A 258,323-nucleotide genomic window follows, 5' to 3' on the forward strand; every position below is an offset into this window, starting at 1 on the left:
CACCTCGTAGAAGTTTCTTACTTTGCCCTGTATTGGATGCTCAGAACCAAAGGAAATGGGGTTTGTGTCATTCATCACTTTCTCCTTAAGATGCAACTGACGATGTCACACACAGAAAATAAATCCAGGTGTACAAAACCACTCCTAACATGCACACCTAGTCTCCACTCCCACTGGTGTTTAATGGACACTTCACCCACGTTGCCTCTCTCGCTCCCAGTTCCATCTTGACCTACATGTAGCAGGAAGCCAGAATTATTCAGTGATCTTAATATATTTGAATTCTTTGTCGCTGCATCCAGTGTGGCAAAGTGGGCTCATTTGAACAGCATGTTTTAACCCAGCCAAATGCAAGGTCACACATGTAGGAACAAAGAACGCAGGTCGCATTTAAGTCTATCCTGAAAAGTAATTACTCTGAGAAGAACTTCGAGGACATGGAAGATAACCAATTGAACAGGCGCTCCCAGGTGATACTGTAGCTAAAAGGGCAAAAGTAGGCCTTGGAAGTATAAGCAGGAGAATATAAAGTAGCAGTAGTATTACCTCTGTATATAGAATCACAGGGATAGAAGCCACCATGGTCACCTAATCCAGGTTCCCAACCTTTTTGAGTAAAATCCCCACTAGTTAACACTAGATAAAACAACCCTGCCCTGCCCTCACTGGCCATAAACACGTATAACCCCTCTAAACACATAACGCTGAAGTAATAACATTACATTACATAATAATAAATGACTCTTACCTGAGTAAGAAGTTAAGCCTTCCTTGGCACAGCTGCCACTGCATGCCCCCTGGGGCCCCCCCTCTTCCCGTCCCTCATGGACTGAGGGTAATGGAAGCGGGCCCTGGCGGGTTGGCTGGGACTGCTCCAGGCCCCCACCAGCGGGGGGCTGCTCCTCTCCGGCCAGGCACCTGGCCACTGCAGGGCTGGTTGGGGGGGGCTGCTCCTCCACTCTGGCCAATGCGGAGCTTAAGGGGCCTGTGCCCAGCGTGGAGCTGTGGAGGGCTAAATGACCTCAGTATTACTGATGCCTCATGGACCCCTCTGTAATCTTTGGTGCCCACCCACTGGGGTCCCGCCCCCCAAGTTGGGAACCGTTGATCTAGTCTAACACCCTGCCAAGATGCAGGATTTGTAGTGGCTAAAATATGGCCGTCCCTGGAATACTGTGTCCGGTCTGGGTGCCCACACATCCCAAAGAAAGTTCAACCATTGGGGAGGGCTCAGGAAAGAGCTACAGGAATGATCTGAGGTCTAGCCACCATGCCCTGGAGTAAGAGACTAAAAAGAAGCGCAATCTGTTTGGTTAACCCACGAGAGGGTTCAGAGTTGATGTGATCCCAGTCTACAAGGAGCGAGGGGTGGGGGAAGTTTCTGAGCAGACAGCTCTCTAGGGTGGCGCAGAAAGCCCTAGATCAAGATCCAGTGGCTGGCCACTGAAACTAGGCAAGCTAGAAATAAGGCTGTTTTTTCTAAAATGAGAGCACTTACCCACGGACCAGCTTACCGAGGGATGTGGTCACAGGCTGTTCTAGGCATAAGCAAGCTACATGGCTGCCTAGGTCAGTAGATTTCGGAGGGCAGCAAATTTCGGGACCTCCCCCACTTCCTTCCATGGGCAGTGGGGCTGGAGGCTGGTGGGGCTGCCCAGGGAGGGGCAGGGAAGGGTTTTTGCCTTCTCCCCACCCCAGGGGCTCCAAGGAGCAGGAAGCAGGCTCCAGACAGCTGTCAGGGATGTGCTCCTGCCCCCTTCCCAGGTGCTCCCCACCCCGGCACGGGTAAGATTGTGTCTGTGGGACTCAGGACTGTTCCTGGTGACGTCACCAGCCCTTTTGCCACAAGAGGAGCGACCTGTCCAACTCCATGTTGATGCCCATCACACACCATCTGCTCCGTGCCCAGCTCCCACAGGCCTTTCTGGGGGCGGGGGAAGGGCAGCTTGTCGGGGGAGGTGGAGGTTGCTGGGTGCAGGCAGCGGGTGCAGGTGGCTGGGCCGGGGTGCCCAGGTCTTGGTGCATTTGAGCTGAGCAGCTCCAGGGGAAGGTTTGTGGGGTGCCCACCAGTCCTAGAGGGTGGAATGGGAGCAGGTCCCTGGCTATGAGGGCAGGATGGAAGAGGTACGGGTGCAGGTTCCTGGTGGTGGATAAACCAAGGCTGAGCACCTTCCTAACAGATGTGCCATGGCTCAAAGATGGGCTTTAGGCAGACATGAGCTTGCCCTGCGCCATGCAGAGATCAGGCTGGATGATCATAATGGCCCCTTCTGGGCTTCAAATCAATAAACTTCTGTGTGCCTCAGTTTTCTTACCTGTAGTTCCTAACTACCTCCCAGGAGGGCTGTGGGACTGTGTCGTTAATGTTAATTAGGGGATGGGAGCGCCTTGGATGGGAAGTGCCAGCTTGGCACAGAGCAGATTAACTATTATTATTCACCCCAGAAAATGGATTCCTTGTCTTTTCTTTGTAGTGCATATCACATACCCAGACTGCCTCCTGAGATCGCAGACTGCGCACAGGATGCAGGAAACCACAGGTCTCTGGGGCAGGAGTGCTCGGTGACTCACTTACTATAAAAGGAGAGAGACAGAAAGGCCTAACTCTGCCAGGGTATGTTTGTCAAGTGTTTAAAAGGCACCAGCCCTCCCCTGTCACGCTGAAAGAACACAAGAGAGTGTCTAGAGGAAGCACTGGTGCCAGATTTACAGTCGCAAACGTAGGTCTGCTCTGAGCCTCCCACTAGATCTCCCATGAGTGAGAAAGGTGAGCAATTCTCCCTGTGCAGGAAGAGATGGCCAGAGATTCAATTCTTGGGGGGAATGAGGAACCCGTTTTGCTCATATCCTCACTGTGCCACGCAGCACATTGCTTTTCAAACACTAGAGTATGGGTGCCTGCCGGCTCCCACAACACCCCCATCACCCTCATCGGTCCTTGTAATTAAATGCTATTGTCATACTTGTCCCAATACACACTACAGACTAGAACATGTGGACTTAAGGGCCTGTGTCCATTATGCTGAACACACAAGAATAATAAGAGACGGTACTAAAGAACTTCAGCTCTAGAAACCCAGGGCAATCTCCTCTGGGAGCTACAGAACTGTTAGTTCAGGCAGCAAAGGGGACTGATACACACTTCATCAGTCCAAAACCTGAAGGGTTAATTGTCTCTGAGTCTATTGCATATGGTTTAGCTAGACTAGCAGGTGGCAAAGAGATAATTTTAGGAAGATCACTCTTCCCCAACAGATGGTTAGCTTTACTCAGACTGCATCTCTGGAGAGAGTGAGTTATGGGACGCACAACGAAGGGGAGATTAATTTGAAAACATATGGAAACAATTTACAGACATCCATGATGGCTCCATGATGGTATAAAAGCACGTAATGCAACTAAAGGTCTTGGCTAAATCGCTCAGTAGCCAAGGCTCCAGCCCAAATTCTGTACTGCACCTCTCCAGAGACGGCACAGAAGGCACAGCCAAGGAGATGAGAAACAGAGATGGTGGCTTTCACGTTGCCCTAATATTGGGCTGCTCAAAAGCCTGGTGCGGGACCCTAGTACAAGTTAAAGCAACCTCCGGATCTGCTCAGATTTAGATCAGCCTCACGTGGCTGCCTGTTGCCTTCTCTGCAAGCCAGAATAAACAGAGAACTTTGTGCTCCACTCACTCAGCCCGTCCCCAACGCCTCCACTCCCGCTTCTGGCTCCACCACCAGCATGGCCCATTCCCGGGGCTGCAGGGGTTGGCAATAGATAGTTCCTAGCTCAGAAGGGCCCCGAGGTGGTACAGCAATAATACGTCATAAGAATTCTCCAGGGGGCTTTTATACTGCTGCAGTGGACAGAAGCTGTCCCATCCTCTTGCAATAGGATGCCCATCTTCAGCTTGTGCATTTCTCTTTCGTGAAGCACGTGTGTGTTCTGGGGTTGATTTGGGACGGCTTTGCACACTTCGTTATTTAGCAATAAAAGTAACAAATATTTATTATTTCAGATCACGAGGTGCTTGCTGGGCTCCTCTAGACGCGTCTCGGCCTGCACGAGGTAACGCTTCCAGTAATTAGCGTCGTGCCGAAGAGTCTTTTGGGAGCCTTTTGCCCGTGAGAAAAGCAGCAATGCTGAAAGCTAGTTACGGCGCTGGTTAATCTCTGTCACTTCTTGGAAACATGGTTTCCACCCATCTAATCACAGGTTTGTTAAGGAAACCAAGGTGGTTGGCTGTGAGAGTCTTCCAATGACCCACTCTTACCTGTCTAGATCCCCAAGGTCCTGGCCGGCTGATTCCGTCCGCATCCTGTTCTGCATGAGGTGACGACAGCTCCTTGCTGGAGAAGGGCGTCTGCCCACAGCAGCACAGAAAAGGGGATTGCAAAGTGTTTGTTAGTACTGGTATTTTACAGTCCAGAACACACAGGTGTAGCCCCCATCCCTTAGCACAGGGGCAGTGCCCCACGGGAAGAAACGCCTTCTGAGCCCTGTGGGCTCCATGGCAGCGCTGGTGACTTCTCCGGCAGCAGGAGGGAAGGGGCGATGAATGCAAGAGCCCAGTCGCCCTGGTGACCCTCCTCCCTCAACCCATCAGAGGGCAGGGGACAGCCAGGCAGATGGGAAGCTGTCTCTGACCCATGCAGAGCCCTGGATGGCCAGGAAAGGAGAAGGGCAGTGTGCATAGCCCAGAATTTGCTGCACATGGAGATTCCAGCAGGGGTCCTAGCAGCCGGCCAGCACAGCACTGCCCGGTCCACAACTGGCCTGTCTGCAACCCCAGCCTACAGGAAACGCTCAGCAGAGGACAATCTACCCCTCCTGCCACCAGCCTGCCAGCACCAGGAGGAGACAGCCCATCCCTCCCACCATTGCCTGCAGCAGCCCACCACGTAGCCAGGATTTTGGCTCTCTGGTTTGCAACTGAACATGTGGGTTCCCAGCTTTACAGACCGTCAGCAGCATTCCAGAAGGGGGCAGGTGGTTAGTCCCTCTCCTGTGATCCCCAAGGAAGACCTACAGGCCTGCACCAGTCTCCCGGCCACTCAGCCAGAAACAGAGCCTGCAGGGGTACCCTGCATTACAGTCAGACAGCTGGCTAGGATTTAGTCTTGCACTGGGAAAGCACTTTACATCTGCCCCAGAGCATCCATCTACCTGGATCATCAGGACCTGCCCGTTGCCAGTACGATAGTGTTTCTAAGAGCATGTCCAGGCCTGCCCCGGGTCTCCGCTGCTGGGTACCTGATCCATGGGGGACAGACAAAGCTGAGGGGCAGCGAGGAAGAGACACTTTTGTTCAGAAACATTGGGGGGAGTGTGTGATCACCTGACCCTGAGTGCTTGCCAGCCTAGCCTTTACCAAGCTTTAATAGCACACGTCATTTTAGCCAGGTAATGTTTGTACTGACGGCATGCTTCTCTGTAACCAAAGGCTGACCTACAGTTTATAGCTATTTTTTGCAGTTAGTTTGCCTGAACGCATTTGGGAGTCACAAGTAGCCACAGCCTTTGTCTGGTTAGCCCCTTGTCTCACATGAGGCACCGCCAAGCACCTTCCTTCCGTAGCGCACAGGAGGCAAGCATCTAACCAGCAGCATGGCAAAACGAGCCCAGGCGCCCCAATCCTTGGAATTGCCCAGGGACTGAGGTACCCCTCTCCTGGGAGACAGGGAGCGCCACTCCCCACCCTCTGGCACCTCCTCCTGGCTGGGCCAGGGATTAATTGTGGCAGGCTGATGCCCCTTTCAGCAGGCACACTCTACCACTCTCAGCCTGCAGCCCCTCCCTCACTCCAGGAGCTGCAGCTGTTCTTCATGGCTCTCAGGCCCCCAGCCAGATTGCTGGGTGGTTTCCCCTTCTGGAGTTTGTGTATCAAAGTCCCTGTTCACCAGCAGTCTCAGGCAGCCCTCCCATTCACCACCCTAGGTGCCACTCCCTCAGTGGCTGGCAGGGGAACCCAGCCCCCCCAATCTGGGGTCCAGCTCAGGGATCCTCTAAATAGCAGCCAAGGTGTGGGCTCCTCCGCCACCTTGCTAAAGCCTCTTCCTTACCTCCCCACAGCCTGCCAGCCTCCTAGCTCCCTTCTCCCAGGGAGTGACTGCAGCCTGCCTCCCTGCAACCCCCTCCCCTGTGTGTCCAATTTCCTGCTTATATACAAACTCCCCGCCTGTTCCCACACAAGTGCCTTCCCCTAATTATTGCCAACTCCACGTGTTCAAAAATCATGAGTCAGGCACACCAAAAACCATGAGATGGGCTTTAAAATCATGAGATTATGTGAAAAGCATAGATTGGGTGTTCTTTTTATTTGCCTTCTGCTTTTAAAGCCTCTAGGGTCACATTTTGAAGCTTTCGCCATGAGGCTAGAAACTTTTTTTTTCTTTAAGAAGGAAGGCTGAAATCACCACATATCCAGTGGACTGCAGGAGCTGGGGCTTTAAGGAAAACAATAATTAACAAGAGACTCATGAAAAAATCATGAGAGATGGCAACATTGTAATTCAGACTTTCCAGCCAGTTTTAAATTCTCCCAGATTACAGCCTAATTGGCTGATTGGGTCCACTTGGCCCAGTTCAGCTCTTGCACCGCCAGTGTGGAGAGCACAGCCTGTGTCAGGTGCTAAGCCAGGGCTGAAAGGGGGTTACACAGTCATGTCACATTTGTGTCCTTCTGGCTCTAACGCAGTCCTTTTAACACTCATGAAAAAAACCACTGTTATCCCTCATCACTACAATCTGAAGTATCAAAGTGCCAGGATAGGAATGAAATGCCATTACCTACTTTTTTAGGCACTAAAGTCTTTGATGCTTGCAGTTTTCTGACTCTCCTTCTTCATTTTCCTGAAGGGTTTCATAGAGCATCTTTAATCTTTTTTCTTCCACGCAGGTAAAAATGTCCAGAATTGACGATGTGGACTGAGATCAGGACTGAGCAGAAAGCAAAGTAAATTTCTACGGTAACATTAAAATGGCTCAAAGGCAAATTAAGGCTGAGGTGCACCAAGAGCACTTCATCTTTTAATGTTTTCAGATTAATTACTCATGAAGGCCACCTCACGAATGCCGAGGGGGCATACGAGAAGAAGGCTGGACAATTGAGCTTCACAGGAGCTCACAGGCTGAGTAGGTTGTAATGAGTTTGTCAGGTCTTGGGCGAGGGGTGTTTGTAGGGCCCTTTTCCAAAGGGTCCCTGTGTCACAGCCGTGCCTGTGCTGGTGGGGAGCAGCAGATGCAGCTGCCCACCAACCGGAGGGGGGGTTGGGAGAGAGGGGGGGACAGGAGTCACAGGGGACCTGGACCTTCCCCTACTGGTCATTCACCATCTTTTCAGGACAAGCTTATGAGCTGGGATGGGGTGGGGAGAAGGGGGAGCAGGAGGGCACTGGCAATACCCCACAGCATCTACTTACCCCCAGACCTCCCCAAACTCTAGAGAAATCCCACTGAATCTTGCTGCACCCCCCCCCCATACTCTGAGACACCCCCCCCCACTTAGAACCCCTGCCCCACTGAATCTCACTGAACCCCCTCCTTCATATTCACCAGCTATATTTTATTTGATTAATTTGGGAGACCTTCTGCCTTCCTTAAAAACAGTAACAGTGCATTGGTATAGTGTCATGAGCTAAAAAGTGAATGTCGGGCTGATATATCTATGTACAGAAACTACAACGTGTCCGTATAGGGCCTGAATGTTTCTTTTGGCTGGGTTTGTGAGACACCCCTGCTTTTTTCAGACCCTTTAAGCTCTGGTAAGAGGCTCCCCATTAGGCTGAGCTGGGCTTTCCTCACAGGGGGAGTAATGGGCTCTCCTCTCACCTTGGAAGGAAGGTGGGAAGCGCCCCAGCCAGCTATGCGGCAGACTGGAGCAGAGACTGAAGTGGGGGTTAATCTGGGGAATGCTGGGAGACTGCGGTTACGCTCCAGGCTGAGATCACCACACACAGCCCAGGCTGACAACAGGGTCGCATTAACCCTCACTGTAAACATGGCTCCAGTCAGTGCGCACTGGGCTCACTGCCTTGCCTCTAATTCCCTTGTGTCTTTCTCTCCACAGTAGTCCTGGCTGTGTATAAAAAGGCACACCCGTTTCCTGGGCTCTCAACGTTCCAGCGGCGGCCCCACAGAGCGCTGGGGTAGCTCAAACAGGATAGTGCGGCAGGGGTCTCTGAACAGATCCAGATTCCTCCACCATCTCTCTCCTGTGCAGCTTTACCAATGGGAGAGGCTCCCATGGATGGGAGGGCTGCGGCTTGCCTGAGGCCTGTTGTGGTTCTCCGCACCAGCAAGCTCACCGTAGGAGAGGAAGCTGCACCTTGTCCAAGCACACTGGGAAGGTCGGGAAAGCTGCTGAGGTGGGAAACTCCCTTCATTACTTTGGCCTTCTTCCTGTAAAGGGAACTGGGGTTTGGGATGCTTGAGACCGCTTCAAAGGGCCACGTGCTCAGGATGTCCTGAGAATCAGCTCCTTTTAGGATCTTGGTTCAGGCACCCAGAGTGACTAATTCCTCTCACAGATCTTGGCGCCCGTGTATTCCTTGCTGTCAGGACTGATCCTGGATGTGTGGAGGGTCTGTCCGTCCGTCCATCCACATGGCACATGCCGGGAAAGAGCAGATCATGCCTCTCAAAGTTCTTGTCGGAAAGTGGTCTGAGCAGCACAGTGAGGAGGCTTGCCTGTCTTGCAGGGCTGTGAAGGGTTAATTGCTGAATGCCAGTGAAGCACGAGGTACGCCTGATGCTGTACAAAACCTAGGGATCAAGGCAGCACCTGCCCTGGTGAGTTTGCAGCTTGGAAGTCAGTCACAGAAAGAGGAAATGCCCCAAAAGAGCTGGGAGGGCAAGGGATTACCTTAAACATTTCACATATAGACAAAGCATTTACTCAGCATAGGTGGTACAGGTACGCAACCGCCCTGCTTCGCCGATGGGAGAAACTGAGGCACAGAGCTATGGCTAACGTTTTCAGACAGGGCCTCTGATTTTGGGCGCCCAGCTCCCACACAGACTGCAGCTGGAGCTGCTTGGCACGTCTGAAGAGCAGGTCCCAGGCGTCTCACCCTGCCCCTCTTAGAACAGCTGCACGTGACTTGTGCAATGTTGCGCTGGCAGAGTTGGGACTAGAACCCAAGTATCCTAACGCCCCATTCTCTGCCTCTCCCACTGGAGGAGACTCCCTCTCCCTTTCCTAACATATAACATCACACTTGGATTTCACTCTGCCTGACATCTTGTCCTGGGCGCCTGTGCCCGGGAAATGGTAACTAGCACTTTTTGGGGCTGTGGTGCCACCTACTGGGAATGGGTAAAAAGCTGTGTCCTGTTCAGGGATTATTCCCTTATAATGGGTGTTACATGTGACTTCACCAGGCTTTTATGGGATGTGTTGCAAGGATCTGCAGCACCAGTTACTCCAGCATCACAGGCTTGTGTTTCTAAAGGGCTGCAGTAATGAGCTCAGGGGAGACCGAACACAAAGTCCTGACCACTTCTAGCCATGCAAGAACCCCAAGCACATCCTATGTCTGCACTATCCTCTCCCTGACTTTTTAAGGTAGTTACAGGGTTGGTGGAGAAGAATTTGAACCAGTATTGTTATGATGTTAGAGCACTGGATAATAAGCTTTTTCTATCTCCCCTTGCAGAGAGGCATGGAATAATACAACCAGGCCGTTCCACCTACCTGCCGCAGTCCTTGTGCTGGTGCCCTGGCGGAGGAGGTAGATCTGACAGTCTCTTTCCCCAGTTCTATAATAAGGCGCTCTCCGAAGCGACATCCCCCAGGGGCCCAGGAGAATGCACTTGGCATGGCTCTGCAGGACTTTGATTTTCCACTAATGCAATTAAACCTTTCATTTGTATTTCAGCGGTGGCTGAGGTGAGTGGCAGCCAGTTCAGTGTGCATGGTGCAAGGGACTTCCTACACACAGGCCACTCGTTTCCAAAGGTCTGACAGTTATAACTACCCCCTTTCGATTCCTGGAGCTGCTGTGTCCCTATCCCCAAGTTCCGGGAGCACGCGGGGTCCTGAGCTGTCGAATGGAGCCTGGCTAGAGAATTAGCACGGTCATAAGGGCGATTTTAGGTGCTCAAGCTAGTCAGGGCAGCAGCAGGTTAAGGGGCAGGTTCTCATAGTTACCTCCGTGCTGTCTATGTCCCATGCACATGAGACTGGGTTTACAGGACTGTGAAGAGAGCATACACATGGGGGGGAGTGACAGAAAACAGCAGAAGAGCAAGGTTACAGTACAGTAACTGACCACCTCCTGAGAAAATGGAGGCAGAAGCGCTCCACCTCGTATTAGGCTCTGAGCCTCACATGACCTTCTTTGACCTAAGAGGCACAAGTTTACCTTTGAAGCCAGCGAGAACCTCTAGCGAGCTGAAGGAGGAAGAGTGGTCAATCCAGGAGTTACGCCAAAGCCATGACTGATCATCACTGCACTGGCTGTTCTCACAACTGGCTCCCTTTCAAATGACCCCGGAATGTCCCTGGAGCAGCCTGGCCCCTGCCTCCATCTGCCTAGAGAACTTCTGAAATGCTATGATCCACTAGCTTAGGAAACACATTAGCTTTGCTGTGGCTGGGCAGAGCCACCACCAAAACAGGCAGACATTGTATTATGGAGGACTGCCCCGCCATAGGGGCTATCACAGATGGTACACATTGTCTCTTGGAAGTGATCACGGACAGACAATGCAGCCTACAGAGATAAGCAACGCGCTCCATTAATACAATGGTGCTGGGCAAGGCAAAGGTGGCATTCGTAACTGTGGTGGCCAGGTTCCCAGGAGCGGCTACAGACCCGACACCCTCTTGCTGCTCCTGGCCCTAGTTATCTGATTCACAACACTGGCACAGCCTCCACTTTCTGCTGGCAGAGCAGATGCTGGGTCACTGCCCATCAGCTCATTGGCACAGTGGGTCATTCTGGAATTTCAGTAAAACTGGGCTTCCTGTGGAACCAGGTCTGCTCAGCCATCTCCTTTAGCAACAGCACCTGCCACAAATCCTACAGGCTTGGGCACTCTCCGTGTCTGAAAATAACCTGCTCTCACACCAGCTCTACAGGCCTTCTTGGTCTCAGCATTATAGTTACATGTGTTAATACAGGAAGAGGACTGGGACGCCTTTCTGGAACACTTTTCCAATCCCCTTCTCTGAGCAATGAGTATCTTTCCCCTTCCCCTGCAATCTGAACTAAAAATAACCTGCAACAGTCCAAAGTCCGCTTTCAGGTAGGTCTGTAAGGAGAGGAAGCAGTACAACAGGTTTTAAATATCTTTATGAGTAGATCATCTTATTTACATCAATACAGAATCACTTTACAGACAGTATAATCAGGAGGCAACAGGTGCTTTATTTTAGCAACTTAAGAAGGGAGGTACTAAGACAAATCCTGTTTAACTGGTCAATTCCTAGCACATGGGCTTGTTGGTAGTTGTAAAGTATTCAACTAAAAGCCTGGCTGTGGTAACCATGAAAGCACTCCTCACTAGCGCTAAACTCCAGCTGTATAGTGTAAACTAATTAATTTGTATTCTTACACCTATAGAAAATGAAAATGATTCTTAGAGGCTGATCATTTACATTCGCTTGTAACATCACCAATGTAAGAAAGCCCTTTCTCTGGAGACTAACAGGGCTCAGTCGTAACCTAACAACTGCCTGACGCAGTACCCTTTGTAAGAGCTGCTGTGAGATCTGTACTGGTTTAGAAACAGCAATGTTCTGCCTTGTTTTGCTACCTGTAGTTAACCTCAGAGAGGAAGGGAACAACAGTTGATGCACAGTGCAGATTCTAATCAGTATTGACTGTAGGAGAGGCTAATGAGACAAGGAAATCTATGCCCATCCTCACACCTTGTGGGGGACCACGTGTAATTACATGCCTTCACTATTATGCAATCTCAGCAGAAGTGAAATATCCCTCCTTTAAGAGGATGTATTACACAAGTCTAGAGCCAAGGCCTCTTCCTATCAGAATTTATTGTCCTGAAGACAGGATTATGGTCTCTGACAGCCTTCTAGGAAAGGATGCACCAAGCAGATCTAGCACTGAAGAATGGTGACCAAGGGGATGGACATGTGAAGACATTTGCATGTTGACTGAGTGGGAAGCCAGCTTGCTGAAAGCTCAGTACAGCACACAGCTTCGTTTTCCACTGGAAGCACAATTTTTATTTTACCCTTAAAATTTCCACCATGTTTGGCTCTACATTATAATGCAAGTTTTAATTCTTTAAATAGGGCCAGAAAAGTCCGAATAAGCTCCCAGCACCAGGACACCTAGAAATCTTACAGATTCCCTTTGTTACCATTTTCTAAAGCGACCGATTCCTCATGATCTGGTGATGGTTGGTGCCTCTGTGGTTCATGGTGTTGCTGGCTGACAGTGAGTTTGCTGCTAAGTGACATCCTTTCATTTCTAAAGCCCACAGTCAGAAGACAGAACGACTCCTCCTCCCCGGATGGAGGGATGATCTGTTGCTGCTTCCCGCTGTCTAGTTTCCAGTAGAACGTTTCCCTGGAGTTAAAGATGGGGAGAAGATTTATTTAGCATTTAGTGAACGACTCATGTCCAAGCCTAAGGACGTCATACAGCACTCAAAAGTTGTTGGCACATGCCTCAGTAATAGGAGGAAGTTCCCCGTTAGCTGTGATGACATTTCATTAGTCCCTGGGAACTGACATGGAAAGAATCTTACTCAGTGAGAAATGGGAGACAAACTCTGGGCCTCAGAGTCTGGGAATCCTCAGCTTGCACTGCAAGTTATCTGGAATCCAAGTATTCTTACCATGTGCACTGCTCCATCACGTTCACAAACAAGGTGTTTAAAATGTGTTTCTACTCAAAGCTGACTACAATGGCTTGGGGGGGCCCCAGGATTATTGTGCATCATGAATTTCTAGATCTAATCTGCTTAGTTTACAAGCAAAGAAATTCCCCTCGCACCAACTGCCAGCCCTGCAAACTCAGTCTGGAACGGAGAGTCAAACTAGGTTCCAACCTTGCACTCCTCACCAGTATTAAAGGTTCTACAGGCCCAACTGTGCCCCTCCTCCCCCCCGTGACACCTGCGCAATCCCCTTGCCTTCAACAGGCTTGCCAAGGTGTCACCAACAAACTTGGCAAGCCGCATTCTGTTCTACCTTGTGCATCAGCAGCAGAATGGTTTGCATCTCCTAGCTGTGCTAGCTGGCAGGATTAAAAGCACTAAGCTTGTTTTAGTTACGGTGAGCAGATCTTTCTCCGAATATACCCAGGGAGCAGATCTGTGGACTGAGGCGGGTCCTTTTCACTTTTCAGAGTAGAGCCATACTTTAAACAGATCTGTGCTGCACATCTGTTTAGTTAGCACCTACAATGCAATTTAGCCCTACACTGCTGGGTTCTGCTATTGCTTGGAGATAAATTAAGAGGACAAGGGTTTAATACTAATGGCTGGAAGGCCTGAGGCTAAGTGGAAATCAATGCAATTTCTTTGCTTCCTCTCCAATCTGCCTCCCAAGAAGAGATGCATGTTCTGCCTAATGTGAGGAAAGAACAATCAGGAAAGTACAAGAGGTTTCCTACCTCAGATGGAATATCAGGAGCTAAACATTTTCTTAAGTTTGGTAAGGAATCCCTCCTGGTTCTCCCCCGCCTCAGCCTCAGGCCTATCCTTGCCTGCGGACCTGCCACCTAGACACAAACAGCAGAGCTGCTATCAGGGTACATTTCTACCTGCGCCAAGCCCCATATATCTTTGAACAGCAGTCAGCAGCCTTGTTAAGGTTATGGAACTATTTTAGACAGTAAATTTGGGGCTTGTGAAGTGAAACACAATATGCCTGGCTTTCACCAGTGTTCAGGTGTGCAGATGCTATGTAAAAATCTCTGCAGAGATCTGCTACTAAGCATGAGCCACCTGCTTTTTCCTTCTTGGCATCTCTTGGTGGTGGCTTGTGAGAATACAATGAGACTAAGCACTATAATTTGCACTTGCAATCAAAGTGAAAGAAGTCTGGGCTCCAGAGGTGAAAGACAAGTGTATTAATCTAGAATATCACTGATCCCCTCCCCGCTTCCGAGCCCGCTGACATTCAAACACTCCAGATTTAAGAAGAGTTTATTATATGTCAATCAAGTTTCAAATGTGAACAGATATTAGCAGATAAGAGGCACAAAATCATTACCTAGTTCAACTTTTAGTACACCACCAGGCAACATGCCATGTGTGTCAGCACCAGGATGTAGTGTGAACGATCCTCTCTGACAGCATGCAAGCCACATGCAACACAGACTATCAGAACTCTGATCAACTCAAGGTTAGCTTCTCCAGCCACTAGTACAGCCTTCGGGGTCCAGCAATCTAAGTACATATTCTCTTTACATTGCTCTTCCTAGACTTGTGCACATCAACTCCCTGCATATAAGTTACAGATTGAGACAATTACTCTAGGATACAAAGTCTTCGCTGCATTTAAAACTGAACTGAATATACTTATTTGCTACTGCTTTCAAGTGTCCCTAATATTGATAATCTGAGTTGTTTCTGAAACACACTTGTGAAGGATACTCTTTAAAAGCACTCGAGTGGTCTCTCCTCTATCCACCTCTGATGTCAATCTAATGCATCCCTTGCCTCTGTTGGATACCCAGTTTCTTCCTAAATTTTTTGATAGTTGGGCCCCTTCTTCAGGAAAATGAGGCAAAGGCCTATCAATTTTATGTTTACATCTTCTGCACCCGTCATTTTGGAAAATATTGGTGTAGATCTTCGTAATAAGATCCTTCCTCCTCTTTCTCAAATGATTTGATGAGCAGCAAAACAAATAATTAGCAATGTTACTTTTAAAGTATTGACTGACATCTGAGTAAGCAGCCACTGAAATGGATGGGAGAGTTGACCCATCATTCAACCCATGTAGGGCTATCCTTTCAGGCTCTCTGCAACTCAGGCAGATGTTGCTGCCTCGTTGGTGTCCCACTAAGAGAGAAAGAGACTTAAATGAAAGAGAGACTGGAGAATTGTGTGTTTGTATTGCCATAGCACTCTGGAGCCCTAGCCAGGGACATAAATCCCACTAGACTTGGTGCCGTACAAACAGAACAAAAAGGACCGTTGCTGCCTCAAAGACTGTGTCTGGCTCACCAACTGGTCCCACCTGGTGCCTTCCCAAGGAGGCACCTCACACTTGGGGAAATCCTGGGGTACCCCATGTCATGCCTATAAAAGCACACTCCCCATTAGTAACTAATCGCAGACAGTATGCTATCATGTAACAGCCCAGATTTGGTGACGGACAAAACCATTACATGCCTGCCTTCCTCCCTCCCCAGGGCTGCACGCTCACTTGGCAGAGATGCTTTTCACTTTGTTATGTATTATATGGATTGCAGCAGCATCCAGAGGCCAAGGCACCACTGTACTAACTCTATACAGACACAGTACAAACCTAGTCCCTACGCAAGAGAGTTGTTATGTCTCAACGTACCTGACTCGTGTTCTAATGGACCCAAAAAAAACAGGCCCTGGCGTGTCTTCCTGCTCTAATATCTGCTGCCTGTGTTTTTATTCCTACTCTTCAGTTGACATGCAAAAGGAGCTAATTTTACATGCAGCCTCACTGAAAAAAATGCAAGATTTCAAGTGCTTAGTTTTTAAATGCAAGATCCTGTGACAGACAGCAATTAACTGCCAAATCCCCAGCAGACATTATTGAATTAAGTAACTTTGGGGTCCACTGTATGAAATGAATGGTTTACGTATTATCTTGGGTTATGATTGTACGTAACCTCTTGAGAGGGAGACGAATTCAAGTTCCCCACCACCCAAGCCTTTTGAAACTCTGTCCTGCTGATTACCTGTTCCCAGAGTCAAAAGATCAAAGGCCCAAGCTGTATAAAGGAAAGACTGAACTATTCCTAGGGGTACTAGTTCTGAGCTGAAGCCTTATGAACTTGTAACCACACAAAAACCCCTGGGGGTTTGAAGGACTGACTCCCACCCGACCCCTAGGCTGGAGCTGGTCTTTGATAAGCTTTTTAGCACATCTATAGGTTCTTGTACTGTTGTAATCTGTTTTCTCTTTGATGTTTTCATTTTAATGTGCTTGCTTAGAAAGCACTGTGTGGTAACTTGTGACTGCAGGCAATTACACTGTTCACAGCCTTCGGAGAGAATGCAAAGCACAGACGCTGGCCTGGTTATCCAGTCTGGTTACTGGGAGTATCAGTGTAGGCAGGAAACTGTGCAGCCTGGACAAACCCCGGTCAGTAAGGAGTGAGGTGTGTGGTGACCCAGAAGCCTGAGTGCATGTGCCCTTGGTGGACGACCATATAGAGGGAATACAGATGCAGTTGCCCTGAAGTGTGACGGACACTACCAAAAATAAAGAACAATTACCCAAGTATCAGAGACAAGGCTCACTATTCAAATGGATTACTGTACTATACAATAAATAAGGGGAGGGAAAGTTCAGCTAGAGGAAGGGGAGGAAAAATCAGCTACTGGATATATCCTTAGGGAACCAACCATGTGCATTTGGAGGGACCCAACTCACTGAACCTGCATTCTCTCCTCCATCAGTGTGCAGATCAATAGGAGATATCAGTATCTTAAGCAGGGAGGATAAAAACCACACAGTGTAGGGAACTTCCTAAATTTTGCATGCGTTAAGTCACTGGGATTGTTTTTATTTAAGATATGCTTTGTTTGCTACACTGTGAGGCATCCAAAATTTTGAACAAGAGGTGACATATAAATGGAAAGATTGCCACTAAAAGCAAACACACTGCAGTGCTGCTGACAAAAGAACATGATCTATGGGAAGGAAAGAAATGTGTATTGGTGGTCTTCTCTGTTATCTGCCATTTCATCAGAGGGTCTATAACACATCCCTTCAGGCGAAAGCTGTATTAAATCATACCTGGAATGTTCATTTGTCTGGTGCAACACACTGAAAGGAGAACTGCAGCAGGAAAAAATAGGTTTGTGCTCCCTTACAAAGTATAAGGAATACCTGAAAAGTGTTTTTTATGTTACTGACATGTAGACCCTCTTTTTATGGCAGACCATAAAGAACATTACAAGTACCAAGGGACAGAAATCTGAACAATGGAGGTTGGAAGGAATTTTATGTGAGACTGTTTAAAAATGGAGGGTTTCGTTTGTTAATATCCATTAACTCAAATGTCTGCCTAACAGCTAGAAAAAAGGTCTTGGTAAAAGATTTCCCACCACCACTCTTGCAATTGAGGGCTGAAGGTTTCTCTGCATGGGAAAGTTTTATCAGGAAGAGGGAACGTGTGAATTGAAATAGATAGCTATACCAGTATATATGTCTGTGTGGACACACTTGTTCCGGCATAAGTGGCTTTATTTCAGTTAATCTTAAACCCCTTCCAAAAAGGGACAAAAAAACACCAAAAAAAGCACTCATACCTGAATAAGAGTGTCCGAACCAGGAGTTACACCAATATATATGGTTTAACTGTGCTGTTAGAATTATATTAGTATAACTGATACAACTTTCCCCACATAGGCAAGCCTGAGAAAGTTTCCACCCCAGTTCTCTGGCCCTTTGAGAACTGCCTTCAGCAAAAACAAAGGAGACCAGTCTGGCTATATCTGCTATTTCTATAGTAAAAAATGAGCAGAAAAATTTGTGAAATCCTTTTCAGGCCTTCTTTACACATCATAAATTGGCCAACAAAGAAAGAGCACCTTTGTTTGCAGTCCACCTTTAAAGTTTACTCCAGAATTCAGAGTCTTGACTGATGCAGTGGTAGCAAAACACACCCCTGCAGTGAAATTCCCCTCAGATGTACTATACTCAACTGTATCTGCTTCCTGTGAGTGAGAACACCCTTTTGGTATAGTGTGTTTAGAAACACTGCTAGGAAGATTAGACCACAGAGTGGATAAAAATCACGATAAAAAAACAGATTTTTCCAATTTAAATTCAGGTTTATATTGCTAGTTCTTTATTTCCTTCCCATTTTTCAGTCTTAACTTGCTAAAGTGGATGTTTTATACTTGTTTCCCTAGTTTCTTAATTGTAACATTTCAGATTTTTTTTTTCCCACTAAGAAGTCTCACGTCAAATGCTCATCCATGCTGGAAAAGGCAAGTCAAGGGCGTCATTAACATGCTTATTGGGAGAACACCACAAACTCAAACAAAATGAATAAGCCAATAACCTATGCCCCCTTCCAATATCCGGAGCTTCCACAAATCAAGCTGAAATGCCTCACCAGCCTCTCCTCCCTCAGAGTTTGCTGGGAGAAATCATAGGACTCTGTTGCTAAGTCACTTAGGAGCTTTTGAAAATCTCACCCTCACGTACCTAACTTTAGGCTCCTATTTTTGAAAAAATATGGCCTGTGAATAAAAAATTGTGAACGTCTTCAATGTACTAAAAATCTGAACAACTTTTAGTTTGCTGTTAACACTGAAACAATTTTGATTTGAAATGAGATTTTATACCACTAACAAAGTTCTAAATAAAAATACAACTTCAGCTGCTGATGCTGCAAACAGTTACGCATGGATTTTCTTTCAGCACATGGGGAGTTCCAGTGAAGTATATCCGATTATCCATGTGAGTAAATTTATGTAGCTGCTTAAGTGTTTGCAGGAACAGGCCTTAATTTTCAATGTTTTGCACCTACAGCAGTTTTGTAAAATTCAAAGAAGATACCCTATCCATAGTGGCATTTTTTTAAAATTTAGTTCCTTATACATTTTAATCTACAGCTGAAACACCACAAATGTACAGGTTAGTTTAACAAAGGCTCAATCTGATTTAAATCAATGTGCTGCTTTTTTTTTATTTTAAATTATCAAATTAGGATTTATATCCATGATTTAAATTGCTCCACCCTGATAGACAGGGCAGACTGGCAAGTCCCGCACACACCAAAGAGTCTTCTGTTGAGAATTGCCTGTGTGTACAAAAGGCAGCTTAAAAGGTTGAGTTTCACAGAGTAAACTTTCCACTCATTTAGTTTTAAAAAGTGACTCAAATCAGAACTATTGGGATAATGCAAAGTAACGAAAGCACCAAGAACATTTTCAAGACACTTATCCTATGCAGACATTCTGGGCCCAATCCTACACCTCTTAAAGGCACTGACAAAATTCCCTTCAATGGAAGCAAGATTGGGCCCTGCATCACCACTCAAAAAGGAATGAAAAGGAATTTCAAATCCACCAGGAGAATGCACCATGGCTGTGGTGGAATGAAATGTTATAACGGAAATGAAAAGCTCACTGCAAAATTCGGTTGTATTATAGGAGCATCTTAAGATAATGGTGCTCTCCACTCATGTCACCAGTTCATATCTATATGCACAGTAAATACTAAGGAGAGAGGGAAAGACTAATGATTTCTGGCAAGAGGCTACTGCTTCCCACTTACCGTACTAAACCCTACTAGTGCCACGCTAGTAACAGCTACCTTTATAATAGACAAAACACATGGCAGCCTCACACAAGGTGAAAAAAGGCTTACGCATACACAACCAGCTCCAAAAGCTACCGTAGGCCTAGTCCCTCCTCTGTAACCACAGGAAGCATTCCCCACAGCCAGTCACCAGAAAAGCAGTAATGTACATCACACTCAGCTTACCAGTAGATGTATTTGTGACTCCGTTCACTGTCCCTTCCACATCCACCTCATCCTCAGCATAGCTCATCATTAAGGCTCGCTGGCGATCTGTCAGCCTCCTGCAGGTCAGGTCAGAGTACACGTTAAGTATAGATACATTTGCAGCCTAAACTCAACTTCCCACCAAGTAGCAAACAAAAGGGATGCCACCTGACAATGCACAGCTAATACAACTGTATATAACTATAACCCTAACCCTTCAGAATCCCAATGACCAACTTAAAATGAGCATCTGAGAAAGGAATACGCCCTGCTAAAGGAATGCTCTAGGGAACAGGAAAGATCCTAGTCACTACATTTCATCAGACTGCAAAAGAGTTAGCCAAACATTTTAAAGGGTTAAAACTAAGACGACAAACTGAAAGCTATATCAGAATGTCATGTTGGCAGAGGAGCACTCAAGAAATAGCATTCACAATTGAGTGCATGATACAAACATAGGAGACTTTCCAAGCTTTAAAGTTTACCTTGCAACAAGCTTATGAGGGTGGCTTAGAGGTCTAGGCAGCCAGCCCTAAAGCTCCTTAGAAAAGCCTACAAGGTTGACTCATCTGTCTTAGATATACATAAACTGTTCCATACAGTCAGGGCCAGTGTATACTGAGAGTATGCAGCCTCAAGGAGAGTCACATAATTGCAGTTTTTTAAAAAAATTTTAATTGCCACAATTATGTTTCAGGTTTTGGGTAGTTTTTTTTTAAATCATGTCTCTCTAATCCTTATGGTTAAGATAAGCTTCAAAATGTGAGGAAAGTGTAAACCAGGGTATTGGTGTGTTAATCTGCAAGTAGCCTGAAACAACTCCAAGAGATGTCATCTTACTAGGAGTCTCAATATATTTGTAATAAGTCTAATGACAGTTTATATTACCAACATTAGCTTTTGCTACTGATCATTCTAGCTAGCAGAATCAAGCAAGTGCAGCCATCCTTCATTGTTGGAAGCACAGCAATGGCAGATACTGGGGAGGGGTACAGTGAAGTACAGAGCTAGTTGCTAACGAAGGCTACTGGAAATAAGAAATTCCAACTTCCTTCTCCTCTAATGTAAAGTCATCTCAAATCCTGCCCCAAATGGGGAAAGAAACAGGAGATGCATCTGCTACTGAGCATCAAAAACATCAACTGCCTTGTGGGCATCAAAACCTAAAGCCACATATGCCACAGAGCCCTGACTACCAAAAGCCCTCCCTACACATCATTAACTGGTTGTGAAAAACCTCCAGCTTCCACAGAGCACCTGTACAGCGCTACTTAAAAAAAAAAAAAAATAATCAGTGGCAAATTGAGAATCTGGGGGCAACGAACAAAATAAAAATGAATAGAACGAGGGTTTCTGTATTGATTTGTAAGATTGGGGTCTGTGCCACATAAATCCAGGGATGCTGCTGCATTGTTCAGGTCTAAAGCCCTGTCTACATTAGGAGCACTTTGTGTGTGTAGGAATATCATCGACAAAGCACTCCTAGCATGGACACAGATATAATGGTAAAGCTGTGCTTTGTACTGAGACAGTAAAACCATCCCCATGAGTGAAATCAGCTACACTTGTAAAAGCGCAGTTTTGCTGGCATACTGTGTCCGCACTACAGACCTCCAACAGCATAATTATATCAGTCCAGAACTGCAACCATGATGGACATAGCTATGCTGGCAGAAGTCTGCTCTCTAGACGTAGCCTAATATGCCACACAGGACAGTGCCTTGCATACAGATTTGTATATTTGGAGTGGCAGAGTGTTTTTGGTTGAGACATCCATATCACCCAAAGCAATCAGGATGTTAGAGTAAAGATCTCATAGCATGGTAATTTAAGCTATACACTAATCAGTACAGTTCTTTGTATAAAAGGAAAAACATTCAGTGCAACAAGAGATACAGTAAAATAGAAGTTGGTTTATTCATTACATTATCTAGAGCTCAAAGCATAAGTTGATAAAGTAGTGAAGATCTTTCACATGAATCCCTCCTGACAACACATTTTGCACAAGTTTACAGATTTCTACATGACACCTCCAAATCGTAGTAGACCTTCTACTTACTTAGGAACTCTGATCTTTATATGAATGTAGTGGTCTCCATAACCATAACTGTTAACTCTGGAAATGCCTTTCCCACTCATTCGAATCCTCTGGTCTGCTTGAATACCAGGCGGTATCTGCGAATAAAAAGACTCCATATGTTTATTGTTGCTCTGCAGTACCAAGGTGACAGCATGGAAACCTATAAATAGAGGCCTACTTAAATCACAGAGAACTCACACATTTTTTGCAGGTTTGTCACAGCATAAATGGCAAATTTCATGGATGTGTTCATATCATGACACCCTTCCTTCTGTGTTGCTGCTCGCAGCAGTGCTATCTTCAGATCTGGGCACCTGACCAGCAGCCACCACCGCTCTCCAGCCACCCATATCTGAAGGCAGTGCAGAAGTAAGAGTGGCAATACTACCCCACTTCTCCCCTTCCCACAAGAGGCTTGAGACACCCCCACTTTTGGGTTAGGGCCCCCAGTTTGAGAAACACTGTGTACTTTTGTATAGTTCTACCCTATAGTATAGTATCCAGTATAGTATAGGGGAAAAGTACACAAAAGACCAGTTTTCACGATCCATGATGCATTTTTCACAGCCGGGAATGTGGTAGAGCCCTACCTATAAATTATTCATTATTTCTCCTGCAGACTGAAGTAAGGGCGGAGGGATTCATTTCTATGTTTAAATAATGAGGTAGTGCTCAGATATTACTTAGTAGTAATGAAAAAGCATTCAATAATGGGAATTAAAGTGAACAACCTACTAAGGACAGGTGTAATTAAGGACTGACCTGAACAAGTGCTTTGCTGGTACAGCTATATCACTATACCATACCGGCAAAGCACTCTTAGATGCAGCTTATACTGGCAAAAGCTCAGTTTTGCTACTGTAACTGGGTCTACATTAGGGGCTTCTGCTGCAGACATCACACCCCTGACTGACACAGCTATGTCAGCAAAAGTTTGAAGTGTAGACCCTGCCTAAACCTAGTCTAGTTTATTACTTATCACGGAGCCCTGCTGCAGTGTGGTCTAGTCCTTATAGCAGAGGACAGTCAAGACTCTTGAGTTTTATCCCCAACATGGCTGTTAACTTATTGCGACATCATGTGCTAGTCAACCTCTGAACCTCACTTCTCCAATGAATAGAGCAGTTAATTCTTAAATCGCACAGCCCCAATGAGTGAAACACCACCTCCTTGAATAAAGTGCTATGTAAATGCAAAATCTAACAGCAAGTGTGCCTGTCGGCTGGTAGGATGATAGAGCAGAAACAAGACACAGGAACAGGCAGGAGAGAATCATATATACACAAAACCTGGTTAGCAGCATTAGCCAAAAGGAGTGTCAAGGATTTTTCCAGCCTGGGGATCAATCCAGCCCTCAGAGAGCCTGACCTTCCCAAAGATCTGTCTTTTCAGCAGATCCCATAGCCCTTTGAACACTTATGCAGAGGCAGAGGAAAGGGAAGTGGGAGTTATCCCTTGCAAATGGGGAGCCAAGCAGAAAGCCTGCAACATGACAGTCAGTACTCAAGAGGTCTAGGACTAGAACTGCAAGTTCTTGATATCTGTAGCCATAGGAAAATTGCCGTGTTTTCTCACTCTTCTTGAAAACAAAGAATGGCCTCTTATTTTTCCAAGTTAAATTATCTCCTAGCTCTTTCACCCATTACCACATACCGTGATATTGATGGTCTCATATAGACCCTGAGTTCTGGCTGTACCTCCAAGAACTGCCTGTGCTATCGAGATAAAGAGGTCTGAGTGTATATCTGCTCCATCTCTTCTGAACATGGGGCTTTTCTGAACCTAAAAGCAAATAGTTCAAGAGTAATGAGCACAGGTCATGTCTGTACAGTACATGTATCATTCCCAGAGAAAATACTAGGTTAAATTGTTATAAGCTGATATCAATAATTTTAGGAAAAGTCTTACTAAAAATTACACAGCAGGAAATCCCAAATTAAAGTTATTCTGTGAAACTCACCACAAATACCTCAGGCACTAAATATTAATAGTTAGCGCACACCGCTCCTCTGAAGAGCAACACTAAAAATGGCATTAAGAAATCCACATTTCCTGTTTCAATGAATTTGCCCCAATTTTTCAGTTTACAAGAAAAAAATTAACTGCTAGGGCTGCACATGCAGCCTAAGGTCTGAGAGTGCCACTGTGCGCTCTTTACTGTATGTCAATCACAGCACGCAACAATTCTTTGGAGGGTAGAAAAGAGATTGTATTCAGTTCATAAGACAATGGAATGGCAGACGGGAAGGAAGCAACCTCAGTATTTCATAGTACCTCTCTGGCAGTTTTGATGGCTGCATTTCAAAGGGTCTGGAAAGGTTATTAAATCCTTCATGAGGGGAATATAAGCAAAAATGGAGGAAGAGATCGGTGTTATTGAAGAGGCCCTCAATTTAATTGTCAGAAGAGAATTAAATCCTTTCAAACACTAGGGTCTATAATTTTACCCTTGACAGAGACATGCTACAGAAGATGTACATGGGTACAGGACTATCTGCAAAGAACATGTAAGTCAGAAGTGAACTCACATTTTTAAAGAGAGGACATTTTAACTTCTAGATTCAGCACCTCAAAAATACATTCCTGCAGTCTCTTTATTCAGAACATCTGCGTCAGCATCAGCTGGTACTGTACTAGTACATTACTTTCAGAAATTCCAATTACCAGAGAGTTCGTAAGTTCCTCATGGAGCCTGTATGTTACAGACTGTACCCTAGGACCAACCTCCCTCTATGTAGCAGTGCATTGCTGTTCTATGAACAGACTAAATAATATTTCATCACTTGCTACAGAGCAGGTCTGTCGCAATCCCAGAAAACTGGAATGGCTAAAGTCACTTCAGCTAGGCGAGATGACCCTCTAGCCCAGTTCCCATGTTTACACTGAAAGGAGACAAGCTACTGGCATACTCCCCTTCCTTGACTGAAGACGACCCAATGTAAGCAGCGTACAGTCAGTTGACATACATACCCTGAATGTAATGAAAATTTCTTTCTTTCCTACGGGCATCCGAACAGTCTGTCCATCCTCCACACCTGCAATCAGAACAAGAACACAAATATTACACTATCTGTCTGATATTATGTTCTACACCTTCTCTCTCAAAGCACCTACAGCCTTCCTATTCTAAGCCAATGCCTCAACACCTACAACTCCTCAAGTGGGTGTCACCACAGCAAGACTTCCAGCATCCACCAAGAACCATCCATGGATTTACCGGCAGAAACTATAAAGGCAGCAGCAGTGTAACTCATGTTCTCCAGAGGCATGTCAGACAAACTCTGGGAGCTGTGGTCAAGGAGTGGGATGTCAACAGGTGTTTGTATCCTGGGATGCACTCATTCTAGTGCCAAGCACAACTGCACCACTAGGCAGCTCATTAATTCAATTCAAATTGAATTAATCTGTATTTTTCCCTTCAATGAGAGTGAATTCAGTGCTGGTGAAAAGTAAACGATTGAGAAGCAATGGAGACTGACATACTATGTTTATCCGCAAAGTCTTGCAAAGGTAGAGACAGGGGAGTTCTTTCAACACTCATTCAATATTCTTTATTGAGATTGACAATTGGGATGGTGCTTATTGTCAACTAGAACAACATTTTCAAAAACACCTATGTATATGTCAGTGAAACTCTCACACACAAGGAGGGAGAGGTAGTACCAATTTCTGTTGGTAAGAGAGAGAAGCTTTCAAGCTTACACAGCTGAAGAAGAGCTCTGTGTAAGCTTCTCTCTCACTAACAAAAGATAAAACAACGAGAGTCCTGTGGCACCTTAAAGACTAACAAATTTATCTGGGCATAAGCTTTCGTGGGCAGAAACCCACTTTGTCGGATGCATGAAGTGGAAACTTCAGCTTGGTAGATGTATATACACATGCAAGGATGGATGAGTTACACCACACTGAGGAGGGCAATTGTTAAGGAGGTAAATTCAATCAGGATGGATAAGGCCATTCACAACAGTTGATGAGAAGGTGTGAATGCCAAAGGAGAATGTTATTTTTTGTAGTGGATCAGCCACTCCCAGGCTTGGTCTACACTTACCTCGGCGATTCAGCAGCAGTCGACAGGAGTTATGTAAAGTATGCAAAGAACTTGAGTAACTCCCATCGACTTCTGTGCTTCTCTTCTGCGCGCAGTCTTCACTGCACTGTGCTGATGCAGTGCTGCGCCAATTGAGGAGGTGGTTTTAGTACGTCAACTTCTGGATCAACTGAGGGGGTCTTCACTGACCGCTCAGTCGATCCAGATAAGTCGATCTGATGGCGGCGACTTTGCCACCATCAGTGTAGACATAGCCCCAGTCTCTATTCAGACCTAGTCAAGTTTGCATATGAGTTCCAGCTCAGCAGTTTCACGCAAGAATTTGTTTTGGAAGTTTTTTGGTTTTTTTTTGTTTAAGTATGGCAACTTTCAAGTCTGTTACTGAGTGTCCAGGGAGATTGAAGTGCTCTCCTACTGGTTTTTGAATGTTGCCATTCCTGATGTCTGATTTGTGTCCATTTATTCTTTTATGTAGAGACAGTCCGGTTTGGTCAATGTACATGGCAGAGGGGCATTGTTGGCACATGATGGCATATAACAGATTAGTAGACATGCAGGTGAACGAGCTCCTGATGGTGTGGCTGATGTGGTTAGGACTTATGATGGGGTTGGTCCCGGGGCCAGTTTTGTTAATATCTTCATTAATGATCTGGAGGATGGGGTGGATTGCACCCTCAGCAAGTTTGCGGATGACACTAAGCTGGGGAGAGTGGGGGAGTGGTAGATATGCTGGAGGGAAGGGATAGGCTACAGAGTGACCTCCTAGACAAATTGGAGGATTGGGCCAAAAGAAATCTGATGAGGTTCAACAAGGACAAGAGCAGAGTCCTGCATTTAGGATAGAAGAATCCCATGCATTGCTACCGACTGGGGACTGACTAGCTAAGCAACAGTTCTGCAGAAAAGGACCTGGGAGTTACAGTGGACAAGAAACTGGAAGAGAGTCAGTGTGCCCATGTTGCCAAGACTAATGGCATATGAATGATTTGATAGCAGCCCTCAACTATCTGAAGGGGGGTTCCAGGGAGGATGGAGCTAGGCTGTTCTCAGTTGTGGCAGATGACAGAACAAGGAGCAATGGTCTCAAGTTGCAGTGGGGGAGGTCTCGGTTAGATATTAGGAAAACTTTTTCACTAGGAGGGTGTTGAAGCACTGAAATGGGTTACCTAGGGAGGTGGTGGAAACTCCATCCTTAGAGGTTTTTAAGGCCCAGTTTGACAAAGCCCTGGCTGGGATGATTTAGTTGGGGTTGGTCCTAATTTGAGCAGGGGGGCAGACTAGATGACCTTCTGAGATACCTTCCATCCCTAATCTTCTATGATTGTATGATTCTAAGTGTTTTTGAAAATTTTACCTTTAGACATTTGTCTTCTGGGAAATAGAGTGAAACCCAGAAATTCATTTTACTAAGCCAAATAGCCATGAGATGGTAATTGTTTTCAGCTATCACTATCCTGAAGCTGTCACCCATAGAAGAAAAGATCTGTATCTTATTACTAATCCTTTGAGCCACCTAGCCATCAGTGCTCTTTATTCTTAAAACAGATTTGATACAGACAAATTTCTCCATGTTGCTCTGAGCTTTGACTCCCCAGGGACCAAACATTCTCTAGAACCAGATACATGCTCAGCTGAGTTTCACATAGGAAGAGATACAAGGCCAACGTCCAAATACAGGCACTGACCTGCTGGTACAGGGACCATCACATTCTTCTTCTGTTTGGTTTGCCCTGAGCCTCGACACAACACACACGGTGATGTCATTACAGAACCACGACCTCCACATCGCCGGCATGTAGAACGCATCACAAAAGGGCCTGTATTTATTGTTTCCTAGGAAAAGAAGAAAGAGGAAGGATTAGAGGAATCCTTTGCTAGTGCACAAGTATTATTCATTTCTGTAAGACATCCCTAACTGGTAAATCCAATCCCTGTTAAGTCAATGGTCCAACATACATACAGCATGACCTGTTCCAAGGAAACTTATTTCTATCTTACTGTGGGATATGGGTAACAGCAGTGGGTCAAAATATGGCTTGAGGAGCTAAATTAGATGCCTCAACCACATCTAACCCACCAAGAAATGTCAGTCTTCTTTTGCTTCCAGACTGCCAGCTAAAGGAGCTCATGCTGTCAGTAACAGCATCCAGGTGTCAGAGAAAGTGGGTGAGAGAACGAAGCATTGAGAAAAGATCGGGGAAAGAGAGGCCCTCAGATTGGAGGGGCTGATTCTCCACTGCTTTGCACCATCTGGAGTAATGAGTACCTGTGAAGAGTGGGTACAAATACTCCATTCTGGTGTAGGCCCACAATGCACAAGCATAAATTACTACTTAATATGCAAGGCAAAGGAGAAGCAGGCCGAAAAATCTCTTCTTTAGTGAAAGATACCACCACTCTAACAGCTTAAAGTGGATAGAGTCCCTGGTCAATCAGAAGTTGTGTGCTAACAGAAGTCCTAACTTAACTGTGACCTCTTTCCAATATCATTCATATACAACCCCAATAGCCTATTCAGTCAATTTCCTGTTCTGTAAAAGGTGCAGTTTAGGATACAAAGCACAGTCTTATGTGGAAAGGCTGCACCTTATTTCATTAGTATACTTTGACTGCAAGAGCCTGGAGAGTTTTCACTTCAAGAATTCAGTTGCAATTCAGTCACTGGAGCTAGGAAAACCATCTGATTCCAATCCAAGAAGCCAATGTGTATCTCCACACAGCCTTAAAAATCCATTTCATAAATAAGCCAAAATCTCTAATTCTCCTACCAAGCCTTATCCTTGTAATGAGCAGGCAGATGCCAATCTGCAACAAAGCCCTAAATATGATATAATTACTGAAAGCGCAACACTGAATACATGAATGCAGCAAACTATACAGATTAACAGTGCCTCAAAATGCAAAGGAAAGATTGTGTGAACCCTGCTGTTCGTAAATTACAAGTATGATTCAGCAGAAAAAAAACTAATCAGCAAGGTCTCTCAAAAGATAAAGTTTATAGTAAAGTAAGGTAACATTCAAAAACCAAGAACAAAAAACTGCCCCCAGATTGGAGATCAATTCCGTTTTAGGACCTCTGGATGTGAAACAGCTTTTCCAAATGGGTGGTTACCCCACCCTACCTCTCCTCCCCTCAGTGTCCCAAGCAATTAATAATATTCCTTCCTCTGAACACCTGTGCAAGAATTATCTGGACTTAACACCTTGTTCACAGGTGACTAGAAAGCCATGTGATGGTGCTGGATGCTATTTTAAGTTTTGGGGACAAAAGCAAGAATTGGTTAGGAATAAAATTCAATTTACCGAATATATTTAATCCTCATCACAGTTTTTCCAATTTTTTTTTTTGGAGATCACTATTAATAAATAAAGCAACGAATGAGTTCCTCAGAATACAGGGAATGGAGGTACAAGCCTCTTTTACCTCTGGAGCACTGGCTTGGCTTTGGCACACAGAGACCGAAAGTTATTTACATTTGCTGGTGGTCGATGTGAAAAAGTAATACTCAGGTTTCAGTCATAAGGACAAATATCCACATCAGACATTCTACTTCAGGGGTGGTGAACCTCCGGCTCGCGAAAGAATTTAATCCGGCCCGCGGGCGGGCGAGCGGGAAGTGCGCGCCGCCGAAACCCTGCCGCCGTCTGCCCATTTTCGGCGGCGGCGGGCGCTCGGAGGTGGTTACTGGTCCACTGCACCCCGCGGACACTGTAAAACCGCGCCGCTGAAAAGACGGAAACGGCGGCGGCATTTCGGCGGCGGGGGGGTGGAGTCGGCGGCGGCGCGGTTCCGTGGGGGGTCGGGCAGTTCCCGCCGCCGAAACCCTGCCGCCGTTTGCGCCTTTTCGGCGGCGGCGGGGGGAATTCGGCGGCGGAATCGGCGAATTGGCCCGCGAATGCAGGTAGCAATATCAAAATGGCCCTTGGCAGGGAAAAGGTTCCCCACCCCTGTTCTACTTGGTCCAGTTGTTGTGAATTTTGGGAGGGGTGGGGGGGTGTGTCATGGAGACTGAACTATCCTGTCAACCTTAGAGGTAATTCCTCAAGAACTATAGCACACAGGGAAACACAGCATGGAAAAAGCTTGCACTGACATTGCCCAAGTGGCCCCTGTTCTGTGGATCAGGGTTTCTCGTTCTCCAAGGCTGCTGAATTGGCCCTTTTTAGCAGTACACGTTTATATACACAGAAACTGAGATAAAGCCTACATGTAATCACTTCCTTATTTGCTGAGGATTTGAGGAAGGCATTTTAGAATAAGGAAAAAATAATTTGTCTTGAAAAGAATGTCAAAGAACATTTGAAAACCAGGGTTACACTCTAAAAGAGCACTTACCATGCCAGTGCCATTGCAGTAGTGACAGTGCTGCACTTTGGTACCAGGCTCATTCCCCTTGCCATCACACCGCTGACAAGAGTCATTGATATTCACCACAATCTCCTTGTTAACACCTTTTGCAGCTTGACTGAATGTCAACTCCATGATGTACTAGATAAGAGAAAGAAATGGAATTGCAGCTATCATCGATATCTTGATAGGCCAAAAGTAAACTGAAATCACTGTACTTAAAAGCCCCAGTGGTCTCCACTCAGACTGTGATTGGAACACCATTTAAAACGCTAAAAGACAGACATAGTACTGGAGAAGGAGGGAGCCCACCTAACTCATTAGCCATTTATATTCAGAAATTCTCAGATTTCAGTTTAGGAAGCAGTAACTTCATTATATGCACCTAGAGGCTAAGGTGTTTGTAACATGACGAATACGTGTATTATCCTTACCTCTTGTGGCTGGTCGAAGACAGTCTGAAAATCTCCAAAAGAGGACCCTGAAAACTCCCCAAAGATTTTCCTGAAAAGATCCTCTGGGTCAATGGTGGGACCACCACCCCAATACTGACGTCCAGCACCCGCTGAGCCAGTGTCAAAGCCAGCTGTACCATAAGTATCATATTGTTTTCGCTTCACCTCATCACTTAACACCTAGGGAGGAGGAAAGCACAGTATTATCAGGACTCGCGGAACTGGAGACGCCTGGCTAACACTAGATTGAGTGCTTAGACATCTGCTCATTCTGAGGTCAATCAGAGGTTAAATCCATCACCAGCAAAATAATGGAAATGACTGCAGAAGCCCCACTTCAACTCCTTTGTGTTAGCACAGCTACATTCCTTCAGTAATGACAGAAGGTGAGATGAATACCATGGAAGGAAAGCACGCTCAGTTTCTCTCATGCATATGGATGGCACAGCTAAGCTCATCACAAGTTTGTGATGCTTCCAAATAAGCACAATAGTTATAGGCAAAGTGATCAGATGCTCTGGGAGTTTCTTTAATACTATTTGAAGGTAAGCAAACATGACTTTCAATGGTATATTTTAGTTTGTGAAAGACTAGTGGGATGGGAGCTAGCAACTGAAATAAGCCTGACAGTCAAGATGAGTAAAGTTGGGGGGAGGGAGGGAGACAGAGCAGGGTTCTACTAATCCCCCATCCTCAAAAGGCCAATTATTGATGTCACTTATGATCTCTGTCCTTTTATTGACAAACAGGTCCCCTCCAGTACTCAGCTTTCCAATCACTAACACCTGCAATCAGTCAATTTTGTATTGAGGATCAGTGCAATGGCCCATAAAAATACCTAGAATAAATCAGTCAGGTATTCTGGCTAGTTCTATTACTGAAGAATATTCAAAACATTTTTGACTCAGACATATTCAAGCCTAGAAAACAATACTCAGTTACCAGTGAAGTAATGTCAGTTATTTTACAGAAATGTTGAGATGAGGGGAGGTATAATTTTTCTAGGCTGTAGTTGTTTTTCCCTCCCTACCACAATATGTAACCAAGTACACATCAGTCACATTACCTCATAGGCTTCTGCTAGCTGAGAGAACTTCTCCTTAGCTTTAGGATCATCCTTATTTGTGTCAGGATGGTATTTCTTGGCAAGCTAAGCAAAAAAATGAACATTAGAAATGGGAGGGAATTAAGTCCATTGTTAGCACTGTTATTTAGTATATCTTACATGCCAGGGGAAAAAAAACATTAGCCAGACTCTAGCATTCAACGTTTGCATTTTAGAGGAGATCAAAAGCATTTCCTAAGTAATTCTCTCTCCATATCATTCCCATATGAGGGACATAAAAAAAGCAGTTGCCTGGTATATCGTTATACAAGTCTCTCACTAATGGTACTGCAAAAGCTTTTCCACATAAGCATAGGTGTGGACTGATTACCTATCTTGTACATACAGGTGAGAACACCTCTTTTCTTCAAGAAGATCCTAGACATATGCAATAATGACAGAGATTAATGGCAGTTATAATCTTAATGCTGATAAGACGGAAAATTTGCTTCCAGAAGGTTTCTAACAGGTGAGGGGGAACCATGTGGGATTTTTTTTAACAGTCCATCAAGAAAAGACTCTTCCCTCCAGCCAGCATACCAACCAAAAATAATCATACGATATTTCACAAATGCTTAAGAGTTTTATATCATTTTACCCTCCTCTGAAGCAACGGGCATTGGCCACTGCCCAACATAATATAATGGACTAGATGGACCATTCCTCTGAATCTGCTTGGCTACACTTACGTTCCTTTGAACATACCCCTGCCCCCTTTCTGCCATGAAGAAAAGTGTCTTTAGCATAAGAGTTCTTTTTGGAGTTTTGATTCAAGTGCATTACAGATCAGAATAAGATAAATGGGTCATAATGCCATCTCCTCAACACCACCATCACCATCAAAGGTGAGTTTCAAACCACAGAGACACCATTTTTTTGTTTTTCTTTGGCATACATGCCTGGTAATAGGCTTTCTTAATCTCCTTTTGGCTGGCATTTCGAGGCACTCCCAAAATCTGATAATAATCTTCTTTGGTGTAGTATGGGGAACTGGTATGAAATGAGGCAGCACATATTAAAGGAGAGCATTTAGTTCCTAAGAAAAATCAGAAAAAAAGAGTCAGGAAGAATTGTAACAGAACACATGCTTCTCCACTGTCTTCCCAAGACTGTTTCCCATCAATCACAGCCTACTATTCTATACTGAGGATCAAGCCAGCTGTATTGTAGAACTGCACAGGAGACATCTGGCCACCTCAGCTGTAAGAGGTAAATAAGATGCTGATTTATTAAAATATCATTTAATTAAAAACAGACCTTCCATGTTACTGAACTGCATTAACAAATGTGCAGTAAAAGATGTTACTGAACCGATGACGATTCCAAGACATACTGAAATTTAGACTAAGGGCTTGTTTTCACGTCTTCATGTCCAGCATTGCAGTGGTGCAGCTGCACTAGTGTTGTTGCATCGCTGCAGCACTTTAGTGAAGAGACTACTATGCTGATAGGAAAGCTTCTCTCATCAGCATAGTGAATCCTCCTCTGCAAGAGGCAGTAGCTATGTCGACGGAAGAAACTCTCCTGTTGATACAAAGCTGTCTACACGGAGGGTTAGGTTGATATAAGTATGTCGCTCAGACCTCTGAGCAACACAGTTATACCGATACAGGTCTGTAGCATAGACCTGTACTAAGTCTTTAGAATAGTAATGGCTGGTAGCAACAGCTACTCAGTCAATAGCAACAGCTTCGTCACATGGATGTTTCTGCAATTCCAAAACAGGAGGAAAGGTAGTTTGTGTGACTGTGTATGGGAGACGTATCCCAATAGCTACTTAACAGATGGTTCACCTGATAAAAAAAAAATTGAGAACCCACAACCTACATACTTCTACTAAGCCCAACAGCAGGGTATCTAGACACCAATGATGAGAAGTGTCTTAGTGTTGTTCAAGTAAGGATCAACTTCTCTGATGCTCCCTCCTTGAAGGAGTCTTAATTCCATTAATCTTCATAGGAGATCTAGGGAAAGGAAGAAAACTTTCCGGACATTTGTGTCTGCTTCTATTAAGAGAACCTGCACTGCGTTTTAAGATAAGCAAGATATAAACTCATCCTGCTCTCCTATAAAAGATAATTCCATTGGCCGGGCTCCTCTACCTGACTCCTGAGAGCTCTAACCTGAACTACGCCGTCACATCATCTGCTTCATAGGCTGATGAGAAAGGTAGTCCACAAGACAGTCAGACTGAAGGCAACACAGGTATTTGAGGATAACCAAGGCCTGCAAAACGATCTGGAACTGAATGAGAGCTGGTGCAAAGCATAAGTGCAATTGGCTCTCATGTATTCCACTCAGATATGGACAACTGCACGCAGGACCTATGGAAGCTTCTGCATGACTCCTACAATAAAGCAGGTTACAGTAGTGCACTCCAGAGGCATGAGAAGATTGTGCTTCTCCCATTCAGACAATCTTCTTGCCAGTTGGAAATAGAGAAACACGGGACCTACGGAAGCTTCCACATGACTCCCACAGTACAACAGGTTACAGTAGTGCACCCCAGAGGCACGGATCACCGCTATAAGATTGTCTGAATGGGACAAGCACAATCTTCTTGCCAGCTGGAAACCAAGTAACATTTCTGGTCACTATTGCAATTTGGGTATCTATATACATCATGCAGCACAGGACACACTGTGTGCCTCTTCAACAGGCTGTGGGCCTGCAGCGAGATTGTTTTAGCTTCTCCTAAGGGAGAACTATTTTATCCTCAAGCTAAAACAGTTGCCTTCCACCTGATTTCCAAATGAGAAGATGAGTGTTAAGACAAGCTGGAAGCAGAGTCCTCCCTTACTGCGGCTGGACCAGCTCTATGGAATTTGTAGCACTGTAAGATGCAGCGAGTTGCCAGACTCGGCATGAACGTGAAAGCTGGCGAGCGCGGCACAATGGCCAGCTTTGCCCTCACCGGAGAGAGAAACAAGTCTGCTTCCCTTATTATAAAGCTAATAACTCCACCCTTACACCCCACAGAATACAGCCCGGGGGCCAAGGTGACGGGCATCCCACAATCCATGTGTAAGGCATAGATGTGTCCCAGCGTTCCCCAGGAGAGCATCACGACAGGGCCCTGAGATCGCCCCCCACCCCGGCACCCAGACATGGGACCCTTCTTCCCCCAACACCTCCCACCTGCACCCAACATTGCCGGGCACCTAAAAACCCCGTTCTGTGCGACACCCCCGGGGCAGGGGCCCCCCACCTACCCCCGGCCCGGGCCCCCCAGGCACGGAGCCACCTCGTCCCCCGTCCTCGCCCCCTTTACGATTCCCTCCACTCACCCCTGGCCCCGCCCCCCGACACAGCCCCGTCGTCGACTCCCCTCCCCCCATTAACCCGAGATCCCGCCACGGCCCGCCCCCTCTCACCCGCGGGGCTGACCCCGGCGCCCCATGTCAGGAGGCGGCTCCCCGGCCCGGCGCGGGGCGGGAAGGCGGCGGGGGCCGCGCTCAGCCGCCGGCCCAGCCATACCACCAGCAGCCGCACATCCCCGCCCAGGCCCCGGCTCTTGCCGGCCGCCGCACTCAGCCAGCGTGAGGAGCACCTGGCCGCCATCTTGGGCCGTCGCAGCACACAGCGGCTGCGCAGCCCGGCCGGCCAAAGGGCGCGAATTGCGCAGGCGTATGCCCGAGCCGCACGGGGGCATTGCGCGTGCGCAATAGCCCCCTGCCCCCGAGAGAGCCTCGCGTTTTATTGCGCATGCGTTGACGCTACCGCACGCGAGTGTCCTTTACCCTCATCAGCTCAGCTGCACGTGCGTTGATTGTGAGTCTCTGCTCATTCTCTCTGCTGGCTGGTGGGTCCCAGGCTGGGTTCTGGCTGTGCAAACGGGCTGAGAAGCAAGTTCGGATTAGTCAGCCCTGTTCACTCTGAAAAAGAAAGTAAAGGTGCATATGAACATTTCATGTCAAAACACAGGAGGGAGCCATATGCTAGTGCACTAAGTGTGTAAAACAGCGAGAGTCCTGTGGCACCTAAGGACTAACAAATGTATTTGGGCATAAGCTTTCCTGGGCAGAAACCCACTTTGTGGGACTGTGTGTAGCAGTCTTTGTCTCCTTCGCGTCTAATCGTCTTTAAACGGGTGCCTGGGTCTTCAGTTTGCTTAGCACAGTGCTAAACACTCTCAGCGTGCTTTAAACAGCGCTGAGCCGGAGACTGAAATGTAACGTCCTTGCAGGTTGGGAAGGATTAGCCTCTCTTGGGAGCAGGCCTCTGACGTTTATGAACCTGACCTCAGAGCCTTGCCCAATTTAAGACCTCAGCATCATTTGCCAAGAGCCTGAGGACTAGACCTAATGTCCATGCAATAGAGCTGCTTGCTGCTACCTACAGCATTCATTGAGACAGCTGGCCGCTGGAGGCTACTGGTCCCCTTGCAAAATACAGTGTTCCCAGTCTGTGATCTGTGAGGCCTGATCACCTCCCCTGCATGACATTGGCTGGATTGGGGGACTATTTATAATTTTAACATCAATATTTCAAAATTAAAATAATTTGTACGGGACAGGCCATGTCAGGTACCATTAGAGAGGTTATAATTTGCTAAGTATGATTATATTGTTTATTATGTGTATGTGTCATATTTGTATGGTAAGTTACAGATATGTCTGATATAGCTGTATTTCAGCTTGTGCTGGGTGACACCCCAGACAGGATGGCAGCAGCAATAAACCTGCTTAATGGCCCATTAAGGGAACTCAAAGGTACAAAGAACCTAGGGGCTACACCTTATGAGTCACCAGGACTTGCCCAGGTGACCCTGGACGCCATCTTGTTTCTGTGAATTTCCATAAGCTGTATGGCAAAGGGACATACAGGGCAGCTGCTCCATCCTATGTTGTCTTCTTCAGTCCTGCTTCCTACTACTGGATCCACTCATCTGCAACTGAAGCTGTGAAACAAAGGACTGATACCCATCCAGGTACTGGATGTACACCAGAGGGACTGTACAAGCCTGAAGACTCCACAATTCTTCTGAGAATATGATATATATGGACTTTAAAGTAATTTGTATGTACCTGATTGCTTTGACCAATATAACATCTCTCCTATCATTTGTTTCTTTCCTTTTATAATAACCTTTAGTTTTAGTTACTAAAGGATTGGCTGGCAGCGTGGTATTTTGGGTAAAATCCAAACATATTGATCTGGCAATGTGGCTGACACTTTGGGGTCAGGAGAACATTTTGGTAAAGGGAATAGAGTTTTAAACAACTTAGCCCTTAACTGGACCTAGTGGCCAATTCGGAGCCTGAAACTGAAACGCAATAATGGGGCTGTGGAGCTTCTTGTTTTTAGCTTCTTGATAACCAGTGTGGGGGATCAGAAGCTCTGTTTGTGACTGGCTAGTGAATTTACTGAAGTGTTAGCCACCAGTGCTGGGAGAAACTGCTCTCCTTTTGCAGCCTGCCCTGACCTTGGCATTTTCAGGTGGCTAACCTAGGCACAGACAGGTTAGAATAATAGAATATTAGAGTTGGAAGGGACCTCAGGAGGTCATCTAGTCCAACCCCCTGCTCAAAGCAGGACTAGCTTCAGCTAAATCATCCCAGCCAGTGGTTTGTCAACCTGCAGCTTAAAAACCTCTAAAGATGGAGATTCCACCACCAGGTTACACCATGCTAGAAACTTCTTGGGTAGTGTGTGTAAAGATGGGGCCAGCTGTGTCACAACTCTAACACCACAACACTCAAATTTGAAGAGCCAAGAGAGAAAGATTCAAAACTCTATGGGTGTGCAAAGACCTGCAGGCAACTGGGAGCTCCGTGAGCAGATGCCCCCTCCTGGAGGATTTGGGGGCTGATTCCTCTGCTCCTGTCAGGAGTGCCCCCAGAAATCTCTCTTACTTTGGTACACACCATCAATCCCTGTGGAGCCATCCCTGCTGCAGCCGCTGGCCCCCATGCCTCACCCACAGTGTCTGCACCACAGAGCCCCAGCTTCCAGACCAGCCTGCTCAGGTGCAGTGTCAGTCCCCATCCCTGAGACGGGACCTGGTCCTTGCAGGAGGAGCCTGCCCCTGTGGCAGCAACGTGAAGGATCAGTGCTGGCCATCCCATGGCCCACTCAGGCTTGGCTCCACTACCCCTCTGCGATGGTGGGAGGGGACAGTGGGGCCAATACTGAGTGAGTGGTGTTGTGACATGGTGTACAAGAGTCACGGCTTGGGCAGTATATGAAGGCCAAAAGGAGCCACAAGTGATAGTAGGAAAATTCTCCTGGCAGCACATGGCTACCAAGTAGCCCTAAGGTCTCACACGTACAGCACCCAGTAAAAGGAGCGGGAAATGGTTTGAGTGGTCAGCAGCACTGAGTGCCATAAGGGCTTCTAGGCGGCTGATCCTCCTTTGACCCTTTTTCCCTCTAGGATGCATTGTCTGCTGCCCCTCCTGGGAGCCACAGCACAGAATCTACCCCTCTGCTTTTTATTTGAAGTCAGATTTGAGACTGGAGCCAAGTTCTGAAAGACGCTCAACAAGGGGAACTTTGTATTAGTTTAAATCATAAATTCCATGGCCAGAAGGAACTGCCGTGACTATCTAGCCTAGTCTCCTATATGACACAGACCACAGAACTTCTCCAAAATAATTCCTGTTTGAACCAGAGCAGATCTTTTAGAAAAACATCCAGTCTTGCTTTAAAAATTGCCGGTGATTGAGAGTCCACTACGATCTTTTGAAATCTGTTCCATTGGTTAATTACCCTCACTGTTAAAAATGGAGGCTTTATTTCCAGCCTGAATTGGTCTGGCTTCAACTTCCAACCATTAAATCTTGTTATACCTTTGTGTGCTGAACTGAAGAGCCTGTTATAAATGATTTGTTTATGAGGTAGGTACGTATAGACTGTGATCAGATCATCCCTGATCCGTCTCTTCGTTAAGCTAGGTAGGTTGAGCTCCTTGAGTCTGTCGCTATGAGGCATGTTTTCCAACCCTTTTCTCATCTCACTCCTCTTCTCTCCAATTTACCAACGTCCTCCTTGAATTGTGGACTCTGGTCCTGGAGGCAGTCTGCCAGAAGTGGTTGTACCAGTGCCAAATGCAGAGGTAAAATAACCTCCCTGCTCCTCGAGCTTCCCACTTATGCATCCAAGGCTTGCCTTAGCCCTTTTGCCAACAGCATCTCACTGGGAGCTTCTGTTCTGTTGATTTTCATCCCACTCCTCCTCAGTCAGCCAGGATTATTTTATCTCCTATCTGCACTTCTAGCCACAATAATCAGGAGGTTCCCACAGTCCCCAAACTCATTCCTGATGTTCTGTACTAATTGCCAGGCAGGATGAAGTAAATGAAAACAAGCTGATCTGCAATTACATATTTATTGAAGTGTATTTTTAACATCATGCATCTTATTTATCACAGCAGAGCCTGCTGCCCTAAGCCCTAGACAGATGAGCAGCACAAGGCTTATGCCCAATTTAAGTCAAATATGAGACCTATTTTGTGGATGTACTGGCCATCTGGGCAGGGGTGAATTTCATCCTTAGCACTGCAAGTTCTGCTGTTGGCAAATAAGACACATGATGCATCTAATGGACACAGGACTTTCCCATCCTTAATCTAGGGTTGCTTCCAAAGACCCTTTTTAATATCGTGGGGAAGCTCTTGCTATCTGTCAATTCCCTTTTTAAAACACTGAAAACACTCTTCACTAGTATGTCTTATGAAACTCCTTTATTTTATATTCTTTAATCTAAAACCTACATTTACAATCTGTTGCACAAGGGAGTATGCTGCATACAGACAAAAAGCACATGAAATAGGAGCATGAAAAAAGTAGAAGGAAAGAAGTTCTAGCCTTAAGCCTCTATTTCAGTGGCTCTCAACCTTTCCAGACTATGGTACCCCTTTTTGGAGTCTGATTTGTCTCGTTTACCCCCAAGTTTCACCTCATTTAAAAACAACTTTCTTACAAAATCAGACATAAAAATACAAAAGTCTCACAGCACACTATTACTGAAAAATTGCTGACTTTCTCATTTTGACCATATAATTATAAAATAAATCAACTGGAATATAAATACTGTACTTACATTTCAGTGTCTAGTATATAGAACAGTATAAACAAGTCATTGTCTGTACTGACTTTGCTAATGCTTTTTATGTAGCCTGTTGTAAAACTAGGCAAATATCTTGATGAGTTGCTGTACCCCCTGGAAGACCTCTGCATACCCCTGGTTGAGAACCACTGCTCTATATCTTACAATTAAGGAGGAGTGTATTTATTACAGAATGTACCTGTACGTGTTTGTATAATAGGAGACACATGGGTGATTCTTCTCTCTTTTCTTCAAACGGTGAGCAGATTGTTTTGGGTGATGGTCCCTTAACAAGAGAAGAGATGGCATATTGGTACTCAAACTATCTGAGAGGTGGGGTGAGAGCTGGCCCTTGGAAGTGCCTGACCTGTTTGGATAGTTTTCAGTAAGGATTGGCAGTAAGAGTGGGGGAGTTGGGAGCGGAAGGTGGAATTGGACACTTGGAACTAGGAAGCTGTGAGTGACAGCTGGGTTTAGGGGTCAGAGAGACAGCTGGGACTGGACAGTTGGAACCCGGCACTTGGGAGGGACAGTTGGTGCTGGGCAGCGTTCATTGACCACTGAGAGTGAGAGTTGGGGGCCTGGGAGTGGCAGCTGGGACTGAGTGTTTGGAAGCGACAGTTGGGAGTGCCCGAGGGAGCAGGCATTACCTTTCATCTTTAGAGACAAGTTTTAACCCCAGGGTCCTGGAGTGGCAAATGGAAATGGGGAAGGGGCTGAAGAATGCACGGCAGCAGCCAAAACACCCTATGGAGAAAAGGAGCAGAGAGCAGAAAGGGAACAGAGTAAAGTATGTCAGAAGGACTGTGTCAGGGAGGGGAAGCTGAAGAATGGAAGAGAGAGAGATTCTTCCAATGTGAAGAAATTAAGAGCCAGACAGGAACTCACCTACTAGCATTCTTAAATCTGGCATTTCCTAACATTGGAGTGCTCAACTTTGCAACCTTCACATTCTTGTATTGCCAGTTTTGTGTGGGTAAGTTTTTTACGTATTGGGGAGAAAAAAGCAAACTGAAAAAACAGAAGTTTCATCACATGACATTGTATTGACCCCCCCACGTGGGCCATCAGCAGGATTAGAGCCTTTAGATCCAGGCACAGACCTCTGCCACGTGAGCCATAGGAGTAGCTGATAGCAATAGTAGGTTGTCTTCCTCTATGTGGACCAGCCCTAGATGGGGAGAGGAGAGAGGGTTTGCCAGTGGGTTTCACACGTACTTGCTGACAGCAGAGGAAGGGTGAGACTCAGGAATCTTGGGCTCCAGTCCACGCTCTGGAGGGGAGTGTGCTCTAGTAGGCAGAAACTCTTCTGTCCATTCCCTCCCCCGCCACCGCAAGGTTGACCCCTTCTGCCTTGCCCCCTCCAACCTTCCCAGCACTATCTCTTGCCCACCAACAACTCCTTGTCCTAGTCTCAGTCTCCACCCCTCAGGCTTCTCGTCCCATTCTCCTTGCCCAGCCAACTGCTGTTCCCGCTCCTGTCTCCTTGTCCAATATCTCTCTCCCCCACCCATGAGCTCCAAGTCCCCCTCCCCAGGACCCTCATCCAGTCTTGGTTTCCCCCCAACCTGCTTCCCAGTTCCTTGCCCCGGTCTCTCTGCCCATCCAGTCACAGTTCTCCCCTACACCTAAGCCCCTTGTCAGATCTGTCTCCCTCTGCTCCCATTTCCTCCCCCTGGCTTCTAGTCCCAGTTTATCCAGTCAGTCCCAGTCTCCTCCCAGGTCTTTATCTATTTTCAGTGTTCTCCTTCACAGCCAACTGGTTCCCAGTCCCCCAGTTTCCCTCACAAGCTCCTTGTGCCAATCTCCCAGTCCCAGTCTTCTTGTGCAACCAGTTCCAACATCCCCTATCCCTTGGCTCCCAGTCCCAAAGTCCATGCCCTGCCAGTCACAGTTTCTCTGTTGAAACATCTTTTTCCTTCTCATTGTTCTCAGAAATGGCTGGACCATTTTGGCTGAAATTTCCAAAAATATCCAGCCTGAGGCAGATACCCAGCATGTAAAATTTCAGCACAGACAGTTAAAACTTGGCAAAGTTATAAGCAACTGAAAGCAGGGTCTTATAATGGAAAATAGCCATTCCCCCCTGCCATTAAATGGTGCACCACAAGACTGCATTGCTGCACTCAGGTCCTTGGAGTTCAGGGAAGAAGAAGCCCCGTTTAGAACAATTTAATCATCAGGCTCAGAATCAATCCTTGTTGTACAGAGCAGGGACTGTCATTTTGTTCTGAGTTTTCACAGCACTTAGCACAGCAGGGCCACAATACAAATAATACTAACGTGCCATAACCAGATCCGGCACCGCACGCACTCAAACAACTGGGATAGACTCATCTCTGGAGAAGTGCCAGGACTAATTTTTCCCCTATGAAGCAGCTGCCCCTTCAGGGGAAGGGCAAGGTCATTGCCAGACCATTGCAGGAACTTGCAGGGCAGCTGTTTGTTCTGCCTGGTTCCATTCTGCAGGCTAGATGAGAGATTTCTAAGGTAAATGCCTATTCTCTAGCCTCCAGGAGTGAAAATTGCCAAACACAGACCACAATTTAGGATTTTCCATTTTCCTTTCAGATTTATTGAGAACTCAGAATGAAACTATTACTAGCTGTGGGAGCAGAGAACATACACTTAGCAATGAATGTCATTCATACAAAACACACTGCAGAGAAAAGCTTGTCGTGAACTCGTCCTTAATTGGTGGGACTCTACCTTAAAAGCACCAACAGCAAGCAAAGTTCTGCTTCTCCCACCCCCATATGAGGAAATAAGAAGGGAGGCCAACCAGTGGGTGGAGAGGGAGCATGAGTGAGATCCTGTCGCCTATTATAGGGGGGCTGGCTTTTGGGAAACATGACAGCCACAGATGAGTGTGTCTCTGCTTCATGGGAATAAGTGGGGTGGGACTCCTGAGTCAAATATAATACTTTGCATTCCAATAGCACCTTCCCCCCAAGGATCTCAAAGCACTGTAAATTTATCCTAACATGCCCACGAAGTAGGCTGATCCCCACTTTACAGATGGGGAAACCGAGGCACAAAGCGACTCAGGGCCTCACTTTTAAAAACAGCCTGCAATTTTTTAACTGCAACTTTGTGCCTCCAGAGCAATGTAGATGCAAAAGATAGCTGGCTTCTAATTATCCGACAGTTAATTGTTAGACGTTTAAATGCTAATGCTGGGCTCATATCAATGGAGGCTGGGTTGAGGTCCCTTTAATAGTTTAGCACTAAGTAGTTTATCCAAATCCAGTCAGAGGCAGGGCTGGGAATAGAATTCAGGTACCCACAGCCATGTCTACACTATGTGCAGCTACAGCTACGCTTTTGTCGTGCTGCAGTGTAGATGTTTCCTACAAAGACCGAAGGGGTTTTTCCACTAACACAGTTAATCCAACTCTCCGCGCAGCAGTAGCTAGGTCAACAAAAGAATTTTCCTGTTGATCTAGCTGCGTCTATGCTGGGAGTGAGGTCGGCAAACTACAGCATTCAGGGGAGTGGATATTTTCACACCCCTGAGCACCACAGCTATGTCGACTTCAGAGTTAAGTGTGCGGCAGGCCTCAGTCGTCAGTGTTTTAACCACCAGACGGCCCTCCCTCTCTCGCAGCACCATGGGACCTGCCACTGACTGAGTGCACTAGCATTGTCACGTCTGAGGCCTGCTCTTAGCTTAAAAGTTAGATCGACATAGCTACGTCAGTTGCAGCATGAAAAATCCAGCCCTCCAAGTGCTGTAGCTTTGCCGACCTAACCCCCAATGTAGACACAGCTAAGCCAACACTTCCTGTCCATTCCTCAGCCTTCTTCTGCCTCTGCCCATTGCTGCATAGGTGCCCTTTAAAGGCCACTCTTTGGTCTCAAATTTGCCTGGACACCAGCTCTGCACAGTGCGCGTACGTGTTTCAGACTCTGAACCAGCTGAGCCCTGTGGAGGCACATTAAGCATCTATGAGGATGTCTACACTATGGCAGCGACAGTGTTGTAGTGTAGACACTTCCTACAGTGACAGAAGGAGTACTTCCATGGATGTAGCTACTCCACCTCTCCATGAGATGGAGGCAAGGTCAATGGAAGAATTCTTCTGTCATTGTAGCTGTGTCTGCAGTGGGAGTTAGGTCGACCTAACTATGTCACACAGGGCACAATATTTTCCACAGGCCTGACTGATGGAGCTAGGTCGACCTAGGTTCTAGGTGCAGACCAGGCCTATGACATTTTGTCTCCACCTTTCTTTAATTCGACTTGGAACTGAGTCTTTTCCTTTAGTTCAGTAGAATCCGAGGCAATAGAAGCCCAGCTCAAACTCAGGCACGCACAGTCACATGTGACACTTTCAGCTCCCAGATCTCCCATCTGAAAGAGCGGTCAGCTGCCAATGTATTCTTGGTATCGACACACAGTAGCAACTACAGAGACTGGGTATATGCTCCTTTCCGAGCAGGGTAAGAAATCCAAGTCCTTTTTGTAAGAGTAGAGCTGTAAACCCCCCTCGCCAGGCCAAATACCAACTCAGGTCATTACATTTTGCCTACTTAATTCGTCTTGCAATTCCAATTGCATGTAATATTCTTCTTATCTTCCAACCCTAAACGGTTACTTTCTGTGGTTAAACAGTTGCTGCATTTTGCCTCAGAGGCAGCTGCAACTAAATAACAGATAAAATGATCCTCGATGACTCTGAAAGGGCCTTTGGGTGTCTCAGGTGCAAGACACTGTAGAAATGTAAGCCACTAATACTGAAACAATCATTAACACATATGAGAGCCAGGCTCTACTTACCATGCTGGAAATGGCATGGACGTTGCTTGGGGATGTGAAGATGCACCATGAAGTGTGATGCCACCACACGTGCCCTGGTGTAGCAATGCTGCCATTTACCATTGCCTACCATAACGGTGGCTCTTGAAACGATGAGAGAACTTTTCCAGTTGAAAACATGGAAAAGCTGCATCTGCTGGAAGGTCAGCAAAGCACACCCCTTAGGGATAGTCGGACTCTGGTCTCTAGACACAAGACACAACCGGGATCAAGACAGACCTTTTAACATTGGGAACTGTCGTCCTTATGGGCAAGCCTTCTTCACTAAACAACTGCACGGATCATAGTGCAACATGATGTCAGGTCTTCTGTTCTCTATGGGCTGCCCTCCCACTCAGATCAAGATGGAACATTGCAAGCTGAACCCTGTTTTCCCAAGATGTCTCAACCCAGTACTCAAGAGCCTCTCAGGACCTGCCTGCATTAGGGATTTTTGTGCTGGTGTAGCTGCCATGGTACAAACCCACTTGTGCAAGCCCCACTTCAGACCTAGCAGTGCATCTACACTGGGATGGGTGGGTGTTCCATCAGGAGAGCTACACCACTGCAAAATTCCCCAGCGCAGATGGGCCATTTCAGATCAAGGCAGACATTGGAAACTGGGGCCTATAATGTTCCACTGGCCCATCTAGTTGAGAACATTCAGTTCCAATCTAGACTCAGGACATGTTGGAAACTGTGGTCTCTGAAGGTCACACTCTGTATAAAACAGTGCTGTGATTGAGGTGGAACACTTCTTGTTGGGACCTATTGTTTCTGACACCACAAATGACTGCTTTTGGGAGCAGGTAGTCCTGGAATCCACAAGGGGAGAGGCAATTCTTGATTTAGTGTTAAGTGGTGCACAGGGTCTGGTCCACAAAGTGAATATAGCTGAACCTCTCGATAATAGCAAACATGATGTAACTAAATTTAACATCCTTGGAGGTGGGAAAAATATCAACGAAGCTCAACACAGCAGCATTTAACTTCAAAAAGGGGAACTACACAAAAATAAGAAAGCTAAATAGAAATGAAAAGGAACAGTCACAAGAGTGAAATGCCTGCAAGCTACATGGAAACTTTTGAAAAAACACAATAATAGTGGCTCAAACTAAATGTATAACCCAAATAAAAAAAAACAGTAAGAGGACAAAAAACCAAACCCCACCATGGCTAAACAGCAAGCAGAAGAAGCATTAGAGGCAAAAAGACATCCTTTAAAACCTGGAAATCAAATCCTACTGAGGACAACAGTAAGGACATAAACTCTGGCATGTAAAGTATAAAAGTATAATTAGGCAGGCAAAAAAAAAAGAATTTGAAGAGCAACTGGCAAGAGACACAAAAACTAAAAGCAATCTTTTTTTTTTAAGTACATCTGAAGCAGAAAGCCTGCCAAATAATCAGTGTGGCCACTGGACGATCAAGGTTCTCAAGGAAGACAAGGCCATTGGCGGAGAAGTTAAAAGAATTATTTGCATCCATCTTCACTGCAGAAGATGTAAGAGAGTTTCCTCAGATCTGTCACCTAACAAAAATGGCTCGGGTGAGGGAACTGTCCCAGATTGAGGTGTCAGTAGAGGAGGTTTTGAAAGAAATTGATACATTAAAGAGTAGTAAATCACCAGGACCAGATGGTATCACCCAAGAGTTCTGAAGGAACTCAAATATGAAATTCCAGAACTATTAACTGTGGTATGTAACTTATCACTAAAATCAGCCTTTGTACCAAATGACTGGTAGATAGTTAATGTGATGCTGATTTTTTAAAAAGGTTCCAGAGGCAATCCTGGCAATTACAGGCAGGTAAGCCTAACTTCAGTATCAGGCAAATTGGTAGAAGCTACAGTAAAGAACAGAACTCAGACACATAGATGAACACGGTATATTGAGGAAGAGCCAATACAGCTTTTGTAAAGGGAAATCATGCCTCACCAATCTATTAGAATTATTTGAGGGAGTCAACAAGCATGTGGACAGGGTGAGCCAGTGAATACAGTGTACCTGAACTTTCAGAAAGCCTTTGACAAGGTCCCCCACCAAAGGCTCTTAAGCAAAGTAAGCGGTCATGCGATAAGAGGGAAGGTCCTCTCATGGATCAGTAACTGGTTAAAATATAGGAAAGAAAGATTAAGAATAAATGGTCAGTTTTCAGAGTGGAAAGAGGTAAATAACAAAATGGCAGGTGAAATTCAATGTTGATAAATGCAAAGAAATGCACATTGCAAAACATAATCCCAACTATACATACAAAATGATAGGATCTAAATGAGATTACATCACTTAAGAAAGATCTTGGAGTCACCTGGAGAGTTCTCTGAAAACACCCACTCAATGTGCAGCGCCAATCAAAAAAAGCTAACAGAATGTTAAGAACCATTAGGAAACAGATAGATAATATGACAGTGAATATCATAATGCTACTATATAAATCCACGGTACGCCCATACCATGAACACCCCATCTCAAAAAAAGACATATTAGAATTGGGAAAAGTACAGAGAAGGGCAACAAAAATGGTTAGGGGGATGGACAGCTTCCATAAGAGACAACTGAGGGGGGATATGATAGAGGTCTATAAAATCCATGTCTGGTGTGGAGAAAGTGAATATAACACACAAACCAGGGGGTCACCCAATGAAATTAATAGACCCCAGGTTTAAAATAAACATAAGAAAGTGGAACTCATTGCCAGGGGATGTTGTGAAGGCCAAAAATATAAGTGGGCATGGAGGATAGGTCCATCAGTGGCTATTAGCCATGATTGTAAGGGATGCAACCCCACGCTCTGGGTGTCCCTAAACCTCTGACTGCTAGAAGCTGGGATGGACGACAGGATGGATCACTCAATAAGTTTCACTGTTTTGTTCACTCCCTCTGAAGCATCTTGCATGACACTGTCGGAAGACAGAATATTGGGCTATTTGATGGACCATTGATCTGATGCAGTGTGGCTAGTCTTATGTTCTCATAGGTTTACCCCTGTGTATTAAAGAGGCACTGGTGTCAAGAGGGAGAATTGGCCCAGATTGGGAGTCAGGCTCCTAAAGTCATAGACTTTAAGGCCAGAAGGGACCAGATTATCTAGTCTGACTGCCCAGCACCTGTATGTCAAACCCAACAACCTTTAGGGGTCTGGGCCTGTGTCTCTCCTGGAACCACAGCTGTGTACTGAACAGCCTCTTAGATTTAAATGAGTCACTATGTGTGGGCAACCTTTTATCTCCAAAAGCCACATTAAAGAGATGCTTAAATGGAGCACTACATGCCGGGACCTATCATTTCCCCAGCCCTTGTCAAAGTATTATTAGAATTATGATGCAGTTTATATTTATAGGGTACCCACCGCAATGGTATCTGGCAACCTTAAATGGGTTAACTTCAGAATAAACATGGGGCCAGACTTCCTTTTTTTTTTAAAACAGATACTCAAAGGTATTTAGGTGCCTAACTCCCAGTGATTTTAATGAGAGTTAGGTGCCTAAATACCTTTGAGGATCTGGGACTATGTGCTCCATGCAACTCCATTCCACCCCCACATTGCAGCATCATACTAGTTAACTATCAAGGACAGATAAAGCTGTGGACTCCCAGCTAACTGCCAGGGGACTTCAGCACAGGACACCCATATCGTATCATTTTGCCAGTTTACCCTACTTAGATTGTGCCTAGCCACAACTTGCACTAGCTGAAGTTTTGATTAGTTTTCCTGGATAGTTCCAGGTACAGTTACATTGCAATTATCTAATCTATTACTTGGTTATCTCAGGGGATCTCTGCAAGGACTGAAGGAAAGGACATAGTCTCTTTGCCAGTAAAAGGTGAGTGTAAAAGGGGGTTTTAATGCCCCCCTTTGCTTCTATATGCTGTATGAAAAGGCCTGTTTATTTTCTGCTTGGTTTTTTTCTTCTCACAAATATAAGGGATGTCACGTTTGATCTTCTGAATTTTGTTGGAAGATATCTTGTATGACTCATATATGTGTATTTGGAGCTCTCCTATCCCATAGCCTAAGGCAGAGGAGTGTTGAATTCTTAATAATAAAAAAACATCTTCTCTCTCTCTCTCTCTCTCTCTCTCTCTCATAAATAAATAAATAAATAAATAAATAGTGTTAAACTACCTGAACAAAGATATGCTGTCTCTCAGTTAATCGGGCTTCACCTCCATGATGTCTGTGATGTCACATCCTACTAGTTCTCCAGTCACCTATAAAGACTAGCAAAGTAGATAAGACCTGAATTTAAAATGTAGAAAAAAATCCAAGCAGTATAAATAATTAAATGAAAACCTTTCAGGCCTTTCTTACACATCTTTAACAAGCAAAAAAGGACACCAACTCAGCTTCCCCTACCCCCTTGCAAGACACCTTTAAATACACTAATACAGTATTTCCAGCCATTCTTGCTAGTTGGAAATCTATGGAAAGGGACGAGTGAAATAACATGAGATTGCAACCCAATCATCAAGTAAATGTTTTCAGTTGAGGGGGAAGGTACAGATCTCACCACTTCTTCAAAATATTTCCTCCGGCCAATCAACTTCACCTCCATCTTCTCCAGATTGAACGCTAGACAGTTAGCTTTTATCCATCTCTATCTCTGCCAGACATTTGGACAAGAGAACATGGTTCCATCCCTCAGCTGCCAGGGTAGATTAAATACCTAGACAGATATTGATCTAGCGAAAAGGAGATGGAGAACAGAATATCATTAATACACTGAAGACATTGGAGCCTTGAGACCCTCCTAATCTCTCGGTGGCTTCATGTACAAATTGAACAAGAAGGGAGCTGAGACAGGACCCTGTCAAGAGACCTCCACAACTGAGTGCCATTGGGGGAGGAGCCGTTAGCTACCTTTGCCCTTTGGAACTTCTCCATTAACTTCTCCCACCCCAAAGCCCTCGAATAGACAGAAGTCTCAGCAAGCGGATCTGGCCTCATCCATTCTCTCTGAGACAATCAGCCCCCAACACTAACAGCATTTCCTTTTCATACCCAGGTCTGCAGCCCGAATGACTGGTGTCCAAAAACTGGAGATATGAAATGTCATTTGAGCTATCCCACCACCACCTTTTCAGGGAGCTCCCTTAGAAAGGGAGGATTAGAGAGTGGCAAGTAATTAGCAAGAACTAGTGTCAAGAAATGGCTGCAGGTTATTGGTAAGACATGGATTGGTGAAGATGATGCAGAGGGAGGGTGCATCTAGGTGTCAAAATATCTCTGGGTTATGGATAACAGATTGTTACACTGCCTCGTCCCCCAGGGCATCCACATTTCGGTCCACAGGCAGATCCCTTTCTGTCTATCAGTCTCTAGGTGAGATCATCTCTGCAGATCCTCCACCCCATCAGGAGCGTGGTTGGGTCCTGACTTCAGCTTGCGATCAGAACACGAATGAAGCATCTCCCGTCATGCCAAAAATCCAGAACAAGCCCCGTGGCATGAATACAGCCTGAGATTACCTGCTGTAAACCCCTGGCAGGCAGGGCTAGGTGCCTCCCCTCATGAGGTCTCCCTCCATGAAACAAAGTTATCATTTGTGTGCACATGGAAGACGTTTCAAAGGGGCACTCCAGTCCCAGTCCCACTATCGGACGTCTGTGGTGTTGTGGGGTAGACTGTATACACTACAAGGATATGTACAGCTTCTCTCTTTTATTTGCTCTATACCACACCCTCTTCACTGCGCCCCAAGACTCATATCAAGACTTTGTCTGTGAAAAAGTAGATCTCTACAACAGTGCACGTCTTACCTCTGACATGCAGAACCCATCCCCAGGCTCCTGCTTCACTGAGTGGCCAAACGGATAAGGCTGTGCTAAATCTCAACCAAGGGAAATAGCCAGCCATGTGTTGATAAAAGCAGGATAGGAGGCCTGTTGCAGGGTGACCATCTGCCTGGCATCCCCTAGTGGCCAAAGATATTTCCACAGGGCCCTCCATCTGTTCCCTCTCTTCAGAAGCAGCATATCGTCTCCCCAGGCTATCACCAGCCCTCCCCTGAAACTGGGTCAGTAGCCAAAAGTAATTCAAAATAGACCTTAATGTCACAAACACAACATTCATAATACTAGCTCATAGGTCAGACCCACTGCCGTGCACAAGCCTGTATTTCACTCAATAGACACCTACCCATCCTGTCTGCACACACAGCCCTGCGGCTCCCTGCTTCCTTTTATATTGGCATCACCAGACTCCTCTCAGGTGAATCTCCTATTGCAGTAGGGCTGGCTTTGGCCCGGGCTCTCCAGGCCCTGGGCAAGCCGCCCTGGTACACGGCCTCATCCACAATCAGAGAATGGTGAGAACTGGTTTTATCACCAAGCAATCTGGTGGCGATCGGCTGATGACTGGAGCCTTGTCTGCTGTTGCCTGGCTGTGTAGGGAGTGGAACTCAGGAGCGCCCAGGGGGCAGCGAACCGCAGCTGACCAGGCCATGCCTGGGGCTGGCGGCACCCTGCCCTATTGCCCCACGTTGGCTGGGCCATGGAAGGGAAGCCACGGAGCCCCTGGCACTGCAGTGACTGACTGGCACCCGCAGCCTCAGGCCTTGCTCTGTGGGGATGGAGTGGGAGCCGCCCCATCGCAGTCATGGGCCCAAGCCCTGTCCCCTCCTGCAGCTCGGGTCAGGGTGGAGCTTTGCTAGCTCCTCAGGCAGGCTCCTGGCCCTGGGGGCAGCACAACACTGGTCAGGGCTAGGGCGGCACCTGGGACACACCCAGCCGCCTGTACCACAGCCAGGGAGGGGGCGGGCCCTGGGGGAAGCAGGGGCGTGGCCAGGCGCGGCTGTCAGGTGGAAACTGTGGGGAGCAAGGGCATGGCCGGGCGTGAGGCGGGGACTGTGGTGAGCAGGGGCGTGACCGGGCGTGGGGCGGGGACTGTTGGAGGCAGGGGCGTGGCCAGGAGTGGGGCGGGGACTGTGGTGAGCAGGGGCGTGGCCAGTCGTGGGGCGGGGACTGTTGGAAGCAGGGGCGCGGCCAGGCGTAGGGCGGGGACTGTGGGGAGCAGGGGCGTGGCCAGGCGTAGGGCGGGGACTGTGGGGAGCAGGGGCGTGGCCGGGCGAGAGAGGCGGGGGTGGGACTGCAGGCGGTAGGCTGCCCCTGCCCCTCCCCTGCGAGAGGAAGCGGTGCCCAGAGACTGAGCGTCCCGAGCCGGCACCATGAACCGCTTCAAGGTGTCCCGGTTCCGCCACGCGGCGGCTAAGCCGGCCCGCAAGGAGGTGAGTGGGGGCGGGGGCCGCCCCCGCAGCCGCGCGCCCCGCTCCGCCTTCTGCCGGGGACCCCGCTTCTCCCGCCCGGCTCCCGGGGGCCCCCTGCCCTGGGTTCCCCGCCCTGCCCCCAGGCTCGGAGCCGCGCTCCCCGGTGCAGGCGCAGCTGGGTGATGCAGTTCGAGAGGCTCCGACGCCCCTGATCCCGGGCTGGACAGGGCGGCCGCCCAGGGCCCTCCCCGCCGGTGCAGTGGGTGTCAGGGCCGGGCCCTTTTCCTGAGGTGCCCCAGATACAGCTGGCCCCAGATCGCCTGTGGCTGGGCCGGGCTCTGGGCCAGAGGCTGCCTACTCCATCACTCCCAGTCACTGCACTGGGGTCCAGTGGGAGTAGAGCCCTCTGCTTGCCCCCCGCTTGCCCTGGCGTGAATGGCTGCAGGGGGGCAGGAGGGTGGAGGTCTGGTCCCTTGGTTCTGCAGTGGGTGGCTCTTGCCTGGTGGCCGGTGATCTTCAGGTGCTTGTCCTGGCTGCAGGTGGACATGGTCCCTCCATTGGGACAGTTATCGACACTTCAGAGCTCTGAACGGCATTGCGTTTCCCAGGCTTTGTTTGATCTCAGGCCATCTCCAGGCTGCTTTGCTCTGCATCATTTTTGAACTGTCCGAAATCCGAGAACAGCTCTTATCCCACCAGTCAGTCCCTGCACACACGTACTGGATTCATTGTTGCTAGGATAAAAATCTAACTGGAAAACAAGGTCCAGCTGACTAGAAATGAGATTTTTAGTGATATAAACTGCCATCCAGGTTGCCTGGTTGGCACACCCCGTCAGTAAAACACAAATACTGTTGTCTTACTGTGTTAGCTCTTAGCGTTTTTCACTTAGGGTTATCTGCCTTATCTTAAATGTTCTCCCTGGTAACTTATTTCCTCATGACACTGCTTTGTGGTGCTAGGTGGCTCTGAAATGCTAAGTTTACCACTGTGAGCAATTCCAATGGACTTCTCTAAGTGTCATCTGAAGCTGTTTTCAGTTTAGGTTTTTGTATCACAAGATGTTCTCAGCATTTCCGCCCTCTCTTCCTCTTGGGTGTTTGTGTAACCTCTTCTCTGCCCTGTAGAGCTTTTCTCTGTAGAGTAACTTGCAGTTTAACCTGCTAGGAAATGAAAATGTTTCAACATGCCTTTTGTGGCAGAGATTGGCTGCAGGCTTGTGTATGTTACCAGTGAATTAGAGCAGGAGGTGAGGATGCAGCATGACAGTGATCTGCAAATACAACACTATGGGCAACTTCTCTCAGTGCAAAGTGCACTCTGAATGCAATAATTTAGTAATACGATATTCAGGCTGCAAATTTAAGCATCAGGAAGCAGAAGTGAAGGTGCATGAACTAGGGCCTCATCCTGCAGCCCGTTTACATGAGGTGAGTGGCCTCATTGGCATCTGTTAGTTGCTCCTGAAAACTAGGGGACCAAAACTAGGTGTTCTACACCTTAATTACATAAGCCTTGCTAGTAACTGTATATGCAGGAACTCCACTGGGAGTGAAGGTTACACTGAGCATCCTTCACTTTCACATTTCCGCACTCTTGTAAGTGTAAATTTGTGGCCATTAAAGGCAAAAAAAATATACTAATGCCAAACTACTTCCTTTACATAAACAGAAAATTGAACCTGCTACCTATAACACTGTGGGACTGCCCAAGTCAATTCTGCACCCCTAAGTGGTGCAGAGCAGGACACTGCAGTCCCATGATGCTGTAGATAAGGCAGCGAGTGTGCAGACTTGTGGATAGCTAGCTACAGGGCTGTGGAGTGCACGCTGCTTGGTGTATAAAGCCCTACATTACTATATTAGACACGATTGAAGTATTTTGTGCCTTTGTAGTAAAGATCTCCCTAAAGAGTCTAAAGTTCCATGACTGTCTGCCACACTGCACAGCCCTGCACTTCTATAGCAGTGGGCCTGTGACGATCTCAGGGTGCTACCCACCCGGGTCCCCTATGGGATAGGTAAATCCCTGACTAAGATTTTCCTAGTTAGGCTCTAGTGTCAATATTGAAGCACCTAAATAATGTTTCAATGTTGAGTACTCGGTGGCTCCCATGATTTCATCTTCAGTCCGAGTATCTCCCAGCTTGGTGTCAGAGATGTGCAGCCCATCTTGATGCTACAGTTTTATTTCCTTTGATTTCCCCTCCGTACCTTCCTCTCACACACAGGCCCTCCCAACTCGTTGTGGAAACAACAGGCAACAGCATTTTTGTTCTGCTTTCTCCAAGGATAACTAAAGGTCTTCAGTTTTGTTTTGAACTGTTGTATAGAGCTGTTGTGTGTTACAGGACAGCTGTTCACTCGCCCCAGAGGTGGCTGCCTTCTCCGGGGTGCTTGGAAGTGAAAGGTGCTATATAACTAGTCAGGGTTTGTTTTTGTTCAGAGCAGTATAATTGCACATAGTACTTTACAGACATATTAGACAATGTCTCTGCTTCAAGGTGCTCACAGTTCAGTAGAGCTATTATCACCAAGCACACCTAACTATTAGAGTATGTGACTCACTAAACAGAGGTGTGGTTGGTTTTTGTTTATCGTGCAGCAGAGTTCAGCTTTGAATCAACTTTTTGAGAGGGAGACAGTTAAACGTTTAATGTCCATCAGAATTGTTTGAGCCAGTCATCTTGCAAGAAAGTGTTTGTGCAAACTTCACCCACCTAAATCTGCTGTTCTGCTCCTGGTCACCGCTCTGCTCTGCTAATGCATCTCCATCCTGTAGTCCTCCTCTGCTATTCTGCTCTAGGCTCACTGCACAGTCCCTTGTCTCCTTGCCTGTTTCCAGCAGGGGCTGCTTTCCAGCAGCTGTGTGAAACTGACCAAGATTGCATATCTTCTCCTGCAAACTCTCTGTTCAGGAGCACAGGGCTGATCCTGGGGGAAGGCAGGGAACTGAACAGGAGGGAGTCTGAAAAGAGGAGGAACAACTAGAGAAGAAACTGGGAAAGGAACAGGTGTAGGAAATGCACAGGGGTGCACTGCTGTTGGATCATCCAGTTGGAGACCAAATTTTGCCCGTTTGCATCCAAACTAGCAGATGGCTATGACTAGGGCCTGGGGTCAGGTCCAAGGGAGGAAATATTGCCTCCTGCTACTCTCTAATGACCCCATCTGGCCTTTATGGGTCAGGGATGAATAAACGAAGGGAAGGGGACTAGAGGCTCGTGGCAAAGCCCCCCCTTAAGTAAAGGGAAGCTGGCAAAGTGAGGGAGGAGAAACTAGGAGTGGTGTAGGAGAAGGATGGCAGAACAAGCTGGGAGTAGGGAGTTTGTCTATGAGAAGAGAGGCATGCGCAAAAGCCAGGCAGGGGGAGAAGTAAGTGTATTGGGTAACTGCAAGGTGAAGAAGACATTGAGTTTTTTTGCTACCACTCTAATTCCATGGGGTGTAGTTGTTTTGGTTACCCATCCAGTCAGGGGTACGGTGCCTCTCTAATCAAACACCCCTCTGCATTTCCTCTAATCAATACGTTGGCTTAAACCCTTGCCCTGAATGATGTCCCCTCTTCTTCCCTGGGTGGAGGAGCCCTGTTCTCAAGTGGCACTGAAGTGCAGACCTCAAATTGGTGCCCGTGTGAAACCCGTGTTTCCTTCTAGCTCAGATAAAGGAGGGCTGAAGGCAGGGTAGCTCGGGTTCGGTTGATAAAAGCCAACTAGGAATTCCACAAATACCTTTCAAGAACAGTAGGGAAAGAAATGGAAGGCAAAGTGTTAAGGGGTGAGGATGGTGCCCAGGCAGTGCACATCTCGGGAGCAGGCTGGGGCGGGGTGGCGGAGCTCAGCTCTCCGCGGGAGGTTACAAGGCTGCCTAGCATGGAGAGATTCGGTTCCGAGCAATTCAGGAGGAAAAGTCCTTGGGAGTGGGAAGCAGGGGAGGTGATTCTGCAGCAGGCAAGGCAGTGGTAAAGCTCCCTGAGTATTGTCTGTGCAGCTCTCCTCTTTTTAGTAACTGCAGGTGAGTGCCCTCCTCCCTGATGCCATGTGGCAAGAAGCAGCCAGCCCAGAGTTAGGATCCTGTTAATGGTCTGCAGCTGCCAGTGACACCATTCAGTCTTGCGATCCCCCTCGAGCGCCGTGTGGCCAATGATTGGTGCAGGTTGCCCTGGATGAGATCGGGCGTGTGACCCTAAATTCTGATTCATTAACACCGGGACTTTTTTTTTTTCCCTTTCATATTTTTAACTGCGAACCGTAACAGCTCTCATAAACCAGGCCCAATGTAATGAGCTGCTGTCTGCCTACAATTCTGGCCCATGTGTGTGTCTGACAAAACTGCACAGGTCCAATTAATTCTGCAGGTAAAACCCGAAGCAATGGCCTAGTTGCAACAGCTCCTTGCACCTCCCAGTGGGTTCTTGGCGTTGTGCTTCGCAGCCCCAGTCAAGTGTCGATACACACCAGAGCTGCATGAGACTGGGAGTTCAGCTGTGGGTGGCTGGGGTACAAAAAGAAACGGGGGAGAGGCAGAGCCTGACATCTTATCCCGGTCCCTGTAATTCCTGACTGTGGCCCTGAATGGGAGGGACCGGTTTCTGGCATACCATGGTGGGTGTTTGACATGGCAGGCTGTCCCCAGGGGCTTGGAGGGAGACCAGCAATACATGTCCCCTCTGCCTTTAGGGAGTAACAGTGTCGTCACGGTCCTAGCCTCGGCTCCACAGTGATCCCTGCTCTCTAGCCCTGCACCCTTCAGCCTCTGCTCTGGCCACGTCCTGGGGGACAAAAGTTGCTCTCCCTTGATGTGTGCCTCAGGGTTTTGAAGGCACCTGAGAGCGAGGTTTGCGTTCTGTCCCAGGAATAAGAGCTCTAGGTCTGGGGACCGGGTAGTTACTAGAGCTAAATAACCCCTGAGCAATTGGGAGAGATGAGTTTCCGTGTTGGTCTGGCCAGGCTATGGTAACTCCTTAGAGGTGCCCCAGTTGTTGGGGGAATGCATCCGTGTTTGGCGGAACTGTTATCTGCTGCGAGGATCCCTTCCCTTTGGCATGAGAGTCAGCAAGGTGCATTTGTCTGCCAGCGTAGCAGCAGTGGTATGTAGTCTGGGGAAATGATACTAGGGTTGTGCCGTAAAATGGGTCCTACTGGAAATGTCACCAGCTGCTAGCTAAGCCCTCTTGACCAGGTCCCTAGGGATGGACAGAGATACACCTCTAATCTTCCAGGTCTGTGTGCTGTGTAATAGCCCACAGCATCTCTCAGAGAACTGTTTCAGATCTTTTATCCTTCTGTCAAATGGCCTATTGCTATTGTGTGCCTTTACACCCCCCCCCCCCCCCGAGGTGAAGTGGACTCACCTGGTCTAGGATTCCACAACCACCCTGTAAAGACCTTGTGGGGTAGCCTCAGTGACTCCCTGCCATTGAATAGTGGCTGCTTAAACCACCTTCGAGGTGGGTGTGACACTTCCCGGAGCACCAGGGTTGTGAGGCATCTCGCTACCACCTGCTGTAGTGTGAGGAAGCCTCATCTGTGCCTGCCAGGGTCAGCTCCCCAACCCCATCAGCCTCTGGCAACACAAGCACCTCCAATTATCTCCCTGAATTGCCTCTGATCTGCTGGACACTGAGTTCTCAGGCCCTCTGTTCCCAAAAGAACAGTACTGAGCTATACCGTCGAACACAGCTCCATTTAACACACGGCACTTAGACCTCTGTGGAGAAAGCAGGTGTAAGTTTATTTAACAAAGAACAGAGACTCAAGTGACTGCAAGCAGAAATATTGGCAACAAAGGGTTACATATGACATAAAATCATAACTTGCATGCTAGAGCCCAAACTTAACTTCCAAGGCATTGTCACGTCATATAGAACAAAAGCTCACCCCAAATCCTTCCAGCGTATTACAGCCAGGCTTGGCCAGGATATTTGAGAGATAAGACGTGCTGCTGTCTTGCCTCTGCATTGGAAAGAGGCAGGGTTTCTCTGTACGTTTTAGCCCAAACATCCTTTTGCTTCATTTGCCAATATGATAACCCATGCTGCTTGTGTTTTCCTGTCTAGGATCTTCCCTACAAACTTTGCAATCACTTAGTATTTTGCCCAGACTGTACATAGGTGCCCATTGTGTACGGTACAAAACTCAGTTTATGTGTAGACAGACAAACATCTTAAGCCTGAAAGCAACTTGTTTGTCAACTTCTGGTGACTGGCCCTAACTCACAGACCTTAAGAACGTAACTTTCAGTATAGACACAACTCTGTACGTGTTCTCCGTACATACGTGTTGTAATGAGTATGATGACCCGTGTGACACAGGCTTTCAGCAGAGACATCACATGACACCCTTTGGCAAACTATTATGTAGAGACCCAACTCAGGGCCTCCGTGCAACTCATATGCACCCCGTGCCCTCTTCCAGTGGCAGCAAGAGGTAGGTCCCTGAATGATCTGTCTTGATTTAGTTCCCCTTCTGTAGAGTTTGTGCCACTACCACTTCCAGGGTCAGAATGGGAGGGTGCATCTTGGCAAACTGCGCCTCCGAGAAGACAGTGAGCCAGGTTCATCTCTGTCCTAGTGCTGGCTCGGGGCAGAGAGGAGAGAGTGTGCCCCCCATCTGGTAGCTGCAGGGGTCAGTGGATGGTGGTTATGCCTCTGCTGTGACCTCCTTTGGGCCAGACTAGCTGGTGCTAAGCTTCCCAGGGCACATTGAACAGGGCCCACTAGTTTCACCTTCCATCCCCCCAGATTTAGCAGACTGTGCCCCATTACGGAAATGCAGACACCTCTGGGATGAAGGTCAGAGGCGAACTTGCAGGCAGCAAGCTGAATACCAGTTAGGAGGATAGAAAGTTTGCACAAGGATGCCCGCGTAAATCCCTACTCATAGGAAAAACGCTGAGAAATATCATATATTTAAAGACCTTGTCAATGTTCGAGTCCTTTTTCAAAATGAGCGGACAGTAGTTCCAGGGCCACACCAGCCTGAATCCTCGTGGTGATTTTTGTGGTTTTGCGAATGGTTATGATTTGACTGTGTGACACCCCCTCCCAAGGTTAAACTGACTGTAATGGGAAATAACAAAACGGACCAGACGCAGAAAAAGTAGAGGGGTGGGGGAAACCTTTTCTCTAAACTTTTATAGTAACTTCATGTCTTACTTGTAACAGTAGCAGGCTCAATACACTGTAGGCACAATTGACTTTTTTTAAGTGGCAGGTCCCTTTCTGGTCAGGTGGGGCAGTTATTTACGGTCTCATTCAAAAGACACCCCAGACTGCCTGGAATCCACCATGGCCTTTGTGAAGGCTAGAAGAGGGCTGACTTCCCTCTGCAGGATTTGAACATGATTCCAGAGAATCTAGGTCTGATGCTTACTCCTCTCAGCTATCTCCTCTACCCAGACAAACCTCAAAGCCACCTCTTGCTTTCCTGCTGAAAAGGGGCCAGCTTATCCCTGGAGGCCAGAGCTTTTTCTCCACAGAATAGGTAGAGTAGGGACAGCTTCTTGCACTGCCTTGTCATGTACGTACAGGATCATGTAGAGGGCAGGGAGGGGGTCGATTGGTCTCCATGGCCCATTTAGTCCTTGACTTCTCTGTTGAGACTGCTAGTAAACAGGCAATTGTGTCATCTGGGGAAATGGCTCAGGGGCATGCCACATGTCCATAGGGAATTGGACTCCCTTTAAGTTACTGCACTACATTTTTAATCTAGCTTCTGCGTCCAACCACAAACTGTAAGGGCTTCCTTTGATTTCCAGCATAAATCTGACTTTTCTCTCGGCATTCAGAGGGATGGCACTTTTGTCTTGATCTGTATCTATCTGCTACGTCACTATCAAAGTGTCAGGTACAGAAGGCGGAGTAGTCACAGTTTAGAATGCAGCGAAGCGCGTTAACAATGCGTTTCTTTCACTATTGTGTGGCTTATTCATTTGGGTCTCTCTGAAATTCCTCACAATCTCCTCTAGTCTTGACTAATCCAAATAACTGTCATCCTGCAGCTATTGCTCTTCACTCCTTTTTCCAGCTCCAACAATAGTTTTCATGTTGAGAATAATATTCCCAAGTCATAACCGTCCTCGCTTTTAGATCAGATCCTAGATAGTAGCATTTCTTAATCTTGTCACTCAAAAGTGAGATTAGTATTTCAATGCAGCTGGCCTTTTAAGTGAAGATGACTAAAATCAGTCAGCCTGTGCCTAGGACAGCATGATGGAGATCTGACAAGCGCTTTTTGTATGTATGAATTTCCTTCCTTCCCTCAGTATCTGTTCCCCTTCCCCTGCTAGCCAGCAGCCTCCTAATCTAGCGCGCTGCTGACAGCTCTAGCTCTCACCACAGTCAAGTAGCTAGGGCCCAAAACCGAAAGCTCTCCATGTGAAGGAAAAGGGATTCAGAAAATCTAATATGACTAGAAATATTTTAAGATGGCTATTGACTGTGAGCCTTCTCCAGATCCTAGTGTTGCATGAGCACAAGGCCTGTAAGTGGCAGTGACCATCCTTGCCACTCAATCTTGGGGATTTGCAAAAGAAACGGTACAAAGTAAAAAACCGAAATTGATTTCTGTGAATTGTTCTCATGTTTCCCTAATAGCTTCAGCGACTGTAGGAAAGGTCATTAGAGTGGATGACTGGGAGTCAGAATTCTGGGCTCTGTTCCAAGTTCTGCCATGTATATTTGCCACTTATATTTTGTCGAACTCTCAGATTGCTGGGCTGTGTTAACAAATGGCCTGTGAAATGCTCAGCTCCTCGGATGGGTGGGCTACCGCAGTCTAAAGTGATGGCAACAGTGGATCAATCAGAGAGAACATCAAATCTTGTTGCTTGCCAAGGATATTGTCTCGATAACTCTGGGTATGATGCCCAAGCCAAGTGAGGAAGCTGCCAACAGCTACTGAGTGGTAGAAATCCTTTGCACAAGCAGTAATAAAACGTTGAGTCACCTTCACTCTCGAGTTGGACTTAGCCCTTAGTCTGCTGGCAGTTTCCAGCTTTCCACCCTGATGCCTGTGTAAAAGCATGTGTCTGCCTCATCCAAAGGGTTAACATCCAGCCGAAGCAGGACCTGTAAACACTCTAGCAAGTTAAACTGTCCAGCAATACAAATAATTCTGAACAAACTGCCAAGTGTTTTAGGACGAGCTGAATAAAATTCCTTTCCTCTGAACTGTAGCAGACAGGAAGTGTGCTGAACAGAAGCTATCTAGCCATCAGTAGCGACATCCAGTTCAAATTCAGCACAGCACTATTTTGTGGCTGAGTGCAAAACTCCAAAGGGTTTTAAACTGGTGTCTTAGAGCCTGGGTTCATCAAGCTGCCTTGAGCTGTTAACAGTTTGAGAGTTCAAGGACTGGAAATTACATGGGGCCGTGGTTCCAGACTTGCTATATTACGCCTTGGGCCAGTGCCACAAAAGCACTGCTAGTCCAAGGGACCAGTGAAAGTTGTCCTACCAGGGATGCAAATCAAGGCTGCGTGCCGTTAGAGATCACATCTTTTCAGTGGCATTCAGCAGATGATTCCTAGCCCTGGTAGTTGAAGAGAACAGACTGTTACAACCAGTCTTTCCAATTACCCTGTTCACTTCTGCCCGACTTTGTCCACTGCCTGGAAATAAAGTTCAGCACCTGGGGAGCTGCTTCGGCTCCTGGCTCTGTCTGGCTGTCCCAGCTAGGAGTGATTGTTGAGCACAGCCACACACGTCAAAAAGGCCTTGTCAGAGCGACCCATGCCTGGGCCATCTTGGAGAGCGAGTCCTGTTGTAGGCCATGCTTTGGCCAGCCAGGAAGGGTGACGAGTGCAGAAGGTGTTTCGTAGGGCATGTCTGTGCTGCAGATAAGAGGTGTGATCTTAACGCTGGTTAACACAGCAGCAAAGATGCAGCCACTCGACTTTGAACTCAGGTCAGCAGCCCGAGTTCGACCTGGGGCTCCCTTGCAGGCTTTAACTAGCTGCTAACCCAATTAAAAGCCCCTGTGGCTGCTGTTGTAACCCATGCTGGCTAACCAGAGCTAAGAGCGCCCCTTGTGCTTGCAGTGGCGGAACAGCCGTCGACAGGGCAGATCCCAGAACACTGGTGTAGTCACTTACCAGGCGATGGGGCAGCTTTTAGATTCGCCTGTACAAAGCTGCAAGTCTTCAGTGGATCCTGGCTCCCAGGGAGCCCCTCTTGTCTTGCCGGGGTCGGTTTGGTCAGCTGAAGTTTGCCGTCCCCTGGCTCTAAATGAAAATGGGGCTGGTAGCAGGGAGTTCTCAGGGAGGCGTCCTTGGCTGTGAACTCAGACGTGCGTACACCCTTGTCAGATAGCGCCTGGGCTGGGGACTCTCAGCGAGGAGATGCTCCTTCTTGGCTGTACTGTGTGATTGTGGCTGTGCTTCTAGAGCACTGGATGAGGCCGTTCTGAATGAGCCATCAGGCTGGGAGCCGAGGGCCTGGGGTAACTTAGTGCAGGCAGGCCCGGAGCAGTGCGGGACTCCCAAGCTGGCGCTCCTTGCTCTGAGCAAGAGGGGCAGGGTCTGTGGGTGGCGCAGAGCCACTTGGACAGGATCCCTCGGGTGCCAGTCCTGGAATTACACATCTGCAACCCCAGGCTCGTGGGGTTGGCGGGGAGATGCAGTGAGCTGTGGGGTACTGGAGCCTGGGGAATCCCACTGACATCTCCTCACCCTGCCCAGGAAAGCTTTCTTTGGGGGGTGCACCCCCAGTGACAGCATGGCTGAGAATCCGTGAGCTCTGTGCAGCCTGCCTTGTCTGTGCCTCAAGGCGAGCCCGGGCAAGCCTGCTGAGAGCCCCTTTGGCAGGGGAGGCACCTGCTCGTGCAGCTGCTCCACAGAGCTAGTCTGCAGCCCCAGAGGGAGCCCGGCACTGCTAGGAATGGAGCCTGGGGGAGGGATGCTGAGAGTAATCCCCACGAGGCATGTGGTGGCTGGGGGAAAACGGGGGCACTGCTGTGTGGTGGTGGGAGGATGACATGCTATGTCTCTCCCTTTGACGCCCTTACACGGGAGATGCGGCTCCACGTCCTTCTCACCGGCATGCTCGGGGCCGTCCTGGAGGGGCAGGCCGGCTTCTCCTAATACAGATTTCTCCTCTGGATTCCAGGCCTGGATCAGGGATGTCCGAGCTGGCTCTGCCACTTCCTATGGGAACCACATCAAGTCCAGCTGCCGCTTGATATCGTTTAATGCTGACTCGGCAGGTAAGAAGCTGGGAGGGACAGACGGAGCTTTCTTGACTCGGATCTGCGTGGAACATGTAGAACATGCCCATTAACTCTATAATCACTTGTGTTATGGGACCAACTGACATGGGTGCCCCATTGTGCTCGGTGCTGTGCAAAAACACAGCCAGTCCCCGCTCTGAAGAGTTTACTTTCTAATTAGACAAGACAGGGAGAAAGGACACGTTATCCCTATTGTACAGGTGTGGAAACTGAGGCACAGAGGGGCAGGGACATGCAGGGACTAGAAACTGGGTCTCTTGACTCTAGGAAGCTCCAGACTAAGTATAACATGATGCAGTGAGTTAGAGCAACAAACAATTGTGGGCACAATAGGTGAAAGCAGAGGCCGGGAGGGCGAGTTACAATAAGACCATGTGATTACTTATCGTCATCAATGAACCTCTGCCTCATGGGAAAGCTGGCTGTAGCAGCACAGCGTCCCCAGTGCCACGCAGGGCATTGGTTTGGTGGAATGTGGCAGGGAAGCATGGCATACCCCGTCCCCCAGCCTGTGTCTCTGGTTGGCAGCTGCCCCATTCGGGCACTGACCAGGCCTGGCTTTGCTTGGTTGCTGGGATCCACCGATGTTTCTGGAAGTGAACAGGGGGATGAGTGTCCGCTCAATTTGTATTCGTCAATAAAGGACCGTAACTGGAGTGTCTTACGTGGACCCTGGGGACCGTTATCTTCCCCAGTAGCTCTGTGCGTCAAACCAGGCCAGCATGAAGCTAGCAAACTCCCTTGGTGGTGCTCTTTGCCAAACGTCTCATGACTGGCCAACGCGCTCTCCATCAATGGCTGGGGAGGTGTCGCACGAGCTTGGCCCTCGCTCCATGAAGAGTCCTGTGTGACTGTCTCGTACGTTGTCCATTTCACTGCAAATGTGAGTTTCTCTTCGAACCTCCTGCAAGGATGGAACCCAGATCCTGCCGGAGATGGCAGCTCCCCGCCGAGCTGGCGTCAGAGGCATGTTAGCTCTCTGCCCATCTGTCGCTGGCTCCCTTTTGAATGTGGCAGGGCCGTGTTCAGCAAGGGGTGGCTGTGATGGACTGGTGAGCAACTCGTGACCTATGTTGTCTTTCAGGTGTCCTGGGCATTGTGCCACTGGAGAGCCAGCATGGAGGGAAGAGGCCTGTGTCGCAGCTGTGCTGCCATTCAGGTGAGCTGGGTACTCGACCAAAAACCTATTGCGCGTGTTCACTGCACGCCCCGCTGCAGAGTCTGAGCCTCCAGGCATTACATTCCGTCTCCCACCTCTGTCAGCAAGAGGGACCGGCTTGGAATAGAAGGGGCTTGTCCGTGCAGAGCATCAGCATCTATTAACTGTTCTATGTCTCTGTGCACCTCAGCGGACTAGTACATTTGCCATTCCTGCCTCCCTGGGCTGCTAGGAGGGTTAATATCCCCATGGCCCTTTGCATGTGTACAGGGCTAGGCAGACTGGGGCTGTCAAAGGAGCCTAAGAGATCTAGGTACCCAGGCCCCACTGAATTTCATTGGGACTTGGGCGTAGCTCTTTGAAACGCCCAGCTGTGAGTGTGAAGCCCCATGCCCTACCATGCATTGGTGCCTCATTAACTTCTCTAATGAGCCTGTTTCGCTTCCTTTAGTGCTTACGAAAGTGCTTCTTGCAAGTACCAAACAGAACCGAGCAGAGCGAAGTGAGCAAAGAGGAAAGCTGCCCAGGGAGAGTGATTCTAGCCTTGCGTTAACCAGAGCAATGTGGACAAAAGCTTTCTCAGCAGGCCCGGTAAACAGTAAAATGTAGATGGCAGAGAGCAGCCAGAACCTGGGTGTGACATCTGCGAAGGCACTAAAGAAAGAGGCTCATGTGACATGGGGGGCACTGAATGCCAAGGCTAACGTCTGAGAGCAATGTGTCCAAGACAAGGCTGGCAGGCGGGATCGCCATGGAGGTGTGTGCAGCTAGTCATCAAAAAAGGCACGTGGCTGTGAACAAGCTGTGATTTGGAGAGGGCGTAAGCCAGGAGACTCGGGGAGGCCCAGTGGCAGGTGTTCACTGAATCAGCGTGGGCTGAAATGTGCCTTGGCTCTGTCCAAAGGGACAGGAGAGTCCGGAGGGTACAGGTCACTTTCCCTCCTCCCCCCCCCCGGGTGCCACCTGCCTCGAAGATGGGCTTGTTCCTGCGTAGCAGGCGTGGCATGACGACAACGCTGGCAAGTGTCCGAATGGCCCTTGAGGTGCCAGGTCTCTTCTCCCGGGAACAGGGAATCCTGGAACAAAAGCCTCCACAAGAGAAAAGCCGTTTGCGTGGGGCTTCGGTTGCTGCGCTAACTTGGTGCCCCCTGGGTAGAGGTAGCTGGGGTTGAAGAGGAAGGTTACCACCCGGTGCCATCCAGCAATCATTCCCCTGCTTGTGGGGATGTGCTTGGGCTGCCAGCATGGCTGGGTTTTTGCCTGTGTGCCAGGCTTCCCCCTCCCATGGCACCAGGCTGCCTAGAAGACCCTGAGTCATGGGGCAGCAGGAGGCTGTGTCCGAATAGGCCAGCAATCCTGTTGTTGAATCAGAAAGCGAGTGCAGCCAGGGGCTGACAAGTCTGTCCCTCCTGCGCGTTGCCAGTCTGGGCGGCGTGGGAACAGATGGTGCTGATCCGTTGCCATGCACGCCGCCTCCAGGTGTGGTGCCAGAGCTTTGTTGGCACAGTGGTTACTGAGCATGTTTCTTGCCTTCAGGAATCTGCAGCGTTCGCATCTCGTTTCCGACCGGTCGCCTTTCACGTAACCACAGCTTTGAAGAAGAGCAACACTCAAGCTCTTCTCTGGGGGGGGGTGAACCTTGGGCCCTGTCTAGCTGCGTGAGACTCTGCTTACAGGGGGAGAACCAACAGGACATCGGCTTGAACTAAAAACCAGCCGTCTTCCCTGTGTTACTAACGATGCCTCTGAGCCGTCACAGTGGCTGTTACTTTGGGCTTTCGCCAGCGATATGGCTCGTCTGCCCTTTGTTACATTGGGCTCTCTCCAGCAGCACACAGTGGCCATTTGGGGCTTAGCGCTGCAGGGGGAAGGTCATTCTCTTAAAAAAAAATAAAAAAAACATCAATTCGCTGTTAGAACCTGGTGAAGGGCCAGGATCTCCTGGACTGTGTTGGTGGTAGTTCGGAAAGGAGGTGGCGCCTGTCGCCCCATATCCCACCTGACCTGACCGCTTGCTGGGATTGCAGTGCGGCCCCTGGACAGCCTGCTGGTGTCTGAGAGTGCAGGCTGCCTGCTTGAACCAGAGGCGTTTTCGGGGCATATGTAGCAGAGAATCAGAACTTGAGTGAGTTGATTTTTTTTTTTTTTTTTAATGCCTTATGAGCCGGTATCTCATAGCTTTGTACAAACGCAGAAGCACGCAGTGACCTACTTTCTTGAGGGCTGTTAATTACTGTGCCAGCCTCCCTCCCACAGGTCCCTGCAGATGGAGTTACAAGGAGCGCCTTTCAGCTGCCGACATGCCGCACCGGGGAATCACAAAAGGGTTTTTTGTTACCAGTGGCGTCACTTGCTGAAGCAGGACCTCCCTCCCCAGGGTTGCGTCCTGACAGAGATGTGCATCTGCGTGCTGTCCCTGGCGCTGTCTGGGCCTGTCGCCTGCGCCACTGTCTGGCTAAGCCCTGTTGACTGATGTGGTCAGGGTCCCACAGATGTTGATTCTGATCGCACCCCTTAGTTAGCCAGATGTTCTTCTGCCTCTCTTCATGGGTGGCCAGCAACAGAAAATCCACTTGGAGCCATGCCCTTTGTTTGCTGCTTTATGATGGGCACAGAGGGCCCAAAGTATGTGTGTGTTAAAGGAGCGGGTTTGCCCCCGTTAAAGGGTTTAAAAATCAAACCCGGAAAGCTGAGGAATACCAAGTCCCTTCTCTCCTGGCATATGGTAGGAGCTCTTCCAGCCTTCAGTGGGGAGGGAATCTTTCACCCAAAGGGCTTTCTTCCCAATGGCTCCAGGTATTTGAGTTCAGTAGCTGTCACCCCTCCACCCTTCACGGTTTTAAACCGTCATCCAGGAAAAACGGGAGGGAAGACTGGAATTTCCGATGTGAAACCAATCGGCACAAGCTCCTTTTCAGGCCTTTCCGCTCTATCCCGAACAAAGCACAACGGGCTCCGAACCAGTTCTCCCCATCCCTTCGCAGGCCACCTGGGACAGACTGGTTAGCGCGGGGCAGCAGAAGGGAATGGAGCAGCTTCCCCCAGTGTATTAACAAGGGCTGAAATAGCTGGAGCCAATCTGCTCTCCCTAGAGTCCCAGTTCAGCATCTGATCCCATTGAGCATCTGATCTTTTGGCTGCTGGTGGAAATGGACCCGCTGAGCCAGCGGAGGTTTGCCCATTGCTGCCTTCCAGCCTGCCGGGGAGCGGAGGGCTCGAGGGGAAGCACACATTAAGGCTGTCGTAGGGCAGGGAGCGAGTGGGGCGTGGCTGCGGCAGATCTGCTGCTGCCCATGAGCCTGCATGCTGTCGGCGTGAAACTCTGCTCTTCTCTCTCCCCATCAGACGTGGTGACGGACTTTGACTTTTCTCCGTTCGACGCGCTCCTGCTGGCAACGGGCTCAGCCGACAAAACGGTGAGTGTGCATGAAATGGTGACGGGGGGAATGCGAGCGGCAAACCCAGCTGAGCCGGGGAGCTGGGCTGGCCCGTGGCCCTCGGGTCATCTCTTGGCTGTCCCATACAGAGAGCTGGGGCCGGATTGTAGGGCGCTTTTCCTGGGGAGCTAAGGAATGGGGCAGAGGTCAGCTGCGGGGCTGCAAGATGGGGATGCAAAACGGATCTGTTTGGAGGAAGGTGCTGAGGTCTTTGGGGCTACAAGAAGGGCGAAAATGGCTTCCCATTAGTGGGGGGAGGAGCGGCTGCCGAGAGCCCAAGGAGGTCAGTTAGTTGTGGGGTCAGTGCCCCCCTTGGGTCTGGTGCAGTGGCAGGGTCTGGGAAATGTGCTTTGCTAGATTGCATCACAGCAATCCCTGCTGGTGGGGGTGGCAGGCGCGGGAGGTGAGTTCAAGAGGTAGCTGCACTTCTGGGGCCTGTGGGCTGCGTCTCTGCTCTGTGCGTGCTGGGGAGGAGTGTATCAGATCTGTAACCCCCAGCAGCACCCAGGCCGCCTACCCTATTGGGTAGGCCTGGGGACCCCACTGACATGCCAGTGGCCCTGTCTGGGGGGGGACAAAAGCCCAGGAGGTGAATGGCCAAGCACTTGCTGGCAGCTTTCTGTGGTAGGCGAGACCAGTTCAACCCTGTCTCTGCCAATGGGCCCTGGCATGGCTGCTCATGGGACTGGGGCAGGTGGCAAACGGAGCTTTCTGAATGGGTGGCATCTTCTGGGGGGATTTGTGCACGGGCGGAAGTGCCTGGAAGGGATCTTGCCTCCTGGAGTTCACCCTCGTGTCTTGGGCTGTAGGTGAAGGTGTGGCACCTGCCTGAGAGTGGCCAAGACCTGCCCTCCTGCCCTGGAGCGACCCTTGGGCCGGAGGGGTGCCAGGTGGACGCCCTCCAGTTCCACCCGACAGCAGCCGGCGTCCTGGTGAGCGGAGCTGGGAGAATTGCGAAGATCTGGGACGTGGCCCAGCAGCAGCCCCTGACAGGTAGGCACGGCCTTCGCAGGATTGCAGCCCGCTCCCTCGCCTCGGGAGCAGCTGTCTCCTGAGTGATGCTGAAGCCAGTCTCTGCTCTGGGGACTCCTGCTCCCTTCTCGAGCTGCGCCCCTTGGCCGGAGCCTGTCCCGCTGGTGTGTGAGCCCCGTTTCTTTCTGAATGACCTTGGTGCTGGCGAAAAGGCCACCAGGGCAATCCCTTCCCAGGCCCATCAGAGTCTTAACCCTGTCCACTCCACAGGGAGTGCAGGTCCCAGTTACTCCTTGGCGTCCCTGCTGAGACATCCATCTAGAGCGTGTGGTGAGCGGTGGTGTGGACACGTTCTCCCCTAGCTCCGGGCACCCTGAGACTAGTGCACTTGGTGCACTGGCCACCGAACAGCTGGGCTTCAAACTAGGGCCCTGATGGGAAGGAGACGTGTGCCATGGTCGGTCCCTAGAGCAGGCTTTTTCTCCTGGTGCTGCCTGCATCTGAACGGGGTGGGGAGCAGCTCGGACTGGGGCATGCCCCTTTGAGTGGAAACAAACCCAGTTTCAGTTACCTGCTTGGGGTTTTTGGGTCCCCTCCCGCCCCCAGCAAAATTCCATGATTTGAAATGCCCGAAATGAACCCGTGTGGCTGGAGAAGAAACGACTGCCTGCTGGGATGCAAAACGCAGCCCCTCTTCTGAAAGGCTGCCATTTCTGGACTGTGAAATGGCCTGGAGTGAGGCTGTGTGTTTGTGGGGGAGGGGAGGAATCACCCCCTTTTGCTCTCCCCCGGTGGGGACTGAAAGCCATGTCCAGCTGATAGCTTGTGCCCCGCAGGGACTGACTCCCACTCTCGTTCCTCTGCCAGCTCTGGACCCCCACGGTGGCCTGATCCAGAGTGTGGCCTGGAAACAAGACGGCACTCTCCTTGGCACTTCCTCTAAGGTGAGTGGGGGGCGCGATGGATGCGTGGGGCAGGTGGGCGGGCTAGGAATCCCCAGGGCTATTTGCTGAGCAGACCTGTTGTGCGGCGTTCAAGGGTTAACAAAAGTCAGGTGGCTAGGGGGAATGATGAAGCCCCTGTGTAACAAGCGAGCGTGTCTGAAGATCATTTCCCTCCCTCTGCTGCCCTGGCAGTGCCGGCTGCTGGAGCCTGGCCAGCCACCTATTCTCTCAAGTGGCCCAGGGCTGCGCCATGCAATACCTATGGGCAGGCTGCGTGTGACTGAGTGCAGAGGGGAAGGGAGCAGGGGGGGACATGGCAAAATGCAAAGAGCTTCCACATGGGCAGTCTTTAGTCTAGTCCCTGCTGAGCTAGCAGATGCAGGCTGGAAAGGCCTGACCTCTGCTCTCCTTTGAACTGACCCTGGCCTACTCCCTGGTCCAAAAAAGCCTCTCACCCCAGTCTGCTAGGGGAAAAGTAGTTCTTCTTTGAGGTCTTGCTCATGTCGGTTCCAAGCAGGTTCGCGTGCACAATCACGGGAAGGTTTTTCCCCAGCGCTACCCATCAGGTTGGTGCAGGCACCCCTTGGAGTGGTGCCCTCATGGCGCCGTATATAGGGCCCTACTGCCCCATCAGTTCCTTGTTGCTGCCAATGATGATTGTCAGTTTCCCCGCCTTGCGTTTGCAAGCTTTCTTCTAGTTTAGCAGTTCCTGTTAGTTTTAAATCAAGTTAGAATTAGTTGTTAGAGTTGTAGTTTAGAATTAGTTAGGGGAGTTGATCCCCGTTTGTGGTATTCCCCTTCCCAGGGCACTGGGGCATGCTGGGGGCCCAAGGTTTTAAGCCCTGCGGAGCTTGCCATAAACCTATGCCCAAGGGCGACCTGCACAACTCCTGTTTGAGGTGCTTAAGGGAGTCGCACCAAATCGACCGGTGCAAGATTTGTAAAGGGTTTCGCCCCAGGAGCAGACGAGAAAAGGAGTGCTAGGTTCAAGCAGATCCTGATGGAGGTGGCTATATGCCCACAGGCCCTGCACTTTGGTGCGCAATGCCCCGGTGTCGATTCAAGACCCAGTGCCGAAGAAGGGATCGGCCGCGAAAGAATCCCAGCACTGCTCACCAGCGCACAAAGCAGCACAGCACAGGTCTCATTCGCCGGTGCCGCGCAAGAAGCAAAGGACAGGTCAGGGCCGCTCCCCTACGGTGCGCACCGCGGGAAAGGATGCTGCCATGCTGTGCCCCCAGTTGCACCAGACCAAGGAGCTCCCAGAGCCGTCTACGCCGCCCCTGCAGGAGCCCGTGAGTCCGACACACAAGGACTCTTCAGTGAGGGATAGCGAGTTTGAGGAGCTGGACCTCCCCTCCACAGCGGACACCTTTCAGGCAGCAAGCGACTTGATAGCCATGACGGCCCACCAGTCCCCAGCTTTGACAAGAGACAGCTAAAGACATCTGGCACTGCACGTGGCGGTGCCGTCAAGAGGCAAGTCGGCAATGATGTGGCACTAGTCGCCTTCACCACAGCACCGGTCCCTGACGCATCCGGGTCAGTCCCCCTCACCCCGGCTCTGGTCACCCGCACAGCAGCGGTCGCCTGAACTGCGGCTCCAGTTACCATCACTGAGACGCTACTTGGCTTCGCTGCAGCACCGTTCACCGGCAGATCAGTTACGCCCCGGCACCAATCACCTGAGTGCCGGCACCGTTCGCCGTCACCTCGGCACCGCCCCTTTGAGCGCAGGCACCAATCCTCCACGCACTGCTCTCTGGTGCCGTGACACAGCGTCACGGCACCCCATGGTCGCCGAGGGGGGTTCGTGGTCCTCGGACGCAGGGTCGTCTCCACTCAAACGCAGCAGGCACAGGTCAAGTAGGTGCCGCCCTGCAGAGGACAAAGGGCAAGGCCTGCCCATGGGCACGTGGCTTGTTCAATGGCAACTGCCCCAGCAATGGCCCTTCTGGACCCCCTGGGTGTACCACCAGGCCCAGGGAACGCGCTCGAGAGGACCTTACTTGATCATGTCAGACACACAGGCGTGTCGTGCCTTGGAGCGCAGAGCCCCTCCCTGGACCGAGGTCCGTGATCACAGGGAGAAGGAGCCTGCGGCGTCGGCTGGTGAAGGGCATGGTGCCAGGGAGGGCACCAGCACAGAGGAGCGCCCTGAACGGGATGTGGAGGATCTGGACCAGGAGAGGCTGGCATCAGGCCGAGAGCCTCGTCCTCTTCTTCCCCAGACAAAGCGGTGGCGGCTCATCGACCACACACGTCCCCATGGGCGACAGAGCCCATCACCGGCTGCTGAGACGGGTGCCTCAGAACTTGGGGTTGCAAGCAGAGGAGGTTAGAGTCAGTGGACCCGATGGTGGATATCCTGACGCCAGAAGGGCCCTCAAGGGTAGCCTTGCCTCTCGTTAAGACAATTCAGGTCACAACGAAGACCTCGTGGCAGACTGCTGCCTCGATTCCCCCGCCGTCGTGGCGCACAGAGAGGAAGTATTTTGCGCCCTCCAAGGGATACGAATACCTGTTTGCACACCCTCAGCCGGGCTCGCTGGTGGTTTCAGCCATGAATGAGAAAGAAAGACAAGGGCAGCAGGGCCCAGCGCCCAAGCCCAGGGAGCCCAAAAGACTAGACCTGTTCGGAAGAAAGGGGGACTCCAGCTGCGGATTGCCAACCAGCAGACAATTCTCAGCAAATCTAACTTCAACGCATGGGAGGCAATGGACCTTCTCCCGCCCAACTCCAAGTCCAGGTATGGGGCTATGATTGAGGAGGGCAGGGCGGTGGCTCAGCTGTCTCTGTAGGCTGCATTTGATACGGAGGACTCGGCGACACGCACCATGGCATCAGGGTTAGTGATGAGGCATAGCTCCTGGTTACAGGTGTCGGGCCTCCCACTGGAAGTTCAGTCTACAATTCAGGACTTGTCGTTCGAAGGAGAGGGTCTGTTTTCGGAGCAGACGGACTCGAAGCTCCATAGGCTCAAGGACTCAAAGGCAACTCTTAAATCCCTGGGGCTCCGCACACCACCTACCCAGCGGAAGCATTTTAAGCCACAGCAGAGCCAAAGATTCTACCCCCCCCCCCCCCACTCTCTCCCACACACACAAGCCAGGCAGGACTTCTCAAGGAGGAGGGGTAGAAATGGCAGGCGCAAAACTCCTCAGCCTTGTAACCAGGGCAGGGGCTGGGAAAAACAACCCCCGGGGCCGAAGCAGAACTTTTGAAGCCACGCCCGAGGGCCACATTTCAGCTCAGTACTGGATCCTTCATCCTCCTTTCCTGGACTGGCTCTCCCATTTCTATCTGGCCTGGGCCCGTATAACATCGGACAGATGGGTCCTATGCACAGTGGAGCTGAGATACGCCCTCTAGTTCACTTCTTCCCCATCCCTCTTCAGGGACCCCACTCATGAGCAACTTCTCATGCAAGAAGTGTTGCATGCCGGGGCAGTGGAGGAGGTCCCTTGGGACATGAGGGGAAAGGGTTTTTACTCCAGATACTTTCTGATCCCCAAGACAAAAGGGGGACTCAGACCTATCCTGGACCTGCAGAACCTCAACAAGTTCACAAAGAAGCTAAAATTCCACATGGTTTCCCTCGCCTGCATCATTCCCTCTCTGGATCCAGGGGACTGGTATGCTGCTCTTGACCTAAAAGAGGCCTACTTTGATATTTCAGTATTGCCCCCTCACTGGAGATTCGTATATTACCAGTTTACAGCCCTCCCATTCGCTCTCGCATCGGCCTCAAGGGTCTTCATCAAGTGCGTGACCGTTGTTGCGGCTTTCCTGAGAAGGATCCACATTCAGGTGTACCCCTACCTGGACGATTGGTTAGTCACAGGGCGTTCCAGGGACCAAGTGTGGGCCCATGTCATGCTGGTGAGATCGACCTTTGCCGATTTAGGGCTCCAGCTGAACATAAGCAAGTCCACACTGGAGCTGGTACCGAGAATAGAGTTCACTGGGGCAGTTTTGGATTCGGACCAGGCCAGGGTGCTACTCCCAGAGGCTTGTTTCCAGACCATGGGAGCGTTGATAAGGAGCTTCAGGAGCTTTCCCACCACCACAGCTTGGAGTTGTCTCACCCTTCTAGGCCACGTGGCCTCATGCACCTTCGTGGTCAGACACATGAGGCTAAGACTCAGACCTTTCCAGTCGCATCAGTGCATCGTCCCCACAGGGACAAACCGGACAAGATGGTCTCCGTTCCACGTCAAGTGCTGGAAGCCCTGCGGTGGTGGGTAGACCCGGAGCTGGTTTGCAGTGGAGCCCCATTTGCTGCTCCGCAGCCGTCTATGGTGCTGGCCACAGATGCCTCAGCTCTGGGTTAGGGGGCTCACCTCGGCTCACTCACAACGCAAGGTCTGTGGTCCGTGGATGAGCTGTCGCTCCATACAAATGTCCGGGAGCTTCGGGCAGTCCGGCTGGCATGCCAGGCTTTTCTGCCTCAACTCCAGGGGACAGACAACACCCCAGCAATGTTCTATATAAACAGGCAGGGGGGGAACACACGCCTCTCTCCCATGCCGAGAAGCCATCAGCCTGTGGGACTTCTGCATAGCCCACTCTATCCACATGGAGGTGTCAGACCTGCCTGGAGTCCAGAACGAACTCGCGGATCACCTCAGCCGCTCCTTCAGCACCCAGGAGTGGTCTCTCCGCCCAGATATAGCAAGAGACATTTTCCGAAAGTGGTGGTTTCCCCGAGTGGACCTCTTTGCGACGCGCCCCAACAGGAAGTGCCATCGATTCTGCTCTTACCAGAACCACAGCCGAGGTTCCTCAGCGGATGTATTCCTTCTCCCATGGGGCCAGTTCCTGTCATACACCTTCCCGCTGTTCCCTCTGATTCACAAGGTCCTCCAGAAAGTTAGGAGAGACAGGCTTGGTCATCCTCCTCGCCCCAGCTTGGCCCAGGCAGCACTGGTTCTCAACGTTGCTACAGCTGTCCATAGACACACCGGTCACTCTGCCTCTGGTCCCAGACCTTATCGCTCAAAACCACTGACACCCTCTGCCATCCTTCCCCCTCACAGCGTGGAGGCTGCATGGCTGGCTCTAGGGAGGCCATGTGCTCGCTGCAGGTGCGGGAGGTCCTCCTTCGTAGCTGGAAACCATCCACCAGGGTGGCATACGTGGCAAAATGGAAAAGATTCTCCATTTGGTTGTCTCAAAAGGGTATTCCTCCCAACCGAGCTCCGCTGCCTCTTATCCTGGGCTACCTGCTGCAGCTGAAACAGCTAGGGCTGCCTCCTTCATCGATTAAGGTGCACCTAGCAGCAGTCTGTGTTCCATCCCGGGGAAGGAGGCAGATCGGTCTTTGCCAACCCCATGGTGTCACGTTTCCTTAAAGGACTAGAACGGCTTTACCCTACGGTTCATCGCCCCATCCTGGCTTGGGACCTGAATTTGGTGCTTAATAAGCTCATGGGGCCCCCATTTGAGCCGCTGGCTACTTGCTCCCTTCTGTACTTGTCCTGGAAGGTGGCCTTCCCAGTGGCAATCACCTCAGCAAGGAGAGTTTCAGAACTTAAGGCATTGACCTTGGACCCACCATATCCAGTGTTCTACAAGGGCAAGGTGCAGCTGTGCCCTCACCCAGCTTCCCTCCCCAAGGTGCTCTCCCACTTCCGTGCAAGTCAGGACATCTTTTTGCTGGTGTTCTGCCCTAAGCCGCATGCCAGCAGCAGGGACCATGCCCTCCATTCACTTGATGTTAGGTGAGGAGGTTTACGGTTACCATGGATTTGAAATAAACTTTTATTTACCGGATATTTTCAAGACACTGTCACTTCACATCAGACTTACCCAGTTATTCACATCGTCATAACATCACCAATAAGGCCCTTCTTAATCTGCGATATTGCGGAAATTGCGGATTCTGTAATATTCGGTTTCCAGTATATTTCTGACAGTGGGGAGCCCTGGTGGCCGACTGCAGGAACATCACGGAAAAGTAACAATGGACTTTATTACGGCAAATAATAAGGTCCTTTATTACTTTCCTGCAATTTTCCATGGCTTTGTCTGCAATTCGGCTGCAAGTTTTTGAGAATCATCCTGCAATTCAAGTAGGACCTTATCATAAATAGTCTGCCAGGCAGTGCTACAGCATGGCCAGCAGGGGTCACCCATGATTTTCCTTGGTGTTTAATTGGCCTGGCTTCCGGCAGCAGCAATGATTAGGGGTGTGCAAAAGTGCTTGAGATCTCCTGCTGAACGAAGCTTGATCCATAATTGGAACCACCTGGATTCAAACTAAATTCCTGCAACGTGCCCCTCTCTCTGATTGTCTGATCATTCCTGTGTCCCACAGCCGTCTGCACCTCACAAGATCTCTGGGGCTGGTACGCGTGTTCCTTGGCTGGGCTGGTGCTGGGCTCTCCCTAGCTACCAGTACTTCGCAGGCATGCTGCACTTGGTGCCTCTGGCAGAGGAAGCGAGGCAGCTGTATCCTTGCTGTAATACTGAGCCTGGCAAATCTGGCTCCATCTGGCTAATGCATAGTAGCTCTAACTGCTGCTTGTGGAAGGCCACTTGCTCAGAGCAGCCCAGGTAATCGCATGTCTTCGGCTATCTATTCCCACGACTGTGTCTGCTCTGCCTGACGGCAGCTGGCGCATGCTGCGCTCTTTGTCCTGTCCCGTCTGTGTGCCCACGTGCTGGCAGACAGCATGGGTGAAGGGGGTGTGAAGACAATCCACTGATGTGCCAAGCAGCTGATGTTCTCGTGACTCATGCTGGTGGCCGTGGCTTGACCCTCGGGCATTCCATGCCTGCAAGGATCCCCTCTTCTGCCAGTTGCTGAGGAAGCTTTTCTCCATCTGAGTGCGTCCGAGCACATGGCTTCCAGGGGCCAGCGTGGAAGGGGCTGACGCCACCCGTTGCTGTGGAAGAGACGACAGAGCCTGGGGGATCCTGGGCCCCTTGGTTTGGTAGATGCTATAAGCAAACAGGATGCTTCAATGGCAGGGGAACTCTTGGCCACCTGCCTTCAAGGGGCATTCTGTCATTAGCTTAAATGGGACCGGGATTTCACCCCCTGTCTCTGGCCCAGCACTTCTTCAATCCCACAAGTCCCTGATGACAGAGCTTTTGTCACGCACCAGCTCCTCCAAAGCCACTGGGTCCCTGCCAAGCTCTGTCCCGGCTTGCGAGCGCTCACTTCCTTTCCTGTCCACCTTTTGTGGAGGGAGCTCCCAGCACGGTGCATAACTAAGACTCTCTCCTCGCACTCCACTCCGCCTGACTTCTGCAAACGATCCTGCCCTACAACGCCCCCTCCTCCTTTCTTCTAGTTAAATCCTTAGCCCTGTTCCAGCAGTGCCTGGGCTGGGCCAGGCCAGTGTGCTAGGCGCTGTACAAACAGAAGCAATCCCTGCCCTGGAGAAATTGGAGCTAAATGATCAGGCTGACAGCGTCTGGGCGGAAGAGGGCTATACACAGCCTGGCCCCTGGGATGCTCAGCCCACAGCACGGCAGAGCTACCAGTGTGAGCTGGCTTGTGTTGGGAGGTGATTAGCTAAACGGCCGGGGGTTGGGTAAAGGGGAGTGTGCAGGGCAGGTGGAGAGATGGGGGAGGGCATTGGCACTGGCGCTGTCCACAGGAGGCAAAGAATGACCAGTCCGAGCATCGGATGCTGCCAGCTGCGGCTGATCCAGCCCACTCGTGTGCTTGTGAGGGGACCTTCCCAGCTTGGTTTCTTCCCCAGGCTCAGGTGGCCGTGGGATGGGGGTCCTCTGAGGGGGATGGAGGTGGAGGGATAGCGTGGCCAGTCTCCCCTCCTGGGATGGCTCTCCCTGCTTTCTCCACTCCTGCCTGCTTGCTTTCCACGTTGGATTTCAGCAGGTGCCGCAAATGCCCCTGGCACCTCTGATGCTCCTTGGAAGATGAAGGGGGGGGGACAGACTCTGATTTCCCCTAAAGCTCCTGGGCGGGTTCCACTGGCCTGTGATTACCTAGCACTGGGTGGGAGTGAGGGACGGGGGCACGGGCAGCGAGCTGTGGCACCACTCTGCTCAGCCAGCCTGGGGGATGGAAATGGGCGCTGGTCAGCGGGTCTGAGGCGTGCTTGAGCAATGGTTGTGGCTCCGGCTGTGAGGCCCTGGGCCCCACGCAGGCGAGGACATGTCGCAAGGGCAGTCACTGTGAGGCTTTTTGCCCTTTGTACCAGGCAGCGATGGTGGTGGGAGGGAGGGAGGCCTAGCTCCATTAGGGCCCTGGGTGTCCGCCTGGATTCTTCCCATTCTGGCCACTGTTAAAGGATCTGTTTGTGTCCCCTGTGACACCTGGGTGGCCCGTGGCCTTCATGACCCGGCGCTGTGTGTTGAGAACTTAGTGGCATGGTGCACATGAAGGACGGCACTGCAGCTGCCCTTCCTCACCAGCCGGGCTGGGCCGGCTTCGTCCCTGCCAGACCTACAAACGCCAGCTTCCTCCCCCAGAGCTGGGCCGGCTCTGCAGGGCCACCAGAAGTGAACGCGGCACAAACTCCCCAGCAGTGCATCCGCCTGTGAATACCCCCTGGAGCAGAGCTGGAGCCTCACCTGCTGTCTCCTTTCAGAGCAGGGCCTCAGCCTGAGACGGCTGCACCCAGAAATGCTAGGGAGAGCTGTGCCGGGGGCATACAGCAAAGGTGTGATCCAGAGAGGGCAGAGTAACACATTGCCTTGCTGTAGCACCTTCCCTCCAAGCACCATGCACGCCCTAGGCACATCCTTACTCCCAATGTACTGGGCTGGGAGCGGGTCCTGAGGCCCACAGGTAGAGCCAGGCCAAAGCCGTGAACAGAACCTTGCAATCTTGCATTCCAGGCAGCAACACTCCTGTGTATGCAGCACCGAGCGCCAGGGGCCATCAGTCACTACCGTCGTAATAAGATCCATGAGTGCCAACTCGGTTCAGCTCACCCGGGAGTCGGTGACTTCCGTCCTAAGTGAACTCGCTGGTTACTCCTGACCCAGGTCATGCGCAATCCCTGAGTGGTCCCGGGGACAGCAGAAGCAAACGTCTGTCCTGTCTGATGCAGGGAAGGGAGGGGCTCGGCCCGTTGAGGCAGGGGTGTGTTGGAAAGTCACCAGTCCCATTCTGGGCACTGTAGAACTGACAAATGAGGGGGGGGGGGTGTCAGAGCTGCCTGGGTTTGGAGACACCAAATCTGTATGCTAGGTGGGGCACCCCACCGCACCAGGGTAGCTGATCCTGTGCTGCGTTGGGAAGGAGAAGAGGGTGGTGTGGGAGGGACCTAGGGCGAGCGAGCACTAGATGGCGCCCGTGACCCACATAGTGCTCCGGAAGGGCCGGCTGCGCAGCGCTTTCCCTCCCGGCTCAGAGCACCCAGCTTAGCGCTGCAGCGCACCCCAGCCTTGCCTGTGCTCGACTCTCCCGCAGGAGCCAGGGCGGGCAGGCTAGTGCTGCCAGGGTCCTGCCATTGAGCCCTGTGCTCAGAGCCGGCCTGGGGGACATGGGGTCAAACACAGCCCTGTCCTTGCTAGCGTCCCATGACTTTTGGAGCCCACCACCGCTGATGCAAGGGGAGAGCCCCTCCAGGCGTCTCTGCAGGCCAGGGCTCTGGGGCTCTGTCCTCTCGCACCCATCTTCCCAGCCCCCGGGGAAAGGCTGGGGGTGCTGGCCTCTGGCACCTGGCAGAAAAGCTCGGTTCAGATTTCAGTGCATGCAGCATCCCGAACAGCTTGGATCGGAGTCCTTTCTCCTGACGGGTGTGGCTTCCTTGTGGGGTCACAACCTCGCTAGTTCTCTGCACCACCAGACCTTGGCTCACTGGCTGGGGGGAGCTGCCTCGTGGGGTGGGAGAGGCATGCCTTAAAAGTTCCCACTCCCCAGAGCTGAGCAGGGGACGGGTTGCAGAGCCCAGCAGCCATACACGACCCTTTGGGCCGGGAAGTGTGGAATATCGTAGCCACATCTGGTAACAGGGTAACTGGACTGCAACGACCTCGCTGGAACTTGGGCAGAATTCCACACCTGGCTTGTCTGGCACGGTGCACTCGCCCGTGGGCAGGAGGGGGCAGAGCTTCCATCTGCCAGCCTTTGCACAAGAGGGCTGTGCCTGTAGCCCCTCCTGGGTTGGTGTTAACTGAGAGGCGTGCCCTCTGGTGTGACATCACCCACCCATGTGTGGCATTCGGGTAGAGGATTCCTGTCCGAGTGCTGACTAGATCTGGCTGTTCATGTGAAACCAGGCTTCTTGCCCCTTCCCCTGAAGTACCGGCTGCTGTCAGAGAGGTTCTTGAAGCAGATGGATCTTGGGTCTGATCCAGTCTGGGCCTTCCTAAGGAGTCCTGGGAGTCCCGCTGTGGGGAAGTTGGTCCTTTCCCGTCTCTTGCTGCTGTTGCACAGATGTGGGGCTGGGGAAACGGCTGAAAGGAAGAATTCCCTGGGCTCCGCTACACTGCGCAGATAGACCGGGGAGTAAGTGCCTTTGTTCTGGGGCGTAGCAGCAGTGTGTTGTGTGTGTTCAGTCCCCTGACCTACTCCCTGGTCCTCTGGATGGGGGGCTGGCCTGAATCAAAGGCTGCAAGTCTGCGGCAAGGCAAACACTGTCCCGTAGGCCCTAGGGCTAGTGTGGGACTGGGCCCAAGGAAGGGAGCGTGCTTCAGGCCTGCAGAACCCCTCCAGCTCTCAGTGGGGAATGGGCCTGATGCCCCTTTGTAATGCCCTTGAGCCAGCGATAGCCCTGACGCTGTAGCCTGCAGTGCTGGGGAATCCACCGTTTCATCATGGCCGCCAGGTCGTCCGGTCATGGTGGAGTTGCTGCTGCTGCTGCTGCTGCTAGGAGCACATAATGAGAACTAGGATCTTGGACTGTGGACGAGTCTCCCAAGGGAAAGGGTTGGAAGCCTGTTTGCTTGGAACACTTAAAATCACCTGGAGGAAAAACTAGCAAAAGAAGCATACTGTTGTTCTGGGTTTGTACAGCTCCTAGCACCACGGAGCCCTGCTGTGTGCCTGGGGCTGTGAGGTGCTAGGGTGATACCCTGAGCTGAACAGCCGGGCTTCACTCACTCTGCTGTCTCAAAGTGATTTAGGAACATGGCCCATCTGAGAGGCGGTATGCCAGTGGGACGCCTGAGCGGCTGGGCGCCAGGGGAAGTGTGGTGAGGTCCTGGCTCTTTAGACTCAGCCCCCAATGCAGTTTCTCTTTGCCCAAGGCCCAGGTGTTTCTAGTCGCTCCTCCTCTGCCAGGAGTGTCTCTGGGGCAGGAGTGACCCTAGCAGCTGGGCCTGTCGGCACCTCCAAAGCCCTTGTGGCATTTCTTGTAACTATTATCGCTTCCACCGAGGGCTTCTCCTCCCTTGATTCACATTCCGCCTAGACACAGCCCAGGGCACGTGGGCAGACAAAACAGACCCGCTGGGCTCTCCCAGACCGAGATAAGAGCTCACCAAGGACGCGAGCGAAGAGGAAACAGCCCACAGCCAGAGGTCCCCAGGGCTGTGGGCTCTGCTCCCAGAAAGCCAGACAGTGGCTGTGGCCCATGCTAGGAGGAGGGGGCGGAGATGGAGTGGGAATCCGTGCCTGTGTCCTTGGTTACCGTGGGTGGTTGTCGGGGCAACATTGAGCAGGGGCTTGATCCCTGCGGCCCTGGCCTGCCAGAGGAGTTTGCAGGGCAGTCAGGGTCCTGGGTATGTTAGAAGGTGGAGGAGCCGATTGGGGACAGCAGGACAGCAGCTAATCGTAGGGGCCCCAGAATTGTCTGACCCTTGGTAAAGCTCCCAGACTCTCTCAGCTGGTTCTTGCCCGGAGCTCTAGCGAGATGGGGGGGCATCAGGCTGAGGATTCGGGGGCTGGGAGTGCATCGATCGCCATCACCACGCTCCCCCTGCGTATGGCAGGGCTGTCCATCGAGTAATGCCCCAACTCAGGCCTTGGTCGTTGTACTAATGCCAGGGCAAAGGAGCAGCTTTCCCATGCAGCAGCTGCTGGGCCCCTCTGTCCTGCCAGTCCTTTGAGCTGCTACTGCAGGGAGCCTGCAATTCCTTCCCTAGCAGCTTCGGGGTCAGATGTGTGCCCTCCTCATTCCGCTCCCTTCCCCAACCTGTGAGCTCCTGCGGGAGGGGGAATAGGGGCGGGCCCCAAACTAAGCTGAGCGCGGAGCCTGCCTGCCAAGGGGGGGGCGGATTGAGGCGAGCCCCGGGCTGGCTCTGTCACTCCGGCGTGTTTGTGCCTTGGTTTCTCCAGAGCCGGCGTGCGTGTGCAAAGCTGGTGGCTTTCTAAGTGCCGTCCGTGCCCCTGGGGTCCGTACACGATGGTACTCTGCCACCGCAGATGCTGCTGCCTCGCTGGAGCTGAGGGGTCACTGTGTAAACCTGCGTGTGGCAGAAGCCAGCAGGCTGGAGACCGAGCAGAGAAGTGGACGAAGAAGGGTGGTTTATCGCAGACCCTTGATTTTGTGTGTAATTGCACTTTGATCTCTGCCCAGCTGGTTCCCCGACAGCACGTCCTAGGCTGCACGGTTTCCCTTTCCTTCCCCGAGGTGCAGTGAAGTGGTTTTTTAACAATGCAGACGAACAGAACCTGGGGCCTTAGAGCCCCTCGGCAGGGCTGTCACGGGCTGCGGTTACGGCTGGGCAGATGTCCGGTACCAGAGCAGCATCGTTGCAGCAGCTTTGGCTAGCCATGGGAGTCGTTCCCAGGGGTGTGGGCAGCCCACGCAGCTGTGACGCCGTTGTTCCGGCACCTGAGCCAGCTCCCTGACCGCTGAGTCGATGTGAGCTGCGATCACCCCTGCAGAGACACCCTTAGAGCGGCTGATTTACAGGCAACTGGTTGCAGGAGACCCATTAATCGAGCTGCGTGCTGCAGCAGTGCTCCAGCGGGGCGTGGGCCCTGGGGCGCTGCAGGGTGGCGGTGCTGGTGGCTGCCCTGACGCTGCCAGGCCCCAAGCGCTCTGCCTGTGCCAGGTCCTCCCGGCAGGAAGCGTGGGGCAGGGACTGAAGGGCCTGCCATCTGTTACTCAGTGGAGACGCACCCCTGCTAGAGCCCGGGGGGACCCCCTTGATCGCTCTGGCCATTGCCCCCACTCCAACAAAGTGCAGAGCAGCCCCATGACAACCGGCTCCATGGGCAAAGTCTGGCTTGCCCATCCCCACCCCCCACTGGTCACTTAAAGCCGACTTCATCGGGTTCCCCTCTGGGGTGCCCTTTGGGAAGGGATGTGGCGGGAGATTGGCCATAGGGCGGGGTTGTCAATAGGCGGCCCGCGGGCCAGATCCGGACCGCCACTTGCTTCTGAATGGACCCCGAGATCTTTTTCTTTACTTATGATTGTTGTCGTTGTTGTATTATGGAGTCTGTACCTTGACTAGACCTTGATCAAGAAGTTTGGATCTTGACAAAAAAGAATGGATTACCCCTGCCGTCGGGGCAAGGGAGCCAGCAGCCCTGCGGGGGGTGGAGGTCATTCGCTAGTGTTGTTTTGTGGCTGGGGGTCCCCCGTGCCTTCAGCCCAACAAGCGGTAACTGCCCTGCGTTCCCTGGGGTGCTCACCTTATGTTCTTCGCCTTGTATCTCCGCAGGATAAGAAGCTGCAGATCTTCGACCCAAGGACCAAGCCAGCTGCAGTCCAGGTATTTCCTTCTTTCCTTTGTCTGCCCGGGAAGGGAGGGGGCAGGGGGCGGCAAACCCGGGTGGAGCAGAGTGAATTAGGGATCGGATGGGCCCTGTAGAAGGGGCTGAATCCAGCCGAGTGCTAGAAGGAGCAGATAGGCTGGAGCCTGTCTGAACAGGCTTGTTGCTGCACGGTGTGGGACCCCTCAGGGTCTGATTTTTTGGGAGAGGGCCAGGGTTTGGAAGGACATGATTATAGGCTGAGCTGGCAGTGGCCATGCTCTTGGCAGCACCCTGCAGACTGCTCAGCATGGGATAAAGAATTGTAACAGCCTCGGGCATTCATGTGCCCAAACCACTCAATCTTGTGGCTAGAAATGGATGCTGCCGCCATGTGCTCTGGCTGCCTTTTGCCTGCTGGCGTCCGGCCTGTTATCCCCTCCTCCTGCCTCAGGCCCTCACTTGGGAGAAGCTTTTAGGCCAGGAAGACTTTGGTGTGGGACGCCTGCTTTCAATCTGCAGTCCCCTTTCAACCTGATGTCCCAGGAATTCAAACCGACTGTCTGGGCCCATCTGTGGTCAGCGTCCCAAGCTCTAGTGGGGAGGCAGGTGGGTCCCATGTGTGTGGTTTGCCTCCAGGTTTTTCCAGCAGTTGCTTGGAAAAGTAGCAGCGCCCTGAGGTCTGGCTGGCCGACTCAGCACGGCTCAGCAAATGCAGGGAGCAGAAAATAAATAGTGGGCTAGGAGCTGCATTCAGCACCGAGCCCCGATCAGAGGTTTCCTGTGGCTTCTGGGATCTCAGATGAGGAAGCTGACATCCCTCTGCTCTCCGGGATGGCAGAAAGAGCTAGTGGCTTCCCTTCTGCATCCAGCCTGTCCGGTTTTTCTTCCCAAACGGTCACCCGGGGCTGTGCAAGGAGACTTTCAGCATCCGCGCCCTCTTGCCTCTTCTTGCTCTGCAATTATATGTTGGACACTGGCTGGCGTGGTGCCCCCAGTCCCGTGGCGTCAGAGGGACCTTGGGGTGCGCCATTTAGGCCCTTCTGCCGTCCTTGTGGCTGGACCTGTAGAGAATTCCCTAATACCGCTCGCAGCCGGTGGAGATTCCTCTTCAGCAGACAGTCTGCTCTGCGGGGTGTCCATCTGTCCAGTGGCCCAGACTGAATGCCTCCCCAGGGGGCTATTGCCGGAGGTCGTCCGTTCTGGCAGAAGTCTCTCAGTGCCTGGTTCCTGCTCTCCCCAGTGCTTTCAGCGGCTGGAGGTGTCAGGACAAGCAAGGGAATGGGGGTGAACCATGCTTTATTGGCCCCGAGTGCTGCGAAGCACAGCCCGTTGCTGGCGAGTTGACTGTTATGAGTATTTGCCACGCACGAGAGGGGCTGAGGAGAGGTGGATCTGGGGTGCACGGGGTGTCGGCTAGCTGGGGCAGGGCAGCGTGGGCTGGGGTGCGTCTCAGTGCCATGCCGGTCGCCGGTCACCCTTACCCCATCCTTTGGCCTGTCCCAACAAATGGCTCCAGTTGCGTGGATCCTTCCGCGGGAGGCCGTGGAGATGCCACTCGTGCACATGCCTGCAGTCTTCTCCATGGAAGTAGCCAGAGGGCTGGCTGGCAAAGGGTGCAGGCCCTCCCTCCCCTGGGGCTGAGCGTTAGACCTGGGAGAGGAGCTAGGGCTGGGCTGGGCTGGGGTGTCTCACAGGGCAGCACCTAGCGCGGTCTGAACCAGCTGGTTCAGATCACCATACCCCCTTGGGCTGTTCTATCTTGGCTAGCGAGCCAGTGCCCCAGCATGGCTCTGGGGGCTCCCCGCGCGTGGAAGAGCCTGAACTGTGACCGCCTGTGGTATCACCGGTCCTGCCGCAGTCTTCCTGTGCATAGGAAGTGTTGGCTCGGTGTCCTGGCATGGCCTGACTCCTCCTCCCTTCTCTTTCCATTGGCTGCATTACCCTGCCTTCTCAACACGGCCCAGCTGTGGAGGAAAGGGGCCACATCCCACCTCGGAGGTGGTTATACATCAGTGGTGAGAGAGCTGGGATCTCCGCGGTTGGAGAGCACTGTGGGAATAAGACGTTCAGCGACACTAGGAATTTACATCTGTACAGCTACGTCTCTTGAGGCGTGAAAGATCCACTTGCCTGAGACACGACACTATACCAATCTAACCCCTGCGTAGACAGCGCTTGCTGCTGCCCCCCGGGGAGGTGGATTACCTACGCCGATGGCAGAATGCATGGGTGATGTCTACACTGCAGTGCTACAGCTGTACTGCTGTAGCGTTTTAAGTGTAGATGGGCTCTGTCTCTTCCCATTTGGGTATTAACCAAAGCCCCTTGCGCACGGTCCTTTCTCTTCCCTGGGGTGGGTAGAAGCAAAGAGCCGGTCGCTGGGAAGTGGAGCCGCTAACACCAGCCGGCATGGCAAATGTTCACCTTTGGAACTCTTTCCCTCCCGCTGCATACCCAGTATGGATGCAGAGCAACAAATCTCTCTCTGCCTGCGCACAACCCGGTGCTACTCCAGAGCTCCCCTGTTTATTTCCTGCAAGCCCATGTGGTTGTATGATGGAAGGCCAGCAAGGGGCGAACTCAGCGGGTTCCAGCCGCGTCTCCAAGGGAGGGTGCACCTCGTCTAGCTGAGGTATTAAAAACATTGTGTGAATGATGGTGGCAGCTCGCTTGCCTCCTCTGCTGCCTGACCCGTTGATATTTGCGGCCAGTGTGAGCCTCTCATCTGTGTCCACATCCGCCAAGAGAAACACGCACCTTCTCGGCAATTACCAAGAAATGCTGAGTTGCAGCCATAATCCAGTCTCTCTCATAGTTAATGAAGATGTTTAGTCTTCTAGAAATGCCGCATGTTATGTTGTGCCGAAGAGGGAAACTTTAAAATGCCATAAATCCTCAGAGTTTGCACAGCATTTATTGAGCCAAGAGGAATCAAATCTGATTTTCCTGTTGCTGGAGCGGCTGGGTTGCTTGGAAGGGCTGTTACTAAATTGTGTCCTGTCAGGGCCGCGGTGGAAAATCGTGGGTTGCCGTGCTCTGGCCTTCGACGTGACCCAGTCTGTCCTGCAGCTGTTGAAGCATCAGTGCACTGAGTTTTCCAGGGCAGCTGGAACCGTTGATGTGACAGAAATGGGGGCAGGATGCAACTTAAAAAAAATCTGATGCAAAACTTGTGACACTGATGTCTGGAGGTTCTGGACCTTTGTGTGCGCTCTGGTCCTTCATGGCATAAAACTGCCACATCCTTTCCTCGTAAAGCTGGGTACTTCACTTAGTCAGGACTGTCTCATTGAACAGACTGCTCCTTCTTTAATGTAAAAATAATCTAATCAATGCAAACAAGAAGCCGAGGATTGGCGCTGTGACTGCATGGAATGGCGGGGTCTGAGTGGTGACCCTTCAGCCGGGATTTCTCCGCGGAACAGGGACAGTACGGGCAAAGGCTGTGGTGGTGGATTTCTGCTCTGGATGTCGGCCCACTGGACATTAGTGGGCAGGGGGAGGGGAACTAGAAAAGGCTGAAATGAAAAGCTAGTGAACATAAGGGCTGCCATGCTGGGTCAGACCATGGTCCATCTTGCCCGATATCCTAGGTCTGACTGAGGCCTGCACCAGAGCTTCAGGGGGCGTGTAGAAAACAGGGCGATTATGGAGTGATCCACCCTTCTTCCACACTCGGCCACCTGTGGTAGTCGGAGGTTTAGGGGCACCCAGAACCTGGGGTTGCATTCCTGACCATCTTGGCAAATAGCCATTGTTTGACCCACCCTCCATGAACATCTCCAGTTCTCTTTTTTTGAACCCAGTTAGACTTTTGCCCTTCACAATGTCCGCTGGCAACGAGTTCCACAGCTTGACTGTGCATCGTGTGGAAATGTACTTCCTCTTGTTTGTATCAAACCTGCTGCCTGTTAACTTCATCAGGTAGCTGTATTGTGTGAAAGGGTTAATAACACTTCTCTATTCTTTCTCCATACTCTTCCTGATTTTACAGACCTCTCATATCTCCCCTTAGCCGTCTCTTTTCTAAGATGAACAGCCCTGATCTTTTTAATCTCTCCTCCTACGGAAGCTGTTCCATACCCTTGATCATCTTTCCTGCCCTCCTCTGAACCTTTTCCAGTTCCATTATATCCTTTCAGAGATGGGGTAACCAGAACTGGTCACCGCATTCAAGGTGTGGGCGCACCACGGATTTATATAGCGGCATTATATTTTCTGTCTTATTTTTCTACCCCTTTCCTAATGGTTCCTAACATACTGTTAGCTTTTTTGACTGCTGCTGTGCACTAAATGGAAGTTTTCAGAGAACTATCCTCAGTGACTCCTAGATCTTTCTTGGGTGGTAACAGCTAATTTAGACACCATCACTATATACCTAGAGTTGGGATTAGTTTTCCAATGTGCATTATCTACATTGAATTTCATCTGCCATTTTGTTGCCCAATCACTCAGTTTTCTGAGATTCCCTCTGTTACTCCTCACCGTCTGTTTTGGACCTATTATCTTGAATATGTTTGTATTGTCTGCCAACTTTGCTGCATCATTGTTCACCTCCTTTTCGAGACCATTTATGAATCTGTTGAACAGCACAGGTCCCCGGACAGGTCCCCACTGTTCACCTCTCTCCATTGGGCAGAGGCCACTGACAGGCCCTGCAATTGTGACTTGTGAGAGAAGATCCTGTACCTGCTTGTGCCAGACATGGGCTACATAGGGGTGTGTGCGGGAGCCGCCCTCCGTTCCTTCTCCACTGCCTCGACCTGGATGTGCCTGCCTTGAGAGTGCCTCAGCTTTTCTAATATTTCTTTAGTGGTTAAGACAGGCTTTACAGTTAGTTAGCTAGGTGAGTAGTGAGAGGATGGCATTTCTCCTCTTTCCCTTCAGGGTGACTTATTTTTTCCAGGCCGGGCATGCCTGGCTCGCTAAGTTTCTAATGCTGCCTCTCCCGCAGGGGTGCTATACTAGTGAGCGATGGTCACGCTAAGCATGTCTATTGCTTGGGGGAGTCTCACGTCTCCGCAGACAGATCCAGCACCCCTGCCACCTCGCAAGGGGTCCCCTAAGCAGAGAAAGGCTTTGGAGGCTTCTGGGAAGGCTTCCAAAAAAGGAGAACGGAATCTGTCCTTAGGGAGCCAGCTCCAAAAAGTCCAAGTCCCCAGTAAGATCTACAGCCTCCGAAGCCTCGATCTCTCAACTCAGCACCATTGAGTCAAAGGACGACTCCTCTGGCACTGGCAGGGCCATCCAGTGCCGGAGCATGAAGGAGAGACGCAGCTCCAATAGGGCCTTGGTAACTTCTCTCAGCAAGGCAGGCAAGCATCGCCCCTATACAGGGACTGGCAGTGAAAGTAAAAAAAAAAAATCCTCCCCCAAAGCTGGTCACCAATCCTTCAGCTAAGCAACAGAGTGGTGAGAAAAAGAACCCGCACAGGTGGAGCGCTGGGGAAATACCCAGCTGAGCTCACAGGCAAGCCAACTGTGAGACGACTGCTGAATGGGAACAGATCCCCTCCCCTGCTACGATCCCACCCTAGAAAGCTAGTCCTGTAGCAATCTGCTGAGCGGCAGCAGGGAAGAGCCTGTTTGGCTGTTTGGGTTCTGGCCCCAGACTGCTCGGAAGGAGGGAGCCAAACAGCGAGAGGCTGATAGCAGGCCTGTGACGCACAAAGTGCCCTGCGTCCGGTTTCTGCTCGGCCGCAGTCCTTGGGACGGCACCTGCTCCCCCACACGCTGGCTGGCAGCAGCCCTGGGTTTGTTTGGGTTTTTGGTAGCGTGATGGTCTGAAAATCAAGTTAGACATAGCAGAATCCAGGTGCCTGTTCCCAGGAGCCGTTGGGGTGGGGCTGCCCCTGCTCCTGCCAGCTGCGTTCCCTGCAGGCTCTGGCCTGGGTAAGGTGGCTGTGCCGGGAAGTTGCTGGCCCACAAAGAGCCCATTAGTTAATGTCTTAAACCTCCCTGCTCCGTTTTGCTCTCTGAGCTTTCTCCTTGCTAATTTGAGCCAGCCTGTACCGGTCCCTGCAGCCTGACGTGTCCCATGCTCTGCTTCAGCCCTTCGATTTCCCTGCCAAGCCGAAACAAACCCCATCTGCCCTGCCCAGGCCGTGTCCCTCCCTCGTGCCCCTGGGTTGCACAGGGCCAGCTAGGGGCACTGCTCTCCTTTCTCTGCCCCTGCTGCGACTGGTACCCTTGCCTGGGCCGTGGACACTTTCATCTCTGCTCTAACAGCCTCTCTTTGATCCCTGCTCCAACTCCTTTGCCGCCTGTTCTGTGCTTTCCTCCCGGCACCCCTCACCAAGCGCGATGCAATGTCTGCCTGGCCGCCAGCACTCTGGGGACCTGCTCCCCCATCCTTGCTCCACTCTCTCCCTTAGCACAGGGGCTGCACCATCCGTCCCGAACACCCAGGCCCTCCCTCTCTGCTTTAACCCTTCCTTTCCGTTTCCGTGGGTGAGGCTGCGGCGGGTGTCGAAATGAAGCGGTCTGTGCACCACGCGGGGCCCTGCCAGAACTGGCTCCTCCCCCTTGTGCTGGGCCGGGGAGCGCCGTGTTTGTGGGGGGCGGGCGGGCGTCCTTTAAATTCCATCCTTTCGGGCTTGGTTAAGGGAAGGGCCGTGCAGAGAAAGGGCATCTCGTGGCACCAGCAGAGGAGCTCAAGGGGCAGGTATGGGGCTGTGTTCTCAAACGCTCGTTCGCCCCACTCTCTCATTGCCTGGGGGGCAGAACCTTGGGTGGAAGCCGGCTCCCGGCTCTGTCCTGCTCGGGAAGGAGGGGCTGGGAGACAGCACCGTAGTAACCAGGAGGTTGGGTTCAGCTGTCCTGGACTGCAGCTCTGGGCCCTGCCCTGCTTCGTCCTGTGCGCTTCCCCTGCCGGGACCCCGATTCCTCTGCTGTCCCCGGGCCTTGTGCCTCCCCACTCCTTGGGAGAAGGAAGAGGGGAACAGATCTGAGTGCGGGGGGCAGCAAGATGCTGGGAGATGCCCTGGCAAGTGGGCGCCTTTGCCCAGAGGCTGGGATTTCTCACTGGAAGGCCGTCGGGTGCTTCGCCCTAGGCGTGACGCAGAGCTGGGTGCTTGGCTGCTCTGGGCGCAGGAGTTAGTGCCGCTGCTGCCTGGCGCGGTGGCTGGGGAGCCAGGGCAGGCTCGTGTGCATGTTTGAAATGACTCCGGTGCAAACCCGGCCCTGCGGGGGAGCAAGGACGTGGCAGTGGAACGCGGCCGGCTCCCCTTCGCCCACTCGCTCGCTCACGGCGGCAGCTGTGCATCTGGCCAGCACCTGGCTTCGATCACGGAGCCGGGAACAGCCTGCATTAATGATCTTGGCTGGGAAGCCAGCAAGCGTGGCCCGTGTGGGATACGCAAGAGTGCAGCGTGTTCTCATGAGAAACTTCCACTCTGTGGCGGGGGGGAGGGGCATGGGGAGGCGCGTGTGGCGCGGCCGGGGACTGTGCAAGTGGGAGCAAACACCCAGCTCCCTCCATCCCCTTGATCCTTTCCTGGCTTCACTCCTGCTGGCTCTTCCCTCCCCAAGCACTGGGCTACAGCCGCCCTGCCTCTGGCTGCAGGCAGCTGGGGCCAGCCTCCTCTTGAGCCACTGCCAATGCCAGGGTGGGGGGCTGCTGAGCGCTGTGTATCCCTCCTCCCCCTCCTCCCCCTCCCCCCAGCTCCATTGGCCAGGGAGGCAGGCATCAGGGAATTGAGCCAGCCCTGCTTCCATCTATCATGACCTGGAGGTAAATCGCTGGTCCCGGAGCCTGGGGCAGAGATACAGCTGAGGCACGGGGGTGGGGGTGGCAGGGTGCTGAAGGGTGCCTTCCCGTGCTCTGCACCCCAGAGATCTCTTTGCCTTGCTCTTGTGCCCAGGTGTAAAGTGCCCCAGCAGCAGAGTGTGGGGAACAGGAAAGGGGGGGACACAGGGTGTAGGGAGGCAGTAACCTGCCCTCGGGGGCAGGGGTGAACCAGGGCAGATAGTGCAGTAGAGAGAACGCAGGTCAGGTCTGGAAATGCCACGAGCAAGCGCTCAGTGCGTTCCCAGGAACCGGATGGATCTTCTCTCCTTGTAATGCTAGGGCCGGGTTCTCTGGGTGTTCCCCGGGGGAGGGGGTGGGAGGCACAGCTGGCAGTGGTATGTGGAGGAGAGCTGACTCGGGGGGCAGTGTGATGGGGTGAAGATGGCTAAGTGGGCCAATTAACTGCCCCAGCTGCAGCTGGAGAAGGAGACAGCAGGGATTTAATGAGACATGAGGCTCAGCAGCTGGGCAGGGATAGGTGGGGCCTATGTAAGCCAGGAAGCTGGTGACAGAAAGGGGCTGCAGGAAGGCAGGTTCCCATCCCTCCCTGGGAGGAGGGAAGTGTGCTCAGGGCTATAGAGGGCAGTCCATGGTCACTGCCTGGGAGGGGGCCGTTGGGAGGCTGGCAGTCCCAGAGGGAGAAAGCAGCAAGGTAGGACAGTGAGCCCTGGGCTGCTGACAGGAGGGCCCCTGAGCCAGGAACTGGTGTGGAAGGCGGTCCAGGTCCCCCTGCCAGCCACGGTCAGAGCGGTAAAGGGAAGACTGCCATTGTGGAGGGAAGGGACTTTGATATTAACACCCCCCCCACCCCCCCCAAGGAGAAACACACGTGATGATCTGGCCTGCCTGGGGAGACACAGTCACAGAGAGGGAGCCTGCGCGAGGAGGACAGGGAGAGACGCCCCCAGGGGAGGGTGCGATGGCTGGCTAAAGCTAATCCCCAGGATGGCCAGGAGGCGGTGCCGCTAGCAAATGCACCCCATGGAGCAAAGTGCGCCCGAGATCTCCCAGCCCAGCCTCTCCTTCCATCATGTCTGGTCGCGGGGCCTCTGAATTGTGCTGCCTCAAGTCAGCTCCCCGGGTGCCGCCGCTTGTCGGCTCTGCAGTGCCCTGAGAAGACAGCAGCAACTGGGAAATAAAGAGCCAGGATGGGCCTGGCACCTGCTGCAGGGGGGCTGGAGGGCAGACCCGGGGCACTCGTCCTGTTCGTGGCAGGGCATCAAGGTCCCATGGGGTGGTGGGAGGGATGGCTGAAGCCCTGTAGCAGCTTGAGGGGTGAGGCTCAGCAGTAACCCCCAGCGAGAGGCAAGGCGGCAATTCACGGGCCCTGTGGGGACAGGGCTAGTCTCCTTCGTGGCAACCGAGGACTGTCCTGCAGCGGCACTGGTGTGACTCCACGCTGCAGGGTGTGGGGAGCGTACCCCTCACTCCCTGCAGTGCTTGGGCCCCCCTGTGGAATGGGGGTTGGCAGGGACACGGGAGGTGTTCCACCGTTCTTCAGCTCCATCACTTGTTCCCAGTTGGCGTGGGCGCACAACCCTCGGACTCAGCCTGGAGGGGTTTGTCAGTCCCTGTGGGGCTAGGTGGCTGGACCTGTGTGGCTTTGCTCTGGGTCTCCAGCAGCTGAGAGTTGATCTAGCTAAGCCTCCAGACCTCTCATTCCTTGCTGTGGAGTTGGGGAGAAGGGACAGACTTCTCCCACCCCTAGTGACTGACTGCTCAAAAGGGGGCTAGTCGTCAGGGCCTCCCTCATTCCCTTGCTGGCTGGTCTCTGCTGGTAACCGAGGGGCTGAGCGCCTGCAGCTCTTGTGCTATTTGTGGCTCTTATCTGGCCCCTTTCACCATATCTGAGCCCCTCACAATCTGGGGCAGGGAGGGCGCTTATCCCAACTGCACAGATGAGGCACAGAGAGACTAAGTGACTTGCCCAGGGTCACCTGGGAAGTCTGTGGCAGAGCAAGGACTCCCCAGTCACAGGCCAGCACCCAAACCACTTGGGCCATCCTGCCTCTCTAGGCTCGTCTTTCCCATTGACCTGGTAGAGTTTGTGGGGGTGCAGACCCTACAGAAATGAGGTCCTGTGTCTCTAGGAACGTGGTGTCCCCAGATGCATACTGGCTGGAATGGGAGCTGTCTGCAATGCTCGATGTAAGGGGCGAGCGGGAGCTCTACCCTGGCCGCAGCGCATGAAGTTGAGTCTCTTGTGCTAGTGCATGCTCCGTTGGGTAGGACCCTGAACTGCCTAGCGGGTGTCCCCAATGTTTCTCAAAGGTAGGCGAGTGTCTCCTTCCCCGCCTTGCTGGGGGAGACTGAGGCGTTCAAGGAGCAGCTCTCGGCACCATGGCTGATCCCTCGGGTGAGGAGGACATTGGTGGCCCTCTGTTTTGAAGCTAGGACCCTAGATGCCCAGTGAAGCAGGCCGGCTCCGTGTGGTGGATCCCAGGGCAGAGGGCCTGCTGTGCAGAGCACCAAGCTGATTGTTTCTAAGGGACGGTTGGTACAGACGGGAGCCTTCTGGCAAAGACAGCCCAGCTGAGGGGGGCTGGCCTCCCGTGTGGATTCCCGTTGGTCCTGGGCAGCAATTATGTGAGCGGTGATTCCAGCGGCCCCTGGCTGGCTCTGCCACTCCCCACACAGCCACTCCAGCATCCTGGCCCCTGTGCACAGTGCCCCCTGTGTTTGGGGCGGGGGACCTGCCTGGGGCGGGCGTCTCTGCCCCCTCAACTGCTGTTGGAGCTGGAACTGCTGTTCCGCAGAGCCGGGCTTGCCCGGCACGGGAAGTGTGGCTGCTAGACCAGGGTGAGGAGGGTTTGCTGGAATATGCAGTCACGGAGTCCCTCGCTCTGGCATCGCATGGCCGGAGGGGCGGGGGGCTGGGTCTGTGTATGTGAGACGGAGCCGCATTTAGGCTCGAGCTGGCTGTAATCCTGTTTGCCAATAGAGCTGGAGAGGGACCGGAATCGGGTGGCTTTTCTGAAATGGATACTTGTGTTGCTGCCATCAGCGGAGCTGCGGAACGGAGGGGGAATCTCCGCCAGCATTTGTGGGGAAGCTAGAATCACGTTCCTGACAGTCTGGTCTGTCGGGGGGAGGGGATGGGATGGGGATCGTCCCCCCTCCCAAGGGAGGTGGTAGAAGCTGCGGTAGACTGGAGCATGTGCTGGGAGGAGATCCAGCGCCACTCCCTGGGGCACGGGCTAGAAGGGTTAAGTGGACTTGTACTGATCAGAACTTGGATGGGAGAGTGCCCAGGAGCTGGTAAAAATGCGGCTGGGGAGCCAAAAGGTGGTGTTCTCCCCTCGGGTGGGTACTGAACCGGCTGCCAGCGGTCGGCGCTGCAGGAGGTGCCCTCCTGCCCATGAATGCCAATGCGGGGTCTTGGCCATGGGTCGTCATTGCAGAGCTCTAGACTGAAGCCAGCACCTGACCTGTGTCTAGTAAACTTCACAGGAGAGAATTATCCTCTACCCACCTAAATGGCCCCTCCACGTCCCAGGGAATAAATGTACGGTTTTCTTCATGTGTGCAGCAGCTGCTGCATTCCACTCCAGAGGTGGCTGCATGTCACTGGTGGGTGAAGAGGTTCCTGCGTAGCTTACAAAATGTTTTGGGATACTTTGAGAGGGGTGGCGTTGGAGAAATAGCGTGGTACTGCAGTCAGGCTTACTTCAGATGTGGGTTACGGTGTGAGATGACGCTCTTCGCTAACCGGTTTAAAACAACCCAGGACTCCTGGCTGCTGGGAAGGTGCCACCCCTTTGTTCTTGGTGAGGTTTCTTTCCCTGGTCTCTGTACTCCAACATCCCTTCAGTGACCTCTCATTTGGGCTTTGATCCTCTCCTGCAGCCTCTACTGGCGCTCCTGCGTCCATCCTGCTGAGCGGCAGAGCACTGTAAACTCCTCTCTTGGAGCTGTGAGCAGAGTCTACCGTTGCCCATCAGCGTGGCCGCTGCCCCCACGACCCATGGGGCAAAACAACGTGAGAGCCAAAGAAATAACACCTTGGATCGTGGGAATTCAGCCCTCTGCTCAGGAAAACTTCCCGCGACCCTCTGGATCCGCCCAGGAATCCCCGCTGCCATGCGAGCCCATCCGGTTCTGCTTGAGCGTGCAAAGCCCACTGTCCCGTCCTGTGCTCGCCGTGATGTCATATCTCAGCTGGTTGGGGATTGCTTCAGGAAGGGGGGGAGGGGCTGGTGAGAAAAGACTCTGTGGCACAGAGAGGTTTAATTTTCTCTCCTCCCACCTCCCCACCAACGTAATATCCCACACTGAGGTCACTCGGGGTACCTGACTCCCACCCTCGGTAGCCCGGCTTCCTTCATGCTTGGAGAACAGTCCTCTGCATCCCACATTCCCAGGCAGGCCGTGGGAAGCTCTGAAAAAGTTGGCCTCGCGTTGGGCTGACTATTTATAGTAACACATACTACAATCTCTCATGCTTCTGTTCCCTGGTGTAACTGTAAAAGCCTGTTTATATTTCCTCTTCTCTTCTCCCCCTCGTCCGTCCTTCACAAGAATGCCGCTTGGTATTGCAAAGATGTGGAAGTGGAGGAGTCAAGAGGACCAGCCGACGTTCGCTTTGGGTAGTGTGTGGCTGGAGCCGTCCGCCACTGGGACCAGGCACAGTCCCTTGTGCTGTTTCCTCGGGGTGGAGCGTTGGCTTGGAGAGCCGCGGCTTCCCCCATGCACCGGCCTGTCCCACTCTCTCCAGGGACACAATCCACTTCTGTTTGCTAAGCAGGGACCGCAGGGCAAGAGCTGTGATGGTAGAGGGGGCAGGATTCCTCCTGGCCGGCCAGCAGAGTCCTGGCAGGAGGAGGTCTCGGCTTGCTGCTGTGTTGGGATCTGTCCCAATGGGGCAGCGGGACGGCATCTTGGGACATCTTGGGGCCCGACTTTGTAGGGTGCCGGCCGGAAGCCTGGTCTGTGAACATCTGGAATGAGGGGGCCCTCTGTGGCTGAGTCCCGTTCTGGGGAACTGGATGGGCGCGAGGGCGGAAGAGAAGGGACTGTGGGTGTGCCGCTTGCTGTGCCGTCCCGGCTGTATGTGTAGAGGATTCGTTGTCCACACACAGCAGTCAGACCCTCTTCCATCCGAGTGCTCAAGAGCCTTGTGCGCGGTGTGCCCTCCTCTGCCCCAGAGCCCCGGAGAGGAGGGGGGCATCCCATTTGAGCACAGGTTCCTCACAGTGCAGGCGCTCCCTCCGTCGGGAGCCCGGAGTGGGGAGGAGGCCAGCTGCATGGTAGGGGGGCAATGAGCAAACACCCCCATGGGGCAGCTGCCTCCCTCCTGCCAGGGCTGGGGCTGTGGTACATGGAGGGGGGCTGGGAAAGAAGCCCAGACTGGAACTGAGAGTCGGGCACCGGTTCAGACTCCAGCTGTGCCCACGGTGATGTACCCAGGCTGGGGGGGGTGTTGCGGCAGGCGAGAGAGGGGCGCACACGACGCTGCTCTCCCCATCGCTCTCATCGGTATTTCTAGTGTGGCTGCCTCTCGATGGTCTCAGGCCCCAGTCGGCTCCGGCTCGCATGTCCCCTCTTGGGCTGGCCCTGTTTAGTGCTAAATCCACCTTTGGGGTCCCCCTTGCCTTCTGATGCTAGGTGGGCTTTCCCTGGGCTGGGCAGAGGGTCTTTGGCGATCAGGAATCTCTCCCCTTCCTCCCCCGCTCCCCCCGCCCAAAGACCCATGCGGGAGTTCTTGGTTGATGTTTTTCTTCCGTCCACCCTGGCCAGCTTGTCCTGCCTTCACAGCCTTGCTCCGGTGGCCAGGGCAGTGGGGGATGTGAGACTGGGGCATGCCAGCTTCCTAGCTTGTCAAACAGGGATGTCTGTACCATGCTCCCTCCAGGCCTAGAGCTGCGTCTCCCAAAGTCATAGCAGCAGCCCCCCTTCGATTCAGGAATGTGAAACCAATCATGCCCCCCTGCAGCTGTCTGGCCTGCCCAAAGGCGCACTCCTGGGCGTAGGTTATGCAGCTCTTTGCTGTATATTTCCTCTCCTTCCTCATGTGCTTTGAACAGTGAAATAGTTTGTGTCAGCTCTACGATCACCATTGGCATCCCATGAAAACCAAAGGGACGGCTCATGCCTCTGAGTTATTGTTTCAGGCTCTCTGCAAACTCAGGCAGACATCGCTGCACGTTTGGTCACATTCAGGTCGCACTTTGAGAATTTTTCTTCGCAGCCGTAACAGCTAGAGCCTGATGGAGATGGGAACTCTGAAGAACAATTGAGGCCTGGCTGGACCTTGAAGCCCCGCCCAGAAAAGCTGGCAATCTCTTCCCGTGACAGCTACCCAGGTACCTTTTATCTATGGCCGCTCTAGGCTGAATAGATGAGCCACATGAGTCTCCAGGTTTGCCGCTGGCAGAAAGCCAAGCGGACAGGTTTACGGAGGCTGATGGCACCCGGCAGCAGAATACGGTGTTTCAGTCGGGCTCCATTCATCTCACAGCAAGCTGGTTTGACTCACAACTAATGTCCAAGTTATTGGATTATTCTGTTACTGGATGATTATTATATCCAAGATGCGAGCATGCGCATTGTAACTGGGACGATTCGCCCCACGCCAGGACCGCAACTCTCGTCCGGCGGGCGGACGCTGCTGCCAGAATGGCTGGGAAGGACAAACCTGAGCCTCCCGCTGTACAGAGACATCTTCGACCATCCAAGAGCTCGCTTGTTGGCCAGGCACCTGCTGTGGGCCCACTCGCCCTGCCCAGATTTCTCCACGACGTGTTGTGGAGAGTGGCCTGCAGCTGGCATCAGAAACCATCATCTGCAACCAACCTGGCCATGCGTGTGCCCGGCTCTGATTCGCCACACCGTGAAGAATGTAACTCCTTAGCGTCACGGCTAGGCACAGGATCTGCGTGTAGTTATACGGGTGGAGACAGGCAACCAAGCCACCTACTGCAGGGCCTGAGATGACAGCATTGTCTGCACAGGCAGCTCCTGTTGGGACTGAGAGTCTGGCTTCGTCAGAGCCATCGTTTGTGGTCTCTGTTGGAGCCGAGAGATGGGACTTGTGGGGCTATTGATCAGGAATGCAACTGATCGCATTCAGTCCCTCTTAGCCCGCATACGGAAAGAGAGAAGGAGCCAAACTTGCAAAGCCTAGCGTTTCAGGCCAGACTGGGCCATTGGATCATGTAGCTGGACCTTGTGTACGGCACAGGCCAGAGAGTTTCACGCAGCAGCCCCCGTGTCGAGACCCATCACTTGTCTGACAGTAGATGTGGGAGCTCCGCTGCGGGGAGGAGGGGCACAGCCCGCAGGCCACACTGTCTGCCTTTTTCAACGCTGCATGGGGCCCGTTTCCTAGGGGAGTTTCCTCCCACCCCGTCATTCTTACGTTGGGCCTGGCAGAATCAAATCTAGCTCTGTGGCTTCTGGCCAGAGCAATCTTTTTTCCAATCGCTGGGCCCCTGGCCGTGGGTGAGAGCAGTGTTGTGTGCGAACACACTTCCTGCACCGCCCTCTTCACAGGTGGTCGCTTCTAACACGTCCAGTGCAGAGCCCTATGGGCACAAGAGGAGGGTAGGCCAGAGCCCCAGGACGGGATGGTCCCAGCTCATTGTGCTGGGCTGCCAAGCGCCTTCTGCTCCCAGTGCCCAGCGCAGGTTTGGCTCTCTGAGGCACTGAGCTCAGAGTGTTTTTGAGTATTTGGCTACAGCTTTCTGGGAGTCGCGGTGGCTCAGGTGATTTATGTGGCTGTAGCAACCATCCCAGGGGAGAACCTGATGCGCCAAGGGGCCAAGGGCTGGGGCCTGCTCCTGCAGCGAGCTGGGTCCATGGTGTCCAATCCCAGCATCGCGCCCAGCTCTGGGCTGCACGGGCGGGAGCAGAGCCTGGAGCAGGCAGGGGAAACGAGCCGGGGGCGGGATCTTTGGCAAGACTGTGCTGAGCGTCCGGCTTTGAAGTTTACCAAGGCCCCATGACCCACGCTGAAAGCTGTTCCAAAGGTGGGGATGGGAAATTGGCGCGGACGTGTGGGATTCTTCTCCTTTTTGTAAACGGCAGAGCCGATCTGACGTTTGCTTCTTTCCCAGCGAGGGTAAATAGAACGCGCGGCACCCCGGACCTGGGGGGCGAGAACCACATAGCTTTCAGGCCGCATCCTAGCTACGGTTGCTAGCTTCCCGCTGATGGGCCAGGCCTTGCTCCTAACCACCTCCCTGCGGCCAAGGGGTTCCAGCCATCCCCTCCCTGGTTTGTTGTCAGGGGGAAAGTAAATATCCCTCCCCCTGACCCCCCTGCTCGCTATTGCTTTGGGCATGAGAGCGGAGGCTGCTTTGGGGAGCTGGTGCCTTTCTTTTGTTCCCTGCTCTCCTAGGCAGCAGTCCTCTCACTGCAGCCAGCTGTTACCAGTTCACTAACCCGTCACCCCTTCAGCTGCCAACAGCTGCAGCTGACACACAGTGTCTCCTCCCCGTTCAGGTCGCCATCTCTCCCTGCCCCTCCCTGGGACCCCCGCAGCCGGGCACCCCGGGAGCAGCACAGCTGATGGCTGGAGGCCTGGCTTAGCTCAGGGCTGCCACCACTCAGCAGCCTCTTCATGCGCCAGACGTGGTTTGCGTCGGGGCGGAGTGTCCACAGCCTCCCCCTACGTATCACAGAGCTCTGCATCCCTTCCGGGACGCGCCCAGCCATGGCCGTGGACGGTGTGGGCCCAGAATTGGCTCTAGGGGTACGGGGGCTGCCTGCACCAGTGAGGGTGAGGGGCTGGTTAGCAGCGTCTCGGGGGCTGGAGCAGAGAATAATGGGCTGCGACTGACAGAAGGAAAACCTGAGCAAAGTGTCCCGCTAGGGACGGCTGGGGGTCAGTCTGCCAAGAGAGGCAGAAACTCTACCCTGGGTCCACTCCAAATAGCTGCTGGCTGGGGTGGCATTGCAGGGGGGGTCCTGAGTAAGGCTAAGATTTGGTCATGGGTGTTTTTAGTAAAAGTCATGAACAGGTCACAGGCAATAAACAAAAATTCATGGCCTGGGGCCCTCTCTCTCTCTCTGGCTGCTCTTCCGGCCGCCCCCGGGACCGCAGCTTGGGCTGTCCCCAGGGCCAGCCACACTTTGGCTGTTCAAACCCACCGCACCAGCCGCTGCGGCTGCAGAAGTCATGGAGCGTCCTGGCATCCGTGACTTTCCGCGACCTCTGTGACAAACTTGCAGCGTTCATCCTGAGGGCTTCTCCCCCCTGGATTTCTGGGCCTTAATTAGTCTGTGTAAGAACCTGGCTGCCCTGAGCTGGGAGGACACCCTCCCTTCGCCCTGCCCAGGCCCCTCAGCCCTAGTGAGATGGGCGACAGAGCCAGGCTGCTCGTCCCCTTGCCCTTTTGCGCTTCGTTTCCAGCTCCGGCCCAGGGGCTGGAGTCTGCGCTTTGCCTCCCCATCCCGGGTGCTGGGTGCAAAGCAGAGCTTCCTGGGCCCGTTAGCGGCCCGGGGTGGACTCGGCGGGACGTGCAGGGCTATTGAATATCCAGCTCCGTTGACTTTGGCTAACACAAGTCTGCTTCTCTGGCGTGGAGGCGAGCAGGCCCTCGGGCTGGCAGCAGAGGGGGCTTTCCAGCCCTTCTGCCTGGGTTTTTGTTTCCATTCAGAAGCTGTCTTTCTGTGCGGAGCTGTGCTTCCGGAGGCCGCAGCTGCTGGGGGGAGCCCAGCCTGCTCCATCCATCGGGCAGAGGACAGGATGGCGTGGAACCGAGCTGGGCAGGCGCTTGTGGGGAGCCGAGTCCTGCGGAGCCCAGGGCCGTTCAGTTCCTCTGCGTGAGGGTGGACTAGCTGGGTGGAAAGACAGCTGGGTGCCTTACCAGGGAGCCAGCCTCCTCCCCTGGGCAAAGCCCTGGAGAACAGGTGCGAGGACCCATGTGCTGAGGCGTGGGGATCCCAGGGGAGCAGGTTGGTGCCCGCTCCCTCCAGCACCAGGCAGGCAGCCAGAGACCGGGCTGGGTAGGATGGGTAGAGCAGAGGAGGATGGGCACAGCGGGGCTCTGTGGGGACACGCAGCCACAGGCCCCAAGGCAGGGACCCCATGTGCTGGCCTAGCCCACAGCGATCTCAGCCAAGCTCCAGACCCTCCCTGGCCTGGTTCTGGGCTCGTCCCCCCCAGCTCACTCCCCCGAGGTCTGGATCTCTGCCCCCTCTCCCTCCAAGGCAGTTGGCTCTCTAATAACCATGGTGGGAGAGGTTGGAGCTGAGCCCCTCCCCTCCCCTTCCCTTCCCTCTTCTTTTCACGTCTTAGTCCCTCTGGGCTCCATGTTGAGCCAGCAGCTGGCATTGGTCCTCCTACGCTCCGCAGGCCAGATCCATACCCCTTATTCTCTCACTTCCTGTCCTGCCGGGGTCCTGAGCAGGTGACTGGGAGGGTCGGAAGCCGCTGGCTGAGCTGTCCCTCCATCCCTGCTCCGGGTGCAGCCCCGCAAGGCAGCTCTCAGCTTGGGAAGAGCTGTTTCCTTTAGATCACTTTCCAGCCATTCCTCACACCTGTCCTTTATGGAGCTAGACGCTGCAGGGTGTTAATGTCCTTCCCTGCGGGGTGCATTCAGAGGCGCTAACCCCCGCTCACCTCTCCACACGCCAGAGACTCCCTAAAGCTGTCCATCAGACGGCTCTGGCCTGAACCGAGGAGCGAGTCTCGAATGGGGGGAGCATTCAGGTCGGGTTAAAAAGACTCTGCTGCGAAAGTGAGACTCTGTGTCTCAAGTGCAGTTGAGCTAACCTGGCAGGGAGGGCGCCACAGCGCATCCCAGGGCCTTAGGTGATGCCTGGCCTATCCAAACTAAGGTCATTGTCCTGCCAGCCAGGGCGGCATGTGCAACCTGGAGGCTGAAAAGATGCATTGGCCTGGCCTGGGCAGCGTCTCTGCAGCAGGAGCCTCCTGGGCCAGTTGTGTAGCAAAATCCATCTCTTGATGGGCTCCAGTGTGGACATCTGTCCCTAGAGCGTTGCCCTGAGGCTACGGCAGGCCGGAGACTTTCCGTTGCGACTGGTTTTCGACTAAAATAGTTTTGCGACAAGTGACAAACTGAACACTCCACAAGTAAGAGATTTGGATTCTGAAATGCTGCTGCAGTGCCTCCTGCTTCCCTTCTCCTTGGAGCCACGTTCCCCAGCCGGACCACGTGATATGCCTGCGACGTGCAGCCGCCTCACCAAGGGACACCCTGGTGCATCGTCGGAGAAGTCGACTGACAAGGGAGCCTAGCCGATAGCACAGATGGGAACATGAGGCCCTGCAGCAGCTTTTCCCAATCGATGTAGTTCAGGGGGTTGATTTCCTCCCCCCCAAAAAACTTGAAATGCTCATTAGGGAAAATCTGGATGGAAATTAATCTCCTTGCGCTTTCCTTTCCATTTCCCCTGGGACCGCCCCATTTCACTGCAGAGATCTTTTAGAGATCCCCATCACTTTAGAGATCTTTTAGTGTAGCGAAGCAGCACTGCTAGGGTGCTGAGCATCTCCTTTGCTCTCACCAGCTGGATCTGTGCTGGTCACTGCAGTGCACTTGGCCTGTAAAGCTAGAATCCGTGTCTCTTCCTGTTCAGAGCCAGTGTATCTTTCTGATCCCTGGGCGGTGGCTACAGGCAGTATTTTCCCCAGGAATTGAAATGAGAGGCGGCGTTTGAATTGACAGCGGGGGTGAGGGCCGAGACCGTGAGCTATATTGCACCATGACAGGGTTAGTTTCTAAAACAAAAAATATCAAAAAATTGTAAAAATGTATTTCATTTAAATTGACTTTTGAAAGCTGAATGATTAATATAATAATGTTTAGTACAGAAACTACCTGAGATGACGACCTCTCAAGCTAGCAAGGATGCGACATAACGATCTTGGCAAATAATGCATTTTAAAAATCTTGGCCTACTAGGAAACGTATATTAATACAAGTCACAAAGCGGGCGCAAAGTCACTGAAACATACCAATCTAGGTGTTCCAAGAACGAAAAATGTATTTTAATTCCTTCTGTGTGTGCATAAACTTTTCACAAAATTTCAATTGAAAAAAGGAGTTAAGCTTAATGGGGCAAGTTTCGTGGGCAAGGTGATTTGGTGCTAATTCTCGGCCTCATGTTTTAAACATTAAACACCTATAAACATCAGCATTTGAACTGATGATGGTTTATTGTTTATAAATCGTAAGTTGAAAGTATGAGGTGGGAATGAAATGACTGCGCCGATGTCATCCTGACACAGCTGTGTGAGGAAGCTAGTCTTTATTCATGCTTTTCAAACCTATCCTACTTTCCCAGGTACCAGTGTTTTATCAGATATGTGCTTTTAAAGTGTTAATGTTTCCATTTCAATTCAGATTTCCAACCACCAACTGCATGGAATTTGTTTCCAACTAGAAAATTTTTAAAACCACTCGATCTAGTTGGAAAACGACTAGGCTGGCAACCACTGGTGTGCGGGGAGAGGGTGTAGGGAAATCCCTGGTTCCAGGTTTCCTCCCCCAAGGAAAAAAGCCCCCAAACAGTCATTACTGCTATTGAGCTGAAATCCCCTCCCCTTCAGATTAGTCCAGATATTTTACCAGTAACTACTGGGCCTAACTAATCTGCCCGGGTGCCTCCACCCAGGGAGAGTCTGTGTCTAATGGGATGGGAGGGGGCCAGCCCTGCCCCTTTGAAACACTTTGATCGCCCTCTTACTCCTTGGGCCACGGACATGGAAATTCCTGCTTGTCTACTTCCCCTTGTATTTATCCGATGGTCCCTGCTGGACAGACAGCTCCCCTGCACCTCTCTCCATCCAGAAATCTCTCTGCTCGCCCTCCCTAGTGTTTGCTCCTAGCCGGCCAGTGTGGGCATTCAGCCCTTCACGTTGCAGACTGCAGCTGGGGCGATCTGTCCTCTAGGAAATTCTGCCTGGGCCCAGGACGTGGAAGCCAGTCACTGAGCCCTGCTGCCCTGCTGGAGGGAGGCATTGGAACCGCTGGCTCATGTTACCTGCTGTTCGGTTTATCTCGCTCGCCAACTGGGAAGGGCCCCTTTCCTCCCTGGGAGCCCTGCTTTCCCCAGCGAGGCAGCCAGAGAGCCAGACCTGAGCCTCCACCTGGGACCAGTCCCACAGGGCTCCTGGAGCGGCCTGTGGATCACCCAAGGGTGCTGGCTGGGTCCCAGCTGTGCAGGCATCCCCAGAAGGGAAGGAGCTGGCTGTTGATGAATTGGCCGAGTGGTTTGAGTGGCTCTGGGGTCGTTCGTGCCCAGTGCCACGGGGCATACGGAGAATGCTGGCTGGGAAGCAGTGCGGAGCTGCGGGGAAGGGGGACAGGTCACTGAGGATGAGGGCACGGCTCCGAACTCAGCCTGTTGGTTCTTCAAAGCCCAAACCCGGTGCTGGGCTGGCGCAGGGGTGCTGCTCCCACTGGCCCTCGGTGGCTGGAGGATCCCTTGGAGCTTAGCCCCAGGCTTTGACTTTATAACTGGCGGGCCTGCTGGGTGAAGAGTGTCCGGCAGCCAGCCCCCTCTGTGCCGGCGGCGTGAGGCCCAAGCTGAGCGGCTGTGGGTGTCGCCCCGTCTCTGGAAGGAGAGGTGTGTTGCAGGGGGGTCTGAGGGCTGGGCGTTTGTGTCTGCCCCCGCCCCCGTGCAGGCGAGGTGCAGCCCTCCGGCTACCTGCTGGCCCAAGCTGTGCTGCCGCTGTTGTGTGGCCATGGCAGGGGGCGCCCACTCTGGGCCTCAGTGTCCCTGAGTGTGAAAACGGGGGTCCAGCCTCCCCTTTGCAAAGCACTGTGAGAGCACTTGAGAGACGGCGCTATGGGGAGCAAAGCAGCATTGCATTACCAGGGCAGGCAGTGGGTCCAGGAAGGTCCATTGCTGGCATCTGTGTGTGTGTGGGGGGGGGGGTTCCCCAAACACTAGGGCACCCCAACTTTATCCCAATCCATAGGGCTCAAGGCATAACCTGGGCAAGGCACCCCCACCCTTTCCCAATTCACTCTCTGGGTGCAGGGTCACCCATTCCCAGTCCATAGGGCTCTGGGCGTAATTCTCTGTGGGTTTGCTGGATATTTTACCACTGAAGAAGCCGTATGCAGGAATATCCTTATTCTCTGTTTATTAACAATGACCAAAACACAGTCCCCCGCTAAGCATACAGTGCTCAGTACTCCCAATAAGGCAGCCGACTTCTCCTGGGGGCTAGGCAGGGTTAGATCATCTGGGGACTCTCTGCACAGTATAGCTGGCAGGGTGTTGGTCTGGCAGGTCTGATTCTTCTCGGGCTGTGTCCTGGAGTTAGGTCCCAAAGAACTTCCGTTTGGACCCCCGTTTATATAGTTAAAACTCGGGTCCTGCTTCGCTGTACCTTAACCAATCACTTTAAATGAAAGTACTCCAAAACACCAATCCTAGCCCATTACGAAACAGTCCTTTAACCAATCATATCCCACCACCTTCACTGATTTAAACAGTTTGTTTCTGCCTATTGCATAACTATCAAAGAACCGGACAGAAATCTTTCAGATAAACACCAGAGAAGTGGCTACCATAAGAAGTGTGGATTTTACAACCACAACTGTTGCTAGGTGATTCCTTGCCAACAAACTTTTCTTTAAGCATCTTAAGATCTGTTTCTTTGTCCGGTGGCGATAGGAACTATTAGGACCTTCTTATCAGCCGGATATTACATTGTTTGATGTAATTTCAGGTCCGTGATGATGTGGCCACCTGCTACTTAGCTCCTGGCTGCCGTCACTTTTAATACGGCTGCTACTGCTCAGCCCAGAGAAGGCTCTGACCTTGCCGTGGACAGAGGGGAAGTGGGCTCTGGAGGCTGCTGGGGGGCTGCCGAGGTTCTCTGCGTCCTGTTCTGCAGGAGGCCGGTGCTCCCCTCGGCCCTGCCGTCGGGCTTCGGCCCTGTTCTGCGTGTTGTGCATGGACTTCATGGTCCGAGGGGTCCAGCCCTGTCCTGGGGCCTGGCCTCCATGTTGAGGGTGGAGCGCCATCGCTGCGGCTGTGGAGTGAAGGGCCTGGGTGCAGGCCACCACGGAGTGTCCCAGTCAGCAGCGAGCTGCATGCGTAGGGGTCGCCATGGCAGAGGGTGGGTGCTGCCCGGGCAGCACGGCCCATGCTCTGGAGAGCACCCCGTCCCCTTCCCCCTACTGCCCTGAATCCAAGCTGCATCCTCCTTCCACAGACCCCGCTTAGCCCCTGCCCTGCCTGAGGCCCCAGGCTGGGTGTAGCTGGCTGGGCTGGGAGGAGCCCGTGGGTGTGGGCTGTCTGCAGACCTGGCCTGCTCTCATCTCTGCCTCTCCAGGCCAGCTAGAGAGAAGAGGAAGCCGTCAGGGCAGCTGCAGAGCAAAGGGCAAGTGTTAAAGCTGGCAGCAGGCTGGGCACCCGCGGGGGCAGTGCTCACAGCTGGGAAGTGCACGTGGGGCACAGCAGCAGGGCCAGCCCTTGGACAGGACAAAACCATCTGGAGCATCCGCTGGAGGCTGGGTGCCACGTGCCCCGCGGGACTGGCAGGGAGCAAACCTGCACGTACGTGGTCTGCTTCCCTCACCCCCGAGCACAGTGCAGGGCTGCGTATGCCCCACGTGGAGCCAGCCGCCACAGGAAAGGGGCGTGGGTGATGGGGCAGCTAGGCGGTGTCCGGCACTCGGCAGCACCGGGATTAGCAGCAGTAGGTAGCGGTGAAGGCCAGTTATATTAACTGGTGCTCGTGCCTCGCTGGGTTGATGGTGAAGACGCTGGTGCAGTGGCTAGGCTGGGAAGGCCTTTGCAGTCAGAAGCTGTTCTCATGGGAAATGAAATCTCTGCCGTGTTTTAGCCTGTAAGTCTGTAGGATGCTCTGGATTCCCATGGTCCCTGCACCTGCTGGCTGGCACACCAAGCCCAGTCACTCCAACCTTATAATGCCGCTGCTAAGCAACCTTCAAGGGGAAAGCAGCTCCCTGGCTTTCCCCAGCTGGCTTGGCCTCGGTTCCCTGGCTTTGCACGTGGGCTCAGTGATGGGGGTGAGGTTGTAGGGGGTATCTTTGGTTGGTTTGAGACCGTGGCTCTAAGAATCTCTGCACGCTTCCCTCATCTCCCCGTGTGGTGCCGTAGCATTGGCACGCAGCGCCCTGCGGGATGTGGCCGGGCCCAGACAAGCATGAGAGGCCCAAGTATCAGGATTCCTCATGCACCGGTGGATAATGCTCCCTGGGTCCAAGCCCCTGACCCAATCCGGTGACTGGGACAGTGGCAGGGTGAAGCTGTACAGGTGTCCAGTTCTGCGCTTCGCTGAAGGCGTGATCGGTCCCTTTGTCCTACCCCAGTGATTGACCTTCCCAAAACCCCTCCGCGGCAAACTGAATGAGACGAGCCATGGTAGGGCAGCTCTGTCTCCAGCTGAAACTGCTGGGCGGTGAAATGTCCTCCTTGAGCCAGGATATCTCCGGGCCGCGGGCCCTAGGGCTGATCGGCTGGCAGAAAGCGTTGGCCCTGGAATCTTCTGAGCCCCAGCACTTGCGACCTCTGCCTTGTGTTTATCTGAAACACGGCCCAATGCAGCATAGCCCCTGGGACGGTGGGACGGAGTGCGGGCATGGGGGGGATCCCAACCCCACTTCCCGCCACATTCTCATACATCCATGTAACATGCTCAGTTGGGGAGGAGCTCGGGAGAGCTGACGGCCCCGGCCTGAAGTCACTAGTGGCTTTGAATGGCCTCTGCTCTAGGAAATGCTCTCTGCCCGCTTGGGTGATGACGTGGAGGGAGGTTGGCCTCTTAGTTAATTGCTAGTGCAGGCCTGAAAGCTCGTGGGGGGAGAACGTGGCTAGGCCGAGCTCTCCTGGTGTCCGTAGCTTCCTGCAGGAGCGTTCCCAGCTTGGCGCTGGCAGGGACCTTGGCTTTTCCTTGACGTGCTTAAAACATTAGTGGTTTGGGGGTTTTTTCAAACTGGAACTTTCTCAATAAATGTTTAGGAAACCAACGTCTCGTGTGTAATGGGGGCGGGCACCAGCCGAGCCGCCCCGCTGGAATGCCGATAACCACAGGATCCATCTGGGGACCAGCTGACAAGGGGCAGCCAGCCAAAACTGGTTAATAATAGCGAATCCTCTGCCCTTCCTCTGGAAAGTGATGTTTTGGAGCTGGTGGGGGCGGGGAAGGTGTCTGCGTCTCACTGAATCGAGGGGGGCTCAGCTGGCAGTAAACAGAAGCGGTCTCTGCCTGCCCTCGCAGCGACCACGGTCCCTCCTCCTGGTCTGGGACCCCCAGGGAGAGTCTGCAGCCTTTGCTGCTACCTGTGAGCCCAGACCAGCCCGCCGGTTTGCACGGGTGGTGCTGGCTGCAACGCAGGGAATTGAATGCTCCAGCTGCCCTCTCCATGCCTGAGCTGGGCTGACTTTGTCCCTGCCAGCCCTATGGACTCTAGCTCCTGTCCCTGGGAACACTGTCTCCGCCCGAGCTAGATTGGCCCATGACTTTCCAGCTCCTTCCCCAGCGCAGAGCTGTGTCGTTCCTGCTCGGCTCGCAGGAAGGATCTGAGGCCTGTGCCTCTTCGCGCCTCAGCGGCAGTGCTGCTTGCTGAGCCCTGCCACACTCGTGCAAACCCAGTGATGGTCCTGGGGTGTCGGCCAGCAGAGCCTTCGTTCCTGGGGATCTGTGAGACCCAAGGAACCCAGCCTGATTGTGCAGGGCTGGCAGGCAGATCAAACGTGTGCGTGTCAACGGTGGCCCTGACAGACCTCCGCACGCAGGGCCCTTTTCACTCACGCTGCACAGAGCACGCCACTAGTGCTATGGAAATAGTAATCGCTGTGTCTCCTTTGCTTTCTCAGAGCGTCCAGGGTCATGAAAACAACAAGGATTCCAGGCTGCTCTGGATGAATGCCAGCGATTATGTCCTCTCCGTAGGATTCAGCCAGGTATGGCCCTTCTCGCACCTCCTCCTTTGAAAGCCAGGTGGGGTGTCCTTACTTAGGATTGTTCTTTCACTAGGGCTTTCTGCATCCTCGCTGCAGACTGGCTCCTGCAGAGCTTATGCAGGGGGTGCCACGGCTCCGCTGGACATCCCTCGCTGCTGAAGGGCAGCTGGTTCTGTAGGGGAGGCCAGCTCACCCCCGGCACTTTGCACAGCAGTGAGAGCAAGGGCAGCATTGGCAGAACGCTGTCCCCACCTCCTGTTCTTTCCAAGTCCCTGGTGTCTGTGGTGGCCCAGTAGAACAGGAAGGCCCAGTAGAACAGTAGTTTCCACCCCAAGATGCTGCCCAGAGCTCTCGCCACCAGGGGAGAATGAGGAGACAAGGTGATCCTGTCAGGATTTGAACCTGCAGCTCTGTGGGGGCTAAGGCACCGAGCAGGGTTAGACAACACCGCATCCAGCTCCCCTGCGCTGTCTGCTCCTGCCGTCTGCCACGTGGCACGCCGATAGGAGACTTGCAGGAAGAGCTAGCGTGGCCGAGTCCTTGCTGCAGGGTGCACTAAGCGAGAAGCTGGCGATGAGCTCCGGCCCCAGCGGCCACATACAAGCGAACACCCTTGAGGTCTGCGAGCGCTGCTGTGCGCCGGGCGGTTACACTGGGCACGGCTTGCGTGCAGGGTTCTGAGCGCTCCCGCCGGCCTGTGCATGGCGTGACGGCTGCTGACCCAACACCGTGCCTAGTCCTGTGGTCCCTGGGCCAGCAGGATGGAGCTAGGGAAAGCAACACATTCCCCTTGGGTAGCTAACCCCGACCCTTGGCATGCGAGTGAGGAGCGATCCCAGCGCAGCTCAAGCAGCTCGGGTCGGGGGGAGCAGGCTCCCCACCACTCGCCGGGGCAACATCCGGGGCAGGCCTGAGAGAAACAGCTTGTAGCCGGCCTCCCTCACCTCTCAGCTCCCATGACCCACCCTCGGCACCACCTAGGATGGCCTGGAGCCCCAGGGCCACACCCCTGGGTATTGGTCTCTCTTGCAATGCAACCCACAGGGCCGGATCCCCCTCGGAGCAGCGCCCGACCGGTGGCCGAGCCTGGCACAAGCTGCGGAAGACAGGGAGGGCGGCCTTGCCTGCTTTTGAGCCCCGCGTGGGGGTGGTTCCCTGGAATCTCACCCCATGAAAAGGCTCCCACTTGTGCTGGGGGTGCAGCCTGTAAAGCGCCTGCCCTGCAGCCCCCAGCTCTAGTCCCTGCACTCGAAGCCAGCCGCCACTCGGCTGGCAGCTCACATCTGCGTGTGGGCCTGGGGGAGGGAAAGCCCCAAACGAGAGAGGGAGCCGCTCCCCCGTCAAGGTCTGATCTCACCCCCGGGATCCTCAGAACTGTGCGCATGAGTGCAGGTGTGTGTGTCTGTACAACCAAGTGTGCACCTTCCCGCTTTTGCAGGTGAGGGAGCGTGAGGTGAAGCTGTGGGACACACGGAGATTCAGCAGCTCGCTTGTCTCCTTCGCGCTGGATGCCTCTTCAGGGTAGGAGTGCGGTTGCCGGTCTTTATGGGTGGGGTGGGGATGGCGTATGGGGACGTGCTGCCGACAGTTACTGGGGGCAGCGGGATTCAGGGGCTCGGTCTGTGCTGTGTGGGCTTGGGTTTGCATCCGGGGATGTTCCCAGGGAGACGTGCCCGTTGTAACAAGGTAGGCTGCCCCTTTGTGAGCCCCGGGGGGAGGGGATGATCAGCCCCAGCTGGGAAGGGGCAGGCACTTGCCCCAGAGGCGCACAGCTCCTAGGAAGGCCGGGGGGCTGCAGGAAGCAGGCTGGCCCCTGTGGCAGGCCCTGGAGCCGGGTGCCCCAGGCCGGTGTGGGGAGGGGCAGGGAGCTGGTGGCTGAACTGGTGGGGTGGAGGGTGCAGAAGATTGTCGGTGCAACTGACGAAGGGCAGATTTGGGGGTGGTGTGGAGCAGGCCAGCAGCCTCCCCACTGCAGGAGGCAGTGAAAGCGCACGTGGTAGCTGGTGACCGTGGCACTGTTGCTGGCGCTAGGCGTGAGCGGACACTGCCCGCCCAGGGGGCATGGCCCGGTGCCCTCAGCCTCCTTCGCTGACCCGCCCATAGTGCTCCCGCTGTGCAGTCGCTTTCCCTCCCCCGGCCCGGCCCGGCTGTGTGGGGTAGAGTGGGGGAGAGGCTGGCACTAGGGAGTGGCGAGCCGATGTCTGGGGGCGGGGAGCCAGGTCGGCAGGGATGCTGGTGCCCAGGGTGGCAGCGCCCTGTGAATGATGCCAGTCTCTGCTTGCTGCAGTGTCAAGGGGACGCTGACACGATGGGGCGTCTCCCCTGCGCCCCCTGCCCCTCCTGCTCTGGGTATTGATTCTCTGCCTGCCCTCGCAGGCTCTGGCCTAGGTCGCTCTCTGCCTCTAGTTACACCCTGCACGCTGCTTGTTGGCACCCAGGGGCAGAGCTCCAGATCCTCCTGCCCCTGGGTCCTGGGCAGGTGAGCGCTGGTGAGGCCCGGACAACGGGGGCGAGTGCAGCATGTGGCAGGGTTTCCGCAAATCTCCTTGGGTGGGGAAATTCCTCCAGGGCAGATCTCTCCTCTTCCACGGGACTCCGGCCATTCAGAGACGTGCCTGAAAGTACACAGAGCTCCAGGCCATCATCCGGCAAAATCCCCCTGCACGGTCACCTGGACACGACCCTGCAGGTGCAGGGAGCGATTCCTCCATGCACGGGACACGATCAGGGCACCCCAACCAGGGAACCGTACTGAAGGCCAGACCAGTCTCTCTGGAGCCCAGCGGATCCAAGGGGGGCTGCAGTCATGCTGTCCTCTTTCCCAAGAGCCAGCTGCCTTTCTTCTCTCCCCTTCGCCTCCGAGTTTGTGAAGAATGATTGGGTGCAGTTCCACTGGGAGCCCAGCCCCTTGGCCCCCAGCTTGGGAGAGCTGGGCAGGGTCGAGGAGTCCCTGGCTTGAGTGACTGGTGACCCCGGCACTTTAGAGGTGTCAGGAAGGTGGCGGCGTGTGGGAAATGCAGGGAGTGGGAGGTTTGGAGAAAGGGAGATTCCATGGGGTGAGTGAACCAAAACGCCTGCTCTCTTCTCGGTGTGGGGCTGTGTGTGTGTCCCCCTCCTTCTCCCCCCTGCACCTGGAGACGCCTCGTGGTTACTTGTGTCCCTGCAGCCCGGGCAGTTTCTGGGTTTGTCACTTTAGACATGAGGCTCGCACTGATTTGGGGTGTGAGATGGCGTCTGCTCACCTCCTGCCTTAGGGGTGTCCGTGGTCCCCTTACAAAAGCCATGAATACGGCTACGCCCTCAGGATGGCAGAGGTGACTGATGCGCCATTTCAGCCTGGCCTGACCTCTCCCACGCTGGATTGGATTTATGGCCTTACAGAGAGCAGCCATTAGAGAAGGAAATGCAGCTGGGGGGGAGAAAAAAGCCACTCTGAAGGGAGGGCCAGGTGGACCAGGGGCTCTTGCCCTGCCACCCAAATGAGGGATTGCAGCGGGGCTGGTCAGTTTCCCTTTGTTGTCAGTTGCACGCTTTGGTTCTCTGTGCTAGTGGAAAGTAGCAATATCTGGGTCCTTGTATCCTTAGAGTGGAGCTGCCTTCCCTGCCATCTCCTTGCTGCTCTGTCCCACAGGAGCGCAGGGCCATAAGCGGGCGTGGGGCTGGGTCCTTGTCCTGGAGTCCCAAGGGTTTTAGGAACATCTCCGCTTTCCTGCGTGTCCGTCTGGCCGTGCAAGGCTGATGTTCTGCCCCACGCTCATTGCTCCATCGCCGGCAGGCCATGGCAATGGCTTCCTCCCTGGCTGGCTGGCTGGGCTCTCAGGCTGCACCCTGTAGCCCATAGGGCCGGGATTTGTGTCCCTGTCTGGAGTGGCAGATGGAGAGTCAGGCAGGGGAGCAGGGGGGCTCCCCTTGTTACGCTGCTGAGTTTATTTTTCTGTTCTTGCTCACTCGGAGCAGGGCCTTCCAGGTCGTGCTGGGTGCTCTGGGGAGCCGGGTCCTGTGTGTTAGGCATGGTGCGGCATCTGGCAGCAGGCCTCCCAAATCTCGGACCTGCCAGGGACCACAGTCCAAACGTGGCCGGCCTGTGTGACCCGGGAGGGCAGACTGATGATCACAAGGATCCCGTTGGGCCTTGGAGTCCCTGAACACACACGGGATCTCCCCTTCCCTCCACTTCCCAGGCTGAGCTGTAAAGGGGCTCCGCTCAGGCCTGAGTGCCCTAGACTCTGCTGCCTTTGGTGTCTGGAGGGCTGGGTGGTGTGGGCGGCCGGCGTGGGGCCGTGTCTGGATGCTGTCGGGGGGCTGGGAGGGAAGGGTGGTGTGTCCCGGGGTGTGTACATACAGCTGGCTACGGCAGGTGCTGCCTGGCACAGTGCCGGTTCCAGGAGAGGTCAGAGGGGCCTGTCGTTCTGTGCCCCAAATCCATGTGTGGGGGAGGGGGCAGGACTTGGCTCTGGTGCCGGGGGGGGGGGGGGGGGGTGAAATTGGCTCGCTCCCTCCCTCCCTCCCCCACGCTAGCAGCGTCACGCCAGCAGGGTCTAGTGGCGAGGGCTGCTGCCCGTCAGGCAGCTCCTGACACGACCGGCGCAGGATCATCCTGCTTCCCCCCTTAGCAGAGGCTCTCGTGCCCCACGCTCCCTCCCTGTGTCTCCTGGGCGCCGGATAGCGGTTGTGCCCTGGCTGGGATGCAGGCCTGGCGGCCCAGACATTGCAGGGGGCTGGCTCCAGCCTTGATCTATGCAACTGTGGGATGCTGTGGGGAAGGGACGGGTGGTGCCCCCCCAGTGACAGAGGTGTTTGGGGCAGGTCCATTGGCCGTCGCTTGGCACAGGTCACCGCGCGAGCAGCCCCAGTCGCCCTCTTCAGGAAGAAGGGGCCTGCGGGCTGAGTCCCTCCCGCCCCCGCCTCACAGGAGGCAAATAGGGGAGTGGCACTGGAACTGTTTGCCCTGTCAACACAGTGGCCATTCCTGGGAACAGGGGCTCTGCCTTGTTGCTGTCTCAGGCTGGGGCATGGTCTCAGGGTGATTTTGCTGTCTCCCATTCTTCTCTCACGCTTCTTAAAGGCTTTTCCCGTCATACTAGCTGCCCCATGCTACATCCCTGGTATCTGTTCTAGGCAGGCGACCTCCCTGCAGGGGCATAAAGGGGACAACTGGAGGGACTGCACAGAGAATCATTCCTTCCCTGAATTCAGGCTCTCCCAGACTCCACCCACATCCAGAGCAGCTGGGAACCCAAGGTGCCCCTCACAGCAGACCAAAGATGGTCCCTCTCCTATCTTATATGCTTTGATGAGCAGTGAAATAGCTGACATGAGAAATGTCGTCATTATACTTCAGAGTTAGCACTCATCATGACATTCGCTAAGTGGGTTTGGTGCTGTGGGTCTCACTGGGGAGCCAAGGCTTTGTGCCGGGTTCCCAAAGCTGCATGATAGCTATGCTGTGTCCCTGAGGTCTGGCAGACCCTCTTTCTAGAGGGCATCCCTTTGTGTGCCAGGTACTGCATCTGGGAGCAACGAAGTGCTCCTAGGGGTTTAGAACGGCTAGAAATGTTTGGCTAAGGGAGTGAGGGTCCCATCGTCCGCTCTGGAGTACGTAGTAGGAGCCAGGTTCCCCCTCCCCGTGCCAGGCCTTTGGGAACAGCATGACTCAGGCTGATGTCACCAGCCCCCTGGAGATCTTCTCCCATCACCCCTACTCCCGCGTCTCCTGCCTCTCGGGGTGGGCAGAAAGTAGCTTGGTGAGAGAGTGCGGCACCGGGGCTCCTGCTCGGAGGGGCTCCCTGACTCCAGCAGAAGGGAGGAGAGGAAATGCCCTCCAAAATCAAGCTCAAGCCCATAATTTGCCAGGCGTCTGCACAGCCCAGCAGGAAGCTGGGTCCCGGCACGTGGGGCCAGGAATGTCTGGAGCTGCTGGCTCAGACACATCCTAGTTAAAGTTTGCGAAGCTCCGCCAGCGATGGGAAGGTGCTGTTAGTGAGGCCTGGAGACCACAGCTACCCTTGCAGGGTCCTCTGAGCTGCTGGGATGGCTGGAACCCTCTGTCTTTGCTCCCAGTTATGCTGGGCACCTCGCTCTTGCTGCCAGGGCTCCGGGGCATCCTCCTTGCACACCCTGTGGCGCTTCCTGGGGGTATCACGTGCACAAGTGCACTGGGCGCTACCGTCTGGTGGTGAATAATGTCTGAGCAATAGAACGCCCCATGGCCCGGTGCGAACTCACGTCCCAGGAGAGAGTCTCTTGCTTGCGTCTACTGCAGAACGATGCCCCGTCTTTCTCCTTCCAGCTAAGGAGCTCGTCTTAGGAGAAGAAATTTACATTAGTGAAAATCTCCTAACGCTCCTTTGGCTGCCTGTGTCTTATTGCTGACACCAGAAATCTCTGTCTCTGCACCAAAACCGATTCTGGTTTTAAGACTCATTAGAACCACTCCGGGTTTATGATCTCTGGTAATCCTCACTCAATACCCTCTGCTGCTCTGTATCTCAGATCTGTATTTATAATTCAGCAAACCCAAGGCACAAAGGGCAAGTCCCCCCCTCGCCCCAGTCCTTGCTAGCGTGTGCGCACGTGGATTGCTAAGGAAGGCAGCTGAGGGGCGGCTTGGAATTCAGCTCCTAAATTAGATCCAGAAGTGCCTTCCTGCTTCTCGGCTGTGTTTTTGCAGCCTGGAATTGTTTTGGCTGCTGGGCTTTATCTGCTTTGGAGGAATGTGACTGGCAGCCTGCATACGAATCTCTTATCTGCGCCTCACTTCAGGATTTCACAGGGTTGCAATTGTATTGAAATCAGACGTGATAAAAAGAATAGGGGCGGGGGAGCAGCTGAGGGGTCAGGAGGCTAACTGATTAGAGAGGGGTGAGCCAGGGGGCTCCTTTCCCCCAGGATCCACACTCCAGAGCCAAGAGAGGGAGGTAGGAGGGGTGTTTTGAGGAAGCAGAGCAATGGGGCTGGAATATTAAAGCGAGATTCTATTCCTCCCTCCCCACCCCTCTCTCTAAATCTCTTTGAAATGACAAATCATTGCAGGGTTTTGGCTCGTTACTTGCAAATGTGATAAGCAAATGCTGGTTTTCCTCAGCTGAAAGCTTCTGGCTGAAAGCTCCTCGCTGTTACTCAGCGGCCATCGACTCCGGCTGATGCTGAGGGCTGAGCCGAGGAGGTGCTGGGCTGTCAGTGGTGGGCGTGGAGGGGCCTCCGCATAGGTGGCCTGAGCATGGAGAAACTGTTCTGGGACTGAACGAAGCGAGGGGGGCTCAGACAGCGGGGAGATGCGCCAACCACTTCTTGCCTTCAGGAAGCCAGCTTCTCGGCTCGGTGCCTGGGTTGCCAGCGCACTGGGATTTGGTGCTGGTGTGTCCATATCACACAGCTCCCCCTGTTGGGACCAGTCCAGCTTCTCCGCACAAGTGGCCAGGGCTGGAACATCTGAGGGCTGCAGGTCGGGATTGAGGGGCATCGGCAGAGATGTGTGGGGACTCCACGAGTGGCTGTATCCTTATGGCTGTATCCTGCTGCCAGATGGTCCAAGTGGAATCCTTTTCCCTTCTGAACTGAGCTGGGCCTGCCATGCGCTAGGTGAAAGCTAATCAGAATGGCTGGACTGAGTCAGACCAATGGTCCATTTAGCCCAGCATCCTGTCTCCTGACAGTGGCCAATGCCAGGTGCTTCCGAGGAAATGAACAGAACCGGGTGATATATCGAGTGAGCCATCCCGTCCTTCAGTTTCAGCATCTGGTAGTCAGAGGTTTAGGGACACCCAGAGTGGGGGGTTGCATCCCTGAGCGTCTGGGCCAGTAGCCACTGATGGACCAATCCTCCATGTACTTAGTACGTTCTCTTTTGAACCCACTTATATTTTTGACCTCCACAACATGCCCTGGCAACGAGTTCCACAGCTTGACTGTGCGTGATGTGAAGAAATACTTCCGCTTGTTTGTTTTAAACCAGCTGCCTGTTAATTTCATTGGGTGACCCCGGCTTCTTGTTACGTAAAGGGTAAATAACACTTCCCTATTCATTTTCTCAGCACCATTCATGATTTCATAAACCCCTATAATATCTTCCTCAGTCGTCTCTTTTCCAAGCAGAACAGTCCCAGTCTTTTTAACCTCTCCTCATATAGAAGCTGTTCCATACTCCTAATCATTTTTGTTGCCCTTCTCTGTACTTTTTCCAATTCTGATATATCTTTTTTGCGATGGGGCGACTGGAACTGCACACAGAATTCAAGGTGTGGCGTACCATGGGTTTATATAGTGACATTATGATATTTTCTATCTTATCTATCCCTTGTCTAATGGTCCCTAACATCCTGTTAGCTTGCATGTATAGTTGGGATAATGTTTTCCAATGTGCATTAATTTGCACTTATCAGCATTGAATGTCACCTGCTATTTTGTTGTCCAGTCACCCAGTTTTGTGAGATCCCTTTGTAATTCTTTGCAGTCAGTTAATTCCAAAGCAATCTTTTCCAGATCATTTATGAAGATGTTGAATAGCACTGGTCCCAGTACAGATCCCTGGGGGACACCACTATTTACATCTCTCTACTGTGAAAACTGACCATTTATTCCTATCCTTTAACCAGTTACTGATCCAGGAGAGGACCTTCCCTCTTATCCCATGACCATATACTTTCCTTAAGAGCCTTTGGTGAGGCACCTTGACAAAGACTTTCTGAAAATCTAAGTACACTACATCCACTGGATCACCCTTGTGCACATGCTTGTTGATCCCCTCAAAAAATTCTAATAGATTGGTGAGGCATGATTTCCCATTACACAAGCTGTGTTGACTCTTTCCCAACAAATAGTGTTCATCTATGTGTCAGATAATTCTGTTCTTAACTTTGGTTTCAACCACTGTGCCTGGTGTTGAAGTTAGGCTCACTGGCCTGTAATTGTAAAATGCTCGTGAACTGTGGATGTCAGAGGAGGATTTGTGTTCTTTAGATCACTCATCTGGTGCGCAACAAGATGACCACTACGTCCTGCCGGCCTCTTCTCTGAGTGCAATTGGTTCTCTTGTGAAACTTGTTGGAGTCTTTTCCTCCTGAGTGAAGACCCAGATGGGGGCAGGCGCAGTTCTCAGTTATTGTGAACTGAGGAAAATCAACTCAAATTGCCCTGCCTCTGCAAGGCATAGCCAGGAAAACGTCCTGCAGCCCTTTCCCTGCACGTTAGCCACACGGGCCAGGATTCCTTGGTTACAGCCCTGGTTCGTGAAGCGCCCTGGACACTGTTAATCAGGAGGCCCCAGGGGCTGGGGAAACCACAGTGGCAAGTTCAGTTCATCTTCAGGTGCCACCAAGTGCCTGGATCAGTGACCCCGTCCGCCCCCGCTGTCTGACTTCATGTCAGGGCTGGTCTGCGGGAGTTTGGGGCAGTCATTCTAGGTGGAGGAAGCAGGAGGGGCCAGACCCGCCCCGCCCCGCTCCTGAATGAAGCAGGCTAAAGCTCCCGTTCAGTGTCCTGGGCAATGGATGTGCGCTCCTCTTGGGCGGCGGGGGGGGGCAAATGAAGCCAGGGAGAGAGGCAGCGGGCGCCACCTGAGGGAGCCAAGGGGTGCTCTGCCCAGGGAACCACTGCTTGGCACTGCCAGCCTCTCTGCTCCCCTCGCTGGCCAGGAGCCTGAGGAGAAAGCAAGGGGCCACTAGCCGCACCTGCCTTCCTCTGGTGGCTGGGTCTGGGTCAGTGGAGTTCCTGGCCTGAGGGCAGCTCTGCCCCCATCCTCAGGGCAATGGAGGGACGGCAACCGGCCAGGCTGTGGTAAACACTGCGCTGCGGGGCTGCGTGTGCTGACCCGTCCTGCCAGGACCTCGGCTGGGGGATGCTCCTGAGCTCGGTGCTGTGTTACGCCCGCTCCGCTCCGCGCCCCTCCCCAGGAAGCTGCTGGACTTGGCCGCGCTGTCCGTGGGAGCTGGGCCCGGGGACGTGTCGAGCAGCGTCGCCGTCGGGGGCGTGCGTTTGGCCGGCCGGCCGGGGAAGCGGGCTGGAGGGGGACGTTGACGTTGGCTGTGGGGGGGGCACTCCGGGAAGCTGTTGTGAAGTGTCTTGAGTGAAATGTTGAGAGGCCAGGGCTGGGATTCACAGTGTGTGAGCTGGGCCAGGCCCACCCGGGCTCCATCCATACCACTGCTGAACCCAGCCCTCCACGCTGGGCCGGGGAGAGCCCTACATAGAGCTTCTGCCCCGTGGCCCTGCCTCCTGGTGGCCAGGACACTGGGAACGGAGCCTGTTCCCAAATGAGCGCAGAGGTGTGTGGGGCAGGGGGAGCGCCTCATCCCACCCTGAGCTCCCTGGCGCCACCCTAGCAGAGCAGGAAGGCGCTGTCATGGGACAAGCCCATAGCTGTCAGTGGTTCTTGTGCTAGGGGGTTCGCCTGCCCCTAGCCTGGAGAGATCCTTTCCCAGAGTAATGCAGCCTCCCTTGCCTGTTGTCGCAGTGCCCCCTGCTGGTGGTAGCCACTGGGCCTGGTGGCACAGCTGCCTGCCCTGGAAGGGAGTCTGGGGCGGGGTGGCTCCGGCGGGTGGAAATTGGGATTAACCCCCTGGGAGCAGCAGTAGGCGGGCGCTGCAGGGGCTGGAGCGTCTCAGGTTTTCTTCTCCTCCTTTGCTCCAAGGCAGCTGTTCCAACAAACCGGCTTCTGCCCCAGTGAGAGCGTCACACCTAAACCACAAGCTGCCTTCTTGCTCTCCCGGCGGCCCTGGTGCTGCCTCCGCCAAGGTCATTGTTGGCTGCCCTGCTCCGGTACAAGCTCTGTGAAATAGGAGAGGTGGCGGGGTTTGGCAGAGCGACCGGGTCTGCCCGCACTAATGCACTCAGCCTGTTCCCGGCACAGGCATCCTTCCGGCTGGGAGGGGCTGCTCCCCGCCGCCATGCAGCCACCTCTGGAGTGGAACGCAGCAGCTGTTGAACGGCTTTCAGGAACACTACAAAACAGCTTAGCCCAGGAAGTGAGGGAGGATACCGTAGCCATGGGGCATTGAGGGAAAGAGTATTTGTCTAGGGCCCTGGGGTTAACATCCCTATTCCTAGGCGAAGATCCTGGGGCTCGTTTCTGGCAATTAGTGGCTGAGCCCTTGGTTTCACAGCTGTAGTACCCTCCCATCTGCTCAGGGTGGGGCGTCTGTGATAGGTCAGCCCCTGCCCATGTCCCTCTCCGTGGCGCTGAATTCCAAGCCTGTTAAATTCTTCGATGGCGTGACATGAGGGCCGCTACCTGGTCCCACCTCTCCTGGCCTTGGGCCGCTGCTCCGTGTGCTGGTAGCTTCTGAGCATCTGTTAAAGGAGGGTTCTGTCTGCACCTGGAGGGATCCGTGGGGAGTGACACCCCAGGTCGGACACCCCATCTCAGCAGGAATTGGCAGGGTGTCATGACAGTTCTGGCTGGCGAGAGGCTCCGGGTGAGGGGGGCCCTCTGCAGATCCGTGGTTCCTATTCTCAGTGCCCGTCTGTCCTGCCTTCCGCTGTCCCCGCCTGGGCCAGGGCTGCAACCCAGCTCCCTCTCCCTGATTGTCCAGCAGTGTGCAGACACGCTGCTACAGCTTGGGATTTCCTCCTGAGTGGCAACACTGTGTCGCAGCTGTGAGCGTGCAGGGTCTGCGTGCAGCCTGGCTTCAGCAACCACCTGGGGGAGGACTGGGCAGTGCCTTGTCTCTCCTCCCCCCCGCCCCGGGAACACAGCAGCCCCGTCTCCTTCTTGGGGCCAGAACCCCATTCTCTGCCTGAACTTGCTCTGGAGCCCAGCAGGACTAACCGGGCCAGGCTCCCGTCGACTTGCCGGTGGCTTGCTGTATGAAGGCAGTCAGTATCACCAAGCCCCGGCACCAAATCCAGCTGAGAACGACACCCAGCGTTCCCACCCAGCACCTGCCACTCGCTGGGGGCCCCCTGCGGACGCAGGAAACAATCGGGGCCATAAATCAACGCAACTCATGAACGGCGCTAGGAGCACCAAGTACCTAGCAAAGGGGGTGGGTGGTTTGCTCTCTGCCTGGAAGAGGGGGGCGGTTTAAGGCTCTCGCCTGGCACTGTGGGCTGGATCAGGGGAGACAGGGACAGGTAGAATCACCAGACTTGAAATTAACAATTACCTGCGTCGTTGCAGGTAGGAGATGAGATGCCCAGCTGGGGTCTGCCGTCCTGCTTGGGCTGAAATGGGAGACCCAAAGAACTGGTTTCTCTGATTTGTCGGTCATTGTAAAGGCCGTGGTTGCGTTGTGTGTCAGCTGAACGTTTTCCTTGCTGGGGCGTTATCGGGGCAGAGTGGAGAGATGGTCTGGGGCAGGGCAGCAAGCTCACCCCTTCCGCTGCTCTCCCCTGGCATCCTCGTCCCAGAGGGGATGCTGCTGCCGTCCCCGTTGCCCCGATGGACTAGGCACTGTAGCAAAGCGCTTTGGTGTTCTCGTGAACTAAGCGCAACGGAGTTAGTTACGTTCTGCCTGTCACGCAGTGAGGGGGGCCGGGACGGCATGGGAGACAGGTCAGCTGCACCTGTCGCTCCCTCAGCAGTTCCTGGCTCCCCTACCCCAACACGGCAGCCGCTGGGTTTCCAGTCCGAGGGGAAATGACAGCTGTAAAACTAGCCTCTGCTCTCAGGGCCTGCTGCGGCTCTGGGCGGTCGGGTGAACAACAGGCTTGCGAGGGGCTCACTGGGCCTCCCGAGAGCGACAGAGAATTGCATGGCTTTGGAGAACCCAGCTGCCCTTGGGGCTTCCCACTGGCTCGCTGAGGCTGGACTGGAGCTGAAAACATCCCTTCCTGCTCCCTAACCTCTGCGGAGCCCAGCACCCACTTCCCAGCCAGGGCGCGGGGGAGGACAGCAGCCGAGCACCTGCAATCGAGTGTTTCTACACACGACATCTCGCCTTCCTCCCCTGCTTTGCCCGGTGGCCCCTGCCACCCCCCCGGCTCTGCCCCCTGGAGCAGCAGGGCTCTCTCCAGCATGGCAGCGTCAGCAGAAAAGCCTGGCTGAAACACAAGCCGAGGCAGGGGCCGTGAATGGTGCCACTGTCCAAGGACAGACGGCGGAGAACAGGCCTTTCACGGGCACCGGCGTGCAACGCAGGTCAGCAGAGCTGGCAGAGCCGCCTGCGGTGTGGAGCTGTGCTCCGCGCTCCTTTCCGGTCCCTGCTCCTTTGTCTGGCTCCAGCCGGCTCCCCCGCGTAGCACAGCAGCGGCTGACGCAGCCGTTTCAGAGGCGACCTGAGTGATCCTCTTAAAGGAGGCCCATTCCACTCAGCAACTCACTTCACAGCTTCCCCAGCGTAGCCCCAGACACACGGGAGCCTCCCGCATGAGCAGGGCCAGACAGTGCAAGCTCTGGAGTGAGGAGGAGACAAAGCAAGATGCGCTCAGCCCGGCCCTGGGACAGCAGCTCCTTACCACCCGCCCGCTTCCCTGCACCCCTCTTTCCTTGCGAGCGGCCGGGGGAACCAAGTGAGATCGGTTCTGGAGACTTCAAGGGGTGGGTGGGTCTCGAAGCCCTTTACAAGGCAGAGACGCAGCTAGCGCACCATCCTGGCGCTTTTGGAAGCACCCCAGCATGGAGAACGGGAGCGCTTGTGTCCTTGCAAATGGCCGAAGGAGCTATGGGGCCTTGGACTGTGCCCTCGCCTCTCGCAACTGGCCAAAGGGACGTTAATCTTCAGTGAGGGCTGAAGTGCAGAGCGCTGTGGGGCAGGTTGGAGGGCACTGGCAGATCTGGGGGGCAGGACTGGAACAGCAGGGAATCGAGGGTCACTGGCAGAGCTTGGGGGGACAGGATTCGCCCCACGTGAGCTGCTTTGCTTGTTCCCCCCGCCCTGGCGTGCTGTATTGTCTAATGCCCAGGAGCCGGGCTCTCCCAGTGTCCCCCCCGGGTGCAGCGTGGTGATGGCTGGGCAGACTGGCACTGGAGGCGCTGCAGAGCGAGGCAGCTGCGCTGAGTCAAGCCAGCGGCTCGTTGAGCCTCCTCAAGAAAGTTATCCAGGACGGCCAGGCAGCTCACTCAGCCCATTCATTAGTGCAGCCGCCTGGCGGGAAGGGGAGCCACGCTGGGCCGGGGCAGCCGTCCGGGCTCCCGCTTGGCCATGCCCGGGGCAGATCCCCACCCCCTGTGCTGCACGCCAGCGGCTCAAGCCTGGGCTCTCACGTGTGTCTGGTGGCTGGGCCTGTCCTGGGTCATGCTCAGACCCCTCCCATCCTGGCAATGCTGTCCCCTCTGGCCCACTCCACGGCCCCCCCCTCCTACCCCTCGTGGGCAGGCAGGGGGCTCTGACCCTGCCGGGTGCAGTTCAAAGCACCTGTTCAGCCCAAACTACTCCGCCTGCCTGCTGCAGCTTCTCAGCTCTGCCTTGCAGGGGCCGCTGCTGCACAGTGCCAGGCAGGGCTTTCTGGCCGCTCCACACCACGCCGGAGCCCTGGGCTCTCAGACCTGGCATTCCCAACGCGGGGCTCGGACCCCGGCCCAGTGGGGTTTGCTCTGGTGAGCTGGGTTGCTCAGGAAGAGCAGCCAGAGGCGACTGCTCCAGGGGACCCTATTTCTAGCTGTAGCCAGTCTTCTGGGGCTAGAGCCTGGCTCCAGGTCTGGGGCCAGCACTGGGGGGGTGAGGATAGGATAAAGCTGTGGGTTTAGGGCCGTGTGACACCACTCCCCTCCTGCCCTCATCAACGCTGCCCCTCAGCGTTTCTGCTCCCCCAAAAGCCTGGGGCTGGTTCTCCTGGACCAGTCCGGCTGTCCCAGGGAGCACAGCGGTCTGGCAAAGTAGGTGCCCCAGGCTGTCCCGCTGAGCAGCCCCCTTCCTGGCTCGCGTTCTGCAGTGTCTGACCAGAGGGGCTCGTGCAGGAAGGTGGAAGGGGAACGCACCCCCTATTCCCAGCGTACTCACTGTGTGCGTCGCTGCAACCTCACCTCCCCTGCTTGCTGATGCGTTTCTGCCTCTGCCGGCTCTCTGGGGGCTCAGGCGTGTCCTGCTGGGCCTGCCGGAGGGCTCATGTCTTGCTTTTACAAAGCTCGTCTCCCCCACGCTGCTGGGAGCGCCAGCCTTCACAGCCCCAATTCAGAGGTGCTGCCGTGTGAATCCCAGGCGTTGGCTGGGCCCCTGTTACCCGACGGGACCCCTGAGCACCAGTAAATTCAGTCCGCGCCTTTCTGCCCCCAGAAGGGAGTGATGGCGGAACAGCCCGTCCCCTCATTAGGCCTCATTCCTGACCCATTCATTTTGGTCCCTTGATTTCCAGTCCCTCACTTCTCTTGTCTACTAGATGATCTTCACACAGTCCTCGAGTTCCCTCAGCCGGCCTGATTAATTGCACAAATCCAGTGTCTCCGGCTCCCTTCTATGCCTCTTCCCAGCCACCACTATTGGTGCCAGTTATTGTGACGCGTCCTAGGCCTTTGCTGCCTCCATACAGCTGAGCTCACAACTTGGATAGATTTGTCGGTCCAGTTATCGCAACAGGTGCCCGAGGCACCAGCCCTGCCGAGCCCAAGTGAGCAGGTCGGGGAGGAGAGCAGGCGTGGGGGACAGAGCAGCTCCAGGAGCCAGGCAGAGCATCAAGCTGAGTGACCCTTGTGCCTGTGGGGCTGGACTTGCTCAGAGCTAGGGGGCTTTGCCAGCTCTCAATGCTAGGATTGCGTAGCACGGCATTTTGCACGATTGTGCTCACCCTCCACCCAGCCCATCGTTCCGGAGTGCTGGGATAGGTGTTACGTCCTGTTGCTAGGCGAGAGAATCCCCACACAGCCTGGTCTGATAGGTTGATTCCTCCTTTTAGGAAGGTGGAGGGGATAAATCAGCCTCTGTGTAGCCCCTCAGCTCCAGGAGCCTGAGCAGATTCTGGTCTCTTAATGGCACCCACCCTCCTCTAAATCCTACAGGTGGGTTGATGGACATCAACTCTTGGATTATCCAGCCCTTGGCCATGAGGCCAGGGCAAGATCGCTCCCTACAGTACACGGGGAACATCTCTCTGTCTGTTCTGTATTTGTACAGGGCCGGACACAGTGGGGACCTGGCCCATGACTGGGGTCCTTGGTGCTACCTTAATAGAAATAACAATTTGCATCCACTTCCAGCCTGACTTTCAGAATCTGCTTGGCCAAAGTCCCCACTGAAGTCAGCGGAAGCTGTGTCTGCTCTGCAGATCAGAGCATGAGGGCCTCGGAGGCAGGCCATGGATCCCATGGGGTGCCTCACAGCTTGGGGGGGTGCTGTCGGAAGTAGCCGTGACCCTGTTTGATGGGAAGCCCTGTAAAACTGGCAAAAAGGGAGCAGCTGTTCCAGGGTTTCACCAGATTGACAAGTTCCCGGGAACGTTCCCTAGAGAAACGCGAAGCTCCTGTGGCTTGGAACGGACACGGCATTCTGAGCTGGGGCGTCCTCTCTGGGGCTCAGCCCTGCTTTGCTTCCGTGGGGCAGGTTGGAGGGTGCAGAATCCCAGAGCCCGATTGCAGTTGTCCAGCGTCCAGTGCTAAGAGCTCTGGGAGGCTCGCAGGGGGTGGGTTGGTCTGGTTTACCCTGCCGCCCATCACCGGGGTATCGGAGCGTCTTCCAGGGAAAATCAGTAGCAGTAGCCAAGTCCCTAGTGGATTTCCTGGAGTTTCTGGCTCTTTTCCCGCTTCGGGGATGGGGCCCAGATGTGGGTCCCATGAAAACATCTTCTCCTAGCCTGGTGCTGGAGGAAACAGAGCCGAGAGGAGGAGGCGCTCCACACCGAAGCCCCATTAACCCTTTCCCTGCCTCAGTGTATCATCTATTGCGCGCTGTACCTTAGGAGCAGAAGCCGTGCGCATGTGGGTGTGTTCGTGTGTGTTCCCCTGGCTCGGGGCGGAGCTGCACCCCCTTGGTCTGCGTGCACGCTGAGGAATGCATCTCCCCCTTCCCCGCCGCAGGAGCTCCATCTCGTCCCTTTTATCCTCTTTAATGGAGGTTTTATGATGGCTTTTGTAGTGTGTTTCCCGAGCCCCGAGAGTGCTGCTTTGACAGCTGGCCCGGGCATGGCAGCTCTGCGATTGAATCCTAGCCAGCGGGCAATTCAAGCCAGGTGGGGCGGCGCTACTGTTGCATTTGAGGAGCGGGAGGGGACCGTTCCTCCCCTCCCCCATGGACTATCGGTGCCCCAAACTCCTGTGCTGATAATTCATGCAGCCAGCTGCAAAAATAAGGACAGCTGTTTGGAGAGGGAGGGGGACCGAGCGCTGCTGGGGTCTGCATGTCCCGGGCACTTCCTGCTCCCTCCGCTGGCACCGGTGCCTTCTGGAGCCACCCCAGACCTTCCCTGGCATTAAAGCTCCCTTTGGACAGCATCTTTTCTGTTGTCCCCCTGACTGCGCCGTCGGAGTCCAGCGCTCCTGTTTTAGGCCAATGGGACCAGTGTTGTTGCACTCGGCGCATTGAGAATCCGCCCCCACGAGCTGCGCTAAGCCGCGCTAAGTTGGTGCCAGCTTCTCTCATTTCTTTTTGGGCATCCCAGGACTGCCTGACTCTGGGTCTTGGGCTGTATCTTGGTATATGGAGGTGGACTGTGTTTCCTTTCATAGCCTCCCCACTTCTGGGCTTGGGCGAGGCTAGGGCTTGGAAGTGTGGCATTAGAGTACGTTAGCTAATCAAACGCCTTCGAAAGGCCTAGTGGAGGGGAGGTGGCATGGACTGAGAGCACTAGGCTGGGACTTCAGACAGCTGGGTGACCGTGGGCAAATCACATCCCCGCTCTGTGCCTCAGTTTCCCCGCCTGTAGACCAGAGAAAATGATACTGAGCTCCTCTATAGAACGCATGGCAATCTGACGAGGAAAAGCAGCGTGAAAGAGCTAGGTGTTGTTTAACACATGCTAAGCTGGCAGGACCCACTAGCTTTAACCTGGCCACTGTACATGTGTTAAAGTCTGCGCTGCTAAGACTCTGGAGCACGGTGCCTGGAGATCCTAGTCCACCCAGAGCCAGGAGAGATGGTCGCAGGAGCTGAATGCACTGGCCAGCCCGTCGACCAATACAACAAGAAACTGGTTTTCTTTGCCTCTGCTGGCCACATGCCTACCCCTAGTTCTTGTCCAGGGACAGAGCCCCCTGAGTAGCTCTGGTCTCACATGACTGCAAGAAGTTGTATCTCTGCTATGTCAGTGGCTCCCATAGCTGCACTATGTAGGCACCTCCGTCTTCAAGGGATTTATCCGTGCAACACCCCTGTGAGCTGTTCTCCATGGGGACTGAGTCACATGTAGACTAAGGGACTTGTCCAGGAAGCCTGTAGCATGACAGGGAATTGGAGCCAGGTCTCCTGGGTCCCCAGCTAGCTCCCCAACCCCTGGGCCATCTTTCCTATCGACCAGGGTCCTGGCATGTGTCTATTGGGCCTCCCAGGTGAGTGCTCGGTCAGGCCGGGGACCCAGGTCCAGTCCGCTGACTGTGCTGCTAGGTATCATAAAGGAGAGTGGAATGCCAGCTCATGTCCACCACTGTCCCCTTGCCCCAGCCACACACACAACGCTCACCTCTGCTCTGCACTTCCATGGAACAGGGGAAGGCAAGTTTCCCAGAGACTTGCTTACCCCCTGTGGCTAAGGCAGCAGGAGATACTGATGCTATGTAAGTGCTCTGGATGTGTCAGCGTCTTGCATCAAGGGACAAGGATCTTCCTCTGCTGCAGATGCTGCTGTTGTGCAGAGACCATCCCTGGAAATGCACCGTAACATGGTGCAAAGCTGGGTATGGGCATCACGCTCTCCCAGCTGGGTTCGCTAAAGCCTTGGCAGGCCCAAGGCAGACCATGGCAATTGCAAGAACGGTGCCGTGTCAGAGAGATCTCTTGAGGTGTTTATACCATGCTCTTTGCAGTACTATCCAAGCACCTTATAAATGGGAAAAGTAATCCACCAGCTCTTGAGTTTGAGATGAAAGTACTAGATGCGGCCCCATTAATAATCCAGATCAAAGGCAGTTTAATCAGTTAGCCACAGCAGTTAAAAACATCTCAAAAGCAAGCCGTGTGTAACAGCCGAGCCGCGGTCAAGCCAATGAGTTATGCCAGGGAAAGGCTTGAGACAGCCCCAGGGACCCCGACACACACAACCACGATCATGTAACTTTCTCTGTGAGCTTTAGATTAACCCCTCCCATTCCGCTGCCCCCTGCACCTGCTGTGCTGCTGCTGTCCGTTACCCTTCTTCCAGTGACGCATGCCAGGGGTCTCCTATCGATCTGCTCTCCCCCCCCCTTTAGTGGCATGGCCAGGTTTCTCTGCCTTGGAGTACAATTGCTGGTACCTTTGGACGTGGGAGCGTGGGGATGGCCAGGTGGGATCAGACCAATGGACCAGCTAGTCCCGGATGCTGTTGCAAACAGTGGCCTGAACTAGATGGGACAGAGGCAGGTGTCTGGAGCCCACAAAAGCAGCCATGGGAGAAGCTGCCTCCCACACAGAGCTCAGGGTGAGACGTAATGGGCAGCTGGGCTCAAGCCCTGCAGGGCCGCGGTTGAGAACTCTGCCCCAGCACCGGTCATTCAGTGCGACTACCAGAGACACAAGGCGCCGGAGAAGTGGGGAGTCAATTTGCAGAGGCATCTCTGCTGCTCCCCCCTCGCTGTTCCGCCTCTTGTCCTTGAGCGGCGTGAAAAGCCCCTGCTGCCCCTTCTCCCGCGTGCCTGTCTCCACTGCTCAGCCTGCTTATTCAGCACTGCCTCAGGGCCTGAGGCTGTGTTTGCAGCGGAGGGCAAAGGGATGCGCCAGGACTTGGAATGCCAGCTGGCAGCAGGCTGGCTGCTTCTTTCCACCCCAGGAAACGGTGTGGTTTCCACCCCGCCCGTCCCACGGAAAGAAAAACGTGACTTTAATGATCAGCCCCCAGCTATGGCTCTGAGTGGTCCCCTAGAATTGGGTCGGACTGAGTGCTGGCACCCGCTGGGGCTGCGCCCTCTCTAGCTAACGCAGCGCTCCCCTTGCTCCAGGCGCTTTGCCAGGCGGGATTTTCGGTCTTAGCTCTCCTGGGTGCGTGTCACCCCAGGAACCCCACGTGTAACCCTTCCCTAGCCGTATCACCGCCGCATGCTCTGCAGCTGTGTGTTCGGCAAGGCGGAGAGGAAGTCTCCTTTGACCCGAGCTCAGAGGCCGTTTCCCCTGCAGTGGCTGGGGGCCAGGCCGGTAGGCCCAGGCTGCCGCCTGGCATGAAGTCTGGGGTGGGGAAACGTGCGACCCGCCCCTCCCGTCTCAGGAGTGAGGAGAGGAGGGAATTCTTGACTCCCCTTTGTTTGCAAAGGGCTTTCCTTCAGATCCAGCCCTGGGCCAACAGGTCCTCTCCCTCCCAGCTAGCCTTTGGACTGGAGACTGCTGCTGGCCGTGCCAGGGGGAAGTTGTCCTCTCACCTTACTGGGCGGTAAATGCCAGGCCTGGGGAGGGAGGGGCTGCAAAGAGTGACTGAGGAGAAAGGGCTTGGCACTGCACGGGGCCGGGTGTGATGGCTCTGCTGCCTGCACCCAGTTGATCACTCAAGCCTCGGCTCTCTGTGCCACAGGCGGCCTTGGCTGGGGTGTTCCCAGCCTCCCACCTGCCCTGCACAGCCTCTCCAGCCAATCCCACACCCGCCAGGCCCCCTTTTCAAATTGGCCCTTTTCCCCCAAGAATGAACTATTCCTGATGGTTGAATCCTGCCCTTCCAACCAGACCTGCTCTGAAAGGGGCTTGCTGGAGCAGCCAGAGCCAGGCGGGGTGAAAGCCAGGCACTGGCAATCCCCCTGGGCAGCTTTGCAGAGAGAAGCCAGCATTTGCCTGGTCCCAGAAGCTGGGGCTGGGGTTCCAATGGTAGGACGGTCCCAAAGCAGCGCAGGCAGTTAGCCCCGGCTGTCCCCTAAGCTTTCAGAAATCCCAGGCCCTTTGATTTTCTCTCCCACTCAGCTGGAGGATGAGCTTAGACACCGCGGAGGGATGGACCAGTGACCAGTCCTGCTGGCGCTGCTGCTGCTTCCCTGGGTCCAGACAGGGCATGCAGGTGGTGAGCGCTGCTCCTCGGGAGAGGCAGATCTCGGGTCTTGTTGGGGGCTTGTCGGCCGGCAGGGACACGACCGCAGCCGCCTGCAGCTGCGTTCCCTGATGCGATTTGACATCTGTTGGACTCTCATTTCCTCCTGTCGCCCCCACGTATCTGAACTGGCCAGAAGCTGGTGCCCACGGCTGTCAAGCTCAGGAGAGGTCTGGGGACTTCGGTGCTGATGTGCCAAGTGCAGCGTTCCACATGGGACTCCATGGGATAGAGAGACTCCGGCCCTGGCGCCCGCTGCTGTGCTGCACACAGGAGATCCCTGATTACCGCCCAGGTCCAAGGTGTAGCTTTGAAATGGCTCCTGAGGGAGAGGGTTATAACATGGCCCGGCCCCGGGCCTGCCCAGCTAAATCTAGGGTTGCTGCGGGAGAGGTGGCCGCGGGAAGCCGGGGTGCAGATGCTGAATCTTCCCTCTGTGTGGGGAGCAGCAGAGGGAGAGGCATGGCTGGAGAGGTGAGGAGTTCACGCTGAAGCAAGACGAGGGGCTTTTTTTCCATGGCTGGACAAAGTCATTCTGGTCACTGAGTTGGGGAAGAAAGGCAGGCCCTGCGTCAGCGCCAAGGAGAGGAGTAACAGGAGACCACATCACACAAACCAGCTTCTTGGCTGGTCCTCTCTGAAGACCGAACGGAGCCACGGATGCCAAGGTCAGGACTGAGGCATAGTAGTGGGGGCAGCACAGGGGAATCTGGCCCTGGCGCTGCCCAGATGCTGCAGCTGGTCTGTGGCTTTCTCTGAGATCATCGGCCTGGCCCCTTTCACCAGCATTACGCTCAGCGGGGAAAAAATAGTCTGCTGAATGTTTACCGTCAGCAGTTTGTTGTCATATTCGGTATTGAAACAGCTCTCCGCCGTGTGCACATGTAGTTATTAAATGACCCCCCCCTTGCGTCCGTGTCCCTCTCCTCCTCCCCCCACACGCCCCTGGCACATTCAGACTGAGACCCACGGCGAAGAAATTCAAAGCGGGGGCCGGGTTCTGCTCCATCACTGCATTGTACGGCTCTGTCATGAGCAGGCGGCCTGGCCCGGCTCTCCCGGCCCTTGATTGCAGCGCCCGGAGACGTAGGCCCAGGAGGGCCCGGGTGGTGCTGTGAGGCGCGTCGTTTTGCACGGGCGCCGGCTGAAGCAGCAGCTCCCGAGGTGTTCTGAAGACGATAGCCAGCGCTGCCTTGGCGAGGAGCATCGCCGCACGCTGGGCTGCCGAGTGCGCCACGCCCTCCCCGCAGGGATACGGGCGGCACAGGAGGAACTCGTGGAAGGAAGTGGGAGCTGCAGTGTGGCTGCCCTGCCACCGTGCAGGGTACCTCGGCCAAAGCCTGCAGGTGCCATTTTCTCTGCTTCTCCCCCAGCCCCTGACAGGGTTAATAGTGCCTGGCGAGCGGTTCCAGCCATACCAGGGTTGCTGCATGACAGAGCTGACCTGGTAATTACTCCCTGTAAAAATAGCTGCGGGCCTGGTGAGGGGCCCTGCTGGTGGAAGGCGGCTATCGATGCAATTGTGAAATGACTCCCAGATGGCTGGCAGCCCGGCCTCGGCCTGCCTACTCCCACTCTGCACTCTGCAGCTTACCGGGAGCAGGGCGATTGTTCTCCCCTGCACAGGAGTTCTTCCTGGTGGCAGTGCTCTATAGACACACGTGGGAGACAAGCTATATACACGCCCGCGCGCAGCTGTGTGCTGTGCTGGGGTGCTGGATGTCAGTGGGCTATAAACCCGGCTAGCAGAGGGAGCCTGTTGGCTCATGAGGGTAGTGCTTGTGCAGATACGGGGGTGAGGTGCCCGACCTGAGCATGCCCCTGAAATCCCACGGCTGGCCGGCTGTTCCCGCTTACTTTGGACTCGGTTGGAGGGAGATTTTTTTGTATGGAGACTTTTGCACTCGTGTTTTCTCTTTAAATCTCCCTTTTCCAGACACTCCCAGCACCCTTTGTGCTCCAGCTCTCCAATCTCTCTGCAGCTGCTGCCATGAGGCTGGGCGGGAGGAGGGAGCTGCCAAAAGCACAGTGATTGCTGCCTGAAGTGTAGCAGGAAGTGGTGGGATCCCTTCTGCTTGAGTCACTGAAGAGACTGGCCAAAGCCCTGGAGACCACCCTGGCCCAGCTGGTCTCGGCCTTTCCGGGTCCTGATGTGTCCAGCCTCTGAATCATTTGTAAACTGTCAGAGACCATATATGGAACGGGCTGAAAATGCTTCCCTGGGACATGGGCAATGAGGAAAATCAGCTGGAGTCCACCCCAGTGGAGCTGGAAATCCTGTCCTGGATTCATCCGCAGGCATCACAAATGAAGTGTGTTGGCCAGCAAGCCCTCCTCGGGCGAGGAACCTGCCCTGGGCTGGGGCAAAGGTGGAACCCCTTGTGTGGACGCTGTGCGCAACCACTGGATGCCAGAGAGAAACCTGCGCTGGATTCTTATGTCCAGCAAGCTCCAGCCCTCCCTAGACTTGGATCAGGGAAGCTTTGGGGGTGCTAGGTTTACAGGGGAGACCAACAATGGCTAATGAGCTAGAGGTGTCTGGCTTAAAAAAGGGAGATCAGGATTGTCTTGTCCCCTTTCTCCCATGAGAACAAGAGGACAGCTAATGAAACCGGAAAGGATGCTTTAAAACTAACCAAAGGACATGCTCATTTCCGCACACTTAGCCTGCGGAACTCATTGCCACAGGAGATCAGTGAGGTGAAGAGGACAAAGGGATTCGCTTGGATGTTTCTGTGGATGACAAGAACATTCAGAATGATGATCATAAGAGCTCGGGGAAGCTATAATCACTCCCGAGCCAGGGCACGAGACAGCCGCTAATTGACAGGGTCAGGAAGGAACTTCTCTTGGGCCAGGTAGTCCAGAACTGCCTACTGCAGGTTCTCATGCCTTCCTCTGGAGCAGCTGTGCTGGCCAGCGTCAGAGACCTGATCCTAGGCTAGATGGATCCTGGGTCTGCTCCGGCCTGGCTGTTCCTATCCTCTGTGATTAGTGCTTCTGTCAGAGAGCACTTGGCACTCAGCACCGGAAGGCAAGAAACCCCACTTAGATTAGCAAATGGCAGCCTCGCCGAATGTGGGTCTGTTGTGGGATGCCTGCCCCATGCAAAGCTCCAAGGCTCCGGCAGTGGCTTCCTGCTGAAGCTCTTGGTTACCAGCAATGGCTGGATTTAATAGCAGGAGGGATTTGGGGTTTAATTTCAGGGGTTTTGCAATCCTTCCTCGGTGCTGATTCAGCAGGGAGGAATTAGCAGCCGCCACATAATGTGCCTCCTCTAATCTGCTGCTGGCGCAGTCGGGCCTGCGCTGCTGCTGACAGTGGGTTACTGTAAGTGCCGTCTTCCTCCTCCTCGTCTCAACACCTGGGCTGTGAAAATCACGCCCTAGGCACAACATCACTAGTCACATTTGAAAATCTTGGCCAGGGTGTTTAATGCCAGTGTGCTGGCCAGATTCTAGCTCTGAGAGTGACATGCTGGCTACCTAATCTACCCCGCCGTTTCAGTTAGACACAGCATCCGGGGGCCAGAGACAGAGTGGAGTGTTAATGTATGCTGGTCAATTGCTGTGATCCACCCTAGAAGTGGCTGCATTTAACCTGGGTGACCATTCTAGATCCCTTTCCTCTGTCCCAGGGGTGCTCTCTGGAGAATCGGGTGGTGTAACTGGGCCTCCCTGCACTGAGCTGCTGGCTGAGGGGGAATGGTGCCTGGCCAAAGGATGAGCAGTTTCATGGGGAAGCATTTAACCCGACTAAGGCAGGCCTACCTTCTCCTGGCCGTTCCCATGCACAGCACTGAGTCTTTCTAGAGTGGACCAGTAACCGCAGCGCAGGGCTCTCGCTCCCCCTCCCCACCCACCACACACACACACGTGTATGGGAACGGGTGTCGCGGAGTAGCAGCCACTGTTCCGAGTGTGTCTCACGATGACTAAAGTGCGAAGCCGTATAATGCCTCATTTGGTGCCTTGCGTTGGAAGATCCAGGGAGCGCAATCTGGCTAAGATCAGCTGCTTCCCTTTGCTGGTCTATTAACACAGCAGGGCAGGAGTCAGTGCCTCCAGGGCTGCCTTAGGGAGGTGGGAGGGGCAGCGGGGGCGAGGGGTGGCCTAGCACACTGCAGAGCAGCAGTTAATATTGCAGCCGGCCTGGCCACACAGCCTGGCTGCCACCTCCTAGCTGTCCACCCACCCTCGGCTTGTTAACAGAAAGCTTGGACTTGAGCGAGGAGTTTTCATCTCTCCCTTGTGGGGTTGGAAAATATACAAAGCTCCCAGTGAAAATATTTACTCAGCAGCAATTTTCTGAGGAATTTGGGATGTTAATTTAAAAAATCTGCTGGGAGGGGACAACAATGGGCTCTTTGAAAGAGAGAGGGAGTCCCTCGCGCCTGCCCGTGGAGATCTGAGTGCCAGCCAGCTCCCGGAGAGCAGGCCCCTCCTCTGACAGAAAGCAGTCCTCCACAATGCCCACCTGAGCAATGACTCAGGGAAAAATCCAGCTTGTCCCAGCCGTGCCTCTGCTGGATGATCCAAGCCCCCGGGCCAGAATCCTCGGGCTGGAGCCTTGTTCTTATCGCATCCAGAGCCGCCCTGGGCACCTTCTTGGGCCAGGCCGCGCTGCGGGCATCAGCCCTTGGTACCCAGAGCTGCCAGTCTGCTGCCTAATGGTAGAACTCCAGTGTCCCGCTGGCCCCTCTGCCCTTGGCCAGCTTCAGCTCTGCTCAGAGGCTGGTTTGAGGCTGAGCTGTGGGTCTGGGCGGGGGAGTGAGATTTACGAGCTGCTTGTCAAGTGTAGGAGGGAGCTAAAAACCAGCTGGCTGATTAGAGCTTTAGGGGTGTGATTAGCACTCCTGGGAGAGAGGATGGAGGCGGCAGGGCCCTCTCCAGCCCAGCCCCAGCACTGCTTTGCAGGGGGCAGGGGAACTCCAGCACCAGGACCCGTCCAGTCCTTGGCTTCCCCTGCCAACAAAGGCGCCGGCTAGTCCAGCTGACGAGGCTGGTTTTTATGACGTGCCTGCTTGACTGCTAAGAACAGGCCTGAGATCAGCATCTGAACTTGCATGGGCTCCATTGAACAGCTGCTGGAGTACTAGCTACTGGGCATCCTGACTGGCTGGACCTCTAGACCACGATTCTGTAGCCAGTGAGTATAATCTCTCTAGCTACCTGGCAGGGAGGAGGGATGGCCCAGTGGTTAGAACGCTAGCCTCTGCAATGCAGGAGACTGGTTCCCTACTCTGCCACAGACACTCCATGGGACCTTGGTCAAGTCACTGTTCCTCTGTGCCTCCGTTTCCCATCTGTACAATGGGGATAATAGCCCTGCCCTGCCTCTTGGGGATGTTGGGATAAATATATAAAAGGTTGTGAGTCGCCCAGATGCTCCGGTGGTGGCGGCGAGGTAGGTATCTACAATAGATATTATTTATGGTATATTACCACAGGACCGAGAGTTCACAAGCAGTGAGCAGGGCCCCATTGGGCTAGGTGCTGTCTAACTCTGTGAATGAGAGAGTCTGCAAGACACTGAGTTAAGGGAATATTGAGATTATGCTGTTAAATGCCCCGAAGTCGGACGCAGAGCTGAGGCAGTATCTCCCAGCCCTCCCCGGCTCATATAGCTGCGTGTCTGCAGACATATGTTCAAGGCTGCTAAGTGAGCCTCCCTCCCTGGGGAACGCTACTGCACCGGGGGGGCAGCCCACAGGCTGCGGCTCCGGCTTGGCGGCGGGAGGGAGGTGCGCTGACCTGTGGTTGCTCATGGGGGGGAAGCGGCCCTAGCGTGGAGGAGATAATCAGGACTGAGCCAGGGGGTGCTGGGCGGGGCGAGCTTTCCACAGCCAGGGGGGCACCGTTGGGGCTGCGTGAGCATCGGCTGCTGTGATACGTTAGCGCCTCAGGCGGGAAAGGCTCCAGCCCAGGGAGCCAAGGTGCAAACTGCACCAACCAGATCCCAGCCCCTCACGTACAGGCCCAGGGCCTGGCTTCCGGATGGCAGCCCCCCCTCAGCCAGGCTGTGGGAGCCCCCCGTGGCAGCAGCTCGCCTCGCAGAATGGAGCCGGCCAGGGCGTGGCACCGGGGTGCTCACTTCTCGAGGGAGCTTTGCTGGGGTGTCTGATGAGCCCCGTGTGTCCGCCCCACAAACCCACTGTGAAGCCTTTGTCCGTGTGGTCGAGGACTGGAGTAGCAGGGCCGGGAGATCAGGAGCGAGGACGGAACTGGGGGAGCAGGCCCGGGACTGACATAACAGCAGCAGGCTGCAGGTTGGAGAGGTCGGGGTGCGGGGCCAAGCTCTGGGGCCGGGGGCGCTCGGTGGCTGCAGCAATTCACGTTTTGGGGGGCACTGTAAGAGGTGGGGGCTGCTTGCACCAGGCCTGGCTCAAATCTCAGACGAACATCCTTGCTGCAGTGGAAACTTGGCGGGTTGGCAACACCTGCTCGGCAGAGGCCCTGTGCTGGGAGACTCAGGCTGCTCCAGTGCGGACAGGGAGCCGAGGGAAAGCAGGACCTGGTGTCCTTGCCATCTCAGCCCCATACGCCCCGGGAGCTCTGCCTGCCCCTGAGCGTCAGAGGGGGGCTGCGGGCCGCACTGTGCGCCCTGCAATCCCGGCTTCGTAATCCGAGTTGTGAAAAGCTCCATTAATCAGAGCCAGGCGGTGCTTGTCCCGTCAGCGGGCGGGGTGGGGCGAGAGGGATCTGGAGGGTGAGGCGGTGAGGGTGGGGGAAGAAATGAAAGGCAGCTGTGTAAATATTGATGGAATTTGGCTAAGGAAAAGTGAAACCAAATGAATTTTAAATTCTCGCACTCCCAAATCTCCATGTAAACACGCACGGTCTGCCTGAAGCCAGCCAACCCGTCTGTAGACACGCATGGGGCAGGGAACCTGCCCCCATGTGCCCTGCACGGTATGCACTGCTGTGCTGCTTGTCTTTGATTTACCCCTGGGGCTGCCCTTCTAGGCCGCAAGGGGCCAGTGTGAGAGACCCAGCCCCCGGTGCCTGCCCAGGCTGGGGCACCCTGGCACCCTGGCATTGCCAGCTCCTTGTCCTGTGGCTGATCCGTCCCCTCTGCCTTCCGTTGACATGCCTGCCATGGTGGAGCAGAGCATGAGCGCTCCGCTTGTGGGCAAGACCCAGCCCATCACTGCTGTTTTGGGGTTAGTTTCTTGGGTGATTGGACAAGGGTGGGATGGATGGAAGCTGGAATGAGAGGGACCCTACCATGGCCTGGAGGACATGGCTGTGAAAGCAATTTTATGGGGGTCCTGCTGTGTTCTGAAACCAGGCTGGGCAGCAGAGATCAGCCGCTGCTGCTGTTTTCGGCCACACACAGGTGGCTGCGTTTCAGTGCTGGGTGCTGCCCGGGAAGCCCTGTGGGAGCCTGCGTGCTGACGGTGTTACGGAACGAGCGGGGGGCTGGCCTGTCCTCTCAGCGTTCTCCTCCCTGGACCTGCCCTGCATTTCCTGGGCATAATGCCCAGGGCCTTTTGCACTGGCACTGAGCCCTGCCATTACCAGAGCCGGAAGGCTGTGTCACGCCCCAGCTGTGCGTTCCCCTGGAGTTAGTGGCCACCCAGCCCTCCAGAGCTCTGAGTAACTTTGTTCAGCTAATTGCTAATCAGCCACGTGGAACCTAGCTGCTGCTGGATGGAGATGGCGACTGACTGGCCTTGTGGTCTCCACCCTGCTGTGGGACAGGGGGAGGCTGTGGAGTGTTGTATTCTTGACCCTCCGACCTTAGCAAAAGCCTTTTACTGCATGGCTGTCCTGGCTGGGCAGAGCAGAACGAAGCTAGCTGGACTGGTTCCAGGCTCCCTCCCCCACCCCACCTAAGGCGAAGGCTTGGGAGGGCGGGTAGAAAATCCATCAGCTCTGACTGCTTAGGGGTTCCCGGAGGGTCAGGGACTCAAGTTTCATTGCAGAGGTGATCTGCACCGGCCTCTATGGTGTCTGTCCAGTGTTGAAGGGAGGTTGCCTTTAAGTTTATTTAGGGTTTAAGTTTTTCACATTAGAAATGTATGTCCTACCTACCTTGGAAGACACTATAGCTGACTGGGGAACGGGCAGCTTTTTGCTATGAGAGGCTCAGGAAATAAAATCTGGTCCCTGGAAATGCAGTGCATTTTATTCGGGTTATTTAAAACTCCAGTGGTTTGCTTGTCGGTATCTATGCAACACCAGGTGTGGGGGAAGAAACATCTCTTGATAAGGGAGGAGGCAGCAAAGGTCAGAGAAACACCCAATCCACATTTGATTCCTCCAGCAAAACCAGAAAGATCAGCCCTAATGTTTCTGTTAGTCCAAAGGTTAAAGAAACGAAACAAATCCAAACCCAAACGCATGGTCGCCCTCCTCCATCTGTAAGGAATCTGCAAATATATTTCCTTTGCAAATCACCTTTAAAACAGAGGAAACAAGGACGTTTCTGTTCCCCGAAGACCTTTTCCAGAGTAACCGACACTTTGGTGGCTGCAGACAGACACCGAGTCAGCCCAGGAGAAAAAGGAGCTGCTCCTCCACCTTACCTTCGTGTGGCTGGATGCACTGTTCACTTGCAAACCTCAGAGGCCTTGCGTGCACAAAGGAAACGTACACAGCCCCCCAACCCTCCACCAGGGCTTAGCACTATTGGGTGGAGTGGTTGAACTAGGTCAGACCAAACCCCACGGCCAGAACTGCCTTTAGCCAACTGTCCAAATGCCAGGGGCCAACAGAGCTGTGTCTGGGCTCTGTCCTGTCAGTTCTGCCCAGTGGGAGTTGTTCTGTATGTTTCTCCATCACAGATGCAGCCAGGGTGGCTACTGAAATGCCAGCGGGGACAGCTGGTCAGTCTCCAGCCGACGTGCTTATCCACTGCTCTGTACAAACCTCCATGTCCCGGCCTGCCAGCCATTTAAATGCACCCTCTTCCCCCAGATAAGCCTTTGACTAGGCAGAGCCGACCACAGCAGCAAGTGTATGCTCCATTGACTTGGAGAGTAGAGGGAAGTTGCAGAAACAGAGGTGAAATGACCATTAGTGCACCCAGCGGCAGAAAAGCCTTGGGCACCGTAGGGGCTGCCAGCCGGATTTCCTGCCGTTTCCATCCAGCTTGTCTAGCAGTGAAAATTGTTCCTGTTTAATAAGCTAATAAACACAGCTAATGATCTGTGTCTTTTGAATGTCAACTGGTGTTAAAAGAGGAGGGAGGAGCCAAAAGAAGAGCAAACAGCGATACAGAAATGCTGCTGATATTGGCTCAGAGCCTGGCGCGCGTGTGTTTGCATTGCACCAGGATTCTTTGCCTGACATTTCGGGCGCGAGGTTCATCCAGGGAAAGGAATCCACCTTATCAGTCCAGCCTGCGGAAACAGGCCTGCACAGCCATTGACAGCTCCTCTAATTAGCCCTTGCTCCCCACCCTCCCACAGAGGAGATTTAAACTGGGCTTTTGGTCTTTTTAACGCAATGAAATCTTGTTAGAGCATCGTCTGAGTCGCTTACTGGCCAGCACTGAGCTCCGTTCTCCATCCTGTCGGAGCAAGAACAAAGCACAGATAGTGTCTGTCTCCAGCTGTTCTCTCTTGTCTTGTCAGCTCTTTGAGGCAGGAACTTTGTGTTCAGTGTTTGTACAGCGCCTAGCACAACGATCTGTAACGAGGGTTCCTAGGCTCTTCTTCAATACAAATAATAAATAATTGCTCAGTGTGTAACACTCCCCTGCCATAGATTTCAAAGCATTTTACCAAATGGGTGAGCATCATCAAATGGGAAACTGGGGCAAAGCCACTTGCCCAAAGCTGCATAGCAGGTCGGTGGCAGAGTTGGGAAAAGAACCCAGGCATCCTGATTCTCCATTTGGTGCCCTGTCCTTTGGACTGTGCTCCCACCCTAGATGGTGCAAATCTGCCACCCGTTCTGCAGCTAAGGGAAATCGTGGTCTGGTTACAGATGCTCCGCAGAGGGCAGCCTGCCTTAGGGATTGTGAAAGGGCTAGAGAGCCACTAACTTGCCTGTCTGCATTCCCTCCAGGTCATTAGGGACCTAGAGCCCTTCCCAACCGCTGGCTGTGCAGCAAAGTTTGGTCATGACTCCGCCTCCCCGCAAACGAGTGTCCAAATCCGACAAGGTACCCACACAGCTGGCATGAACGTCGTCTCTTGGGGCAGCCTCAGACAAGCAGGGGCTGGCCCCAGAGACTGAGCACCCTGCTCAGCCAGAGAGGGGATTCCTCACGTCTGCAGAAGCTGCTGCAGCGGAAGTTCCTCTCCCCCTGGCCTGTAGACAGACAGAGGGTTCCTGTGGCCGGGGCATGCTGGCTGGCACTTTTTGCCAGCGTTAAATTGGTGAGCCAAATTTGAAAATTAATGGAAAGCTGCAGCGATCTGTTAAAATCAGGGTCCCTGGTGCTGCTGTGGGGATGGAGCTCACGGAATTAAAGAAAAGGAAAAAAAACCCTGACAGCTGGAGTTTTCCCTGGGCCTTATTTTGTCCTCCTAATCACACTGTGAGAACCAACTTTTTGTGCAACAGGGAAAACTCAATGCACATCCCACCCAGCCATCACCACTACTTTCCCCACGATAACTGGAGTCCTGCAAATTCATCTCCCACCAGATGATGGGAAACTGTACTTCCTCCCAAGGAGACTGGAGTTGTATCGCACAAGTGTTCCCAAGTCTCGCTGTTGTAGGGAGACGCTGATGCCTTAGCGTTCCCTCACAAGCCGGACACAGCTAACGCTGTACAAAAGGTTTTATTTTTGTACAAAATGCATTATCCATCATCTATTTTACAAAACAAAAGGACACAAATCTGTTAGAAAAGAGCTTTCCCAGAAGAAATGGGAAATAACCATGTATAAATATTCTCTAAAAGTTCTTAAAGCTTTAATTCCTGGGTGGTTTTGTTCCTTCAACACACTGGGAGATTAAGTCCAAGAGTCCCTGCACCTCAGTCTGTGTGTGGGTTTTTTTTTTTCCCCTTCCTTTATTGCTTTTCAGGTAGAACTACTGATGAGTCTGTTATCACGGACAGTGCTTAGCTAATGGATCTTTTGTTACTAGCACACTGATCCCTCTTCACTAAGTCACAGGTATCTTTCTCTTTAGCAGTAGTTTAAAAAAACCCTCTCTCTCTACACACATGCTAGGGAGAGCCAGGGAAAAGAAGGCACATAGTCATGTACTGAGCAGATAAATTACAGTGTCTACTTCCTAAGTGTATAAGCCTCTAGGAAAATTGCACATTACATGTTTTGAGTTTTTGTCTCAATTTAAGTTAACCCTTCGATGTCCCTTGTCCCATACGGGACGTACCCCAGGGGCTAACGACGGGGAGCACATGTCCCATCCGTCCAAGTACCGGCCCGTGTGAATGGTGACGCTCTCACCGTCTCTCTTTTGGTCTAGAAATAGGACGGCTTTAATGCCGTGCTGTTGTTGTTACTGGGGTAGCGAGGCTGCATCAGGGGGACCTCGCATTCTAAGCCGAGCGGCACTGCCGCGTTCTCTGGCAGCTTTTGACTGTGGTTCGCTAAGTCTCTGTTCTCCAGACAGGGTTTCACCCCTTCCAGCTCCAGAGGGCCGGCGTCCACCCCGGCCTCGGAATGCGTCTTAGCCCAGCGGTGCCGGAGATAGTACGTGACCACCGCCACGGCGACCACCAGCAGCAGCACGGCAGCCACGGCGGGAACAATCATGAGTGTCAGGTTGCTGTCTTTGGTCTGGGTGACGGGCAAGTGCTGCTGGTGCGTTACCTGCGTGGCCGTCTGGGCCTCTATGCAAAAGTCCCCTTCGGAGAGTTTCTCCCCCAGCGGCCCGGTGCAGATGTGGTAAGTGGAATTAGGTTTCAGCGCGCGCACGGTGTACTCGGAAAGCGACGTGGGCAGGCTGAGCGTGACCGGCCGTTTGTCCGACCCAGAGAGGTTCCGGTAGGTCAGGCGGATGCCCTTCAGCTGATCCTTTGACTCTTTGTAGTTCTTTAAGTCTACCGTCAGCGAGGTGCTGGTGACTGCCTTAATGCTGATCTGCTTGCTCTGAGTTGGCGCCTGCGTGACGGGCAGCAGGGTTGTTCTCTTGATCTCGGACTCGCAGTTCCAGCCCGCGAAGCCTTCGGGGCACAGGCACTGCAGGTGGTTGTGAGCATCTAGCTGGCAGGTGCCGCCGTTGAAACATGTCCAGGGAGAGCAGATCTGCGTCTCGGGGCTGGTCAGGCCCTGCCGTGCTGTGAGCGGGCTGGAAGTCGAGCTGTCCCGCCGGGGCGCCGACGCAGGTGTGGGAGCGGCTGAGCTGGGCTCCGGCGCAGAGTGCTTGCTGCTGGTGAGACGCACGGCGGGCCTCAGGGTGGTGGTCCTCAGCGTGGGGGTGGTAGTGATAGGACACCCGAAGTCAGTGTATTCCAGGTGCTGGAGGAGCTTGGCCGCGTTCTTGGGGGGGAAGTGGCACCGTGTTTCCTCTGACCTCCTAAGCATGACTTTGCTGCTGTGCACCCAGTGCACGAACCAGCTCAGCTGGCAAATGCAATTAAAGGGATTCTCGGCTGCCGTGACGGCCCGGAGCCTGGGGAAGAAGCTGAAGAAGTCCCTGGGGATGGTGTTGAGGTTGAGGTTGCTGATGTCCAGTTCTTGGAGGTTGTGCAGCTCCCTGAAATCCTCTGCCTGCAGCTGCGAGATTTGGGCGTTCCCAGCCAGGCTGAGCTTGGTGAGACCCCGCAGCCCCTGGAGAACCTGCGGGACTCTGTCCAGCGAGTTGTCCGAGACATCCAGCTCGTGGAGGTTGCTCAAGGTCTGAAAAAGCTCCTCGTCCAGGCTGCTCAGCCCGAGCCCCGCTATCTTCAGCGACTCTATGTTAACGGCATGAAAGGCGTCGGCTTCGATGGCGGCAATGCTGTTCCAGCTCACATCCAGCAGCAGGAGCTTAGGAAGGTTCAGGGGAGGCACCGAATGCAGCTGGTTGTTCTGTAGCTTCAGCTCCAGCAGGTTCTCCAGCGTGTCAAAGGCAGCGGGATGGATGTGCTGGATTCGGTTCCGGTCCAGGTAGAGGCGCTCCAGCAGGCGCAGCCCGTGGAAGGTTTCGTTGGTGATCTCGCACAGCTGATTGGACGACAGGTCCAGGTTGATGAGGTTGGCGAGGGGCTGGAAGACGTTCCTCTGGAGGCTGGAGATCTTGTTCTGAGAGAGGTCCAGCTGCTGGAGCGCCGGGAGGCCCCAGAAGCTGTCGTCGTGGAGCGAGGTGATGCCGTTCTCGAAGGCGTACAGGTAGGCCGTGTCCTGCGGCAGGTTGCTCGGGACGGCCTGGCTCCTCCGGCCTGCGCAGAACACAACCTGCGGCTGGTTGCACTGGCAGCCCGAAGGGCAGCCCTGTGCCAGGGCTGCAAGGGGCAGAAGAAGCAGTACCCACAGGGCGATCAGGTGGTCCATGCTGGACTCTCTGTGGAAGGAAAAACCAGAGTAATGTTACCTGCCAGATCACAGAATCATAGAGTTGGAAGGGACCTCAGGAGGTATCTAGTCCAACCCCCTGCTCAAAGCAGGACCAACCTCAGCTAAATCATCCCAACGAGGGTTTTGTCAAGATGGAGATTCCACCACCTCCCTAGGTAACCCATTCTAGTGCTTCACCACCCTCCTAGTGAAAAACTTTTTCCTAGTGTCCAACCTAGACCTGCCCCACTGCAACTTGAGACCATTGCTCCTTGTTCTGTCACCTGCCACCACTGAGAACAGCCTAGCTCCATCCTCCCTGAAACCCCCTTTCAGGTAGTTAAAAGCTGCTATCAAATCTCCCCACATTCTTCTCTTCTGCAGACTAAACAAGCCTAGTTCCCTCAGCCTCTCCTCAAAGTCTTGTGCTCCAGCCCCCTAATCATTTTTGTTGCCCTCTGTTGGACTCTCCCCAGCTTGTGCACATCCTTTTTGTAGTGGGGGGCCCAAAACTGGACACAATACTCCAAATGCGGCCTCACCAATGCCGAATAGAGGGGAATAATCACTTCCCGCGATTTGCTAGCAATGCTCCTACTAATGCAGCCCAATATGCTATTAGCCTTCTTGGCAACCAGGGCACACTGCTGACTCATATCCAGCTTCTTATGCACTGTAACCCCCAGGTCCTTTTCTGCAAAACTGCTGCCTAGCTCATCAGTCCCCAGTCTGTAGCTGTGCATGGGATTCAGATGACTAGACAGGGAATCAAGCGTCTGACCCGATAGCAGTTCCTATGACATGTTCATAAGGTTACAACCAATCTCTGTACCCCAGGGGTTTATAGTGGGCGAGGTGGGGCAGAGCTGCTCATGGGATCACGCATGCAGCCAGAGGTGATTGGTGTGCCAGGAAATACTCAGCAAATGATAATGCAAACCCCTGAGGTATCTTTTGCGGGGGGCATATCGCTGGGCTGGGGAAGGCAATGGGTTTAGAGAGCTTGGATCCAGATTTCAAACCCCTGATGCCAAATTCCTGGATCCAAACACCCTCAAACATTGGGGTGGCCGGTGCCTTATTTCAGCCCTGCTGGGGTAGTGGGTTCTGCTGGGGCGACCAGCCCGCAGAAGGAAACGCGCCTGCAGAAACCTCTCCCGCTGCAGCAGGGTGTGACTTCACGCCTGGTGATGCTGGATTTCCACCCTGCAGCTCAAAGCCAGCGCCAGTCAGTTACTGCAACAGGCTCATGTGGAAAACACTGGGCTGGTTTTCTCCCTGTTGCTAATAAGCGATCTGTCTCGGATTGATGCTGGTGAAGCCAGGCTGTGGCCGTGCAGTGAGCTGGGCACGCTCCGAGGCTGTTGGCTGTGCCGTGTCAAGGGGGGCAGTGCTGGTCTCCTCTTCTTCCCTGCACCCGCTTTCCTTTATCTCAGCAGGGATGGTTATGCTGAAGCCCGACTAGCAGGACAGGGCTGGTGGGTGCAGAGGGCATACAGGTGTGAGGAAGAGGGGCAACTCTAGAGAGTCGTTCTCTACAGGGACCCAGCCTCTCTTCTTACAGCAACGTGCTCGGATTGCCAGGACCCGAGCTGTTGCGTTTACGAGGCAGGATTCCTGGGATTCCATCTGCTTTACCATTTCCTCACCTCTGTGCTTTCTGGCCAGAAGGAGCCAGGCTGCTGTCAGCACTGCGGCAGCCACATCTAGATTAGACACTTGCTACTATCCTGACTTCTGCCAGACAGAGGGTGCCAAGGCTCTTAGATCATCTCCCTCTTTTCTCTGCCTGGCTCGATGGCCCATGGCCACGAAGCCGCCCTGCCGGGGCCTCTTGGGACGAGCCCAACGCAGGTTACACATCGCTCTGCCTGGCAGGATCAAAGGGTCCCAACGGCGCTCAGGTCTCGGAAGAGCTGGGAACGTGGGAGCCGCTGAGTCCCATCTGTAGCGCCCGGCTGAGCAGTGGCTTTGCGTGTCTGACCACAGCCCCCCACACCTGGCCCCTGCCGACTGCATTGCTTTTCACGAACTATTGCTGATCCCTGCCTGGTCCCTGGATTCCCTTCGCGACCTCCCCCTGTGGGCTATCCTCACATGCTTGCTCCGACCCCCAGCACGTGCCGTCTAGCCTCCCTTCCCTCCCCGGCTCCGACTCGCACGCAGGAATCTAGCATCGGTCTCTCAAGACCAGGCCAGGGGTGACATGTTTCCAGCGTGCAGTGTCTGAACCCAGCCGCTTGGCACAGGGCTGGCTGACTGGGGACAGGCCCTTGCTCTGCCCCGCAGGCTGTGCTCGGCTCCCTTGGAGACTGTGGTAGGATGAGGCAGCTCCTCTGGCGGCCTGCAGTGCAAAGCTGCGGAGGGTCTGGCCGGCCGGTGCTCCCATGTGCCAGCTCCCGTGGCCAGTCCCCCCAGGGACTGTGCACAGCTGAGAGGCGCCCGCCCGTCAGCTGTGCTTTGCTCTCGGTGGCAGAGGGGAACATCCAGTGTGTGGACAGGGCCCCCGTCCGTCCTCCCGCCCAGCTGCCCTCCCTCACCAGCCCCCTGACGTGCACACACCCGTGATTTCTGGGCACTGCGCTGGGGGAAGTGGAGGGGGGTGTTAAGCAGCATCCTTAGCCAGCTGCATGACCCGGTTCATAGAAGGAGGGTGGCGCAATGGGAGCTGGGTCGCTAGTACCGCAGGTCACTACGTTGCTGTATCCTGCCTGCTCCTACGGGCTGTCCATATAGGGGTCTGGGGGGTTGGTTTGCAAAGCGCCAGTGAAGACCAGGCAGGACATTCTCTCCCCCACGTGCATGTCAGCTCAGCACCCCTCTGTGCCCACCCCCAAGATCAACTTGGGAGATCCACATGCGCACTGTACTGTTCTCCTTGCCCTTTGCCGGCAGGCAGCATGAGCCTCATGCATGGCGCGGACACCTGGCACCTGCAGCCTGACCCACAGGCTGCCGTAGGGTCCCTGCCTGAAACAGCCCTAGGGAAACTGCTGCATCTCAGCCACCGGCTGCTGGGCGGCACCGGAGATCTTCCCTGGCTCCCTTCTGCCCATAATCAAGGCACAATTCGCTCTGCCCTCTCCCCAGGCACCGTCTCCCTGCCCTGTCTGAAGCTCCAGCGCACCGCTGGCACACTTGGGCGGCCTCCTGATTGCAAGACCCTGTCGTTGCTTGAGCCCAGATTCTCAAAGGGGTTTAGGTGCCTAACTCCCATTGACACCCATGGGAATCGGGGGCCCAAACACCTTTGAGAATCTGGGTCTTGGTGCCCAGTAAAGCCTCTGAAGCAGGGAGCTGTGTAGGATCTTCTCCCCAGGGCTAGCACCTGGTTGCTCCCGTGGTGCCAGCGGATCCATGGTGCCAGCGGATGGTCAGCGCTACAGTGCGGTGACGTCGTTATAGGCCGATGGGAGTACCACTCCTCATCCTCTTCCTCCCGGTGCCCCCTGTGCCCCTGTCCCGGGAATGCTGTCACAGCCACTGTTTGGGCTTTCCCTTAGGGGATAGCGAAAGGCTTTCCCCCTTGCCCTGCTCCCTTCCAGCCCCTGGCCCATCCTCTGCGCTCCCCTGTGAGATGTGTGTGCTAAAGGCACACGCCCCTGGTTTTGGCAGCTTTCTAGCATCATCATTCTCCCGTGGCTGGGACAAGGCCTGGCTGCTGGGGGTACTTGGCTGCTCCGTCTTTGTGTTAGTCAAAGCCGGGCTCCCTCACAAGACGGCTGGGGGAGAGGGAACATTTCGTCCCAGTGACTCACATCCTTCAGCACTCTCTGCCCTGGCTGCCCAGGGCTCGGCTCACTAGCCGGGCACCGAGGACCAGTGTGCAGGCCCTGCAATGGTGTGCGGAACGACCGGCGCGCTGGGCTTTACCTCAGAGCCTGGCACGTGTTAAATTCTCCCCCCGGGCAATGCCCACAAGTGCCAGCTGTCACTGGCCCCTGGCGCACCAACTCCGGTCGTGGCTGGAACGTGCCAGTGGAGAAGCTCCAAAGCGCCCACCCCCGGCTTCCTGCTTTTCCCTTAGCAACCTCCGTCTGCACCATCACCTCAGGGTCTGGGCACAGCTGAGTGGCCAGGGCTGGCCGGCACAGCCCGGCGTTAGCATGACCCAGCACTGCATGGGCCAAGGGCCACCCGTGGCCAGGATCCCTCCGAAGCTGTCTGAAATCCACATGCCATCTTGACGCTCACAGATACACCCAGCCCAGTGGGAGGGGAACGCCCCCAAGCTCCCCGCCTGCATGGAGGCAGGATTAGTTTATCCCTTTGCATATCAGCAAGAGTCACCACAGACCATCTAGTCAACCAGGGCCTCTGAGATGGGGCTGGGATGCCAGGAGCCGCCTTTTTGTCTCTTCCCTTCTGGCTGCTGGAGGGCGAGTCGCCCCCAAAGAGCGGCTGTTGGTGCCAATGGGCAGTGCCCTTCCAGCTGTGGCCAACAGACCACCTCAGAGGCAAGCAGGCCCTGAACCCTACCGCTGGGCGTGGCAGCCGCCTCCCGTGAGCAGGGCATGGTCTGTGCACAGGAAGGGAGCTGTGTTTCTCCTGCCTCATTGCTTTTGAAAGCTCCTTAAATCACCTGCTTTCTGTCCCTGGGAGGCCCCGGCGGCTGCTTTCTGAACGCTCGTCTTTTCTTCCCTCCCTTTCAGACAAGAGCCCCTTGTGTGAACCGCACAGGAGCTGAGCTGTTCACAGGTCTCTGGGAAAGAGAGCGGAGCCCGCACAAGAGAGCCCCTTAACAGCCAGCCAGGCAAGTGCTCTGGGACAGCCTGGAGAGCTTAGCTGACCCATTTCACCCCTCTTCCTAGCCCAGGGGAATCCAGCGCCCGCTGATCTGCCCCGAACTGGAGAAAGCTGCTAGCAGCTGCCAGCCCTGCAGAGCAGAGACGGGGGGAGTGCCGAATACGCAGGCCTTGACGGAGCCCAAGTGATCATGCTGAGCCTTTTGTAGGGACTGGGCTGGCTGCCACAGGGACAGGGTGCGCTGCTCAGCATGTATCGGCGATGGAGGGATGTTATGGTGGAAGCGGTGGCTGTGGGATGTCTCCCACCCTCACCCTCTGCGGGATCACGCTCAACTTACTGGGGCATTCCTGGGAGGTTTGCTTACTCTTTCAAAAATTGCCCATGTTTAGCTGCAGGGGGGCCAGGCGTTCCTTACGCTCTGTGCCAGTGCCTGCGACCGTGGCCGTCTCCAGCCAGAGCTCTGCACTGCAGCCTGGAGGACGCTCGCCGCAGTACCCGTGCCTTGCCCACTCTCAGACTCGTGCCTGCGTGTCCCCTAGGCCAATGTATTGTTTCTAAAGTGACTGCTCCGGCTGAGGCCAGGCACTGTAGTGCCTCACGTGACTCCCCCAGCCCCTCGTGCAATCCCGCTGTCACCAGAGCTGCGTGCCAGAGGCAGCCTGGGCTCCTTTGGGTGTTGTTACAGGGAGGGAACACAGCCAGGATTGGCACCCCCCACTCTGCTGAGAGATCAAGGGAGCTTGGCTGATCACACCCTGTTCATTCCCCCATTTCCCCTGCCTCCCTCCAGACAAATCCGGACTGCTGGGGCACAGAATAGCTTTCAAAAGCCTCCTGTGCGTTGCCCAGAGCGCCCTCCCAACAGCAGCATGGCTGTCCTGCAGCCAGCACCCCACAGCTCACTCTCACTCTGTGCTCCTGCCTCTCGTCCATCTGAGGGACAGCACACGGGGCAGGGGCCAGCAAGACCTCGTGACTTGACCTCACCACACGCCCCCCTAGCCCCTTGGAGGCATCTTCAGCCCTGCGCTCGGACTGACTGCTGGGTGAGCCACTCACAACTGGATTCCTTCCACCCAGAGTCCTGGCGAGTGGCTCTGAAATCCAGGCACGCCTTAGTTACTGGTCTGGGTGGGAGCTTCCAGAGGCCGCGGGGATGCAGGGAATGAATGTCCCTGGGGCTTCTTTAACATGGAGAACAGAGACTCCATTGGATTTAACCGTGTGAGTCCTGGAAATGGGATGGGGCTCTCACCCCCCGGAGAACGGGACAGTGGCAGAGCTGGGTCCTTCCCTTTACACCGGGGCCAGCTCTGTAAGGAGCTGAGGTTAAAGTAGCGAAGCTGTGCTGCTCCACCACTACCACGTGGCAGCGTCTCGGCTCTCAGTCACCTCCCTACCCCCACCCTGGCTTCCTCAGCCACTGCGGGCCAGAGGGGCGCTAAGTGGGCAGTCAAATCCCAGGTGTCTTCTGCCACTCACCCACTCTCTTTGTTGTAACAGCAGAAGGTTGCGGAGCCGGAGGAGGGAAATGCAGCTCAGCAGCACGTCTCTTGTGTTCAGCTAGTGGGTGGCGTTAGACTGAGGAGCAAGGAGCGCTGCGGCGACGGGGCGAACTAACTGCTAGCTAGATAAGAGCTCTGTGTGTCTGTACATTGACGCTCGCTTGAGAGTATTTTGAGGGGCTGATTGCTCTGCCTCCATGGCTCAGACCGCGGCTAGGATCTGTGCTGTTACCTGCTGTGTATATTCCAGTAGCACCACACTATGCAAGGCTCCAGTGGCCCCCCCAAGTTCCTCTCTGTTCCTCTTGGCCCCGTCAGCTGGGGGTTGGGACCCAGGGCCTGTGGCTCCTAGCTGAGTGCAGGAGGGAGGCTGGAGGCATTCGCCAAGCTGTCAGCGCTCGCTTATTATTGCAATTAGATTTATTTGAAATAACACAACCTGCCTTGCGCCTGTCTCCAAGGGAGCTGCACTTCCAGCCCCTCTGGGGACCCTTCCCAGCCAGCCTGTGAATTTGCATTCTTCTCGCGGGCGGGCAGCGGGATCAGTCTTTGTAAGGAGATGCTGCGATTGGTCTCTCCGGTTCCCACCCTTGGTGAGGGCATGCAGCAGAGCACACGATGCTGCTCCCCACGCCATCCCATGGGCACAGCCGCCCGTTCCCCACCCCTTGCTCAGCAGGCAGATGTTCCCTTCTGCCTACGGCCCCGGCTGCTCCGGTGCAGGGAGGAAATGGAGGCTGGCTGGAGGAATCCAGGCTCCAAGTATGTGGCGGGGCTTCGCACAGGACAGCGCCCAGAGCAATGTGAGCCCACAACACAGCCGGCACTCCGGGAAGTCTTCCCAATCTGCCCCCTCACCGTATCGCGCCCAACGCCAGTCCCTGCCCCACAGCCATTCCTGTGGGGCATCCATGCAGGGGGAGGAATGCCCAGATGCCCCCCGTTTAGCCATCCTCGCCCAGGGCACAGCACGCGGGGAGCCAGCGGCCTGGAGGAAGGGTACGGGCGCCGGGAGCCAGCGTGCAGCAAAACACAAAGGGCCACCGGGATCATAGAGGCAGCTTTTTTCTCAGCCTGTCCATCAGTCCTTTTAATAAGAGGCGTAATTACCAATCACAAGGGGGGGCTGCTGTGGGGGAGCTTTGGAAATATCAGCAGAGCTGGCATGGGCCAGACAGGCTCCAGCCAGGTAATAAATTGTGGAATGTGCAGCTGGGCTGGGGGAGGGGAAGGGGCAGTGGTTTGCAGCCAGAACAGAGCAAGGAGCCTAGGAGCCGGGGCTAGCAGAGGGTGGGTTGCAGGGCACCGGGAGGGGCTAGCGGAGGGCTGCAAGGCACCTGGGCTGAGGCCACAGCTGCCGATGGGCAGAATAGAAAATGGAAAGGATGGCAGCTGACCCCTGCCTGGATCGTGCTTACCCAACCCGCCCTTGCTGCCTTCCCCGGCTCTGTGCTGCCCAGGCCATGGGGCGCTGGGATCCCGGAGGTCTGGGAGCTAGGATGGAAAGGGGCTGCTCAGACCAGACCCGGCTGGCTGGTGACCGCTGCTGCCTCGTTCCCCCCCACCAACCCCAAATCATAGGGCTGGAAGGGACCTGGAGAGGTCATCTAGTCCAGTCCCCTGCACTCATGGCAGGACTAAGTAATAGCTAGACCATCCCTGACAGGTGTTTGTCTGACCTGCTCTTAAAAATCTCCAATGATGGAGATTCCACAACCTCCTCAGGCAATTTATTCCAGTGCTTAACCACCCTGACAGTTAGGAAGATTTTCCTCACGTCCAACCTAAACCTCCCTAGCTGCAGTTTAAGCCCATTGCTTCTTATCCTGTCCTCAGCGGTTAAGGGGAACAATTTTTCTCCCTCCTCCTTGTAACAACCTTTTATGTACTTGAAAGCTGTTATCACGTCCCCTCAGTTGTCTCTTCTCCAGGCTAAACAAACCCAGTTCTGTTAGTCTTGCCTCACAGGTCATGTTTTCTAGGCCTTTAATCATTTCTGTTACTCTTCTCTGGACTTTCTCCACTTTGTCTTTCCTGAAACGTGGCGCCCAGACCTGGACATAATGCATCAGTTGAGGGCTAGTCAGTTCGGAGTCGAGCGGAAGAATTACTGCTCGTGTCTTGCTTACAACACTCCTGCTGATACATCCCAGAATCATGTTCACTTTTTTTGCAGCAGCATTACACTGTTGACTCATATTTAGCTTGTGATCCACCATGACCCCCCAGATCCCTTTCTGCAGCACTCCTTCCTCGGCCGTCATTTCCCATTTTGTACATGTGCAACTGATTGTTCCTTCCCAAGTGGAGCACTTTGCATTCGTCCCTTATTGAATTTCATCCTATTTACCTCCGACCAATTCTCCAGTTTGCCCAGATTGTTCTGAATTATAATCCTATCCCCCAAAGCACTTGCAACCCCTCCCGGCTTGGTGTCGTCAGCAAACCTAATAAATTACTCTGTGCCATTATCTAAACGACTGATGAAAATACTGAACACAACTGCTCCACGCGGGCCCCCACTCGTTATGCCCTTCCATGGGATAGATGAGGAAGGGAGATGGCTAGCAGGAAAAGCTCCAGGCAGGCTAGGTGGCCAGGCCCGGTTGGACAGCAGCAGGTGCTCCCCAGCCTGTCTCTGCCCTCCCACTGCCCCTGCGATCTTTATCTGTCGGGCAAGGGGCGTTCATAGGCCTCTTGTGCCCTGGTGATGGATGGCCTGGATGGCTGTGGCCAAAGGAGGCTCTAACAGGCTGGGATAGAAGTGGAGGCTCCTGTTGCACGGCAGTGGCCAGGGAAAGGAGTGGACCAGCCTTGGTGTCTCCTCCTTCCTGGGGATCGGGTCAGCACTCCATTTTCCCCCCCTCCTGTTACAGAGCAGTGGGGAGAAGAAGCCAAGCTTCTCAGCCTGCCCAATGTCTAGTCTGAACTCTGCCTCCCCCAAGAGAGACCGGCCCTGCTTGCCCCAGCCGTGCTCCCCTGCTCCCAGCTAGCCAAAGTCAGGGTTACTCCAAGCGGCAGCTGTGAGCACAGCCCTCCTTATTCCAGGCCCGACCCGGCAGCACACAAGCGGCCACTGCCGGCTCCGGCAGAGCACATCCCGTTTATGCCACCTCATGTGTCATCACCAGGGTCACCAGCCGCGCTCCGGGCCGACTCTGCCGGCCGGGCTCGCAGACCCTGGGGGAGCCTGACAAACCGTTAGAGCCCGAGCAGCACTGATCTGACCTGAGATCACAGAGATGAGAAAGACACTCGCCCCGGCTCATTCGAACAGCCACCTTTCTGACAGTACAGCATGAGGCTTTGCTGTGTTTGGGGCTCAGGGCGGGAGACCAGCTATGCTGTTAGACCAACATTACATACAAAACAGCCCCATTAGAAGAACACGGAGGTGGCAAAGTCAAGCCCTTAGGAGTCTGGAAATGCCAGAAATAAGGTTAACGGCATAACTGTAATTCACCCCCCTTGGGCAGCTGGGTTAGGAGTCTGGCTAGTGACAGGATCACACACGCTTTCTCCTCCAGGACCCTGCCTCATTCTGTGCTCAGAGCGGCCCTGCTCCAGCTGTTGTCTGTAGGACCCCTGCCTCATTTGCCATGCGCCATTATACCCAGTCTTCCAACAGCTGGCCTTCCCCCGCCTGTTTCTCTCTGACGGCTGGCGCTGGCACTGCCTGCTACTCTAGCTTGAGGGTCTGTTGGATTAATCATTGACCCAAACCATCCTGGTGACTTTGGCTGGGGCACAGGGGCCTCTTCTCCCAGGGCAGGGCCTCCCCCCCCTCCTTTGTGCCCCTTCCCCGGCCCAATGGAATGACAGGAGGGGAGATGATTAGGGTGGCTCTCTGCGCTTACCAGGGCACTTTAAATGGAGGAGAACCGAGCATCGGGACTGCCGCCCAGGCAGGCCTGCTCTGGGTCCCGTCCCCCGTCACCCACCCAAGGGCAGCGGGTCACAGCCTGCACAACGCCAGGCAGCTGGAGGCTGGCTGCAGGTCACAAGTAATTGGCAAGGGGCCATCAGGTCCCCTCGGCTCCCACAGCAGCTCCGTAGCCAGGCGGGCTGACAGCAAAGGCTGGGGGGCGGGGTGAGGGGAAACCACACACCGCACAGGGGCTAATGGCTAATGAACGCCAGGCGGGGCTGGGGAAGGCAGTGCCTTCCTGTCATGGAGGGAGGGGGCTCTGGGCTGCACAGAGCAATAGCTCCAGCTGATTGACAAAAGTGGGCAGGGGCCCGGCAGCATGACCTTCACTCACAGGTCTCTGCAAGGAGAACCAGTCTGCTCCCAGCCCCCCAACAGCCCCATACAGCAAGCACCCACCCCTCCTGTGTGGGGTGGTCAGGGAGCTGGGGATCTCCTCCCAGAGCAGGTGCATGCCCTGCAGGAGGTGGAGGGGAGCTGTGGCCCTGGCATGGTCTGTGCTGCACCCCCACAGGGCTGGGGTCGGGCCCTGGTGCCCTCCCTCAGCTCCTAGGGTCCCTGCCCCACTAGGGGTAGAGAGGCACTGAACACTGCCCTGAACTGAGCCAGAGAGCAGGGCTGGGGGGTGGCTTTCAGCTGGCTGAGAGCTTCTCCCCCTCCCCCCGGCCGAAGAGTGGCTCCGAGCTGAGAGCAGCTTTAGACAAATCCACCCATGCCCATCCCTCTCTCTGCGCTGGCACTCAGAGCCCAGCCCTCGTGACCATCGCCACAGAATAATCCTATTGCTGCCAGCAAGGGCTGCCAGCCTCTGGGGCAGGGTAGCTGTGGGGCAACCCTGGGGGCATGGCCGGCACAGGCCAGGGTGATGATGGCAGCAGCCTGGGATGATGGGGGTTAGCCAGCACTCCTGGGGGGGGCTGAGCATGTCTTTCTGCTGGGGCATCATGCCTAGGCCGGCAGAGGTGGGAGCACATTGTGTCGCTGCTCTAAGGGGCACGGGGCCTAGCTGCTGGTCCTGAAGTGGCACCGGGGAGCTTCCCGTAAGTCTGGCACTGCATCTGTGGCAGCAGCCGCTCACTGCCCTGAGCCCACAGCCCTGCCTCCTACCAGAGGTAACGTGGCACCCCAACAACATTTCCCACTCCCCGCACAAAGCAGCCGCTTGGCCTGCTGGGGCGAGCACTGCCTCCTGCCCCCAGAAACAGCTTCCCTGCCCAGGGTGGGTCACGGCTGCCAAGGGTTTCATCGCCTCCATTCGCAGCCCGCTGCCTGCTCTCCTCCCTCCTCTGCCTGTGCAGCGAGGTGGGGCAGGCCTCAGGCTCTCCACAGCCCCCTCAGGGCCACCGTGGACCTGCTCAGGGGGCATTGCCCTTGGCCCCTCAGCACCTGACACGAGCAGGTCCCCACAACTGCAGGGGAGGATTAAAGTAAACTCGCTGCCCTGCTCCCCTGCCTGCATCCCCCTCATCACTCAGCTGGTACCATGACAGGACAGGCATCGCCATCCCCTCAGCTGATACGCAACGTGAGCATTGCCCTCCCTTTGGACCCATGGCCACCCCCTTTCCCTTCTCCCAACCCCTGCTCAGCTATGGCCCTGGGCTGCAGTTCAATCACGTGTTAGATCTGGGTATGGAAACCCCTGTGCCACGCACTGCCAGCTGGTTGCTTTACACTCCTGTGTGTGGCCCCCTCTGTTCTGAGACGGCCCTTTGTGCCCATGGGTGGGGAGGAGGGCAGGATCGCAGCACAGGGCAGAACTGCAGTGGGGAAAGGCAGGACGGAAAGCTAGGGCCCTCGGCTGGGAGGAGGAGGTGCTCTGGAGTGGCCGTGCAGAGAGGAAGGGAAAGGACACGCAGCTTGGTGGTAAGGAGGGGAGGGCCTGTCTGAGCTGACCCCAAATCTCTGCGGTCTGCTCCCACCATCTGTGCTCCCCACAGGGGCAGGGACAGGCAGCTGCCAGCAGGCGGGGCTCTCTCGTCCTGGGGCGCCAGCCAAGGGCCATGTGGCCAATGGCACGGCCGTGAGCAGCCCCATTCACAACTGCAAGCTTTGGGCCCCAGGCAGGCAAACTGCTCCGCAGGGCAAAGGCTCCCTCCCGCTCGCTCGCTGCTTGCCTGGCGCCGGCTGGAATTTTCAAGTGCTCTGTAGTAGTCGCGGGTGGCATCTGTTCCCAAGATGTGGGGACTTGAGGCAGGGCGGATTCCAGCACCAGGGCGGAGCGCTGAAGCCCAGGGCCTGGGACCCCCTCACAGGCAGGGAGCACCCCCAAACCATTCCTCATTTCAAGGGAAATGTCATCCCCCTCCGTGCCCAGGGCAGGGAAGCAAGGGCCATGGCTGGAGGGACAGGAACATCCTGCTTGGTGGCCGGCTGCCGCTTGCTCACACAGCACAGCTGTGCCCAGGGTTGCATCGGGGGCAGGGGGGTGTGATCTCACACTGAAAGGCCAGGCCTGGCTGTAGGGCTGCCTGGCCAGGGAGTGCCACACTCAGAGGGTGGCGCTGACCCCCTCCCCCCCTCAGCTGAGCTGACCAGGAGGTCAGTGTTTAACACAGGGCAAAGCCCTCTGTGTCGCGCACAGCGCAACCCGCAGCTTCGAGCTGCCAGCAGAGCAGTGACACAGCGGCGCCGTGGGGCTCACGTGGGAGGGCTGGGCCTGTGAGTGGGAATCTGGAGCCCTGGTGGCTCCTGCGCCCTCTCTGGGCCTCCATTCCCCCTCTGTAAAAAGGGATGGGCCTAGCGCGGTAATGCTTCGAGGCTGAGCACGGTGAGCTGGGGGGGCCAGCGGACACACGACAACGCCAGGCACAAGCACCAGGGTGGACAAGGCCTAGGGACTTCCCTTCCTAACGGCTGCGGGCGCTAGTCCGGGCCAAGGAGCACTTGGAACTCAGCAAGGCCCCTTTCCACAGCCAGGGTCTCGGGGGCCTCTCCCTCTGGGCTCTCCCCAGTGCGTGCCCCCTGCTCCTGCTGCCAGGAGAGGGGGCTGCTCAGGGTGGCGCTGGCTTTCTCCATCAGGAAACTGCGCTGTGCCCAGCCCTGGGGGGGGGGGCGGGGGGGGGGAGCATGGCAGAGGGCAGCCCTGGCTGGGCCCGCTGGGCTCACCGCACTGCTCTCTCCTGACCAGCAAGGGCTGCGGGCAGGCAGAGTCAAGTGCTCTCAGGAAGCATGCAGGGGCCTGGCAGGGCACCAGAGTGGGCGCGCCGCCAGCGCTGGGCTGGGCATCAGGTTTCGCTGACGTGTCTGGCACTGCAGACGACCTGCTGACTAAAGCCTGCTGTCCCTTTAATTGTGCTGGCATTTCCTCCCCGTGCTGCCAGTGTCCCACTGTGGCTAGAGCAGGCACCACCCCAGCCTAATTGTGGACTGACGCTCCCTGCCCTGCCACGAGCCCGCCTGCCCGCCCCGGAGGCCAGGCAGGGATTGCAGTGCCACCCTACTCATTAGGCCGGGGCGCTTCCTAATTGCACTTCTGCGGGATGAGGCCCTGCCTCACGCTGCCCTTTGAATGCAGCCTGGCACAGGCTGAGCCAGCGACTGGCACCAAGGGCTCCTGCCTGAGGGTGGCTCTGGGATCCTTCCGCATCCCCCTCTGGAGCAGCTTCCTCTAGTGCCCTCTCCACTCTGGGGTCTGTGGCAGCTCCAGCTAATGGCATGGAGAGTTTGGGCACCGAGGGGTTAACCCCACGCCCCGTAAAGCTTGCCGGCTTAGCACTGCTCAGACAGGCTTACACCTCATAAACGGGGCGGCAGGAAAAGGGGGGTGAGGCGGGGCGAGCTGGGGCCCAGATAGGAGTCGAAGGGGACGGAGACAAAGCCCTGCTTCTCCGGGAGGCGCTAAGCTGTTCACGCTCGCCGCACGCTCGCTTGGCCAAGGGCCCCAGAGAATGCAGCCGAGGAGGGCACGCCAAATCCAGCCCTGCCTCCGCTCCCCTGGCCTTGCTTCCAGCCAGGGGCCCCGCAGCACAGAGGCTTGCTGGATTATTCATATTTTCCAGCTGCGTGCGGAGCTGGGCCCAGCCACCCGGTTCCCTGCCAGCCTGCCTGGGCGGGGGTTGTTTACTTGGTAACAGGACTGACCAGAAGGGCTGAACTGAATTCACTTGCCGTAAAGGCAGAGACAAGCCCAGCCACCCCCTCACAGGAGTTTCCTGCCTCCAACCCTGCCAGGTGTGTGGTGACAACACTGTCCCTACCTCTGCCCAAACACAGCCCGGAGAGCTAAGGGGGTCAGGCTGTCCTACAGATCCCCTCCCTGCAGCTCTGGCTTGCCCTAGGGATGCTAGAGAGAAGCCCTACCCCCAGCCCAGGACCGAGGCGGTCCTGGCTGACATTAAAAGGCAGAACACCTATGCACGTGGATTTTTATGGAAGGACTGAAGAGTGAACCTGGGGAACTCCCTGCTGCAGGCCATTATTTGTGGAAATGTATGCAAGTGGGATAAACAGTGATGCCAGCTAAGATAAACCCCCAGGACTCCCCCTACTCATGCTTCAGGCTATAAATTGACTGCTGTCAGGGTCAGGAAGGAATTGCTGGGCTTAGAGACTGGTGTAATGCAGAGCTGCATTTGGCCCTAAGGTTGATGTCTCCAGCCATTCCTATCGCCCAGCCCCCTGCCACCATGCCCATGCGTGTATAACTCAGAACCCTGGCCCGGCCTGCTCCATCTCTTCCCTCCTCATCTGCTCCTGTGGGGCCTGCCCCCCTGTTGCAAGGGCAGAGGGCTTCAAGCAATGGGAACAGCCTCCTAAAGCGTGTGCCCTCCCCACCCACCAGCTAAACTCCTCCAGCCCCCAGCATCCAGCCCCCAGAGCTCCAGCATGACATGGGGGGGGGGGGGGGAGAGGGGCCTGCCTCTGAGCAGCCCCAGCTGCCCCACCAGCATGCTGGAAGCCATTGCCCCGGGACAGCAATGGGACGAGTCTCCCCCCACCTCCACGTCCAGCAGCGTCTGCAGGGCTTGTTCAGTGGCACCAAGGGCTTGCTGCCCTGCTGAACATGGAGTCTGATGGAGAAAAACCCCTCTGAGACACCACCCCCCAGCCAAAGTCTCTCCCACCCCACGCTTGGCCCAGAAAGGCAGCAGCTGGCTCAAGCGTGCCAGGCCAGATCTGCAGTGCCTACACATCAAAGCACAGACGGGCCCAGTTCCAACCGCCTCCGGGACACAGGCGGTCAGATGCCACATGCGACCCTTGATCCCAGCCCTGCGCACAGCCCCTTGGCCACAGCAGCCCTGCAGGCAGGCTGTAATTAGCGCACAGATGCAACCCCTAACTGGGAATGGCCATTAGTGGGCAGCCGGCCTTCCTGCAGCCAGACAGGGAGGGAAGCTCATGGCCGCTTGCTGCCCCAGCTGGGCCTCGGAGAGCCACGTCCGCCAGGGGAGTCGGACAGACTCCATCCTCTCTAGATCAACCTTTTTCAGGTGTGAAAACTGTTACCAGGTGCCCCCTCCGCCTTCTCCTCTCACTCCTAGGCAGGCCCAGTTCTCTCAGCCTTTCCTCCTGGTTCAGTTTCCAAACCTCTAATCAGGAGTTGCTTCCCTCTGGACAGACTTTAAAGGCCAGAAGGGGCCATCACGATCCCCTTCTAATCTGCCCTCCTGCACATTGCCGGCCACAGAGCCTCACCCGCCCACTCCTGCAATAGGCCCCTAACCTCTGGCTGACGTCCTCAACACTGGACGTTACAGAGAATCCACCATTAACTCTAGTTCAAACCAGTCAGTGACTCGTGCCCCATGCTTCAGAGGAAGGCGAAAATCCCCCACCCCCCATGTCTCTGCCAATCTGACCTAGGAGAAAATTCCTTCCTGATCCCAAATATGGCGATCAGTTAGACCCTGAGCATGTGGGCAAGACTCACCAGCCAGAAACTCGGGAAAGAATTCTCTGTAGGAACGCAGAGCCCTCCCCAAGTAGTGTCCCGTCTGCGGCCACTGGAGATATTTGCTAGTAGCTGTCACAGCTGGGCCATATGCCATTGTAGACAACCTCATCAGACCATCCCCTCCATACATTTATCCCCTCCATAAATTTATCAAGCTCAGTCTTGAAACAAGTTAGGTTTTCTGTCCCCACTGCTTCCCTTGGAAGGCTGTTCCAGAACTTCATTCCTCTGATGGCTAAGCTTGGTCTAATTTCAAGCCTAAACTTGATGGCCAGTTTATATCCATTTGTTCTTGTGCCAGCACTGTTTCAACTTAAATAACTCCGCTCCCTCCCTGGTATTTAACCCTCTGGTATGATTGCTCTCTATAAATACATCTCCCCTCAGCCTTCAGTTGGTTAGGCTAAACAAGCCACGCTCTCTTCTCACAAGGCAGGTTTTTCCATTCCTCTGCTCATCCTAGTAGCCCTTCTCTGCCCTGTTCCAGTTTGAATTCATCTTTCTTAAACATGGAGACCAGAACTACACACAGTATTTCAGACAAGGTCTCAACAGTGTCTTGTATAATGGTACTAACACCTCCCTGTCTCTACTGGAAATACATCACCTGATGCACTCTAGGATAGCAATAGCCGTAGTCATGGCCACATCACACTGGCGGCTTACAATCATCCTGTGATCAACCAGTACACCCAGGTCCCTCACCTCCTCTCTCAATTCTGATACATCCCCAGCTTATAACAAAAGTTTTTGCAGTTAGCCCCTAAGTACATGACCTTGCACTTCACACAATAAAGTTTCATCCCATTTTTATTACTCCAGTTTTCAAGGTTATCCAAATCTTATGGGATATTCTGGTCCTCCTCTATTTCCTTTGTCTAGAAAACCATCTTCTCAAAGAAAGATCAGATTGGTCTGGCATGATCCACTTTTGTGACACTATGTTATATTCTATCCCAATTAGTTAATTACTCTCTTTCAAAATATGTTCCAAGACCAGGTCAAACTAACACGCCCAGAGTTTCCCAGTTCACTTCTTTTCTTCAGTGTAGGTGCTCTATTTGCAATTCTCCAGTCTTCGGGTACGACCCCCACGTTTACAGATTCATTAAAAATCCTTGCAATGGGGCTTGCACTTCCCTGTCCTAGTTCCAGACTCGCTTCAGTTTGTTCTCTTCTCCGAAGAGGAGAGAGGTTGTTGTAATGAGGCCAGTGATCAATGGTTCTCCACGCCCACCAGGGCAGGATGCAGAGACCTGGGCAGTGCTCGGATTGAGAGCATAGACACTTGAGAGAGGGAGGGTAGCAGGGAGCTTCTCAAGAGGGACCAAATCCAAGGTCGGCCCCTCCCCCCCATCCTCCCTGGGACACCCTGCTCCTGGGTTAGACGCCTAGTGAAAGCTGCTGCCTGTCTCAGCTAGAACCCCCCCGTGCTTAGCCAGCAGTCTTCCAGCCATACTGTGCCTCTCACCCTGGTATCTGGGCACCACGGCATCCAAGCAGAACCTTGTTTCAGAAGCCAGGTGCTGTTGCTGCGGGATGGGGAGCTGAGGGTGGCTTGGCTGGGAGGGGAGCGTCCCGGCTGCTCGCTGCCAACTCGCTGGCAGCTCAGGGGCCCCTGCAGAGTAAGCATGCCGTGTATGCGCCCGCCCCGCGGGCAGGATCTCCGCCGTACAGCCCTTTAACCTGACGGGACCAGACTACACGCGTCAGGTTGGGCTGGAAAACAACCTGACTGACTTCTTGGGTTTGGGTCTGGTTGGGCTTAAAAATGAGGCCTAAGCAGCCTTCTACTCTGTAGTGAGGCCAGGGCCACCTTCCCGCCGGAGGAGGGGGCTGAGGGCAGGGGTGGGCTGGGTTGTGGCTGAACAGGGTTTTCTTCCCTGGTCTCCACAGCCCCATTTGGGGCGACCGCAGCAACCACACTTTGCGGCACGCGGCAGACCTGAGCCGGCCCTGCACCTCAGCTGTTTGCAAACGCCAGGCTGGGAGCTTGCCCCCTCTCTCCTGGTAGGCAACGGGTGCCAGGTGCGGATCTGCCGGCTGCTTATTGCTGTGTTCAGTAGCCCCCCTCGGGCTCCACAACCCCCAGCCACACAGCCCAGGTGCACAACGCTCTCCAAGCAGGCCCCGGCCCAGGCTGGCCGTGTCAGGTTGCAGGCACTGCTCCGCAGCAATTCCTCCTGACAGGCCCACTTCAGTGCGTGCTCTGGGAGCAGGCAGGGAGTCAGGCTTAGCCACTTAATCCCCCTCCCCTTCATCCCAGCCTCCTCCTCCTCCTCCTCCTCCTCCACTCCCCCCCTTCCCCTTTAATTAAATCTCTGAGGCAGCCCCAAAGGAATGCGCAGGCTGCGTATTGCATTCCCCTCAGCCAGCAGCAGCAGCACGCTGGGGGGCCTGTGCTGCAGGTCTGAGTGGACCCTTCCCCGCCCGCCTGCTTGTTCAGCAGAGAAGGGCAGTTTTCCATGGGTCTCAGCAGCGCGCTCCCTGTCTGTTCACTAGTCCCTCACCGCGCTCTGAACCCATCCCGCCCTCCGTGTCAGGCGCACAGGCACGTTCCCCCTCCAGGTGCCGGGAGTGACAGAAACCAGCCGGGCTGCTTTCTTGAAAGGCACGCCAACCCACGAATGCAAGCGATGTCTGAGCCTGGCTCTGACACCCAAACCCACCCACGCCCTCAGCTCCGTCCGACACACGCGCACCCGGCCAGAGAGCTCCGAGCCGAGGCGCCAGAAAGGAGAATTCCGATCCCATGACTCCAGCTGCTTGGCTCGGCCAGGCCTGAGCCCGGGAGGTTTGCTCCCGGTTGCGCTAGGTGGGGCTGGGCTGCAGGATGGGTGCTCAGCAGGTGAACCAGACGGAAGAAACCCCAGCCCAGCTGGGAGTTATGTCAGGCCATGGGGTGACACAACAGGGCGATGGAGGGTTACGCAGAGTATAAAAATAGTAATTAACCAGTTGTCATCCTCGGCACAGGAACCGCCCTGCCTCGGCCTGGGGCAGTGCCTGGCCCCCTGGGCCAAGAGGCCAGCTGAGCCATGGAGACCCACATGGGGTCCCTCCAGGTCAAGGCTTAGGCCCACAGGCCAGGAAAGGGAGGAGCACCTGCTGTGGGTGTCTGTGCTATCCCAGCTGCGGGCAGGGGCCACCGAGAGTTAGCTGAGAGCCAGGATCCCTCTGCGCTTGCCAGCCTCGCAGGGTGGCACAGCCCTGCTCCATGCAGGAGTGTGGCTGGGGCCTGTAGCACTGGGGAACTGCTCTCACCCTTACCCCAATGGGGGAGGCGAGCTAGCACTTCCCTCTTGCTCCCATGCAGACCCCTCTCCAGATCAGCCTGCCCACAAGCGGCCCCTGGAATGCCAGCTGACCCAGGCGTCTCCCCATGGGAATGTTAGCCAGCCCCCGCATATGTCCCAGTGCCACCCAGACCAAATGCCCACCCATAGCTATGTGACGTTTAGCCCAGCTGTCAAGTGACGATGCCTCTTCCCCGCTGGGCACATCCCTCACACTAGAAGCATGCATTTAACTAAGCACCTGGGATTTTACTGGCCCTCAGACAAGGGGCCAGGGCTGAAATGCTGGCTGGCACCAGCCCTCAACCCTGGGCTCAGGTGAGATGCTCTGGGAGCCAGCTGGTGGCCCTTCCCAGAGGAGGTTAATGCTACTCCCAAGCTCAGGGCTTGGGGGGAGGGGTTGTCGTTTCGGGTGATGCTGTACCAGTGGTTGTGCCCCGCAATGGGATAAGACAGGACCTGTTTGCAGTCAGCCCCTCCCCCCAACATGTCCCAGAGGACAGGCCTGCCCGTGCCGCACATCTCTGCTGCCAGCAGTGGGGTCCCATGGCTAGGGCAGTGGAAAGCAGGGCCCATGGCATGGTGCTGCGGGCAGGACAGGCCTGCTTGCCGGGACCGCTTGCTGGGCAATCCGTCCTCTGGCGCAGAACCAGGTGGCGTGGTCTGAGCTTTGGCTTCTTTTCAGATGTGTCTAGCCTTTATACTCAAGAGCACGGCCTTTCCCCTGCACCCTGCATGGGCCCAGCCCAGTGCCACCTGCCTCAGGCTGCAGGCAAGGGCCCTTTGAGGCTGATGTCCTGCTGCGGCGTCACACACAGCATTGCAGCGTCATACACGATCCTGATGCTAAGCCTGCGAGAACACTGGCTCCCGCGAGCTCCCCTTCCTCCAGCTGTGCCCCGTACAGCTCCTCCATTCACAGCAGAGCCCTGGACCCCCCTCACGGGCATGTGTTCCTGACCCTGCCCTCTGCCTCCACGCTCCCCAGTGCCAGCTCTGTGCCCCCTGCCACCTCTGGCACAGGCGAGGGGTCTTGCTGAGCAGCAGCTCCCAGTGAGATGTAGTCCTGCCTCCCTGCTCTTCCCCCCGTGCCGGGCTCTGCAGGGCTGGAGAGATTCCAGCCAGGCTGCTTATTAACAGAACCCCCTTCCTGTGTCTGACACTCTATTTACAGAGCCGCCCGTATCCCACTAACAAGAAAGAGAGGAAAATAAACACAGCCCGGCAATGAGGGCTGTCCTGTCCCACAGCACCCTGCACTGCAGGCGGGCAGCGCCGCGCCGATCGCTGCTACAAACTGTTTTGGAAACACCCCCATGCAGTCGCCTCCATCCTCTGGCTCAGAGGTTACAGGCCCAGCTGGCTTTTCTTTCGTACTGAGACACTGTGCAGCGCGTGACCTGTGCTTCCTAGCCACTGGCACAACAGCATCGCTGCCCACCTCCCCTTCACTCGGGCTCAAAGCCACTCTGGATCGGGGCCTGCTCCGGGCTGCATCCCACAGGCTATTGTGCCAGCACGCTATTGGGAGGGAGACGCCGGCTGGGGCTGCACGGGGCTTGGCCTGGCTGAGATTGGGAACCATTGCGCTTAAGGCTGTTCTGTTCCTCATCCCAACAAGCCGCCAGCCGTAGCATGGAGGAGTCCAGCTGCCCCAAGGGCTTTGGTCCCAAAAGTCTTGGGGAATCCACATGCCCCTAGAGCAGAGCCCTGCAAGCCGACCTACTGAGTCTTTATCCTAGCATCACCTCCCACTGCTCCTCCTCCCCAGGGAGATCTAGACAGGTCTCCCCAAAGCCACCCTGCCGGCTGCCAAGCACCCGAGCTGCGCTAGCCCCTGCTGAGGGACAGAGCAGATTGCAGGGCTGGCTCACCATTCCTAGTCTGGCTGGACGGGGCAGCCAAGGCACTGCAGGGGAGCCCCCAGATCAAGGCCACGGGTCTCAGGGCCTGTCTGACCCACAGCCAAGGGGCAGCTCGCCGCAGGGGGTCGGCCGGAGCACTTTCACCGCGGGGGCTGGCTGACTCCCCGCTTCTTAATTGCGTCTAGCCAATAACTGGGCTGGCCGCGGCCACCCCGCACTGGGCCCGCGGCGGCAGATCTTAGCAGGGGGTCGCAGTACATGCCGCTCTCCAAGTCCCTCGGAATCCCACCGGGAGAGGCGGTCGCTGCGGGGAGGGGCTGGCCCGGATCCCCACGGCTTGGCTCCGGGTGGGGAGCGCAGGAGGAGCTGGCCCGGCCCGTGGGGCTGTTCCCCTGGGTCTGGCAATGGCCGTTCGCCCCCTGGGTCCTCCTACTCCGCGGGTCCCAGCTGCCCCCCGACCCCAGAGCAGTAGGGCTGGCCGGAGGGTGTCGCGGCAAGGGACGGCAAGGACCCGCCTCCGCCCTCGGGACAGGCTGGCGGCAGCACCGGGGGGGGGGGGGCAGCAGGGCCAGCCCCACAGAGCTCCCAGCAGCTAGCCGGGGCCGGCCGTGCCCTGCATCCCCAGCCGGCCCACAGCGCACGGCCCCGTGTCCCGGCCCCGGCCACCCCAGAGACAAAAGCAGGCTGGACTCACCGGGCGCGGGGCGGCGGGCGGGACCCGAGCCGCCGCGGCAGGGGGCGAGCGCTGGGCCTCCGGCCCTGGGCTGTGGGGGACGCAGCTTCCAGGCTGGGCGGCCGCATACAGCGAGCGGGCGGGCCCGGGCCAGGGCTGCGGGCACCGGCTACAGCGCCCCGGCCTCCGCGCCGCGGCTCTGTCCCTCCGAGCTGCACCGGCCCACGGCCGCCGCGCGCCCGGTCCCGAGCCTATAGGGGCGAGTGGGAGGGGCCGGGCGGGGGCGGGGCCGGGAGCCACCGGGTAGCGCCCCTGGATTGGCTGCTGCGGTCGGTGGAGGCCGGGGGGCGGGGCGGGGCAGCGGGCTAGTTCCCCCGGACCCGACCCCGGCTGGCTCCCCAGTGCGCGCCGCTGGCTTGGGTGCCAGCTCCGGTACCAACCCTCTCAGCCCCGGGTGCCGGCCCGATTCCACCCCCCCAGCCCCGGGTGCCAGTTCCGGTCTCACCCCCTAGCTCCGAGTGCCGGCCCCGATCTCCCCTCCAGCCCCTGGTGTGGGTCCATGGGGTGCAAGGGCTGGGCTGGGGCGGGGAGATGGGGGCTGACATCTGGGCCATGCAGCTGCCGGGCACTATCCTGCCCTCCAGTGTGAGCCCAGCGCAGCCAGCCTAGGGCTGGGAGGGAGACAGGGAGAGAGTTTGGGGGCTGACGCTGCTGGCGGAGCTGGGAGCTGTGCGATGGGTTCCTCTTGCTGTGAGCCTGTGTGTGCTGTCCACTGGAGGCTGGCTGGTCTCTCAGAGCCTGGTCATGTCCTTCGCCTGGCTATGGCCAGCAGCCGCCTTGGAAGCCCTGTCGTGGGGGGAAAGGGGAGTGTCTGGCTGTGATCATAGTGATCGGAGATGGGGCCGGGGCCTTTCCTGCTAGGTTGTGGGCTGGAGGGCTGGCAGGTGGCTGTGGCGGCGAGCGCTTTTCCATCCTCTGTCGCTGCCCCTGTCCTGGGGAGCCCCGAGGGCTGCCAGCCTGGCATCACTGGGCTTTATTACCAGTACAGATGACAGCTTTGGAGCATGTGAGCAGGGGAGAGGAAGCCAGGAGAAGCAGTGACGCCAGGCAGCGCCAGTCCGTGGTGGCCGCCTGCGGTAGCCAGCCCTGACCCCAGCAGGCCGCGCTCGCGGCACACACGCCTGCCGGATTAATGCCAGCAGTGTTTGTATAACTGGTCTTGCCAACAGCTGTCAAAACCAGGTTGAAATGGACCTGCTAGGGTTGTACAAAGCAAACCGTGGGCCTGCTCCTGGCCACCCCCCTGGAAGGAGGCTGCATTTCCTCTCTGCCGCAGGATTTGGGTTGCTTGAGCAGAGCTTTCCCCTGCCTTCCCCATTCCTGCAGCTCAGCATTGCCCCCAGTGAGAGAGCTGGGAAAAGGCAGGGCTTCAGGGGCTGGGCTGGAGGATGAGGAGGAGAGGAGAGGAGATTAACCCCCCTTTCTTCCTTCCCCCCCCCCCCCCATCCCCTGGTTCAGATCGGTAGCTAGGTTTTGGACACAGGCCATGAACATAAGAAACATGGCCAAAGTCTAGCCAGGTAGGTCTTGTCCCCGCAGAACCAGCAGAGCAGGTGCAGCCAGCACAGATGCATTACCTAGTGGCACGGCTCAAATGCCCTTCCCTCATGTCCCCATGCCCCAGGCTGCCCTGTACAAATGGACACCCAGACAAGGCTGGCCAGGTAATGGAGACACGTATTGCAGACCTGGACCGATTCCTGGGCTGTCCCTGGTCTTTGCCAAAAGCCCCCGAGTGCCAGGTAGGGGATCTGTCCAACCATCTCGTGTATATATGCTCACACAGCCCTTCCCTCCCCGTTGCCCTGGGGCTCCCCTATAGACCCTGTGTTGTTGTCCAGCGAAAGGAGCAGGATGGTGCTGAATGGCTCTTTTGCCTGTGTTGAGACTGTGCTTTGAAAGCGATTTCTCATGCCATCCAGCTGACTCAGAAGCCGGTTTGTTGTTCGCTACCTGTCTTGCATTTCTAAAGCAGCGCTTACTCATCTTGTAGGATCCCAAATTGTTTTTCCTATGTGCAAGAGTCACTTCACTCAGCACTGAAATGCAGCCACCTCTGGGGTGGAACATGGAGGCCATTGAACAGTGCACCGCAGGCAAGCCCTGGGTGTATTCTGATTAGCTGGCTACATGAATCACCAGAATTTTTCCCTTTATGTACTTATGACCTAATTATGCTTCAGATTCTAAGCATTCATTATCTCTAGCCTTCCTGGTGGAGGAGGTAACCTTCAAAGTGTGAGCAAGATGTGACTGATGTAGCAATGTCTGCCTGAGTCTGCAGATGTTAACTCTGGAGGTTAACAATTGCACCCTGGCCTGTGGCAGCTGGAAATTAGGGGGCGGCGGGAGTAGGGGAGGTAATGTAAATGGACTTTAATATCCAGCTAAAGAAATAACCAGTGCTCCTAGATCAGCCTGGGGCGAGATGACTTGAGGGTGCAGTGGCACACAGTTTGGGTCTCGTGTGCCCCCCACATAGGGCTGGGGGCCTGGACAAGAGCAGGCCATAGTTTGGGACAGGAAGTGAATGCTGGGGCAACTTCCCAGTCAAATCCTGGTGCAGACTGGCAGCGCGCCCTCCCTCCCTGCCTCCCCCATCCCGGGTAACCACAAAAATGTCAAGCCGAAAATAATACATTGTCCCTTTGTTCTCTGCAAAACTGCGGGTTTAGTTTGCTACCCTACCTGTATCTTAGGTAAACAGTGGCGCTGATTAGCCAGGCTCTGTTGTTCTTTTATAGCCCAGCTAATGGCCCCTTCTCCATTTCAGCATCCCCCGTTGGGCTGTCGGGCGAAGTCCAAGGGAGCTAGGCTGGCATGCTGCCAGGGGAGGTTTCGTGTACATGTTGTCCAGGCTGCCGTCCTGCAGCAGCTGCGCCTCCGTCGTGTGCGGGGGTATCATGGGAATGGGCTGGCAGGGACTCTGGCTCGGGGTCGTTCCTCCACTTGGCTGGCGTGTGGAATGACCGGCCGGGGCCAGGTGGACGTGGGCATGGGGTGCCGACAAGGTCCAATCCCCGGTGCATAGGTGCAGCCTTTCGCTTGCCTGGGGCAAGGGGGGCTTGGCGGGGCTTCTGGGGGGGCGGTCCGAGGCACATCTGACAAGCACGGGGCCTGTCAGTGGGAGAGTCAGGCGGGCCCTGAATGCCAAGCCCTGCATCCAACCAGAGGGGAGCAGGGGGGGATGCCTGTCTTGGTATCTCCCCTGCAGACCCAATGGCCCAGGCCTGAAAGTTGCCCTACAAATGTTCAGGGGTCCCGAGGGCCAGGGGGCGCCTGAACCCATTTGGCTAGAGCAGGACAATGGGCAGCCAGAGCCGTTCTGGGCAGGACGGTGGGTCCAGGCAGGAAGCCGGGGGAGCACGACGCTCACTAATTTAAAACTAGATGCAGGGTCTCTGCAGACACAGCCGCCGCCCCCTGGCTCTTGAGTGGAGCCCCGCTCTGTGGGGGTGCGGTTCATGATGCCCAAGCCCCCGGCCAGCTGCCCATGCCGGGGTGCGGCGTTGTTAGGAGTGATCGTTCTGCTGAAGCTGGGTAGCTGAGAGTCCTGCTGTGGGGCCAGGGGTCCTAGGTGAGGCTCCCTCCTGCTTACGATCGAGTGTCCCCCCCATGGTCTCATGTGAACCCACCGGCTCCTCCTGCTCCAAGGGCCGAGGAGTGGGGATGGGGGGGCAGGGGAATGTCTGGTGCCATAGCCCGACCGGGGCACAGACTGGCCGTGGCTGGTGGGGTGGGTGTGCCTGTCCTGGTCCCCCCCAGGCCTCTCAACTTGAGGCCTCCCTCCCGACGACAGCAGCCTTCCCCCACGCAGGGGGCCATTTGCAGGACATCTGCCTTTATGATTTGTCCAGCTCCTGTGGCTTACGCTCAGGCCGTGCCCCGTGCCAGGGCTGAGACAGCGCCAGGCAGGCACGGTGCCTCCCGGCGGAGCAGCTCCTAGCAGTCCTGCCGTGTCTGACGAGGAGCTGGGCCGGGACCAGCCGGAGCTGTCTGAGGAACCGGGGCTGGGCCAGACTGTTGATCTCCCAGGCAAGCATCCTAGAACTAGAGCGTCGCAGCGGGTGCCTGGGTGGTGGGCTACCAAAGCGGCTCCCCTCTAGCCAGCAGCCCGGAGCCCTGTCCCAAGCCCAGCATGGCCTATTCCCGCCCAGTGGCGTAGGGAGGGTCTCCGGTGCCCCGGGGGCCAAGCCTACATTTGCGCCCCACCCCAGGCCTCAGGACAGGAGGGGTCCCGGCACCGCCTCCCAACTGTCCCGGGAAGGGGGGGGGGTCTGTATCTGCAGGGGGGGAGCGTGAGGCGTGAGAGGGACACAAATGGAGGCTTGGCTCCGCTGCCCCCCCCTCCCCGCACTTACCCAGCACGCGGCGCCCGCCTCTCCTGTTGCAGCCTGGTGCCAGCTTGGATGGAGCCTGGGGAGGGGGGCTGGGCCAGCCCTTCACAACGCACGGGGGGAGGTGCTGAGGGGCGCCCCTCAGAGCCTCCTGCGCCCCCCACTTCCTGCGCATCGTGAAGGGCCAGTGCCTCCACAGGCCAGCGCCCGGGGGCCTGGCCCCCCCCAGCTGTCCCCCTTAGTATGCCACTGCTTCCGCCTCCCACTTCTGAGGGCTCTGAGCGCCAGCTGAGCTATGGGACCTGCCAGGTGCCCCTCTCTGTGCCCAGCTGGTGGCACGGTGGCTGCCGGTTCCTAGGAGTGAGGGGAGGGTGGGGCAGTGCCATGGGGGGAGGTATCCTGTAGGTTTGGGGCCGAGAGGTAATGTGTCGGTTGCCAAGCAAGCAGGCGCTCAGTGTGGCAGGTGAGCTGGGCCCCTCTGCCCCGACTGGCCCCTGGCACTGCGGCTGTGGGTCTCTGCAAGCGTCTGGGGGCCACCGGCAAGAAGGGATTTTTCTCCCCTTCCTCCCCCCAATGGGACCACGGGATGCAGGGATGTGCAGGCAGCCAGCGAAAGGTTGTTTTAGCAGCGGGTTGGTAGGAGCTGAGTTTGCAGGCCTGGCAGGGCCGGATTCCTGCCCCAGACCCCCTGCTCCAATCCTCCCGGCGTTCCCAGCCCCTGCTGCCCATGAGGTGCCTGCTTGCCTGGCTCACGTGGGCAGTAGGACGCAGCCTGGAAGAGCAGCATCTCTGGGGGCCCTGCTCTGCCCCAGCCAAGGGGACAGGGCCAGCTCCCTGACCTCTTCCTGCTGCTGTGAGCTGTGCCCCAGGCCTGTGCTCCGGCCGGGTTGGGGAGACTCAGCAGCGGGATCCACACCTGCACCTGGGGAGACCCCTGCCCAGATTATGGGGTTGCCCCATGACTGCAGGCGAAGGCCAGGTGCTGCCCACTGCTGGGTGAAATACCCCATCCTCACTGCCATCTCCTGGGCCCAGCCCCACTACTACCCCTGCTAAGGCGTGGGAACCGCGGGCACAGATAGGGGGAGGGTGGGCCTGGCACACGTGGGCGCCTCTTCAAGGCTGCCAGCCACCCGTCAGCTACGATTGCCCCTGCCAGGCAGAGCGACGGGCACCAGGAGGCCTGTTGCCAGCATGCGACCCCGAGGGGCAAGCACCCCCTAGGCCAGCCAGGACTGCAGCACTGCCCATCGGGCTCTGGGGGTGGGGGGCAATAGCTGTGCCCTTGTGGGTCACCTGTGTCTGCCCCATGCTGCTGCCTGCAGGCCCATGGCATGGGAACCTCTGACCACCTTGCATGGGGGCCTGCTGATACCTCTCCCAGTGTCAGCCAGCGTGGGGCGTACCACACAGACATTATTATTTATATTACGGTAGCATCTAGGAGCCCTTGCCATGATCCAGGGCCCCACTATGGTGTGTGCTGTATGTTATTTGTTTCGTGTATTATGGTAGCACCTAGGAGCTCCAGTCATGGTCCAGGATGCCATTGTGCTGGGTGCTGTATATTTATTATGGTAGTGCCTAGGCAGTCCAGTCATGGCCAAGGACTGCATGGTGCTGGGTACTGTGTGTTTATTAGATGTATTATGGTAGTACCTAGGTGCCCCAGCCAGGCCCCTTATGCTAAGTGCTGTACGTTTATTAGATGTATTACATAGTGTCTAGGTGCCCCAGCCAGGCCCCCGTGTGCTAGGTGCTGTATGTTTATTAGGTGTATTATGCAGTGCCTAGGTGCCCCAGCCAGGCCTCTGTGTATTAAGTGCTGTACGTTTATTAGATGTATTACGTAGTGTCTAGGTGCCCCAGCCAGGGACCCATGTGCTAGGTGCTGTACGTTTATTAGGTGTATTATGCAGTGTCTAGGTGCCCCAGCCAGGCCGTGGCAGTCACACTGAACCCACACCCAGTCCCCGCTCCATGGAGCTGACAAGCTAATGTTTGTCTGTGGCTGGCATCTCAGGGTGGGAATATTGGGGGGCTGTGGGTCAGGGCTGAGTGGTGTGGGTAGAACTGTGGGGTAACAGTGTTGGTATAACAGCTCTAGCCTGAAGGTTGAGGGCCCCCCACGGCCAGCTGGCCCCCCAGGCTGGGAGCAGGGAGCTGGCGGTGACCAGTCGGGGTGAGCGACGTGCTGGGACGCAGTGAGGTCTTGGCTCCCCCCACCCCTCAGCTGGGCATTGTTCTCCCTGTGCCGGGCCTGTGGGGGGGTGGCACCAGCTGCCAGGTGAGTCCCAGCTGCAGCGTTGCACAGCGCCTGGGTGGGGGTGGGTTGGGCTGCAGGGCTCAGGGATCCCCTGGCACTTGGGGCATCTCTTTGCCAGATCTGGGGCCTGAAGCAATGAACAGGAGCCTGGATATTGCCAGCCCAGAGAAAGGCTTTGCTTGGGTACGAACGCATGGCAAATAGCTTTTCCACCTGAACTGCTGGCAGAGGGGGCAGCCCTGCTCGAGCGTGGGAGTGACAGGGGCCGTCGTGGCTCCCAGGACCTTGCCCATCTGGCTGGCTGTCCTGGCCAGCGCGGCGTGGGGCAGGGCAGAAGCTAAGCCAGGTGCTCTCAGGGCCAGGTGGTCCCAGGGGCCATGGGGGGCGAACAGCGCTCCACGGTGTGCCAGGAGAGCCGGGAGGGGTTGCCAGCAGAGAGAACCATTGCCCTCACTGGGGTCCCTGTGCAGGGAGCAGGTGCCCATGGGGCAACCTGCCTTGGAAGGCCGGATTGGCAGGGAAATGGGGGGCCATCCAGGAGGACTCGCTCTCCTCTGCTCTCTCTCCGCTCATTCCTGGGCCCTGGCTGAGGCTGTCTTGGTGCCAGCTGTGGCCCGCCGCACTCAGTTCACAGATGCCAACATCCGGCGCTAATCATTTTCGGCCACCTTCCAACCAGGGCTGGGGGGGTTAGGGGGGCTGCTTCTTTGCGGCCCTGCCCAGCCACATCCGAGGCATTCTCCGCAGCATTTCCCTGGAGCAGGTACCTGGGAGCAGACACAGGGCCTCCCTGAGCAGTCAGAGGATGGGAGTCAGTGGTGGGGGACAGGAACCTGCAGTCGCCAGCTCCGGGGGGAGTTGTGACCGGATCCCGCAGGCCTGCTGTAAATCAGGGCCTGGGGGCAGAAGTTCCCAGGCAGCAGTGAGTTCCCAGCAGACAGGTTCCAGGAGAAGCCGCTGTAAACACGTCGGGCCTGGCATTGTATATTAAAGGATTATGACATGGGAAGCCATAAATCTGGGGGAAGTAGACAGTGCTGCAGAGCGTTCTCACAGCCCAGTGCACAGGCAGGGATTGGGGAATCTCCACGGACCTTGCACCGCCCAGACGAGTCCTGGCCTGACATCTGCCCTGGTTTGGGCACTGCCAGCCAGACTCTGCCCTGCGCAAGCTGTGCTGATCCAGTGGCCCCATCCATGACCACGCTGCAACCAGTGACCTCAGTGCCTTGAAAGCTCTGTCCCGGCCCCACCTGCTCACGCTTTCCTGTGGCAGCATCACGCCTGCCTGTTGTTGTGGGGGTCTCCTGCCGGTGTGAGGCGCCCCAGGCTGGAATCGCAGGGAGGGGCTGTGGGTCAGGAGTGAGGGGTACCGAGGGAGCCAACAGTTGAGGTTGACACCACCAGGGCTTTTAAGAATTTTTTTAATTAACTTTAAAAATAAGAAACGTTTGAGTCGGTGTCTCTGTTTCTCAGGGCTCGGGCGTTGCAGCGCTCTGTCCCGTCGCAGTGCGGGACTGACGCCAGTGGTGGCGCTGGGGACGTGGCCTCTCGAGGGGGCAGGGGATTAGCTGTGCGGCAGTGGGGTCTCTCTGCTCGCCGGCTGGGGGCGCAGGAGTGCAATGCAGGGCAGGGAACGCTGGCAGGGCTAGCGCCAGCCTCCCCCCAGGGATCGGGCGTCTGGGGGAGTCTGGTTGGCCAGTGATGCCGGAGCAGATGGGGGCAATCACCTTTCCTGGTGACGTGTGATCACTGTGGGGGAGGGATGCCCCACTGTGCCCCATGGATGGCGCTGCCCATTGGTCAGGGGCATGAGATGCTCACGGGGAAGTTGCCACAGCTTCAGGGATGGGCATGCAGGGCTGAACGGAGCAGAGCCCGGGCGGTGGCGTCTGTTACTCTGCGATCCCTGGTCACTGGGACTCCGCCGTGCCTCCGGCTCCTTCCCCAAGCCCTGTTTTCAGGCAGGCTGCTAGGAGGCGCAGCCGCAGGAAATGCGGCCAGCGGGTGTTTCCCTGGCGTGTAAATGTCACCCGAGGAATCTGGCACCCAGGGGAAAAAAAAGGTTGCTGCACTTTGAAGGTCAGCTGCTGTGTCGGACAGAGCACCAGTCGCAGTCAGCTCCGGGTCACCCTGGCACCGAGGGGCATCGGCAGAGCTGTGGGGTGGGTAGGTCCCAGGGGTGGACTAACAGTGGGGTGTGGGTCAGGAGTAAGGGGCATCGGCAGAGCCGGGGGGGACCCCAAGGCTGGGGCCGCAGGGGGCATTATTTCAGTCACCCCGCATCTCTGCTGGGAAGGTGATGGCGCCGGGCTGGGAGCGGGCCGGAGCGTGCAGGCCTGCGAAAGAGATTTCTCCTTAACGCCCCACGTCCCCCTGGCACACTCAGCGGCCCACAGCTGCAGCCGGCCTGCTGTGTCCAGCAGCTCCGTCTCCATATAAGGAGTTCGCTCCGAGCTTTTCGGCTCCGGTGCATTTTTGTCCATTTCCAACTCGGGCAAAGGCCCTCAGCCCGTCTCCCGAACCGCCCGCGCCGTCCGCGGCTCCCTGAGGAAAAGCCCCCTGCAGGGAGCTGCCCTGGGTGAGACACTGGCCAGGCCCCTGCACGCTCAGCTGGCCTGGGCCTGAAGGAATAACAGGGGAGTCAGAACCAAATTGAGCCCAGGGTCCTGCTAGCCTTGCCCGTGGCGAGGTGCCGGCTGGCGCTGGCTGGTGCCATGTGGTGCCATCGGCTCACTGACGGGCTTGTCCCCAAGCAGTTCCCCTCACGAGCCCCTTTGTTTTTCAGGGCGGCGATCCCGCTCTTCGATCCCGACACCAGCCTCTTGGTGGTGGCTGGAAAGGTGAGTGCTAGGGTGGGGCGAGGGGGCCCGGGTTGCATCCGGTGCCATTCGGGGACCAGGGCTCTCCTTGACCCCCCGCTACCCACGACTGTCACCCCTAAGCATTTGGGCCGGGGCGTGGCTCCCCCCCGTTCCCTTAGTGGGGTTCAGCTGAGCAGGGCACTTTTGTTCTAGACCCCTCCGCACTCCCTTAGCAGCGGGGTGCACTGCTTGTCCTCTCCAGAGCGGGGCCTTGCTGCTCTGCCCCCTTAGGGGGTTTCCCCAGGTGGGGAGGGAGGGTCCTCACTTCAGCCCCTGGGGTGGAGGTGGCAGAATTTCGCTCGCCCTGGCTCCACGGCCACGGGGCTGACTGCAGCGATGCCCAGCCCAGGTGGGGGCAGCCCACTGTGCCCGCCTAGGCCCTGCACGGGCGTCCTGGCCCTGCCATCGTGTCTCTGTTTCAGGGTGAAAACCTCCTCTACTGCTTCGAAGTGTGCCCCACGCTGCCGGCCTTGACACAGGGTGAGTACCCCGGCCGTGGGGCTGCCCCATGCCACCCTCCCCCAGCCCCACACAGCCTGGGGTGCCCGTCTGCGGGAGCTGTCCGTGGGGCTGTGGGTGACTGATGAGGCGGCGGGGAAGCGGCCTGGGACATCCCAGGACGCTGTGAGCTGGGGCCATCGTGCCCCTCTGTGATCCAACCTCCAGCCTGGTGACAGGGAATGGGGGAGATCCCAGCCGTGCCCAACTGGCTGCCCCACCCGTGCCAGGCAAGCCCCTGAGTCAGGGCACGGTGCTGTGCTAGCACCCCGGGCAGAAGGCCTGGCCGAGGCAGTCAGTCTGTCACCGGGGCGCCGCCCCCAGAACCTTCCTGGGCTGTGTGACGTGTGCTGGGAACGGCCGGGCGACCCTCCGGAGACCCTGTCTGTGGGGATCATGCGGGGCGGGCAGGAATTGAGCATGGCGGGGAGGAGACCCGCTAATGGAGCGGCCATGCCCGTGGGACGCACGCGGTTGCCCTGGTGACGGGGGGGGACAGGTTCCTGGCTGCCCTAGGAGAATCGGGCCCAAGGTGGGTGCAGGTAGCCAGCAGGTCCCTGGGCGTCAGGGGCCGTGTACGGCAGTGCAGCAAGCCACACCAGCCGGCGACAAGGGGATCACCCAGCCGGAGCATGAGGGGCTCCAAGAGGCTGGCCTGGAGCGGGGGAAGCTCTGGGGCACTCGAGAGGCATCGCCTTGGCTGCCTGTGTGCCAGGCTGGCCCTGAGGTGCCCTGATTGCTATCACAGCTGCTGCCTGGTTTCCTGTGGGGTCAGCGTGCCAGGGGCTTCCCAGAGAGCACCCAGGCCCTTGCGTCCCCTGGTGCGCGTGGCACTGGCCAGCTCCAGGGTCTGACTCTTCCTTGTGCCCCTGGCCAAGCGGCAGGAAAAGCGGCTCCGAATGCCTGAAATGCCAGCTGGGGATGGCGGCTGGCAGGGGCAGTGCCCACAGGACCAGGTGGCTCGGCCCAGGTGCTGAGCATTGCCCGGCATGCCAGGGCGCAGCCTAGAGGCTTTGACAGTCAAAACAAGGTGCTTGAAGCCTGGGCCGGAGTGGGCTCTCGCCCTGGGATGGCTGGTCTATACCTGCGCTGGGCTGCATGGGTGCCAAGCGAGCGACAAGCCTGCAGGGCTGGGCTGGGTTTGAGAGCACAACCAGCCACTGCGCCACACTCAGCAGAGGGGCAAGGCGGGTACTAAGGGAAAGGCCTGTGCCCGACTGGGTGTCGGGCAGGGCTGGGGTCTGTGTCCTTCCCCTGGATGGCTCCAACCCCAGTAAATACCTGCGGACGGTCCTGCTGGCCGCCTGGCCTCGCCAGTCCCCCCTCCAGGTGAGGGGCCGTGCGCCCCGCTCACGCCACGGCCTGGAACTGTGTCTCCATTTCCCGCTAGTGACCCAGTGCCTGACGGAGGGTGCGTCCAAGGGCGCCGCCCTGGTGCCAAAGCTGGCCCTGGACGTCATGTCCTGCGAGGTGCTCAGAGTCCTGCAGCTGACAGACGGCTTCATTGTCCCCATCAGCTACGCGGTGCCCCGCAAGGTGAGCCGGCGTGTGGGGACGCGGGGCGGCCCTCGGTGCAGGGCAAGGCTCAGGATCCCGGGCAGGAAGAACCCCGCTAAACAACTAAGCAATAATATACTGACACCAGCTCTGCCTCTGCCCAGTGCACCGTGCTGCTCCGGGCCCTGGGAACAGCCGTCCATTTATCCCCCGGCTCGTCATTTCAGGCAGCTCCTTTTTTGTTCCTTCGCTTCAAGCATTGACGGACTCTCCCCCCGTGCATGAACCAGCAGCTTTCTCCAGCCCGTGACTGTGCCATTGAGTAGCGCCTGCCTGATCCGATCCAAATGGATCAGAGGATGGCATGGAACATGCCTGATTGGGGGGCGGGTGTTAATCAAACACAGATGATAAGTGGAAACGCTTTTCCTTACTGGGTCTCAAAGCTCTTGCAAAGTATTACCCCCATTTCCCAGCTGGGGAAACTGAGGCAGAGAGGGGTTAGTGACTGGGCTACGGTCACCCAGTGGCAGAGCTGGCAGTAGAAGTGAGTCCCAGTCTAGCGCTCCACACACTGGGCCGCACTGCCACCCCAGCTAACTAGCCACTGATGGGCTGCAGTGCCAGGTTGCCTAGGGCACGTCCCGGTTTGCTGTGTCATACACACTCCTACTCTCCCTGCTCTAGCTCCTGGCTCTCTCAAGGCCCTTTTCATGAATTACCCCCTCTCGATGCCCTGGGGGGGTTAGCTACTCTGTATCATTGCCGTGTTGCAGTGGGGGAAACTGAGGCACGGAGTGGTGGCAGTGCACGTTGCCAAACACTGCTTCTGATTTGGAGTGGCTCAGTGTTCAGTCTCCAGGCGGAGATCCCTGGGGCCTGATTTTCTTTGGGGGGGAGGCTAGCATCCACAGCCCCTGCTGCCTTCAGACGCTTCTCGAGAGAAGGCTGTTGGGCCCCCTACAACCAGAGACCTGCTCCATTGAACCCCTCTTCTGGAGAAGCGTCTCCTGGGCCCATCACCCAGCAACCCTGGGGCAGGAGAACTCCCATCTGCCAGCCTGCACCCTACGCCGTCCTCCCTGCCCTATGGGACGGCCCCCGGGATGGGAAACCCCCGTTGCTCCTGCATCGCCTACCCCCTGCGCCAAGCTCACGGAGTCGAGTGCTGTGGCGAAGGGGTGGGGGACCCTATCAAAGGGATTGGTGAGAAGAAGGGGACCGGTGCCGGGCACCGTCTGCAGGCCCGCTGGGGTGTGCTGGGCACTTTGGCTGTAGCACAGCGACAAGGCAGGGACAGGGCACCGGGGGGCTGGCTTGGTTCTCTTACGGGAAAGGGTGCATGGACGCTAAGAAAGCACCAGAAGCGGGGCCCGGCCTGGCTTTCACAGCTGCTCTTCCTGGGGAAAGGTGGAGGCTGCAATTTGGGATGCCAGCGGGTGGCTTCGCAGAGCAACCAGGCAAAGGTCTGGGCTCAGATACCCTGGCAGCAGCAGCCCGGCACAGGGGCAGCTTTAGGGAGCTCCATGCCGTGAGGGCGATCCCGGGCTCCGGGGCTGTGGGTGGCTGCCCCGGAGGCACGGCGCAGCTCCTTCATGCTCCCAGCAATTGTCCTGCCGGGGGGGAGGGGATCGTGCCAGCCCCTCCCTGGCACGTGCCCGCTCTGCGCCGTTCACAGCCCTGTGTCTCTTCCAGTCCCTGCAGGAGTTCCACGAAGATCTGTTCCCGGACACCGCCGGGCCCGTCCCCGCTGCGTCGGCGCAGGGCTGGTGGGCAGGGGACAACAAGCAGGTACCCACCGGCTGCTGGCATGGCCTTGTGAGACGCTGACCCCGGGTGGGGTGTTTCTGCAGCCTCTCTGCATTGCTCCTGACCCCCATGGATGCTGGGGGCACAAGCCTCCCATCCCCTCCCCCCCATTGGTGCTGGGGGCGCGAGCGCCTGGTTCCCGGTGCTGCCATGGGGTTAGCTGCTGAGGCTGGTCGCCGCTGGGGCAGGTCTCCGTGGGGGTCCTGCCCACCAGGGGGCTGTACCAGGGAGCTACCTGGGAGGTGCTGACAGGGATCTTGGGATGGCAGCCGCGATGCCGGCCTGTGACCCTCTGCTGCTGCCCCGTCAGGTGGAGAAGGTGAGTCTGAACCCTGCCCGCAGGCCCCGGCTGCCCGTCACCTCCTGCCTGATGCCCTGTGCCCAGCATGAGGAGCTTGCGCCGCCCGACGCAGAGCCCGACACACACTCTGGGGACGCGGACAGGAGCGTGAGTGCTAAGCCCAGACGGAGGCAGCGTGGGGGGCTGGCTGCGGGGGCGCTCGGACAGGGGGCCTTGCTCGGGCGCTGCCAAGCTCCCAGAGGGCACTGGGGTGCGGGGCAAACCTGGCCTGGGTGGCGTGGGTCACTCGCCCCAAGACCTGCGCGGGGATGCCCAGGGTGGTCCAGGGAAGGCTTGGCAGCCGTGGGGCCAGGACTGTGACAAACGGCCACTGGCGGGGCTAAGAGGGGGCCGTTGGTGTCGTGTGCGGCGAATGGCATGTGTGGGGCAGGGGACGCCCGATTCCCTGCCCCTGCCAGTGTCGGAGGGCTATAAACCCCCACACTGCCCCTCCGATCCCGACCGGCAGCCCCCAGCTGTTCTGTCCCATCCCTGAGCCAGGCTCTGCCAGCCAATCCCCCACTGACTCCAGGGAAACCCCACGGCGGGGTGCCACGCTGCAGTCCCCCCACCCCCCAGTGGGCTGGTTCCCTGCCTGGCTCCCCTGGGTGGAGGGCAGGGCTTTGGCCGGGCCATTTAACCCTCTGACTCCCCGCGGGGTCTGCTCTTCTCCCCAGGAGGGCAGCGGCCTCTCTTCTCCCCCGAGTTCGCTGAGCCCCCCCTCCAGCTCAGCCCCGGCGTTCTCCCCCACCAGCCCCAGCCAGAAGTCCCTGCAGAGCATTCTGGGTAAGTGCAAGGGGCGCACGGGCACGTCCGGCTCGGTGTCTTGCCCAAGAGCAGCCTGGAGGCGGGCGCGAGGCGACTGCTGAGCCCGGGCTCTCGTGCCATCTCCCGGAAGCAGGCAGGGCCCAAGCATCGTTTTTCTGGGCCCAGGACAAACGTGTAACACGGACCCTCTCCCACACGCATACCCAGGGGGCGGCAGCCTGGGCTGGGCCCCCAGGGCTTCCAGGCCCCGGTAAAGTGTACCCTCTTCCCCCCGTGTGGGGGCCCTGGAAGCAGGCAAGGGACGCCGGGCAGAGAGAGGGGCACCAGCCGGCACCCGGCTCTTCTTGGGCCGGGGTGGAGCTGGGGGTTGCTCCCACTGGGGGGCGAAGCCATCACTCCTGCGACCTTGTCCCCGCAGGGCCCAGCTCCAAGTTCCGCCACACCCACGGCACGGTCCTGCCCCGCGGCACCCACATCACCAACCTCAAAGGGCTCAACCTCACCACGCCCGGGGAGAGCGACGGTTTCTGCACCAACCGGCAGCGCGTCGCCGTCCCGCTGCTGTCGGCCGGCGGGCAGATCGCCGTCCTGGAGGTAACCGCGTGGCGGGGCTGGGGGCTGCTGGGACGGGCACAGCACGGGTCTGGGGAAGGCAGGCTTCCCTGCCAACGTGCCTCCATCCCACCCACCCTGCAGCTGAGAGACCCTGGCGCGACTGCTGGGGCAGCCACCCCCCCGCCCACAGGGAGCTGCGTTCCCCAGCTCTCCCAGCCCCCTGCGACATGGTGGCACGCAGGGGACCCGGTGGGACTGGGCTCCCCACAGCCTGCCATGTGCTGGCACAGTTACCCGAGGAGATCATGCACGTGCAGTGAGAACTCTGGTCCTTTGGTGTCAAAAGCCCCGGCCCCGCCAGCCTGAACTGAAGGGGCTCGGCCCTACATGGCAGCAATAGCAGATCTGTTTCCTGCGCTGTGAGGCAGCCACTAGAGGGCACTGTCACCCACACAACTGCCATTGCAGCGGTGGGGCGTTACTGAGACGGAGGGGGGGGGCGAGCATCTGGGGGAGAGAGGCGCTGTCCCCTCCTCGGGGCCCGCCCGGAGGTAACCAAGGCCACGCTGAACTGACGGGAGGGCTCTGATGCAGCTCTCCAAGCCGGGCCGGCTCCCTGACACGTCCGTGCCCACCATCGAGAACGGGACGCCCGTCGCAGACTTCTGCTGGGACCCCTTTGACCTGCAGCGCCTCGCCGTCGGTATGTGAACCCTCTTTCCTCGCTGTGCACCCGGCTCCTTGCTGCCCACTCGCGGGGGGAGCCATGCTGCTGGCCTGGGAGGAATCTCTTTATTCCAGGCCCAATGTCCAGGCCTGTCCGGTGCCCTCCCCTGCCCGGGACACACCATTAAGATCCGCGGTCCCTCTTAGCAATAACGACGCTGCCCTTCTCTGGCACCTTCCTCCACAGATAAGCCCCGCACCCTCTTCCCCGCCTCACCCACAAAGGGAATGTGTTTAATCCCATTTTACAGGTGGGGAAACTGAGGCACAGTTTCTATCCCTTACCCAAGATCAGCCAGGTGGCATAGCCAGGAATAGAATCTCTTTATTCCCAGCCCTGGGATCTAGTCCCCTGCTTCCCAATACCACTGTATCTCTTCACAGGATACTGCGTTCCTGGTCTGTTTGGTAATTCACTGCAGGAGCCGTGTGCTCTAGTGGTTGTATCAGGACCCCTCGGGCAGGTGGAGTTCCAGTCCCAGTTTTACCATTGACTTGCAGTGTAGCCAGGTCGCAGGCCAGGGCTCCATGCCTCAGTTTCCCCACCTGTGAAACGAGCTGAATGGACAAGCGTAGACTATTATCATTTCCAGAGTCTTGCTGTTTTATTGGGGCTACTCTGATGTGTCCTTCCCTCTCCCCCCCGGGATTTCAGCTGGTGATTTTAAAACCGTTTCTGAGAACTGTGTGTGAGGTTTGTAGGAATTGTTTCAAAAGACGTTTCAGCAGCAGTTTAAACACATTCTGGGGGCTGCTTCATGTGTGGGCACGTTTGACGATGTCCTGCTGCCCCTGCCCCCTCGAGGTCCTTCCCAGGCAGCTGGAGTCCCGGCCAATCCAGCTCTTCCCCTGCTGGGGGCCCCTGTGTCCCGAGGGGCAGAGGCTGTGAGCACCCGCTGGCTCCTGGGGTCCCGTGGCTCCAGCGCCCAGCAGCACATGGCTCATTCTTTGTCTTCGTTTGGCCGTTCAGCTGGGGAAGACACCAAGATCCGATTGTGGCGGATCCCCCCGGGAGGGCTGCAGGAGACACTGCTGGAGCCTGAGGCCGTGCTCAGAGGTAAGGGCTGTGGGGGTGTCTGGGCTGCTCTCAGACAGGGAGAGGCGCTGAATGCGGCTCTCCGTCGCCGGCAGGGGACTGGAATTGCCAACTGGCTTTCCCTGGCCTGCAGCATGGTCGCACTGCGCTGGAGTGAAGCTTTGACGACAAATCTGTCTCTAAGCTGGGGCCAGCAGAGCAAACCGTCCAGAGGTGATGGGAACTTGTCGCTGCTGGCAAAACGGGGACCCAAGATTTGCCACCTGGCCAGCTCCCTTGGCGCTGGGCTGGGTGCAGACAGGCGCTAGCGCTGTCACCGTCTGTCCCACTCGCCGTGGCGGGTTTCAATAGACCCAGCTCGCTGAGTCTTCGCTCTCTGCTTCGCACCCGGGGCTCTGAACAGAGCGCGGCTGCATCAGCCCCAGTTGCACCCTGGTTCCCTTGCCCGGGCGAGAGCCCCGCACGCTGACAAGCACCAGGCCACGGAGATTTTTCTCTCCCTTTCTTCCCTGAGGTCACACGGAGAAGATCTACTCCATCAAATTCCACCCCCTGGCTGCAGACATCCTGGCCTCCTCCTCCTACGACATGAGCGTGCGGATCTGGGACCTGCAGGCGGGCGGAGAAGTGCTGTGCCTGAGAGGACACCGAGACCAGGTAGGGGGCGAGCGAGGCCAGGGCAAAGCCAGGCGCCCGCCCCAGGGAGCTATGGGCAGAGCATTGCCCCGCACAGGCGGGCAGAGGCTGGTGCTGGTGGATGAACTGATGTGCCGGTCCACCCACCAAGGGGCAGGGAGGAGGAGTCCTGGCGGGCAGGCATCCCTGCCCTGCACGCCCCCCATACCGGAGCCGGACGGTACAGCAGCGTGGCTTTAAAACACACATGGTTCAAGGAAACATCCACAGCTGGCCATCGCTGGCCCCAGGTCCTGACAGCCTCTCTGGGGAAGTGGGGATCCTCCACTCAGCCCCCTGAGGCTGCGTCTTTGTAAAACATAATCCCAGTCCCAGCTCCCCTCCTCCCCCCCCCCCCACGCAGTTGTCCATGGGCCACCGAGCCAGACTAGCCTGGCCAAGCGCACAGGGGACGACGCCTTCGTTCTGGCAGGAGGCCGCATCCGCCCGCCACGTGGTCAGGGGCCAGCCCAGAGCTGCATGCGCGGGGGTAACTCCCGCCAGCTGGCGACCGGCCAGGCAAACTCGGCACCGGCCCGCTGCCAGCATGGGATCGCCTGACTCGCCAGTCGGCACCCTGTGCGTGTGCCGGGGCCCTCTGAAGAAATGGAGCCTTCTCCCGCTGGCTGAAACGGCGGGGTTCCCAGGTGGCCTCCCCTCAAGGTGCCCAGGTCGAGCTGCCCCTTCCTGCAGCCCCTGCACGTCCTGCTCCCGGGCTGTGCCCGCCTGGACTAACCCGGGGTGGCGCTGTGCAGCCGTTACCTCCAGTCCCCCTCCCAGGCCTTAGCAGCGCTTGCGGGTCAATGCGGACGAAGGCAGGGCATGAGTTTCCCACCCACTCCCCACGTGTGGACAAAGCCGCACTGTTCCCGTATTTGCCATTCCCAGAGCCGGGCATCCAGAACAGAGGCACCCGCATCCTCACCTGCCACAGCCTGCCTTGTACCCAGCCGTGCCAGCCCAGGTCTCTGGCAACAGCTCCAGTGGCATAGCAGCAGTGTTGGGCAAGCCCTGCCCACGCCTTTCCCGGGGCTGGGTACAGACGGGACCGCACGGGCAGGGGGCGGGAATCCGTGCGACACCCCCTGTGGGCGTTCAGGGGGCTGGCACCTGGGCTGTTCAATGCCCCAGTCCTGACGGGCCCCACCTGAGCTCACAGAGCCTCGGGCAGGGTCTGTCTGGAGGTGAAGGCCCCAGGGTCCTGCCCTGCCTGCCCCCATGGGATGGTGCTGTTGATTCCCCTTCCCGCCGATGGGGTTCAGGAGCGCACGCAGGCCTGGCATACCCCGAGCCACGTCCCTGCACCGGTGCCAGGCTGCGCGGGACACGCTGGGTTTGGGCTAAAAGTGGCTTCTTTTGGCCGGGTTGTGCCAACTGTAAATCAGGGCGTCTCCACGGGGGGGAGGCAGACTTAGCTGAGCTGGTTGAAAGAGCCATTGAATTTAAACGGGCGCAGGTTCCACGAGGCCTGGGCCGAGACAGCTGCAGTGTGTCTGTGTTACCAGCACTCCAGGGAGAGGGAGCCAGGCTGGCCTGGCGTGGGGCTGGGCCCCCGTCTCCAGAGCACATGGGCTGAATTCAGCCAGCTGGCTCCCCTGGCCCTTGCTCTGCAGGAGCCCCCCCACTGCCAGGGTCCATGCTCTGGGAGTGCCAGGCGGGCGGTGCCCGGGGCTGGCACGGGCGTGACGCTGGCAGTGCGTATCTTTCAGATCTTCAGCCTGGCCTGGAGTCCGGACGGTCGGAAGTTGGCGACGGTCAGCAAGGATGGCAGAGTGCGGGTCTATGAGCCTCGCCGGTCCCCAGAACCCGAGCAGGTGAGGGGCCGGTCGCTTCTGCCTGGGGTCTGGGGTGGGCATGACGGAGCCAGGCGTCTGGAGAGGGCCTGGGGCTGTGGAGGGAACCAGGGGGGTTCTGGCCGTGGGGCAGGGAGATCCATGGGGGGCGGGGTGCTTGGCAACATGTGTGTTCCCAGACCTGCCGTCCCACCCCCAATCTGCCCTGCGTGGCCCTTTCCCCTTTGCCGCTGGCTGGGTTGGAGGCAGCCATGTGGGGAGCATAGGGGGAATGTGCCAGAGAGTCATGGCTCTCTCCCCCCTGCAGGAAGGTCCCGGCCCTGAGGGCGGGCGAGGCGCACGGCTGGTCTGGGTGTGCGGTGGCCACTACCTGCTGGTGTCTGGCTTCGACAGGTAAGAGTTAGCGCTGAATCCCCGGCTCGCCAGCTGCCGTCAGACACCCGCACGGGTCACGAGCCCTGCAATAACTTCCCCGCCAGCTTCCATTGCCGGGGTCCCGGCAGGGCAGCCACCTCTGGGGGGAGGAAGGCAGCTGACCCCGCAGGTGGCCGTGGGACTGAACAGCAGCTGGCTCTGAATCGCAGTGCCCACTGGTCCCAGGAGAGCCTGTGCCCTCAGCCAGGCCGCCCTGCATCCCCTCAGGGCCAGGCTTCAGAGCGAGGGATGCCAGCTTCATGCCAGTGCCCGGAGCTGTGGGCTCCCAGTGCCTTCCCCAGAGCGGGCTCCCTGGTGCCAGTCACCCCCTGGCCAGGCCAGACAGCAGGGCTGAGCCAAGGGGGACTGGCCCTAAGTGACTAGCAAGTCCCTGCTTCCAGTGCTTGGGTGGGGGACTTGGCCGGTGGAGACGGGTCTCCTCCAGGGGCTGCATCTGAGCAGGGCCGGGCCCCTCTGGCTGGGGCCAGCAGGAAGGCCCATGGGGCAGGCGAGTCACTTCCTGTCCTAAACCACTGCTGCACGCTGGGCCTGCTGCCCAGAGGGGGCTGCCTTCCCGGCGGTGACACGCCCTCCCCGGCCATGCTGGGGCGGTTTGCAAAGGAAGCCCCATGGGGTTCCCCGCAGCTGCGCCAGGCAGGGGGTGGCAGCGGCTCCGTTAGTGCGGTGGAGGGCCTCGGCGTTGTGAGACGTGGGCAGGGACGCCTGCCATTCTCCAGGAGATCTCCCTGCCCTGAGTCAGGCAGCTCCGTCAGCCCACCTGGCCCTCAGCCGGGCACCAGGAGATAGCCCTGGTGCTGTGCTCATCTCCCTGCTGCCTGGCCTGTCCCGAGACAGGGGGATTCCTGTGTCCCCATCTCTCCCTCCACCCTGAGGGGCAGGGGCACAGCCTGGCACGGGATGGCATTGCCAAGGGAGCTGCGTCTCCTCGCCGGGTGCCGGCCCGCGCTGATCTGCTGTGTTTCTCCCCCAGCCGCAGTGAGCGCCAGCTGTACCTGTACGACGCAGCGGCCCTGGCAGCCGGGCCCCTGTCCGTGCTGAGCCTCGATGTGGCTCCCTCCACCCTCATCCCCTTCTATGATCAGGACACCAGCGTGGTCTTCCTCACCGGCAAGGTGGGTGTGGGGGGGAGGGGCCGTCTGTGCCACACCAGCCCTGCCGGCAGGGCCAGGCCGGAGGAGCCAGCGCCAGGCTGAGTCGCGGAGCAAGGCCCACTTGGAGCCGGGGCGTTCCCAGGGCTTGGCCCGACAGACGCCAGCTGCAGGGGGCATGGCCTGGCCGAGCTGCCAGACCCCAGGCTGGGCTGTGAGTGCCAGTGGGCCGGCGCCGGGCTGAGGGGTGGTCGACGGGCCCGTGGCGTTGGCGAAAGGGCCGAGCGACGCCTGGGCTCTGCCTATCCCCCGGCGAGATCGGCCACAGAGGTGGGCCTGAGGGAGGCAGTGCCCGGCGGGCTGTGCCACCTGTGCCCTGCCAGCCCTCCCCTCACGTGGCTCTCCTTGCCCTTCGCGTGTAGGGGGACACGAGAGTCTTTGTGTACGAGCTCATCCCCGAGGCGCCCTTCTTCCTGGAGTGCAACAGCTTCACCTCCAGCGACCCCCACAAGGTACGCGGGGAGACGGCCCGGGGCAGGGAGGGGGCAGGATCACCTCCAGGGCCCCCACGTGCGGGGGGAAGGGCACATTTTACTGTGGCCCTGAGGCCTGGGAGGCCTGGCCCAGGCTGCCACCCCATGGGTACGTGTGTGGGAGGGGGCCCGTGTTACAGATCCCCGCCGAGCGCGGGGGGTGATTTCTGCATCCCCCACTGGAGTGCTCCATGCCAGCTGGCCTGGCTCAGAACGGCCCCTGGCAACACGGATACAGCCAGGACCTAGACTGCAGAGCCCCGGGGACCCAACTCGCCTGTGCCCCATGGGTGCCCGATCACACATTCCCCAGGGCTTGGCCAGCCCAGGCTCAGCATCCCAGGGACGGGCTGTAACCCTTTCCCCAGGAGACCCAGACACATCCCCAGACAGACCCTCTCCCGGTCCCTTTGCAGCTCGGAACAACCCCCCACCCCTTTGTATAGCAGGTACACAGCCGCCCTCTAGTGGCCGTCTGGGTGAGTCACGGGCTCCAGGCTGCAGTTCCCGCCGTGGCGGCGAGAGGTCCTCGTGGTGCCATGGGGCATGTGCAGGGAGAGGGGGTGCCAGGCCCGCACTGTGCATGCAGGGGGAATCCGGCTCTGGAGCCGCCCTGTGCTGCAGGGAAGCCCCCTGGGCACTGCCCCCAGCGCCCACAGAAGTGCAGGCTGGCAGAGGACCCTGGGCTCTGGGGCCTGCAGCGGGTCTTCGCGATCCCACACACTGCAGGCTGGCTAGGGGGAGGGTGGAGGCTCAGCGTCCCTCCGTGGGAGTGGCTGTCCCCTGGGCGGGCGCCAGGCTGGCACTGTGCCCCTTCTCCACAGCGAAGGGGGGTGGCACAGGGTGGGGGAGAAGGGTGGTCTGAGCCCCCGAGCTGGGAGGTGAGCATTGCCCACATAGGCAGCTTCTTGCTCACAAGGTCTGTCCCACAGGGGCAGGGCCCTTCTTATGGGCTTTGGGCACCTGGCCATCCCAGCCCAGGCTGCACCAGGAGCCCTGGGGCACAGACTGCTGTAGACACTGTTTGCTGGGGAGGGGCAGAGGCAGGGGGAGAGGTTGGGGGCAGCACCATCCTTTGTGTGACACCCCATGGTGCTTTTTGCAGAGGTTGGGATGCCAGGCTGGGTTCCTGTTCCAAGTGGGGTGAGGACGTCCTGCCCCCATACAGCCCCTCTGCAGTATCAAATGACTGTCAGGTTTCTTCATTTGCATACTGTTGCTGTGTGCTTTTAATCAGCTGCCATGTTCCACACCAGAAGTGGCTGCATCTCATAGGCAGATGAAGCCTTCCCTCCATGGCTTGGCCTTGTAACTCTGCAAAGGGCCTCGGGGCCTGCACAAGGTGCAGGGGAGTTCATCAGTGCACACAAATCCTGTGCCCGGAGTTGGCATCCTGCAGGGCCCGTCCCCCACTGCCATCCCTGACCCCGACTGAGGAGGAGAGCAGGACTCAATGGTATCCCCAGCACCCCGGGAGTGAGATTCCCAGGGGCACACCAAGGCCAGGCCCCCAGGGGGTGGTACTGGCAGACCAGGGCAGCCTGGGCGCAGTGGGGCTCTGACATCTCCCTCTGTGCTTTCCTAGGGCTTCCTGTTCCTGCCCAAGACGGAGTGCGACGTGCGGGAGGTGGAGTTTGCCCGGGCTGTGCGCCTGAGGCAGAGCTCCATCGAGCTGGTTGCCTTCAGAGTCCCTCGAGTCAAGGTGGGTGGCATGGCCGAGCCCCCAGCTGGCACCAGATGCCCTGGGCTGACAGGGGGCTGGGCTGGGGGCAGGCCAGGCTGCTCCAGGAGAGTCTGAGCCCTGCCATGCTGCCTCTCCCTTTCCCTCTGGGGCTAGGGGGCCAGGCTCCTTCCCCCAGCACAGCCCCTAATCCTGGCCTTCCTCCCTCCTGCAGAAGGAATTCTTCCAGGACGACATCTACCCGCCCACCGCGGCGTGCTGGGAGCCAGCCCTCCCCGCCGCGGCCTGGCGCGCGGGCTCCGACGGGCAGCACCGCAAGACCAGCCTGCAGCCCCAGGACATGACGCCAGGTGGGCAAGGGCAGTGTGGGGCTGAGCCGCTGGGTGTGGAGGGGCCCAGAGCGCTGGGCGCAGCAGAGATGGTGCAGAGTGGGTCCCGCACGCCTTCGTCCTCCCCCCCACGCACCAGCATCATGGGGGTGGAGTGAGGGCGGCCGGAGGGAGGGAGACGTGCCTGGCCATGGGACATGGGGGGAGAAGGATCCATAGACACAATGTAGCTGAGGCTGATGAGACTATGCGGGCTCTGGCCGGGCAGGGTCTGTGCCCAAGGCCGGGCGTCTCTCCCTGGGCCGGGAGGAGGCCAGGTGGGAGCCATTCTCTGGTAGCCCTTTGGGAAGGCGGGTGAGCCCGGCGCTGGGTGTGCCAGGGGGCAGGAGGTGAGGATGTGGATGCTGACGCTGCTGTCTCCCTCCGGACCCGTCTCTGCCCCCGGCTGGGCCTGCCAGTGAGCGCGGCCCCGCAGGACGTGCCGCAGCGGAAGTACGTCCCAGCCTCGCACTACCTGGAGGAGAAGTCTGACGAGCAGAAGAAGGAGGAGGTGGGTAGCCCCAGGGAGGCCGTGTGCCCCGGCTCGGCTCAGCACGCCTCAGCCAGCACCGCCTAGACAGGCCCCCCCGGTCCCCACGGCTGCGGGCTGGACCCTGCCCAGTGCTGGGGGCCACTGACCCTGCTGGGCCCACCCTCCACTGTTCCTGCCAGGGGCTAACCCCGCCCACCAGTCCCCAGAACCCCCTCCCCGCCAGGCTCTGACCCCACTCACCAGCCCCACGGAGCCCCCTCCCCACCATGCTCTGACCCCGCCCACCAACCCCACAAAGTCCCCTCCCCGCCAGGGGCTAACCCCGCCCACTAGCCCCACGGAGCCCCCTCCCCACCAGGCTCTGACCCCACCCACTATCCCCACTAGTGGGGCCGGGGAGCAGGGCCGCAGTGCCTGTGTTCTCCTGACCAGCCGCCCCAGGGGCAGCGAGCGCAGTGGAGCCCCTGGGGCCCATGGAGAGAGGGTACCGACTCGCTCCTTCTCCCTGCAGCTGCTGAGTGCCATGGTGGCCAAGCTGGGCAACCGGGACGACCCCCTCCCGCAGGACTCCTTCGAAGGAGTGGACGAAGCGGAATGGGTAGGGCCAGGGGCCTGAGGGGGGGGGTGATGGACGTGTGTCGTGACGTGCTCCCAGCTGGTGGCCCTACCCTCGGGGATGGGGGCACAGGAGCCGGTCACTCGGTTCGCTGGCAGTGCGGGGGGGAGGAGAACTGGGGGCCATGGGGCTGCCTGGACCCCCTGCCTGTGCTCGCAGCTGCACCCGGGCAGCAGGGAGCTATGGAGAGTTCCCTGGAGAAACCCTAATGGCCTCCGTGCCCAGCGGGAGCTTAGTGGGGAGGGCAGAGTGCCCAGCGATCACACCCCTCCGCCAGAAGCCCTGCCCGGGCTGGGGGGTCCTCAGGGGCCGGTTTCCCCTCTACCCCAGGAAAGGGATGTTCTGGCACTTGCCCGGCTGCTTTCACTGCCCTCTCCAAGCCTGATGTGCCTAAAATGAAACCCACAACCCAGAGAGCTGCTTCCAGCCCCACCCGGCCCCGCTCACCCCGTCTCTCTCGTTGTAGGACTAGCCCTGGAAGGGCGACTCCCGTCTCCTGGGACCACAATCTCCATGCCAAAACTGCCGGATCCCTGCCTGCCTGCCTGGCTTTTGCAGCCCCCCGCACCCACGCGGAGACCGTGGTTTTGCTGGAACATGCCCCAGCCCAGGGCTTCGCCCGTTCCCGAACCCAGCTCCCCACCCAGCGGTGCTGATCTCCCTGGCGGAGCTCAGGACCATCCCCGTGACCTTCCCCAAAGTGCCCAGGAAACTGGCTCTGCGCCGGGCTCTGCCTTCTACCTAAGGGCTAACAGGCCAAGTCAGCCAGTTCCTGCCAGTCCTGTGCTGGGCTGCCCCCTCCTCTCCGCCTGTGGGCTGGCAGGCCCATGGACGCTCCGCCGCTCGCTCTGCTGCCAGGCTGTTCTGAATGGGCCAGCGCCAAGCACACGGCTCATGGCTTCGCCCAGGAGTTTGTACCTTCCCGCCCATGAGAAACCAGCAGGCTCCCCCGGTAGCCGGAGCCCCTCAAACCGCAGACCTCGGGGTGGGCTGCTCACCGTCAGCTGATGCCCATATGGTGCTTGGTCCCTGGGCCAGTCGCACTGTTGTGGGTTGGTGACTCCGCGGCACGCCGGGGGCAGGGACAAAGCCACCCCGTGGGCTGGAAGAATGGGGACAGAGAGAGCCAGGGGGTGTCCAGGCCTTCCAGCCTGGCCTGGCCTGAGCAATTAATTTCATAGCCACAGACCCTTCCTGTCCTTGCAACATGACTTCCCGGCAGCGTGACGCGCGGCCCTCAGGCCAGCTCCTCTCAGCAGCGCAGCCTGGCAAAGGGCTTCAGGTGTCTTCACCAATGGCAGTTAGGTGCCTTGACAAGCCTGGCCCTTCAGCGCTTGCCCATGGCGCACGTTGCTGAATCAGGGCCCTCTTCCAGGCAGCTGGTTCTACTGGGAGCCAGGGCTGTAGGCTGGAATTGCCACGGCACAGGGTCCACCAAGTGCCTTCTCTGTGCGTCCGTCCATAGCCCCTGCTCACCCTGACACCTGTCGCTTCACAGCAGGGGCTGGTCCCGGGGTGCCAGCCAGGCCCGTGGGATTGTTTTTGAGTTGGGATCTGAAGTCAGAGGTACGGGTTGTTTCTGTTTCCTGTCGGGTCTGTTCAAAGCACAAGCCTCCCCCGGGGGGGCATCACGCACTGGCCTTGAGGGTGCCCAGCGAGAGGGAGGGCAGAGATCCAGACTGCACGGCAATGTCACCGCGCCTGTGGGTAACCCCAGCAGAGACAGTGGGGCTGGACTGGGCCGTGGAGCTAAGCCATGTGGTTCAGGGGGGCAGCTGCATGCCCAGAAATCAGGAAAGCCAGGGTGCCAGGCCCACGTGGCGCTGCCACCCCATGTACAGGTCACAGCACCCGGGCCAGCCCCACAGCAAAGGAACTGCTGCTTGATGACAGCTCGGCTCGGACTCACGGCCCAGGCGCTATTGCTGATTTCTTGCAATGACCCTGGTGTTAGTTCAGCGCACCCATCAGATCAGACAGCTACATCCGCCCCTGGCCAGGCAGTACCCAGAGATACTTGCCCTGCTGCCCATGGGGTACCCAGTTGGGAAGCTTGCCAGGCTGGCATCCTTCCCCAGCACTAAATTGCCCTACACAATATTTAACCAACAGCTCGACCTGTTGCCAAAATGTATTCTCCCCCCGATCGCCAGTAGCGAGAAGGACACGCCCCATGGTGCATCGTTCCCAGCTCACCGGCTGAGTCACAGCCCTGCCCTGGGCTTGCGTGGCCAGCCACTCGACCCTCTGATCTCCCAGCTCCGAGAGAGGGGCCGAAAGGCCATTGTGGGGCTGCACCGTGCCTAGGCCGGCTCCAGCGGATTGTGTCCCTGTGAGCTCACCTGGGGGGCTGCCACCCACGGTGGCATCCAGCAGAGAGGAGGCAGGATGTCACCCAGTATGTGACCGGCCCGGTCGGCTGGAGGACATTTTCCGGGGTGAGAGGTCAGAGCCGTTGCCAGAGAGCTGCACTATCCCAACTGGAGGCCAACAGCTGCCTTGCCAGCGAGCCCAATTGCCAGGGCAGGGCTGGCACCATCGGCCTAGGCTAAGCTAAGGGGGGTTGTGCTTTGTAAAGTCCAGGAGCCTGGGGGCGGGACTCGGTGGGTGCCCGCTGGGAGAGTGCCAACGATCCAATGGGGGAGGGAGGGGGCTTCGGTGCTGTGAATTTTAATTAAAAAACAGTACTTTTAAAAAAAACCAATGGGAAGCAGCAAATTTCTGGTCCCTGAAAGGCAGCGCGGTGGGCAAGCTGCTGCCTCGTCCGTCCTCGGGGGGGGGGGGGGGGGGGGGAGAGAGGGAGGTCGATTCTCACACCTGCCTCCTGACCGTGGTGCTGCAGCTCCCTGTCGGTGCCAGTCTGTGGCCAGCTCCCTCCGGCCCGTTGCCTGGCTGGGTTTGCGGCACAGCTCTCGGGCCACGGCAGCTGTCAGTGGAATGCCTTGGGAGAGCTGAGCCCCATGCAGGTAGCCACTGTGGCTTAGAGATTGTGTGCTGAGCTTCTGCCTTCTCCCCTCAGACCCGAGCGAGCCCTGAGTGGTCCCCACACCTGATGTTGCCCTCCCAGGGCTCCCCCAGCCCTCCGGTTTCCCTTGGTGGGGTGCAGCATGGGTATACGCCAGCCCCCGATCCCAGCGCATCATCCTGCAGCCAGGCTTCCTGCTCAGCGCATCACTGAGGTGCTCCGGCCTGGCCCACTGGGAGCCTGCAAGAGCCGTGTTCACAGCTCGGGTGTACCCTACAGCTCTGGCAGACGGCAGCCCCTGGGGCGAGCACCGCCTGGGGAGGAGTTGGAAATTGCAGCCCTGCTATGCCTGGCCCCAGCTGGGTGAGGCTGTGCTCGGTGGCCGTGACCCAGGAGGCGGAGGGGCGCGAGTTCAGATGCGAGGCACCGGCTGGGGGGATCGCTGCCTGCAAAAGATTGGTGCAAAGGAACTGCAGTGCCACGGGGAAACTGGCTCCCTGTTGCCACTGCACCGGGCATGGGGGTTGGCAGCCTACCAAACCCCACCACCCTGGGGGGCTGGGTGGCTCCAGAGACTGGGGATGGGATATGAGGGGCAGCGGCACTGAGATTCACCCAGTTCCCAGGTGTCTGGCTGGCAGATCAACCCGAGCTCTCAGGCTTTGCAGCAGGTGCCGGTTCCCAAGGCAGACCTTGTTCCATGCCGCAGGGAGAGGCTCGATCCACCTACCCACACGTGGTCTCCCCTCAGCTGACTTTGCATGCCCTGATTACTGGCCACAGCCTCTCACCTTGTCCCCAAAGGCCAGCAACTCCCAGGCCCTTGTGTGATCACTAAAGTAACAGTATTTGCCCTCGGGATGGAACCCAGGGCACTCCTTTAACAAAGCCAATCAGCCACACGGCGGGGCAGAAGGCAGGTGCCAACTCTAGGGATTGGGTAGCCTGTAATGGCTGCTCTGAATACGTGCTATTGCTGCCGAGCAAACAGCTGTGCAGCCCCCTGGCAAAATGTTCCCCACCCCCAGCTTGGCCTCGAGAGGCTAAATTCACTCCAGTGGTAGAAGGCTAAACGTCCAGGCTTCGCACTAGAGCTGGGCTGAACCAGGAGGCGCCATTTTGTGGAGGATTTTGATACTTTGAATTCTGGTTTTGTTGCGCTTTGGAACAAAACTTAAACATGTTGCAATTGGCCACTCAAGGGACTGGAGCCCAGGCTCAGGGGATGTCCAAACTCCATCTACATGGCGGTCTGCCCCAGGGCTTCTAGGCTTTTAGCTCTGGACCAGCCTGCCAAGCGCTGGCTGGCCAGAAATCAGGCTGGGCTCTGTCGGCGCTTCATCCAGATCCAACCAGCTCTGCAAAACATTCGCATTTTGACAAATTGGCAAATTCTGACCACAAATGTTTGGCTGGAATTCTTCCACCCGGCTCCTGTTCAGGCCCAGTCGATTCACAGATTCCAAGGCCAGAAAGGGATTGCTGTGTGCCGCTAGGCTGACCCACGGCGCTGGGCCACCTGGCTGCATATGAAGATGGTTTATAAACTGGCTGATGTGATTCACCCAGCAAGCAAACATCTTTAAAGCCCAGTTTTATGGTTCAGAACAGGTTTGAGCTGTCAGTGCTGGCACGAAAGGCACCGCAGCGCAGGCGTCGTTCGTCACACCAGTCAGTGGCCGGCTGGCAGCGTGGCACGGTGGGACGCATGGCGGCCACACACCGAGCTTCTGCACCGGGAGCTTGGCAGATTTGTCCGGCGAAGCCGTCAAGCCTGGCCGGTGTTTGAACGGGAGCGAGAGTGCGCCGAGCTGAGCTGAGCCGAGCCGGCGTCTGCGTCGGGCCTGGGAGCCATGACCCCGGCTGGCAACGTGCTATGGGCCAAGGCCGAGGAGTTGGGCCCAGCTAGTGCAGATTCCGGGGCACAGGGCTCACAACGGGGGGTTCGAGCCAGCGATGAGGCAAAGGCTCCCGGCCGCTGCCCCCGCGTTCTCCCGGCCAGCGGGCCAGGGCTGGGCCCTTGCCACCTGCTTCCCCCCGTGGCTGGGCCCGGCTCGCTCAAGGGGCCGCATGTGTGGGGCTGGCTGAGCTGGGCCCAGGCCAGGACCAAAGCCCCAAGCCCGAGTGCGAGGGACCCCGTGGCGGGGTGGCTGGGGGTCAGACCGTGGGGGGCTGCCCCACAGCGTGCGGTATGGGGACCTGGGCCAGGGAACAAGGGTACCGGGGGGGAGGGGGGGGGGCTCGCTCGCTCCCTCCCTGGGACAGGAGCAGAGGTCCTCCCAGCCCCGCCCCACGAGACCCCCCCCCCGCTGCATCCTCCCCTCCTCCCGCCAGGGGGCGCGCTCCCCTCCCGCGCGACGCTCTGCCCTGGCCGCGGGGACGCTCTGCCTGGCGCCGTCTCTATGGCCGCCCGCGCCGCCCTTTGCTGAGTCCGACCGTCCTAGCCGGGCCCGGGCCTGCAGGAGGCCGGAAGCGGCGGGGACATGGTGAGTGAGTGAGTGAGCGGGACCGGGCCGGGCCTCGCCTCCCTCTCCGCTGTGTAATGCCCAGCCCCGCCCGAGGAGCGTTTCACGGACTCGCCCTAGGCCCCTCTTGGCGCTGCCGGGAATAGCCCCCCCGCACCCACCCACCCACCCACCCGCGGCGGCCTGCGCAGAGCCGCCCGGGGACATGTCCCCTGCCAGGGCCTGGCCTGCCCGGCCCCCCTCGCCCAGCCGTGCCCGGGCCCGCGCCGCCCCGGGGGGGTGACCTCCCAGTGACCCGGCCCCGGGGCCCGACGGCGCTGCGCCAGCCGAAGAACTGGTCCCTCGCCCTCTGCTGGGCTGCCGCTCGGCTCCGTGGCTGCCCCAGTGCGAGGGATGGGCCCCGCAGCGAGCAGGAACGCGCAGCTTGTTGGCCACTAGCACCTTCTGCACGTGTAACGGACACAGCCAGGCTGCTCCCTGCAAAGGCTAAAGCTCTGAATTCAGATGCCTGGTCTGGTGAAATGCTGCCCCCCCAGCCCCGAGCACAGGGTTTGTCTAGAACCGCCCTGGTGATTTGTCAGTCACCAGCCGTGCAGCCTCCCTTCTCTTTTCAGGGTCACTTCAGGCTGCCTTTCCTGGACTCCCATAGCCACTGATTTTACTAGTCACAGGGCACTGGCCATATTGGTCCCCAATCTGCCCCGGCTCTTCTGTACCGTATTGAGTTGCTGCCAGGGCTAACTGGTTGCTGGCTTTTGGCAGGCAGGGTGGATGCTTTGGGGGAGGAGAGGGGTTTTAAGCTGAATAGTACCTGAGTTACAGGGAGAAGGGGGAGCCACTAGATCTCCCTACTTACTGGATGCCCTTACTGAATGATGCAAGGTCAGAGGAGTAAGTTGGGCACCCAAGCAGAATTTCCCTTTCGTAGGCCCCTGTCAACAGCTGCTTGTGCTTTGTCTGCAGGCCAAGTACCTGGTGCAGATCATCGTGGTGGGGGCGCAGGTGGTGGGCAGGGCCTTTGCTCGGGCACTCCGACAGGAGTTTGCAGGTAAGCACCAGGTCACCATCGCCAGCCTGGTCTCTTCCACCCAAGAATGGGGATCCAGGGGCCCACGGAAACCTTGTGTTGTCCATGATGGTGACTCCCTGGCCCTAGGTCCAGCTCAGGGTCTGTGTTCTGCGTGTGCAATGGCTGTGACTGGGAGCGGGGCACAGGACCTTGTGGTGAGCTCCCCCCGGCTCCCCAGGCTGGGGAGGGCTGCCTGTGCAGCCATGACATGAATTATTGGCACAATCGCTTGTGGTAACTGCTCAGCAATTCTCATTAGTATCAGCGTGTTATCGGCACAGACCCAGTTTAGTAACGCAAGCTGCTGCCAGGAGAGGGGCAGGGATGGGGACTTGCACTGAGATTCCAGTTTCTTTGGGGGCCCCAGATTTGCTGTCAGTGAGCAGTGCCCCAAGCCTGGCACCAAATGGGTCCCGGAGGCTATGCCCAGTGGCTGACGAGGCCAGGCTTGCTGTGCAGACAGTTCAGAGCACTGTACGGAGATCAGTGGGATCCTCAGCCCTCCAGGAGGGAGGGCAGGATTATCCCCATTGCCCCACACAGCCTGTGACAGACGGGAATTGAACCCAGGCATCCTTAGCGCATGTGGCCACTCCAGTGTCGTCGTCATGTGTGTCCCTCTTCCCCCCCCCGTTCCCTTACATCCTTAGAAGCCCTGTGGCACTTCCCTTTGTGCATTCAATAGCCCCAGGTAACTATCTGCTTTGCCCTGCTCCCCGTAGCAGCTCTCTTGTTGGTGCTGTGGCCAGGAGCACTGGGAAGAGCGGTTTGTGTGACTGGAGGGATAACCAGTTTGGGGTCTCTCTGAACAGCCAGCCGAGCAGCAGCAGATGCACGGGGCTCCGCTGGGCCCCAGTCTGCTGCAGCCTCCAGAATCTCGGGGATCAGCCTGCAGGAGGCCCAGCAGATTCTCAACGTCTCCAAACTCAGCCCGGAAGAAATTCAGAAGGTAGAGCCTGCAGCTTGGAGCGGGCCGGTTCAGTGGGTTGATAAGAGGCCCAGCCCCTTTCCCCTCCAGGCTGGCAGTCTCACTCCCAGTGGGAGATGGCTGGGTGGCTGCATGTTTGTTTTGGGGAGCAGTGTGGGTGGCCAGTTGGTGTTGGGCACCTCTGATCTTAGTGCAGCAGATTCCTTCAACAGGACCTGCTACCCATGGTGCATTGGGAACTCACACCTTCCTGGCTGCCCCAGGACACTCTCGCTTGCTCTGTAATCAGGACTTTCTGGGGCTGCTGAGGAGAGGCTCTGGGCTGACCCCCCCATGGCAGCCCCATACCCTTCCAGCGAGCTTGCACGCCCTTGCTGGCTGAGTGTCAGTGAGCGATGCTGATGAGGATGGACTCCGTCTTCCTCAGGATCCAGGCGTTGCGAGGGCTGTTCCCTGGCGGGACCTGTCACTACGGCTTAGAACAGCCAGCTGGTAGCGTAGTGAAATGCAGAGCGAGGGGCAGCCGGAAGAGGCAGCTAACAGTTGGCTTGTTTCCTTTGGCAGAACTACAATCACTTATTCAAGGTGAATGACAAGTCAGTGGGGGGATCGTTTTACCTGCAGTCTAAGGTAAGTGGGACATTGGATGGGTGGGCGTCCATCCGTCCTGCTCTGTGCCAGGCCACTGGGCTGGCACTCAAATGAAGCATGAGGCTTGCCGGTTCAGGGGCTGGCCGGCTGTCTTGGGAGCTAGCATTTGGGCACTCAGGCTGGAGGCTTTAACACTTTTTGTCAGCGATGTTTGTGGCGCTCTAATTGTCCGTTTGAGCAGAAGCAGATCTTCTTGGGAATCTTTGCCAGGCGTTGCCCTCTGGGTGTTTCCATCCCCACCCCCATGCACTTCCCCAGTGGGCCCTCCTGTCACATGGGGAGAAGGTGCTGTTGAGTGAGCTCTCCCTGGGTGTCGCCGCTGACAGCGCATCTGACCCTGAGAAAGGCCGAGTTCCCGAAGGTCTGGCACAGTGTCCGTTTGTCCGGGGCTTGCCCTCCTGTGCTGTCCGGGGCACATGTGCAGATGTCAGAGAGGGGGCAACTGCCCTGGGCTGCAGCATCTTTCTCAGGTCCCTTTGCAGCTGGAATCCATTGCAGAACCAGCCGTAACCCAGTGTAAGCAGCCCTCCATACCAGTCACACAGATGGTTGCTGCTGCCTCCTCCCGGCTGCTCTGTGAAGTGCGGCCATGTCCCTTGGCTGCCTTGGGCCTGAGGTCCGGGCTGGGCATTTGGAGGGACTCACTGAGCCGCTGTCCGCAGGTGGTGAGAGCCAAGGAGAGGCTGGACGAAGAGCTCCGAATCGAGGCCCAGACACAGAGTGCAAGAGAACAAGGGCAGAAGCCAGAAACATAACGATCCCCCAGGCCCTCCTCTCAGCTTCCCTAAATTATAGACAGCCAATAAATTCCCTCTCTGGAGCTTCCTCGGTGTGCTTTGGATTCAGGAAGCTCTGTGGGGTGGGGGCGGGGTCACAGGCTGGCCCAGTGCTCTGCATTCAGCTGTACCCACTACTGGATGGCCAGGGACCTCCCATAATGCACTTGGAGAAGAGGGCAACCAGGTATATGGGGGAGGCTCATTCTTTCCTGGTCCCTTTGCCCTGACGCATGGCGTCCGATTGCCCCTATCTGCCACACAGCCAGAAATGCCTGGTGCTAAATGCAGCCTCCCTGGGAGCACCGGGCTCTAGAAACAGGGTGGACGCTTCCCACTGCCCCCACCATCGCTGGGATGTGTCTCTGGCCAGATCCATCAGTGTCCTCAGGTCAGTGGCTGCTGGGGAGGAAGAACCAGATGACAGGGGGTGTCCCGTCCCCCAGGCAAAGAGCTACAAGAGCATGGGACAGCTGCCGTGTGAGGAGACCTGCCCCTGAGCCCCCTGGAGTCAGTGCGAGCTGGCCCTATCTGCCCGAACTGCTGTACGCTCAGCTCTCCCTGGGGGGCGAGGGGCAGACGCAGAAGCCCAGTGATTTAGGACAGTGAGGTAATAACCAGGGTGGGGGGCCGCCAGCTTCCCCTGGAGGCTGCTGTGAAGTGTTCTCTGCCCAGCCGTTTGAAAAGCCCCAGCTACCTGTCTCAGCCACTGCTCTCCTGCTCCAGCTGGGCACAGCCACCCAGGCCATTCACAGACGGACTCTGGGGACCTGACTGGGCCATGAGGGGCCCAGGAACCAGAACTCTCCAGGGACAGCCTCTTAGTCACCATTTTCAAAGAGGATTTTGCCAAAATGGAGTGCAGCAAATGGTCCCACTCTAGGTCCTTCCTACGAGTGAGGGGAATGGCTGCAACCGCCCTGCGGCTGGTCTGTAGCACCGCAGGTGAGCGGCCCTGTCCCGGCAGCTGTCAGACTGGGGGATTGTCTGCCGAGGGCAGTGGCCCACGTGGGCCCCTCTAAACTGCCAGGCTGCCCTGAGCATTTCCTGGGGTGCAGCATTGTTCCACAAATCCTCCAGCTGGGTAACTTCTGCCAGCCCCAACCGCAAGAGCTCACAGACCTGTGCTCCCTCCGCTCCTGCTAATTGTAAGTGCCGCGCCGGCCTGGCCTGCTGTGGGGTGCAGGTGCCATGTTTCCAAAGTCCAGCAGCTCTCTGGGAGAAACGGGGGGGTTGGCAGCTCCCCTCCCCCCATGGTAGGGCATTAGCTTTACTGAGTCCTGAGATCCGGCTAGGAGAGCTGTGCCCCAGGGGAAGTGCCCCAGAGGGCCTGGGCAGGCCCTGCTCCATGCAACACTGCAGGTATTCTGGCCAAGGCACGTGGAACAGACCACAGGGAATAATTCTGCCTGGGCATAGCTGGCCTAGTAGATTGTTTCTATTTCTTAAGGGCTGTCGGTACCACAGTGAAACACTCATCCCCCCCCCGCCCCGCCCCCCCCCCCACACAGCCTTTGTGGTACTGCCCTCTGTGCTGCTTGGGACAAACCCTTTCTCAGTCCCAGTAACCTCTGTCCCTGCTGGGTGGGCACAGCTGGCTCCATCATTCCCTCGCTCCCTCCTGATGCCCCTGGGCTGTCTGCACAGGGATATAGACACACGGGAGGGGTGGCTCGGTTCGTATCCGCTCCTGAGTACGTTGAGGTTCATCCCAAACCCTGAGCTTCACCTGGCCTCCTCCCCCATCCCCTTCTGGGCAGCCATCAGTACCAGAGCTCCCAAACTTTGGGCTGCAGAGTTCTGGCCCCCCCTCCATTTCGGTAGCACCTGCAGGCCTTGTTCCAGGCACTGGCCAGCTCTCCACTGAGGAACTTGTGGGCCAGCTAGAGAGAAGGAAAAAGGGCAGTAACTTGGCCAAGGCGCTTAAACTGAACCCTTCCCGCTGCCCACACTGCCTCACATTGCAGCAGCTACAGCTCCTTTACACCCCCCTGCCCCAGACAGTCCCAACTGGCATCTGGGGCAGGTGCCAGCGGGCGGCTGAGCTGTGCTCACAGGGGAGGGGTTCCTAGCTTGAAGTGCAATCACCGGCCAACACACCCTGGGCAACTTTTCAATTCACTTTATTGTTTTCTTAATAAACTTCCTCTCCTGTGGAGGACTAGAGGGTTAGACTCACGAGTGGCTCTCGTGTGGTTTCTTTCGTTTTAAACTCTATGCTAACAGCGATGGAGCCAAAAGGAGAGAGAACATAAACTACCATAGAAAGGCACTTAGAAACGGGTAAAATACTGATGGCCTGGAATGTGCGACAACAACCGAAAAACGAAACGTACACCGGCCTGGGAGGCCTAGTCTATCACCAAAGCACATGCTGTGCTACTGTTAGCCCTTTGAGTGGCATGCTGCTCACCTGGCCTGGGCTGGGTCTCTGTAGCTGAGGGGCGTGGGCTCTGGGAAGTGGGGGGGACGTGGAGGCTGGTTCCTTGCCACCCAGGGGTTGTGGTGCTATTAAACCAGTCTGGTAACATCCAGGCCCTGAGGTCCCCTCCCTCCATGAGCTGCAGTGGGGAGGCTGGGGCCAGCGGGGGGGCTAGAGCCCAGCTGGCTTGTTGGAGGACGGAAGTGGAGCAGGGGTCCTACTGAGGGGCAGGTGAGAGGTACGCAGGACCCCCTTGTACACCAAGAGGGGTAGGAAAAACAAGGGCCCCTCTGGCAATGGAGGGGCAGTGCAGAGGTGAAGCAAGGTCCCCCTAGGGAGGGGCAGTCCGGGGCCACTTCTGGGCAAGCACTGAGCAATCCCTCTGCAAGGGAGGGAGCGTCCAAGGGGCATGAGTGGGGAGGGAGAAGGGACAAGTGACCCAGGCATGAGCGGTGGCTGCTGGCTCTTGCGTGGCCTGGGCCCAGGCCCAAGGAGGCCGGCAAAGCAGCCACTCAAAGGGCTAAATCAGTCTAACGAGTTTAAGTAGCTTATACGCCTGCAGTCCAGGCCTCACAGGCCCGGGAGTGTCTAGAATAGCTTACGGTGCAGGCCCGGCTGGCCAGCGCCAGCTGCAGCTGGGCTGAGCCCTGTGGGCATCACCCCCAACGGCTCAGTGCAGCGCGGTGGTGTGGCCAGTCCACGGGCCCGCCTGCTTTTCTTTGGCCACCGCTGAACCTCTAGCCCCAGTTAATGCAGGAGCCAGCCCCACCCCAGAGCCCAGCCCAACGGGGGGCACCCAGCCGAGGCCCTCACCAGGGTGGGGAGGAACTCGCTGGGCTGCAGGGCGTGAGCCTGAGCTGAGCTGTGCCGTGCTGTGGTGTTGTGTCTTAAGGGGCGGGTGTGTCCCGAGGAGACTACAGCTCCCAGCAGGCACTGACCAGCTTCTGAGCCCTGGGCCAAGTTGGCGAGTCAGCACGGCCTCTTCCCCTTGGGCCACAGCAATGGGCCCCCTTGGGCACCCCACATTTAACGCTGTAACTGAGGCACTCAAGGCATGGCCTCAGCAGTTCACCAGTTGGCCCGCAGCTCACCAGTCGCCACACACCTCACCCCCTGGGTGCTGAGAGTGATCCTACGCTGTGTGTGTAATTGACTTGCCAAACAGCAGGGGCCGTGGGGGGGGGGAGGAGAATGGCCTGGGAGTGCTCTCATATGCCCCTCCCCCAGCAGCTGGCACTCGCTGGGGGTGCCCAATGGGTGCCCAAAGCTGCTTGGGCTCAGCCTAGCCCTGGGCCTGCTGCTCACCAGGCTGCCTAGGGGCAGAGCGTAGGGGTGCATCGCCAACTTGCCCCCAGTGCCAGCGCTCAGAGCTGTCATGCATGGGCCCAGCGGCTCGGCCTGCAGGGAGGTTTGCAGCAGGGAGGCCAAGCCAGCCCGCAGGCGCCAGCCGGGGGCAGGGACAGCAGGGGTCCAGCCCTGGCCAGTGGTGGAGCTGGGGGAGAGAGGGCTCAGTGCGGCTGACTGGAGCCAGCCCATGGGGGTGACTGTGCAGAGGGGACAGGGCCAGCAGCGGGGGTGGGGCAGGATGGCTGTGGCTGTGGCCCAGGCTCTGCCGTGAGACTGGAAGCCAGGGCTTGGCTGAGCGGGCACAAGGGAGCGCACACGTCAACACGTGCCCAGCTAGCCTCTCAGCAGCAAGTCTGGGGCTGGGCTGGAGTGCAGGGGGGTGGGCAGGAGCTGGCGCTGTGGGGTGATTTGGCCAATGCGGGGTGTGGGGGGAATAACCAGATTTGGGGAGCACCAGCACCAGGCCAAAGCGTGGCAGACCATCAGGGGGCTCAGCCCCGCGCCTGATGGGACTCAGCTGAATGTGAGGCCCCCCTGGCAGCTGGCCAGACTGGGGGCGGGGGGCTGGGTTCTTGCCCATGGGGGGGAAGGGGGGTTCCCTGCAGTGCCAGGCTTGGGGGTGGCTGCAGAAATCTGCCCACTCAGGGTGTTAACTAAAGCATTGGCCCATCCACCCGCCGCCCCCCAACTGGGCTGGCCTGCGAGCCAGGGTTCATGGCCAAGAAGTTGGGTGGCGCCTGCCCTGCGCCACCTGCTGACTGCACACACTTGCGTTACATGCTAAGGTACTAACAGAGCTAAAGGCGATCTTGCACCTGCGCTCCTTGTCAGGGAAGGGGCGTGCGAGCCGGCGAGCGGCATACTCAGCCAGTATGCGTTGTCGGGGAGGGGAGGTCCAGGGGCAGGGTTCCCCCCGGTACTGGGGGGGTCCATCTGTCTCTCTTGGGCCCGTCGAACTGGTGCTTGGGGGGTGGGGACTGTGCTGGCCCGTCCAGGAGGTCATCGTGTCCTGTTCTTGGTGGCAACTCTGCCGGGCAAGCCCAGCTGGGGCTGACTTGCTCTGCCTCCTCTTCTGGAGCCCGGGAGCCCGTCGAGCTGGAACCGCTCCTGGTGGGTCAGACTGGGCATGGCGCCAGTCGGCTGGTGGCAGTGACGTGGACTGGGAGCGATGCCAAGAACGACCCTGCTTCAGCGGTTGCTGGGGGGGGGGCCCATGGGGCTTGGTTGAGAGTGCCTGGGTCAGTGTTGGGTGGCAGGAAATTGCCCCTTGGCTCCAGGGATGATGACTGTCCTGCAGGCTGGGCTGTCGCGGGCACAGGGCACTGGGGTGCAGGCAGGGGGCCGCTGGCTGTTGATGCCCTCCCAGGGCAGGAGGCTGAAAATGCACCCATGTCCCCACAATGCACGGAGACGGCACCCGCTCACCTGCCAGTGCCATGGAAAAGCCAACCCTGGGTGGAGGGGGCTTACACTGAGCCAGAGAGGAAGGCACCCCGGGCTGCCCGCACTGTGGGGCTTGGGGCGGAGGGGGGAAGTGGGGGCCTGTGTCTGTGGGGGTCTGCTGATACCATCCTCCCTGCCAAGCCATGTGTGACGGATAGAGGGCATGGCCAGTGCCACGAGGGCATGGAGCCCAGGGGCCATGGGACAAAAGGGGCACTGGGCCCTTCCTTTGGGTTTGCTCACACCCGCCCAGCTATGGCATTGTACCGGGGATGCCTGGGGCATCCACCGTCATCTCCCACACAGCCAGCAGGGGGCGCTAGGACACGAGAGCCTGGCACTCACTGCCCTGGATGTGCTGCCACCCCAGGCACCCAGCTCTGCCCTCCAGATCCCCCCTACCTCTGCTCCGTGCTGGGCCACTCAATCCCACCCTGGAATCCCTAGGCCCTGATGCTTTGGACCCAACATCTCCATCCAGCCCCGTAATCTGCCTGTGCTGAGCCCATGCGCTGGGAATGGGAACCCAATGCAGGCAGCCGTGTGGCTCAGACCTCAGGCAGAGGATGCCTGGTCAGCACCAGTTAAACAAGGGCCCAACCCAGGACCGGTCAGAGCAGGGGGTTGGGTTTGATACATAAATAGCGGCGCCTTCTGCTGCCTGAGGCCTGGGCCATCCAGCCCCTGGGGAGACACAGCCATGGCCTGGCTCTGGTCCCTCCATTGTCATGCCTGCGCCCGCTCTCCTGCCACAGACAACCTGCCAGAGCTCGGAGCCCACCCCTGGCTGTGTCCTGCGCCAGCACTGGTGCCCCAGAGAACCAGTGGGAGGTGCCAGGGTGTGGCTGACTCAGGGAAGGGCTAATTAGCTATTATGGGGGCCCGTGAAGAGGCCCATGGAGTGCGCTGGATGGGCTGGTGGCAAGGGGCAGGGGCCAGCCACAGGGATGGGATAGGGATTATTGCTATTCTCAGAAGAGTCAAATTCTTCTTTCGTGAAGGGTCAAAGCGAGACCCAAGCGGCAGTCGCAGGGGGAGGGCGGCGGGAGGGCCGGCTGCTTCTTCCGCTGGCGGATTCACCCGTTGAGTCCTGGGCCACAGTGGCACCACGTCTGTATCCGGGCTTCGTTCTTTCAGTTCACCACGGCCGGCTTCAGCAAGACGGAGCCGGGGGGGATCACCACCCACCCGGGCGGCAGGGCCTCGGGGCTGCCCACTGAGTTTACGCCAGTGGACAGGTCCAGCACGGTACCAGGCAGCAGTGACAGGTTCTCCGGAGCACGCCTCAGCCGGGCCCTCTCAGTCCTGTCGCACGAGTCTTTGCGGCTCTCGGGCCCCAGAGCTTTGCTCCCTCTGGCCACCCTGGTGTCGCCAGCCTGGCACTTTTCCAGGTCCGCTTTCCCCCCACCGGCAAGCAGGGACACCACCGGCAGGCCCAGCCCGCTGGCCCCGAAGGGAGATGCCAGCAAGGGATTCTTGGCCAAGTTGAGCGGTGCGCCGTTGAGTGCCAGCACGGGGCTGGGCAGCCCTGGCAGCGTGGCAGAGCCCATGGCACCGCAGGCCAGGGTGCTGAGGTCCAGGGGCGCTGGGGTGAGGGGGATGGGCAGAGAGGTGGCCAGGCCAGGCAGCGCATGGCTGCCGAAGAGGGCGGCCGGGTTAGGGATGATGATCTGGGCGCCATTGACGTAAGGCATGTCGGCTGCGGCACCGGGCGTCTTCGGGGGCTGCTGGAGCTGCAGCAGGTCCTGCTGCTCGGGGGACACGAAGTGGCCGTGGGCCTTGATGTGCTTGCGCAGAGAGCTGGGGTCCGTGTAACGCTTGTGGCAGCCGGGCATTTTGCAGTAGTAGGGCTTGTCCACATAGTGGGTGCGCGTGTGCTTGAAGCGGTCACTGGAGTTGGAGTAGCGCTTGCTGCAGCCTTCATAGGGGCACATGTAGGGCTTCTCGCCTGCAGTGGAGACACAATGGCCACGGACTGCCACGGGCTCCCCGACCCAGCATGCCACGGGGTCTCCGCCGCCGGGCCACGGGCTGCAACAGGCTCCCCTACCCAGCGTGCCCCTGGGCCTCCACCGCCAGGCCACGGCCTCCCCGACCCAGCGTGCCACAGGGCCTCCGCCGCCAGAGCATGGGTACCAGCCTGGTCAGTGGCATGGGAAAGTTCAGCGGCCTAGGTCTGGGCTAGTGAAAGACAGGCATCCCCAGCCCACCACCACTAGCTGGCCCCCCAGCAGCGAGGCCAAATAGATCCTGACCCTCTGCCCTTAGAAATGACCCCAGCAGGCACTGAGACAGAGCAGGGCGGGGGAGCTGCCTGTTCTGGCAGCACAAAAGAGGCTGTCTCCAGGGCTGTTGGGTCTTCTCCACACCTGGGGGTGCTGCCTCCCCCAGCCTCGCGCTTTCTCTAGCAGACTAGGGGACAGGGAAAGAACAAAGCTGGGGGTGGGCGACGCAGGAGACACCCCCCCACCCCTAGCAAGGCCTCAACACTCACCTGTGTGTGAGCGGTTGTGGATCTTAAGGTTTTCCAGCCTGGAGAAGCTCTTATTGCAGGTCGGGCAGCGATGCGGCTTCTCATTGGTGTGGGTGCGAATGTGGATCAGCATCTTGTACCTGGCCCGGGGAGAGGGGGAGCCCGCGAGGGTCAGCCAGCCTGGCAGGGCGCCCGGGCCTGCAGTAACAGGGCCCTTCCTGTTCCCAGGTGCCCAGTGCCAGGGGATCCGAGGGCGTCAGGTACCCAGGGCACTGATGGAGCAGCTGCCCTCCCGTCACGGGCCACAAATCACCACAGCCATTCATGGGGGCCAGGAATCGCCCCCAGCTCAGAGAAGGAGGCGGACTTGCCCTATATCATACCTGTCACGTGTGGGCAGAGCCCAGGTCTCCTGCTGCCCCCCCTTGAATCCCTGTCCTGCCCCATAACCATCAACCCAGATCCCCTGCTCCCTGCCCTGTAACCACCCAGCCCGGATCCCCCCGCTCCTTGCCCCATAACCACCCAGCCCGGATCCCCCCGCTCCCTGCTCCATAACCACCCAGCCTGGATCCCCCGCTCCCTGCCCCATAACCACCCAGCCTGGATCCCCCGCTCCCTGCCCCATAACCACCCAGCCTGGATCCCCCGCTCCCTGCCCCATAACCACCCAGCCCGGATCCCCCGCTCCCTGCCCCATTGGCACCCAACCCGGATCCCCCCCCCTCCTTGCCCCATAGGCACCCAGCATGTTATCACGCAGCTGTGGGTGTGATGGGCACAGATGGTTCCCTGGGAAGCAGGAATCTGCCTGAATCTCTCCTTCCTCATTCCTCCCCTTGGGATTGGGGCCCTGAGCCGCGTGTCTCCCTCCTTCTCTGCCACTCATTGTCCCAGCCCCATAGCCTCCCACCCCTACCCTAGAACCCACCTGGCGTTGAAGCCCCGGCCATGGCGCGCGCAGCCCTCCCAGTGGCAGCAGTAGCCTGCGTCCTTCTCCGGCTTGACGTGGAAGTCGTTGACGTGGTCCACCAGGTCTTGGAGCAGGTCGAAGAGCTGGTTGCACTGCAGGGTGGGGCAGGGCTGGAGTCAGAGAGGCGGCTGCAGGAGGAGCCCCCACCAGGCCCAGCTGGGGGAGGGGTGGTTGCCCCTTCTGCCCCACACCCGCCTCCCCCAGAAAGCAGGCGTCGAATTTGCCGTCCCCGGGCCCCGCGGCTGTGGGCTCCGCGCCCTGCCTGGCCCCGCTCACCTTGGCCCACCGACACACCAGCTGCTTCGGCAGGGGCAGCTCTGGGGGGAGGCGCTTCTCCTTGGGAGGGGTGAGGAAAGCGGAGGGCGGCAGGTGCAGGGCGCCGCCCGCGCTCAGGGGCAGGAAGAACTGGAAGGCGCTGGGCAGGCCGTCAATGTAGCGCAGGGACTGGAAATCCTGCGGGGGAACAAAGGCGTTGGGGGCGAGCCAGGGCAGGGAGCCGGGGGGGGGGAGGCCCCCACCCTGGCGATCAGGGAGGGCATTGCACAGCTGCCCGCAAAGCACTGCAGTGCAATGAGTGCCCCCCCCCTCCACACCCAGTCCTCCCCCGTCCAGCTCCCTGCACACCTCGCATGGGCCCAGCGCCCGCCCCCCACCACAATCCCCCTGCCAGTCAGTGGCCCAGCTCAGGGTGGAAAAGCCTCTTCCCGCTGAGGCTGGGGAGGGAGCTGGCACCGCGGCCCCCCTGGTCCCATGCCCAGTGGCTCGCCTGCCTGCCCCAGCCCCCGCCCTGCCCCGGCGCGTGACTTACATGGGCGGTGGGGGCCATGGCCAGCTCCCCGTTACCCTGCCGTTCGGGGGACAGCGAGGTGCTGCCGCTGGGGGAGTCCAGGCCAGATGGGGGTGACAGACTCAGGTCCAGCAGGGGCGCCGCAGAGAAGCGACCGTCCCGTTTGTCGTGGAACTTGGAGGGCAGCAGGGAGCCTGGGGGACACAAAGCCGGCAGGTGAGCAGCAATTCCCACCCTGAGTGCATCACCCGCCGGGCGCCCTTCCCCACCGCTGCAATGCAGCCATCTCTGGGATGGGGCGTGGCAGCGACCCTCCCTTCCCCACTCCCTGCACCCAGCCCCACGGCCTGCCCCATGTGATCCCAGCATGGCCCAGGGGAACCCAGTGGGGGCGCCGGGTGAGCTGTGTGGGCCTAGCCCGGGGGGGCAGGCAGCAAGCGGGGTCAGACCATGCCCCAAGTCTCTCTCTCTCTCTCTCTCCCAGTCTCTCTCTCTCTCGCCCCCAGGTGTCCGTACTGTAGGGTGTGGGAAGGTGGCTCCCCCCCCCCCCAGGTGGGATCCGGGACACCCCTCCCCCTCTCACCAGCCGGTGGGGAGCTGGGCGAGCTGGGGCCCATCGCCGCAGTGCCGCCATCCGGGATCTGGAGCTCGCAGTGCAGGGCCCGGTGCTTGGCGCTGGCCAGTGCCCGCTCTCGCTTCTCCCGCGCCACCCGCAGCTTGGAGATGCTGATCTTGAGGTCAAGGGGCTCGTCCAGGGAGTGCATGGCGCCCGGCACGGCTGCCAGCAGTGTCCTCTGGCAGGGAGCGGACGGCGTCTTCTGGGTTCTGCTCCCCCTCCAGCCGGGGGCAGGGGCAGTCGGGGCAGGGCGCCCAGGCAACCTGCAGGGGAGCCGAGAGGGCAGGGGGGTGAATGGGGCCATGCTGCCCGCTCAGACCCACACACTGCAACCTGAGCAGACCCTGCACACGCCCATCCCAGTGGCCAGAGGATCAGGAGCCCCCGTCCTGCCTCCAGGAACCCCCAGACCTTCCACCAGGCCGGCTCTTAATGGGGCTGGGAGAGGAAAGGGCAGATCCGGAGCTGGAACAATGCTACATGCAGAAGTGTCTCAGAAGAGCAGCCCCACTCCTGACCTGCAGCCCCTGCTAGCCCAGTCCTGGGCCCCCCCCCTCCCCGAGGCTCAAAGGGAAGCTGCTGAGCCCATCACACTCATTGCAGTTGTGAAATCAGCCCGGAATTTAGCCAGGCCTCCAGAGCGGAAAGGCGGGCCCAGGAGGTGCCCTTGCCACCCACCCCATCCAGCTCCCTCTCCTGTACTGCACCACCCTCTGGTGCCCCCCATAACCACCTGTGGGCAGCCTCTCCCCACCCTGGTCACGCTGGAGAGTCCCAGCTCCTGCTCCTCCCTCCGCCCGGCTCCTAACCCAGCCTTGCATTTCCCGCCGAGCCCCCGGCTGCGCCCCAGAGCCGGGCAGGCGGCCGGCAAGTTCCACGAGCAGTGCGCAGCCATCGGGCAGGGGCTGGGCTCAGTGGCCACCTGCCTCGCCCAGCCCCAGGCGGGGACGGGAGGGCAGATGGGGACCAGAGGCAGCCGGCAGAACTGGCTGAGCTAGTCCAGAGCTGGGGCTGTGCCCCCCCCCGCAGTGACCAGGCTGGAATTACAAGCAGCTGGTTCCCCTCTGCCTGCAGCAGCCGCAGATCAGGGTCAGCGCCAGGAGCCGCAGGGCTCCGCCGGGAGGGGCCCAGGCCGGGGTGGGGCCCAGCCCACACTTGCCAGGTCACATCCAGCCCCTCTGCTCTGCCCAGCTGCTCTGCCTCAGCGGTGCCCGTGGATGTCGGGGCTGGATGCGCCAGGGCAAAGCCAGGCCCAGGGCGGAGGGGCTCTGGGAAAGCATCCAGCACCACTCTGCTGCTGCCCCTCAATCCCGGCCAGCACTGCAGTGGGCAGCGTCCCCGAAACCTCTCTGTGCGGGGGGGCAGAGGGGGTCGCTGGGCCGTATCCGCACCAGGGACCCGCACAGCGCCATTTCCAGAGCCGCGGGCACCTTCCCCAGCCCACGCCACAGCCCCTCTGCCTGCCAGCCCCCACCCACGCCGGAGCCAGCCTGGAGCTCAGTGAGGGCCCCTCAGTGAGGACTCTTAGGGGCAGGTCCCGCCACGGTGGGTGGGCGTCCGTCAGTCCGGCTCGCGGCCCCGTCTGGCTGCGCCGGCCACAGGGAACAGGAAGGAAGGAAGGAAATATTGATCCCCAGCAGTTGGGAGCCTGGGAAGGTCCCAGTTGCATTCCCAACCTCCCTCCTCGGGCTGCCCGGCCTGGCCCAGGGCCTCTCCCTGGAGCAAGGGAGGGACCTGGCCGGATGCCAGCTGGCTGCCAGCTGGTTCTTTGTGATCTGGCCCGCCAGGCCCAGCGCTGCCATCCTGAGCCCCGGGAGGCCTCCAGGGACGCCAGGCCTGGCTCATTTCCTCCCCGCTCCCTGCCGTGGCCCCACACCCTGGCTCGCCCAGACACGTCACCCCCAGCCCCAGGCATAGAGGAGCAGGCTCAGGCAAGCTCCTTCCCCGGCCTGTGACTCAGTTTCCCCCCGCCTAGGGTTTTCCCAGTTGGGTGGCCTAGGGAGCCCCGAGCCTGACACCGGAGGTACCCGTGCTGCAGCCAAGACCCCAGGCAGCTCTTCAGCTGGCCCTGCCCAGGTGGGGGCTGCTCAGGAAGGGCCCCGCTGGGCAACTTGGGCCCAGCTCAGCCAGGCGCCCTGGCACGTTTCCTTGGTGGGGGAGGGGCGGGGCATCGCAGGCAGGCGCCCGGCCCAGGGGCTTCTTGCCCTGCCACTGCCCTGGCTTCCGCCAATGCCAGCGAAGCCACGAGCAAGATGCTGCCCTGCCCGCCCCCTGCCCCCCTCTGGCATGGGGCATGGCACACTCAGCCCAGCAGGCCCCTTCCTGAGAGTGAGCGGCCCCACACCCTGCACTGCCCACGACAGGACAGCAGGGAGCACACCAGCCGGTCCCCACCAGCCCCACAGCGCCCACGCCCGGCCCTGCCCCAGGCCCACGGTGCCCACACATGCCCCAGCCCCACGGCGTCTGCACCCGGCCCTGCTCCAGCCCTGTGGCGCCCACACACATAGCCTCCCCAGCTGTACAGCCCACACTGTCTCTTCAGCTGCCTCAGCTCATTCCTGCTGCACCCACTGGTCCAGCCCTGCTGCGCCCCCCCCCTCCCCCCCACAAATCCCCATCTCTCCCCTCCAGCCCCCCATCGCACCCCACCGCACCCGCCTGCTTCCAGCAGGGACTGGACAACGCAGGGGGCTGCATACTCACCAGGCCTGCTACACCTCCGCCTATCCCAGCCCTGGACCTCCCCCCCACAGCTCTGCCAGTGCCCCTCAATCCCAACCCACAGCCCCTGCTATGCCAGCCCTGGGTCCCCCTGTGTGGAGCCCAGTGCCCATATTGGCTCAGTGGTAGGGTCTCTTTTGCAGCTGCCTGAGAACAAGGAGCTCGTCTCAGCTGTGATCTCAGCCAGTTCATCCTACAGCCCAGGGCTCACTCATGCCTTCCCCTGGGAGGCCTCTGCTGCCTCCTCCCCCTGCAGCCCACGCCAGGCCCGGAGTGCCAGGCCCTGTGCCAGCTGCCCCTGAGCCCTGGACTCAGGCAGGGACATTGGGCGGGCGCAGCAGAGAGGCAGCAGGGGGATCCCCAGGCACGATACCCCTGGCCCCGGCACCTGGCCCAGCCCTGCACTCAGCACAGCCAGGCTCAGGCCCACGTGGCCTGGCCGCTCCCCCCCATGAGGCCCCTCAGCCCCACAGGGGACCCCTCTCTCGCCAGCCGACTCCAAGACATCCCCCAGCCCTTCCCCCCATGCCAGACTTAACCTCCCCGGCCCACATCCGGCTGGACGGATGGGCCAGTGCCCCCCCTTCCTGGGGGCATTAGAGCACACCCCCTTCCTGGGGACAGACGCCGGGCACTGTAGGACCCCAACACCTCCCTCCCCCCATACCAGCCCAGAGCGCAGCCAGCCTTCGACATCCGGGGGGGCTCCATCCCCCACCCCCAACATCCCTGAGGGGCTCCATCTCCCCACCCCAGGGACCCCAAGGGCAGAAATATCCCAGGGCCTCGGGCCTTTCTACAGAGACAGGCAGTTTCCCCCCCTGCCTGGCCCCAGCCCTGTGCACAGGCCCCGTGGAGCTGCCAGAAGCAGGGCTCTGTCTCAGGGGGTCCCGGCTCTCCCCTGGGGGTGTCTGGGGGGGGGGTGGCTCCCAGGAGCAGGCCTGGGCTCCACGTTGGGCCCAGCCAGCGTGGCACTGGGGGGACAGCTCCCCATGGGGCGCCCCCGGCAGCGGCCTGGGTTTGTTGTTCTGCTCCTGACCCTCCTGCGGGCCCTGCGCCAGCCCCCCCGCCCTCCCGCCTGCAGCTGCAGCCTGGCGCATGAATGGGGGGCTCTTTCCTCTGCAGAGCCCCGGGCTGGCCAGCAGGAAGCGGAGACTTCCGCAGAGCGGGGGGGCCAGCCCTCGCTCTCCCCCCTCGGCCCGTCCTCCTCCCCACCCCCCCTGCCAGCTCCCAGCTCCCCCTCCTGGGCACGCAGCGGGAGCGCCGGCTCGCCGGGTGGCACCTGTTGCCTGGCTCTGCCTGGCTATAGCAGGCCTGTTCCTGCCTGGCGCCCGGGCGCCCCCACCCCCACGCTGGCACCTGGCCAGCCCGGCTCAGACGCTCTGGAATGCAAAGCGCCTCCCGGTCCCGCGTGGGGGGCGGACCGAGCACAGGGCCGGGGGGGGGGAGGCGAGACACAGCCCCCCCAGGCCGGCCAGGCTGTGCTGTGCCCAGGGAGCCGGGGCTGCCGTGTGGGGGCCGCGGGCGTGGCTCTGGGGCTGCCCCTCGTGGCTGGGGTGGGGCAGGGCTGGGGCAGCTGGCTGGGCTGCCACGTGCCGCAAACCCCACAGGGAGGGCAGGTCCCCTGGGCGTGGTCCCACGGGACAGACCAAGCCCTGGCGCCCGCTGGTACCGACCGGCCCCGCGCTGGCAGGCGGGGGCAGATGGCCACGCTGCAGCGCCCTGGGCGCTCGGGCCAGAGGGAGGAGCCAGAATGAGGGCAAGGGACTGGGGGGCTTGTCGGTACATGCACCCGCCAGCCCCAGTGCCCCCCCCCACTGTGCTCCAGACACCCATACACAGGGCGTCCACCCCTCCTTTCCCCTCCTCCTCTGTGCCCACCCCTCCCCCCTGTGCACACCTCCCTTCTCCCATCCCCTGTGCCCACCCCTCCCCCAATCCCCTGCCCATACTTCTCCCCTCCCCCAAACAGCTCCCCTCCCCCATGCTCACCCCTCCCCCAATCCCCACACTCCTCCCCATCCCTGATCTCCTGCACCCAGGGGCGACACAGAGAGCACTGGGGAGCCCTTCCCCCAACTGAGCCAAAGGAGCTGCTGGGGGCGGAGCCATCAGGGAAGGCCGCCGCCCCCGCCATTTAGGTACTAAAGGGGAGCTGGGCTCCCAACAATTGGGCCCATCAGCTCTTTGGGCCTCGGTCGTCCCCCTCCCCCTGTATCCAGTGGGGCTGGAGCACCCACCCTCCCCCGGCTGGCTCACAGTGCAGGATCTGTAAAGCGCCTGGCACACCCGGAACTCCCTAAAACAGCGAGGGTCAGACCCTGGGTCCCGCTTCTCCTCCCCAGGGGCCCCGCAGCTGCCCTGCCTCCGGAGGCTGGACGTCCAGGCCCACAGCCCCCTGTTCCCACTGCCAGCACCCACGGAGCCAGACCACCCTGCAGGGACTCTGGCCCCTCGCCCGCATTGGCAGAGGCGTTCATAACTGGCCTCAGCCCAGGACGTCCTCCAGGGAGCAGAGCAAGGCAGGGGGGAGCCCAGACACAGCCCAGCCCCAGCTGTGCCTGGCTGTTCAAACTCCTCCAGGGAGAGTCCCCAGTTCCCCAGCTGGTGAGAGGCGGGGAAGGCCTGAGCTCCCTGGGCCCTTGCTTGTCATGTATCAACGTGCTGGCAACTGGATTTGCCATTATCTTGTCAGAAGCGCAATTGATATGGGCACCAAAACCCAGACTGCCAGGCGATGCCCGTGGCTACGTCTCTTCAGCTGCCTTGAGAGCAAACAGCCCTCTGCCATCCCCTGGGTAACCGTGCAGCATACAGGGGAAACTGAGGCACAAACCGGCCTCATCAAAATATTACAAGATATGCCCACTTTGTCACAGCCTGTCCGCCCGCCTCTGCGTCCGCCTGCCTGTTTGTCCATCTGCCTGCCCGCCTGCCTGCCAGATGTCTGCCCCCAGCCTGTTGTTCAGGGTCACAGTGGGAATGGGGGGAAGCAACGAAGGAGGCAGAAGGGCTGAGGACCTGGGAGAGCAGGGAAATGGAGCAGAGAAGGGTGGGGGGCCTCGCCATACTTAGCCCTGGGGGAAGGGCACTGGGGGGGGGGACTGGCTGCATGGGGGAGGGGCCCGGGAGAAACTTGCCATGGGAACTCGCCCTGCGGGGGCTAAGCCAGCTCAGGCAGCAAGTCGCCGTGGGCCAGGCGGATGGGAAGGGCTGAGAGCCACAGCTGGGGGGGACTGGGCCTGGAAGAGCAGCTCCCCCGATCCGCTCCCAGGGCCTGGGGCTGATCACACACTGTCCCCCCCCCCCTGCAGAGACCATGCCTGCACTGTCCCCAACAGGCCCTGCCCCCGAGGCCACATCTGTCCTGTCCCTGACGGGCCCCGCCCCCGAGGCCACATCTGTCCTGTCCCTGACGGGCCCCACCCCTGAGGCTAGGCCTGTACAAGGCATTTCCCAGCCTGCTGGGCCCGGACTGGGCAGACCTGACCCCTCGCCAAGGTGCTTGAATCGTAGCCTTCACTCACACCTCGCAACCCCATAACACTCCTGGCCCCACAAACTTCCCCTCACGCTTCCCCAGCACTACACACAGCCTCACCCCGGGGAAGGGGGCAGGACTAGCCGTGCCCAGCCCACCCCCAGCCCCTACCCTGCCGGACGATGGCGCAGGGATCCCAGCGCTGCCCAGCAGCATCTACTGGGGGAAGGGCTCTAGACCCACTCCTGTGCTTCTCCTTTAGCCTCTCATGGCACAGCCCTGGGGCCACCCCAGAGGGGGCATGGGCAGGGTCAGGCCTGTCAGAGCCTGGAGCCCATCCCCAGGGAGGGCAGGTGGCTTGAATCCCCCTGTACGGAGCATCACGACAGGGAGCTGCTGGGCCCTGGGAACCGGGCTGCCCGGGGCCAGGTGTCACGCGCCAGCTACAGCTCGGCCAGCCATGAGCTGGACATCGCTGTGCCCCTGCCCTCCTTCCCCCACCGCCCCGTCCTCCCCCACAACTGCCCCTGTCCTGTCTCCCCACAGCTCCTGCCCTCCCTTCCTCCAGCAGCCGTCCCTCTGCCTTACTCCTGCGTCTCCTGTGCGTTCGTACCCCCTGCTCCCATCTGCCCGGAGCCAGTGGGGGGCGCTGTGCCCTGAGGGCGGCTCTGCAGGCTGTGTGCGCCTGGGAAGAGGAAGGGGGGAGCTGAAGAGCCGGGCCGGCCCAGCTGCTCCGGCCGGGGTCGAGAGTCTGCTAGGGCCAGGCGCTGGCTGCTTTCCCACCCCACCCCAGTGGGGCCCCCGCTCCACCCGGCGACTCCACCGGAGGGAGGCCTAAGGAAAGGCCGGGGGGCTGGACGGGGGCCAGAGCCTGTGAGCCAGGGCAAGGCATGGGGTGAGGGGTGGGGAGGCGAGTTTAATGGAGGCCAAGGCCCCCCCCCCCCCTCCCCAGCCATCTCCCCAGCCGGCTGGCCTCATCCTGGATTCTTGAGCGGCTGCTGGGAGCCAGCCGGGTGGGGCCCGCTGGCTGGGAACCGGCTTCGAACCGCGGAAGAAACGACTCCCGAGCCAGCGCGCAGCTGCCAAACCAAACTGGCCCCGCAGCACAAAATTCCTGGGAACAAACCTTCCTCGAATCCAGAGGAACCGGAACAGCGAGAGCCGCCCCGCCTTGCCCCCCGGGCGCCGCTGCCTGCCATGCCCGCCGCAGCAGGAGCGGCCTAGGGGGGCCAGAGCGTGGCTAGGGGCTGCTGCTGCCCCTCAGTCCTGACCCACAGCTCCCTGGGCTACCCTTCAGCCTCCAGCTGTGCCCCACAGTCTAAGGGTCCCCACCCAGCTCTGCCAATGCCCTCCAGTCTAGACCTGCACGCACTCCTGCTATTCAGGTCCTGCCCCCCAGCTCTGTGGGTGCCCCACTGCCCCTCAGCCTGGCGCTCTCCCGAACAAAGGGGGAAATTGTGACGTGACCAGCCCGAGAGCAGACTCACTTTACTTGTGGGTCAAAGCTGGCTTTGGACCCAGGCGGCCTGAAATCCAAATGCTAGCAGCGCCCTGCCCCTCCGTCAGACAGGCAGATGTCACAAGGGGGGAGCGGGGCCTATAAAAAAGGGGGCCGCGGCCTGCTCTGGTCCGTTCATGCCAAGCCCGTGGGCACAGGGAATGTGGCAGGGGCAGGGCAGGCCAGGTGCTCAGCCCAAAGCAGCCCACTCACCTAGGGGAGAAATTACCCTTCCCCCACGTGTCCTGGCCCCTCCCCCTACGTGTCCTAGCCCCTCCCCCTAGACATTTGCACCCTGCGTCTGGCTGCTTCGAAATACCAACGTGGGGGCCCGGGACGGCCCAGCCCCCAGGACACCAAGGCTGCTGGTTCCGATCTGGGTCAGAACAGTCGTGCCACCTGACAGCTGCCATCCACTTGGCAATGAAGCCCAGCACCTCCACTGGCGCCCGGGCTCTGCAGAGGCCCTACAAACAGATGCTCTCTGCGGAGTCCTTGAAGACAAGGGAGTGTGTGTGGAAGCTCCTAAGATCCCCAGTAAATCACAGCATGGCTCCACGGGAATGCACCAGGGCAGTGCAGTGGGGGGCGGGCACTTCCATGGCCAAGTATGGGCATCCTGCTCTCCCAGCAAGCTGGTGTCACCCCATAGGGGCTGCCCTGGAAATCCCAGAGCCTCAGCAGCTGAATCCTCCCTAAGTCCCGCACAGGGCCTGTGCCCCGGCTAGCTCCGTCTGCACCCAGCTGCATGCCTGCTTTCCCCTTAATGGGGTCTAGAAGGGCAGGGGTCGCTGGCTCTGCAGGCTTTGAGGTCAGCACGGGATGGTGAGGGCAGACGTCAGAGTCTGCAGCTGGCAGCACCTCCGATGACCTGAATCCTGCTTGCTGCCATTTCGGGGTCTTCCCTGAAGCACTGGGGAAAACCCAAGATGGGACAGAAATCAATTCAGCCACCACTGAAATGCAGCCGCCTCGGGGCTGGGACAGGGCAGCAGTTTAACAGCAGACAGCAACTCTCCGTCCCATTGGCGGGCAGGCAGTGACTAAGGGAAGCTAAGGAGCCAGGCTAAAAGTGGCTCTTTGGGCACTCCAAGCCGGCAGCCCCTTGGGTCCCGGGTTTGTCACAAGCTGGGTGTGTCCATAACGTGGGCGTTTCCTAGGCGCAGTCTGGCTGTAGCCACACAGAGGTATCCTACATGGCACCAAGAGCCGCATCGGGCCCTGCGCGCGCGCGCACGCGGCCAAGACGGTGCAGATCCCAATCTCCTACCGTGGCAACTTACTAAAGAGCCGAGAGCTCCCCGCCGGGCACAGGACTGGCTGGGGCTGCAGCAGGAGGGAATCCCACCCAAGGATCTCAGCAGAGCCCATGGGTTTGATTCAGGTTGGGAATCCCCTGGGCCGTGACTCGGCATCGGGGCCTGGGGGCTGCTAGCCTGAGTGGGCAACGTTTTCAGAAGCAGCCTGTGGTTTTGAGTGTCCACCCCAGGGCTCAGAGGGTCTCCAGCCTTGCCCCCAGGGGCGGGGAGCTGGTGGGCCTACCACCTGCCCAGAACCGGGATACAATTCATCGAGGCATCCCAGGGGCCACGGGTGGGCTCTCCCCAGGAGTCGGTGCTATGCCCTGCCCTCGTGCCAGCCCCTTCCCCGGTGCCCCTCCCCCAGGCCTTTGCACAATCTGACCTGCTCCAGCAGGACGGGCAGACTGTCCCTACACGTCTGCAAACGTCCCTCTGGGCCGGTCACTTGCAGCTGACGCCTGACACAGGTGCAGGGCGGCACGTCGCCATCACAGAGCGCCCTCGGTGCAGGGATCTCCATGTCCCGGTGAGCAGAGCCCCGCCCGCCCGGACCGGCGGGGCCCCCCGGCCCTAGAACGACGCAGTGACTTGCTCACATCAGCGCCAGAGATGGAACCAGCCTCCAGCTCCCCCCGTGCTCCGACCTCAAGGCAACGCTGCCTCCGCGGGTCTGCGCGGCAAGATGCCTTCCTCAGAGAGCTGGCCCTGGCCAAATGCGGAGACAAGAGCTGGTGCATTCAGAGCGTCACCACCGGCAGCGTCTGCCATCGGGTCAAGGCCGGAGTGTCCCCGCGGGCAGCCCCCAGCGCCGGTGCCCATCCACCCTCACACACCCCGCAGCACATGACTTTCAGCCCTGGCCAGCGCTCGGAGACCTGCCGGTGAGATGGGTCCTGTGGTTAATATCATGACCGTGCTCCTCCCCTAGGCACCGCTTGGGCCCCCCACATGAACCCTCTCTCCCCATAAGTCAGCCCCGTCTGCCTCTCCACTTATTTCCATTACTCGCTGCTGGGCTCCCTGCGCTGGGTCTCCGTCCCTTTCTGGTACGGTGGGCCCAGATCTCCAGAGGGATCAGCCTAACCCCACTGAAGTCTGGGCCTAAATACCGCTAAGGATCTGATCCGTGGGGCCCAGGAAGGAGCCTCCTCCTCCCAGAAGCAGCTCTCACCTCCCTGCTCCAGGCTGGCATGACCCGATATGTGCCCACTCACCCCGCTGCCCGCCGTCACCCCTCAGCCCCATTCAGCTGCGATAGCCAAGGCCCCTTCGCATTCTGCCTCTGCCTGCAGCCCAAAAACTCAGCTACCTGGGCCAGTTCCCAGCCCCTCTCCCAGGATGGAGCATCGCTCCATGAGGCTATTAAATGCCAGCCCAGGATCTGTAGGGCTGCATCTGCTCCTCCTGCGCTAGCCAGAGCTAGCCTGCCAAAGGGCAGGATGCAAACCCCACTCGGCAGGCAGTGTGGTCTTAGCCCTGGGCACCGAAGCTGGCAGCGGATGCGGCTGTGGGGGTGGGACTTGGGGCGGACGCCGGCTGGTGGCGAGCACACAGCTGCCATCCAGACCTGACGGGCGGATTTCTTCCAGTGCTGGGGCATTAATACCAAGGCCTGCCCCCCTCCGCAGCACGCTGGGTCCCTCACCAGCCCAGGCAAATTGCAGCCAGCACAGCCCCTTCCTGGCCAATCCATCCGCTCACCCCGCCCAGCCCCTCAATCCAGGCGTCTCATCACCCCCTTCCCAGCCCAGCTCACTCTGCCCCCACCTGCTTCCCATCGGCCTGTCCCCTCTTTGTCAGTCCCTCCCTGCCTTCTCCCACTGGTCCCCGACATGGGGGATCCCCTGAGCCCCAGCTCTCTGCCCATTAAAGTCACCCTGGAAGACCCACATCTGCCTGCAGGGAATCTCAGTGACTGATATAAATCCCCGATTGCTGTCCCTCTTCCATAACTTCTGTCTCCTTTGTGTCTGTCTCGGTCTGTTTGACCGTGAGTCCCACCCTCCCCCCCCCCCAGCAGGGACTGTTCTTCTTCAATGTCTGGAAGGAGCCTGTGACACAGACATGCCCAAAACGTGCCCAAGCAAGCCTGTGACATCTGTGTCTGACCAGCCCCTCCACAGGACCTCCTGCAGGACCGAGGTGAAAGAGAAGTGGGTGCCCTGCTTCCCCGGGGGCAGCAGACGGGTGCGTCCAGAGGACGAGGGATGGACACTCGAGGGGATGTGTAAATTGCTGGCCACCCCTGGGAAGGACCAGCGGCTGGGGAGAGTTTTCCCAGGTGGGCACAGCCGGGGCTAGGGAGTCACCCCGGACACTTGGGTAACCCCGAAAAGTGCATTGTGGGAGTTACTATAATACTCCAGCCAGCGCAGGCAGAGCAGCCGTTGGCCCCGTGCCCTACCCACCTACTCTGGCACATGGGTGTAAAAGAGGGGTCGGGTGGCAGGGCCCCACAAGGTCCCATCTGCTCCGCTGTGTAGAGCGGCTGGGGCAGGGCTGGTCCCCCAAAATCCAAGACAAAGCCACTGATGAGTTCTCAGCCCAGCCACCTCCCGCCCTCCATCAGGACACGGCCCAGAGCAGGGAACCAGCACGGCTCAGCCCCAGTGCAAACAGCCTGCGGCATGGGGGTCCCTGCCCCAGAGAGCTGCCCAGCGACGCTTTCCTACAGTCTCTACAAGGAGCCGCTGGGCTCTCCCCCTTCCCACGGTCAGCCTGAACCCAGATCTCCCTCCACCACTAGTCACCAAGCTTCGTCCTCTCCCATCCCCACTGACCTTCTCCTCCCAGGCCTGGCAGCACTCTGCCCCCCTCATGCCCACCCACTTCTGTCCAGCAGCCCCTGGGGCACAGTGACCACAGGGCCAGGCCATAAGGCAGGGGCCTTTGCTAGGCAGATCCCACTCCCCAGCCTGGCTTTCTAGACAGCCCCTGGCACTCTGCCTTCGCGGGACGGCCTGGCACCTCCCCAGGAGGGGTCATACGCAGGCACCAAGTGGGTTAAAAGCTCCAAAGGCCAGACAGCAGTGCTTCCCCTGCAAGTCTCCCCCCCCAGCTTCGCGTCAGGCTCCCACTGACCCACGGAGCCAGCGCCGGCCCCACGGCGAGGTGTGCGGGTGCATCCCAGGGTGCTTTGCCACACAGCTGCAGCGGGCGCAGATCACAGGCCCGTCTCTTGCGGGAGACAAAGACAGAGCGATGCCGGCTGGGCCCCGGCATCCCCGCGGGCTGCACTGCCGGATTGGCTGTGAGAGTGGCTGCCACCTGCCCCGGTGGGGGGGTGGAATGAGGGGAGTTCGGTGCCGCCTTCCGGCTCCTGGCACATTACCAGCGTGGCAGAGAGCCCCGCCCACAGGCGGGCAATAGCCCAGGCTCTGCTTTGCATCCTGAGAGGAGCTGAGTTCAGACGGGCTCTCTTCCCACCCGGCGGCCCCATTACTAACACTGAGCCAGCTTCACTTTCCATGGAGCCCTCCTCCACCCCCAGCCCTTGCATGCCAGCTCCATCGCCGGGGAACGCTCTCCAGGCTGCATTCTCCCCAGCCCTGCCCCACGCCCTCGTGTGACCCACCCCCTCGTCGCAAGTGCCGTTTCCACCCACTTGGCATGGGGGCTAATTCCTAAGCGTCATGCTGCCTCTCCCCATCCCCTCCGACCCCCCAGCTCAAACGGCTGCTGCTCACGGGAAGAGGGGCATGAGCAGCCAGCCCAGCTGCCCCCATGCCCGCCTGCTTGGGGGCGGCACCAGTCCTGACGTGCTGCTGGTTGCCGCAGTGGTCCGGGGGGGTGTAAGTTAGTCAGTGCCTGGCTGTGGGCTCCAGGGGCTGGAACAGGGTGCATAGCTGTGGGGGGAAGCCATTGGCACCCACGGTGGGGCGGGGCAACATCCGTGCCCTCAGTTGAAGGTCAAATATGGCTGCCCCACAGCAGAGCGGCTGCCAGCTCTGCAGGCGTGGCCACGTTCTCTCAAATATCCCGGGAGAGCCAAAGCCCGGCCAGCCCTGTCCTCTTCATGCCCCCCCTCCTCCTCCCCAGGGCAGGGGCAGCCCGGGTGGGCGCCATCCCGAGGCCGAGCCAGCGGCATCCTGAACACTTCACCTGGGCTCCTGCCAATGGGGAGCCCGCCGGCCCCAAGCTGTCTGTGAAGCCACAGCTGCAGCGTGAAGCCAGCCAGAAATAGCAAGAGAGAGAAAAAGGGAAGGGCCAAAAGACACAGGGACTGTCCTCATCCTGCGCTGGTGTGCCAGTGCGTGGAGAGGGAGGGAAGGCCGTTCCCAGAGAGCTGGTTACGCTGTGGATTAGACCCTGCAGGCGCTTCCGATCCCTAGCAGGGTCTAATCCACCCGCATGCTCCAGGGCATAAACTGCTGGCCAGAGGGGGCAGGAAGGAATCGCCCCAGCCATGACAGGTGAGTTGGGAGAGAGTTAAAGACCAGCTGAGCCACGGATCAGGAGAGGGAGAGGGCGGGGCACAGAACCAGGCTGACTCTGCGCCCCTCCTCCCCCACAAACCCCCACAAAGAAAGCGACGTGCCCTGAAAAGCTCCGGCCACCGCGGCAGCGCTGGGAATGGCCTTTGGGCAGGCGAACGGCATGGCCAGCGCATGTGGACATGGATGGGTGGCGCCCCGGTCAAGCCAGGAGCCCAGGCAGCAGCAGACCAGGCTGCACACCGCGCCCGTCCCACAGGCCTCTGTGAGAGAGGGGCCCCGGACCCCTAGTGTCGGGGTACTGAGAGCGGCGGGGGGCAGGGCCTGTGGGCTCTGGTGGGGAGTGTGCTGCACCCCTGGAAATCTGCTCCCAGCCACGGCCTGCGCTGCATCCTGGGTGACCCAGGTGGGTGCTCCGTGCCCCTTGTCTCATGGCGACCAGCCACACGTCACGCCATGGGCCAAGGGACACCCCCTCCCCCATGCTGGAGCTAGGGGAGCAGTGGGGAATGGGGGTGACTGGGGGGCAATGCCGCGTTCTCACATGCAGGCTGCTCCGGAAGGGAAAGGGGATGAGGGGAGGGGGCAGGAGCTGAACCCTCCTTCTCCTGCTCATTAGCACCTTCCCCTGCTTCTCTGACTGGGTGGGGGGGGGCTGCAGGACAACTCCCCCCCCACACACACACCTGATGAACACCTGGAATATTCAAGGCCTGTTGTGTTACCGCTTTCCACAGCCGGGATTGCATTCCTGGCTAAATGGGTCACAGAAGGGAGGCTTTCTGCAGGCACTAACATCATGGGGGAGGAAGGGGGGAATTAATGCAAAGCCCCCCCGCCCCTGGCCCACCCCTGGCCTGCTCTGACCTGACCTGGCTCAGCAAACAGGGCTCGGAGCCCTGGCCTGGGGAGAGGGTGACTCACTGGATCTGAGAAGTGAGAGGCAGGAGCTGGGCCCAGAACCAGGCCCTGCAGGCAGTGAGCAGCTGGAAAGCCGGGCCCGCCAGGATGCTGCTCCGTGGCTTCAGCTGCGGTCTCTTGGACGCTGCCGTTTGGAGCACTTAGCCCCTGGCTTTGGGAGTCCTGGCTAGGCACCAGCTGCCCCTGCCCCTGGCAAAACAGGACGGCAGGTGCTGGAGTGAACTCAGACCCACGGAGGGCATCGTACGAGTCCCAGGGGTCTGCAGCCGCAGCCCCCGACTGGCGGTTGGGATCGGAGGATCTTGCCCCGAGAAAGGTGGGGGCTGGAGGCCTGAAGGGGCAGCGGGCATCGCCGCCAGTAATGCCAAGAAGGCCAATCCCAGCATGAAGTGAGGGGCTGGGGATCCAGCTGGCCCCCAGCAAGAACACGCTTGCCCTGGTACAGGAGGGCAGTGGTCGGAAGCCAACCCCACAGCGCTAAGAGCAGTCCACTTGCTGTTTGCTTTTTCCATTAGCAAGTCAGGCCTCATCGGCTCTGCTTTCCTGGAAAAACCCCCTGGATGACAGGGGAGCAGAACCCCACCCCTCCGTGGAATTAGCTGGACACAGGGTGACACGGGTTAGGTTGAGCTTGGCCTGGCTGACGTGTCTGAGCCCCCAAGATCTGGCTATCTTGCCCTGCTGGGGCATGGGCCGCAGCCTGGCCTGTCAGCGCCGCAGGGCCGGCTGTTGAACCGGACAGTGTCCTGCTCGCGGGGGGGGGGGGGGGGGGGGGCAGAACTGGGCCTCGGTCATGAGGGGGAACCACTGCCCCCGCTAGCTGCAGAGCCCTCGAGTGGGCACGGCGAGAGGCAACGATCTCCCGGTACCAGGCACGGGGACGTGGCAGGCGGGCAGATGGTTTGATCTTTGACATGGGTCTCTCCCTCATCCGGGTATGTGCCCCCTGCTAGCCCCCTGGGAGCCCCAAATGATCCCACACTCCATGGGCTTTTGGCTGGGCAATATCCAGACGCTCTTCTCCGCCCTTTGCCCTCATCAGGCTTGGCTGCAAACTGGGCTCTGCTCCCTAGAGGCGCAAACCGTTCCGGGGTCACTGTGCGTAAAAGAAAGCGTGGGGCCGGGGGTCACTGGATGATGGGGAAGGGGGACCAGGAGCCCCTCCTTCTCCCCATGCGTCTACACACGAATTTCATCAGGGGTCACCAGACGGTCGAGTTCCACACCACTGTGCCCCTCTTGCCACGCGCTACTCGAACAGCCCTGGCCGGCCCACAAACAGACCAGCCCCTCTCGAGGGCAGCGGGGTGGGGGGAGCAGCAAGAGAAGGCGCAGCTTGTTTCTAAGACACTGGGCAGAATTTTGCCGGTGCTGGGAACGGAAGCGTCTGACCGCAGGAGGGGAGCGTACAGAGCGACGCCAGCCACCAGGACGGCCTGGATCCCAGCGGGTGCGCCCAGCGACTGCTGACCGGCTGGAGCTGGGGTCTCACAACAGTCAGTCACAGGGGCCTAGAGTCTCTGGCACGCGCAGTGGAAGGACAGCCACTCTTGTGGCTAATACACATTCCCAGCTATGCTAGAGGTTCCAGAGGGAACCTGAGCAAGTCCCTTCATCTCTCCAGGCCTCAATTCCCCACCTGGCCAGTGGGGTGAGACCCCTTCCTCTGTCCGACACGGCTCCGTGGACAGGGTCACTTTCACTGTGCGGCGCCTGGAACAACGGGGCACGGCTGCCAGCCAAAGGGTTACTGTGAATAACGGGGCACGGCTGCCAGCCAAAGGGTTACTCCACCGCTGCCCCTCAGACCCCCCAGCACGATCCGCAGACCCCTGGGCCCTGTGCTGAGGCTGGGCTTGGGCAGAGTGGGAACCATTCTCTCCTCGGACAGCAGGGTGTCCCGCCCGGGGGCAGCACTCCACAGCTGGTCTGACCGGGTGGTTGCTCGCCCCAGCCCCAGCGCGCTGTGCATTAGCCAGATAGGCTTGTCTCAGGTGCTGAGCAGGACGCGGCCCCGAACTGCAGAATAAGCCTCTCAAACAAGGAAACCTTTTAGCAGCTGGCCGCCTCCTTGGCACCCAGGGCCGTCAGCCGAGCCCTCGTGAGGGCAGCAGTCTGGCCGGTATCTGCCTGCCTGCCCCGTTGCGTCTCGACAGGCTGGCCCAGGGATGTGCCAGGGGCTAAGGCTTTCACAGGCAGCTCCCCCGGCACCTTGGCAGGGCCAGAGGACGGGCCCGGCCGCCAGGCAGATGTTCCTGGGCCTCGGTGCGGGAAAGGCTCCGGACGGTGTCCCCAGCCAGTTCATTACCGGCGGGGGCGGGGGAGGCGGCACTAACGCGTAGTTACGGGAGTGGCCAAGCACTCGCTCAGGCGGGCACGGGACAGGCAGGGCTCTCCCTGGGGCTAGAGGGCCAAGAGAGCGCCTGGCGGTACAACAGAGCCAGCGTGTCCAGGGAAGGTCGCCTCAAGGCCTGGGAACAGAGCCTGCGCCAGGGTCAGGTGGGGAAGGAGGCTCCCTTGGGCTGAGGGTATAAGGGAGCCCGGGACAGGGAGGGGGCTGGTGAGCTCACAGCGCCCACTCCATCCATCTGTTTGTTCCCCAGTGCTTTTAACCCTGGCTGGGAGCCAAGCAAGGGCCAAACCACAGAGCGATCTGGATCCCTGCCAGGAAAGGAAAGGCCCCTGGCCAGCACTGCCCGAAGAGGAGAATGGGGGGGGGGGGAAGGCGCAAAGAGGGAGAACCTGGCACACAGATTGGAACCGGTTCATGAGCGGAGTAGCCTGAGGGCAGACTCAGGGAAGTTTTCACCCCAGCAGGAGGGGTTTGGGGCTCTCCAAGTGGGGGAGGTCCGGCTCAGGCTCAGGGAGGGTGGACAACCCACCGGAGAGGGAGCTCAGCACGCCGCAGTGAGCAGGCAGCAAAGGAAAGCAGCAGCAAACTGGCATTTGGCACCATCTGGCCAGGGGAGTGGGAGTGGTAACATCTCAAGGCCGACTCCTCTCCCCGGCCAGGAAGCTTGGGGGCCCTGCTCTTGACAGGGGATCTGCAGGGGAGAAAGGTGCTGCCTGGAGCTCGTGAAGGCAACGGGCCTTAGCGCTTCCAGGGGTTCAAACTCTGGGACACGATGCAGTCGCCTCCCAAGATCGGGGTGCCAAAGCCGGGCGGACCCCAGGGGGAGGGAGACGGTCAGCAAATGGACTAGAACATCAAGCCCCAGGGCAGGACGATCATTATTCACTGACATTTCTCAATGGAGAGCAGCACCAGGCACCCCACCCCCTGCCCGTTGCAGCGCCAGATCCTGCACCTCTGCCTTCCTCACCCAGTCCCGCCGCCCACGCAGGCTCTCCCGCCCCGAGCTCCTGAGCCGGGTTAAAGAGCCACCGTCTTTTTTCAAACCCACCTGCCGGAGAAAGGCTTCCTCGAATATGGATCCAACCCCCAAAAGGCTCCAAAAGACCAGTACACACGGGTGATCGTTTTAAGGACAAGCGAGCGATTGTAGGTCCCCGTTACTGCTAATTTCTCTCACTCTCTCCCTGGGCCCTGCTCAGTCGGGCTTCTGCAAACCCAGTGCCTGGTTCTGCAGGTGGAAGGAGACACGATTCCCAAGGAAGACGTGAAGTGCTCTCAACTAGTTTTACCTGCCACGCATGCCACACACAGCGCTGGCCTCCCACAGCTACGGGGGAGTAAAGTGGCCATCCAGCATATGTGCTCATCGCACCCCGGCAGGGCATCCCTCGCTCAGATACGGTGGCTGCCCCACGAGGGGCGTCATTAACCTGCTGTTAAGGTTGCTGACCTGTGTTTCCTATCAACGCAATCCCTGAACATCCAGGACATCGTCAGCTAAAGCCAACATTCACAGCCCAGGCCAGCCTCCACTCCCATGCCTGGCCACCCAAACGCCCAGGCCAGCCTCCGCTCCCATGCCTGGCCACCCAAACGCCCAGGCCAGCCTCAACTCCCACGCCTGGCCACCCAAACGCCATGCAAGGTAAACACATTCACACACCCTCCAGCCTCCCCACAGACCCTCTTTCACCTCCAGCTCACAATACACCCAGCCAGTCCCTCTCACCATCGCACACCCAGCCTGAGCAACACATGCTCTCCACAGACGTCCGTGCGGTGCTGATCGTGCCGTCGGGCTGTGAAGGATGCTGCAGATCGGAGTTCAGGCTGCAGTGGACATATGTTACTGGAAGGGAGCGTGCGAGTGTTTCGGTGGCCAGGCGCGGGAGGTGTGGTGGGGAAACGAGGCCCAGAGACTAGATGACTTGCCCAAGTTGCTGAGAGCTGAGTTGTGACACATACCTAGGTCTCTAGATCACCCTCCCGCTTCAGCAACCACCCCAGTCAGTTTGCAAAATGTAGTGGGGGCGGGGGGAATTTCCTAGGTTTTTATAAGAAATAAGCATTTATCACCATAGGAAGTTATCCCAATGGTACCTGCATCAATATCCATCCACATTAGAAGCAGAATGGAGTAGGGGGCTGGAGGGGAGAAATCCGGGCTGTGCAAAGCTGTATGGGGCTGCGTGAGGACGGGCACTGGCTGAGCCTCCTTGGATCCCACTGCACAGCTGTCCCCAGCTCCGCTGCCTCATCTCTGCCCCAAAACCCAGGCCAGCTCTGCCTCCCCCGCCCCCCAGTCAGAAACTGCTGCCATTGATTCTCATTAAAGTTACAGTTGTTAAACCAACTGGGCTTAACTGGGCTAAGGGGCTGGGCCATGGAACCAGCCTGAGCATTTGGGCTAAGGAACAGTGTGTGGCATCAATCCAGTTACGATTAATTGCCTTCCACATTTCAATTGCAGAAAGCTTAAAACATCTCTTCCCTGGAAGAAGGGGAGCCCATGAGCATGGAATTGGGGGAGGGGTGACCTTTGAGGTCTGGGGACTGTGGATTTTTAGCTAGAGGGAGGCCAAAGAACGGAGCATGCCAGGGCGAGATTTCCAAAAGGCCTCATGGTTCAAGCTTTTCTTAACCTGACCATACCAATATCAGAGAAATGGCAATTGTCCTCTGCAGCGTCCCTGCACCTGGTCCATCACTGAGGTGTTGACGAGAGGGATTTCATAGAATCATAGAATATTAGAGTTGGAAGGGACCTCAGCAGGTCATCTAGTCCAACCCCCTGCTCAAAGCAGGACTAACTTCAGCTATATCATCCCAGCCAGGGCTTTGTCAAGCCTCAGCTTAAAAACCTCTAAAGATGGAGATTCCACCACCTCTCTAGGTAACCCATTCCAGTGCTTCACCACCCTCCTAGTGAAAAACTTTTTCCTAATGTCCAACCTAGACCTCCCTCCTTGCAATTTGAGACCGTTGCTCCTTGTTCTGTCATCTGCCACCACCAAGAACAGCCTAGCCCCATCCTCCCTGGAACCCCCTTTCAGGTAGTTAAAGGCTGCTATCAAATCCCCCCTCATTCTTCTCTTTTGCAGACTAAACAAGCCCAGTTCCCTTAGCCTCTCCTCATAAGTCCTGTGCTCCAGCCCCCTAATCATTTTGGTTGCCCTCCACTGGACTCTCTCCAACTTGTCCACATCCTTTTTGTAGTGGGGGGCCCAAAACTGGACACAATATTCTAAATGCGGCCTCACCAATGCCGAATAGAGGGGAATAATCACTTCCCGTGACCTGCTGGCAATGCCCGTCCTAATGCAGCCCAATATGCTATTAGCCTTCTTGACAACCAGGGCACACTGCTGACTCATATCCAGCTTTTTATCCACTGTTACCCCCAGGTCCTTTTCTGCAGAGCTGCTGCCTAGCTCATGGGTCCCCAGTCTGTAGCTGTGCTGGAAGGACAAGTCCCCTGAGAGCCTCGCCAATGGAGTTGCTTGTTACTGCTGCCTCCATAAGACTCCAAGCACTCAACTCACACCATCCACCACTGAAATGCTACCACCTCCGGAGGGGAACCCAGAAGCCATTTAAAGGGGCACAGCAACACTACAGTTTAATTCAGGGAGTGGGGAAGCATGTCGTATCCAGTTGAAACCCCCAGGGGAATTTAAGTAGGCAGGATGAAGTTACCCCAGCTGGGATTTGAGCAGGACGCCCCTTTGGTGGTGCAAAGTGCCACAAGACACCATGACGACAGGCAGGCACTGGGTTTTACTTAAAGACAAGCAGATGTCCTGTAGCACCAAGGTGGGGCATTGGTCCAATATTGGCTCAAAGGCAAGAACACCCTCTTAATGAACCAGCAACGCCACAGCCTGCCTCTTCTCCTCTCTCCTTGGATGTCTCCCATACCAATCCTGGCCAAGGCAGACCCTACTTAGCTTAAGAGACCAAATAAGCACAAGCCAGGGAGCATTATAAACCACATGGGGCCAAAGGTGGCTCTTCATTGGTGCAGAACAATACACCCAGGGCCACAGCATCCAGGCACCTGCACCTCCTGAAGAGCCATCAGGTCAATTCCCAAACTGCACCAGGTCGGCTGGACCTGCCGCTAGTGCAAAACTGCAAACCCGCTTTGTGGCTGCGCTCCAGCTCAGCGATCTGCACCTGCAGCAGAGGGCGCTGCAGCGAGGGGCACTCAGTCCAGCGGCCTTGGATTCATTCTCTCCTTGGAAGAGGCACAACAGACAAGCGTGGGCCACTGGAACTAGCCACCACACTGTCACACTGGCCGTCGCACTCTCACATTCACATCGTCAAAGGGACCTGACCGGGGGACAGGGTCAATCCTCTGCAGCCTCCTCGCCTCAGCCCAACGCGCACTGGGAATTCCAGCCGTGCCAGCAGGTGCCCGGCAGACGGTGCCAGCCCAGTTTCCCATTCGTTTTCCTCTCCTCATGAGCACCAGAAACTCCCTGCTGGAGCCAACCAAGGGAAACTCAGGCCTACTTTGACTGTAAGCGCTCGGGGCAGGGGTCCTGGCCACTCTCTCTGGGCAGCACCCTGCACATCTGTGATGCTCTGTCAAGACATACGAAAAACTGCAGGGCTCAAAACTGGCTCTAGGCCAGCTGAGGACTAAGTTATTGATGCACAAACTGGGCCTGCCTCTGCAGGCACCTCAGGGTCCCTCTTCACTTTGCAATATCTATTTTCCCTTCCAATCCTATCTGAAGAATCACTTTTAATTCATGCAGCTACGGGCCCTGGCAGCTGGAGCCTCCATTTAGCACCATTTTATTCATACCGCCCTGCATTTTCTCCCAGTGTGGCTGAAGTGCTTAGCCCTTGTTGTCAGAGGCAGAGAAAGAAATGTCCTTTCTGCTTCCAAGAGGAAGAGAAGAGGCAGAGTCACTCAGGGGTGACTCCTTCGTCAATCTCAGCAGCCCTGGGCACCCAGACCCAGACTGAAATGGGGTGGGTGTTAGGTTACTTGTTTACTGGTAGTTTTAGGTGGTGGTTGGGGGGTTTCCTTTGAAACCTGCCCTTACTAGAAAGTGTTTGCTTCCACTTAATGAATGTCCATGACACTCAACTTCCTCCTGCAGTCCAGAATAAACCCCTCCAGATAAAGGCAGCCTCCTGCAACTGATAATTGTTTCCAAAAATGTCTGTAAGGGAGGAGAGGCAAAACTTTCAGGCTGAACTTTTCTGCTTTATATCTAAAATAAAGGCGGGGGGGGGGGGGGAGGAATATGAGGTTTCACAATGGCACAAGGTGAGTGGCACCTACTGAATCAACATACAAACTGCATTTATTAATAACCTGCCCCCCCCCCCAAATAAGACCAGCTCAAACATATCCATCCGAAGATCCCCCCTCCTAAAACAATCAGGAGATTTGCAACCAATCTCTTGCAATCTGCACAACCCCCCCACCCCTCGCCCCCACCCAGCAACAAGAAAACAGCATGACAAAGAGTTGGAAACATCACAGCCCAAGGCACTGAACGTGAAGCAGATTTCCTTACCTTCTTTATACAGGGGACCGGGATGAGAAATCCTTTGCTCCTCGCTGCTTTGTCCGAGTCTCCTGCCGGGGTTAAGATGTTGGGGGGGGGGGAGCAGGGGGTGTCGGAGGATCGTACCGGAATTTTCAGAGCAGACTGCAAATTTTTGAAGCAGGGAGGGCAGCTTTCCACAGAGATCCAGGAGCAAAAGCAGACGGAGAGCTCGCCTGGGAGAAGAAAGGGCTGCTTTCCCTTGGACACCCCCAGCGCCTGGGCCGTTGGCTGCTTCGCCACATCTGCAGCTCCGGAGCTCGAGGATGTTTGCAGTTGCCTCTAGTGCTGGATGCGTGTCTCTCCGTCCTGGGGAAGGAGGGTGGAGGGGCTGGTCTCTATAAATCCCTCTTCTTCCAGGCTGCAGACTCCTAGCTGGGGAGGGAGCTTGCAGTGCAAAGCGAGCAGGGCTGCGGGTGCAGGGAGATGGAAGCGTCTCTTTTCCTCCTCCTCCGGCTATTTTTTTGGGGGGGGAGGCCGGGGAGTAAGTCGTTTGAAAGCAAAAGGCTGCGGGTGCGGATCAGAGGTGATCGCCTGTTTCAGGGGAAGAGAGGAGGAGAAGGAAGGAAGGAGGGAGGGAGGGATGGCGGGTGGGTGGATGGATGGGTGTGTGTAAAGGGGTGTTATTTCCCAGAGTGATTTATTGCAGCCCTGCGGATCTGTCTGAAATTGACCAGCGCTGATCAGTTTCAGACAAATTCTCCATTTCAAGGCTGAGCCCAGCCCTGGGCGCTGAGCGCATGCCCTGCCCCCCGCAGCTCCTCCCCTGGCTAGAGGGCAGCACTAGGACAGGCTGGAGAAGCAGGCACGGCAGCCAGGGGAGAGAGGGAGGGAGACACACAATGCAGCCCGCCGGCCCCCGGCCCACTCCCCACATTCCCCAGGAAATCCCTGTAGGAATCCAGCTCCCCCACAGCGCAGGGGAAGGGCAGGGCACCGGCTGCTGCAGCCCGGCCGCTGGAGGGAGGAGAAGATCTGCAGCAGCTTTGAGAAGCTTGGGGAGAGGAGAGAGGAGAGCTTCCCCCCGCCCCGCTGTGAGCAACGCACCCCAGTGCGAGGGACAGCTGGGAAACCACGTTCCTGCCGGCGGATGGCTGCCAGGCCAGGCATCCCTCCCTCCTCCCGGCTCAGACCCGCCGCCAGCCCCGAAAGGAGCAGAGACAAGCCCGAGGGGAGCGAGGCAGGTTCCACCGCAGGATCTGGTGCCCTTTTAGTTTCCGCTGATGTGTTTCTTTTCGCGGAGGGCCGCTGGGAGCCGCGGAGAAGGGCAAGGGCTGCTGGAGTCTCCGCTTTGCTGTGTGGCCACAGGCAGGTCGCTGTGCCTCAGTTTCCCCTTGGTGAAGTGGCTCCCACTCACTCCCGCGGAGTGCTCTGAGGAGCCCCCAGATCTGTGCAGCAAAGGAGGCTGCTGCGAATTACGTGGGCATAGGGGGAAAAGGGAGACCAGGGCAGCGGGGGGGGGGGGGGGGGGGGGGGGCGGGTGTCACATAAAGCCAGGGAGGGCTGGGGTTGGCGTGGTGCCCTGCCAGGCAGCATCGCTGGCTCCGTGCTCAGCCTCCATTGCCAGCCTGGGCTTTGAGCGCATGCGGGCCAGGGAGAGGTCTCGGCCCCCCCTTGCTCCAGTGACCCCTGCAGCCAGGCCAGGCTCTGGCAGGGGTTCTGCCAACATCCTGCTCAGAAGGGGGCACAGGAGGCAGGCCCTTGAGAGGGAGGAGGCTCCCCTCGGGTGGCGGAGGACCCCAGGGCGGAGGTAAGAAGAGCCCAAGGCAGCAGAAGTGGGGGGGGAGGGGGAGGATCTGCACATCCAGGATTCGGCCCCTTCCTTCTTTACAGTCTGAAATCGCAGCTGCAGCTGAAGAGTCCAGCATCTTCTGCCAGCGCCGGTGGCACAACGTAGCGGCAGGCGGCCCGCGGTGGGGATGGAGGGCGGGCCGGGCTTCCCGGGGCCTCTTCAGAGGGGAACTGCTGAGGCTGCAGCTGAGCACCCAAGCAGAGGCATGAGGAGACCTCATCCGTCCATCCTCAGGGCAGGGCAGGGCAGGGCTGTGCTCCTAGCCTGGGCTCCCTCCTGCCGCCCCTTTACTGGGCCGTCCCCACAGGAAGTCGTGCCGGTGACGTAGTTCGAGACACAGACACAGCCCATGTGACCAATAGAGCCGATGTTCCCCCTAGCCCCTGGGGTACCAGGCACGGGGAGGAGCCCCTGGCCAGGTGGGTTAAAGCAGGTGCGAGTGGCCGGGAATCTGGCCAGCGGGCAAGAGACGCTGTGTCACTGGGACTGCGAGCCCCGCCCAGCAGGGCAGTGGAGTGCTGCAGACCCGAGCCACCTTCCACGCGTGTGATGTCATCCGGGCAGCCTGACGTCATGGCATCTGGGCGTGACGCGTAAGAGGGCGGGGCAGCGGGGGGCAGGGACTGTACGGCCCGCGGGCGGCCTGCCGCGGCGCTGCTATTTCCGGCGGGCGGGCGGGCGCAGGGAGGGAGGCCGCTACCTAGGCCCAGTGATCCGCCTCGCCCCGCCCGTGGCCAAGTGGAAAAAACCGCCCGGTCGCGGCAGGCGCAGGGCAGGGCAGAGCAGCAGCCGGGGCCCGGCAGGGAGCGTGAAGGGCGGCGGCGGCCAGGGCTGCTCCCCGGAGGGGCCGGCGGCTGGCTCGGTCTGTGGCCTGGCCTGACCTGGCGGGGAGCCCGAGCTCGTCTGTGCTGCGCGCCTGCCTCCAGCTCGCTGGATGAGTGCCCTGCTGCGCCCTGCCCTGGCTGCTTCCGAGCGGGGCCGGTCAGAGGGTGCGGGGGGGGGGGTCAGAACAGGGCCGCCTGAGCCCAGCGGGGGGTTACAGTAAGAGCCGTACTCGGCTTTGGAGCCGGAAAAGCCTCTTAGCTCAGCGGGTGCCGGTACGTGGCTGCTCCCCTGTCCCCAGCCCCTCCTAGGCGGCTGCAGGCTGGGGAAGGTCCCAAGCCTTGGGGCTCCCCCGTGTGGACGCTCAGCTCTGGGGGAGCGGCGTGTGATACAGCAGCGCCAGGCGAGCCCTGAGCTCCGAGCCCGCAGCCCCTGACTCACCGGGTGACTGTGGCCAAGTCGCTGCCTTAGGGAGGCCGGCTGGGGGAAGCCTCCTGGCAGAACGGGTCAGGGAGCTAGCAAGCTCCTGCCCCCGGGACTGGGGGGAGCAGGCAGGTGCTGGAGACGGGTGGCCTGAGGCGGACACATTCAGGAGCCTGCCTTCCCCTTTCAAACACCCCCAGCCGCCTTTACGTAACCTGGAGTCTGGCAGCCCTGCAAAGAGCTTCTGGCTGGGGGGACGGGCCAAGGAGTTCAGGTTCTGTGGCTCTCTCCATCCTTGCCTTCTCTGCTGCTGCGGGGAAGGGGAGTGACTGAACTGTTTGGGGCAATTCTCTGGTCTGTGCTGTGCAGGAGACGATCCCCACGCTGCCTTAGGCCCTAGGGGTTTGTGCGGGCTGTGGGGATGGCGTCTGGGTGCTCCCTTGGCCACGAGGACATGAAAGGAGATTAGCCCCTCCTTTCACCTGGGCCACCAGGTAGCCTAGGCTGGATCCAAGCTGCTGAGCTAGAGTGGCTGGTTTCAGATCTCGAGGCCAGCGCCTTGAGCTGCTCCGGACACCTGCGTCTAACTCTCGTGTGTTGCATGAGGGGTGAGGTGCAGCTCATTCTAAAATCCAGAATCCCCTCCCCTGGGTGAGCTCACCCTGGCCTGAAGCAGGGCCCAAGCATAATTTTTTCAGGCCCAGTATGAACTTGTATCAGGGGCCACCTACCACACACATAAGGGGGGTTGTAGTCTGAGCCAGTGTAAAGTGTACCCTTCCCCCCCCATGTGGGGGCCCTGGCCTGAAGCACCTTTTCCCAGTGGAAGGATACCTGTGCTGCAGGGTGAGGGCCGAAACATGGCTTCTGCCCACGAGGATGTGTAATAACCATTGTGCACAAATGCCCTGTGTTTGCCCAGCCGTGCTGGGCCAAGTGGTGAAGAGTGAGCATGCTGCTCTCCCATTAACATCCTTGCTGTGCTTGCAGGGAGTAGAGAAACTGTCTGCTTGAAAAGAAAAATCCTGCTGAAGCATATTCCAGGGGAAAAATGGACAAGGAGGCAGCGCTCAGCACTTGTCAGCCTGGGGCAGTTGCAGCTGTGCGTAGAGGGTTGGAGAGAGGGAGAGTGGGAGGGAAGAATAGAACAAGACACGGGGGGAAAAAAGGAAGAACTGCTGAAACTAGGGATTGCAGCTAATGTTTGTACCCATCCTCATCCAGCTAACCCAGGAGAGCTGCCCACACTGCACAAGAATACACTTAGCAGGCAGAGAACAATGGAATTCGCCCACGCTAGTAATCTCCCCCTCCTTCCAACCCCCGTCCGTATTTCCTATCTGCTGGGATGTGTCTCGTAATTGTACCGCCATAATTGTACAAACAGCTTGCACTTTCCATGCAAGGATTTGCAAGCAGTGTCGCAGCCTAGTGAGGCAAGTATGATCTACACCCATTTTACAGCTTGGGAAAATGAAGCACAGGGAGAGACAAAGTGATTTGCCCAAGGTCTGTGGCAGAGTGGAGGACCGAATCCTGGCTCCTAGCCACCAGTGCTTCCTCGTGAGCCCCTTCCCTCATGGTCATTTTATATTCAATTGCACTACCTAAAATGGAATAAACTATGCTAAAAAGAGAGGTAAGGTGGCAAAGTGAAGCACTCAAAAGCTAGGAAATGCCAAAATTAAGGTGGCCTGCATAACCTTAACTCTGCCCCCTGTCCATATGCATAACAACAGCCTTAAATTATATCATCACATATGACTTTTTCCCAGGAACCCTGCCTTGTTTGGTGCACAGGATGGACAGGGTTCATTGAATGGGTAAGCTAGTCACTTTCTTTTTAGCCTCATCTTTCAGTGTGTGACTCCATCCATTATTTCCTGCCCACCATCCTGCACTGAAGACACAATTATTAATTTCCTCGTGGGCTGTTCCATGAGTGCTCTTATCTTTGTTCTTTACTGGTGCTAATGGATTTATCTTCCCAACACCCCTGTGAGGGGAGGTGGAGTGGTATTATCCTCATTTTACACAGCGGGAAAGGAGGCACAGAGATTCAAGCCAATCATCAATGGCATCAGCTAATATTGGTTGCTCAACTGGTGTGATTTTTTGGAGCACCTCACATTTTGTAGCCCTGTATGTGTTCAGAGCCCAGCTCCCATGGACTGTAGTTGTTGCTGTTGTGAGTACTCAGCACTTCTGCAACTCAGACCCGAGTGGTCGCCTGTGAAAATACTTAAGTGACTTGCTCAGCCTCAGACAGGAACACTGTGGCATTTCTCCAGGGCAGCATTCAGCTGCTTAAATCATGAGACCATCCTTTTTTTCCCCTGCCTGAACCCCACCTCATTCACCTGATGCCTTCCAGCTTCTATAAAAAATATGAGGCAGGGAATTGCCTCCTTCACTGCACAGCCCTGCCTCGTCCCCAAGCCAGTCTGTTTGGAGAATGAATGAGACAGGGTCCCATGGAAAAATAGTGTGTGATCATGCAATTAAAAACATGTATTATTATGGACAAGGAGGCAGAGTTAAGGTTGCATGGGCAGCCTTAATTCTGGCATTTCTTATCTTTTGAGCACTTGACTTTGCCACCTTAATGTTGTTTGACGTATTTTAATGTAATTTCCTTCGTTCAAAACTTAAATATTGAAAAAACAAAACTTTCATCCTCTAGAACTGTATTGACCCTGCCCCATGAATCACTTTTAGATCCACCGCACAGACCTCCCCCACTTGAGTTAATGGTAGCAATAGGAGGCTGTAATTGACTACATGGGCCTGCCACTAGAGGGCGATGGAGACACACTTTGCAGGTGGACATCTCTGCTCTTTGCTGGAGAGCAAAGGCATGCTGAGTTCAATTCCAGGTTTTGGAGGGGAGTGTTCTCTAGTGATTATAGACCTGCTGCCCCCGTCCCCCAGCCTCTCCCTGTTCTTCAAGTGCTTGTTCATGTCGATTCCATTGTAGGTGTGTGAGCGCCCCCGTGCACCGTTACCGGAACGTTTTTCCCCTTGGCAGTATCCGTAGGGCCGGCTTCGGTGCCCCCTGGAGTCCCGTCCACATGCCGTGGTACATAAAACGCCGCCAGCCCTATGTACCCTCAGTTTCTTCTTTTTGCCACTGACGGTTATTGGAACTGTGTTCGTTGCTTGCTACCACAAATGCCTTTTAGTGTTAAGTGTTCCCTTAAGTCGTTGTTAATTGAGTAGTTAGTGTGTTTGTTAGAGAACAGTTGTAAATCGTTTAGTAGTTAAGACTTAATCCCCTTAGGGACCTCTGCTCGACAGCAGGGCATGCCCCAATCTCCAGGCTTTAGCCCTGTAAGTCTTGTGGCAAGCCCTTCCCACCTAGTGACCCCTATGACAGCCTGGTGGGAGGGGGAATCGCACAGGAAGGACAAGGGCTGGATCTGTAAGGTGTTCAGACCAAGGACAGAAAGAGTGGGAAATCTGTCTGAAGGCCTTACTGATGGAGGCTGCCTTAAGACCAGGCTTGGAGCCGTCCCGCTCCCTCTCAGTGCTGAGCGCTGCGTAGGTGCAGAGCACCCCTCTGGCACCGGAACCTACACCAATTTTCGGCTTCGCCATCAAAGAAGAAGCAGAAGAAACAACGCTTGAAGAGGGGTCGTTCCCCCACGCCTGAGAAGACCAAGGACGCGGGGTCGAGCATGGGGCCATCGCAGGTCCAATAGGCTGAGCAGGCTCTGCAAGAGCAGGGCTTGCTGCCTAGAACCCTAAGTCCTCCGAGGGAGCCGACTCCGGGGAGTGGAAGAGGGCCTCCGCGGCTCGTGGTGCTGTCGACGCCAGAGGCATTTCAAGCGGTGAGAGACTTGATAGCCCTGCCCTTGCCTCTGACGCCAATACTCCAGATGGAGCAGGTGAAAGGGAAGGCACCGGTGTCGAAGGGGAAGCCCCTGATGGGATCCCCCCCGATGGCTGCACCGCTCTCCGGAGCCCTGGCGTACCTCTCCACAAGCCAGGTTGCCAAGGAGAAGGTCTCCTTCCTCCAGGCATCAATCCCCGAGGGTGCATTTCCCGTCACCGGGAAGATCGTCGGAGGCAGAATGCCGACATTGGAGGCACTCAGCAGCGTTGACTCGGCACCGATCTCAGTCACCGGCATCAAAGGCCATGGACCCGGCAGGGCGGCACCAATCCCGATCGAGGTCTAGCAGGTGCTCGCCATAGGGAAGTCAGCACCGATCACTATCCCCGGCACTGATGAGTTTGCCCGTGTGTTCATGGTGCAGAACCCGGTCACCGGCATCTGGACACTTGCTCATGACTGATCGGCACCATCGTCGATCTTTGGCACTGTAGCGACATTCCCGCTCTTCCTCCCACCGAAGGGCTTCTCTGGCCCAGCACCGGTCTAGAGAATGATAGCACCGGTTGCTGGTATCACACTCCCCGTCACCGAGGCAGTGGTCGTCAGAGCACCAGAGGTCTCAGGAGGCCAGATACCGCTCCCGCTGTCCACAGCACCACCCTGGGCCGTTGTTGGTCGCCAAAGAGTGAGTCCTGTTCCTCGGGTGAGGATAAATTCTCAGTGCCCACCGTAGCCAGCCCCATCGACCTGGGGGTCAGGAGCAGGATCCCTGTCCGGCTGCTCCCAGCTGGCCTGAGGGACAGTGGCCGTCTCAATGGCTGTTTTGGAATCCCTGGGGGTTCCTTATGGCCATGGGGCCCTATTCCCTTAGGTCATCGGGGAAACAATCCGCAGCCCCAGCACCCCTGGTTGAGAGTCACAGCTCTGCCTCAGAGGCGGCATTGGACCCGCTGGAAGAGACATCTGCGGCGGTTCCTCAGCAGCCAAGGGAGATGCCACCACCCCCTGCACTTGGTCAGTCTTCCTCCTCCTCCCCAGACGAGGCGGTCACGACAGGACTGTCAGCTCCCCTGGATGACTTCCGTGACCACCAGGAACTCCTCAAGAGGATTGCCGCGAGCTTGGGGTTAGAGGCAGGGGAACTTCAGGAAACACTGGACAACCTCTTCGATGTGCTGGCAGCTGCAGCGCCGGCCCGGGTCGCCCTGCCAGCCCACGAAGGGGTGCCCAAGGTCGTTAAAACCTTGTGGCAAACGCCATCCTCCTTGCCACCGACCTCTAAAAGGGTGGAGAAAAAGCATCACGTCTCTGCGAAGGGGTTCGAATATTTGTTCACGCACCCTCCCCCTGGTTCCCTGGGGGTGGCAGCAGCCAATGAGCAGGACAGACAAGGACAACCTGGCATGACCCCCCAAAAACAAAGACAATAAAAAGTTGGATTTGTCTAAGAGAAAAATGTATTCTACGGCGAGCCTGCAATTCCAGCTCGCTAACCCGCAGGCACTGCGAGGAAGGTATAATTAGAACCTCTGGGACTCCCTGGAGCGTTTCCGAGAGACTTTGCCCCAGGAACAGGCACCGGTGCCCTCTTCTCTGACCAGACCGACATCAAACTCCACGGGTCGAAGGGCTTGAGGGCCACTTTGCGCTCATTGGGCCTTCACAAACCACAGGCTTCGAGGAGACAATTCTGTCCGCAGCAGCAGCAGCAGCAACCTAGGTACCGGGCCCAATGCTTCGGGACCTACAGAAAGAGGGACAGAGACAGAAGCGTTAGGCGGCACCGACCGGGCCAGTCTTCCTCTTCAGCTAACCTTCCCGGTGCTCTAGCGGGCAGCGCCGATTGTTTTGAGGGGGCGCCCGAGGACGGCCTTCCAGTCTTACTCCAGGATCCTACTTCCCCAAAATTCCACAACCGACCTGCCCCCTTCCACCTGGCATGGGCCCGTATAACTTCAGATCATTGGGTTCTGGAGACCATTACAGCGGGCTATAGCCTGCAGTTCTCTCCCCCCACCACATACTCCCCCTCCCTCTTCAGGCACCCCTCTCATGAGCAACCCCTTGTGCAGGAGGTGGAGAACCTTCTCGCACTGGGAGCTGGGGAAGAGGTTCCAGTGGACAGGAGAGGAAGAGACTTCTTTCTATTCCCGCTACTTCCTCATTCCCAAGGCAAAAGGGGGGGCCTCAGGCCCATCTTGGACCTGCGAGGACTAAAGAGATACATCAGAAAGGTCTCCATAGCCTCCATCATCCCCTCCTTGGAGCCTGGTATGCCACTCTTGACCTGAAGGACACGTATTTTCATATCACGATATTCCCCGGGCACAGGCGTTTGCTCCTGTTTTGGTGGGTCATTCCCACTACCAGTTTACGGCCCCCCCCTTTCAGCCTGTCGTCCGACCCAAGGATGCTTACAAGACGCACGGCGGTTGTGGCTGTGTATCTCAGGCGCCAGGGGTTCAGATTTACCCACATCTGAAAGACTGGCTAATCAGACGCAGGTCGCAGGCCCGGGTCCAAACCAGTCTGGACTTAGTTCTGGCCACCTGTCACCATCTGGGCCTGCTGGTGAATGAACACAAATCCACATTAAGGCCAGTGCAGAGAATAGAATTCACTGGGGCTGTTCTCGACTCTACATGGGCCAGGGCATTTCTACCACAGGCTCAGTTCGAGGCCATATCAAACCTGATCATGGGCTTACGTGCTTCTCCCCTTACGATGGCATGAACTTGCCTGCAGTTACTGGGCCATATGGCAGCGTGTACCTACAGGCTGCGTCACGCACGTCTGAGACTCAGGCCGCTCCAGCTGTGGCTGGCCTCTGCATGCACCCCGAACAGGCACTCCTTGGACAGGGATGTCATTGTGCCACCCACAAGTCCTAGCCTCCCTGGGTTGGTGGTTAGACCCCGGTCGGTGATGGAAGGGATTCCCTTCGCAGATCTAGCCCCCTCGGTGATTCTAGTATCAGATGCTTTGGACTTGGGGGGTGGGGGGATACATATCAGCTCGGGTCACAGCACCCACGTGGCCTGGTCAAGGGAGGACTGGGGACTGGACATAAATATCAGGGAGCTCAGGGTGATCTGCTTGGCCTGCGAGGTGTTCCTCCCCTTCCTGAGAGGCAAGGTAGTCCAGGTCCTGACGGACAACACCGCCGTGATGTATTACATCAACAGACTGGGCAGGCCCCGCTCCCCGGACCTGTGCCAGGAGGCAATGAGTCTGTGGAACCTAGTGATAGGCACGACATTCACCTTGCGGCTTCACATCTCCCCGGTATCAAGAACGCTACAGTGGACCGACTCAGCAGGACCTTCTTACCTTGCCACGAGTGGTCTCTGCCCCCGTCGGTAGCCAATATGATCTCCGAAGGTGGGGGTTTAAGGCCAACAAGAAGTGCCGTCAGTTCTGCTCCTTTCACGGGCCCGATGAGGGAGCGCTATCAGACGCCCTCCTACTTCTGTGGTCGGGGAGGCTTCTGTATGCCTTCCCTCCCATTCCGCTGATTCACAGGGTCCTGTTAAAAATCAAGAGACAAGGCGAATGTCATCCTTATAGCACCCGCGTGGCCCAGGCAGCACTGGTTCACGACACTCCTGGAGCTGTCCGTCGCCCCCTGCCTGGAGCTGCCGTGTTGGCACAACCAACTTTCCCAGGAGTGGGGGCGACTTCTGCACCCAGACCTGGAGCCCTGGAATCTGACGGCATGGAGGCTGAGTGGCTGAGCCTAGAGGAACGCTCTTGCTTGTCTCAGGTGCACACTATATTAATGGATAGCAGGAAACCTTCCACCAGGGCGTCATATTTAGGCAAGTGGAAAAGGTTCAGATGCTGGGTTGCAGCCCAGGCGGTCGCACCCCACCAAGCGTCAATCCAGACAGTGTTGGACTACCTGCTGCGCTGCACACTTCAAGGCCTAGCCACTACTTCGTTGAAAGTACATCTAGCCGCTCTTTCAGCCTTCCATCCTCTGATTCAAGGGAGGTCTCTCACGCCATGGCGGCTAGGTTCCTGAAGGGTATAGAGAGGTTTTATAGGGACCCATTACCGCCCTGGGATCTGAATTTAGTCCTCTCCATGCTCATGGGGGCACCGTTTGAGTCTTTGGCTACCTGTCCCTTTTAGCCTTCTAGTTGCCATCCCCTTGGCAAGGAGGGTATCTGAAATTAGGGCACTTACTTCAGAACTTCCTTATACGGTTTTTTATAAGGATGAGGTCCAGCTGAGGCCCCACCCAGCCTTTTTGCCCAAGGTGGTGTCACATTTCCATTCCAATCAGGACATTTTCCTGCCAGTATTCTTCCTGAAGCCACATGCTTCAGAGGAGGAACGAAGGTTACACGTGCTGGACGTGGGAAGAAGAAGAGCCCTGGCTTTTTACATTGAGAGGGCGAAACCGTTCTGTAAGTCCATGCAGCTGTTCGTGGCCGTGGCCGACAGGATGAAGGGCTTGCCTGTCTCTTCCTAGCGGATCTCCTCTTGGATAACCTCCTGCATGAGGTTCTGCTATGAGCAGGCGAAGGTTCCTCTTACAGGAAGCGTCACAACTTACTCAACTAGAGCGAGGCCTCTTCTGCGGCATTCCTGGTGCAAGTGCCTATTCAGGACATATGCAAAGCCGCTACACGGTCATCAGTGCACGTCTTTACGTCCCACTACGCCATTGTTCAGCAGGCCAGGGATGACGCCAGCTTCGGCAGAGTGGTGCTGCAGACAGCTCATCCGTGAACCCAAACCTGCCTCCAAGGTACTGCCTGTGAATCCCCTACAATGGAACGGACGTGAGCAAGCACTTGAGGAAGAAAAGACGGTTTCTCACCTTGTAACTGTTGTTCTTCCAGATGTGTTGCTCGTGGCCATCCCATCCCCCGCCCCCCGTCCCTGCTGTCGGAGTTGAAGGCAAGAAGGAACAGGGGGTGTAGGGCCAGCGGCACCTTATGTACCGCGGCATGTGCACAGGACTTCAGGGGGCACTGGAGCCGGCCCTACGGATACTGCTGAGGGGAAAAAAATTCCAGTAACCATGCACGGGGTGGGTCATGCAATGGCTATGAGCAACACATCTCGAAGAACAACAGTTACAAGGTGAATAACTGTCTTTTCCCTTCTGCTCCTGTCCCCTCTACTGCTTTCTGCCCTTCCGCCCATCCACCCACATCTCTCTCTGATCCCCTGCCCTGTTCTCCTGCCCCCGCACCTGCTCCCTCTGCTCCTGGTCCTGTCCCCAGGTCCTACCTTTGTCCCCTCTCCCCTCATACATTCCCCCATCCCTGGCTCCTGCCCCTTCCCTCCCACTTGTTCCTGTCCCCCTATCTTCTGCTCCTCTCTGCTCCTACCCTGTCTCCAATTCCTCACCCCTTTGCATTCCAGCCAGGCTGCTCTTCCTTCTCCATGCTGCTTTGGCACCAGCACTGCAGCTGCAGGGAGGGCATTGAGAGCACAGCCAAGACAATCTCCAAGCGCTCAGCTCTGGTGCCCAGCGCTAGTGAAGCTCTGACAGCCAGAAGGAGCAATTGCAGGGAAAGTCCCGCTCAGCCCCTGCATCCCTGGGACGGAGCACGTGCAGTCACCCTGTGGAGATGGCGCACATGGGGGAGCTGTGAGGGGCTGGAACATGCCCAGGGTGCCCAGAACTTTTGGGGAATGTAGCTGCCGGCCTCTAACAAGACCCACCTCAGCATGCGAGAATTGAGATTGTTCAAATATTCGTAACACAGCCAGCTTTGGGTAGATTTTCACAAAAGGCACCTCTTTGACACTAGGGCACCACCCCATATTCCAAGCCTTTGCTCCGTAACAGGAAGGCACTAGAGCTTCTCAAGTAAACAATTGTAGGAATTTTTTTTTTTAACATGGGAAAACAACGTGTTTTCCTCTGATCTTGGAAGCAGTTGAGCCCTTTTAGCTGACCTGTAAAATCAGCCTGAGGTGGACATCTAGAATGGAAAATTTCAGTCTGAACAGTTAAAGTTAGGCAAAGTTATAAGCAACCAAAACCAGGGTCTTATAATGGAAACTGTTGGGCAACCTTAACTGTAGACATTGCTAGCTGCACCACCTTTACTCTAGGGCTAGCTGAGCCCCACTGGGCAGCACTCAGGGTACGTGGGAAAAGAGTAGAAGAGTGGGTAGTTTACAGTGGATGAGTAATGACCCAAAGTTACAAAATTCAGATGTGGATTTCATTACTTTCCCTCCCCTCCATCCCAAAGTCTGCAGGCATTTGGATCTTGGGTTTTGGATCAGGCTGTAACCCGTCCGTGCCCAGGGCAGCCACCTGAAAATGCCAAGGTCAGGGCAGGCTGCAAACGGAGAGCAGATTCTCCCAGCACTAGTGGGTGGCACTGAAGCCAGACTTCCCAACCACCCACAAACTGCACTTCTGAATCCCCACAGAAGCCAGTATACAAATACACACAGCCCCCTTTACTGCATTTCAGCTCCAGGCTCCCAAATCAACACTAGGTCCAGTAAAGAGACCAGTTATTTAAACTCTATGCTCTTTACTAAAAAGGTTCCCTCTGACCCCAAGGGGTCAGCCACAGTACCAGATCAATATAAGTTTGGATCTTACCTAGAATACCACGCTGCCAGCCAATCCTTTAGTAACGAAAACTAAAGGTTTATTGTAAAAAGAAAGAAATAAACCATAAGAGAAATGTTAAAGGGTCGAAGCAAAACAAATACATACAAATGCTTGAAAGTCCATATACATCAGGTTTCTAGAAGAATTGTGGAGTTGTAGGCTTGTATAGTTCCTCTGGTACACATCCAGCACCTGGATGGGTCTTAGTCCTTCGGTTCTGTTGCAAGTGAATTGATCCAGAGGCAGGTATATGTCGGTAACTAAACAGGAACAAAGGCAAAATGGTTCCTCTGGTTTGATCTTATATACCCTCTGTCTCTGGCCATGCGGCCTGTGAAAACTTACAGGAGCTAAAATGGAGTCCAGAGTCACATGGGCCAATCCTGGTAACTCTTCAGGTATGCCTTTAGTTTCTTCCTGAGCCCTTTGCTTCTGTAAAGGTTTTGATGGGCCATTAAGCGGGCTATTATCCTTCTGCCTCTCTGTCTGGGGTGTGTCTTATACAGCATAGTTTGAAACACAGATACATCGAATATGTCCATAACTTCCATTACAGATATAACACAGGAACATAGGTATTGTCATCTGACTTAGCACATTATAACCTTCCTAACAGTACCTGACATGGCCTACCTCACATGAATTATTATGATTTTGACATATTGATGTTAATCAATATGACAAATGCCCCCAACGTGAAACTGGTGTAGGAAGGAGTAATTGAAGCTCCTGAATACACCTCAGGGGCCCCCCTCATTCAGACAGCACGACACAGACTATCTCTAGAACACACTGAAATGCTGTTTCCTGGCCTGCAGCTATTTAAAATAGACCCATGTTTCCTGCAGGGATTACAAACAAATATTTGTGAGACGCTCATGCTGTTGCATGGTACCGGCTTGGCAGTGCTGGAGATTGATGCCCTCTGTTTATCCACTAAATAGGTTTCACTTGGGCACTGCCTTTGAAAGTTTTCTCTGCGCTCTCTGGCTAAGATCTCATCCCCTGCCAGGAGGGGATCCTCTCTGGGGGAAGATTGGCTGCTTAACTCGTGGCTTCTCTGCTGATGCTGCCAAGGGGCCAGCTAGTCCGAGCTGTGGCAGTGGTTTTCCTAATGTGGATTATTGTCCGCTAGGGTCTGGACTGAGATGTGCCAACTCGTTTCACCTGGGCTGTCACCAGCCCCTGCTGGCACTGCATTCAGCCAGGCTTTGAAGTGGTGTTCTAGAGGTGAATGCGCATGGATGAGCTTTTCGCTCTCTGGGGTGGCATGGTGCGTGAGGGGGCTGACTTTGGAGGAAACATGTAATTGGCCTGTTCTATTAGTCATCTAATGTGGGACTCAGGTAAGCATGTGACTTGTGGGCCGCTTGTTGGCCGCTGACCCGGGCAAACAAGTGGGGCTCCACTTGGTTCCTTATTCGGGCAAACTCCATTATGGCAGCGCCTTGGTGGCCTTACTCCCCTTGGTCCTCCGCTCGTGGCCTCCTGGCCACCCCCTCTGGTCTTGTGAGGAATGCATTGCAGTGACTTTTCAGCCTGTGTTAGACCCCAGGACCGTGGCGGGCCCACTGTTCCTGCTCTCACTGCAGGACAAAGCAGAGGTGGCTTTGGGCCCTGCACGGTCAGGGTGAGTTAAAGCAGCACCAGGTGGCGTCCCAGGGAAGCAAACAATGGCTGGGCCACGGGAAGCAAACAATAGCTGGCACGCCCTAAAACTCAGTCCCCTTCCTCCTGCCTCAATCCCCCTATGCCAGGGGATGGGCGTGGGACTCCACCCACTAGTGGGCCCAACGCTGGGGGTCCTCCTGGGGGCTGATTGTGCTGCTGAAGCAGCACAAATGGACCTGTGGGAGCAGAGACCCAGGCCCTGTATCTGCGGAAACTGATCTGGTCATTTTAAGTCAGTACGTTAAAAGGCAGGATTTACTATCAGCCTTGGAGAGAAGGGTGCAGGCAGGCTGCTGCCCAGCCTTTCAGGGCACAGGAGGGCACCTGGGCCTGGAGAAAGGGCCGGGACAGATTTTTTCAGAATAATAATCAGATGAATACCTAGCACATTCCATTCGGAGATCCCAAAGCACAGATGAGGAAACTGAGGCATGAGATGAAGAGACTTGCCAAAGTCACCCAGCAGGCCAGTGGCAGAGCTGGGAATAGAATCCAGGTCTCTTGAGTCCCACTCCTATGCTCCACCCACTAGGCAGCACTGCCTCCATGTTACCCATCCACTCCCCTGTAGGCACTAAGCAACAGTTTGCTGGGTCCGAGGCCCTGCTCTGAGAGGCACATGGTGTGATTTTCACTCCTGCTGGCTCAGGTGAGGTAGCTTAATGTGTCTGAGAGAGAAGCCCCTGGAGACGCAAGCTAGCTTGTCTGAAGCTGCGCTGGCTGCTTGTGACACCCGGCTCACTCTCCATTGCAACAAATCCAGCCGGCGCCTCGGATCTGGCAGATCTGCAGGAGAGGGAGCTGGTTGAGAAGCAACCGGGGTAAGAGTGAGGGAAGATTGGGAGGAACAAGCATGGAGATTATCCCTGCCCCTGTATCACACGTATCCCCCGCCATGGGGCCCCGAGTTACAGCTGGGGCGTCTGACTAGCCCTGGCAGTGTTTCCATCAGGGTAGCAGCCCTGGTCTAGAGGGCGCTGTCCAGTTTCCACTGACCTTTGAGGGGAGCTGGCAGAGATGGAAGCACTGGATAGTGTGTCAGGGGCCGTTCGTATTCAGAGGGATGCTGCTATTTGATGGCACTTTAAATACTTTGCAGGGTGCCCAGAACCCGCAGACCCAGCGCTCGATATTGCTCTAAATAGAAAATGAACAAAGACATGGAATCAATCCAAGAGGGGTTCGAGTGGGAGCCGGCCCACCATGCACTGCTGCCTGCAGCAATACGTGGCTGCTGGGTGCCGAGTGCCACACTGGGACACTGCAGGCTAGCTGAGAGGGAGTGGAGAATAATGCCCATGTGCCTCTCTAGTGGTGGCAGTCCCGGATTCATGGATTCAAAGGCCAGAAGGGATCATCTAGTCTGACCTCCTGCAGAACGCAGGCCGCACAACTGCCAAAATCCTTCCTAGAACAGAGCTTCCAGCCGACCATCTGTGACGCTGGCAGGCCAGGTGCCAGCTAGTGCCAAGGTCCCTGTGTCTCGGCTGAACACTGACAAATACAGAGCTGGAAGCAGGCTGGCTCACTTGTGCATTAGTTTTGTTCAAATAGGTATTGGGATGATTATAAGAATGTGTTTAATGCTTAGACTTTATAGAAGGCTTGTGAGTTGCTGCTGGCATTAATCTCACTTATAACACCTGTATCCCACACTGAATGCTTCTGTTGTGAGCCTGCGTGACTGGATAAATCACCAGACAGGAGAGAGGCAGTAATTAGCGTGAAGGACGGATCTCCAACAGGAGGTGTTACATCCCGCCCGATAGGAAAAGTCCATCAACATCAGGTGGAGTGTTGTGCTCCCCTCACCACTGTGAAGATGTCAGGTTTTTCTAGGCATAAGCAAGAGATCCCCAGCTGTTTAGTTTGGGTTAGCTCTAAAGGACCTATAGAGCTTGCAGATTATAGAAGCCTCTATTACCTATTGAAACTTAATATTGTAACTCATTTGTGTATTTGTTTACCTGCTTTAACCTTATATAAACGCTCTAATTTCTAATACATCTTTAAATAGTTTATTACAGGACTGGTTACAAGTGTTGTCTTTGGTGTGAGATCTAAGTGGGGTAAGTGACTGGTCCTTTGGGACTGGGGGTAACCTGAATATTGCTGTGATCCTAGGTGTAAAGGACCATCTATCGCAAAGGTAGGCTCACCTAGGTGACAAAATGGACTGCAGTAACCAAGGGCACTGTATGTGAGTCCATGTCTAGACTGTTATAGTGCCTGAGGAGTTTGCACCTGGGAATTGGTTGGTGAAATCGAAGTATAGAACTCACAGTCAATGAGGTGGGGCGGGGTTTGCCCTGGTTTCTAACAGTCTGCCCTGAGGTTGGTATTCATGCTCTTGAGTCACTGCAAGCAGTGTTATGCCGGCATAGTGTTAGTAGGACTCATATGGCACAGGTCAGTTACATCTATAGATCATAACCCCAGCGCTGTTAAGGTTTAAATGTGATATGGGGCGATTTAAAATGTTAAAGAATAGACACAATGACTGGAATAAAGGGATGGGAGAAAGTCTGCCCAATTTACAAAGAGACGGATTGTATAGAAATGTTCCTGTCCACCTTTGAGAGATGAGGTAGGATGCTCAATATCTGTCATGGCCTCGGTCTTGAGCCCAGGCCTGGGGTGCCTAGATAGCTGCCACATCCTGGCGCACACCCACTGGCTACTGAAGCTAGGTGGGCTGAGCTGCTCCTAGCTCTCTGGCCTTGAGCTCTGACCAGAGGATCACCTGGCTCCACTGACTGGTCCAACTACGCTAGTTAAGCCAGGAGGAGGAACAAAACGTTTTTTCTGAGCAACAAGATGGTTTCTTCTTGTGGCTGCATTGGACCCTGCTTGTGTCTGCCTCCTGCACCCAGCCCTGTTCCTCCCTTGCGCCTGTTCCCACCGTGCTTGATCCTTGCCTCTCCTCCTGCCCTTACACTCCTCACCTCCACTCCTCAGTGACCACTCCTGGCTCTGACCTTGACTCCGGCTTGACCCGCGGTCCTGGCATTTGATATCTGACCTCGGCTCTGACCCTCAGCTTCGATTCCTGGTTCTGACTCTGGCTAGACTCCTGGCTGTGGTAACTGGCAGTTGACCCTGGTGCTGCACCTAGGCTTTGTTCCCCGACCTGGATGCCTGCTCTGCCCACTACACCTGACCCTTGCTCTGACTACTAGGCCAGATTGCCTACATCCTGGTCCATAACAATATCCCAGTAAATAAACAGATGCCTTTCCTCTTAACCTGGTTAACTGGAAAAGCCAGAAAAGTTTTTAACACTATGGAGGAGGGTGAGGCGCTGAAATTGCTGTTGAATGTGTTGAATCAGGGGCCCATACGGGGCACAAATTGCAGGGGAAGGGAAATCCCCATGTCACCCAGGTGAATAGGAGGTGTAAATAAACCTAATCCCATCCTTGATTTAAAAAACAACAACCCAGTCTAGAGGTTTCCAGCTATGAATTTGTCAGTGCTCAGCTGACACCTACAGCCTTGGCCAAAAGCTGACACCTGATCTACCAGCATCACCATGGGCATTAGGAATCTGCTTCCCACTGATGTTTGAATAGGAAATGATATTTTAGTCATGTCTAAGCAGGTTAATATCGTAACTCACAGCCAGATGGACATAGTGCATCAGAACCTTGAAAGGAGTCAGATGTCTCTGAAGTTTGGTATGCCAGGCAGGCTGGAGAAGGAGCTTTTGATATAGGTGACGTGACGCTAATGTTGAGTCCAGTGAGGAAGAACAAGATGCAGGATTGCTGGGAGTGACCTTTTGAGGGGATAGAGAGCATGAATTAGGTCACTTATGATATAAGGAAACCCATGGCAGGAGAACTGTGCAATCAGTATATGTCAGTAGATGCAAATATGATTTGTTGTATTGATGAGGGAATACTTATTGCCCCTTTAATTGACTTAGTCAGGGGGAGTATGAAAGAGACTACTCAGAGAGCACTGAAATTTGGGTGGGTTTGGACCCAACCCAAAAGCAGGAGATGTTGGCCCTTTTGAAACACCATGGACAGGTATCTTCCAACTGGCAAGGTTTAACTAACAAAATTCCCCTGAAACTACAGGATCCCACCCTGCCCCTAGCAGAGCATACCGTGCCAAAGACAGATTCAGGAGGAGGTGGAAGGCATGCTAGATAACAGAGGCAATTACTAATTCAAAAAGCTCCAAGGAGTCTCCTATTGAGATGGTACCTAAAAGGCATAAAACCGTGAGATTCTGTGTGGATTTTAGAAGGCTAAAGGCCATCACCCAACCTGATCCTGACCCCGCACACCACGGAGAGGACCTATTGGGGAGTACAAAATCCATAAGCACTCTGGATTTGACTCGAGGGTATTGGCAAATTCCCTTAGATGCTGATGCTCAGGAAAAATCAGCTCCCATAGTGGAATCTGGCCTATATGAGTTTAAGGTGATGCCTTTTGGATTAACTAGTGCAGGGGCTAACTTTCAGAGGCTTGCCAATGAGGTGTGGCAGAGTTACCAGACCTTTGCCAGGATCTATGTAGAAGACTTGGCTATTTTTAGTGACTCCTGGCAAGACTCCCTGATCCAAGTGGGAATTGCATTGCAGAGGCTTAGAGAAGCCAACCTCACTGTCAAGGTGTCCAGATGCAAGGTGGGGACCATGGACTATCTTATTTAGGACACAGGGTGGGCCGTAGGTTTGTTCACCCTGACCCTTTAAAGGTAGAAGCCACTTGAAATTGGCTGCCCCATGAACCAAGAAGCAGATCCAATTCTTTGTGGATCTGGCCAATTATTACCGGAAGCTTGTAAAGCGGTTTCGTGACATTGTGTCTCCCATAGAAGACCTTACAAAAAAGGGGAAGCCAGATCGGGTGGTTTGGACAAAGGACTGTGAGAAAGGCTGCCAGGACATAAAAGCAGCTTTGTCTAAACAGCCAGTGTAGTCATCCCTGATTTCAGCAAACCTTTGTGCTGTGCGCTGGTGCTTCTAACACTGGGGTAGGCTCAGTGCTAATGCAGGCTGGTGGCGGGGGGAGTGGAATCCCATTGCTGCGTTGAGGAAAAAACTGACCCCCACCACACAGAACTATGCTGCCATCGAGAGGGAATGTTATGCTATAGTTTGGACTATTAAAAAACATAAGGCTTACCTGCATAATATAAAATGTAAGGTGCTAACGGACCACTCCCCGCTAATATGGATGCACCGGGCCAAAGGGACCAATTTGAGACTATAACGCTGGAGTGTAGCTCTGCAGATGTATGACCTGGCAATAGTCCATATCGAGGGAAAGAAAACATAGTGGCAGAGGCCTTACTGAGAATAGGGGGACCCTGAGGTGGATTCAGGGGCCTCGGTGACACCCCTTCCTACACCAATTTTGCATTGGGGATGTGACGCTGGCAGACCAGATGCCAGCTTATGCCAAGGTCCCCCTGTCTCAACTGGACACTGACAAATCCAGAGCTGGAAGCAGGTTGGCTGCCTTGTGTGTTGGTAGTGCCAAAACAGGTATTAGGCTCCTGAGAATGTTTGGTGCTTAGACTTTATGGAAGGCTTGTGAGTTGCTGCCGACATTAATCACACTGATAACACCCGTATCCCATATTGAAAGGTGATATTTGAATGGTTGTACTGTGAGCCTCGGTGACTATGTAAATCACCAGACAAGAGAGAGACAGTAACCAGTGTGAAGGGCTGATCTTCAGCAGAAAGTGTTACTTCCTGCCTGATGGGAAAGGGCCATTGACATCAGATGGGCTATCTTGGGACGTTAAAGAGGACAAAAGGCATTTTGTTGTTCTGTTCCCCCCACCCTCTCCCGTGAAGATGAGTCATGCAAGTGGATTCCTCCCCTGAGCTGGGTGTGCATGTGGCAGGAGGGGGATAAAAATGCCAAACCAAAGGAATTTAGGATCTCTGTGCTGCTCGGACTCTGGGTGCAAGTTTTTCTAGGCATAAGCAAGCGATCCCCAGCTGCTTAGCCTGGGTTAGCCCTAAAGGACATATAGAACTTGTGGATTATAGAAGCTTCTGTTGCAAGTCATTTGTGTACTTATGTTTACCTGCTTTTACCTTGTAAAAACTCTTTAATTTCCTTCTCCTATTTAATACATCTTTAGATAGTTTATTATGGGATTGACTACAAGTGTTGTCTTTGGTGTGAGATCTAAGGTGCAATTGTCTTGGGTAAGTGACTGGTCCTTTGGGACTGGGAGTAACCTGAATATTGCTGTGATCCTGGATGTAGGGACCATCTATCACAAAGGTAGGCTCACCTAGATGACGAGATAAACCACAGTACCCCAGGGGACTGTGTGTGAGTCCGTGTCTAGGCTGTTATAGTGCCTGAGGAGTTTACACGTGATGATTGGTTGGTGAAAGTGAAGTATAGCACTCACAACTAATGTGGGGGTTGTGCCCTGGTTTCCAACAGTCTGCTCTGAGGTTGGTACTCACGCTCTTGAGTCACTGCAGGCAGCATTACAACAGCCGATCTTGATTTTAAAATTGTCAGTGATAGAGAACGCACTGTGATCTTTGGTCAGTTGTTCCAGTGCTTATCTCACCTCACTGTTAAAAATGTGCCCCTTATTTCACTGTTAAAACGTATGCCCAAGATCTTTAGGTGAAACCACTCCCACTGCTTTTATCAGTGGGGAAATGGAAGTGTCAGTGGGGGGCGGGGTTAGAGCAGGGATAAAGCTGATCCTCAGCGACTGGCCTGTGGCTGTCCAGAAGTAATGGATCTGGGAAGAGAGCTCCTGACTCTCAGTCCTGGGCTCTGGCCGCTGGCCTGTTTCCTTGAGATGCAGCAGCTATACAGGAAAGTAAACAGCTTTTCAAACGCCTTGATCGGATGGCCCCCAGCACCTGTCTCTAGGCAGGGGAACTGGTAGCACATGCTCAGCGGAGAGAATCCAGCCGTCTCTCAAGCGGTTTGGAAAGATGATGGGTTACGGTGGCCGGACCTGCTTTAACAGCCCTGGAGGCTGCCGGCCTCTAGCCCCAGAACAGGGGCCGTGTCCACCTCCAACATGCTGCGCACGTCCTTGGAGGGACCCCAACCCCTTTACTGGAGGGGGGGAAGTAGCTCAGTCCCTGGGACCCTTTCACTCCCTTCTGGCAGTTCCAGGGAGGGTGGTGCTGGTTGGGGAGGAGGCTGGGCAATGTGGGCACCAGGGCCTGGTCTGACTCCCGCTAATGTGCCAGGGCATTTTAATATACTGAAAGGGGAGGCTCCTGTGGGGGGTAACATGTCCCATTGGTCTCCCTCCGCTCCATGGGATCTGTTGGCTCAGGGCCCTCCCAATGAGAATTCAGGCCCTGTCATGAGCTGCAATAGGCAGCTGCAGCTGACGTTCCACAGTTCCCCCGAGGCTCTGTGGTCCCAGCCCAAGGGCCATCTGGCTCTCGCCCTGGGGTGGGAATTTCCCAGGTGCTCAGCCCCCTTCCGAAATACCATCCTGATGGCTCAGCTGTTGCCAGCCTCCACAGAGTCAGCACATTGCAGGGGGCCTCTCCTAAGGGGCTGTAGTACCAGGCACGGAGCCAACAGAGTGTGCACAAGGAAGGCAGGCGCTGCACTGTACCCAGCCTTGGGGGTGTTGTGCACCCGCGTTGCACTGGGGTGAGTGTGCCAGGCAGGGGAGAATCTGCCCCGCTGAGCGCTGGGTGTGCCACGTTCTCGACCCCTGCCCATCCCGCTGGAGAGCAGCCAGTCACTATCCACATCGGATAGTGTCCAGTGCGGAGGGGCTCCTCCGCCCGGGTCACGACGTGGCATATGCCAGGCCTGGGCAGGCAGGGGGCTCTCGTAGGCCTGGGGATCAAGGAGCTAGAACCCCTGTCGCCGGGTCAGGTCACGTGCCTACCTGCAGTGATTATTTTGCTCCTCTCCCACTTTAAATAACCCACGTTGTAGGAAAGGGATCCTGGGGTGGAGCCTCTGGAGCTGGCCGGGATGTTTAGTCCCGTGCCCTGCCCTGCCCTGGGATGCTTCGCTCATGGTGAGGGGGTGCTCGCTCTGTCTGCACGAGCGCCTTTGGAATGCGGCTGATTCCCTGTGAAGCAGCCATGTGGTGCTGCTGCTTCTCCAACATCTGGAGGGCTGAATTCCTGGCAGAAAGAGCTCACTGATTCCTGCTGCACAGGCCACCGTTTGGAAGGCCCAGCAGAGAAACAATGCGGGATGTTGGGGTGGGAGAGGGAGGCACTCCTTTTGTGCTCAGAAAAGCAAGAAAACCACCCGGAGCAAAGGACCAGGCAGTGCAAAGACAGGTCACAACATAAGAGGGCTGCAATATGACCACAGCAGCTGAGGGAAGCCCTTCTGCCCCAGAGATCCTGTCCTGCTGCTCTGCAGGACACCAGGGAGTCGGTCCAGGCCCAGGCCAGCACGGCCTACTTGCAATGCTCTCGGTTGCCCAACAAGTGACCCACCATGTTTGCAGGTCCAGTTTCAGTCCCAGCTTCTTGAGCTCCAAGGCAGGTAGGAAGAAAACAGCATCTCCCGCTGTCCAGTTTCAGGGAAGGTGCCAAATGGGCCCCAAAGTACCCCAAATTCAGTGCCCCTTAGTTGGAGATTATCCCTGTTTGGGGAAAAAGGGGTCTGGGGGAGAGGATGTTGGTGGGAATCCTGGGTCTGCAGGAAGGTAGAAGGCCATGCTGGGAGAGAGAGAACCATCCAGTGGGGCACCTGGTTATGCTGAGCCCCTCCTGCCCTGCCCTTGGCACACTGGGATGCTCCCACTGCACCTGCTAGAAAAGCAGCCAGCACTGAACCCCCTCTAGGCAGCACCCCCTAAACTTGCACCCCTCCCCTGGAAAGGCTGCAAGGCAGAGGCTGGTCCCACAAGGGCACCTCCTGACTGATGGGGCAGGGATTGACGGCTGGGCTCAGGCTGGGCCGTTGCTTTAGTTCTGTGCAGATTTGGTGCTTGTGAAAGCAAGGGACACGCTGCTGGCTGTGGCCAGGTGTCGTGTGCTTTGAAAGCTTCCTTCAGCTCCACCAGTGCCCTCAGTCCCAGCCTGCAGCCCCCTGCTACTCCAGTTTTGCCCTCCCACCCCAACTACACAAACAAAACTGCCAGTGCAGCTGAGTCCCGCCCTGTCCCCCTATCCCTGCTCTTCCAGCCCTGGGGGTCTCCTCTAGGCACATGCTGCCTGGTCCGACACATTCTGTTTTTTGTTCTTTGACGTGGCCAAATGCTCACTACCTTTGGGCTGAGATGCCATCAACTCGTTTCACTGGTGATGTGAACCAGGAGCAGCTGTTTCCATGGCTGAGCATCAGACAGGGTCTGTGCCCAAGAGTCTCGCACATCCCCTGCCTGGCGCAGTGGGGGGCGCCCAGAGCAGCGTTCACTTCTCTCACTCCATCCCACTCAGAAACCCTGCTGGGCAGGGGGGAACAATGCCCCTAGCAAGTGAGTCCTGGGCACCAACTGCAGAGCGTCTGAAACCCTCCGGCCTGCAGTAACACACTGTATAGAAGGGATCACAAAGAGATCACGTGCTACTGCTGGGGCCACTGAGCCTGCCAGTGGATTAACCCCTTCAGTGCTGTGTGGAGGGAACAGACGTTGGACGAAGGGAAGCTGGGCGTTGTGGGCACGCAGGAACCCAGGTGTCCTGCTGCCGCCCCATCTCTAGTGCCACTTCGAACCGGGCTCAGGTCGGGAGCGGCCAAAGGTCCAAAGCATTCGGTGGCTGTTTGTGGCCTCCGTAAACTGAGTTTGTGGCCCCAGCCTTGGTGCCTGGGGCTGTCTGTGCGCCGTACGGCCCACTGGCTCAACGCCCCTTCGGGCAGCGCTAAGTGTTCCTCTTGTCATGGGTCTCAGCAGAGGCCGAGGGCTGATGGGCCCTGGCGCCTGACCTCAGCGTTCACACCAGGAGGGGGTCCCTCCACGACAGATTGGGAACAGGCTGGGTAGGGGCCTGTCCTACCTCTAAACAAAGGCTTTGAGCTCCGGGGGTGTCGAGCCAGCAGGAAGGAGACCAGATGGACAGTCATATCTTTCACTGGCCCAACGGCTGTCGGTGAGAGAGACGAGCAATCCTGGGACCCCTACGGGTACAGCTACAGAGCATACGAGCCAGCACTAATCCCTGTATGAGCACAGCCCGGCAACCCTATAGCCGTGGCTCTACCCTCGGGGGTGGGACGAGAAGAGTTAAACCCAGCTCCCCACAGGGTGAGGCCCATGACCCTGCATTTGGGGGAGAGCACTGGGTAAATCCCTCCATGGCTGGGGGAGGGAGGAAAGCAGGTCTCCATTGCCCCGAACCCTCCTTAACTGCATCTCACAGAGGAGGGATGATGGCAGAGCTGGCGGGGGGTTGTCTCTGCTCCCCACCCCAGCCCTTTCTCTGTCTCTCCCTGGCACTGGGGGAGAGAGGCGTTCAGCAGATTGCCATGCCAGGCTGGAGGAGTTGTTTTCTTTCCCAGGTCTCGCTTCCTCCCCCTCCCAGCTGCATCTCACCCGGGGGGTTGGCGTGTGTTCTGAAGCGGGTCCCTCTCCATGTGGCATACAGCACGGGGCAGGATTTGTCTGTTACCAAGAGGGGGCACTACTGAGCTATAGCCAGTGCTCACTGGCTCCTGGACGCCCTTGGGGCTTTCAAACCTTCCCTGGCAAAGATTCTGCCCTCGGAGTCTCAGGTGGGATAGATCAGATCCAAGCCAAGAATAGGAGGCCCCTAGGCCATGGAGCCATCCCAGCCACTCATCCCCCAGGGGCTCGATTAGATAGATTGCATCCTCCTAGCCACTTCTATGCTCAGGGGCAGCAGGAATTATAGAGGGGCCCTGGCTGAGGAGTTGGGACTGGACTGATCTGCCTGCTCTACCTGGCAACCAGTGGCAGCTGGTAACAAAGAGTTAATTGGGGGCTAAGCCCCACCCCTTCTGTTATTAAGTTGAACAAACACACACCCTTTGTGGCAGGTGCCTTGCTGTTCTCCTCCCCCAGCCACTCTCATTGCAGTGAAGAGCAGTGGGTGGCTGGTTTGTGCCCTTTCAGTCCAGCAAGGGTGAGGCATCGTGCTCCTTCCTCCATGGAAAGCTAGAGCCCTGCTGTGAGCGGCGCGTACTCCCTTTTCAACCCTCTCCCCGAAGAGCGGCTGCAGTGCAGAGAAATAGCTGGGGGAACCGGCCAGGCTGCGATTTCAGGGAGTCAGCAGGTGTCTGTGCCTGAGGAAGGAGGGAGCAGAGGGACTTGTAACCCAGCAGTGGGGCTGAAAGGGGCCTGTGACCTCCTGAGGCAGGGTTGAGAGGGAGGCAGGGGGGGCGGTGATCTCCTGCCGGCCGCGTGGGATGAGGCTGTGGACTCATTTTCAGGAGGAAGAGCCGTGGGAGTCAGAGATGAGCCCCAGGCTCTGGAATTGGTTGATCTGGAGTCAGGCATATTTTCACTGGGCATGGTAGCTGCCTGCCAGCCGGCCCCAGGACTTACTCTGGGCACCAGCTGACTTTGCTTGCCACTGGTGCCAGGTGGAGTGGGTATCCAGGGCAGGGGTTGGGGGGGCAAGCTGCCTGGAAAGGGCTTCTCTTAAAAGGCAGGGCACCACTGCAGGGGATTCAACGTAACCAGCCTTTCTGGGGGGTCTGGGCCGCTGCCTCTGGGGACCAGCCTATGGCCGGAGGAGGCTATATATGCCCCATTTGGGGGCTGCATGGAAGGGGTGGGAGGTGGTGCCCAGCTGGGCTGGCTGGTACCAGGTTTGGACACTAGGGAGCCTCTGACAGCTAAAGAGCTGGGTGAGTGCTGTGCTGGTATCAGGATTAGAGGGGCTGCCAGCAAACGGCTTGGGGATATTGTTGCACGTGGATGTTACAAGAAGCATGAACGGCACTGCAGGTCCAGATACAGACGCGTGTTGCTGAGCTCTTTGCAGAATTGTGGAGCACTTTTCTACGATGTAAAATCTTCTTGCCCTGCAGCGCTTGGTCTTGCGCTGGCTCCTAGGCACCGGGAGAGCACAAAGCCATAGCGACTAGGGCCTCGTGGAGTCTCCAGCCCCTCTCCTTTAGCCCTCCTCTGCCGGCGAGTGACTTTCGTACAGCATCCTGCTTGATCCTCTGCCATGTCCTAAGTAAGGAAGCATTCTCCCTGCCCAGGCTGCGCTGCAAATCTGCAGAGCTGAAGAAGATGAGAGGTATCAAATGTAGAGACCTTGGCAGAACATTTACTGCGTCCCCAATTGTACGGCCTTCCTGGGTCTCCACCTGTGAGTTGTTGCAGTTGAATTGGGCAGCCTCTGGCCCTGCCTGTGAGGAGAGGAGCGACCGACTGACACCTTCTCGTTGCCTGTTCGAAGGAGCAAGAGGGGTACAGGTGACCTGTGAGTAATGCAAGACGGGGGTGGAAGGGCCTGGAACTGCTTTCAGAGCCACTGCACGCTGTGACAGGGTTGCCACTAGAAAGAGACAGTTTGCTATGCAAAATGATCTCTGGCGTAGCTTTCTTACATCTTCACTTGATCATTGGGCTCTCTGGAAAAACTCAAGTGCTTCCTCCGAGCAAAGGACGGAGGAGTTTT

General features: G+C 56.7%; 5 protein-coding genes and 1 long non-coding RNA gene across 8 annotated transcripts; 2 read left to right on the forward strand and 4 right to left on the reverse strand.

Annotated features, from left to right (window-relative positions):
- Window positions 1-11,264: 11,264 nt before the first annotated feature.
- Window positions 11,265-35,238, reverse strand: DNAJA3 (DnaJ heat shock protein family (Hsp40) member A3). Of its 2 annotated transcripts, XM_067551107.1 has the most exons (12): window positions 35,047-35,238; window positions 32,572-32,708; window positions 31,634-31,717; window positions 30,547-30,747; window positions 30,101-30,253; window positions 27,450-27,597; window positions 24,687-24,751; window positions 23,370-23,498; window positions 21,696-21,811; window positions 19,616-19,713; window positions 13,575-13,682; window positions 11,265-12,524 (listed from the first exon to the last, which is right to left on the reverse strand). In XM_067551107.1, the coding sequence occupies exons 1-11, from the start codon at window positions 35,231-35,233 to the stop codon at window positions 13,588-13,590; spliced, it is 1,413 nt and encodes a 470-aa protein (XP_067407208.1). In that variant the 5' UTR covers window positions 35,234-35,238; the 3' UTR covers window positions 11,265-12,524; window positions 13,575-13,587. The 2 variants fall into 2 exon arrangements, with proteins under 2 accessions (XP_067407208.1, XP_067407209.1); XM_067551108.1 differs by lacking the exon at window positions 13,575-13,682.
- Window positions 35,239-40,438: 5,200 nt separating this feature from the next.
- On the reverse strand, window positions 40,439-49,110 carry LOC137155312 (uncharacterized). The gene is made up of 3 exons (XR_010920415.1): window positions 49,031-49,110; window positions 48,646-48,740; window positions 40,439-40,468 (listed from the first exon to the last, which is right to left on the reverse strand). It is a non-coding gene; the product is annotated as an uncharacterized lncRNA (long non-coding RNA).
- Window positions 49,111-51,643: 2,533 nt separating this feature from the next.
- CORO7 (coronin 7) lies at window positions 51,644-191,837 on the forward strand. Its single transcript, XM_067551111.1, has 28 exons — window positions 51,644-51,745; window positions 62,831-62,927; window positions 64,036-64,110; window positions 67,456-67,526; window positions 68,357-68,540; window positions 69,387-69,463; window positions 83,007-83,057; window positions 108,599-108,685; window positions 110,124-110,206; window positions 174,459-174,513; window positions 174,957-175,014; window positions 176,423-176,568; window positions 178,225-178,320; window positions 178,649-178,786; window positions 179,356-179,464; window positions 179,865-180,040; window positions 180,596-180,704; window positions 181,698-181,784; window positions 182,278-182,420; window positions 184,148-184,252; window positions 184,539-184,624; window positions 185,637-185,778; window positions 186,177-186,266; window positions 187,873-187,989; window positions 188,183-188,318; window positions 188,756-188,847; window positions 189,341-189,427; window positions 189,912-191,837. Exons 1-28 carry the CDS (start codon window positions 51,686-51,688, stop codon window positions 189,915-189,917), a joined length of 2,763 nt encoding a protein of 920 aa, XP_067407212.1. The 5' UTR covers window positions 51,644-51,685; the 3' UTR covers window positions 189,918-191,837.
- Window positions 140,429-165,190, reverse strand: VASN (vasorin). 2 transcript variants are annotated; one of them, XM_067551109.1, is made up of 2 exons: window positions 165,029-165,190; window positions 140,429-143,099 (listed from the first exon to the last, which is right to left on the reverse strand). In XM_067551109.1, exons 1-2 carry the CDS (start codon window positions 165,133-165,135, stop codon window positions 141,077-141,079), a joined length of 2,130 nt encoding a protein of 709 aa, XP_067407210.1. In that variant the 5' UTR covers window positions 165,136-165,190; the 3' UTR covers window positions 140,429-141,076. The 2 variants fall into 2 exon arrangements, 1 of the variants encoding a protein (XP_067407210.1); XR_010920355.1 differs by lacking the exon at window positions 140,429-143,099 and adding an exon at window positions 143,860-144,567 and having other exon boundaries at window positions 165,029-165,152.
- A 2,925-nt stretch (window positions 191,838-194,762) lies between the features above and the next one.
- Window positions 194,763-199,401, forward strand: PAM16 (presequence translocase associated motor 16). The gene is made up of 5 exons (XM_067551113.1): window positions 194,763-194,896; window positions 195,839-195,923; window positions 196,757-196,893; window positions 197,437-197,502; window positions 198,186-199,401. Exons 1-5 carry the CDS (start codon window positions 194,894-194,896, stop codon window positions 198,276-198,278), a joined length of 384 nt encoding a protein of 127 aa, XP_067407214.1. The 5' UTR covers window positions 194,763-194,893; the 3' UTR covers window positions 198,279-199,401.
- A 1,071-nt stretch (window positions 199,402-200,472) lies between these two features.
- GLIS2 (GLIS family zinc finger 2) lies at window positions 200,473-231,681 on the reverse strand. The gene is made up of 7 exons (XM_067551112.1): window positions 230,615-231,681; window positions 208,328-208,623; window positions 207,766-207,938; window positions 207,234-207,410; window positions 206,916-207,049; window positions 206,006-206,124; window positions 200,473-205,459 (listed from the first exon to the last, which is right to left on the reverse strand). The coding sequence occupies exons 2-7, from the start codon at window positions 208,506-208,508 to the stop codon at window positions 204,645-204,647; spliced, it is 1,599 nt and encodes a 532-aa protein (XP_067407213.1). The 5' UTR covers window positions 208,509-208,623; window positions 230,615-231,681; the 3' UTR covers window positions 200,473-204,644.
- Window positions 231,682-258,323: the final 26,642 nt, after the last annotated feature.

This window comes from Emydura macquarii, unplaced genomic scaffold (genome assembly GCF_026122565.2).
Source record: "Emydura macquarii macquarii isolate MOO-44397 ecotype Brisbane River unplaced genomic scaffold, CSIRO-AGI_Emac_v2 contig_1348, whole genome shotgun sequence".
Taxonomy (NCBI): domain Eukaryota; kingdom Metazoa; phylum Chordata; order Testudines; family Chelidae; genus Emydura; species Emydura macquarii.

What these genes read in the sequence shown, in the direction of transcription:
- DNAJA3 (XM_067551107.1), bottom strand. Translation starts at nt 35,233, where the DNA reads ATGGCGGCCAGGTGCTCCTCACGCTGGCTGAGTGCGGCGGCCGGCAAG. An exon ending in TCTTCGACCAGCCACAAGAG is followed by an intron (nt 30,254 to 30,546) that starts GTAAGGATAATA and finishes TCTCTTATCTAG; the next exon opens with TACATCATGGAGTTGACATT. An exon ending in AGTCACAAATACATCTACTG is followed by an intron (nt 13,683 to 19,615) that starts GTAAGCTGAGTG and finishes GTTTGTGTCTAG; the next exon opens with GTGGCAGGTCCGCAGGCAAG.
- CORO7 (XM_067551111.1), top strand. Translation starts at nt 51,686, where the DNA reads ATGAACCGCTTCAAGGTGTCCCGGTTCCGCCACGCGGCGGCTAAGCCG. An exon ending in CCAGCAGCAGCCCCTGACAG is followed by an intron (nt 68,541 to 69,386) that starts GTAGGCACGGCC and finishes TTCCTCTGCCAG; the next exon opens with CTCTGGACCCCCACGGTGGC. An exon ending in ACGAGCAGAAGAAGGAGGAG is followed by an intron (nt 188,848 to 189,340) that starts GTGGGTAGCCCC and finishes TTCTCCCTGCAG; the next exon opens with CTGCTGAGTGCCATGGTGGC.
- VASN (XM_067551109.1), bottom strand. Translation starts at nt 165,135, where the DNA reads ATGCGGCCGCCCAGCCTGGAAGCTGCGTCCCCCACAGCCCAGGGCCGG. An exon ending in CGCCCGCCGCCCCGCGCCCG is followed by an intron (nt 143,100 to 165,028) that starts GTGAGTCCAGCC and finishes TTCCTTCCACAG; the next exon opens with AGAGTCCAGCATGGACCACC.
- PAM16 (XM_067551113.1), top strand. An exon ending in GCCCGGAAGAAATTCAGAAG is followed by an intron (nt 196,894 to 197,436) that starts GTAGAGCCTGCA and finishes TTCCTTTGGCAG; the next exon opens with AACTACAATCACTTATTCAA. An exon ending in CGTTTTACCTGCAGTCTAAG is followed by an intron (nt 197,503 to 198,185) that starts GTAAGTGGGACA and finishes CGCTGTCCGCAG; the next exon opens with GTGGTGAGAGCCAAGGAGAG.
- GLIS2 (XM_067551112.1), bottom strand. Translation starts at nt 208,508, where the DNA reads ATGCACTCCCTGGACGAGCCCCTTGACCTCAAGATCAGCATCTCCAAG. An exon ending in GCCCAGCTCCCCACCGGCTG is followed by an intron (nt 207,939 to 208,327) that starts GTGAGAGGGGGA and finishes TGTGTCCCCCAG; the next exon opens with GCTCCCTGCTGCCCTCCAAG. An exon ending in TGGTGTGTCGGTGGGCCAAG is followed by an intron (nt 207,050 to 207,233) that starts GTGAGCGGGGCC and finishes CCCACCCTGCAG; the next exon opens with TGCAACCAGCTCTTCGACCT.